General features: G+C 37.9%; 21 protein-coding genes, 1 long non-coding RNA gene, 3 other non-coding genes and 1 pseudogene across 50 annotated transcripts in view; 11 read left to right on the top strand and 15 right to left on the bottom strand.

The window, feature by feature from the left end:
- Positions 1–5,600: 5,600 nt before the first annotated feature.
- On the bottom strand, positions 5,601–6,475 carry LOC131306716 (uncharacterized). The gene has a single exon (XM_058333129.1). It carries the CDS (start codon positions 6,319–6,321, stop codon positions 5,782–5,784), a length of 540 nt encoding a protein of 179 aa, XP_058189112.1. The 5' UTR covers positions 6,322–6,475; the 3' UTR covers positions 5,601–5,781.
- Positions 6,476–25,519: 19,044 nt separating this feature from the next.
- On the top strand, positions 25,520–48,149 carry LOC131306669 (phosphoglucan, water dikinase, chloroplastic). The gene is made up of 19 exons (XM_058333072.1): positions 25,520–25,874; positions 27,483–28,086; positions 32,536–32,622; positions 32,717–32,848; positions 34,773–34,898; positions 35,064–35,242; positions 37,767–37,851; positions 39,763–39,930; positions 40,017–40,069; positions 40,472–40,680; positions 40,759–40,877; positions 43,615–43,685; positions 43,848–43,965; positions 45,184–45,270; positions 45,406–45,492; positions 45,590–45,666; positions 45,861–46,026; positions 46,124–46,235; positions 46,990–48,149. Exons 1-19 carry the CDS (start codon positions 25,657–25,659, stop codon positions 47,889–47,891), a joined length of 3,600 nt encoding a protein of 1,199 aa, XP_058189055.1. The 5' UTR covers positions 25,520–25,656; the 3' UTR covers positions 47,892–48,149.
- LOC131308589 (small nucleolar RNA snoR100) lies at positions 26,764–26,871 on the bottom strand. The gene has a single exon (XR_009194491.1). It is a non-coding gene; the product is annotated as a small nucleolar RNA snoR100 (small nucleolar RNA).
- Positions 47,885–55,804, bottom strand: LOC131306677 (pentatricopeptide repeat-containing protein At3g14730). Of its 7 annotated transcripts, XM_058333102.1 has the most exons (6): positions 55,503–55,803; positions 55,206–55,399; positions 53,877–54,077; positions 51,623–53,778; positions 50,510–50,688; positions 47,885–50,395 (listed from the first exon to the last, which is right to left on the bottom strand). In XM_058333102.1, the coding sequence occupies exon 4, from the start codon at positions 53,494–53,496 to the stop codon at positions 51,658–51,660; it is 1,839 nt and encodes a 612-aa protein (XP_058189085.1). In that variant the 5' UTR covers positions 53,497–53,778; positions 53,877–54,077; positions 55,206–55,399; positions 55,503–55,803; the 3' UTR covers positions 47,885–50,395; positions 50,510–50,688; positions 51,623–51,657. The 7 variants fall into 7 exon arrangements, with proteins under 7 accessions (XP_058189085.1, XP_058189100.1, XP_058189077.1 ...); XM_058333117.1 differs by lacking the exon at positions 55,206–55,399 and having other exon boundaries at positions 50,510–50,681; positions 53,877–54,097; positions 55,503–55,804; XM_058333094.1 differs by lacking the exon at positions 55,206–55,399 and having other exon boundaries at positions 50,471–50,688; positions 53,877–54,097.
- A 2,016-nt stretch (positions 55,805–57,820) lies between these two features.
- LOC131306664 (uncharacterized) lies at positions 57,821–76,119 on the bottom strand. The gene is made up of 14 exons (XM_058333062.1): positions 75,855–76,119; positions 75,537–75,603; positions 75,093–75,409; positions 74,944–75,013; positions 74,531–74,865; positions 74,387–74,441; positions 74,019–74,296; positions 73,540–73,891; positions 73,346–73,446; positions 73,045–73,088; positions 70,182–70,365; positions 62,490–62,634; positions 61,791–61,900; positions 57,821–58,104 (listed from the first exon to the last, which is right to left on the bottom strand). The coding sequence occupies exons 2-14, from the start codon at positions 75,592–75,594 to the stop codon at positions 57,940–57,942; spliced, it is 2,214 nt and encodes a 737-aa protein (XP_058189045.1). The 5' UTR covers positions 75,595–75,603; positions 75,855–76,119; the 3' UTR covers positions 57,821–57,939.
- On the top strand, positions 61,081–61,188 carry LOC131309347 (small nucleolar RNA snoR100). The gene has a single exon (XR_009194972.1). It is a non-coding gene; the product is annotated as a small nucleolar RNA snoR100 (small nucleolar RNA).
- A 3,498-nt stretch (positions 76,120–79,617) lies between the features above and the next one.
- On the bottom strand, positions 79,618–83,498 carry LOC131306657 (protein transport protein Sec61 subunit beta-like). 2 transcript variants are annotated; one of them, XM_058333049.1, is made up of 3 exons: positions 83,419–83,498; positions 81,774–81,828; positions 79,618–80,013 (listed from the first exon to the last, which is right to left on the bottom strand). In XM_058333049.1, exon 3 carries the CDS (start codon positions 80,009–80,011, stop codon positions 79,757–79,759), a length of 255 nt encoding a protein of 84 aa, XP_058189032.1. In that variant the 5' UTR covers positions 80,012–80,013; positions 81,774–81,828; positions 83,419–83,498; the 3' UTR covers positions 79,618–79,756. The 2 variants fall into 2 exon arrangements, with proteins under 2 accessions (XP_058189032.1, XP_058189037.1); XM_058333054.1 differs by having other exon boundaries at positions 81,774–81,830; positions 83,416–83,471.
- Positions 83,499–87,002: 3,504 nt separating this feature from the next.
- LOC131306649 (uncharacterized) lies at positions 87,003–89,937 on the bottom strand. Its single transcript, XM_058333037.1, has 3 exons — positions 89,551–89,937; positions 88,690–89,277; positions 87,003–87,093 (listed from the first exon to the last, which is right to left on the bottom strand). Exons 1-2 carry the CDS (start codon positions 89,857–89,859, stop codon positions 89,203–89,205), a joined length of 384 nt encoding a protein of 127 aa, XP_058189020.1. The 5' UTR covers positions 89,860–89,937; the 3' UTR covers positions 87,003–87,093; positions 88,690–89,202.
- A 6,803-nt stretch (positions 89,938–96,740) lies between these two features.
- On the bottom strand, positions 96,741–98,830 carry LOC131328781 (proliferating cell nuclear antigen-like). The gene is made up of 2 exons (XM_058361682.1): positions 98,512–98,830; positions 96,741–97,006 (listed from the first exon to the last, which is right to left on the bottom strand). The coding sequence occupies exons 1-2, from the start codon at positions 98,828–98,830 to the stop codon at positions 96,741–96,743; spliced, it is 585 nt and encodes a 194-aa protein (XP_058217665.1).
- Positions 98,831–102,832: 4,002 nt separating this feature from the next.
- Positions 102,833–116,627, top strand: LOC131306630 (ethanolamine-phosphate cytidylyltransferase-like). 3 transcript variants are annotated; one of them, XM_058333010.1, is made up of 10 exons: positions 102,833–102,963; positions 103,843–104,250; positions 106,541–106,776; positions 107,162–107,343; positions 107,664–107,735; positions 112,823–112,890; positions 113,165–113,285; positions 114,971–115,036; positions 115,135–115,257; positions 116,249–116,627. In XM_058333010.1, the coding sequence occupies exons 2-10, from the start codon at positions 103,883–103,885 to the stop codon at positions 116,318–116,320; spliced, it is 1,308 nt and encodes a 435-aa protein (XP_058188993.1). In that variant the 5' UTR covers positions 102,833–102,963; positions 103,843–103,882; the 3' UTR covers positions 116,321–116,627. The 3 variants fall into 3 exon arrangements, 2 of the variants coding, with proteins under 2 accessions (XP_058188993.1, XP_058188983.1); XM_058333000.1 differs by having other exon boundaries at positions 102,939–104,250; XR_009193945.1 differs by lacking the exons at positions 102,833–102,963; positions 116,249–116,627 and having other exon boundaries at positions 102,971–104,250; positions 114,966–115,036; positions 115,135–115,255.
- A 2,214-nt stretch (positions 116,628–118,841) lies between these two features.
- On the bottom strand, positions 118,842–122,475 carry LOC131306626 (uncharacterized). Its single transcript, XM_058332989.1, has 3 exons — positions 122,121–122,475; positions 121,078–121,345; positions 118,842–119,523 (listed from the first exon to the last, which is right to left on the bottom strand). Exons 1-3 carry the CDS (start codon positions 122,226–122,228, stop codon positions 119,171–119,173), a joined length of 729 nt encoding a protein of 242 aa, XP_058188972.1. The 5' UTR covers positions 122,229–122,475; the 3' UTR covers positions 118,842–119,170.
- A 12,780-nt stretch (positions 122,476–135,255) lies between these two features.
- On the bottom strand, positions 135,256–136,018 carry LOC131306616 (protein SMALL AUXIN UP-REGULATED RNA 51-like). The gene has a single exon (XM_058332975.1). It carries the CDS (start codon positions 135,940–135,942, stop codon positions 135,427–135,429), a length of 516 nt encoding a protein of 171 aa, XP_058188958.1. The 5' UTR covers positions 135,943–136,018; the 3' UTR covers positions 135,256–135,426.
- Positions 136,019–142,379: 6,361 nt separating this feature from the next.
- On the bottom strand, positions 142,380–143,671 carry LOC131306612 (uncharacterized). Its single transcript, XR_009193940.1, has 2 exons — positions 143,520–143,671; positions 142,380–142,642 (listed from the first exon to the last, which is right to left on the bottom strand). It is a non-coding gene; the product is annotated as an uncharacterized LOC131306612 (long non-coding RNA).
- Positions 143,672–144,789: 1,118 nt separating this feature from the next.
- Positions 144,790–159,634, top strand: LOC131306601 (galacturonokinase). 2 transcript variants are annotated; one of them, XM_058332946.1, is made up of 14 exons: positions 144,790–144,960; positions 146,693–146,806; positions 148,584–148,655; positions 149,363–149,418; positions 149,948–150,101; positions 151,362–151,427; positions 152,715–152,794; positions 153,897–153,996; positions 154,755–154,927; positions 155,518–155,558; positions 155,665–155,693; positions 157,405–157,474; positions 157,591–157,680; positions 159,012–159,634. In XM_058332946.1, the coding sequence occupies exons 1-14, from the start codon at positions 144,928–144,930 to the stop codon at positions 159,254–159,256; spliced, it is 1,323 nt and encodes a 440-aa protein (XP_058188929.1). In that variant the 5' UTR covers positions 144,790–144,927; the 3' UTR covers positions 159,257–159,634. The 2 variants fall into 2 exon arrangements, with proteins under 2 accessions (XP_058188929.1, XP_058188937.1); XM_058332954.1 differs by having other exon boundaries at positions 144,792–144,960; positions 149,375–149,418.
- Positions 159,635–159,882: 248 nt separating this feature from the next.
- On the top strand, positions 159,883–159,990 carry LOC131308760 (small nucleolar RNA snoR100). The gene has a single exon (XR_009194565.1). It is a non-coding gene; the product is annotated as a small nucleolar RNA snoR100 (small nucleolar RNA).
- Positions 159,991–162,352: 2,362 nt separating this feature from the next.
- Positions 162,353–239,322, bottom strand: LOC131306571 (bet1-like SNARE 1-1). 6 transcript variants are annotated; one of them, XM_058332901.1, is made up of 6 exons: positions 239,313–239,322; positions 165,479–165,546; positions 163,579–163,729; positions 162,860–162,948; positions 162,721–162,780; positions 162,353–162,616 (listed from the first exon to the last, which is right to left on the bottom strand). In XM_058332901.1, the coding sequence occupies exons 2-6, from the start codon at positions 165,490–165,492 to the stop codon at positions 162,550–162,552; spliced, it is 381 nt and encodes a 126-aa protein (XP_058188884.1). In that variant the 5' UTR covers positions 165,493–165,546; positions 239,313–239,322; the 3' UTR covers positions 162,353–162,549. The 6 variants fall into 6 exon arrangements, with proteins under 6 accessions (XP_058188884.1, XP_058188917.1, XP_058188877.1 ...); XM_058332934.1 differs by lacking the exon at positions 239,313–239,322 and adding an exon at positions 165,822–165,921 and having other exon boundaries at positions 162,892–162,948; positions 165,479–165,544; XM_058332894.1 differs by lacking the exon at positions 239,313–239,322 and adding an exon at positions 165,822–165,891 and having other exon boundaries at positions 165,479–165,544.
- LOC131306539 (SART-1 family protein DOT2) lies at positions 168,093–181,360 on the bottom strand. Of its 3 annotated transcripts, none has more exons than XM_058332840.1 (13): positions 181,191–181,360; positions 180,127–181,035; positions 177,781–177,922; positions 177,647–177,701; positions 177,155–177,268; positions 176,950–177,046; positions 176,800–176,866; positions 176,653–176,712; positions 175,941–176,562; positions 174,868–175,229; positions 172,176–172,396; positions 170,660–170,744; positions 168,093–168,520 (listed from the first exon to the last, which is right to left on the bottom strand). In XM_058332840.1, exons 2-13 carry the CDS (start codon positions 180,969–180,971, stop codon positions 168,446–168,448), a joined length of 2,745 nt encoding a protein of 914 aa, XP_058188823.1. In that variant the 5' UTR covers positions 180,972–181,035; positions 181,191–181,360; the 3' UTR covers positions 168,093–168,445. The 3 variants fall into 3 exon arrangements, with proteins under 3 accessions (XP_058188823.1, XP_058188832.1, XP_058188842.1); XM_058332849.1 differs by having other exon boundaries at positions 181,201–181,341; XM_058332859.1 differs by lacking the exons at positions 168,093–168,520; positions 170,660–170,744 and having other exon boundaries at positions 172,175–172,418.
- Positions 202,641–206,774, top strand: LOC131306560 (sodium transporter HKT1-like). Its single transcript, XM_058332883.1, has 3 exons — positions 202,641–203,842; positions 204,609–204,812; positions 206,244–206,774. The coding sequence occupies exons 1-3, from the start codon at positions 202,671–202,673 to the stop codon at positions 206,440–206,442; spliced, it is 1,575 nt and encodes a 524-aa protein (XP_058188866.1). The 5' UTR covers positions 202,641–202,670; the 3' UTR covers positions 206,443–206,774.
- Positions 210,343–211,400, top strand: LOC131328774 (sodium transporter HKT1-like; annotated as a pseudogene).
- On the top strand, positions 215,042–223,081 carry LOC131306554 (sodium transporter HKT1-like). The gene is made up of 3 exons (XM_058332870.1): positions 215,042–216,440; positions 221,200–221,406; positions 222,490–223,081. The coding sequence occupies exons 1-3, from the start codon at positions 215,182–215,184 to the stop codon at positions 222,686–222,688; spliced, it is 1,665 nt and encodes a 554-aa protein (XP_058188853.1). The 5' UTR covers positions 215,042–215,181; the 3' UTR covers positions 222,689–223,081.
- LOC131306514 (peroxisomal ATPase PEX1) lies at positions 225,283–245,703 on the bottom strand. 5 transcript variants are annotated; one of them, XM_058332796.1, is made up of 17 exons: positions 245,305–245,703; positions 244,056–244,229; positions 242,357–242,456; positions 241,355–241,849; positions 239,399–240,154; positions 235,418–235,509; positions 234,672–234,745; positions 234,325–234,547; positions 233,022–233,115; positions 232,718–232,872; positions 230,359–230,589; positions 228,927–229,127; positions 228,599–228,724; positions 228,461–228,522; positions 227,979–228,096; positions 225,539–225,826; positions 225,283–225,382 (listed from the first exon to the last, which is right to left on the bottom strand). In XM_058332796.1, exons 1-17 carry the CDS (start codon positions 245,512–245,514, stop codon positions 225,344–225,346), a joined length of 3,438 nt encoding a protein of 1,145 aa, XP_058188779.1. In that variant the 5' UTR covers positions 245,515–245,703; the 3' UTR covers positions 225,283–225,343. The 5 variants fall into 5 exon arrangements, with proteins under 5 accessions (XP_058188779.1, XP_058188792.1, XP_058188783.1 ...); XM_058332809.1 differs by lacking the exon at positions 245,305–245,703 and adding an exon at positions 243,146–243,846 and having other exon boundaries at positions 244,056–244,172; XM_058332800.1 differs by lacking the exon at positions 244,056–244,229 and having other exon boundaries at positions 245,305–245,652.
- A 6,729-nt stretch (positions 245,704–252,432) lies between these two features.
- LOC131306508 (phospholipase A2-alpha-like) lies at positions 252,433–256,593 on the top strand. The gene is made up of 4 exons (XM_058332791.1): positions 252,433–252,659; positions 252,768–252,810; positions 253,803–253,928; positions 256,232–256,593. The coding sequence occupies exons 1-4, from the start codon at positions 252,525–252,527 to the stop codon at positions 256,405–256,407; spliced, it is 480 nt and encodes a 159-aa protein (XP_058188774.1). The 5' UTR covers positions 252,433–252,524; the 3' UTR covers positions 256,408–256,593.
- A 5,579-nt stretch (positions 256,594–262,172) lies between these two features.
- LOC131306478 (cadmium/zinc-transporting ATPase HMA2-like) lies at positions 262,173–269,494 on the bottom strand. 5 transcript variants are annotated; one of them, XM_058332755.1, is made up of 6 exons: positions 268,388–269,494; positions 267,578–268,304; positions 266,749–267,076; positions 263,210–263,412; positions 262,670–262,869; positions 262,173–262,276 (listed from the first exon to the last, which is right to left on the bottom strand). In XM_058332755.1, the coding sequence occupies exons 2-5, from the start codon at positions 267,639–267,641 to the stop codon at positions 262,706–262,708; spliced, it is 759 nt and encodes a 252-aa protein (XP_058188738.1). In that variant the 5' UTR covers positions 267,642–268,304; positions 268,388–269,494; the 3' UTR covers positions 262,173–262,276; positions 262,670–262,705. The 5 variants fall into 5 exon arrangements, with proteins under 5 accessions (XP_058188738.1, XP_058188747.1, XP_058188730.1 ...); XM_058332764.1 differs by lacking the exon at positions 262,173–262,276 and adding an exon at positions 262,309–262,353; XM_058332747.1 differs by lacking the exon at positions 262,173–262,276 and having other exon boundaries at positions 262,362–262,869; positions 268,388–268,507; positions 268,977–269,494.
- A 516-nt stretch (positions 269,495–270,010) lies between these two features.
- On the top strand, positions 270,011–274,035 carry LOC131306473 (phospholipase A2-alpha-like). Its single transcript, XM_058332736.1, has 4 exons — positions 270,011–270,208; positions 270,315–270,357; positions 271,339–271,464; positions 273,424–274,035. The coding sequence occupies exons 1-4, from the start codon at positions 270,074–270,076 to the stop codon at positions 273,597–273,599; spliced, it is 480 nt and encodes a 159-aa protein (XP_058188719.1). The 5' UTR covers positions 270,011–270,073; the 3' UTR covers positions 273,600–274,035.
- Positions 274,036–276,099: 2,064 nt separating this feature from the next.
- LOC131306465 (DNA-directed RNA polymerases II and IV subunit 5A-like) lies at positions 276,100–284,661 on the top strand. Its single transcript, XM_058332724.1, has 4 exons — positions 276,100–276,619; positions 278,862–279,044; positions 282,107–282,220; positions 284,285–284,661. Exons 1-4 carry the CDS (start codon positions 276,389–276,391, stop codon positions 284,408–284,410), a joined length of 654 nt encoding a protein of 217 aa, XP_058188707.1. The 5' UTR covers positions 276,100–276,388; the 3' UTR covers positions 284,411–284,661.
- Positions 284,662–285,767: 1,106 nt separating this feature from the next.
- The window catches only part of LOC131328758 (uncharacterized), a 2,466-nt gene continuing 997 nt past the window's right edge, over positions 285,768–287,236 (bottom strand). The window contains exons 3-4 of the mRNA XM_058361661.1: positions 286,203–286,264; positions 285,768–285,908 (exon numbers count right to left, since the gene is read on the bottom strand). Of these exons, the coding sequence (XP_058217644.1) occupies positions 285,768–285,908; positions 286,203–286,264 (203 nt within the window). The remainder of the gene's footprint in view (positions 285,909–286,202; positions 286,265–287,236) is intronic.

Genomic DNA, 287,236 nt, shown 5'->3' with positions numbered 1-287,236 from the left:
ACTCATATTAAGTGTGGCGTGAGTTTGTGTATTTATTTGTGGTTATAGATTTATTAATCTCCGTTAACTCCCACTAATGTATACAATATTTAAAAAAAAAAACTTGGTCCCCCTTAGGTCCTAATATTGTTTTGATCCCTGCTAATTTAGTTTACATTACCCCATCTATGGCTCAGAAGATGACATTCTCGTTGCTTATTAAATAGAGGTAATCCTTAAACAATGTCACAAGTTGTGGGGAGTTAAATAAAATATACTTCAACCAACCCCCAAAAAAACACATTATCAGAACAAATGGGTAGTAAGAGGCCGGCAGGGACAATAGGAGAGAAACAACAGATTATGGTTCTTTTGGTGTTTGGAGTTGGAGTTGAAATTCATCGTAGTTATGAACTAAGATGATATATGTATATTTAGACTCCTGCATGCAAAATGATGTTCTTGACAGGGCAAAGGTATTACGAAAATGCTAAGGGCATGGACAGGTGTGTGCACCAATGGTGCATAGACCGGCACTCAAGGCCCACTCCGGGTTGTCAAGGATTGTGCAGTTTTATGTCCTGATATGAAATAGAAATCTCAACACGAAGAATTGGCGGGATGTGGTTTTCCTTTGGAACCAAAGAAAAAATTGCCATGGCGCGTCCCAGGATTTGCCCACTGAATTCACTTCATTGATCACACTAACTGATATTGGTGACTTCAAATCTCTTCTACTCGCGTTTCTATTGCCCAGAACATCAACATTCAACAGTATTACAGCGTACCGTGGTAAGGATCCATACACAATATTGCAACCAAACCAGAAGCAATGACGAGTATACGTGGCTTTCGTAACTAACAGTAAAACATGTTGAACACCCCCAACTTACAACGGTACATAGTTGCTAAGTGTACCATGGTAAGCATCCATAACAATATCGCAACCAAACCAGAAACAATGATGAGTATAGTTGCTTGCGTAACTAACAGTAAAACATGTAGAACACCCCCAACTTACAACAGTACACAGTTGCTAAGGGCGAGAGGCACACTTAGGTGAGAAAAATAGCATACACCAATATACAAAAAATAAACACCAAGAAAATAGAGTTTATAAGGTGTACCATCTAAAAGATTCATAAAAACATCCACCAAGGTCAAATTCTCAAAAATTGTTGCATAGAGTAGACTGGCTAAAAAAAGTAGGAAAGCATTGTTCACCAAAAAAAAAAAGAGAAGAAGCAGGAGGACAGCAGACGCAAAGAAGAAGAAGACTGGCTACATTGTTCACAGAAAACCCAACGCAGAAAAACAGCAGACGCAGCACCATCAAAACGCAGAAGAAGAAGAAGAAGAAGAAATGTTTCTCAACAATTGTTGCATAGAATCTTGATGGTTGAATGATCAATGCTGTGATGAAATCACCTGCGTAGTTCAGAATCGAAGCTAGGGTTTGCTTCTTTCCATGAACGATATCGATAAGTCTGGATCTAATGTTTCGACGTAGTTTTAGAATTTCCCGATCCGTTTTTTTCCCCCTTTTTTTCTTCTCAAAATTCAAGGCCTGAAATGAAATCAAATCACACTTCAAAGAGGTGTGAGTTTTTGCTCCTTCGCACCTCTCTCCTAGGCGTGCATGGTGAGCCTGTTCCAAGGCACCTTGCCTAGACCTACTTGAGGCGCCACAATGGAGGCTTGCGCCTGGAGCCTAGGCACGTGCCTAGGCTCGCCTTGGACAACTATGCAACAGTCCAAAACTGATCCAAATATCCTTGCTTGCAAAGCAGCTATCAAAATCCATCACCTAAACCCCACTCTCTCTCTCCTAATAGAGGACGTATGCAACTCAGCTGTTGGCCCGAATTTCTCATTCTATTGCTCCTATCCAATAGTAAGAAAATATTCTTCAAAGTGCAATCTCCTTATCATTCCACAAATCAGAAATTCCTCAACTCTCTTATATCCCTTCAATGGTAACCTGATAATTAGATGACAACCATTCTATTGCTCATATCAAGTAATCGTAGTTTACACTTTATTTTCTCCTTTTGCGTCACTCAGCCTAACTTTCAAGTGTACTCAGTTTCGTGGTACCCAAGACGCACGAACATTCACACCGGACATGCAAACATGTGTGAATGAAGACACAAAAGAGTCGAATGAAATATGGAAATTTTTTTCAGTTCCAAATCCGTAATAATAAAAAAAAATATCTAAATCACATTCGGGTAATGAACAACATACAGCTGTACCATAGTAAGTCAGATGTCAAAACAACCAAGCCACTGTAATCAAGCCACTCTATTCAAGAAAGCAATCACAATGCATTGCACACAAGTAATTTACAAAACAGAAAATAAATCTAGTCACCTGTTGGAAAATTATGCTCCCCCTCGGTGTCCAACCTTCCTCCTCACGCCCTTTTTTCTTCTTTTTCTCCCCCTCGTCGAAGGCTTGGGGCGAATGAATTCAATAAAAAAAAAAGTCTCTGTTTCCTTTCGTTCTATTTTCCAGAGTTGTGGTATTACAAAGAGGCCCGCCACTGTAAATCTCATGATGACACCGGACGTGTCCCCATGCACACAGTGGCGCCACCGTTTCCAAGAAACAATAATCAGACACCTTCTGGACATGCCCAACACATATCCGATTCCCAGACATGTCAGTATGTGAAGCCAGCAGAAGCTTCTGTGCTTCATAGCTTACTAGTCTCATGCATCTCTTGTCCCATTCTAAAATCCTTGGCACGGTCAAAAGAATCATGCATACCAGGGACAAAACAAAAGAACCGATCTTGTTTACGTTATGAAAGCCCTCAAAGAAAATGCTCATTTCCAGAATTTAGCCAAGGGCCCATGTTACCAGAAAACAGTAGTAACCTAGCAAATTTTGGAGCATTCGTTCGGATACATGGTACACCTCTGTTGGAAATCCGTAAATTAGCGATCCAAAGTTTTCCTACAGAGCTAGAGAGATTGAGCTTATAGTAAGAATAATTTGTCATATTACTCCTAATAATGTGTTGTATTATCTGTGCGCAAGGATAATTAGGCAAATGTAATCTCTTATTTGGGATGCTGATCTCTCGAAATAAGTACACTTTAATATTGTCATCTATATAAGCCTAACCTCAGTATCACATTTTTAAAAATGTGGCATACCACGATCACATTTGCATTCCTCGTACAAGAGCGATTCACATTCCAGTTGACATAGGACACAGCTTAGGTTTTCCAACTGGGCGTAGCAGAACAAGATTAGTGAGAGAGAAAAGGAACTAAAACCCAAAAACCTTCAGGCAGGCTGCAGAGTGCAATTGAAGATAAAACAACTAGCAGACTAAAAACATTCCCATCTCACTAAGCAGTAAAACCCAACTCAATTAAGTCGACCATTATTGAAAGAGGATTGCATTTTCGTTACATTTCATCTTTCTCATAGTCAAAATAAGATCCGTATCCTATTTGTATGTATTTTCTCATACTCAACAAACAAACAGGCAGTTACACACTTACCCATAAAATTATGCCCTACATGAAGTCAAATTCAATTCACCTGCTACCCATTTATAACCAGGCATATAAAGATTAGCAGAATCCATATTCCTCATGGTTTAGTCCGCAAAAATCCCATAAATGCCATTTTAGAAATGTGAGTAGCTAATGCCAAAATTGCTTTTGCTAATGCCAAAAATTGTAGTACATAAAAGACTTGTACCATGTGCACAGTACAAGGCTTTTATGCACTACAATTTTGGCACCAACAAAAACAGTTTTGACATTATCATTTGCCTTCGAGAATAAGTAAAGAAAAGCGTATAAGATTCATAGACTCCTCAAAAATGGGTAACCGGAACCCCACCAAAGTATTTTGTCATTTCACTTCATCGAAGTCAACACATCCTACTTTGGTTTATTACCTCATTCTCGGAAACACTTATCCTACATAAACGTCACCCATGCATAATACGAGGTCAAATTTCGATGCCACCAACAACCCATTTATAAGCATGAATTAAAAATTTGCAGAATCCATATAGCTGAAGTCTAATCAAGAACAAACTCGTAAAATTCACTTCCAAAACCCAACTTAGTTAAGTTGACCATCATGAAAACAAGTCAAACGACATTGCATTTTATTTACATTCCATCTGTCTCACAGCCAAAACCCAAAATAGAAACCCTTAATCCTAATTCTTGTTATTCGCTCATATTCCTCAGCAAACACAAACATAGTTATACATAAAATAACTTCACGTGTATGTGAAGTCAAATTTCCATATCACCAGCCAGGTAGCCACCCAATTAGACAAATATAAAAAATCTACCCTATTATAAGCAGACAGATAAGATTTGTAGAATTGATAAAGCTCAAGGTTTAATCCTGAAGAATCCCATAAATACAATTCCATAATCAACTCAAGAAACAGGAACCAGAAACGGGTAAACACCACCAAAGTTTTCATTTCGTACGAGCAAACACAAAATAATCCTATTTCTCTATATTACCTCATTTTCTCTGACAATCATCCTACATAAACATCACCCATAACATAATATGAGGTCAAATTTCCACGTCGCCAGTGAGCCATTTATAAGCAATACATTGCAGAATCCACAATGATCAAGGTTTAATCCACAACAAATAAAAAAGTGCAATTTGGGAATCAACTTAAGAAACACGAAAAACGATCACTTCGTCGAAGCCAACATAACACCATAAAACCTATTTCTGTTTATTACCTAACTTTTAGCAAGTTGTGTGATGATTTCTAGTACCGAATGTTGTGCTACAATAACATCATTGCAAGAGAGATTGCCTCCAGTGAGCTTAGTCAACTGGTTACTGTGATATATCCCTAATTATGCGGTCCGATAGATGCAATTGTTGTTCATCCTTCAAATTGCCCAGTAGCTTACGAATACATTCTACATTAGGGGGTGTGATATGACGTGTGTGTCCCTTACTTGATTCGTATCCTCAAATAAGGGAGACGCACGTCATATCTCACCCCCCAACGTCAAATGCATTCGTCAGCTACTAGGCAATTTGAAGGATGACCAACAAATGCATCTGGCGGACCGCACAATTGGGGATATATCACAATTAACCAACATAGGCGCACATGAGGCAATCTCTCTCCCAGTGAAATTATTGCAGCACAACATTCGAAACTAAAAATCATTACACGGCTTGCAAAAAGTTACGTAATAAACAGAAATAGAATTCAGAGTTTATGTTAGCTTCAACGAAATGAATTGGTTTCTTGTTTCGTAAGTTGATTCTAGAATTGCACTTTTTATTTGTTCTGGATTAAACCTAGAGCGTTGTGGATTCTGCAAAGTCTTGCTTATAAATAGGTCGCTGGCGACGTGCGAATTTGACCTCATCCATTTCACGAGCTACCCAATCATAAAGAAGCACGTAACATTCTGAGAATTTATAAAGCTCAAGGATTTAATCCACAACAATCCCATAAATACTATTCCAGAAGCCAACGAAACATAATCCTATTTCTGTTTATTACTGCCTTATTTTCCGCAACAATCCTCCTACATAAACATCCCACATACATAATACTATTAGGTCAAATTCCCATGGCTCCAGCGACACATTGATAATCATGAATTAAAATTCGCATTATCCATAAAACTCAAGGTCTAACAAAAAACAAACCCGTAAAATTCACTTCCAAAATGGAAACATCTACTCGAAAAAAAACACCTCAAAATTAAAAAGGTCAAAGATAAATAAACTCCGCCCAAAAGGGTATCGAAAAGAAAAACCCACAAGACAAATTCATCTCAGATAAGCAGGGATCTTAATGCGAAGAAAGAGCATACTCATAACATAACCGATCACGATGGAGGCCACCCCGGCCGAAGCAAACGACACCTTGACGCTCCTGGCCCGGTTCTTATCCAAGGCCAGATCCAGCAGCACGATCCCCATCCCGCCGAGGACGAACATGAAGCCCGAGGAGAGGCCCTCGATGATGTACTGGCCGTTGACGCGGCCGGGGAGGAAGACGACGGGCTTGACGGCGCCGGTGTGGCGGTCCTGGGTGGATCCGATGCCGGGGGGCTCGACGATGACGTCGTAGACGATGCCGGAGACGATGACGAAGTAGGTGAGGAGGAGGAGGGAGAAGACGGTGAAGGGGGAGGGGAGGGTGAGGGAGGGGAGCTTGAGGCGGAGGCGGGGAGGGCGGAGGAAGGAGTCGGGGAGGAGGGAGAGGAGGTGGAGGAGCGGGTCGATGGAGGAGGCGGAGGAGTCCGTGGCTGTGGTGGTTTGATCTGGGGTTGGGATGGTTGTTTGGGGGTCTTGTCTTGGGGCCATTTTTGATTGATTCACTGAAGTTTCAGTGAAACAGAGAGGGCGAGATCTATGTCTCTCGGTGAAGACTGGAGACGTTGTCGTTGGGGTTTAGGTTCTGTTTGGAAATACTTCTCTCTTTGGAAAGACTACTCCTAAGAGCTGTTTTGGAAAAAGTGTAATCACGTATGTCCGGTTAGGATTGGTCCGGTTTTTAAAAAAATTAATATCCGGACTATTTCAAACGAATCTAATTAATATATGCGTGGAATCTAATCAAAACCAAGTCGTAAGACCGGTCCGATTTTAGTTCGATTCTGGTTATATCCATTATGCAATTAGCATCCAAACACTTATTCATATAAACTCAAAATTTAAAATTTAAAACACCAAATAACTCATAGATAAAATAATAGTAATAGAAATTTTATTAACAGCTTTCCTAACAAATAAGATTTCATGTATAAATAAATTAACTTTAGAAATGAAAAAATTAACTTACCAAATGTAAACACATAGTATTTAATTACACACACACACACATATATATACACCATATATTAGTTCTAAACGGTCCGGTTCAGTTCTAATCACGGTTCTTTAATTGAGAATCAATAACCGAACCAAAATTAACAGTTCTTATTTTTTTGGAACCATAACCTGACTAATTAACCACAGAACTTGACCAAATAGGATGGTTCGGTCCGGATCGGACCGATTTTGCGGTTCGAGCGGTTTTCTTGAGCACCCATTTTATTTTATTGTCTTCATCCAAATTCTTTCGACATTTGTTACTTTTGCATAAAAGTTTTGTGGGTTATTAATCTGTCTTTCTCAGAGGAATCGAAAAAGTAAAAAGTTATTATCGAAACTCATACGTTTTTGAATTAAGACAACCAAAAGAAAGATTTTTTAACTTATTTTTGTCTTTATTCAAAAAAAATTGAGTTTGGATCATAATTTTTTACTTTTTTGATTCCTGACGTCGGGACGACTCAGTAATCCACAAAAAATATAAAGAAATCTTGCAAGAAAACAAGAATCTCTTCCTTTTGGCAAATCCTATTTTGCAGGAAAGTGTTTTCCAGTGGGAAAGTTGAACCTGTGAGTTCTACAACTTTCCTGGTAACTGAACACACAGAAAAATATAGAAAAGTTGATTTTCTCATCTTTTCATTACAACTGAACGGGGCCTTAGGGTTTAATTGACTGGGTTGTTGTCAAGTTTAAGAATTCCCAACATGCTTTTTTCTTTTTTCTCTACTTCTTGCAATCACTTCATATTCTATGAATTAGTTCAGTATAGGGTGAGCAAAATATCCGTCAAACCGTGAATCTAGTCCAAACCAATCCAAACCGAAAGATTTGGTTCGGTTTTTTAGTTGAATGGTTTGGTCATTGTTTAAAAAATTTAGAAACCGCATTATATGGTTTGGTTTGTGGATTCACGTTCACAGGTTATGGTTCCAAACCGATCCAAACCATAATATATATATATATATATATATATATATATATATATATATATATAGAATATTTATAGTTATATATATTTTAATTATGATTCACCAAATAAATATGGGAGCCTACTTTCCTAATTTATTGATGGGAGACTTAAAAATCCATCCTCAAATCTCATCCTACGTAAGTATTCATCCTGCACTTTTTAAACAATTATGTTTTCATCCTTTCAGATGGTGAATTACATATCTTACCCTTTTAATAAAATATTCAAATATATGTATATATTTCCTTCCTAAATTAGTGGGATTGTAGTAATTACAATTACCTAAAATTATGGGATCATTAATGGGATAGGAATGAGAAAATTTTAAATTCTCAAATTTTCAAATCCTTAATGAATATATTCTAAACCATTCTCTCCCTTTAATTTTGTGAATTTTTCAAATTCTTAATTTCGTGAATTTTTGTAAATTGGTAAACTTACGTGAATATAATTCGACCAATTTCATTCATAGATAATTCATGGTTAATAAATCATGAAAATCATGAATAAAAATAATTCATGGTTAATAAACCATGAAAATCATGAATAAAATAAACCATGAAAATCATGGTTAATAAATCATGAAATACATAAACAAACCATGAAAACGTAAATACAAACCAACCATCGACTCAACAATTGGGGATATACACATACATAAGTAATTCACCGAAAATCATGGGATTACTATCCCTTCTTCATCAGACATTCATGAACAATTAATTAACCATGAAATGATAAGAACATAGAAAAACATAAAGTAAATAATTTACCATGAATTAATAAAATAAAACTAAACAAAACCAAAATCTAAAAACCTAGATTATGGCCTTCTGGCATTAACTCCGACCACGGCCACCACCGCGACCGCGTCGTTCTTCTTCACGGACTTCGCAACAATGGAGGTCGAAATAGTGTGGATTTTCGCCGCAAGTGGCCCTTGGGCTCCGACGATGATTGTGATGTCCGATGAGTGTTTTGATGGTTGAACTTTAGAGAGAGGGCATCGGCATGTCTTTCAGAGAGAGAGAAAGAGAGAGAGAGGGAGAGAGAGAGATGATCAACTGCAAAGAATAAACCATACCTGCAAAGAAAAATCGATTGATTGAGATTTCGAGGTTGACGTGGCTTGGTTTGCATGAAGACCATACCTTAGACGAAGCCAACATCTAGGTCTTCAATTAAGAGTGGCGGAGGAACCGAGAAAGCCATGTGGGTTTCAAATTCTGGTGGAGATTGGAATTAAAATGGGTTTGCATGATTTTGGAGAGGATGAACATTTTGGTTGAGATTTTCGATATGGAATATGACAGAATTTATCCAATCCTACTAAATTGGGAAAACAATCTAATCTAATCTAATTCCGCTAAATTAGGGTAGCAATATAATATAATATATGTATATCATAGTGAAAAATGGTAAGAAATGTAATTCACACACTAAAAGGATGAAAACATAAGCATGAAAAAAGGGCGGGATGAATTCTTATATAGCATAAATAAAGAGGATGGATATTTAAATATTCCTTTATTGATCCTATTAAATCCACCAATATTTAGTTTACCAATTCCTATTCCTATAATTCCTCTACTACCATTACCAAGACTAATTACCCTTACTTTCTATATAAGAAAACCTATCCCTATACTATATAAACCTAACGTACTAATGTAGCATCCATCTCTTGCCCAGCCATAATAAGCCATCTATCTTCTCTATCCATAGTTCTTTCTGCAATCTACATGGCTTCTGTGAATGTAAAGGAAAACAAATCCTATTCTTGCATTGATTTTTCGTGTTGCTATTTTTTTTCAAGATCAACAATATTTTATTTGATCCTAACTTTTTTCTTCTATCTTTTCTTGTTAGGTGTCAACTACGGTCAATGAAGGGGCTCCTCAATCTCAGCAGCAGGTTCCCTCAACTCCATCGGAGTCTCAACAGCCTTGCCTTGCGACCATGAAGGTAATATCTCCTCATAAATCAAAGGGTAGACGAAACTTTGGTGTTTAGGTTCATTGTTCACTGTAGTAAGTTGTCTAAGGAAAGGAGTAAAAAACCTACTGGTGCTAAATGTAATTACTGTGGAGCCACCTATGCATGGACTAGTTCTAAGGGACTAGTACCTTGAGAAATCATCTTCAAAAATGCACCCAGAACCCATTCAAGAAAGACAAAAAGAAGCAAAGGACTTTACAATTTCAGACTAAGGTTAAAGGTGAAAAGGGTGAAAGCAGTCTTGGATTATGGAAATTTGATCTAAGTTGCTTGCAGAAATGCACTTGCTAAAATGATAATCATAGATGAGTTACCTTTTAAGTTTGTGGATCATGAAGGTTTTCGTGAATTTTGCACTGTCATGCAACCATACTTTAATGTGATTTCATGCTTTACGGTGGCACGAGATTGTGTGGCCTTGTATACCGGTGAAAAAGAGAAATTGAGAAATTTGCTAACCAAATAAGGTCAAAGGATTTGCCTCACCACAAATTCATGGACCTCGATACAAAATGTTTCTTACATGTGTCTCACGGCTCATTTCATTGATAAGGATTGGAAGCTCCACAAAAGGATTCTCAACTTTTGTGTAGTTACTAGTCACAAAGGTGAGGCAATTGGTTGGGCAGTAGAGACATGTTTGGTTGAATGGGGTATAGAAAAATTGTGCACTCTCACAGTGGACAATGCAACTGTAAATGACGTTGCTATCGAATACTTAAAGAAAAAGCTTTCCAAAAAAAGTGGCACTTTTATCCTAGGTGGAGAGTTCTTTCAAGTTAGGTGTTCTGCCCATATTCTAAACTTGATTGTGAAAGACGGGTTAACTGAATAGAAGGATTCATGAACTAGAATTCATGATGTTGTCAAGTATGTTAGAAGTTCTCCACAAAGGGAACAACGCTTCAAGGCATGTGTAGAAAACGAGAGGATAATATTTAAGAATTCTCTTATTCTAGATGTTCCAACTAGGTGGAACTCCACATATCTCATGCTAGCTATCACAATAAAGTATCAAGTTGCATTTGAGCAACTGAAAGATGAAGATCCACACTTCATCTTTGAACTTAATGATAATGTTCCTCAAAATGTAGATTGGGATGATGCTCGAGTTTTTACCCAATTTCTAGAGAAATTTTATGATACTACTGTTCTATTGTCTGGTTCTTCATATTGCACTTCTCCATTGTTCTTTACTGAGGTTTGTGCCATTGAAAGGTCCTTGTCAGAATGGTCACAAAGTATGGATTATTGTTTGTTGCTATTGCTTGCTATTGTGTTGGATCCACGTTGTAAAATAAGGTACTTGAGGTTTGGTTATTCTGAGATTCATGAAGCTGCCAAGGTTAATCAACAAACTCAAAAGGTAATAGACACCTTAAATCGTATTTGTGGTGAGTATGCGAAATTTGAATCATCTAAACCATTTTCACATCAAATTGTGCATGACGAAGGACTTGAGCAACCGAATATTGGGGCTGGTGGAAGTCAGCAAGCATTTTCTTTGAAATCGAAGTTTCAAAAGCATTTGGCACAAAAAGATAATGATGTTGGCAAATCTGAAGTAGACAGATTTTTGGAGGAAACTTGTGAAAATGATGTTCCAAATTTTGATCTTCTTAATTGGTGGAAGGTGAATTCTCCAAGGTACACAGTTCTTTCTCAAGTTGCACAAGATCTATTAGCTATTCCTGTCTCTAGTGTTGCTTATGAGTCAGCCTTTAATACGGGAGGTCGAGTCCTAGATTGATTTCGTAGTTCTCTTACTCCCAAGCTTGTGGAATGTCTAATATGTGGTCAAGATTGGTTCCGTGCTTCACCAATCCCACTTCAAGTGTAAGAAAATACAGTGGACATGGAAGGTATAGAAAGAGGTAAAATTTATTATACTATGTGCTTTACTTATTGCCTTTGGTTTACTCCACTATTTTAATTCATTATTATCTGTTTTTTCAACTCTCAATGATATGAATCTTGCTGTGACACCCCGCTTTCTGGTGGCCGGCGGTACTGCAGGAAGCGTCCGGACGGAAGGGGGTAAGTCATGGTTTATAAGAAAAGATCACTTCTACTTGTACAAGGCCTTTTAAAGCCGTGAGGGCGGGCCAAAGCGCATAGGAACTTCGCAGTTAAGCATGCTCATCCTGGAGCAATTCAAGGATGGGTGACCTCACTAGAAAGTCTATGGACTTTGGGCGTCCAAAGCGGACAATATTGTACAAAGATGGAGCAGGTCGTTACATATGGTATCAGAGCACAACCCGGGTCTACATGGTGGGGGCCACCTCTAGAATCTAGTACGAGCACACTGATTGTGCTGTACAGAACTAAGTGCCACACCATGGCCACCAGGGAAGGTTGTTGGGCCTGTGTAACGAGGACGTTGCATCCCTAAAGGGGGTAGATTGTGACACCCCACTTTCCGGTGGCCGGCGGTACTACAGGAAGCATCTGGATGGAAGGGGGTAAGTCATGGTTTATAAGAAAAGATCCCTCCTACTTGTACAAGGCCTTTTAAAGCCGTGAGAACGGGCCAAAGCGCATAGGAACTTCGTAGTTAAGCGTGCTCGTCCTGGGTCAATCCAAGGATGGGTGACCTCACTGGGAAGTCTATGGGCTTTGGGCGTCTAAAGCGGACAATATTGTACAAAGATGGAGCGGGTTGTTACACTTGCTGTGGAGTGATCATCACAAGTTGGCTGCTACCATGCTACTTCTGTTTTACTGCCTCATTTCAATTCTATAGTTTTAGGAATTATCTTTGGCCTTTTATTTGGTTAAGTTATCTTAAGATGTTTAATAAGTGGTATTCTTAGTTGGTTCATTTTAGTGACTTACCGGTATTTCGTTTTATTAGTTTGAGGCAATTATTAGTATTCTACTCTTAAATTAGTTGGTTGATGTTAGTTTGTTTTGGTAATTTGAATGAAATTAATTTTAATATAAGTTTTTTTTCAATTTATCTTCGTAATTTTAAGTACTTCAAATACTGTTTGGAGATGACAGCTTAGTTCAAAGCAAACCGTGGTTAAAACCGAAACCGAACCGTAGTCTAATGGATTGGATTGGTTTGGTTCTATGCCTTTTGTGGGTTGGTTTGGTTCTCTAAATTTATAATCCGTAGGTATTGGTTTGGTTCTTGATTTACTATAAAACCGAACCAAACCAGATCATGCTCACCCCTAGTTCAGTAGGCAAAGACCAAAAATTGATAGAGGACAGATAAATAATACAAGGTCTAATGTGGTAATTCAATTTTGGAATACATCCTAGAAATAATAGTATAAATTTCGCTCAGCATGGGTTCTGTGCCTGTTTCCCAAAGAACAACTAATCATATCATTTCCAATGTCTTCCCAAGCTACTGCTTCGTTTATACCAAAACTTCTGTGGTGCTCCTAAGTGGTATGGGAGCACCATACTTCCAATGAATTACAGCCCATAGATTGAAAATAGATAAATCATAGCCCTTGGATCAAAACCAAAAATTAAAAGTAGGGTGGTTTTGTTAAAAACGAGGTGGTTTTAACCAAAAAAAATGGGGGATTACTTACCACAGAAACAAGCAATGCTTACCATTGACTAAGGCAACACTTACCATTGTATAAGATAACACTTACCACACAAACAGGCAACACTTACTACAACCGGTTGGTCAGGTAACAAGTTACCATTAAGTAAAAAAAAAAAAAAGAGTACCCTATTTTTTGGCGGGAAAATTTACAGATTTTAGGAATTTATATATTAGAAGAATTATCTAAAAAATGGTGTTCGTTTATAAATCTAGTTTAAAATTTTAATTTTTATGAAAATATAAAAATATAAAAAATATTTTCCATAATTTTCAAATGACATTATAAATGTATTTAATTAATTAATTTTCAAATAATCATTTATTATAGATAGTTAAGTAACTTAGTTTTAAATATTATGGAAAAAATAAGATATTTATTTAATATTTTGATAGCTTACAAATTTAGTTAATATATATTATAACGCTACAAGTTGATTGTTACAACAAAATTGAACGATAAATATATTTTTGTTTAATAGCTATTGAATAATTTTGTAGGATTTTTAATTGAATTTATGGTAGTATTTAATGAAATTAGGCTATTTAATTTCATTAATATATAGTTTATAGTGATCAATATGATATAATTTGCAAATCTAACAACTAATAGTGTTGATACTAATATACTTGGCAACGATCAATCAACGAGGATTGGTTCATTTGTAATTGATTGATATGGTTATATGTTCAGCCGATTGATCAGACGATTTGAATCGATTAAGATTATATTTGGCAGATATGGTAGTTAACAATGATGTTGATTGATAGTGATTAGTAAAGATTAATACAATTGGCTAAAGTAGACTGACTAATTTGTTTAGTTGCTTAACCACGGACTTTTCTATTTTGATCCTTCAAATTACACAATTAGCAAATTTCAAAAATGGTTATTTGATGGTTAACATTGATCACTTGGCAAATAAAGGATTAACAGTCTTTGTGGTTAACATTGATCACTTGGCCAATGTAGGAGTAACCACTAATGAACCAGTAAGTTGAAATATCCCAATTATTTGATCATTTTTTAAAAGTTATTTTATTAATATAAATATTTTTATTTAATTTATCATAAAAGTAATACAAGTAGATCCAAATAAAATTTAATGTGGTAGGTACTATGACATTAATGACGATATATAAATTTATACCTACCCGTCATTAATGTCATACTTACTATAAAATAAGGCTTTTTTTTACCAAAGCATAAGACTAGAGATACCACAAAAGCTGAAAGGACTAATATTTGTTGTTAATACTTACCACGTGAGTGACAATACTTACCATGAAATAAGGGCAAAACGACTATATGCTTAAATTAGTCTTACCAGGCAAATCGATCACGTTTTGCCAATTGCCTTATTTACCTATCACCAATTATGGCATTAATAGTACTAGGTTTCTCCATACCTACCTTAAACCCTGCAAAATTATCCAGTCTAACTCCTCTAGCTCCCATTCATCTCTCCTCTTGTCCAAAAAATGAAGATTTAAGAAGAAGCTCCATAACAAGTTGAAGAAGCTCACCATTAAGTTTTTTTCAAGAACAAACTGAATTTAGCTGTGATTATTATCTCGTATCAACTTACTGAAAGATCATACGTTGAAGAATCTAGAATAAATGTTTCACAATAATCTAATGAAGCTTCCCAGGTTTTTACGTTTTTTATAGTTATACTTATCATTGCTTATGGTTATACGTACCACTTTTTATGTTTTATTTATTACAGATGTATTTAGGAAATATCTGGAGAGTAAGTTCTCCGTATTTGTGGTAAGCATATACAGAATTTAGTAAAAAACCCTGTATTTGTGGTAAGTATGTTTATGGAAATGGTAGGTACTATCCGTAGGTAATATAGTTTTGCTTGTCATACCGTAGGCAATATAGTATTTGTGGTAAGCATATCTATGTTTATGGAAATTGAAATGTTTTTTTTATTACGGTTTTGTTTTGCTGGAAGAGAGAGAGAGAGAGAGAGAGAGAGAGAGAGAGAGAGAGAGAGAGAGAGAGAGAGAGAGAGAGAGAGAGAGAGAGAGAGAGAGAGAGAGAGAAAGAGAGCCGAGAGTGAGCATCATTGGGGAGAAGAAAAGGAGTTAGTGCTTCTGTGTGTGTGCTCTATGTTCGGCAGCCGAGGGAAAAGAGAAACAGAGAGAAGTGCACTGTGTGTGGGTGTGCTTCGGTGGAGAAGAAGAAAACAAAAGATAAGTGCAGCCTTGTTTTCTTCCAATCTACAGCAGCTTGTTTCGGACTCTTTGGGTGCTGATTTGTTCTCTGTTTTAGGTGTGTTGGAGAGTATTGGTAAGAGCTTTCCACTTTGATTGTAGTTTGTTGGATAGTGGAAATTGCTTTCTCTCTCTCGTGGATGTACACGAGTTGGGGAACTACGTAATATTGTGTGTTCACTTCATGCCTTTGTTTAGTGCGTGCTAATTTTTCCGATTACACTTCCGTTTGTGGGTGAAATTGATTTAGGAGAAAAATAATTCCAACAGGAGCTTGATGGAAGCCCGCTCCCATCGAGATGGGAGCTCGCTCCTTACGAAGATGGGAGCTTTTGTATGATATTTGTATAGAAAAACAGGGATTTATCACTTGCCTTTTTTAATTGGTCTTTGATGAACTCATATATCTAGCCTAAGTCATGATATCTTGAAAAGAAAATCATATATTGTACCACTAGCCTATTTCTTACACTTACGGAGAACTTGACCCATATTTTTACTTCCTAAATTATTGTACTTTTAAAAGTGAATACTCTATGCTACATTATTTTCATAATATATGTACACGCTCCCAACCTTGGGAGCTTCTATATTCCCTCGCTCCTCCGCTCATGCTTCGAAGTTCGAGCAACTAAGGAACTCTTCTTTTTCCGTGAATCAAATAATGGTTGCAGGTCATAATGACGCACATGAATACTAAAATACTTCTTGTTTGAACACTTATGAAGGATGTAAAGAAATTTTTAATGATGTAATCACATGTGAATGAAGACACATGTATTTTATTACATTTTAGATCCTTATTTAGATGTTTTATCTTTAATTAAACATCGTGAAGATACTAAAACACAGAGCAAGTGCAAAAAATTGGCAAACGTGAATAAATCAGCATGTCATCTAGTCACTGTGATGTCAATCTGAAGCTATGTTACCAGATCGGCAAAGTGATCCCAAAGTTTCCTTCGTCTTTTATCCAACAAAAAACTTGTGCGATTGTAGCTTTGCCTAGCAGATTTTAGAAAATGGTCAAAGTTCATCCACTAAATGTGTTTTACACGAACCACTTGACAGATAGTGTCTTTGTAAGATATTTGTCATTTTGAGAAAGTTAATTTCGATGATATAATTATACCATATAGAAGCCTATCCCTATTGTAATACGGTTTAAGGCATGCAACATACCAAGTTCCCTTGCCTGTCCTAGACTCATAGTACCAGAAACTTCCGCCTTCCAGGTCTAAAGCACATAAGCTGGCCTCGTTCAATGACATCCTCTACACCGCAGTTCTAAGGCACAGTTATGCCAATTCAGTTTTTAATATGACTCCTATTGAGAATTTCACTCAATATGCACGCTCAACGTTGTTGACATGGTTTGCAGAACTTCGTTACAATTTCAGTGCCCAAAAGCTACCCTCGGGAATCTTCCCAATTATCAGAGGCTGCTTGAAGAAAAGCAACCATTAACTGAGGGTTTCCGAGGATGAACTATCAGTCCTGCAGAAATCTTCAAAGTTACTGTAATCTTACCACAAAGAACAATTTTAATATGAGCCACTCAATGAGCAGTATCAGACACGATTATTTCACCAAAACAGGCATTATATAGTATATACCATATCTGCAGTAGATGCAGGGTATGCATCCATAAAGCTCAATGCGTCCAATAAGAGTCCCTCTTGGTCTACTGCACACTATGAAGATCACATACACAGTATCTAGCGAACAAGCTCTGCGTGAAGACCTCTACAGTATCAATGAACGACGTTGAGGTAGCAAAGACACTCTATAACCACCATATCTTAGGAAGGTCACGCAACATCCAGCATTCATTGTGGCGCTTCTTTATAACAAGGGTCTGTCATTCTATTTTCATTTTTCCTTGATGAGGTGGCACTGTAGTAGCCGATAAGAATGAAACTCAGGTGGCCACAACCGTGAAGATAACAAATGTAAACGAGGAATCATCTTTTCATAATTATGACGGATAAAATGCCAGGAATTGCGCATTGGCCTCTAAAATCACTGGTACCCAATCACGGTGGATACATATCTATTTATCGGGAAAAAAATAGATAAAATTACCTTTTGTCAAGTAAAATCCATTGCCCTTCTCTCATTCTCTTACTCTCTTGATTAACTCTACCAAAAACTCCAATTTAGTAATTATCATGGATTGTTTTTAGTTCCTAAAATCTCTACCTAACTACTCTTTTCGAATTACATCTAATCTTCTATACAAAAAGGAAAATCTTCAAATAACATTATCTAAATCCTGCTTTGACATAAATGGTCTATATTTCAAATTTTGAATTTTTAGATTCTAGTCAAAAATTTAAAAATGGGAAGTCTAAAATTTATTCTAGTTATATAAGCAACCAAGTGTTTAGAAGTTTCCATGGCTGAAACATTTCTATCCAGCTGAAAACTCCACATTTGAGTTTCACAAATCTTGGCAGCAAATAGAAGAGCACAACTTTCAATACTCTCTTAGCTACTCCAATCAAAAAAAAAATAAAATTAGCTTCCATTCAAAAGCAATGTTGACCTCAAATTTGGAAAAATCAATTGGATTTTACAGGATATCGGATATCCTCTCCATTTGTTGTTTTCCATTGTCCATGGATGGCCTTAATAATCATATATATGCATCTATTATTAGCTAAAGGTCTACCTATACAAATACATGCAGCACGCAGATCAGCTATACGAATTAGCTTCTTTTGACTTTATTATACTGGAGATGTCAACAAGTGGATACTAAAAGCAAATGTCCTTGCTTTCTAATTCTTTGTAACTTCTGTTTGGAATTTGAAAAAACAAAGAATTATAAACTGTAAACTTGAGTGTGTAAGGATGCTCAATTTAAAGATTTGCGATGGATTATTTATAAAATTGTCATTTTTAGCAGGGTTCATGACTGATCTCTTTTGGGCCCATTAACTAGGGGTGTGCACGGGTCGGACGGGTCGGGTTCGGCCCCGAATTATCGTTTTTTTTGGGACCCCGAACCGAAGGGGGGGGGGGGGGGGGGTGGGTGGGTACCCGTTCGTGTAACCGATTTTTTGGTCGGGTCGGGTAAGAAAAAACAACACCCCGAGCTCCGAACCGAAAACTTATTTTTTTGGAAAAATGTATCCATACCCGACCGAACCACATGTTCGGCCCCGCCCGAAACCCTTCGGGTCGGGTCCGTCGGGGCTCGGTTTTTTTGCACACCCCTACCATTAACCTTTAGGTTTCAGAAATTCTATGAGTTTCTAAGAACTATGTCTCTATTGTCTGCAGATTTCAACAACAGGTGTGCTTTTTATAACAACATTTTGTGCGCGGAAGGAAAAAGACAATTAAGAAAGGCAGGGCAAAACAATTATGATTCCTCATTTATTTGAGTTGAATCCAGATACTTGTTTTCGACTTAGCGTGCGTTTCCATTAAAAAAATTGTCTTTAGGCTAATGTCATTAGCTCTAAGTTGTTTCGGCTCATGGTATTTTAGTTGATGTATGTGAGGAGAATGAGTTGTCCAGAAATTCGTGAAAATATGGGCTTCAGTCCATTTAGTTTAGGGAAACACCCCCTTAGACCAAATGTTTGCATACGATCCGCACCATTTCGGCATAGAAAACTACTTCTAAGCAGAGACGGAACCAGTAGTGGTCTATTGGGGGCCAAGGCCCATGCGTCGTTTCGGGGGGGGGGGGGGGGGGGGGGGGGGGGGGGGTTTTAAAAAAAAAAAAAAAACAATATGAATACTTCAAGTTCACACGACCAATTGGGAAGTATTTTCAGGAATTGAGAAGTTCAAACAACATTTTTAACAATGGAACTTAATCATTTTGAGCATAACATCATTCGGCATCCGGATTTCAAACAATTAGGAAGTATTTTCAGGCTATTTCAATGTGATTGAGACTAGAAGATCAATAACCTACTTACCGGTCTACATAGTGGTGGGTACTTGTGCTTACCTTACTCTTCACAGTTCGGTCCCCCTTTTACGAAATCCTGGCTGCGTCTCTGCTTCTAAGCATCCTTCTACAGATTGAAAAATATCAAGAGCAGTTAAAAAACACAAATTCAAAGTCAAGCCATTGAAGTAAGTTCAGAAAAGGTGCATGCGAAGTACATGATTTTGAAAAACCAAGTTAAGGGAAATAAATTCAAAGCAAGAGAGGGTCTTACCTAGAAAAAAAATTGTATAGAACCTTTGAGGTCTTATCCATACCAAAAATTGGAGGCAGAGCCATATTTTCTCAAGCAATATACACGTCATGCGATTCCCAAAACAGCCAGAGTAATCTCTTCCCATGAACATATTGTTGAAGAACTTTTGAGCGCAAATTTCGGGGATTTGAGAAAAAGGTTCTTGGCTCTTCCGATCAAAAAAAGAGAGGAAGGGTTTTGCTCAAAAAGTTCTTACAGAAGTTGCTCCTTAGAAACGGTGGATCAACAACTCTGGTTTTGAGAGAATCAACGACGCTCCTGTTTAATCGCAACTAGTGAATTTGGTTGCGCGCGAAGGCGCTAAAAAACAGAGAGGTGCTACGATGACCGCAATATTTCCAGTTCCACCGCACTTTTCCGGCGCTCCATAGAAGTTGAGCAGCTCCTGGAAATTCAGAAAACATGAAGTACCAATCAATATGTAATTTGTAATTATTCACAAAAAAAAAATGTAAATTTGTAATTGAGCTCATTTTTTCTAAGGTCCCATAAAAAAAATATTTTAAAATTTAAAAATATTTTCTGTATTTTTTAGAATCAGGAGTGAACTCCACATGGAACAATGAAAAAGAGTGTGCGGTGATCATAGACTTAATGCTCAGTAAGACCAATACAACAAATTTCTGTTGTTTGGAGTGCAAAATAAAAAAGGTTAATTATAGTATAATCATTTTATTTGATCATATTCTATTTCGGTCAATTTGAACTGTTTTTATTTTGAAATTTGAATTAACCCGATTTTACCCATATTTATATTATACTTCCGCGAATACTGTGTATGCAGCAAATAATTTTGGGTCTAAAACATAGAATTGGAAGTCCTAGGCGTTATTGTAGGGACATGGATACTATTTTTTGAAATTCATTCATCTCTCTCGATTGATCCACTCCGGTGAACGGCGCTTTTGGTAATCCACCCTGGTAAGCTAAACCTAGAACCGGTGTCACAGCTCTATCTCTCACTCTCTCCAATGAAGTTCCCTTGTTCTCTCGGAGAGAGAAATTTTTTGAAATCGGTGGATGATGGATTGTTCGCGTGTAATTATTATCAACTTGATTAGCTTCGACTATGTCCCACTGATGATTGAAACAAAAATTTGGTCCAACTGGAGTCTCTGGCAACTATGGGTTTTCCAATTGCATCGATTTTGATGTGAAACAATTCATAAGAACTAAAGGAACTGATGAATAGTCTCTATATTTGTTTTTCTCTACCGGAGTTTGCATTTATTATATGGTAAATTCAGTTAATTTGAGAGAATTTATTGTGAGAAATTTATTGTATTTGACAGGTTCGATTATATTCATTCATGAAAAATTCGTAGTTTTTTTTTTTTTTTTTTTATGGACAATAGTACAAATTTACAACATCATATCTTTATTGTCCAAATTTACAACATCATGTCTTCTACGACTCTACCACAAATTTTGTGAACACATTCTATTTTATGCAAACTTTTGCAAATTTATCATGTCTTTACGCAATCAATTTATGGTGTGTCTATATTAACGTAACAAGTTTACAATGTTCGTCAACATGTTTAGTGTGCAATGTAACTCATTATTATGGGCTTGTTTGATAATCGAAATTCAGCACTTAAAATTGAATCAATTAAGTAATAAGCGATTATGTAGGTTTGATAATCGCATTTTACATTGCTTTATAAATTAAGTGCTACTTAAAATGTAGGTTAAAAAGTTTAAAAAAAAAAATTAAGTGGCTGAATTTTTGTATATTTGCATTCGACCACCATACCACCACCACAATCACTCCCACCACCACCATTACCATTCTAGCCCACCACCACATCGCCACCATCACTCCACCACCACCACTACCGCTACCACCATCTCCTCCACCTCCACCACTTTACCACCACCACTCATTGCCATCATTACACCACCATCACTCCACTGCCATCCACTATTACACCACCACTCCACCACCACCACTTTCACTCCATCCCCGCCCTCACCACCCCTCCACCATTTCCGTAAGTAAATTGTGACAATTAGTAAATTAAGAGAGAATCGAAACTAAAATTAATTCATAATTTTTTTAATTTGGTATTTAATATATTTATCAAACAATTTTTCAGCTTAAAAAAATCAGTATTCTGCTTTCAGTATTTAATTTTGGGCAAAGTACGGATTAACTTTATGTGGTTTGGTCGTTTTACAGATGACCTCCTTGCGTTTCATTAATAACCACTTCATCTCCTTATGGTTTTGGAGCGAACTGCAACAATTAGATATTTCGTCCAAATTAACGGCATGAGAGGTACACGCGCCCCTATTGCATTTATTACATGAAAAACTGAAATTTCTTTCAAAAGTAATGTGGTAAAAGGACAACCACACCCTTATAACCAGATAAAAATAATAATTTGTTTCTCACCGCCCCCGTTTATGGAAAATTGAAATTTCTTCAAAAATCATTTGATCTGTATCGAACCCAACTGTATCCTCTCTCATCTGATACTCACCCCACACTTTTTTCCATGTACTCTGCAGAGAAATCGGAAGTGGGTTTATTTTCGATGCTAACGTATTTTTCGGAAAGCCATCGAGATTTGATAAACAGAGTGATGACAATCCCGTTCTTAATTAGGAACACGAACCGGGAATTGAAAATAGTAGACGAAATTCTGTGGAAGTAATTGCCGGAGAATTTTACGGAGAAGGCAAATTATACGAAAACTCTGGAAATTATTACCAGAAATGCAAAAAACTCAACGAACCAGAACAAAGTAGTTATTTTTGTAACCATACGGTGGTTTGCGAACGCGTTTGATTTCTCGAATTTGAGGTTAAAGATGTTGATTGAATCCATTATATGAGGAATTAGACTGATTTCTTAGATGGATTTCTAGAGATTTTATGGGGGTTTCCCTCGAAGTTGATGTTGATTGAATCCATTGAATCAAAAAATTAGATTGATTTCAGAAATGAGTTTTCGGGATGTTTGTGGGGATTTCACTCGAAAGGGTGGGCTTGGATAAGAGCTATGGCTCTAGTGATTTGGGCAGAGGCAAGGGGAAGGAGAGAGGTTTTCGCTACACGTATTGTCATCTGTGGAGAGGAATTGAGTGAACTGAAACATGGAGAGAGAGAGAGAGAGAGAGAGAGAGAGAGAGAGATGAATGAGACGACGGTGGTGGTGGCACCTGAGTCGGTGGTTTGGGGATGGAGTGGTGGTGTTTCTCCCAGTCAATTACTATTTGGAATAATAAATGGGCCTCTTTTCCACCTCAACATCCCACTTGGATGTACGGGGGTACTATAGTCATTTAGGGGTGTTTGGCAGCCTACTTTTTGGCTTTTCATTTTCAGTTTTTTGGTTTTTTGACTTTTTGAATTATGGTCAGAATGTATTTTGAATTTAGTAAAGTGTTTGGATGATAGGTGCAGAATGCATTTTGTAACATAAATAGTGTTTGGGAGATATGTAATAAAAACAAATTATGGATTAAATTTTTACCATGTTACCCCTAGAACTATTATGGCTCATTTGACAGTTAACCTAACAAATTGGCAAACACCCACCTTTTTTTATTTTATCTTGGGAACCAACACCCACCCTTTTGTATTCTGATGATGAGAAAATGGAGAGATCCTCTGCCTCCCACTATTCAACTCTTGCCCTCTGCTTCCTTTCTTCCATCACCACACAAATACACACTCCGCCCCCCACCCCACCCCCCGCTCTCTGACGTTAACCCACAACAATAGAGGCAAAACTGGTCCTGGGATACCAATACCCACTGGCTTCAAGTCTTCAAAACCCAGTTGCCTTTTCCCACACCAAATTAGCCAGAATTACAGCTTTGGATTCCTCCATACGAATTTGCCAAATCGTGGTGTGCAATCGGTTCAAGCCTCTCTGCAATTTCCTCTACAATTTGCCAACAAAAAGAAATATGGTGAGGACGTGAAGAGGTGAAGGAGAATGGGAAGATTTTTCAATCGGTTCAAGCCTCTGCAATTCTCTCTCTCTCTCTCTCTCTCTCTCTCTCTCTCTCTCTCTTCGTTATTGTGGCGGAAGATGAGGGTTTTTTGGGTATTATCGAAGAATGGAGAGGGTATATTGGTCTTTCTGTGTGGTGGCTGACTGAAAATGGGAAACGGAAAATGGGAAAAGCTCATAATCCCCTCTTTTTCACTTCTCTTCTCTATCTTTCAAAACAAAGAACTCATTCTCTTGGAATGAATTTTGTGATTCTCAGCCAAACACCCAGAATTGAAAAATGGGAAACGAAAAATGGGAAAATGGGCCTCCCAAACACCCCCTTAACAATTCCTGTTAACAGAGTTAGATTTGCAATTTACTCCAAAACCATAAGGAGGTGAAGTGATCATTAATGAAATACAGGGAGGTCAATTGCAAAACGATCAAACCACAGGGAGGTAATCCATATTTTGCCCATTTTAATTTTTTAGTTTTATCAAACAACCACTAAATTTTTAGGTAAAGGCATGAAACAGCAAGACACCAATCCCACACGCAAATCCGCACGCGCAGCCACATAGTGGTGCGCGCGTACTTATGATCGGCGCGCGCTTGTCCTTGCCACTGCGGTTTGAAACTTTACCAACTTTAGGGCCGGGGCATGGTATTAATTACCAGTCTTGACCCTGACAGCCCCCCTCAAGGATCAGAACAATATGCGAAACGAAAGTGTTATACCTTTGATTTTTGGGTTTGAAAGAGTAATGAGTTTTGATGTTTGAGGTTGCATGATGTGTGAAAATGAGATGTAAGATTTTGTAACTTTTTTTCTAACCCTTTAATTGAACGGGGGGGATTTATAGGGCAAAAACCCTCCATTAATGGAAAACATTACATTAATAGAAACTATTCCGGTAATGAAAACTTTCTATTAATGGAAAATATTCCATTAATGAAAACTATTCCATTAATGGAAACCTTCTATTAACGGAAACCCTCCATAAATGGAAACCTTTAAGAAATGGAAAGTAAAAGGATCGGTTGCAAATTTAACCAGCGCGCGGGTCAGGGACTGGCGCGCGTAGACCAAACCAACAAGCGTGAGTCAACGGCTTAAAACTCAACCACTTATCATTCCTGAGGTGTTATTGATCCATTCATCATCGGAAAATAAAAAACCAAAAGTAAACTAATATGAAAAGTCTAAATTGGGGTGTTTACATAAGTATTGTCAAAAAAGAACGAATTCTTATTTTCTTGCATGATTTTTTGTCAAAAGAACATATACATGGTAATAAATTTTCATTTTCATTTACATTAACTCACTTCACTTCTCTTGTGAACCAATTTTCACACAATATTATCGACAATTGAACAGAGCCTAAACTAGATCTGGCTGTGTTGTAGTACACCCTCCACGCTACACGTGTAGTGCGATCAATCCAGCCGTCCATTCCGAAATAAACGATTTTAATTTTCATCCAAACAATGAACGACTCGGAATTAAATTCAAGCCTTTCATATCGAGATAGACGATCGAATCCGCCTCGCTTCACGGTTTAGGATGGCTGCAGCAACTCCCAATCCACCTAAACAAGCTATAGTGGGAGCACGGATTAAAAAAAAAAAACTATAGTGGTAGCATGGTAGTCGGACGCGTGTAAATCTATAATAATTGCTCAGTGTCAGATAGGTCATGGGGATTCGTTTACAAGCATTCACGATTCTGGACTTCTCCACGTGGCCACAAATGAATTGCTACTAAATAAAGTATCATCACTCTCACTCTCTCTCTCTCTCTCTCTCCCCATCTCCCCCTGTCTCTCCTCCCGTCTGTTTCCCGTGGGAGCTTTCTCCCCTGTGCATCTCTAGCACTTCTTCAATGGACACTCTTCGAATATTATCGCCTTCTACAACCACTAGCAGTAAAGCATCCGCGCAAACCCGTCTCAGAAGGCATTCCGAACCTCAGTACACTTCTCTCTTGAAGCCCACTACACTTGTTTTAACTCATCGAAGTCCGGGGTTTGTGGGTCGATCCACTGGCGTTCGAATTCGTCCCTCTCGAATCATTTGTTCTGTTTCCTCCGTTGAATCGAGGTAGTCTCCGACTCTTCTCTTTCTAATTTGGTTTCTCTTTTAGTTTCTGGTAATTTTCAATCTTCCAGTTTTTCTGCCTCTCTGGTTGACTTGTTGTTTTCCTGAAACAAGAGTGCGAATTTCCATTTTGTGTATGCATATATGTATGTGATGATGCTTTTCCTATATGAGGTGGTGGCATATTCGAATCCCACAATGCCAAACATTTCGAACCTTGAGGTGACTGGATGATTTGCGCGGTTATTAACTTCGGAGCCTCGGAATTAGATATCCGGTTATTGAAAATAAAAAAATATGTGTATATGATGGTATTTTTTATTTTTTTGAGATTTATTACAATATTTGCTTTTGGACCCGCCTCGCCTGTGAAAATGTACAAGGGTGGCCAACTGAGGTAGCTCCATTTGGTTGTCTAGGTATCTGATGATTTTGGATTTGCTAGTACTCGTGTAAAGAATGAAAATCAAAGGTCCAACTTTTGGTCAACTTGAGGGTTTTTTTTTTTTTGTTTGGAACCCAGATGGGAATTTCGGTTCAAGGCTCTAATTCAGATATTTTCTTCGCATAGTGGATTTTTTTTTCTCCCCAACATCCACTCAACTTGGTAGTTAAATGGAGTCCCATGCTTGGTTACCTCATTGAAAAGTAGTACTGTAAAAAAGAATGAATGAAATTGCATGGAGCAATTCACCACAGTTTACCATCATTTTCTTCTTCCACTATACAACAACATAACATAACCCATCTAGTCTCCAATCATTGGGGGTATGGGTGGGGATGATTGGAGACAGACTTAACATTTGGCAATATATGCACAAAGTGGCTGCTCTCAGAATACCACTAAAACAGTGGCTCCCCTAAACCTCCAAGAACCGAGGAGCTACAAGGACGTTTTGTTATAAAACCATGCCCTCAAATCAAAGCCAAATGACATCAGAGAGGGCAGGCCTAGAGACCCAAATTAATTTATGTGCTCATTACCATGCTTCCTTCATTGATAGTCCAGAGCATCAGTATGCACAAAATAACTCCGGGAAGAGGATTTAATCCTTCTATTTGTTGCTTTTTGTTCTGTTGTCTCTTCAATATTAAGGGTGTGTACTGTTTAGGAGCAGTTTTTTAATCCTCTTGACAATAATTGGAGTTATGAAGCACCTCTTCTTGAATTATGTAGGTAATTAGGATTTTTAGTCGAATGGAGGATTTCAATGTAACATTGTTAAAACTTGTATATATGAACTGCACAGAGTGACTGGACTTTTGTAACCGATACTTTTCCAAAATCCAGTAAATAAAACATTGAATCTACAAAAACTGTGGTTATAAAGGATCATTGTATGCTTTATGACATGGGAAGTTATTATTATTTTTTTAATGTTCTAACTGGGGCTTATTACCGTCCCTAGTGAAAATTTAATGCTAGTTTCAGTAAGTCAGTAACTATTGAAATAGGATTATGAAAGATGAACCATTCAAAACTAACACCAGCAGCTTGTTGCTTAGAGACATGAAAAAATTTAAAAACTGAATCCAAACACGTTGTTCTATTGGAGTTGTCTCTTGGCATAAATCAGGAAATGGGGATTAAAATAATCAGCTTTCTCGCAGAGCGGAAGAGAAGATGGGGAAGAAGAATATGCAGGGCCAGGGCAAAGTTGGGTTAAGTGTGTGTTTGAATCACCAAGTCCAATTTGGCGAGCATGTTGCAGTTTTGGGGTCAGCAAAGGAATTGGGGTCGTGGAAAAAGAAAGTTCCAATGAAATGGACGGCAGATGGGTGGGTTTGTAATTTGGAACTAAAAGGCGATGACTTTGTTGAGTACAAATTTGTGATTGTGGGTAAGGACAAGAGTATGGTTTGGGAAAGCAGTGATAACCGGGTCTTGAAGTTGCCAAACGGAGGGAGTTTTAGGATTATTTGTCATTGGAACATGACTGGTGAGGCTATGGCTTTACTGCCTTTGGATTCGGAACAGCATGGGGTAGTGGAGGTGGTAGGTGGTAATGGGTCGGCAACTACTGATGGTGATGCTGATGTGGGAGTGGGGACAAGTCCTTTTGTGGAGCAATGGCAAGGTAAAGCCGTGTCTTTCATGCGATCTAATGAGCACGGCAACAGAGAAAGACAGACCAATTGGAATACATCAGGTCTTCAAGGACCGGCTCTAAAGTTAGTGGAAGGTGATCGCAATGCTAGGAATTGGTGGCAAAAGGTACTACTACTTGCTATTTTCCAGTTTAAATTCCAAAGGAGCTAGTTAAGGGACATAAAATATCAATACTCAGTGATGGGGTCTTCTGTATTCAAGTTTTTTTTTTTTGGTAAAGAGATTTTATTACCAAAAAGGAAACAAGAAACACAAAAACTTAGGGGCATACCCCCATCAAAAACAAACAGTCCATCAAGAACTGGAGACAAAAAACAGAAACAAATACAAAGAACCAGGCCTAACTACTTCTAGCCACAAAATTTTTCTCAGAGATGTTCCAAGCTCTACACAAAGCTCTATTCACAGAGCTACGGCCACAGTTCCTCCAAGAGAACACCCTATCCCGCACGTCCTTGACAATCTGCTCATAAACGAGACACGGAATGTATTGCTTGTTACTAAAAATAAAGTCATTCCTGGCCTTCCACACGTAATACATTGTACCAGCCAGTGCTAACTTATAGAGAGCAGAAGAGAATCCTTTCTTCTTGAGATGTTGAACAGCCCAAGTAATTTCATGCTCCCACTCCCCTGGACTTCTGGACATGCCAAACAAAAGGAGGATTTTGCCCCAAATACAAGCTGAGAACAAACAGTGAAAGAAGAGATGCTCATGGGACTCATGCACATTATGGCAAAAAACACACTGAGGGTCCACTCTCATCCCCCAGGAAAGGAGCCTATCCTTTGTAGATAGCCTACCCCAGCAAACAAGCCACATGATAAAAGCCCACCTTGGAATACCTTGCTTGAGCCAAACAACATGAGCCCATGGAACTTTAGGAAGAGGGTTCCTTAGGGCTTCCCAAGCAGTTTTAACTGAGAAGATACCATTAGGTGCAGGTACCCATGTCACAGAGTCTTCCACAGCTGTATAAGGCCTAAGAGTTGAAGGCGTACTCCTTATAATTTGCATGATTGCCCTATTCCTCTGCCTGGGCCAGTGCCAATCCCCATTTTGAATGATAGATGAGACTTTTGCTAGGAGGGAGCTACCAACATTGCGAATTATATCTTCACCAAAAAGATTGTAAAGAGGGCCTACATCATGCCAATGATCCAACCAAAGAAAAGTAGTGTTCCCATTACCAATCACATACTTAATTAGGGGCTGCGCTTCCTCTCTGAGTTTAAAAAGCTTTCGGATGGTCCAAGAAGAATCATGAGGCAACCTCATCTGCCAAAGACACTTTCTCTTTATAATGTATACATGCACCCATTTGACCCATAAAGAGTCAGATTTTTTACTTAAAGCCCACAAATGTCTGATCATGGTAGCTTTATTCCATACTGTGAGAGGTTTGAAACCCAGACCACCTTCATCTTTTGGAGTACACACCCACTCCCATTTAATTTTTGCCCCAGTCTGCCTAAGTTGGACCTCTGTCCACAAAAAAGCTCTGAGAAGACTTTCAATTTCCTTAAGCAGCTTCTTGGGGAGGATAAAGATAGAGCACCAGAACACTTGCATACTCCATAAAACTGAGCTAATAAGTTGAGAGCGACCCCCAAATGATAACAGCTTAGTGGTCCAACTATTAATCCTATGTATGATTTTGTCTTTAAGTTGCATACAATCAGAGTAAGAAAGTCTAGAAGTGATGAGAGGGACCCCTAAGTACTTGACTGGAAGACAGCTGTGAGGAATAGGAAGGATTGCTGCCAAGACCTCTTTAAGATCATTGCTTACACTAGAATAAAAAACAGCACTTTTTTGGAGGTTAGGACTGAGGCCAGAGAAAGAGTGGAACTCATCCAAAGCATCTTTGACAATGGTAAGAGACCCCTGATCAGCTCCAGAAAGAACAAACAAATCATCTGTATTCAAGTTGTACTAGCATTAAAGCACGGGACGAAAATATGTATAATGTTGCGAATGCCTTTGACAAAATATAATGTTGCTTAATAAAAATTGTCAAAAAGCTTAGGTTATGCACTATATATAAATAAATAAATAAATAAATAAATAAATAAATAAATAAATATATATATATATATATATATATATATATATAAAATAGCATAGATGAAGTTCCCATAGACACTACAGCGCTTTTCATTTGGTGTTAAGACATTAAGGTTCGCCAATTAGTTCCATGTGCATTCCCGCTAAATCGTACTATTTATGTTATTCTAGACATCAAATCTTTATCTAGACACAACAAAATTTTACTAAGATGCGAAAAAGATAAAACATGTAAAAGATTTGTTTTGAATTATAAGATGCTGGTTAAAACGTATTTTACGCGTAAGGCATCCGATGACTATAATTCAAGAAAGGTGACATACACAAGTCTTCGACAACATAGTTGAACTTAGTTTTTTTTGATAGGCAAAATTAATTCCATTCATCCCGAAAGATACAAAATGAAATCAGCATAATATAGTAGGAAAAGAAATGAATTGAGCAACTTCTTCTCGCGAGATCTTAACCTACTATTTCACCTCTCATTATTAATGAAAATCCTGATAGCAAGACGCCAACAAGATTGCTCCTAATGTTTGAACCAAACCCCAACTACCCCTAAACAAATCTAATAATCCAACTGCAACCTATTGGGCCAAACCTATTTGCATTGGGCCGATCCACACCCACTAAAACCCCTCAGCAACCCTAGCCCAATTTGTTCCACTTCTATCGCTGCTCAAAACGCCGCTGCTCTGAACATAGTTGAAAACCAAACCAAACGAAACCGAGCCTTAAGTCCCAATCACTTGGGGTCGGCTACATGAATCCTTTTCCTCTATTGAGCTCTGTCAAGAGCCATTTGTTCACACAAACCTACTATGAGATTGATGATTGGAAGATGAAATCCACCAAGATACTCCCTCCGTCCCTTTGTAAGTGTCCAGCTTCGTAACTCCAACTTATTAAGGAGACATCATCATTACACTTACTACATCAACGTTTACCTACACTTTCCCTAAATACCCTTTATGGAGACATTATCATTACACTTTTACTCACTAACTTTTGAAAATGGAATCTTCTTTTAGGGGCGTAATGAAAAATGTACCAATTTTTACCCACTAACATTACAAAATGGACACTTGTTAAGGGATGGCCCAAAATGGAATATTTTTTGACTCTAAAAAGGGGGCAGAGGGAGTATCAAGTTTTGGTATGTATTTTTAGTATCCTTTTTTGTGATACCTTCAATTGTTAGAAGCCTTGTGGTTCTTCTTCTCCAAAATCTCATTTGTAAAAGGGTGGTTGTGACTTCCTTATTTGTTGATTCCTCCCCTCTGCCATTTTTTTTTTTTTTGTGAATTAAAAGTACCAGAGGAACAATTGTTTTGTGGATCATCAATCATGTAAGAGGTATATGCGTTTGAATATATCTAGTTTATTTTATGGTAAGTGTTTTGGACGCTTCACATGCAAATTAAGCTTGCCTTAATGGCAATGTCCCCATGATGAACAAGTCAGACGTAGTGTCTTTCCAAAGAGGAAATTAGTAGCAGTTCATTCCTTGTAGAAATGATTTAAGAGAACAAAAAGCACAAGGCTTTTGTACAATAAAGGTCTCTCAAAGTTGGATTTATACAATTTTTCGAAAAATGAAAAGAAATATTATTCAAGATTCTTTGCAAAATATAGAGAAATTTATATTGTTGGTCAGGAAAAACATAGAAGACTTCTTATTATGAATTTGAAAAGTTTGAGCTATATAATCATCTTTCATAAGCCATTCTTTTCACCTTTTTCTCCTTTGTTTAACACTGTGGTGCAACTATTTTTTTTGCTTGATGCACTTTCTTCTTTAGCTTACATTTTTATTTTCTTGTTTCATGTAGTGTGTAGTAACGTGCTAGGGTCTTGTGCATGGAAGCATACACACCATGGTTTGCTAGTAAGAGTACTGTTCTAGAGCCTCTAACAACATGCTATGCAGTTCTTCTTTCATTCTAGAACTGCTGTAGACTTTCACACTGAATGATTTGGAGTTCACCTTTACTATACAATTGCAGCACATGAATAAAGTATATATTCCATAGTTGCTTGGATTTGTTATCTTAAGAGGGGGTGTGGAGGTGGGGAGTTTGTTTAGAGATTTCTTTCTGGTAAGACATTTCACTTTTGTTGCATTTGCATGCAATTCATTGTTGCATTTCATGGTATGCTTGTCTTATTTTAATTATATTTTGAAGCCAGCATAGTTTTATGATTGGAGGAAAGGATACCATGGTTGGTTGACTGTTCATAGTGATTACAGGATGAAAGATAAGTTTTTGTGTTGCTCGAGATATCCTAATGATGTTAGTCTGTAATAAATAGCAATCTCTTTCCACAATTGTTATGGTGCTCTTAGAATCTACTGCTTGTGGATATTTTTTTGTTCTTTTGACCGTCAAGTAACAAAGATGATCAGTATATCTAGTTTATTTGAGATCCTGCTTTCACAGTTTCACTAACATCTTGTCCTCTTTGCATTTCCCTTATCGCTGAAGCTTGAAGTTGTTCGGGATCTAGTAGTTGGAAGTTTGGAGAGTCAGGAGCGTTTGGATGCTCTTATATGTTCTGCTATCTACCTGAAGGTAAAACTTTTGTATTTCACTTTTGTTTCTTTGATTTGTTTTCCATGCCCGCTCGAGATTCTCTTTAATTTTTGTACTGATTGTTTTTCTACAGTGGATAAATACAGGGCAAATTCCATGCTTCGAAGGTGGAGGTCATCACAGGCCAAACAGGCATGCTGAGATTTCAAGGCTCATTTTCCGTGAATTAGAAAGAATTTCTTGTCGGAAAGACACTTCACCTGAGGTAGTGTAGCAATATTATCCAATGTTTGATACTCATGAAGTTTTATGCTATGGATTTTATGTTGCCTCTTGTTCTAACACTTGGTTGTTATCAGGTATCAACCTTTATTTTTCTTCTATTATTAGATGCTTTAACTTACCTCCTTTTGATGGAGCTTGCAGTTGTTTCCTCTGTTGTTTTCATTAATTGAAATTCTCGTACTTGTCATGAGTTATTTTTTCATCATATCATGAAGATTTCTTCAGTTTGATATTTGTTTCTAAAAGACAACAGTTTAATCTAAAAGATGACAGTTTATTCATTACACGTTCCTCTGACATTTGACAGCAATTAGAAAATCAAAGTAAACGTTTCACTACGTTTTTGTTTGCTTTTACCTCACACACTCCAGAAGACCATCAGAAAGTTATCAAAAGGTAGTGGGATGCAACTATGTTTGCTCTATATCGTTTGTTGAATTAGCCAGTTATAGTGAACTGCCTCCCGTTTTAATGATTCCTGATGTAACTGATTTGTAGTGCCGCAGTATAAGGCGGTTTTATCAACTGACACCAGATTTTTAGAAGTTGACGGTATTCCCGGGTTCACCCGATTGGAATCAGAACTAATACGGTTGACGGCAGTTGCCCTGGGTGGTGGGGTTCAGTTTTCATCACATTGGTTGCAATTTGGATAGCATTGGTTGCAATTTGGATATTTACACACTTTGTTGGGTTGGCTGCATCCTATTTTGCCACATGGACTCACCGATAACTGATTTTGTTAACCAGTTATTCGACGTTTTCTGGTAAACCTGCTTTAGTTTTTCGTTTTAACATGGTGAAAATTAGTTACAAGAAGCGATGCAGAAGAAGCCTAGAACATCCATATAGTTGTCCCAGATGATGGAGTAGTTTATCCATTTCTGTCTAACTAAACTTCATACTAGGAAAAACACAGTTTTGTTTTATGCTGAAGAATGTAGATTGCAGTGGCCTCTCATGTGGTTTCAGAATCACGCACCTGGATCCCCAATGTTTGAAAAATAGGCAGGTACCTAGCCTATTGTTAGGCTTTTTTAAGAACATTTTGTGTTCTTCAAGTTGACCGAGTAAAGCGAGTACTCAACAATCAAAAAAGAAAAATGGAAAAATTAATTGGAGAGAACTTTTATAGGTTACGTTTCTAGAATCGATGAGATATTCTATTCATTAAAATGGGTTACAAGTCCAGATTGAGCTTATATACAATGTTAGTTTTCTGTTGATTGTTGTTCTTTATGTTATCTTGAGCTTAGGGATGGCAGTTCTACCTGATCATACCACCCTTGTGTTGGTATCGGGGATTCAGAGATTTTTTCGGGGATCGGATCAGATTCGGGGAAGGATTTGGAAAAAATTTCAGGGAACGGGTTGGTTTTACATGTCCCTGCCCCGATCCGCATCCTCTCCATTCGATTTCATGTGTCGGTGCACCTCACGTACTTAACAATTGACGTTCAAGATGATCATTACTTAGTTTGATGAAAATATGTCATTTTGGTTACCTGATTAAATCTATTAATTCCGTTATATTGAACCAAAAGGAATTGTATGGATTATGGAGCAATACAAGTAAAACATGAGAATACTCTACTGCTACATGCTTAAAAAATTAGTTATAATTCAAGAAACATACTATTTTTTTTTTTGTGGGGGGGAGGGGTGGGGGGAAGTTAATGGATCCAATTACTATATATTTCAACACCTTGCGCTGTCCGTTAAAAAATGGATAACTAATTTCTAAACTGGGCAAGGAAAATGTCTTGATTATGACTGCTAAGCCTTTTCGTTAGTTATGTTTCTGGTTTCTAATATTTCCTGGAAATTCTCCATGTTCGAAGGTGAATAAAAACATTGGGTTATTTTCTTTTTTTGAAGTGTTTTTTTTTTTTAATATTGTGCAGGAAATAGTTGTCATCCGCAAGATTCATCCATGTTTGCCATCCTTCAAGGCAGAATTTACTGCATCTGTTCCTCTGACAAGAATTAGGGATATTGCGCACAGGGGAGACATCCCTCATGATCTTAAGGTTACATTTTGTGGAGCTTCTGGTGGATGAATTATTAATGCTCACCCAGTAGTTTGTGCGTTTAGTACACCCAGTTACAGTGTTAAACCCATACACAAATACGGTTGGGCATTCATTAGTTGTAAACAATGTCTCTTTATGTACTGATTGCGTGCTAAATTTCAGCAAGAAATCAAGCATACTATACAGAACAAGCTTCACAGGAATGCTGGCCCTGAAGATTTGGTTGCTACAGAACTCATGCTTGCAAGAATAACCAAGAACCCTGGAGAATATAGCGAAGCATTTGTTGAGCAATTTAAAATATTCCATCATGAGCTCAAAGATTTCTTCAATGCAGCAAGGTGAGCCACAGGCGATCATAAATGTTTGAGGTTGGATTTTTATTGCATTAAATAAAGATGAAGTTGATATAGATATGATCTCTTGGCAACTATAACAGCCATTTCCCCAATTTTCGTGTGAAAAATTTAGCTCAACAAGCTTAACTTGCACACTTTATGCTCTTTTTGTTAGTACATTCATAGTCCATTTGCCCTTGAGTTCAATCCAAATTTTGCACTTTTGTGGCAAGTGACATCAAATTGAAATGAGCATGATTTGCTTGACCACAACATTAGTATGTTCCTGTGTGATGTAGGACGGGTTAGGTGATTTGAGCCATGTCACCAAAGTTGCCTACCTTGCTAGGCGATCTGACTCTAGAGCAGGGATTATAAAATTTTGCTACAAATTGTCAAACCCTGGACATGATTAATTGCCGCACCACATATAATTTGTATTCCAACGTTATTTATCCAGCCGTGCGCCCATATGCTCTTTAATGGAAGAGAAATGAGGATGAGTGCCTTTTGGCACTATCACTAGCGTTTAAAGTTGTGTGCTTTTCGTAGCTACATGAGTCCACCTTGTTGTATTGACTCGACATCCTTGTCTCTACGTGGATCTCATTCTCACCTCAAGAATTCGTATCTACTTCAGGATTAGTCTCTAGGATCTCGCCCTATGGGTCTCACACACTGCCACTCCTAGGAGGGATCTGCTAAGTCAGGTCTGTACCAGTTAATCTGTAGTTTGAAAAATCATTATTTCGATCCAAGACAACCTATGCGCTCACTTGGTCTGAATCCACTTTGACTTTCCTTAGATGACAGAGGTTCTGCCAAAGCACGCTAGTGAGGGAAGCACGCCTGTCAAGGCACCAGAAGCATGCAGATATTGCGAGATTATAAAACTGTTGCACGAGGATTTCCCACGTCACTTAAATATTGTTCGGTGATGTTCATTTATATTTCAGCGGTAAAAGGAAAATCCACAATGTCCTCTGATATCGAAGTGCATATCTATTGATTTCACTTGATATTGTCATAACTAAGGTCAGAGGAGATTCCAGGTTGATGAACCAAGAAGAAGGTGCCACCTATCCATGGTGAACTGTCTTCCTAGTTCGACCAGCTCTATACAATGAGACTTCAGCACAAGGCAGCAAGCCTTGCCAACCCAGGCAAATCACTCCTCCCTTGGCATTGAAATGATACGTTACACCCCCCAAATCTCTTGCCTTATCTCTCTCCTCTAACTCCGGTGATCTTCAACCATCCAAAGTGCCACATCGGGCCAAATTACCTACCATATTCCACACCTTACACAGAGACAAATGCACCATGCCAAAATCACCTCAATCTTAATTGGGCAAATTTTCGTAGTCATCCCTGTAGTTTTACGGTTGTCTCACTTTCGTCCCTCTAGTTTCAAAGTGCTCTAATTTCGTCCCTGTAGTTTGTTTTACGTTCCAAATTGGTAAAATCGTTAACACCGTTAACGAAACTAACGGAAAAAAAAAATAAGTGTTCCAATTTTCAATCCGTTTGAACCGGTACGAAGATCTTATTTTTTTGATCATTTTATCCTAAATGGTCGTAATGAATTTTTGGCTCTAAGGCCTTTCAACAAGCACCCGTAGACTCCTTATTTAGTTTTAGGACTCTCTTAGGGTGCTCATTGAAAGGCCTTAGAGTCAAAAATCCATTATGACCATTTAAGATAAAATGATCAGAAAAATAAGATATTTGCACCGGTTCAAACGGATTGAAAATTGGAACACTTATTTTTTTTTTTCCGTTAGTTTCGTTAACGGTGTTAATGATTTTACCAATTTGGAACGTAAAACAAACTACAGGGACGAAATTAGAGCACTTTGAAACTAGAGGGAAGAAAGTGAGACAACCGTAAAACTACAGGGATGACTACGAAAATTTGCCCATCTTAATTCTATAGGGATGTCGGATTGGGACATGCAGGGAAGCGACTTGAGCCTTTCATTATGTTGTTCAAGTCTCATGATTTTTACTTCCATGATGTGGGACCTGGGAGGTTTCTTAGTTCAGGCAACTGAAGTACCTGGAAGTATATATACACATGTATGCCCTGAAGCCGCTTTGGATGATATGTGGACTCTTCAATTGTATAAAGTACCTTTGTTGGATGCCCAACGCTCAAAGGAAATGCTACAACCCATTGATGTTCTTTTGAGGATTGTTTTGTATGTTAGAGACCGTACTATGAGTGGTAGCCTCGACTGAAACAGTTGTGCAATTTTGTCTGGAAACTTGGGATCATAAATAGATTCGGTGCTGAAGTTTGAAAACAAACTTTCTTGATGTTGGCTAATTGTTTGCCGTTTTCAGCTTTAAGCATTTAGAGAAAGTATTGTGAAGACTTGGCCATGGCTTTATGGGTCGGGTCTGCTTTTAGAGTGTTTCGTATATCTATTTAAATAGACATTTGCCTGATTTTGTTTCGAACATTTACTCAACTACAACACATTTGGTGTACTTGACATTTAGGAATGGTTTCCTCCTGTTACAGCCTTGCAGAACAACTCGAGTCAATAAAAGGATCTTTGGACGAACAGAGTTTATCAGCCCTTTCATTGTTTTTCAAGTGCAAGAAGGTATATTCTCACGTTTCATTACACTTGTTTGACAATTGGCATGTGATTATTATGTGAGTTTAGTTGTAGAAAGTTTAGGTTGTGCAGCTATTTGATTTATATATATTAAAATGCACACTTTTCAAGGTTTGACCGTTGTCCATTTGTATGTTTTTGTGCTCAAACTGGTAGGTAAGTACCATTCAAAAAAACTTGGTAGGTAGGTAGATTTATACTAGCTTGATCTTTGGCCATTATACATGTAATGTTCTTGGTACAATTACGGCTGTTTAATAAGATTGCGAGTGTGTCAGCAAGTCATTGCTTAAGGGAGAGACATGATCCATTAGGCTTTGTTTGGAACTTGTGGAAGGAAAAAGGAAGAGGAGAGAAAATAATTAAAAGGGTAACTATAAAGAAAGTGGGCTTCTTTCCCTTGTTTGATTCTGGAAAAAAAATGAGAAGAAATAAGGGAGAAAAAAGACTTTCTCTTGTTTGGTTCCAAAAGGAAAATGGATACCAGTTGAGAAAAAAAGAGTATTGCTTCACAAGGGGATCTCTCCCCAAACCAAGAATCAAACAACCAAGAGGGAAAAATTCTTATTTTCCTTTCCTTTCTCCAATTTTCTGTAAGTTCCAAACAGAGCCTTAGTTTTTGTACGATGCTCATAGTGTCTCATTGAAAAACTAATGGAGTACTACCATTAAATGAGAGCACAAAAAAATGTGTAGAGTTCTTGTTGCTAATTAAAGCTAATCTATGATTTTCCCATTCACATATCCTTACATCTGGCACATTTATCTTATGTGTCTACTTGATAAAGGTTTCCAAACCAAATTGATTCTAAGTAATTCCATGTAAAAGAAGATTTCTAAAATTTCATAAACAGGCACAGCCAAAGACAAGTTACTAGACCATCGCTTTTGTGAAATTATCAAATTCAGTTGATTAGAAAGGACACCAAGGAGGTGAGCCTCATTAATATTCATTGCTTGAAGGAATTCGATTCCAGTGAGTTCAAAGCTTAACATAATCTGAAGAAGTTTGGATTCTATATTTGAGTTCTATGTAGCTTTAATCATTTTCGATGCATCCTTATTGAGCTTGGCCTAAACAATTCAACCTTTATGAGTGGACCAACTTTATAATTGTCGAAACCTCCTTCTGGATATATCCTGCAAAAGTGCAGCTCCAAAATTTCATGATAGCCAAAAACTAAGCAAGTTTGAAAGGTATTATGGGGTAACTATCCTCAGCAAGCTAAAGACAAACTAAGCTCTCCTCTACAACCAGTTGAAAAATGGGGGCACATGTAGTTCTGGAACTGAAATCATCATCACGACATTAAGTTTCACTTTATCAGCTTGCTCTTTAGGCTGAGTGAGTCTCGGTCCTAATAGTCGAGCTTCCTGGAACTAAATCTTGAACTACGCTCCTTGGCAGTACTACTTGTATTTTATTTTTACAGTGTTAAAGGTGTCCTATTGACCTCTACTTTAGCACAACCCTAGCACTTGAAGTTTATGGTGTGAAGCTATAGATTGCTCTCTATTTCTTTACTCCGTACAGGGATAGTACCAAAGGTTCTTATCTTATGTATTCCAATACAGACATATGACGAGATCCAAATTTGTGGACGGAAAGATACGTACAACTGATCTTCCGGCTGAATTATAGGTCTCAATTGATGCGTTTGTGTTGATTTCAAACATGTAAAACCGGAAAATGTATCAACTGAGGCATAAAGTTACGAACCATCTAGTTGTAGTCTGTTACAAGTAGTAGTTATTGCAAGAACTAAGGTCCTTCATAGCTAGCTCGCTCTCTCTCTCTCTCTCTCTCTCTCTTGCATCCCTCCTGCTCCATGTCCCATCTCACCAATTCTATTCCTTTATCGGTTGGTCATCAGTAGCTATTATGTTTGTTCCCAGAATTTGGATAGTTTAGAGAGAACAACAAATGCTTCGGAAGCCAATAACATGGATCTCTTGGTCAAAACCATACAATCTGTTAATGCTCTGCGAGAAGCAATTGTGAAGGGTCTTGAAAGTGGTCTTCGAAATGATGCTCCTGATGCTGCGATAGCAATGCGTCAAAAGGTAATAGCTATCTGCTGCAATTACTTAAAATTTGTCTCAAAGTAAAGTTCTGCGAGAATGATCAATGTGACTATTTTTTCGTTTAGTGGCGTCTTTCTGAGATTGGACTCGAGGACTATGGTTTCGTTCTATTCAGCAGGTATACTTAGATTCTTCAGCTTGCTTGCTATAGTCTCTTCTTGGGTTGAGATTCTGTGGATGAAAATACATTTGAACATTGGTTACGAACTGTAATTGGTTTGAGAGTTTATGGACAATTGGTTTTTGCAGAGGCAATGCCTAGAGACATATCACCATCTGTTGAAACTCATGAATTAGTCGTTTATTTGTCTTACTATATAAGAAATATTAGAAAATACATGAATCGTGCCATTAAGTTAGGGAACCTTTGAATGCAGTAATTACGGCCCAATTGACCTGCAGTTTTGTTGAGCTAATTCTGTTAAATCTGTCTATTTGGTTGCTAGTTCTATTTGTATTTAATACCTATGAAGTAAACATTTCCTCGACTCCTGCATTTTTGGTTGATTGATCTGCGTAGGTTTCTGAATGCAATTGAAGCTATGGGAGGGACTCGTTGGCTTGTGGAGAATGCAGAATCTAAAAATGCAAGCTCTTGGAATTATCCACTCGGTGTTCTCATTGCCGGCATTCATCAGGTTGGATTATCAGGTTGGAAACCAGGAGAGTGTATTGCTATTGGAAACGAACTTCTAGCATGGCAAGAGAAAGGTCTCTTGGGAAAGGAAGGTATCATATTGTCTTTAGTGTATATGTTGACTAGCTGGTTTGATCCAATGTAGTAATGCTTCTTAAGCATCTTCGTAGGCAATGAAGATGGGAAGACTATTTGGGCATTAAGGCTCAAAGCTACTCTTGATAGATCTAGGAGGCTAACTGAAGAGTACTCTGAAGCACTTCTGCAGATATACCCTCCTAAAGTTGAGGTAAAACTCAGTTTTATTCCCTTTTTTTTTTTTGTTATTTTCTTTCTCTTTTGCTTTGGTGTTGGCAGTAAATATTCTGTTTAGCCTTTATTAATTATCTACTTACAACTTGTCATTCTTACCCTCATAAAGTCGAGGTAAAATTTCTTTTACATTTCCTAATTTGTTGTTGTTGTTTTCTTTCTCTTTTGCTTTTGTGTTGGCATCATTACTAATACTCATCAAGAAAAAAAAAAGTTGGTTCTAATAATGATATTTCTTGTTTGACTTTTGTATTAATTAAGTACTTAGAACTTGTCATTCTGACCACTTGACATTCTTCAAAGTCTTCCATGTGGGTTGCACACTTGCACTATTATACAAAGTTCCACTATTGATCATCTATTTTGGATTTTTGTGGGCATCCACCTAAAATAAATAGGAACAGCGGGAGTAAGCCTCTCGATTATAGGAACCAAGTTTAGGTGGCTTAGATAACATATGCGACACAAGTCTAATGGTCAACCGCATTTGCAATCCAGTTGGATGCGGAGGTGATAGACATTTCAAACAAAATAGACTATGGCAATAGACTTGACCCACGAGGCCACCCAAGTTTTAGCTCTGATACCTATGTTGCACAGACACGAACACAAGACAGACACTTACACGTAAACTTCAAAAAATTGGAGCACACAACACGTTTGGGACATTTTTTGAAAACTATGTTTACTACTAAATGAATCCAATTTGAAAAAATAAGGCTCTAATTCTAATATGTATCACAAAATATACCTTATAAACCATATTTATCATTACAATCATCAGCAAAAGTATTTCAACACTTAGCTTTATATCATTTCTGTGTCTTTATAATCAATAATCATTATTCGTCACTTGAAATGAGAATTCCCTAAGTTTGAATTAGAGTTTACTATCTCGTTTAACACCTCCGACTTGATTAGGAAGTGTCTTGAGAGTGTCCGTATCCATTTTTAGAGTGTCCCCGGAGTGTGCAAACAAAAAAACCAAACCAAACCAAATCGAGCCTTGTGTCCCAATTGGGGCTTGCTACATGAATCATGTTTTTCCATTGAGCTTTGTCTTGGGCTACCTCTTCACTTAAAGTGTCCCCGAAGTGTGCAAACAATAAAAGTTGAGAAAAAAATAGGACACATTGAATTTAAGTGTTGGACACATGTCCGAAGAATGTCCGGAGAGTGTCAATGTCCGTAAGTGTCCCGACACTATACCTTACCTCTGACGAAGTGCCTATGCTACAGTCTGATACCATGCTAGATTTTTTGGGGCATGAATCCTAAAACCAATTGGTAATAGGTGGAGTAGCTATAAAATTCTATTTACCAAGTCAAGGTGGCTTAGATAATAGATGTGGAACAAGCATAACAAATGTTCACAAAGCTATTGACACAATTTGTATGGTTAGGGTTTGGTGAACACAATGGCCCCGCCCCTACTCTTTGGGGATGAGGCATGAAATTCCTAGAGAGTTCTCATTGTTACTCCAATAATAAAGAGTCTTGATTTTGGCATTAGTTAATGTGCTCCATAAATGGCAGTGGTGGCAGTGATGTGAATTTGTAGTTTTTTTGCCCAATGGATTGAAAGTAGTGGAAAACTTGACTCATCCGCATGTTTTATTCAATATTCTAAAAATTGCTAGGCGTGCCTAGCAAGCCTAAATATTAGCTGGTCTTCTTGATCGCTATTTTACTGTACCAAAAATATAATTTAAAACAAAGTAATTACGACTACTCAAATGAATAGTGGCAAGTATTCCGAGTATCGTTCACAGGGATTAAAAGGCTGAGCTACAGAAATTGCAATTATTTTTTAAACAAATTCAGAAATAGATTGATTGATTGCTTTCCTAAAATTATAGAATTTTAACTTAAAACGGGTAAAACTAAAGAGAGTTGATGGGAGAAAAGTCTAGGGTTTCGGATCCACTCTTCCTCTCGTAACTTAAATCTGTTTCCATTATAGGTCAACTCTTTGAATCAACCCGGATACCGGAGGATTGCAAGCCCTATCGATATCTCGTAATGATTATTTATGAATCACCAATTGGCATGGACTATCTCTGCCCAGCACGAATTGTCTCAAATCGTCTAATCGGCACGCTCCTAGGAAATCATACACAAGATCTGATGGGAAGAGTTATAAACAATTCCTTAAAGGTCATACAATCATGATTCGAATTATAAAAACCTGAACCAAAACAGAAATAATATTACTCAAAGTGCAAGCTTCTTTCACACCCTAGAAGGGAGTTTAGCCGGCCATCGAGGATGGAATCCTCGAGTCTTGGGCGATGAACGCCATGAAGCTCAAGTTTTATTTGCTGTCAAGTCTTCTTGCCTCCTTACGGTGAATCATCCTCTAATAATGAATAGGGTTCTGCATTTATAGGGATAGGAGACTTCTAATCAATCCCAAAGAGGCTAGAATTCCCAAAATAATAGAGAAAATCTTGTAGAATTATTCCAGCACTTTCAGGTTAGCTTGCGGGCCCATTTTGACCTAGTTTACATCAGAAATGGAAATTAGCCCTTTCATTTATCTGTCCAACCCATCTTGAATCACTCCAATCCAATATTTGAGCAGAAAGTTAACATAATGGTTCGATTGATATACGTTTCTTGGGGCTTATTTATGTAGAGTATCTGTGCTTCATTTTTGACAATATTGTGTTTTTTTTCCTCTTTTCACATAGCACTCTTCCTGGGCATTGCAGATGTTAGGAAAAGCTTTTGGAGTTCCTGAAAACAGTGTGAGGACATATACTGAAGCTGAGATTCGCGCCGGGTAGGTTTGACTCTTGGGATATCCTGTTTGTATATAGTAATTCGACAATTAATGATAGAATGTAACTTCTGATTCTGGTTTCGTTGACCATTACTTACATTGAATTGATGATTACTGACTGTTACTGTCATCTGACTTTGGACTGGTAATTGTCATCCTCAGTGTCATTTTTCAGGTCTCTAAACTTTGTACTCTTCTTTTAAAAGCTGTCAGAACATCAATTGGTTCTGAAGGCTGGGATATTCTTGTTCCCGGAGTTGCTTCTGGAACCCTAGTACAGGTACTCTCACCAAAACCATAGATGACACATACAAATCCATCAAGTTTGCAGTTAATACTTAGAGATCTTTGGATTTGAGTTGGCTTTGCTTTATTGGGAAGTTGTAGTTTCCTACACTTTTCTCCATCCACATCTTAAGCAGTAAGAAATTCCGCATATTTTGATCAACTCAAGGTGAAAGACTGGCTTGTTCGTTTCGCTGTTTTTGTTTTTTTTCACTTCATCGAGAGAAAAAGTCCTGAGAACTATTACCAATGGCAAAATCTATTATATTTCTCCTGGTTTCCCACAAGTTAATGTTGAAGTGAAGCTTTAATGAGAAGCTGAAGTTAGGACCCAGGTATGACTTTTGGGGGTGGGATTGTCAAAATCTTATATTCTCGTAATCTTGCAGTATATATGTTTGATCGTTGAGTCCAACCACTCATGTCTGACCCAATCTCGTACAGTTATCCACGTAATCTCATACAGTTATCCATGTGTCAAGTGTTGCACGGGTTTTGTTTATTTGAAATGGTCGCTGACTCGCTGTAACGATGCTGGTGTCCTCTTTTATTTTTTGGTACTTAGGAATATACTGCTGGTGTCCTTATGACTATGCAGCAAAAATTACAGTAACAGTGGAAAATAAAGATGGAATGAAAGCTGGTTTCTTCCAATAATTGAGATTAGGACCACAGCCATTATGCTCATAGGCTTGTGCACATGGAGCATAAAAAATGTTTCATTGCCAATAAAGATGGAAGAAGTAATTAATCGCATTTTAACTCAGCAGAGCTATATTCTTATTACCCCCCTCACCAGGAATATAGGTTCTTCCATTGTTGATTTATATGGTATGAGCTCCTCCTTTTCTGGTAATTGTAGTGAATATTTCTATTATACTGCTTAAATCAGTTGCCTGCAATTTACTGGTGTTAGTGAGTCTGTCCATAGTCGAGGCGTTGCATTTCATCTTAGTGTGTTCTCTGAAAAAAAAAAAAACGTTTATATAACCTGCCCAACTTCTGGCTAGCTTTACACAGTATCACCAGTACTGAATGGGTCCGGATACTTGGAAATTCTTTTTGCTTCACTAGGTCTGGTGAAAATGGTCTTAAGCTACTATGCTCTAATAGTCTAACTGTCTGATTTATTTCTACCATCACTTTCCCTATTCATACTTTCATATTATTTGACTGAATGGATTTATCTGTTACTGATTTATTTCGACTTCAGGTGGAGAGCATTGTCCCTGGGTCATTGCCTTCTTCTGTAACAGGACCCATTATTCTTGTGGTCAGAAAAGCTAATGGAGATGAGGAGGTTGTTCATATTACCTATAACTCTTTCTGTGCATAGTTATCATATAGTTACGATTTATTTGCATAGATGCGTCAGAAGGAGATTAATTCTTGCATCAGAAAGAGATTTAGTTCCCCAATTTTTTGCGTCTTGCAGGTAACAGCTGCTGGTTGTAATATAGCTGGAGTTATACTTCTGCAGGAGCTGCCCCACTTATCTCATCTTGGTGTCAGAGCTCGACAAGTTAGTCCTATGAGCTATTAGTTATCCTATTTTGACATATCCTGTTTTGATGTGATCACGAGATCAATAAACTGTGGGCAATAATCCTACTTTGCAGGAGAAGGTTGTATTTGTGACATGTGAAGATGATGATAAGATTGTCGATGTAGAGAAACTCAATGGGAAATATGGGAGGTAATCTTTCGGTCTTGACTCTTGCCCCATTTAGGATCAGTATGTTTTTATGAGGTAAGCGTCTAGTCTACAAAGTTCCATTAGCATTAGTGACTTGAAAATGTCATCTCATCTGATCCATGGTGTTCCCTTCATTTTTTTTTTTTACTGCTTTTCTATGATCTGTTTCAGTTACTTATTATTCTTTGTTTCAGATTAGAAGCTTCCTCAACTGGAGTTAATATAATCCCATCATTTTCGGATAATGGCAATATGGATTCTCCTGTGAAGAACCTTTCAAGTAATGGTTCGACCAAGACCACAACTTCAGCAGAAGATAATTCAACTTTGTCTTCTGTCAAAGCCAATTACTCAAGTCAGGTACTTATTCTTGACATATTGATTCTTCCTTGCTGGATTGGGACTCGTCTGGCTTTTAGCGACCTTCTGAGAATTTGAATTTGATTAATTGATCCAGGGACCACCTGCTGGAGGGATTATACTGCTTACTGATGCAGATGTGCAAAATTCTGGTTCAAAAGCTGCTGCTTGTGGTCAATTAGCATCTTTGGCTGCGGATTCTGATAAAGGTGGTTGCAGTGGTTCCCTACTTATTTGACAAAACTCTATGAGGACTGGGATTCTTTGGGTTTTTTTAAGAAAGGGATTTATAGGAACCAAAACAAAGTGAGGAAAAAAACACAGATGTTGGGATTTCAACCCACCACACAGAAGCATGCCACAAAATAAATGAAACACAAGGAAAAAGATCGCATAGAATTTATGTGGACTTACAATGAGACAAAAAGATACCAAACCCAAAGCCCTTGCTCACAAGTATTTTTTTCCCAAACTTGTTACATCCTTAAATCTTGTCTCTTCCTCCATATGGTGTGCGCTTTGGCGTACATCAACAAGATATGAGTTTGACTTAGAAACAACCACCAATACTTCACCACTTTGGTTTTCTTTACCACGAGTACATATACATGTCCGATCATTGGCGACATTCCACAAGGGCAGGACAAAATTTTATTTTGACATATGACAACTGAAACCTCACCAAACCAGTTGACGTGATTAAATACCCCAAACATACAACCTACTCTAGTAATTTAGCTTACCAAAAGCCAAAGAAAATATGCTTTGCTGCATCTAACACCGAATTGTCTCACTTCTTCTGGATGTGGTTCTCCCAGTAGCAGTTTGCCGTGACCAAGGGAGTAAATTGTGCCAAGTTGATTTTTATTTTAGCTTGTCACACAATTCACCAAGCTATACTTATTCTGTTGCATCTATGGTTCCAACCTCTTACTTTTATGTATGTTGTTTCCCAACTGGCAGTTTGCAGTGACCAAGGAGTACCAGCATCATTCAAAGTCCCTGTAGGATCAGTTATACCCTTTGGCTCCATGGAATTGGCATTAGAACGAAGCAAGTCCATGGAATCCTTTACGTCTCTAGTGCAAAAGATGGAAACAGCCCAAATGGAAGGTGGAGAACTTGACAATGTCTGTGTTCAACTCCAGGAACTGATCTCTTCCCTACAGCTTCCGGAGGAGCTCATCGAAAGCCTTGGGAAAATATTTCCAGGCAATCCACGTTTAATTGTTCGTTCAAGTGCAAACGTTGAGGATTTGGCTGGTATGTCTGCTGCCGGTCTATATGAGTCGATTCCTAATGTCAGCCTTTCAAATTCAATCGTTTTCAGAAACGCTGTTTGCCGAGTGTGGGCTTCACTTTACACTCGCAGAGCAGTTTTGAGCCGTAGAGCTGCTGGTGTACCTCAGAAGGTGGCTACGATGGCTGTGTTGGTGCAAGAAATGCTTTCGCCTGAGCTATCTTTTGTGCTTCACACACTTAGTCCAACAGACAGCGATCATAATTATGTGGAATCGGAGATTGCTTCTGGACTGGGAGAAACCCTAGCTTCAGGAACCAGGGGCACTCCCTGGCGCCTATCTTCTGGGAAGTTTGATGGGACGGTGCGCACCTTGGCATTTGCAAATTTCAGTGAGGAGTTAGTGGTACATGGTGGGGGTCCTGCTGACGGGGAAGTTATGCATTTGACCGTCGACTATAGCAAGAAACCCTTAACAGTTGACCCAACATTCCGGCGGCAGCTTGGTCAGCGTCTTTGTGCTGTTGGTTTCTTTCTTGAGCGCAAGTTTGGGTGCCCTCAAGATGTTGAGGGATGTGTGGTTGGCAAAGACATCTATATTGTCCAGACGCGCCCACAACCCTAATAGAAACTGCCCTCTTCCATTTTGAGTTGTGCATCCCTCTCCCGCAACAGATAGAAACGTTATGTACATGGGAGTTTAATTTTCATGAAGCGTCTCTCCTGTCAACAGATGTTGTAGAAAATGATGGAAGAAAACATGAAATAATGGAACATGATACGGATACAGATATCTGAAGCTGTCATGTTGTATATTGTGTCACATTTGACTATCATCGGATATATTACCTAATAATAATTTGTGCTGTGATTGTCTGAAAAACTCACGGATCGTCTCAGTATTTCTTTAAGCTTCGGTTTCTCTAGACAGTCCTGTGTGAATTTTCAGGCAACCTAATTGAACTTGGAACTCCTCTCTTTTTAGCTGTTTTGCCTCGAATAAAATGTCAAATCTCATAGTTTTCTGCAGGCTACAGTCTATTCTCTGGTGCAGAATATGTAATTCCTAAGTACGCTCCTACTGAATACAGTGACATGGTGCTCCTGGACAAATAAAAGCGCTACTCACAGGATGTGTGGAACTTGACTTGAACTACCTTTTTGACTAGGTGGGATATGAAGCAGGCCTACATATTCCTTTGCAAGGCCTCCTTGGCCAAAGAGCAGTAAGTACACATGCTATGCTGGTAACAGGCACCTCATCTTCTTTTCTTTTCCCTTTTTTTTCTTTTCTATTTTAGGGTTTCCTTGTTTCCTTTGTCTGTTGGAGGAAGCTATTAATCCAAAAATGAGAACAGTATGCCTCATTCCCCCTCTGCAGGCTAGGTGCCCATCGCCTAGGAACTTGGAACTCCAAGAACTACTGCAGTTCCTCTAGAGCAGTCTTATCTGACAAGAGAAACATTAAATCAAAGAAATAACCCAGCACTTTCATCTTTTTCATTTTTTATTTTGGTCTCTAAGAAAGGACATGAACGCTAAAGAGAACAGAAAATAATACTGCTCCAGAAACTGAATCCTCAGAAAGAGCTAAATGACCTCAGAGTCATATGGAAACAAACTTTGGCAAATTAACAGTCAAGCAAAAACTCATAGGTTTCCAATGAAAATGTCATCTGCAATTCCTATTCCAATGGAAGGAACCATTTGGAGGGGGAGTCCTTTATTGCCTTACATCATACCATCCAAGTATGACAGCCATTTTCTGTCTTTTCCATTAGCATTTAACCATTTTACTCATTCACGTCCATAATCTTTTTCAGTTAAAAACTCTTTTACCCATGTGAAAGAAAACCTAGGTGATTGCACAACATGACCACAAAAAAAAAAAGTGCATACAGACGACAATAACCGTAAAATGACAAGACTAAAATTGACAGCATGACTGAGATAGCCACTTCTTGGAAACCCGGTAAGGAGAGGTAAAAATCAGCTTCGAGTGGCTGTAAGAGAACCCGTCCCCTCCTCTTTTAGACCACATAAGGGTGAGGCCCGGTTCAAAGTGGTTCACGGGTTCACTGTTTCCGTACTTAGCACACAGTCAAACAGTGAGTGTCGTAAAAACTGAAAAATATGTGAGATATACCTTCTGTTACTTTAGTCTTCTCTAAATAAAGGAGGCTCACTCATTCCATCTGAAAATAAACCATCTCCAAGATCCTCCAAATATCCCCTCGGCGCAGCAAGAGGAATTGGTGAGGATGGATTTTGTTTTACACAGAGTAAATGTTGGACCCAACAGCCATTCCCACAATTATATGTGTTCCATAAGCTGGATAAACCTGCCAAACAAAACCAAATAATACCAAAATAGAAATGGGCTCATGTGGTCTGAGAAACAGAGAGGGTCAATTCCTATAGAAACAGGTCAATCAAGGAAACCGGTCCTAGGATTTGCTTCCTTAATCCTAAATTTGAGCGCACAAGCTAACAGTTTGGCCATAGAATTTATTCAAACATTGAAATCAAAAAAGACAGACACCAATTTTCTTGTTCAGGACTTCCACCAAGTAGCACGTGCATTCCATATAGGAGGCATGCTTGCATCGGGCATGAGTCCACGATCAATACATACGAGAAATACAACATGAAAGCTTCCTAGATCACACCATATGATTTTTTATTGCTGCCGCTAAATCAATATACAGAATGTGGCTAAGAATTGGCCCACAAGATGAACACGAATTCAATAGGTCAAACCGTGACTTGTCTACAAAATCTTTTCAGAAGCATTTTTTTGTCCCAGGAGCATTGTTGCTGACGCTTCCAAGCAACGTTGTCTTCTCTATGTCCAGCCAACTCCTTCATCTAGTTATCAGTTGTAGTGTTGTGCCTTAATCCATTCCTCGCAAGCTTCTCACGTCCTAAGTTGTGCCCTCATTATCAGTCATCACTGCATTGTCACGTCAGAAGTTGGCTGTCATCTACTTCTACCAGTTACGCGGTTTGCTCTTCAGTTGTACTCCACCTTGGGGGGGTTGCACTGCAATTGTTAGGTTTTGTTGTATTGGGACATTCTTAGGTAGTTCATAAATGAATGGAAAGGCATCCTCATGGCAAATACTCCTACTGATAGACGTAACAAAAAGGAACATTAGTATACTAAAATAAGACCTTTCTAATGGGAAAAAAGAAAAGAACTACTAAGATAATGAAGCTGGATTCCAGTGAGATGGAACAGACTTCTTCACTGTGTCTTGGAGTACTAGTGGAGATGCTGAGATGAAGTAACCATCAAATGCAAGATTTTTGGAATCCGCAGCTTCAATCAACCAGGATCCACTCAAATCAAATATAGCATTGAGATAGCCGGAAGTGACTTTTCCTTGGATTGAGGATTTCCAATTCAGCAGCTCTGACATCTGCAAAAAGTAGTAAATGAAATGCAAGTATTAAAGGAAAAGAAACTTAAGACTACAATGATATTATGCCAGAAGTCATTTATCCAACCCCTCAATACCATTCATTTGGCCAAAACAATAATGCTTACAATTAGGGAAAAATACTCGCAATCACCAAAAAAAAACCTTCTGTACTTGGAACCAAAACCGTTACCAGCTCACCCAGAAATTCATGAGGGACAATCCAAAATGTGATTCAGACAGATGAACTGACTTGCAGGTACAAAGATCAATTTGCATGATGCTCCCGAAATGCACCATCCACACTCCAATTGTACTTGAGAATAAATTACCGGTTTCTACAACATCTACCACCTTTTAGAATTTAGGAGGCTGAAGAATTGACAAGTAGACACACATGAAGTAGCACATTTTATTTCTTGACTAGAACACTTGGGAGAGTGATTGTCTTATTGATACCTAGAGCATGACACTAAAATTTCCGCATCGTATTTTGCTACTGACCATTTGTCATTTTTCAACAGTTCATGGGCCTGGTCCCTTTTCAAATCTTTTCCCATCATAAACACTAATTCTCAATAAAATTTAGTGAACATTCTACACGAACTACTAATCTACATGGTTCGAATAATTAAGATTCTGTACAAATGCAAACCGTGTGTTGACAGAGGTTAGCTCAAAATACTGACTTCTCTGCAAAATACTGACTAAATTAAATGAAGTTTCAATTGGGGGAAGAATAGATATAAGCATGGACACTTGCAGTAGAAAGTACATGCATGATTCCATGTGCCATGGTACAAGGATAAGAAATAAGAACACCACCTTAGTCCTTAGCAAAAAAAGAAATAAGAACAACATAAAACTTTCAGTTGGGATGCAAGCCATAACAGGTGGATCTCACTTTAACATGTTCATATAGATATTAAGTTACCTTTCTATTTTGGCGGGGAATAAGACCAGCACGGTTTACAAAATGTCCTGGTAGACACTAGGCATAGATCCACCCTCATACAAGTGAGCATTTAATGAATTCAATCCAGCATAAATCAGGTAGTCCTCGGGATGTCTCCGGTCACTGGTAACAAAACTGTGCACACCATCACCAAGCTCAATCCAACTACAACCTGGTTCCTTTCTCACATTTTGTTGCCTCATCGTAAGTCTCACTTCGGATACCTCCTCATATCGACCAACTGCACCATAAACGTTAGACATCAACACATGATTTCCACAGTGCTCTGGTTCAAGCTCAAGTACCTGCTGTGCAGGAACCTCAGCCAAAGCTGCATTTCCATGGAGTCGACAAGCTGCTAGGAAAGCCCTCCATACCACTGAGCTGGCCTCTATTGGCATAGTTGACACGAGTTCATAAGCCTCCTCAAGCTGCCCAGCCCTACCAAGCATGTCGATCACGCATGTGTAATGTTCAATGGTTGGAACAACTCCATATAGTGAATCCATTTGAGCAAGAAACTTTTGTCCTTGGCTCACAAGACCTACGTGGCTGCACGCTGATAAAACTCCCACAAAGGTGACCTCGTCAGGCTTCAACTCAGCCTCACACATGTTGGAGAACATGTCTAGCGCCCTACTACCAAATCCATGCATGCCATACCCCATGATCATGATGTTCCAGGATGCCACATCTTTGTAGCTCATCTTATTGAATACTAAATGAGCCTCCCTCATGCTCCCGCATTTTGCGTACATATCCATAACAGCATTTTTAACATAAACGTCATCGAAACTTCCATCATCATCCTTTTCCAACCCATTAATGATCATGTAACTATGAATCTCCCTACCATGCATCAAGGCTGCCAAATGAGCGCAAGCTGGTAAGATGGTAGTGACTGTCACCAGATCAGGTTTAACCCCAGCACGTAACATGCTATCTAAGAGCCCCAAAGTTCCACGATGATCACCGCACTGTTCGTGAACACATAATATCGAATTCCACGAAAATATATCCTTCTCAGGAATCATCTCAAAAATCTTCAACGCATCCCTGAGGCACTTGCATTTCCCGTACATATCAACCAACGCATTCATAACCGCAACACCGGAATCATAACCCATTTTGACCACAAACCCATGGATTGCCCTGCCATTGTTAAGGTCTCCCATCATGGAAATAGCTGATAAAATTCCTGTCACTGTAAATTTATTTGGTGTGACCCCTTCTTCTCCCATCTCCTTATAAACCTCCAGTGCCAAACCAAACTGCCCAGTCTGCGCAAACCCATTAATCATTGCGTTCCACAGCACAACATCTCTCACAGGCAATTCGTCGAACACTTGATATGCTTCTTCCGCGAATCCAAATCTCAAATACAAATGAACCAAGGCACTTCCAACAAACACATCCCACTCCAACCCAAATTTAAACACCAACCCATGAACCTTCCTACCCTCTAAACACTCATTAACATCTGAACAGGCCTTGATCACACAGGGAAACGTGAACTTGTCCGGCGTAACACCCGAAAACTGCATTCCTCGGTAAAACTCCAGCGCGGATCTGGGCATGCCGTTGGCAATGAAACCGGCTACGATGGCGTTGTAAGCGAACACGTTACGGTGATGGGTGGACGATGTGTCGAAGAGGGTCAAGGCATGGGTCATGGAATTGCACTTGGAGTACATGTTGATGAGGCTGGTTGTGGGTAGAGGGGAGGTTAGGAGGAAGCCGTTTCTGAGCATGAAGGTGTGGATTTCTTTGCCTCTGGTGAGGTTATTGGTTTGGGCACATGCTTGTAGTGAGGCTATCAGTATTTTCAAATTCGCCCCACCTGGGTATCGCATAGTTAGTTATCACTAGTCCTAGGCACATGCGATGCACGTGCTTTGACACGACCAACAAATCTCACTGGAAGTAATCGAAAAATTAAACATCCACAAACATCTATTGCCTCAAACAATAAAGCGAGTGTATGAAATGTAGGAATATTAAATTACAGAACTCTGTACGGAAAACATGCTTTTTTGTGCGTTCAAATCAATGATCTTGATTTTAACTTTCTTGGTAGCTCAATATTGTCGTTGCCCATTATGTGTTCATCAATCAAGTGCATCAAGTTGCCTTTCCTGTAAATGGAAGAGGTAAATCAAATGTATAAGTAGAATTAAACAAACTTGTTTATGAAAGAAAATGGAATCCACATTATATTGCTCGAGCTACTTACATATCATTTGACCTCTGTATCGAGATTCAGCAACACGTTTGTAAAGCAATCCCAAACTTCTTTTCCATGATTCTCGCAGGGATATTTGGGCTTATCTTCGTTTGATCACTTCGATCAAAACTCGGCCATGACTTTTGTATAAATACTCGTACACATATCATTTGCGCTTTTTCCAACATTTCCAGGATTTGTCATTTGTGCCTAGATTACCTTATCATTTCCTGGTGAGATACATAAGCACCATCTCAGCAAATACCAATCTGAGTCGAAAATGGACTTTGTATCCCTGTTTTTCATAAACTAAGACAGCAACTTCATACATCAAATTTGTTTCAATTGTGAAATACTTTGGGCACGATTTATTACTAAGGGTTGGCCGAGTGACTGAGGAATCCCCTTGTTAGCTACGATGTCTACGTTCCAGCCGTATCGCTATGAATTACAGCATTAACTTTCAGTATCCAACACCATCTCAACTGAGAAAAAGAAGCAAAATTATTCCCAACTTCTCCATTTGGCTTTGGCAGGACAAGAGAATAAACTCAAACCATTAGAAAAGTCAAGCAACATGTGATAAATCTTGCAGCCACACCCATTTTAAGGGAAAGAAGGAAGCCAAGTTGATCCAAGGATTCCCAATCTGGTTAGAATACTCGAACTCAACCCCCTTTGCAAGAGCACGTCAAATCTGATACCAACACATTACCGAAGGGAGCAAAAATTTCTCTAACCAGAAAAACATGGACAACTTTGCCAAAACTAATAAGATCATACAAGGTGAACTGAGGGGTCAGTCCCCTAGACAGAATCTCTATCCCCATTAGCTTGCACGGTTGTACCCTATCAACAAAAAGAGGGTTCTCCATCTCGAGCACCATAAAATTTTATATGTTGGGTTGTATTCTTCAGTCTAGTTTATTTACTTTCTAATGGTATTAGTCTGTATCAGTTCGACTCAGCAAAAGGAATTGTTTTCCATTCCATGATTGTTGCCGGCATAGATTGCAAATAAAGTGAAAGTAATTGACAAGCATTCATCACATGGCAGTAAAAGCTAATTTTTCTTCCATTATGATTTGTCCATCCACACCTACGGACATACATTTTGTAAGTTTCTTTGTGCCAAAGCACTGGTTTATTGTGACATGGTCTTGTTGGAAGTCATATTTCCAACAACTTTTAGTGGTGGTTACTGCACTAATAAATTAACCAAACTAACTGAGCGGGCGCGCCTTAAATCCCAATCATATGAGAGCACTAAACGAGGTAGAAGATTCAAAAGCAAGGGCAGAAATTCACTTAAGACATTCAATCGAACACCTTGCCTACCACCAGCTGGTGCTTTTTTAAGTACAAAAGCAAGTCAGATGTTCCCTTGACCATTCAAGAAAACACCTTCCCTACTATCAGATGGTATGAGCTTTGAGCAACAAAGTAACCGAGTCGAAGGAAATTGGCAGACAATTGCAGTAGAGCAAAGGGAAGAAATTTGGTTACATTTAATCAAACACCGTCCCCACCACCTGGTGGTTTGAAGAATCAAATAGTTGAAGTCAGTTAGGAAGAATCGCACTAGGAAAATGGAAAGAAATTTGTTGCATGTGATAGCTAAACGGTGTAAAATACCTTGATTCTTCGGAATGAATCCAGACGTTTTTGTGTTTGTCTCCGCTGGCTCAGCCAAAGCTGGGTAGCTTAGCCGGCGGCGAATGTAATGTAGAAGGGGAAGGCATCCAACATATATAGGTGGTGGTGGTGGGAAGCGAACGACGGCAAACCAGTTGAGGCAGTGGGCGGAGAGGCAGTGTCTGCTGCTCTTTAGTTGCAGAAAACGGTTGGCGTTTTTGGCGTCTTTTTCGGTGGGAGCTGAAAATTTTCAAAATAACCCCCCGAGCTTTTGCCAAAGTCACTAATAAAAACTGGCATTTTAATTCAAATCCTCACGGTCCAAACAATGCAACCGACGTCTCGGATTGAAACTCTATTTCTTTTTATTTTTCTTTCTTTTAAATCTATTCGGTACCTTTCAATCCGAACCATCGGTTACATTTTTGGACGACTCGAATGTGCTGCACGGATACCACGTCAGCGGTACCGTATTTGCACCCAAATCCATAAACATTGTAATGTTAGAAAAAAAATAAAAAATATCATCAATGTCCCTTGTCGTCACCCTCCATTGAAAACCAAATGGAATGGGTGACATGACCTACACCTGGCCTTATTGTGTTTAGGTGGATACAGATACAACATAGATTCATACATGGCATTTCAGAGGGAAATTTGGCGCATGAAAAGAAGAGGTCCCAATTGGTAATTCTTAGCGCATTAGGCTTAGGGTTAATCGACGAGTGAGTGAGAGATTTGGAGATTTCACAAATTTCATATGATTCACAGCCAAATAAAAATTGCAGTGTAGAAATCGAAAGATGGTATAGTATTTGAGGGAGAGTTATGGTGGAGCCCTGAACACTTCTTCTACTCATGTTGGAGTTGTCTCTTTCTTACTATAGCATTTTGCATCTGCCCAACATGGATTGATTTTTCTTTGTTTAATATTGGTAGTTGATTACTACCTGAAGTCTTAACACACTATTTTTTTTTTGTCAAGCGATATACATCGACGGGGTTAGTGGGAATATTAGGGTTAGCACGGAGGGTCCAAAGGCTATTCATAACCCTAGCTCCTCAAAGAGCCTGCCCCATGTGGGACTCAAACTCAAAACATTCCACAAATGGGAGACAGTGACTAACCAACTGAGACATACAACTGAGGGAATATATTGTTGTCTTATAATAGAGGGATGTACCTTTTCACAGGTTTTTGACAATGGGATTTGGATTTTCCTCCAAAATGAAATTAGGTTCCCCTCTAGAATCACAACTAGTTGCTAAGTCATGCACTAAGTCACGTAATTCGCAAGCATGAACCGGAGCACGAGTGTGAAAATTGAGAGCGCAGGTGCGCAGTACTTTCAAAGATTAGGTGACAAAGGTCACACATCCTCTTTGTTATTTGATGATGGGTGACAAGGGCAACATTGATGAAGTTTTCAGTAGTACATGGGTTTGTGACATCTGATAAAAAAAAAGGGGGGCCGGGGGGTTGGTGTTTGTGACATTTATCTACGAGTGATTTTGATAAAAAGTCAGGGGACATTTTCAAAATTTTCCTTTATTTATTGACAATCCAAAAAATTGTTTACAATATACTACTACATGAAATCCATTGGAACAAAAACATAGAGAAGCCAATTAATGCTCCGCTTCAAATTGCCTGCTCTTTTAATAAGTCATCACCCTACGAGCTTTATAGGACTTTCTTCGCTTGACTTCTGTCCAATAAATAATGAATACATAATTTGTCATAAATTTTCAAGTCAGGAAACAAGCAATGAATGTGGAATACGACAGCCCGCATAGCCCAATGGCTTTTCTTCACCTCCTCCACATGAAAAGTGAGGGTTTGATTATCGACTCGGGATTCTCTGTCCGAGTTTTCCTGGTTTGATTATCGACTCGGGATTCTCTGTCCGAGTTTTCCTGTCCTACCCTTCTGTCCCACCCTTCTCCAGCTGCCACGTTGCCCACTCTACTTCTCTTTAACTTTTTCTTAACTCTGTTACTTCACCCCCTTCTATTTACTTTTAATTCCCTTAAATGAATCAGAACACGGCCAAAACTACCCACGACACCCAGGTTCATCCAATTAACACCAATTCTATTCTCTTGATGCTGATTTTGGAGGTGTGCACTAATCAATCAGGGAAATGCTAGGTACAAAGAAAACTTACCCCGAAAGTACCCTGAAAACAGCAATCAGTGGTTGAGAATCACTTTGATGAGTGGGTCACACACATCAAAGTGAACCTCAACCACTAGTTGATCTTTTCGGGGTAAATTTTCTTTGTCCCTAGCATTTCTGAATCAATTAACTTCGGAAATTACAGAAAAAATTAACTTTGGAATGAGGAAGAAATCCCTAATTACTGCAACTGAACAAATTAACTTTGGAATGAGGAGCGCGAGTATTTGGTGTGGTGGTATCTTTTTCTTTCGAATGTTATAATTCACTTTTATATTGACTCCATCTAGACAAGTCATCCTCAGTATCACAAGTCTTGGTGGGACTGTGAACTTCAGTAATATCAGGTTCCGTAGCTTCAACTTCTCCTTCCTCAGCCTGCTTGACTCCTTCCTCGGCCTGCTCGGATTTTGCCACTTCCTCCTGTGCGGATAAATCCATTGGAGACACACAAAGCATAAAAGAATTGGATTAAACATAATTCACTGCAAGGCTGTCAGTGAAACACGATGTTAATCGCAACAAAGTACATGCGGATAGCAAAACAACAAACATGCCACACCAGAGATAAAACTCAATTTAGTTCAACTTGAAGTTAGGTGGTGGGTATGTTATGCAAGGGGTCCTGGGTTTCAAAATGGGCGCCAGCAACTTAAGGTGCATTCCTAGGCTTTGCTGATCCAAAAAAAAAAAAAGATTTTACAACATCTTTATAATACAAGCTGTGTTTATTGGACAGGAAATCCAACCACATAAAGGCCCATAAGGAACTTTGAAACCTTATGAGACAATGGCATTATTCTTGAAAAAGCCCAGACACGAATGCATCAAAACAAACATATACCCATGAAACCAGATGTTACAACATAATATTTCCCCACCAATAAACCCACCACTATGAGGCTGGAAAAGGCGTCTCAACTTTAAACAGTAAATGCCTGTATCTCATCACCCCCCAACCCCCCTGTGGGGCTTGCAGGTCCAAAACAAAAAAGGATTCAATTAGTGGAGTACTATTCTTCTGAGTAGAAAACATAGACAAAAAGAAAGAAGTGAATACGAAAGGGATTTTCATATTGTATCAGCTACATGATTACAATAGGCATCTCCACGTCTAAGAACAACCAAAAACCAAACTAAGCCTCATGTCTCAGTCAGTTGGAGTTGGCTACATGAATCCTATCCTATCCAAGTAGGCACCTAGCCACCTACTCGCCTCAAATGCATGTTTGCAAGTTGCAACCTGTTTTAGCAATGAATAGGTGCTTATTTGTAGAATCATAATAAGTCCCAATTGAATAATTCCTCCTTAAATTAATGACTAAGTGAGAATCTATGTAATGAAGCTTTACAGAACCAGGGAAAATGGTACGTAAAATGACTGTAATGGCAAGCTTGAGTTATAGAAAAGAAGTAAGTTTGAGTTTAACAACAAAGAAAGGTGGCAGAGCCTTTTTTTCGCTGGCTGCAGTTGGCTTGATTTGTCTAGTGTGTAAATTCTCAGTTCATATTGCAAGGCACTCTGGAGAGCAACTATTTTACCAGTTGAGCTCTGGTTGAAGAGGCCTACAAATGGGAAAGACCATTGGGATTCTTAGGGGTTGCTAGAGATAGGTAGGGTCTTGCTAGTAAAATAAAGCCTAGGCGAAGTTTAACAACAGTGTGTATATCCGTAAACAATAGTAGGCTACTTTCTATGGAAAACAACAAAAAGAAAACGAAGGAAGAGCCCAAAAAAAAGGGTAAAGTATCACTTTACCACTTTCACTTGTCAAGCCCTCGTACTTTCGGTCAAGTATCAATGTCCCCCTTGCCATCTCAGATTCTGTTACTTCCGTTGGGGGAAAATATCAATTCAGTGATTAAGAGCGTCTGGAAGGGTAGATTGAGTACCGACAGATTGAGTACCGACCCAACATACGGTAGTAAATGCACAAAGTGGCTCTTCTCTGACTAAAACCCATAACCTGTTGGTGGGTACGCTTAGTTTTTGACAATTCGACCAGCGCCATACAGTTATTCAATTTCTTTATGCACAATTTTTTTCGTGGGAAAAAGGTACATTGCCGGTGTACTACAAAAACGTACTGTACTAACAAAAGTAACTGTCTTTTTTTACAAAAACAATGACACTTTTTTATTGCAAAAAGGGTACATGGTTAGTTTCTTTTTTCTTTTTTGCACGTAAAAGGTACATGACACTTGAGAAAATATCTGTAAAAAGAAAAATACTCTGATTGAGAAAATAAAGGAGGCAAGTGGAGAGGGATTTAAAAGAGAAAGAGGTCAAAAGCCTGGAAGCAACGTTATAAAAAGCACAATGCGTCAATCTTCCATTTGATTAGGAAATGAATAAGACTAGGAAGAAAATACTTAAGACTACAGTAACAACTAAAAATTAAGTAGTAACTAATAATATATTGAAACAACTAGTCAAATACGAAATTTGATATTCAAGACTCAAAACAAAATGAAATTTAAGTACATCTTAGATTCAATGGGCACAATATCAAATTTCAAGTTAGTAAAATTATTTGAACCTAGTATTCTGAACTGATATTTTCCCCTAACAAAAACCAACGGTAAGGGGGACATTGATACTTGACCGAAACTGTGAGGGCTTAACAAGTGAAACTGCCAATTGGAAGTGTAAGGAAAAAGTGACTAATTGTAAAGCCAGGGTTGCAAAGTGAACTTCACCCAAAAACATGTAAGTAGAGCTTGGCATCATATGGTTCCAGAATCCAGACAATCCCAAGTAGATAGGTTCTCCTGATGCAGAATTAAGGCTGCAACCTCGTAGAGTTGTATCAGACCAAACCAAAAACCCAAGCCTAAACTATGAAATGGGCTTGTTAGTTTTTCAAGCCCAGCTAGTGCCGAGTTTATGAGGTGAGCATGTAATACAATGATTTCATTACACGATAATACAATATCTGTATTCATTGCAGCTCTCTCTCTCTCTCTCTCTCTCTCTCTCTCTCTCTCTCTCTCTCTCTCTCCTGCCTGTTGAGTGTGAGTGTGAGTGTGCGCATGTTTAGTTGTAGATATTTGATATTCTTCACTATTGTGACATTGCTAGCTTTGTGAGATTCCCACTTTGTCATGTACACAACCTACGTGTGACGTTTGTCACCATTGTGAGCGTGCTTTTTACCATAACACCCTTAGTATTGATATCAATATATGCACATATGTGGCATTTTCTTTGTAGAACTTGAAAGTAATATTATTCTAATATAACACAACGAATACATCCAAAATCTAAACATAAACAGATTAAAGTACTATAATTTGCATTCATAAAAATGTTTATAAATGTGTGTACAATTAGACAGATAGTTTTCAAGAAGATTATATAGTTGTATATATATTGTGCATACCGATACTCTGGACTATCAATGAAGGAAGCATGGTAATGTGCACATAAATTGATTTGGGTCTCTAGGCCTGCCCTCTCTGATGCCATTTGGCTTTGATTTGGGAGCATGGTTTTACAACAAAACGTCCTTGTCTTGGAGGTTTAGGGGGACCACTGTTTTATTGGTATTCTGAGAGCAGCCACTTTGTGCATATATTGCCAAAGGTTAGGTCTATCTCCAATCATCCCCTACCCATACCCCAATGATTGGGAATTAGATGGGTTATGTAATGTTGTTGTTGTATATAGTTGTATATATCATGTATAATACATGTCTGGTATGTATACATTAAATAAGAGTATGTATTCATATAAGAGACATAATCAGATGTGCATATTTGCTTTGGTATCTATGTAATTTCCAAAAAATGTGAAGCCAAAATAGTAATCCGAAATGCGAAACGCAAAAATTGCAAGCCAGAATAAAAAATTAACCTGTAAAATCAATCCCAAATACGCACTAATACTACTAATCATATCAAGTAGCAAATCTTTTTAGCCCTTCTAACTGGAGTTTCAGTTTCAAGTGGTGGCTAAGTTAGCAAATTAACGTGTTATTGATAAACTGATGCTAAAACTTTGTCCAAAACCCTTGATAAAGTTCGTCATGATATATGTAGCATAGATAATATTTAACGTTCCAAAAGAACAACATGACATGAATATGTAGGTTAATTTCGGGATTCACCTCCTCCTCATCGCCTGGGAATCCAGTTGAGTCATCTCTACACGAGTTCTCTTTTTCCTGGGCCGCAACTTCTTTTAAGTGCTCAATCACCAGTTGAAAATGGGTATGATCTGCAGGAGACGACAAATTAGCATACAATCCTGAAGTGCGGACACTCATGATTTAAGTAATCTAACCAAATATACAACTCAAACTATGCTCTGTTCTAATTTAATTTGGGCAAGAATTTTTTAATCAGCTATAAACGTCTTCTACTAGTGCCTGCATCTAGGCAAAATATGCTGGCAGTCGTCAGACTCGTGACCACACTAGCCTAACTAATTAGATGCATTTCTAGTCAAATAAATTGGAACTACATAGGTTAATATGTAGGTGTCTCACATCAACACACCACCTTTCATGGAAATAGAACAAAGTCTGCGTTTTGGAAAGAAAACAAAAATGTTTCATTAGGAGCCAAACGAGAAAATAATACAATAGGGAAGTGGCCTGGCAGCATATAATCTACCTCCTCAACAAAACCAAGCCTGAAAAATTTTCTAAGGATGCAAGATCAGATCCATCCAATAAAATGAAGACCTAAAAAGACTTCATCCTTTTCCAAAGCAAAAACAGTGTGATCCGCGGATTCTTAAAAATTATCTTGTCGCAAAATGTCATTCAACATACAAAACTCAGAGAGAGAAATCAGAACTTTACCTTTGGAACGAGTAGTAAGAGCTTCATGAAGCCTCAATGGATTTTGACGCTCTTCTTTCTTATACTTCAGCTTAACTTGGGTACGTGACCGACCAGGAAAAAGTTGTTGGATCATAGATATATCTGATCCAAACTGTCGCAAAGCCTACAACACAATTGAAAACAGAGAGCTAAATACTGGTGAGCATAATAGAGGTACATCCAGTTAGCAAATAACTCTTATTCATAATCCACACTTATTAGGCAGTATCATAACAAGTTGGACGATTTTTCTTTTTTTGATCAGCAAGTTGGATGATTGTTGCCAATAATTTCTTTCTGATCAAGTAGTTAAGCTAATAGCTTTGCAACAAGTAGAGAGTAGGGTACGTCAAAAGAGGGCACGTATAGAGCTCTAAATCAAAAGAGTGCTGAATGGTAGCGTGTCATGAGAATTGAGATTCAGTTTTGCTTAACTGGTAGATTCCACATGAGGAATGGGAGCTTTTTCTTTTGCGATCCCAGCGATATTTAACTCGTATTGTATAAAGTAAAACAAAAGTAAGGGGACAAGATTTACGCCAAACTGGAACAAAAGGAATACAATATTCCTCAAACTACAAAAATAGTCCCCAGTCTCCTGCAATGATAGAAACGATCTCTCTCTAAAAGGAGATACAAAACCAAAAAAGAGGCTAACTAGAAAATCTTCTCCCAAAACCCCTCTTGAACTGTCTCCTTGAAGATTCTTGCATTCATCTCTAGCCATAGAACTATTAACTATAAAATTGCACACGCAACACATCTCCAAGGTGTCCGCGCTATCATGTGAACCAAATAGTCCAAAAAGGTGAAATCACCAATCCAAGTCACCAAATGAAGAACTCTCCACCATTGAGATGATACGAAAAAATATGCAACATGAACGATCCATATTTTTGTCGGTACCCTACTCATGACACATCACCCCAACCCCAAAAAAAAGAGAAGAGAAAAAAGGACGTAAAACAAGAGGGCAAGGTTAAAAAAAACCATTTCTAAACCAAAAACCCTACACCTAAGCCTGACTCTTGACATTGAGATTGAATGCGTAAAGACCAAGTATATCGCCTCTTGTGAACCATGTTATTGGACCTGAGATTACTGTTGGTGGGTAAGAGAGAATTTCACACACAATCAAACACTACTCTTTCATTAATCAGACTAACAAAATAAATACTCTCTCACTAACACTCCTCCCACCACCGTTGGTGGGGGAGGCCCCCAAAGGGCTCCCTCTCTCACGTCTCTGCCTTCTCCATCTCACTCTTTTTCCCAAACTTTTACACTACAATTTGCACACACAAATATATAGGATACATGCTCTAAATCAAACAAAAAACAAATCCCATGAAATCACCCGTGCGCCTACCAATTTGGACTTTCAAGACCAAATCTTATCCATTCAATCTTTGACAAATCTCTTAGTCTGATCCAAATCCTTAGCAAATCCTTTAACATGTTTCTCATGTATAAATCAAGCTTACCATATTTCAACATCCCCCATTACGCTTGATTCCGACACGTCAATATGCCCATCTCGTCTTCTCGTCACGTTGCGTCTTGTTCGTCTCTAAGCCTAGATGGGCTTTTCAGGCTATCCCTTGTCACTAGGTTAACAACCGTCTGTTGTTCGTTTTGGCTCTCTAATTTCCTCTAGCCTCTTAACCACTCTATTGGTTAATCTCGTCACACAAGGAATACAACGCTCCTTGTACCACACGTTGAAGATTAGTCCGGACATAGCTTGAACCGCTTGGTAGGTCAATCCTCATCATCTCGTCTCTATAGCCAATATCTCGTCCATATTAGCTTCAAATCACGAATTGGTTGTGATTCTCTGGTCTGTCATACCAAAATCTCGTCTTATTTTGTTATTTCTCCTCCATCTCTCAAGCCTGGTGGGCTTCTCGTGTCTACGCCTTGTCTTTTGTGTCTTGGTAACACGTCTCTTGTTAGTTCTCGTCACAAACCCGTCTGGTTTGGTGCTTCTCATTTGATCGATCACGTCTCGTCTTCTCGTCATGTTTTGTTTGTCACATATCACGTCCATCCTCTTTGATTTCCGGCATAGAGTGCCTAAATCTCAGCGTCAAATATCAGCAAAATCGCATCCGATTTTGCTCCGTCACGTGTTCTCCGTCAAACTCTCGTCACTTTTGGCCTTTGGTAGCCAAAACTTTGTCTACAATTCACTTGGAGAGCGATTTTCTCGTCAACTCATCATCCCGTATTGTCCACCTATACGACATTATTCTTACTATTCCTTCAAAAGGTACTGTTCATACGTACGGTTGCAACATACCTTCAACGGTACCACCCACAATGGATAATTTTTCTTCCACCTTTAATCACTCAGCTCCTTTTCCATTTCTTCTTATCTTCTCCACTTTCTCCTCTGCCGACATAATAAAGGCTTTGGACTATTCCTTTTCCATTTCTTCTTATCTTCTCCACTTTCTCCTTTTCCTTTTCCACAACCTGTGTAGTGTGTATGCACCTCGGTGGTCCGTTCTCCGCACCGTTGAACTCCTATTGACGAGAGCTTCCCATTGGTGTGATCAAAAGTTGGATTCGCCAACTTCGCTTCCAGGCAATTTCGAGTAGTGCCTCCATTTTCTGCTCCCCTAGGCTTTGATTTCTTTGGCCCGTCGGTTTTGGCCTAGGATCTCTTTCCTACGCTGATACCATATGTTGCTCGGTAAGAGAGAATTTCACACACAATCAAACACTACTCATTCATTAATCAGACTCCAACAAAATTACATTACTCTCTCACTAACACTCCTCCCACTGTTGGTGGGGGAGGCCCCCAAAGGGCTCTCTCTCACGTCTCTACCTTCTCTATCTCCCTCTTTTTCCCATACTTTTACACTACGACTTGCACACACATATATAAGATACCTATGTAGCACCGACACTCCAAAAGGGCGCTGTGTCCATGTATTGGACACGGGGACACGGCGGGGACACGTATTGGACACGCCACATGGCGTGTCCAATAATTTTTATTATTTTTTGATAGAGGACATGGTTGTGGGTCAAAATGTAATATTTTCTAAATTTTTGGGGGTTAATATGAAATTATTCAAAACATTTGGGTCAAACTGTAATTATGCCTTTGAAATTGTTTTATATAATTTGTGAAATTATTCATATACAATGGTTCATAATTTATTTTTATATATATGTACATGTATTATTTTTTATATATTTATACACGTGGCGTGTCCTCCGCCGTGTCCATATCCCTAGTTTTTTAGAATTGTTGTGTCCCGTGTCTGTGTCTGTGTCCATATCTGTATCTGTGTTCGTGTCCATGCTACATAGTAGGATACAAGCTCTAAATCAAACAAAAAAAAATCCCATGAAATCACCCGTACTACTACCATTTTGGAAGACCAAATCTTATCCATTCAATCTTTGACATCTCCTAGTCTGATCCAAATCCTTAGCAAATCCTTGAACATGTTTCTCACATGTAAATCAAGCTTACCATACAATGGTTCATATGTATAGCACTGACCCGCCAAGTGGTTCAAGTCGTGTGAATCGAGTATTTTTTCATTTGTATAGCACTGACCTGTCAAGTGGTTCAAGTCATGTGTGAATCAAGTATTCTTTCATCTGTATATCACTGACCCGCCAAGCAATGTTCTAAAAATCGCTAGGCGCTAGTCGGCTGTCTAATCTAGGCGTCGGACCACCGCCTAGGACTAATCGGCCTAGGCGACTGCCTTTTAGAACACTACCGAGAAGTGGTTCAAGTCATGTGTGAATCGAGTATTCAACATGGTTGAGATAGATGGAAAAGCCCTATAGGCTCAGAGACGGCTAGACGAGACGTGATGACAAGATAACGAAACGACAAGAGATGCATTGGACAAGAGAATCAAGCTTAAGGGGGGATGTTGAAATGTGTAAGCTTGATTAGGAATGAAAAACATGTATTTGGTACTATTGGTTTGGAGGCTTGGTGACTGACCAAAGAAGTCAGAATGAAATTGGCTTGAATTCAATAGGGGCAGCCAATATCGACTTTGATAGCCAAGGCATGCGTGGAGTTAAATGCTGAAAGTCTCCATGAATGGGTTTAGAATAGTGCTCCCTTTGGCCTATAAAATAGATGCTTTGCTAAGGGTAGAGCCATAGAAAAGAGAGGAATATAGAAGAGAACAGAGAGGAAGAGAGAATTAGGGAGCCCCTGTGAGGACTCCCCCCACCACCAGTGGATGTGAGAAATAGAGATGTGAGTGTGAGAGGTGTAATTTTGTAAGTGTATTTGTGTTAGTAATCAATAAAAGTTGAGTTTGTTTAGTGCACGAAATTATGTCGCTTTTGCTTTCTAACAATGGTAGCACTGACACGCCAAATACATAGCACAAATAATTCATGCACTAAAAAAACTCTTATCTATTGATTTACAACAAAACACAAATACATAGCTTATGGGGGAGAACCCCGTCTGGGGTTGCTCCCACGTCCTCACTCTCCGTCTCTTTTCTCCTCACCCTTCCACACACAAACTCATTACACTGGGGAAACCCCTTGGTCCCCGCTCCTCTCCTCCTCACTATTGTTTTCTTTCTTTTGCTACTCTTTTTCTTTGGCTCTACCCTTAGCAAAGGCAAGAATCCAATTTATAGGCCAAAGGGAGCACTATTCTAAACCCAATCTTGGAGACTTTTCCTCCCAACATTTAACTCCATGCATGCCTTGGCTATCAAAGTCGATCTTGGCTGCCCCTATTGAATTCAAGCCAATTTCTTTCTGACTTTTTTGGTCAGCCACCAAGCCTCCAAACCAATAGTACCAAACACATGTTTTTCATTCCTAATCAAGCAGCTTACACATTTTAACATCTCCCCTGAAGTTTGATTCTCTCGTCCAATGCATCCCTCGTTGTTTCGTTATCTTGTCATCACGTCCCGTCTCGTCTCGTCTCGTCTTTGCCATTTAGCTGTCTCTGAGCCTATAGGGCTTTTCCATCTATCTTAACCATGTCGAATACTCAATCCGCACATGACTTGAACTGCATGATGGGTCAATCCCCGTCATCTCGTCTCCATACCCAATATCTCGTCTAGATTAGCCTCCAATCACGAATTGGTCGTGATTCTCTCGTCTGTCATACCAAAATCTCATCTTATTTGGTATTTCTCCTCGTTCTCTAGAACCTGGTGGGCTCCTCTAATCTACGTCTCATTTGCCCGTGTCTGGGCAACATTTCTCCCGTCAGTTCTACAAACTTGTCTAGTTTGGTGCTTCTCGTCTAATCGATCATGTCTCATCTTCTCGTCATGTTTTGCTTGGCCAAAACAAAACTTGCGTCACGGCTCGTCTGGTCCATCCTCTTTGATTTCAGGCATAGAGTGCCCAAACCTCTCGTCAAATATTGGAAAAATCGCGTCGGAGCAAATTTTGCTCCGTCACATCTTCTCGATCATCTAATTCTCATCACTTTTGGCCTTTGGTAGCCAAAACTTCGTCTAGATAACCAAAATATCATCTTATTTTGGTAAATACCATCAATATCTCGTCTGGTGGGGTTCAAAGTAAAGCCTTTGAAACTTCTTGGCTTTGACTCAATGAATTCATAATGCACGGAAGTGGATTGCAATTTATCTTGATTTGCCTTTCTTTAAATAAATCTCAACCTTTTCTTTTCTCTTCGAACGATGAAACCAAAGCACCTATTTCTTCGATCGGTTAACCCCAAGAATTCAATCTGCACGTCGCAGCATTAAACCCTTCATCTTGTGTTGAGCAAGGCAGTTTCTCCTTCGTCTTGGTAGCATGGCACGGCTTGGCTCACCGGAGATGAAGAAGAACGGCAAGTGGGGGGCGAGGGTGAGAGTGGATCTCACTCACTCCATGCACGCTATGTTGGCGGAATGATACCTTCGTCTTCATCTTGTCTATCCAAAGCTACGTTTGTGATCAAAATTGAGTTTTGATCCTTTCATTTTTTGGCATATCAAAGAGACGCGCCTATTTCGTCGAAATCTGTCACCAGATTGTTGTTTCCGGCTCTGATTTCTTTGGCTCATCTTTGTCTTCTCTACCGTTCAAACCCTGTCCTTCTCGTCTCGAGTTTCTTCGTCCCAGGATCCCTTGGCTACGCTCTGATACCATAAATTGGTGGATAAGAGAGAATTTCACACACAATCAAATACTACTCTTTCTATAATCAGACTCAATCAAAATTACATTACTCTCTCACTAACACTACTCCCATTGGTGGTGCGGGAGGCCCCCAGAGGGGCTCCCTTTCTCACGTCTTTGCCATCTCTATCTCATCTTTTACCCACACTTTTACACTACGACTTGTACACACACATATATATAGGATTCAAGCTCTAAATCATGCGCCTACCAATTTGGACTTTCCAGACCAAATCTTATCTATTCAATCTTTGAAAAATCTCCTAGTTTGATCCAAATCCTCAGCAAATCCTTGAACATGTTTCTCACATGTAAATCAAGCTTACCATATTTCAACATCCCCCCATAAGCTTGATCCCTACTTGTCAATACATCTGTCTCTTGCCGTCTCGTCTCGTCTTCTCATCACATTGCATTTTGTTCGTCTCTGAGCCTAATGGGCTTTTCTGTCTATCTCTAGTCACTAGGTAAATAACCGTCCGTTGTCCGTTTTGGCTCTTTCTCCTCGGGCCTCTTCAACCACTCTATTGGTTGATCTCGTCACACAAGGAGTACGTTGCTCCTTGTTCCAAATGCCAAACGTAAGTCCAAACATAGCTTGAACCGCTTGGCGGGTCAATCCTCGTCATCTCATCTCTATAACCAATATCTCGTCTATATTGGCCTCCAATCACGAATTGGTCGTGATTCTCTTGTCTGTCTTACCAAAATCTCGTGAGAAACAAGATTCATGCACTAAACAAGTGGCGCATGAACCATACAAATGGACCTGAGATTACTTTGAGTAATTGTAAATGCGAACACATTTAACTTCAAGGGGCACACAAGCATCCCAAAGCATCTTGTAAGTAAGCAAAATGGGAGAATTTGGATTATCTCAAAGGGTATGAAAAATATGACTTTTGAAAGAAAAAAAAAACGAATAATGAAGAACACACTCCTTATCAATAATCATTACCAAATGGGACATTCGCAACTATTGCCAACAATTCAAGACTAAACAAGTTCATTGGTTTAACGCTCATTTAGATTTCTAAAAGCTTAAAATCCCAAGAAACTGGAAGTGCAACCTACAATTGGAGCGACAATTAAGAGCACACATTGAGTCCTCATCAACTGTGGCAAACAAAAATAGGTTCTCTTTCTTGGGGAAGAGGGGAACCTTCAAGCATTTCATAAAACTGATACAACACCACATTTTAGTCACCTTAAGAATCTGGTCATAACAGTTTTTTTTTTTTCATTATTCTGTTTTGAGCATCGCAATCCATGGTCAATCCAGTTGAAACTTGGTCAAATCATTTGGATTGGATACAGTGATGTGTCATATGCATGGTCTGAGCTTAACTCCAGTTACAGTTCTAGCATGAAGGGAAATAAACTAGTTTTTATCTTTGAAATCAATTTTTCTTTAACTTCAGAAACAATACAAAAAAAAAAACCCCCCAAAACAAATAGTTTTCAAAAAAAAATATTCGTAAAAACAATGTTAACAGCAGCGAGAGTTACCTTGTAGAACAATTCCGTGTCTTGTTTCGACCATCTTGACCTCGGTGTTTTGTTCATGTAAGTTTGATAATTAGTGTAAGTTGAACTCTCTTGAACAATAGGAATTGTTTGATCATCACTTAAGCCCCCTTGTTCTGAAGCAAATGTCTCATCTTCATTATAACCGGCATATGAAGTACCAGCACTGCAGAACAGAATTCTTAGAAATAAATTCCAGGAACACATAAGACTTGAGAAATATAAGGAAACCATTTCCTTAGCAACAGACCACTGTACTACAACACGAGCAAATACCAAAACCACAAGCACAAATGTCACAACCAGAAGAGCAAATATCACTCTTCTTGGTAGCAAGTGTTTAGACATTGATTCTTCATAATTGGAAAAAATCTGCGTAAATATTTGTAATAAGAAAAATGAGTCGAGTGGCATTAATGTTGGACAGAACTTGGTATCTTGGAATACAGCTGCCTCCTGGTGGATGAAGTGTGATAAAGCAAAGCCCCTCCATTTAAGATTTTTCAACTGGTGAAGGAGAAGTTAGAGGTTTTAGGGATTGCGAAAGAAAATAAGTCATAAAGCTGTCCTAATTCTATAAAAATAGCATCCATATTCATGGGCACAAAGCTGTCCTAATTCTAGAAAGCTGAGAATTTCCAAAATAGCAAACTACAAATATTTGCCTTCCTACAATATTCAACCTAAATACACCATACTCTGCATATAACACCAAAAAGATTTTAAAAAAACCCATACTAATGAGTATTATACCAGCAACAAGATACATTAGAAGCAAATATTCAAGACTCAAACTGATCCAGACCTTAGATAAGGTCCTAGAGCTGCTCCGTGCAAAGTTTAGGTCATTCATTTCCTCATTCATGCACAGTACAGCAAATTGGGAGAATTTGGGACCAAGCTGGTGAACCCCTCAAATAATGGAAACAAGCAAATATGAACATGGACATATTTACCGTAGACATGCACATGCAGTAGTTGAGAAGAGTGACTTGATAGTCGTGGATAGTAGGGCTAGGAGAAGAGGAAGACCTAAACTGACTTTAGGAGCCGTGATACGGAAGGATTTGGGCTTACTAAATCTAAGTGAACAGGACAACAGGTAGCCCTGTACAGAGCTCAATGGAATAATAGGTTTCATGTAGCCGACTCCAATGATTGGGACACAAGGCTCGGTTTGGTTTGGTTTTGATTGGTAAGCAAATATGAACCTACCGAGCAAGTAGCATTTAACCAAAGTAAAACAACGCGAGCAAGTTGAACAAACTTTTTGACATAAGATCTACAATCAAATTTTGAGACTCGGGGATCCGTATGGAAATCCAAGAAGGGAGACATTCGCTAAGCCACATTAATATCATAGCTAAACATGTTTTAGAGCTTGTCCCATCTTGTTAATTTTCTCCTCAAAAATCTAGTTTATGAGCCTGGGAGGTTTCTCAATTCATCGAATATTGGTTTTTATTTGGATGCTCTAACATGGTATCAAAGCGTGACTTTTGGAAGTTCTACAGCAAGACCTCCTTGACTGATTGCCCTTTTGGTTGTCTTAAATGCACCTTGTTTGATGGTGATCCCAACAGTATGGATCCTTTGCATATCTCTCCATATGCAAGTCGGCGGTTGCACGTGAGGGGAGTTTTATAGTATGTCTTCCATTGGTTAGATATAAGCAGAAAAAACATCCTTTGCATATCTCCATATGCAAGTCGGGGGTTGCACGTGAGGGGAGTTTTAGAGCATGTCTGCCATTGGTTAGATATAAGCAGAAAAAACTAGCGGCCTCTCCAATGATTGTCAAATGATTTTGAAAAGAATACTTTAACAAGAAGAACATTTGCATGACACACTAGCAACAAGACAGTTTGATTCAGTTCAGCTAGTTTTCAGACTTTTACAGATTAAAGCGACTTGCACTGCTCAATTGCTCACCACCAACCACCAATTGGTGGGGATGCAGCATAAGTCTACAAACCACAAAGTAAAAATCAGAAAAGCAAACCAACTACTAACCATTTACCAGCATGATCTGATACAAATATTTTGTTTTACATGAGAAAGGCAAATTGTCAGATGATAAAATTACAATGCCCATCAGCACCTTTATCTGATTTAAAATATATGTAAATGGATTACCCTAGCGTATGTTTTCAAGAACAGGGAGTATTCTAAGGATCTAAGGTATACCTACGATATTTTTCAGAAAACATTCTTTGTTTTAAATATACAGGAAAATGAACTGTTGTTAAAATTTTTAAAAGTACCACTACACCAAAACTCTATGCATCACATATCAGACTTCAATTTTTCAAAGACATAATCTACTGCTTCTACAGGTTATATTATCACCGAATCCAATTATTCTTCTGATTTATTTTCCGTTTCCAAAGAAGAAGGAAAACAAATATGCAACCAGCTTGGTTGAATACTGCGATCAGCTACAAACACTCGCATAGGAGTACCATATTGCACATCCACAGGCACATTTTATGCTCAGTAATAGCTGTAAATAAGATCTAGCACAAGTATAGGGGACAAAACTCCTTGTGTGTACCATTCTCTAGAAATTCAACAAAGGGCAATAAAACCAGTAACAAACACTGGCTAAGCTCGCTTTTAAGAAAACCAAATCTATTCAGGCATGTATTAGGGAGTTCTACCATCCTTTCAATCCTCCTTTTCCAACAAAAATAGACATTTAAGGTTCCTTTCATTCAACTCCAACAAACATATGAAAAAGTTGAATTGTAAAAACATAACAGTATAATAGACACATAGGAGGAGGTTAGATACAGCATCATAAAACTTTGCTCGAAAAAGGCTCTTGTTTAGTGAACTTCCATACCTATGCAAGGTTGAAGGCACTTCCGATGTTTTTCCCTCTTTGCTCTGCACAAGAGAACCAAACAGTACCAAGGCAGATAATCAGGCATGCTACAGCAAAACCAAGACATTACATGGCTATAGGTGACATTGCAAGAAAGGAAATGGCATTGTATTGACAACAACAACAATACTTACCAAAAAAAAAAAAAAACATTTTATCAACAAAGTATCAACAAAACACTGATCCAACATATGTAATCATGGTCGCTCCACAAATCCACTAGAATAGCAGCAGTCATAGGATAATGCATAATACATACAGAAATCCGCTCCCTGTGTTCTGCAAGCAAGATTAGATCTCTCATACATAACTTTGTCACATCAATTTCATCTTCTGGGGTGTCAAGCAAAGCCTTGTCAACTATTTCAAAAAAAAAGAAGCAAACACATGAAAAACAATATCATTTACTATCTTTTAGAGTCACAATCCATACACCCCGAAAGTGCAAGTTACCTTGTCTTCTCTTACGCTTAGTAGAGTGAGAGAACTTTCCGGGAGGCTCTTTAGTTGCCGGGTCGGGAACTTCTTTAGCCTTCTTACGCTTCTGAACAGGTTTTTCTTTCTGAGTTGCAGATTTATTGGACTTTCTTGGTACTTTTCTTTTTTTAGTTGTTTTAATCTCCTGTAATTTACCATCAAAACTTTCATCTTCATGTATATGTGAACCACTTGGGGATTCATAGACGTAGTTCTCGTCATCATCAGCTTCATTCTCCGGACCAGATATGGAAGCTTGTTGGTGGTCCGAAGAAACAACGGGTACCTTTCGACGTTTTCTTTTTCTACACTTGGTTCTTGGAGAAACCTAATTGTAAAATTCAAACAAGAGATAAAAATAGAGAAAAATGCATAAGAGTAGGATCAAATGACGCAATCATACAGAATTATATATCACATCAAAATAAACGACAGTGCCAAAGTTGGATGCGTACAATCTTTTCTGAAGTTTCCCCAGGATACATTGGTTCTTCAATCTCTGGGATTTGGGATGAAGTATCATCAAACCTCAATGACGAGAAATTCAGAAGATCGTTTGTTGGCATTGCAGGGATAGAGGCCTCATTTATATATTCACTTTCAGAAGGAACATACTGAGCATTCTGAGAGCATGGAACTGACTCATACCCCTGCGGACGAGAAGTCATACCGCCAGGTTTCTCCCCGTCAATTTGAGCCTTGGGCTTGGGCTTGAATTTTCCCCTCCGCTGACCTGAGATAAAGAACTATACCGGTAAATTGAACGCCAAAAAAAAAAAAAAAAACAACAACAACAACAACAAAGAGCTAATTTTTTAGATACCAGATTGTGTGGTTAACTGAAATAAGGTTTCCAAGCATGGATTGGCCTCTGCGTCCTGAAAGTTACCATAAAGAAGCCAATAAGTACTTTCAGCGAGACAAGCTCTTGTTTAAACAAAGGACATAAAAGAACAACTGCATTCACCTCTATTTCCACACATCTTGTGTTTATATGGGGAACTCCACTTTCACATGAAGCACTGTCCCCACAGGTTAAGGGATCCTGAGGAATAGTAAGATCAGCAGATGGATCAGGTGAGGATGCATTGGATACCCCAACAGCTGATACATTAAGATGAGAAACCACTGGAATAACAGGTTCCTCTTCCACGCTCCTAGTATCAGAATCACGAACAGTGGGTATCTCTGAATGCGCAAGAATGCCTTCAGCATCGTTATTTACTGGACATGATGTTGATAAATCATTTCCAAGATGGACGCTCAGGTCAACCTCTTTCAGAGACCTATTCGCAGCCCCCACTGCCAACATAATGCGTAATCAGTGTCATAAGAACCACAAGCAAATAATGCAATCCGGTACAAAGTGTCATCACTTACCCGTTGAAGTGGTAGTAGATTGAGAGTAAAAATCATCAAGAGACTCCAACCCGAAAAAGATATCTGCACTCTGAAAGTAACAAAGTTAATGAAAACGGAGAAAGAAACGTTCAAAAGTGACACGAAAGAGAGAGAATCTATATCTTTACTTCTCCTGCTGATTTGCCAATGGTAAAATGCAATCCATTTACGTCAGGTGATACGTCGGAAGGCAGACCAGCACCGGAGCCCAAAGACTCCCCGATAACAAAATGTTCCAACGAGGGGTTCACTACTGCGCGGTCATCGGAGGAATGAACTCCAGATACAAAGTCTTCATTGTTTTTCAATGACTTTTCATTCTTCAGGGTCTCAGAACCAGAACCAACTAAAGATGGTTTCTTATTCTCTCCAACATCAACAACAGCAGATGATTCCTTTCTTGGACGGGGTTTGGCCTTCGGTTGAAATTTGACCCCAGTCCTAACTGCAAGCAAATTTCACATTGAAAAAAACTCAGCCCACGACCGAAAAAAAAAATGCCGAATCGCGTCTCGATCATCATCGTTTTACAGAAGAAACTTTATTGAAATGGTGGGGAAGCTAAAAGTGACCTTTTTTTGCAGCAGGCTCGGAGAAGATTTCGTCTAGAGCGTCCAAGTCAGTGGCCATGGCAATGGCCTGTAACCCCAGAGAGTTGGAAAATCAGAGCAACCCCAATGCGGATGGAAAAGGGGTTGTCATAGTTATTATCCAGCCCTAAATCAAAAATCAGCTTTCCAATGGGGATGGATCCGGGGATGGAAAATAGCTTTGAGTTATATGGGGATGGATATCCATCCCTATTATATCCATTCCTAGAAGCATCTTTCCATCCCCTCCAGGTCAGCAAATCAACTAATTTACCAGAACAATGGACGGCCGGAGTATACCTGAGTCGCCGGAAAAACTTGAACTTCGCCGGAATCTGCAAATCTTGAATCTGGAGGTGAGGAAGCAGGAGATGAGGGGGTCCGTGAGATGGATAACGCCGGCGGGAGTTGGGGTCGAATCTGGAGGTGATTTCCGATCGGGATGCAAGGGTTTGGACGAGGGTTTGGATCGGCAAGTGATGGATGATCGAGAGATCGTGTGTGTGTGCGTGCGGGGGGGGGGGGGGGGCGGTGTGGGGCGCTGGAGTGATCTTCTCCGACTGTGAGAGACAGAAAGAGAGAGAGAGAATAGGGATGAAAAGGCATTGGGGGTGGGCCACGCTGCCCGTTGGAGCTTTTTTTTTTTTAAATCTTAATTGAAGTGGATGAGAAGTAAAAAAAAATTGGGACGGAAGTATTTTTTTTTTTTTTTTGCGGAATTAAAATTTTTTTTAAATCCTCAATTATTAGATACCAAAATTATTTTTCAACAGTACTTAAATTAGGGTTAAAAAAGTTGGAGAAAATTAAGGACGAGAGAAATTTAGTTAATTATCCATCCTTTTTTTACATCTCACCATTGGAGAGGAGTGAGTTATATTTTACATCCAACTAACTTTTAACCATTTTTTTCATTTAAAATAACTATCCATCCGGTTTCAAAATACATCTCCATTGGGGATGCTCTCAGTGAGCTTCACCTTAAATCCTGTTGTTATGAACCGTAGGCAGAGAGAGAGTACCTATTCGATTTACGATTTGGGCTGTCGCCGCTGACGTAGAAAACCCTAGACCAGGAGAAATTGCGTCCCGGACACACGTGTGATGCGAAAGAAACAATTCAATTTCAATTGAGACCAGGTATAATGTCTGGTCCGAGTCTTTATCACTGTGAATTTCATTAGATTCTTACTTTTATGATTCTATCCCATCCTATCGATTGACTGAAAAAATAAAAATTGAGTCGACCTTAAAATAGACGTTTACGCCAAAAAGGTGTAATAGATATTTATATTCCGACAATTACATTTTTTATTGAAAATTGATATGCACTTTCTTTCCGACAATTACATTTTTTATTGTAATATATATATATATATATATATATATATATATTCTGCTAAAAGACAAAAAAATGTGAAAATTAATTTCCATTTTATTTTGAACAAGATTTCGACAATTACATTAAAAAAGAACCCGATAACTTGGGCCAAGTTTCAAAAAATAAAATAAAATTACAACTTGTCTTTTTGTTTTGTTCTTATTCATATTTTTAATTTTTTTAAATAAATTTTAATTTTATATCAAATTTTTGTGAATTATTAATTCGTCTCTTCTAGAAGAATCAAAAAAGTAAAAAATTACAATTTTTATCTAAATATTTTTCAAAAAATTGACTTTTCCTCATTTTTTTAGTATTCAATTCATTAATCACTAAATTTCTTGGTTGCTCGGGTTTAATGGATATCCCGGATTGTGAGACTAAGACCGAATAAGTCACTTTTTTTTATAACTGAATATTCGGGTTAATTTGCGAGTACCTCAATTACTTTTTGAGACCCTGAAGTTAAGAGCATCCGCAGTGGAACAAGCAAAAGTCAATAATTAAAACATGCCACATTAGATTTTGGTTATCCATTTAAAAGTTGTTAAAGTTAACAATGTTATCCCACATTGGTTATTTTTTGTTCATAATCAAAAACCAATAGACCCATTGCTTCCTTCCCTGAGTTCCTTCAAAACTTTTCTCCTTCATTTTATGTATGTTATTTGAAAAACTAGTTTATGTTAAAAATACAGAGTAGTTTTTTTTTTTAAAAACTAATCTCTTTTTGAAGGAAAAAAACAGTTTATTAAACAATTTTTGACTTTTTGGGAAGAAGAAAAAAACAATTTTAAGTTAAAAACAGTTGTACAAAAAATAGTTTATGAAACAAAAAAATTGTGTAAGAAAAAAAAATTCTATGTAAATACATTTTTTTTTAAAAAATTGAAAAAAAAAATCATAAAAAGCAGTTTTTTTTTATAAAAAGTTTCTGAAAAAATAGTTTTTTAAAATTATTTTTTAAAAACAATGTTGAGATAGATAGAGAAAGAGAAAAGGTTTTTATGTAATGATGGATGTATTGATTGAGAAAATGTGGAGATCACTAAATTTGGTTATTAGCAAAAAATTGCTAATTTTGATTATTTAAAAACCAAAATTTGATGAGCTACTAAGGCCATCCACAGTGGCATAATTAAAAGCAAATTATTTTTAAAGTTAACAATATTGGAGTAAAAGATGGCTCACAATGGTATAATCAAACTTAACAACATTCTTAGAAATAATCAAATTTTGGGCTTTGGATAACTAAAACTAGCAATCTTTTTTCAATAATCAAAATTTGTGGATCTCACACCACATAAGTTAACTGGTTCTAAAATTTATGTACACACGTGTTTCAAATGATATTTTCTTCGCCTACTCTATATCTCATTTTCTTCAGCCACAAACTTTTTCTTTTTCTTTCCCTCCAAAAGTAAAGCTTATATCTTTCAATCATTTACGATCCAACTCATTGTCACCGGATTAAGGTATTTCACTTTTTTTCCGTTTTTATTTTATTATTTTTCGTTCCTCTCCTTGTGGTTGAGTACACGAAGAACCTTGCATTCTTTTACAAATTCAAGAACACATCTGTTTTTTTTTTTTTGAGTACATGATTTTTTTTTCAAATTCATAATATGAGGGAAGGAAGTCACCAATTTTTTCTCCAAAATTGAGGGAGAAAATCGATATATTTTTGCCAAAAAAAAAAACCGTAATGGAGGGAAGTGATCAATGATGGAAAACATTTGTCGTCGCATTCAGGTATTTCACTTTTTTTTTCCATTTTTATTTTATTCTTTTTTCGTTCCTCTCTCTGTGGTTGAGTACATAAAGAACCTTACATTTTTTTACAAATTCAAGAACATATCTGGTTTTTTATTTTTAGTATATGAATTTTTTTTTCCAAATTCATAATATTAGGAAAGGAAGTCACCAATTTTTTCCCCAAAATTAAAGGAGAAAATTGATATATTTTTGCAAAAAAAAAAGTGTAATGGAGAGAAGTGATCAATGGTGAAAAACACAAGGGGAGAGAGAGTGAAATTGTAGTGTATCCCTTATTTTAGTTATGGACTAGAAGTGACCATTGTGGACCTCAACATTGTTAAGCTTAGTAACCTCTTAAATGAATAATCAAAAGCTGATATGTCAACTTTTGGTTATCCATTTTTTATTATGCCACTGTGGATGGCCTAAGCGATTGTTAAATTTGGTTATTCTAATGTGAGCACTTTTTTGAACAAACATTGTTAACTTCAATAACCTTTTGATTTTGCTTATTTTACTGTAGATGCTCTTATGACCGAACAAACTTCCAATAGCCCAAAAGTTTAAAAAAAGTATAAAATGTTTAGCATCCACAGGAATGAAACATGTGAACTCATGAGGCAACACTTTATTGCCAGAATAGATGGTAAAAAACAAATCGGAGAGAGGATAGCTTGACCTAAAATTGGCTTGTTGGCTATTTTAGGGGAAATCAGATGAGAAACTGATAAACATACAATAAACAAACGTGTACGGGTTCAGTCAATCCATACGCTATCAGCGGCAGGAAAAATCAATTATTGGAACTGGACATTTCGTATGCCGGGTGAAGAGCGAGAATTCTCGCCCTCACAATGACAGTCACCCTCGCGAAGTGTCATTAGCCGGAAAAAAAATCATAAGCAATCACCCTCAAAAAGAGCATTTCCAGGTTCCAAGCAAATTGTGTTTCTCAATGTAATCAAAAGCAGTAAGGACAACACAGTCCTTATGAACACAAAACGTTAGGATCCCAAACACAAAAATTCTGCAAATTTAAACAGCTGGTAAACCATAGAACTTCTCAAGCCTCCCTACGTACGAAATACAGCTTACCCATGACATGAAGAATAGCAACAAATGCTATGAAACCAATGCTCATTACAAGGACAACATTGGGAGATATCTTAAGCCCTGGAGCATCATCTGTGTAAAACTGGAGCATGTTGCCGGCTGCTCCTCCTGCAGCAGTCCCACCACCTGCTGTTCTCCTCCTACGCAGATTGGCAGCAGCTGCTGCTGCACTTCCTCTTGGGGGTGCTGCTCCACCGACAGCCATTTCTACAACAACCAGTTTAAAGTTCAGAACCACACTGTCCATTCACATTTTAGCTGTGCATAGCACCCACATACACATACACATACACATGTACATGAACTAGGCAAGATGGACGACCTAACCAAAACATATAATTTTTTTAAGTACAAGGGTATCATCAACAACAATGTGGAATGCTTAACATTAAACATATATAGGCTAAAGGCTTAAATTTTGGCACGAGCATAGAAAAAATATTTTACAACCATGCATATATCTAAGACTCACAATAATGTTTTAACAATGAAGCAGTGTTTAGTAGGTAGCCAGAGGCACCGTCAAACATTAGGCTTTGCGACATTGCAATTATACTCATCGATGAAAGTACAATGGGTGTTCAATCATCACAAATTGCATCCTCCAGGCAGCAGAGATAAACAAAAAGTAGAATAACTTCCGTCCTTAGTCCAACGAGTTTCATAAAATTAGTTACTAAGTGATTGCTCACCACACGTCGTCATATAGACCTTTAAGAAACAGAAGAAGAAAGAAAACTAATGTTGCATCCAGTCTCTTCAAGAAAATGGAAAACCAGGCAGCAAGAATTATCGTGTAGCTTAAGTGAACTCCAAAATCTCCAACAACGGACTACCAACTAATATCTTTTGGATCACCTCATCCCTAAATATCGTGTACTCAATTCGAGAAATGTTGAGACAACTCATTTGTTGACAGTAATGTTGGTGAATTTGCTGACTTTGTTGATAAAACACTAGTTCTCTGCATATGCATTAAGCTCAGGAGATTTGGGGTTAATTTTGGTTATGATTACGGCTCTCATATCCTCTACAGAGTTAATTTGTGGACTCCCTTCGCAGCAGCTCCCTGAGGTTCTTCACCTTGATTTCCATGCTTTAGCGGATTATATGTTCGGGTGTTGTCATTATGAGTTGTCTCAACATTTATATTCGTACTCATCGTTCCAAGAGTTGTTATACTCCCTCCGTCCCAATTTAAGTGTCCTCTATGAGAAATCGTGTATTTTAAGAAGTCAAATTTTTTACTCTCAATTTCCAAAATTAACCTTAAAAACTGTATAGTTAATTATATGCATGGAAATCGCTTATATCTGTCAATATGGATTCAAAAAATATGTAATATGGATCTTGTTTGATAGATCTCAATTAGTTTTGTTATACAAAGTTTTCAAAATCTGGAAAAATATTATAAATTGAAAGATATTGTCAATTTAAAAATGACACGAATATAAAAAGCTAACAAATAAGTGTGTACTTTTTAGGGGCTAAATTGGAAGTTTGACATATTTTGATGGTTATTTTTAGAAAGTGAACACTTATTTTGAGACATCCCAAAACAGAAACATGGACACTTAAATTGGGATGGAAGGAGTACAATTCAAAGGAAAAAATGCAACTCTCGGAACGATGAGTACAAATATAAATGTTGAGACAACTCGTAATGAATTACTTCTTTTCGAGAGTGGACAATTATCATCTTGATCAACAGTGCAAGACTGTAGTGGAGGATAAGAAGCCATGGTCTACAGAAAAGAAAAAAAAAACAGATAACAGAGGAAGACTCTGGCGGAGGACGGGAAGCCATGGTCTAGGAAAAAAAATAGATAACAACAAAGTAAAAAAAGTGGTCCCTCCGCCTGAGATATGAACAGCAAGAAAAAAACAAAATGGTTCTGCTGCCTGAGATATTAACAGCAAGAAAAAAAACTGGTACCGCTGCTTGAGAAGAAGATCGAAATAGATACCTCAGAAGTCAGAACGAACACGCAAAATATGGTCCCGTCGCGTCCTTATCAACAGCTGCAAAGAACAGGGCAATACACAATATCACTCCAAATCCAAGACAAACAAAGGCATTAAAGAACTAAACATCTCTGGTTCTTCCATATATCGCGCTTGAGTTGGGAAAACCAAAGAAGACGGCAATACACAATCAGTCCTAGAATCAAACACAAACCAAAGCACTGGATCCAAATCACACGATACATATCTAAACATATATATACATACACATACGTGTACACACACAGAGACCCACACATCTGTTATTCTCATAAAACCTCAGGGCGCCTTTTAATCAAATCGAAAACTTGTCATTTCTCTATGGCTTCCAAATGATAATAATTGTCGTGCCTATACCCTTCTCTCTCTCTCTCTCTCTCTCTCTCTCTCTCTCATCAAATTTGATGAGAGCAGAGTCCTTGGAGTGAGAAGAGAGAAAAACGTCAATGGACCAAAATTGTATCAAAGCAAACCCTAATCATACGATCTCGAAGCTCAAATTCGCATAAGTGTGTGTGTGTGTGTGTATGCAGAGATATAGAGGGGGAGAATGGAAGAGAGGTGGAGAGAGAGAGAGTCTTCTAACCTGACACCCCGAATTAAACCGCAGAATATCGTGAATGTATGCCTATTAACCCCAAAATTATCATGGCAGTCTTGATCACTTCTGCGTATGAGCCTATTAAGATGAGTGATTTGGTGTTCATAACCATTTGGATTCCTAGGAATACGCGGACGCTCACCTACTCTACCCATAATAATGTCCACAAGTAGGATGTATAGACTAAACGCACAAGTAACCATTGCCACAAGTTTGTATGGCTATGAAACCCCCAGCCTCTTCTTCCCTTCTTTTTTGAATGTTGTCCAGTCTTGCCATTGTAACATAATATGTAATGTAAATTGTTATTTCTACAGAAGATCTGTAAGCTTGTCTGGTTGAGGACCGAGATAGGTCTATGGGGGAGCCCACTCACTATTCTCATTGCCACTTTCTTTAAGAGTATGAAAATGAACAGCAATGTCAACAAAAAAACACATTACTAAGTGACCTTGTCAACAAAAAAAAGGTCTATTTCTTGATACAATTTTGCATGGGCGCTCTCTGGCTGACATTTAGATTTTGGCTCCAATTAAAAACTCAAACCACCCAATTACTGACAAATTTGAGCGGTGTACGAATTTGCAAGTCTAAGACTGAGCATTTCACAATTTACAGTTGGTCTAAAAATTCTAATCCTGACCATGGTTCTTGATAGTAGAAAATACATCAAAATGATAGAGGAATGCTTTTGGACAGAGACCCACAGACAAGGAGTTCCAGTTAATACCAGAAAACTAACAGTGGTGCCAAGAAACTTAAACAACAAATCCTTCCAGATACCGTGCCGAATCAGAAAGTTTCAGTTATCAATTCGAGAAACCCAGTTATTTTCGACGTGTGCTTAGGGCATACGATGGGGGTAAAATCAGATCTAGATACTAGAATCAGTTTCAGTTTCAGTTATCAATTCGTGAAAACCTAGAATCAGATCCGGAAAAAAGAGAGGGGAAATCATGTTGAATAAGGGAAAATTCGACTTGTGCTTTGGGATACGATTATCTTACCGGAGAGTCGCTGGAGACGATCTCAGGTGACTGAAAACTCTCTTCGTCTCTCTCTCTCTCTCTCTTCTCTCTCTCTAAAATGGAATACGTACAGCTTTAAGGCTGGGGATGGAGAAAACGTGGCAATAACAAAATGTCAGGGACCCTTCTCTCAACCACTCCCTTTCGCAAGTGTGTGGTGTGGGGCTCACATCTAATTAATTGTTGTAGATTCCATACACGTGTTAGAGGAAGTGATTAATAGGAATGTCTCTAGGATTAAGGAAATGTTAGGTGCACAACAAGAGACACAACATAATTATGGGGTCCACTAGTGCGAGCCCCGCGTGTATGTGAGTATGTTGTGCCTCTTGTTGTGCATGTAGCATTTTCGCTAGCATTATTGAAGTGGGAAGGAGATATGTTTTGGGATTTAATAATTACAACCACAAACAAGGACACAAATACTTACATTCATAATAGATGTGGAACCCACACATTAGAGGTGTGCAATATATGTGAAGCTCACTCCTATTGTGAATGTGTAAATATTTATGTGTGGTTGTAACATTGTTATTTGGGATTATGGCGTGTGTGTCCAGAATGAAGAGGTTGGAAGGGGGTTAAAGGGGGTTTTGGAAGTCTACGTTTTTTCACTTTTCATTTTTAATTTTTTGAATTATAATTAGAATGTATTTGAATCTGGTAAACTGTTTGGATGAAATGTAAGGAATGCATTTTGCAACAAAGGTAGTATTTGGGAGATATGTGATGAAAATAAATTATAAATTAATTTTTGACCATGTTGCCTCTGTTTATTTATTTTGGTGTATAATATGTATGAATAATGTTTTACTAACCTTTGAAAACAAATTACAAAAGTAATCGAGGCCAAGGCTAAAACGGCAACACAACTAAAGATCAAAATCACAACTAAATTGGCACCAAGGACATGGACAATTATATGCCACCCGCGATCCACCCATATGCAAGAGAAAAAAACATACTACAATACATAAGATCCACAATTAACAAACCAAAAATTGGCATACAAATCCCAACCCAAAAGAAGCAGTAAATTTGAGCCCCCTCAAATCAGCAGCATCAAAAATTATACTAATTAGTGTTTGAATCATCCCAAGAGCACGTGGGCTCATTCACATGTTTGTAACTGTCTTATCCGAAGTGACGTATATGATGTCTCACAAATGAAGTAATCATGAGCGCACATGGGGCGATAGCTCACACTAACCGCCTTATCCGCTATGTCACAGGTGAAGTCGGTTGACGCGTGTGAGACGTATGTTTGTACTTGGAAAGCAAGCAAGGAGATCTCTATAAATACCCAGTGATAGCAACCCTAAGAGGTATATTGTCTCTCACACTCAAAACCATAGTCCTTTCCTACTTGCTCTGCATTTTCTCACTCTTATGCTCTTGTGCGAAAGGGCCATTTCAGAGCTCCTCCAGTATGGTCTTTTAGTCGTGTCTCCTTATGTGTAGGTCAGGCGGGGACGGAACTAGGACGAGACGAACCCACTTCTGACGCTCGAAGAGAAGTCTAATTGGTGAACGAGAACCCCACGCTATGTTTTCCGTTGATATGTTTGAGACCGTAAGACCTACGAAATGAAGGATTCGAATCTAACATTTTAAACTCGGGAAAAGTACTAAAATGAAAGTATGGAGTGATATGGAAAAATGGGGGTATGGATGGGAGGACTTGTGGGTTGACAACCAGTTGAACTATGGTCAAGGGTCCAACTTCTGCTTAACCTCTACATATATACACCATTCCATATGTAAGAAATTTTATAAGTTGAGAGAATGATATCACTAACAATACTCTTCTTGTGTAAATAGCTTCCAAAGTTTAGCACACTTCCATGATCCCTAGCCTCTTTTTCAAGCAGAGGCACCATCCATTTCACCTATCTCTCATTTTCAATCATACCATATTCATTCCTTTTGTCTGACAAACAATCAAAAGCTATTTTTTCCTCATCGTTTGTATAGTTTTTCAGGGTGGTGTTCAATTTGAATATCCTATCTCTTTCAGATCTTGTAGAAGCTTGGTGTGTTGGGCACGCGCGCCCTTCCACCTAGCTCTGCAAAAGGAACAATCGGTTATTGCCTTGCCAGCCAAAGTTGGCGAAAACACACTCTAATACTTAAATTAACTTTGACGTCAAGAGAGAAGACAGAGAACTTAGCTAGGAGACCTCTTAGGGTTTTATTACTGTGCTATTTATAAGAGTGCCTTACCTTGGAGGCCAAGGTGGAGCCGATAGCCACTTTTTGGCCCGATGTCGTGCACGATGATTGCCATGTGCCATGTTGTGACAGGACCGGCGACTGTGCCATGTGCAGGACTAGACTTGAAGCCACAAGGCAGGACTTATTCATAATGACACATAGTATCCTGGGTGTTACCCTAACGCCTCATGTCCTATTTACATGTTGACCTTAATAGAAGGCTAGCAATTTTGTTTTGGTTTCTCGTATGCACATATTTCTTTAGGTACTTTGTTTTGAACCTCGACGTGGGTTGACCACACGAAGGGCAAATCATTTTAATTAGTCACTGCATAGTAGATTAGTGGGTAGTAAATTGAAAGGGAATACACCAAGTAGATGATTGACAAAGCTAGTTCTGCAACTTTCTTGAGGTGAACCATGGTGGTGTCAGATAGTAGTTAGACGCTGGATGATCCAATGCAAGAGGATTCCTTTTGGCATTTGAAATCTAAGGTCTTAAAATGGTACACAAACTTGAAGTATCTTTCTCTAGCCCCATTGTAACAGAAAGGAAGATGGTAAGATGATTTCTGCACTCCATTTTCGAGATTAATTGATCAACTTTTTGGCGGCAGCCCATGAATATCATCCGGTGCTTCCTATTTTATTGCATATTCCTCAAGATATAAAAAGAAGAAGAAGAAGAAGAAGCCTGGTAATATGTCTAGTTCCAGGCATGCAAGTGCTCATGGCCTTACCACCACAAGCCCAGGTCCCCTTGGCTAGGGGTAATAAGCATGTCTGAAAGGCCCGGCCCGGCCTTGTTTTAAGGTGGTAAGAGAGAGCAATTTGCATACATGTCTCATTCATAGACTCTGAACAAAAAAACACTTTACTTGTTTGTAGAGGTGTTCTTATTTGGTAACAACTACTCCAAAATTTAGCAACTGCGAATAAGGGAAGAACTAGAAATTCAGAATGTTGCAAAGTCAAAATTTCCACTTCCATCAAGTAGGATTCTGAAAATCTGTGGACTACTAAGCGCATCATGTCAATTCAAACAAGAGGGACAACGACCTATAATAATAAAGTTAAATAAACAAATCAAGATTGGGAATACCATCCCTTATTGTAATCCTACTTTATCTCAGGCTAAATTGGGACATCAATAGCCCAGGATCCTGAAAAGGTGTAGGATACAAGCCCAGACCCACTTCACTAGGGTTTATAAGCAAGTCTTACAGGCCCAACCCAGCCTTGTTTCCAGGTCAGCTAGAGCAATTTGCATACATATTTCATTCATCTCTTCGTCTTGGCCAATTTAAAAGAAAAACACTACACTTGATGTAGAGCTGTTTTTAACTGGGAACTACTCGAAAACTTAGCAAATGCAAATGCGGGAGAAATTGAAATTCGGAGTGTGCAAAATCAAAATTCCCACTTCCATCAAGTAGGATTCTGAGATCTGCAGACTAAGCACCTCATGTCAATTCGGACAAAGAAGGAAAATGACTAACAGTAATACAATTAAGCAGTTCAACATTGCGAAATACCATCCCTAAAACCAAGTTCGAAATCCTAAGTGACTACTGTAATCCTACTTCATCTCAGACCAACTGAGATAGCGATAGCCTAGCACCCTGAAAAGGTGTTTGATACATTTCCTTCACCCCATACTTAAGGACGTGCTCTTAGCGAACCAAAACTTTACAGAATCAAATGTGGGAGAACTAGAAATTCAGCAAAGTCGAATTTCGGATTTCCATCCAATGGGATTAGGAAATATGCAGACTAAGCACCTCATGTTAGTTGAGACAAGAAGGGCAACGACCTACCAAAATACAACCAAACGGTAAAAAAATGGAAAATAATGTCTCTTAAACAAGTTCTAAATCAGATTGACCGCTTGCAATCCTACGTCATCTCATACAAATTGGGAAATATAAAGCCCAGCACCCTGACCTGAAGTGCATGAGCTGCCACTGTCATACACTAGTCCACAGAAATTGTGTAGCCAAGGACCCCCATTCTTGCATACCTACTGATACCAGTAGAATCCTAAGAAACAGTGCTTGTGGACAACAAAATCACTTCTTATCGAAAGGGAGCATTCAAACTCCCCAATAAGCCTCTCGCACTCTCCTAGAAAGGTTATACCGTATGATAACAAAGTAAAACAAAGCCAATACCAATTCGCCATCAGTCATCTGGATTTGTGCTTTCTGGCTAACAGAGGGAAAGAAGAGTAATTTGCTAGCTTTAACTCGTAGTTTCAAAGTTGTCATATTTTATCGTTTCATAACAGTGCATATTAAACCCCAACTACCACTGATAAAAAATTCTGCCTAACAAGTAGTACAATTATTTATGACCTGACCATTGGACAAAAAAACAATCTGATTAACAATCTTAAACAGACTTAACAACCAAGACATTTGATATTTTGCTCCTCCCTGCATCTTTAACGGAAAATTGGTTATTTCATATCAACGCGCAAGACCACAACAAATCACAAAAAGCCACCATCTACAGTCTCTAAAGAACACTTAATCATGAGTCAGAAAACATCTCATATGAGGCGAGTTGTTGATCATGAAAAGGCCAAAGCAATTCAATAATGCATATATTATACGAGATGAGAACCAAAACAGCATTCAACATTCTCATTGCATTCTATAAAAGTATAAGAGCTGAGTTTTTTTTTTCTCCTAAAACCAATTGCATCATATTCCATGCATTGATTCACGTTACACCCAAACAATAGAAAAATCCAAAAAAAAAAAGGTATGAGTGAGGCTCTGTTTAGTTGTCAGAAATGTTGTGCGGAAAATGTATTTTATGCAAAAGTGAAGTGAAGATAAGATGAAGGAAATATAGTTTTACTACGTGCGCTCTATTAACAAAGAACTTACAGGCCTAGCCCAGCCTTGTTTCCGTTTCATTCATCTCTTAGTCTTAGCCAAAAAGAAAAAAACACTACACTTGTTGTAGAGCTGTTCTTAACTGGGAACAACTACTCCAAAACAGTATTTCCTGATTCTGAGATCTACAGACGAAAATGACTTATAGTAATACAATTAAGCAGTTCAACATCGGGAAATACCATCCCTAAAACCAAGTTCGAAATCCTAAGTGACTAATGTAATCCTACTTCATCTCAGACCCATTGAGACAGCAATAGCCCAACACCCTGAAAAGGTCCATACTTAAGGACGTGCTCTTAACGAACCAAAACTTTACAGATTCAAATGTGGGAGAACTATAAATTCACCACACGTTCATACCCGTCCTTCTTCTTCTCTCCACCCTTAGCATACGGAACCAACAGTCTTAAAACACCGTTGGCAATGTCGGCCTTGACCCCAGCAGCCCTGTTAAACTTTGGGTCAAATTCAATGCTTCCGTTGTAACTTCTCCCGCTATCCTTGCCTAGGAGCTCGATCTCGCCCTCTCCCGAAAAAAACATGGAGTTATCCATAACCCAGACCTTCAATCCATCTTGACCCACACCAGGCATTGTCATCCTTACCAGTGTACCATCCCTTACCTAGTCCATCTCCACTTGCTTTAAAGGCCCGTCCGTTTGGAACGGGTTTTCCACCTTAAACAGTGTCTTATATTTCTGATCAACTTGAATAACAACTGAAAATCCCCACGTCAAATTTTTTTAAAAAATAGAGAAAGAAACACAGTATTTAGAACCTATTCTTCCTAAATTATAGCTTTTATATTTTTGTTCTTCCTTTTGAAATTCATGAAAAAATTTGTACTCCTAATATATTATTTTTTTACCAAAACCTAAACGATAAACTACGAAAAACAAATAATACCGTGTAAAATAAATCCCGACCCATAATTCAGGAAGAATAGACAATAGGTCTTGAAATAGGGAGAGAAGTAGCAATGAAGGAGTACCAGGGATGTTGTCCGCGTCATCGTCGGAGGCGGTGGAATAGGACGTCGGGTTGAGCCGAGAGCGAGTTTTGACGAGAAGAGACAATAATTTTTCAGATAGAGTCGGCAATAGTCGTAAATCATTACCAGGCTAGGGTACTTGGGGACGTCGTCGTCGTCGTCGTCGGTGGGAGAGGACGTCATGTTGTCGGGGTTGGTGGCGAAGGAGCGAGTGTAGGCGGAAGGAGTGATGACGGCAGAAGTGGCTTTCAGCAGGATGCGGCCGAACGCGGTGGCGGTGGCTCTTCTCAGGGCGATTGAGGAAGCCATCGTTGAGTGGGGTTTAGGTTCCAAAGCTCGAAACTGTGTATTTGGGGCGGGACGAAGAAGACGGTGAAAGCAGTAGTGTTCTTTGGGGGGACTATTCGCAGCTCGTATTTTCTCCCATAGTCCATTACATTTCGGTAAATGATTGTTGAAAATCATACATAACATTTCGGTAAATAGCTATTGAAAACAACATTATATTTCGGTAACTACATGTCGAAAATATGTTTAACTTTCAGTAAATAACTGCCGAACATACATTTTCGATAAATAGCTGTTGAAAAAAATATTATATTTCGGTAATTGTATGTTGAAAATATATCTCAATTTCGATAACTAACTGTCGAGTATAATTGAAAATTTTTAACGGGCTTAAGAAGAAAATATGGGGTTGCGAATAGTCGCACCGTTCCTTTCCGGCAGGAGAGATAAGTTTTTGTACAAACTACAAAGGTTCACCCATCTATTTTCAGTCTTTTTAACTAAACGCCCCTCATCTGACAAAGTTATCAGCAAGACCCCCTTTAATTATTAATCTGGAGTAGTAATTTCTAAGAGTAATAAATTTCAAAAACTTTCATCCCTTGGCTCAGTCTTGCTACTGACACAACAAGTCTGTACATAGATTGTGCACAGATTGCGTTATGAGGTCCATCAAAGATCTCATATAAATAATCCGATCCGTTAATTATGTTTAAAATATTTTTTAAGGGCCTTTAAGAAAAATGAGCTCAATCCGATACCTATAAGTGCTTGATCTAATCATCTAACTTTTCATTCAGGTTTTTAGAGAATGAAAAGTTAGACGATTAGATCAAGTACTTATAAGTATTGGATTGAGCTCATTTTTCTTAGGGGCACTTGAAAAAATGTTTTAAACATAATGAACAGTTCGGATCACTTGTGTGAGACCCGTAGTAGACCCCCCATAGCAATCTATACACGATCTGTGCACAGATTTACTGTGTCCACAGACTTTTTTGGCCCAGCCCACCCAAGATTCTGAATAATGAATACCGTGCTACCGACTGCTAGAGTACCAGTTTTTTTCCTAATGGTACGCTATGTAACGGTACCGTTGAAATATTGGACATCGATTCCCTATTAGTGTTATTTTCTTATAGTAAAGAATTTATTGGTATAATACACACATTTATTAAAAAGAAAAATAAAAAGTAGGTACTTACCTGTACCGACAGTGTTGTCCGGTAATGGAAGCATAAAATATATTTAAAAGTTGTCCGGTACTGTTCAGTATTGACCGGTACCGCAGAACGGAGTTATACGTGTTGTAGGGTACTAGATTTGGACAATACCAATACGGGCCGGGATTAATAACCTTGCGCCCACCCTTCATTTCTCCCCTCTCTCTCATTTTCAAACCATATTCACTCCTTCGTCCAACAAACAACCAAAAACTATTTTCCCTATCTCTCTTCGTCCTCGTCACACTATACTCCATTATCCCTTAAAGCATATTAGTTGGGAATTAGATATGTGCATTGCATTTTTGTATATCGTGTCATGTGGTTCTTTACCGAACTCGGAAGAGGTGCGAGTCCTAGCGTGCTATGCCCCTAAACATGACGGCATTTTGGGTAGTTCTGGATACAACCTTTTAGCCCATAAGGGCCTTATTCGGTGCACGCTTAATCGTTGAGTTTTTAGATTTTTGGGAGAAAAAGCCTTAACATATCTCCGTGATCCCTCATTTCTCCCACCAAAACCATTCCTCGTCCTCCCTCATGGACTCCTCTTGCTTCTCCATCTTCCATTCCTTCTTCCTTTGATCGATCCTCCACCACCGAAGGTCTCCGAAACTATTCTTCCTTCTCCCTCATGGACTCCTATTGTTGCTTCCCCACCGTTGAAAGCTGATTCTCGTTCTCCCTCATTGAAAAGGTATGCCAAAACAGAACCATTGATTGATAATAGCTTTTGTTCCTTTTATTCTGGTTTTTAATTTGGGTTAAGTTAGTAAAACTCCAGTGAAAGAAGTCTACCGAAAGACCTTGTTGTCTAATAAAATCGAAAAATGGGTTCCGAATGGTTAATGGAAATATGAGTAATGAAAAAGTGGGTTCTGAATGGTTAATGGAAATACACTAGTAGGGTAACGGACTTGGACAATACCAGTACTAATTGGCCGGTACAGGCCAGGTGTTTACACCCGTTTTTGGCACTCAGTCCTGGACAAGCGTTGAAAGGCCATTTAATTATCTTTTAATTAAATTGGGCCGCGAAATGAAGAGTTATTGGTGGCCCAAGCTAATTTTCGTCCAATTTGGCCATGGGTTCATAATTATTTAATTATGGGCTATGGGTATTCATGGTCCAAATAAAGACCATAATTGAAGAAATAATATTTGGCATTACAAAAAGGCCTTTTTATATTGTTTGAAAGGCCCAATTTTACACAGAGTACAAGCTGGTGGAATTTCACGAAGAAAGGGGGAGTTAGTTAGTGGGGATAATTGCCACATGGCCATTTGACAAGTCAAATGGCCCATTATTCTCTGACGCCCATGGAAATAGGAAATGGAAATGGCCCACTAAATGCTCAACTGTCCATGATTTGGAATTGACCCATGGGTAATTATTATTTATCTCCAATAACTACCCATGATTCCACTAAATATGTTAATGGGTAGTTACCTGGGACACGTGGCAACATTTGAGGCTTATTCGGGACACATGTCAGCTCGTGGCGAAGGCGGGAAACTCGGCCTAGATCTGGACCAGTGCACTATTTGCCCATGATTTTTTGTAACTTCCAATAACTACCCATTAACCCATGATCTCATGAAGGGGAAGTTGCAAAAGACACATGGTGCCATGAGAAGAGGACAACAAGCCCTTTACATACAGAAAATCGAAGACCCTTGGCCTATAAATACTAGAAGACAAGAAGAAAAAAGGGTTCCCACACCAATTAAGCTCAACGCTTAAAACCAAAGCCTTCCCAGCGAAGCAACTATCTCTATTTTCTCACCCTCACTCAATTACTTCACCAAGTAATTCGGGTTTCTATCTCTCTTGTACCCCAACTTTATTATTACGAAACATAATAAAGTTATTCATATATCTCTTCATCCCTTACTTTATTATTACGATATAGTAAAGTAATTCTACGGTGTTACTGTCTTTCCTACACGGTTAGGAAATTATTAAGTCCTCGCACGAAGAGGCAAAACCACGGACCTTCATTGCAATCCAGCCCTTAGGTTGCAGCACTATCGCCCTCTCAGATCTAGAAGTCAGAACAGGGACGCTCAGCCCTTTACGTTAGACGCGACAAGTCTTGGCACGCCCGCTCAGTCCTTGAGCCATTTCGGAGCCGAACACCAGGATTCATAACCTTGCGAGTTGCGCCCACCATTCATTTCAATCAAACCATATTAAGTATTAAGGCCCCGTTCCAGAACACCTTCTTAAAAAATAAGTATTTATTTCACATTTTCAAACTCAAAAATAATATAAATGAAAAATAATTTTTTAATTTTTTTTGCACCGTATTAAAGATATCAATGAGATCTATCAAATAAGATCCATAGTAGTAGGAAAATTATTTATGTAAGCACATAATTTTTAAGTTTGAAATTGCCTTCTTAAAAAATAAGTACTTAATTCTAGTTTTGGAATGGGGCCTAACTCATTCGTCCAACAAACAACCGAAAACTATTTTCCCTCCCTCTCCTCGTCCTCGTCGCACTATATTCCATTATCCTTGAGAGCGTATTAGATGGGAATTAGATATGTGCACTGCATTTTGTATATTGTGTCATGTGGTTCTTTACAAGACTTACCCACATTTGTAGTAATATATAAAGTCTACCAGTTATGATTAGTATCGTTGTAACTAACTTGATAGCCACATCCGGCCGGGCGTAGCGGATCTATGTGCCAAGCCGAAAACGCTACCAAAATATGCCATCTGTTCACTACTCTTCAACGGTTCAACCCTCATCTCTTTTAACGTCTATTATATACCCTCCGTTAGTCTAACTCTCTGTTTGTCTATTTAGTGATAATTAACACATATATGCTTTCTTCTCCAGCCAAAAACAGAACCTTGGCTTGCCCGAGAGACAAATGAAAGAGGAGCAAAAGACACAAACCTTGCTTTCCTCCATTTCCTCAAAAAAATTATAGCATCTGTAATAACAGTTGGGACTTGAATTTACCTGACTACCAAATCTTGGCATCCACTCATATCAAGAGATGTCATCTAGTGCGAGTTGATCAATTACTCTGATATTTTGGGGATGACATTGTTTTCTTTCTTTTTTACTCAAACGAAAACGAGATTGTTTAATGAAACTCAACTCTTGACTATCATGCTATCACTCTTCTTGTGTCTGCAGGCTCAAGAAATGCTTTAATTAGCCTTTAAAGATGCATATTTTTGCTTGACAAAATGCCTGTGAAAATCTGTCTCTTTCAAATGCTAACATGCATGCTACTCCATTTGCCTAGTTCAACATAATATGTCCATGGCAAAAGACTCAACAGCTCCCAACTGTGAACTATTTCAAATATTCCGCGTGTTCGAGGGTTATCAGAAGAAAATTGATTTTCACACTCCCCTTTTGTCTAGAGGCACTCCATTTTTTGTTTTTTGTTCATGTAAAATAACAAAACTACCCTTCATACATTTTTTTCCATCACACATGAAAAGGAGCGCATTTGGATAAAAGAGGAGTATGAAAATCAATTCCCTTATCAGAGTATTACACCACTTTCGAGAAAAATCCATTACCAGTTTTTGCAAAACAATGAGTATTTTATAGAATTCATCAAAGAGTGTCCCAACTAAGAGTTAACCTTCACTTAGAATCTGTCCAAAAATGCTTGACAAAGAGCTGATTAAAAGAATAACCAATTAACATGATGAATATTGCCTTGTTTGGATTGGTTTTTGAAATTTTTTTGAAAAATAGTAGGGGTAATAAGTGGAGAGAGATAAAGAGAGAAATGTTAGAAGTAGGAGAATCTATGAGGAATTTAGGGGGAATTTTTTGAAAAGAAGCAAACCAAACACAGCAGAGTCAAAACATTACAATTGATAGCCTTGCGATCGACCAACTCATACAGTACCCAAAAAAAACAATCGACTGCAAGTAGTGCAACCAAAGGAGATATCTTTTCCTTTGCTAAGAATCGAAAATTAGATATCTATGACTGTCTACCCCTTCAACTTGTAGTATATCTATCTTTCCGCGACAAAATCATACGTTATTTATCTATGTGCAAAAAGAAGTCCTGTTGCGTACGTTCCAACGAGAAGATTTTTGCAACTATCTACAACTTCTGCATGCACCAACTTATGCCTACTTTCAATAATATTGTTACGATAAAATGTATTGATCTGGCGTGCTTCTAAGTTGTAACTGTAGTGGCTCCGGAAATGGGGCTCGGGTTGCTTACCGAGCCACAACGCTCCGAGCGGGACCAAGAGGTTCCCCGCTCCTCACCCAACATAGGGTCCAAGGAACCCATGGCGTCCCCTCAGAACATCGCTTGGAGGGGGAAGTCCGGCCGGATCCCTGCGCTGTCTAAGGAGTGTGAAGCATACCCAACCCCGACTTCCCGAGGCTGCCTGAAGGAAGATGGTTATGCCAGGAGGGACTTGTGCAGTTACGCCAGGGAAATAATCATTGGGATCTGACCTGGCCATGTGCTCCGTAACCGCCTTATCCCTTATGTCACATATGACGTCACCCGAGGTGGTTACCCGAGCGTACCCTCCACGCGCTAGCTTGGAGGCCAAGCAAAGCAAGATCTATAAATACAAAGGGACTCTAACCTAGAGAGATATGTCATTCTACCATAACCCTAGACCTATCCATTTCTCTCTACATCTAACTTGATCGTCGGAGGGTCATTGGGCTTCCACAGCTCTAGTAACTTGTTGCAGGTCAGGCGGCGGGCATGCAGAGCGGCGGAGGAAGGAACCAAAACCGACCCACGGTCAAGGTCCCGATAAACAAACCCCTACAGTAACATTCTTTGAAGAAATTAAGAACTTTAAGTGCACGTGAACACCATATTCTCACAAACTCAAATTTTTTCACAACTACTGCTCGTCTGCTCACCACCGAACCTTCTGATGAGTCGTACGTAACAAGATGGTGACGAGGTTTTTGGTAAGGAGTGATCTCATATGTATCGATGGTTCCAAACTCACCAGATAATAACCAAAGTACAATCATGATCAGCTTTGCACAACGCAGCTTGGAATGACTCAAACGCGTCCGGGCGGGGTATATATACTTGCTGCATGTTTCAATATTTCTACTGGAAAAAGATAAACACGGGATACTTTGACTTGCTCTAAAATCCGCTTTCAACTCTTCGCAACGCCGATCAGCATAATTAGCCTTTGAAAATGCACAAAATAGAGCAACAAATCATGCTTGTAGCTGACATATTTCTTCAGAACACTATTCATGCTCATTCCGTTGGGTAGTGATCATGTCCGCACAAACGTTTCTAGATAATGCAATCTAATTGCAACCACAAAATCAACATTTTCTTTTTTTGGGTCAAAATGGTAAGGCATTCATCGATAACAAAAGGATCAAGAAACATAAGAAAAAGCACGCATTCACGTATGCACACTATTTCTAAATACTACTCCTACAGTATATAACAACTAGTTTAGAACAGACTTCCGATTAAGTACTTACTACAAAAAAAAAAAAAAAAAAAAAACTTCTAATCTAGCTAACATATGCTGCGAGTGGGGCGCCAGTGCAGTTGGCACAGGCTCCTTTCCCCATGCATGAGGTACGGGGTTCAAATATCGGCCCTAAACCTATATTGAGTCCAAACTAGCCGGTCGAGTCCACTGCACGCAAAACCAGTAGTAATACAAGGATTTCCTAGTTGTCCAGTTTTGCAAATAGGTCAAAAACTAGTTCAAACCAATGTGTCAACAAAATCTGACATATAATCGTAGTATATTTTAGTTCGATATTATCACTACCTCCTCCTGGACCAGAGTTCCTCAAGCTCGCAAAAATTCTTCTGAACTCCGCGGATGGCACCCCGACTACCACTTCGTATTCGTAGCTTGAGTCATCAAATTCGACATGATCACGGGGGATATTAACGATGTCCGCAGACGTGTTTCTAGTCTCATGAGTTTCTGAAAAAAAGGCATTTATCCACAATCAAATTACTTAATCAACCTAAATATATAGTAGTAAATAGCACATTAGAGAGTGGAGATTCAAAACCATAGAGAACTTTAGCGATACCAGAAGCAGAATAGACGAATGAACTGAAATCTCTCTCATTTTTCACTTCAGTACGTTCTCCCTTGATGGGTGAGTTTGGTCTAACTTTTCAAGGGAGGTTTTTGAATGGTCTTGTTGGTTGTTTTCTCTTAATCTTTGCAAGATTCTGGTCAAATCGTTACGTCATACTTTGACCCGAATTTTGTAAAGATTAGGAGAAAGCAACCAAAAAATTGTGCCAAATTTTTTTGGCCAAACTCACTCTTACTTTGTATAGTCACAAAATAAGTAAACATAGAGGTTGTTATTGGTTTGGAACTTGGGATTTAAGAAGGAGAGGCAAAAAAGAAAACCAAAAATGAAATCTTGTTAATGGATATAGCAGCCAAATGAAAAAGGATGACCCATTGTTTTTTTTAAAGAAATACCAGTTAATTTTCTTGTTATTTATCATCTAAACCAAACAAAACCAAGAAACTTCTCTCTCATTTCGTTTGCTTTTTTCTCGGGAATTTGATTTTCACTCCACTCTTTGCAATCCACATTCCTTTTTTTTTATGCATATAAATTCACATGCATAAAACAAGAAAAAGTAGTGTGGACGATAAAAAGGGTCATGCAAAAATCACTACCATTTCTTTTTCATTTATTTTGGGACAACGAATACAAGTTCCAAACGTTCTCTTAAAAAATGTAGATGCTAAAGGGTTTTCAAGAATAGCAATCACACACTCATACTACTCAAATCTAACGGTTGATCGACGTTTAGGCAGAGAATATTGTACATATCACATTAAAATTACTAAATGTAAGACATTTACACTGTGTTTTCATCTGAATTTGATTTGGGTAGAAAAAAGAAAGCGAGGCCAATTTTTGGAACAAAATATTTGAATCAAAACAATAACATTAAAATTATTTTTTTTTTGAGAAATTCCGTTTCATCCCAACCAGACAAAACAAGAAATTCAGCTCTGTAATTTCATTTCATTTCCCTTAGGCCTTATCAAATGCAAAGGATTTTCCGAATATCAATTCAAGCCCAACCAAAGAAACTCAAGAAATTAATTACCTATTTCCCTCTTGATTTCCGACTCCGATTTCGGTTACGAATTCGAATCTCCAAGTAAAAACAAACTGGGTCTTGATAATCTCATCAAACTACACGTGGATTTTCAAGAATCAATTCAAACAAACACATTACACACAATCAGATACATCACATCACAATATGCAAGGGAATCAATCAAGAACAGAGCAAGAGAAATGATCAACATCTCCGCAAGTGAACATTACAAATACCAAGAACAGAAAATTACACGGGTTTTCAAGAATCAATTCAAAAGGCAAACATGCTCAACACATTATACACCATTCCAATGCACCAAGAACAGAGCAATTAGAGGGAACTGACCAACATCTTCGAAAGTGAAGTCGATGATGTTAGAGCGACAATCAGCGCGAACAGTGATGGAATCTTCGTCATCCATGGTTTCAAGTATACTGCCCAGAGCAAGGACTCCGACGCCGGCCATTGCCTTCCTGTTGATGACATAGCGGTTGAAAAACCCCGAACGGAACCGGAGCAGAGCGACGATGGTACGGTCGATGTCTGACGCTTGTAGATACAAGGTCTCCGAATTGCAGAAGACGGCGGCTACCCCTCTTATGTGCTGGAGCGGCCCCACGGCGTTCCTCAGTCGGTTTCCCTGAACTAGCTTGAACTCTAGCATCGGGATGGGTGGAGAGAGAGAGAGAGAGAGGCGGGAAATGGATGGGTTCGGAATTTTAACTGTTTCTTTTGCTACTCAGAACAGAACAGAACAGAACAGTTTACAGTTCAGAAATAAAAAATTAAAAAAAATACAGTTAGTTAGAGAGTTGGTTACGAGACGGTTGGTTTGCGGCGTACGATTGAATCACCCACGGGGGATCTACAGGCAGCTGTGGTTGACTGCCACGTGTAGGAATAAAAGATGGGAAATTTAGGAAATATCTGTGGGCCACGTGGCAAGTGATGAGGAGGACAATGTACATCGGCCAATTATTCAGTACTTCCAGAGTAGCACAGGACATTGTCATATGGTACTCTTTACAAATAAAACATTGCCACCACAAAATGAAGGTCACTACTTGTCTCTCATTTACTCAAAAAAAAGTGAACGAAAATGTTCCTATCGTAAAATTATCGCAACGTAAATGATTGGAAATACCACGTGCCTACGTGGTATTCTGGAGACGCTAAATAATTACTCGTATACACCAGCCACTCATACTGTGAAGAGAGAGAGAGAGAGAGAGAGAGTGTTCAACTCAGATGCATGTGCATGTGATGAGATTCAAATGCATTATCCATATACAAGCGCAAAATCCGTGCTACGCATGGAAGCACAGCACAAGAAAATTATTTTATTTTTATCACGATTACACTTGTTTATAAAAAATGAAAAGATTAACACTTTTAACATAGCTTTTTAAAAACCATATGCAAAAAAATTAAATGAGAGAAATGGTGACAATAAATGAGTGATATGAGGAAGTGAAAAGGATGAAGGAAGAAAAGACGTGAGATGAGAGTGAGATGAGAGTGATGGAGAGGGTGATATCATGCAGAGCTTTGTATGATTTATGGATTTCTATTAGAAATAGAGTTAATGCGAAGTTGACTACAACTCTTTATTATGCTACGATATTGACATACATATGCATTGTACGTACAGAGGGAGAGAGGGGGTGGTGGGAAATGTATGAGTTCGGTAACTGATGAGTTAGTTACGAAATAGTTGGTAAGAAAATCCCTTCAGACTATAGAAATGTGTCTGACCCCCACAAATTTCCTGAATTTTTAACTTTTTTTTGTTTATAAACAGAGAGATGTGGGAAAGTGAGAGAGAGAGAGAGAGAGAGAGAGAGAGAGGGGAGGGGAAGGGGGAAACGTGGGAGAGGGAGGGAGAGAAAAAATTATTCTATGCCACTGGGTACCGTCACGTGGTCCTCTAAATTTATTTTTTATTATACGTCTTTCATGAGTATATAAGAATGAAACCAATGCTAGCGTGCATCGAACACATGACGTATTTTTGCAAATGCTCTCTGTTAGTTATAGCAAGCATGGCATACAAATGAAACACGTCGGGTACCCCATATCTCAAGTGAAATCGAAACACACCACCCCCCAATTGTTCATATCGAAAATATAATTGACTACGATTTCGAGACAATAATGGAGACATGGACATGATATTACTTGATAATGAAAATAACTTACTTTAATTGTTAAAAACTAAGACAAACATCTCTTACAGGATCAGATTACATGCAGTACCGTTGTTCTTCATTTCATATCTCCACTAAAATCTCTTGCATGTGAATTGGTCATATTATTAACATTGTCCAACTATTATACCTTCAAAGCAACACATCAAGAACCAGTCGAAGGGTGTAAATGACATTCATAAAGTACAATATAAAATTACTGTCATATCAATGAAGGTCGGAGAAGACCAATGTAGTAACAATGAGAGTTCACCAGTAATCATAAATTCAAGAGCTGAAATCTTTTGTGAATTCCTTGAACTTGGCAAACACGCCGCTTGGGTGTATTGCCGCGTTTTGGTAGAGGTGCCAAATGCATAAACGCTGAGATGTTTCCGGCCACTGAGCAGCTAATGCTTTTGCCATGGTTGCATCTTGATCTGTAAGAATTGTTTTAGGCTTTTTTTTCCACACATAGCCTTGGCAAAAGTATCAAACAACCACATGAAAGTATCAGTTGTCTCATCGTATATAATAATGCACCACCAAAAACTCGAGAGGTACCTCATTAATGTACCTACTCTAGAGCTGTGCTACGTGTACAACAAGCTGTGCACAACGGCCTTTTTCTCCCGCCTCGGGTCGCGCAAAGATGATCGGAACCGTTCATTTTGTTCAAAATATGTCGTTTAAGGTCTTTGTACAAAATGAGCTTCGTTCGATATCGTTAGAGGCGTTAACAAAACACCAATAAATAAAATCCCGTTTATTCATATATATCTTGCATCTAAAAATCATTTTACAACTTTATTACTACAAAAACTAACAATTTATTTAATTGTATAATAAAACTAACTTATAACAGTAGTATGTATGTAAAGTAGTATGTATGTAACTGGTATCTATATATATACATGTTCGTACATACATATATACATATACGTACATATAGAGTGAGAGGGAGAGAGGACCCGTGAGTGAGAGAGAGAGAGAGAGAGAGAGAGAGGGGGGGGGGGGGGAGGAGGTGGGTGGTTTCCGGTGGTGGTGGAGGTGGTGCCGAGAGGAGGAGGTGGTGCCGTGTGGTGTGGGTGGTGAACCGTGGTGATGCCGCGGCGCGGCGACGGCGGTGGTTACGGAGAATAGCGGTGGTGTAGGCGGCGGGGAGAGGAGCCGTGGGTGATTTCGGGGTGGTGGTGCCGGTGAGTGGGTGTGTGGAAGAAAGAGTGCATGAGAGGGAGATAAATATAGGGAAGAGAGAGATGTCGGCAGGAGAGAGATGTCGGCAGGAGAGAGATGAGGTGTACGGCTGGGAGCAAAGCCTGGGGGGGGGGGGGGGGGGGCACAAGGGAGTAAATTTTATGGGTGGGCATTCAGAAGCTTGCCAAAATAGGCCGTCGGCTGGGAAAAATCCCACCGGCCCGAAAACGAGTCCCGTTTCAATCGCATAGTCCGGATTTCATTTCGGAAAATTCCAAAAATATTATCGTGGCCAAACAAATTATTCAAAGACTACCCTGGTCTCGTTTTTTCAAGTAAAATTCTCGGTAATCAAATATGTAATTCGTGCAAATTTTCGGGTTATGACATATACACTTTTAGACAGCTCGAATTGAAATCCTTTCTTTCTTTTCACTCTAATGCTTTCTTTCTCTTTTTTTTCTTTCTAAATTCGAGCCGTCAAAAAACATAATGGACAGTTCGGATGCGCTGCACTGAAATTCTTCAAGGCTAAGCAACTCAAAACTCAACTAAAAGACCATTGAATCAAAATTTAAGAACCGAAAATGTCAAACTAGTTTAAAAAGTGGTTTGATCTTTTCCCTCTTGAGCATATCACAACCATTCATTACTAGAATTAGATTTGTGTGCACTACGTTTTGTGTATGGTCTCATATGGTTCTTTACCGAACTTAACAAGACTATGAATCAATTAACCTAGAGATTTATAGGATATTGTAACTTATAAGTTTATAACCGTCAGATCTATAATGAGAAAGCAACCATTCATTAGTCGACCACTTTTTACCTTAGCCGATAATATATTCTCCCATTTTTGACCGTTGAATCTTTACAAATCTTGGTCTTTAAGCAACTCAAAACTCAACTAAGAAAATTGAAATAATTTTTGAAAAGTGTCAGGGACAAAAAAAATTGGCAAAGAAAATATTCTTAAAATGTACATGAACGGCTCAGATTCACTATATAGTGCATCTGAGTCATTCATGTACACTTTAAAGATATTTTTTTTTGCCTATTTTCTTTGCACCTAACATTTCGCTCTGAATCCGATCATTTTTCTTTACGCACAATTTTCAATAATTTTTATCTTAAATTATTATTACTTTCATTTTCCTATCTCTTTCTCTACTCGTTTTCGTTTCACCAAAAACTCTTATTTCTCTAGCACCAATAACTTCCGTCAAAACCAAAACAAAGTCAAATGTCAATTTAGTTTTAAAAGTGGTTTGATCTTTCCCCTCTTGACACGACTCTTTCGTTTTCCTTAAACCCGAAGCCTGAGGAAGCAAGCGGGACCCCTTCCTCCCCCTTCTTAACAAACCACGCCAGAGGGAGAAAAAGCGAGGAGACACAAACACAAACGGCCAAAAGGTGAAAAGAATTCGATCTCACAATTTGCATGACCCCTTTTTCTTCGGCAGTTATTTGGTTCCAATTTTCCATCACTCGGATCGCATGTGATTTCGTTTCTGCCTATACCCATTTGCTCATTTGCCTTGAGTTCTTGTTTAGATTCAGATTTCTGGTTATAATAGATTTTTTATGAATTTCTGAAGACTGCATTCTTTTGTTTCTATTAGAGCTATGGCTGTGGTTATGTATGTTCAATTCCAAATGGGTTGATGTATTTTTCCGTGGGGGATTATGCATCAAATTCTGAAAAAATGCATTTTGTTTTTCTATTACACATATGGCTGTGGTTATGTACGTTCAATTTCAATATGGGTTGTTGTATTCTTACGTGGGGGACTTGAATTTTTGGGGGATACCCATGTCTGCAACCATCTCTCATTGCCCTGAATTTCAATTAAATTGCTCACTTTAACGTGTGGGATACGATTTAAGGGATACCCATATTTCATTTCCCTATTTTAAATTGTCAAAATTCTGATTTCTTGGTTGTTACTCAGCGAAAAACTAACTTGATGGTATCTTGGAGCAAAATACTCTGCCTCATTTTTCTTGGATTCTTGTTTCTTTCAATTACAGTAATATTTCCCAATTTTTAGCTGGAAATTTGATTTCCTCTCTCTCCGCCCCAAGAAAATGTCTCTACCGTTTCCATATTGTTATCTATGTCAGTATGTCTACTCAGATACTTTTAGTTCAACCTGGTTTCACTACTTTGACAGTATTTTTGTTTGTTTTTCTTTCTAAACTTGTCAATGGGGCTGCTTTTTAAGATAATTTGATGTTAATGTTTATTTTGGTTGGTTGGATGAATCATTGATATTATTTGCAGGGTGTGTGTGTGTGTGTGTCTCCTTTTATTGATGAGCTAAGGGGCCTCCATGGAACCAGGAAATATGGACTTCGATACCAACGGTTGGATGTGGGACGGTGTCCATTACTACCCACATCTTTTTGGTGGTATAATGCTTACTGCAGCTTTGCTCGGCTTGTCAACCAGCTTTTTTGGTGGGATTAGTGTTACTAATTTGCCATATTTCCTTCCTGATTTGGGGATGTTTCACAAGAAGAAAAGCGGAAAGAAACACGTTCGGGTTTACATGGATGGGTGTTTTGATCTTATGCATTACGGCCATGCAAATGCATTGAGGCAAGCAAAGGCTTTGGGAGATGAATTGGTGGTTGGAGTTGTTAGTGATGAGGAGATTATAACCAATAAGGGACCCCCTGTTTTGTCCATGGAAGAGAGGTATGTATGTTTTCACCCCACATGGATACCTTTGTTGGTTGGTCAAAACAGACGGTTGATAGTTTCTTACTTCTCACATATATAACATAGGTGGTGATAATTGTTTTTTTTTGGGTTCTATAACCCCATCGTTTTTGGAATAGATACTAAGGTGTAGTGTGGATATAGATAGAGAAAAAACGCATATGGGAGCTCTGGTATTAGTGAGTCCTGCCAATTATCATGCTACGCTTACATTTTCGGTCATCATATTCGTTTTGTTTCCAGGTCATTATAGAGAGGTTAACTAAACTGATAATATCGTAATTGCCGTTGAAAGTGCTGGAAGAAACTACTGAGAAAGTTAGATGTCAATGTATTGATGAGAATATTCACAACATGTAGACATAGTTGCAATAGTTTCTTCATTTAGTTGAACATGTGTTCTCTATAAAGTTAGATGTTGCGATGTCTTGTATGTTTACAAATAAGTGCGCAAAATAGAAAACCGTAGAATCGTGACTATATCCACATAGACATGCTTGTAGAAACTATTGCAACTACCCCAACTCATGCATCGCTTATTGGCTATGTTGAAATGATGCAAGCTTCAAGCCCAACTTCTCAAATAGTCATTGGATTCAGTATTGTTCCAGATGTCAATATGATATGAGAAGAAAGATAATTTCTTTGAAAAGCCATTGTCATGCACATGGAAAGTCCTCGGGAAAAAAGTTCTATTCGTTTCCATACAAAATTATAGAATGACCTTACGAGTTTCCTGTTTGATATTTGGGTGACTCTAATCAAGGTCATATGATTCTAAAAAACCTTAATAGCAGTTCTGAGGCATAGGCAAATAGAAATACAAATGAGCATGTTTGGTATCAGACCATGTGTTAATTTAATGACACTTGTGTATTGTAGGGTTTGAAAGCTGTAGAGAAAGTAAAATGAACAATAAGAAACACGAATAAGAAGTATATTTTACAACATGATGGCACACACGTCACTCTCCAAGGTGCTGTTCATACTTGTACGATCTTAAAGAATAATGGCAGCCATGTTACTGATACAAGTAACAGATACAGAAACTAAACATTCAAGTCATGATGCCAAGAAAACTTAAGCTGTCAATTTAAGAAGCATACAACAATGCCTGTGAAGGTCCACTAACACAAAGTGGAACATGGGTGGGAAATACACTTGTCGTGTGCTTGGCTGAGACAAGTAACTAAGACATGAGTGACTTCTATTGGTCATCCTTCCTGAAGTTTGGTGGAGATCTTCTTTCTTCCTTGCCAATTACCATTCACTTCTTTGCCATTAGAGGGAAGATCAAAGAAGAATTATTCGGTCACACTGAAAACAACTCGGAGCCTAAAGAAAAGAGAGTTCAAAAGGCTCACTACCATTTGAAGGGTGCACCTTGTCCACCTTACTTCCCTCATTTGATCTGGAGTTGTTATATCTTAGACACCATCAGAGAATCACCATTTGAGAAAGCCCCATTTTTCCCTCTCTGCCTCAGATTATAACATATGGGTGTTTGTTACTGAGGAGGTCAGAAAACTTTTAATCATGACATATGAGCCTTGTTATTCTACTACTGAAGCGTTAGCCAGCACCTTAATACAAGAGGCGATTATACTTACCTTACCAAATGTGATGGGGAAGATTCATGAAGTAGCTTTTCAAGCCTTTCGTGCAGAAAAGTTCCCTTCTTGAATGAAAATCTAGTTTTAGCTATTTTAATTTATAAAAAATCTCTTCCACCAAAATTATTTTCCTGTGAACAGCTACCTTCTGCTCCAATTAATGATACTTGCTCCCTAAACGGATGTATATGATTGCTTTCCATCGTGATTCAGATGAAATCCCTTTTTGTTCAGTTTAGAAGAAGCTGACACAGCTTCACCCATTTGGCCACATCTGTTCAATGACTATTGCATATGGAAGGGTTCAGTTTACGGTCTTAAAGGTTTACAGACCTCACTGTTCCTTAGGAACAAGATAACTGATATAAGTATGTTTACTGACTTTTTTTTTTCGATCTTTACTACCGTTTAATAATTTACGTAGTTAGGATTCTTTTTGTTTTTTGGTATAGGAATACATAAAATCATGGTAATGGTTGGTTGTGGTTTGTTATTCAGTTTCTTTATTCATCTATGGTATCTTTCTAGATTTGCTGTGCTCATGAGTTGCGATTAATTTCCAGAATTTAGCACTTAGCAGTATGAACTCTTACGAAATGACTTCCTATAGAATAGCTGGTAGCATTTTGAGATAAATTTTAGGTGCTTTCCAGGCTTGTCCTTGTTAGTGGGTTGAAGTGGGTGGATGAAGTCATTGATAATGCTCCTTATGCTATTACGGAGGAATTTATGAATCGTCTCTTCAACGAACACAAGATTGATTACATTATACATGGTGATGATCCTTGCTTACTTCCAGATGGAACTGATGCGTATGCCCTGGCAAAGAAAGCTGGGCGCTATAAGCAGATCAAACGCACTGAAGGCGTATCAAGCACAGATATTGTAGGTACTGTAATTCTCTATTTTATCTAAGAGTATTTTGGAGTTTTAGCTGGAACAACTCGCTTGTTGGTCTTATTGGATGTGGGATACTCTCATGTTAGGCTACCAAAAAAGATATCAGTATGAGATGAAATGAGCTTTTTCTTCCCTTTAGAATAACCCTGTTAAACGATTGTACTTAAAAATATGCTCATGTTAAGTGGGAGTGAGCTCATTTGATCCTCATAGATATGTAACCTGTCCCTCTATCAAGGAAAAAAGGATAAAGCAAAGTGATGCAGGTGTGCTTTATCGTTTGCATTCTCTCTGATCTAATAAATCAGAAGAAAACATTGTCCAAGACCCAAATTGAGCTCTTTCGTTAATTATGCACAATTTGAATGATGTAGGAAGGATACTTGCTTCTGCAAAAGACATGAAAGTTTACGAAGGTTGTGAAGGATCATCTCTGCATGGAGAACCTCATAACCTAAATAGCATTCAGGGTGAGGAAAGTTGCACCAACGGTGGCCACATATCACATTTTTTACCTACTTCTAGGCGGATTGTGCAATTTTCAAATGGTGGCAAGGTACATTTGACTTAACTAACTTCTTCAATAGTCATCACACTAAGACAGTCGAAAGTTAGGAATTACCTTCTATCATTGCCGTATGTTTGTTCCTTCATTAGTAAGTTATTATTTATAATCATTTGAAGTCTTGCATATTTCCCCTGAGCCAACAAAATGTGAATTACAGAGCTACACTACTCCAAACATAGTGACATAATTTTTATCTTTTGTCTTATCCAAGATCTTATGTCCCTATGCTTCTGTGCTCTCTAACAAAGGGATAATCGGTCCTATGGAACTTATTGTCGAAGAGCTCAATTAGTTTCATCTATTTTCAGGGGCCTGGTCCAAATTCTCGAGTGGTATACATTGATGGAGCATTTGATCTTTTTCATGCTGGACACGTTGAAGTACGTATGGCTAGAAGTTTGAGTTTAATTTTTTAAGCTTTTTTTTGTCCCCTTACGACAATGCTTGAAATTTTCACCTTTGTTTTACCCCTTCATAACTTCTACGTAAACAATAATATACTCGTTGTCTTTCGTCCTTTTCCTTTTATGTTACTAATTTACGTCAATATCAAAGTTAGGAGTCGTGTCTCTTCAGGCATTTAATTGTTTAAGATCAAGCCATTCTGTAGTTGGCACTGAAATGCTGCTTGCTATAAAAACATTGTAACTGTGATCCTTGATTTATTCTAACATATTGTATTTGTACTTTGCATGCCTGAAGAGGACCTTTTGCCATTGTGCTTGTTTCTTTCCTTTGGTGCGATTGCACATCCTGTATTTATATAGTCATAGGCAGGAGGTATTCAGTTTAACAGTTGCCCTGATATTGGAATGTTTAATTTTGTTGGATGTTTATGTAACTATGTTTTTATTGTGTTTTTCTTTTATGAATATTTGGCAGTTGAAGTTTAGATTTTGTTTGATGTCTTTATGTTTGGGTGAATAGTTGTTATTTGCAATGTTAGATACATCACCTCATCTCCTCGTGCTTAATCCTCAACGAGGCCTTGTTGCCACTTTTCGCCTTTTGGCCTTAACCTTACCTGAACTTGGAAAGCCAATAATTACAATTCTTTGACAAAAGTTTTCTAGCCAAACATAATAAATAGGTTTCAATCGTTTAAACATAAGCTAGCCAAACCACTATTTTTATTCAGCCAAACTTTATTCAAAGGTAATAAATAATATAGGACATTCAGAAGCATCAGGTGACAAGAACCTCATGAATCCGTAATCTTCTGATTGGATCGAACCCGTCTGTGTTACTAATCCAGCTACTAGAAGTGATGAAGATAAGAAGAGCCATCCTTAGGGCTTGAAACTAGGTGTGGAAGTAGATTTAATTCAACCCAGCCGGGGGTTTCTTCAAACTTGTTAGGCAACTCTATTGACCAATCATTCCCACATTCGTAGCAAATACACGAGAAAACAATGTTCATCTGTAACTAAGCTTCAAAACCGTGTAAACGAGCAATTACAGTCTTGTTATTAGAGATGAGGAAAAGTGTATAGGGTGTTAATGAACCCTTACACATATACCTTTATTTATATTACTCTGGGGAGTTACACATACATAAGATAGACGATGTGGGACAAACCCACTTTCTCTAATAAACACTTCTAACACTCCCCCTCAAGCTGGAGAATAGATATCACAAATTCCCAGCTTGTTACATAAAAATTCTAAACGAGGTTTAAATAGTGATTTGGTAAAAACATCTGCTATCTGAGCACCTGTGGACACAAAAGGCATAGCCAACACACCAGCATCAACCTTCTCTCGAACGATATGACAATCTACCTCAATATGTTTGGTTCTCTCATGAAACACAGGGTTCGAAGCGATATGTATTGCCGCCTGATTGTCACAATACATAGGAATGGGTAACTGCACCCGAAATCCCAGCTCCTCAAGAAATGATCTCAACCAAACAACTTCACATGTAGTATGAGCCATGGCACGATACTCTGCTTCTGCACTAGACCTTGCAACAACTGTCTGTTTCTTACTTTTCCAGGTAACTAAGTTGCCACCAACAAATGTACAGTAACCAGTTGTTGAACGTCTATCAGAAGGTGACCCTGCCCAATCTGCATCAGTAAATGCCTCAACACGCAAATGACCATTGGAACGGTAAAATAAACCACGTCCAGGATGAGCCTTAAGATACTTCACAATACGAATACAAGCTTCCCAATGTGGAAGACGAGGAGCAGACATAAACTGACTCACCATACTAACAGCAAATGAGATATCAGGACGTGTATTGGTAAGATAATTTAACTTACCAACCAAACGACGATATTGGTCTGGATGAGGAAATTCCTCCCCCTGATCAACGCAAAGTTTGACATTAGGATCCATTGGAGTCTCCACAGGTTTGGCTCCCAGCAAACCTGTCTCCTCTAGAATATCCAACACATATTTCCTCTGGGACAAACTAATCCCATCCTTTGACCTTGCTACCTCAATACCCAAGAAATATCATAGCTTACCCAGGTCTTTAGTGTGAAACTGACTATGTAAGAACTGTTTCAACTCACCAATCCCTTTCTGATCATCTCCAGTAATAATAATGTCATCTACATAGACAATGAGCAATACTTTCCCTCGAGCCGACATAAGGGAAAACACAGAATGATCTGATTGACTTCGATGCATGCCAAATCTCAAAATAGCCTCACTAAACTTGCCAAACCACGCTCGAGGAGATTGCTTAAGTCCATAAAGTGCCTTGCGAAGACGACATACCTTATGATGCTCCCCCTGAGCAACAAACCCAGGTGGTTGCTCCATATAGACTTCCTCCTGGAGATCGCCATGGAGAAAGGCATTTTTGACATCAAGCTGATACAACGGCCAGCCAAGAGTGGCGGCAAGAGAAATAAGAATTCGCACAGAGCCAAGCTTGGCAACAGGAGAGAACGTTTCGGAATAATCAACACCATAAGTTTGGGTGTAGCCTTTAGCAACCAGGCGAGCTTTGTGACGCTCAATAGTGCCATCAGGTAGATACTTGACAGTATAGACCCAACGACAGCCAACAGTAGATTTCCCAGCAGGAAGAGTAACCAACTCCCATGTGCCATTAGTATGAAGAGCAGACATTTCATCCGCCATAGCTGTCCGCCACTCAGACCGAGATAATGCCTCCTGAACAGTTTTAGGAACAAAAACGGAGGAAACAGTAGTAGTGAAAGCACGAAGGGATGGAGAGAGATGAGTATAAGAGAGAAACCGAGAAATAGGATGAGAAGTGCTAGAGAGATTAGAAAAACCATATTTTGCCGGGGGACGACGATTCTCACGAGTCGGATATCGAGGAGCAGGTGGATCCGGCGACGGGGGAGAAGACGGAGATGTGGGCACTGAGAGTTCGCCAGACTGGAATGGCTCTGTAGGCGGAGGTGGTGCCTGAGGCGGTGGCGGTGCTGATGCTGGGAAACGACGAACATATACCTGCAAAGGTTGGGGTGAAACAGTGCCAGTAGGAACAGCCATAGGTAACACAGACTCGAGTGTAAGAAGATCATTGATAGCAACAGGGTCCGAATAATATGGTAAGGACTCATTAAACGTGACATCAGCACACACAAAGTGACGACGTAAAGTAGGAGAGTAACATCGATAGCCTTTCTGGGTGTGTGAGTATCCCAGAAAGATACACCTAAAAGACCGAGGATCAAGTTTACTCCTATCAGGATCAAGAGCATGAACATAACTGGTGCACCCAAAAACTCGAGGGGGTAAAGAGTGGAGAGGCCGACCGGGAAACAAGACCGTATGAGGAACCTGACCACCTAAGACCGTAGAGGGCATACGGTTGATTAGATAACATGCAGTGAGAACGGCGTCACTCCAATATGACTTAGGAACCTGCATTTGAAATAATAAGGCACGCATAACCTCGGACAAGTGCCGAATCTTGCGCTCAGCAACTCCATTTTGTTGTGGAGTCCGAGAGCACGACGATTGGTGAATAATGCCATGATCATGTTATTAGAGATGAGGAAAAGTGTATAGGGTGTTAATGAACCCTTACACATATACCTTTATTTATATTACTCTGGAGAGTTACACATACATAAGATAGACGATGTGGGACAAACCCACTTTCTCTAATAAACACTTCTAACAAGTCTCATTTCTTATCAAACATAGTTGCAAAACCTTTTTTTGAAGAACAATACAAGGTTTAGTTCAAGTATGAACATGGCCGAAGCTTAAGATAATACACCCCAAAAAATTAATTACAATTAGGTGATTGTCAGGACACTACTAGGACAGCTTTGGGGTTCTCTAGTTTACCCACTACAAGGTATGATTGACTAGCGGAAAATTTAAGATGGAAAACATCCTCTAACTGAAGCTTCCAGATCCAAACTGACATTTCATGATCTCCCTGGTATTATAGAGTCTAGAGACAATGAAGAGGTACTATCTTCTTTCACGAAACCAGACTTGACCACTTTCATGAGTTCTATAGTATGTGAGTACTTCGCCATTTTCTTGCCACACTTTGCGACCATCTTGGCCAGATTTCAATTGGTGGAGTCTGTATACTGTCAGTGAAAGCACAGGGAGGTTAGTATTATATTGAATACCATAGGTAAGCATAAGATCTCTGCAATTTTCACGTCAGGGGAGGCCAGTATAGTTAGCCCTTATTAATAGCATGGTGCTATTTTCTGTGATTCTCCTACATGTATAGGTAATACATGTACCTAGGCATGTTCTTATGTCTACATGAAAGACTTGGGCTATTCAACACCATAGGCCTGCCCTGAAACATTTCACTCATGTCTATGTCACAAACCAATGGTCTTTGGCCATAGGCTGTACGATTTTCCATTCAACTGCATGTGTAATCAAGTTGCCATTGTATCGGATTTACACGCTGAGGGTCATTGGAGCCTGACGCTGAAGTTTTACCCAAGTTTGTAACTTTGCTCAATTATGCACCAATAAATTGGGGTGGTCTCGGTCCAATCCTGCTCTTTTGCTTGTTCACTGATTTATTTTTCCGGGGACAGCATTTCAAGTCAGTTACAAATTACTTTTTTGTCTGGATTCCGGATTCCCTGATGTAGCAATTTTGAGTGGTTGGTGTCCCATAACAGTTTAGCACAAGCAGACATGTGTACCCACACTTATCCCCATCCCATTTCCATTGGAGGGAAGGAAGCATTAATCTGCAACTTTGTACATGTATAAGATAGGTTGGCTTTAGTTCTAGGAAGAAAAAGCAAATGAATATATTTACATTGGCTTTCAAAGCATCAGGGATTTTGTAACGTACTTAATGTGAATTAGCCTATCTTATAAGCTAATTAAGTGTCATGCGTGACCTCTTTTTTCTTGGTAGTCTCACCTCTGGAACGTCATTGCATCTTCCGCTTAATTCAGTAATTAGTAATTACCTATTGAAATTTTGCTTAGTGTCTGTGTTATATAATGTTTTTACCGGGGCATTGTGCTTTCTCAGATACTCAAAAGTGCCGGGAAACTTGGAGATTTTCTACTTGTTGGTATCCATAGTGACCAGATAGTCAGGTGAGGCCATTCACTATATGCTTTTCAAGCTTCTGTCATACAGACATCTGTGGTCAGAGGATAATACTAAATACTACCATCATGGTGTCAGTATTTTTTGCTATACAATATAATTATTGGGACTTGGCGATTGTTGCCGACCCCAATTGATTGGGACACAAGGCTCGGTTTGGTTTGGACTTAGTAATTGCTAGGCAGTTAGTTTAAGTTTATATAGCAATCATCTTATGCTAAAAGAAGGATTAGAAAAATCACAAGTTGCTTCTGTATGCAGTGAACAGAGAGGGACTCACCATCCTATTATGCATCTACATGAGCGTAGTCTTAGTGTATTGGCCTGTCGTTATGTTGATGAAGTCATCATTGGCGCACCTTGGGAAGTTACAAGAGACATGGTGTGTTTACTTTCTCGTTTATATGATATCATCATTGTACTCCTCTTCTTTAAAGCATAAGGAGCAACTTTTCTGCTTTTAGCAACTTGTGTGGCCATTATTACATGGTTCTGTTGGCCTGATTTGGCAGTTTACGACAATAAGTGTATTGTTGGTTGGTTGCCAAGAATGCTGTTAGCAAATTACAATTCCACCCTTCGATGGTGGATCCTGTAAGGATGTGATTTATGTGAATTAAAGTTGGAACTATTTCCAGAACCACCCCTGACCAGCAGGTTTGCTAATTGGTCTTGGATAAGTCCAAAAACCTGGAAAAAAAAGAAGAATTCTACCTCTCTGAGGTATGTATGACCCATCTGACCCACTGGGTTGAAGGGAACCGACTGACTTCTTGTTTGCATGTTCAAAAGAGTGAGATCATCCTATTATGTGCTAAGACGATATGTGCCCTTAACCTCAATTGAAAGACAAGGAATCACCACTAGATATCAATTGCCTTTTGTTTGAAATCAAGGAGTAGAATTCTTTTATTTCCCTTCAAAACAGCCAAAACGTCTCAGTTGCCTTATAGTAAACTTAAATCCCACGATATGTAGAAAAACGTACTGGAAATAATCGAACACATTGAAACACACTGGAGACATCAGGATTCTGAACAAAATTTTCTTCCCGCCATAGAGGCCGCATCAGATAAAATACAATCCTCTTCCACAATTTCCTCCTACTCCTCACCTTTGTCCCTCTTCACCAATGACCCCAAACCAAGTAACAATTGAAGCCCAAAGTTTCCAAGCTACCAGACAATGTAGAAGTAGATGGGGCACCAAATCCAAGTGCCACTTATATACGCAACAGCAATTAAAAAAAGGTCCTTCATCCTCATGTAGGATTTGACAATGGTTAATGGTAAACAGTAGGGACCTTATGCAAGTTTTATCATGAACATTTTGTTTATTTGTATGACTTGTCCAATGTTTATTGTTCATTTCGACTTACAGCACCAATTTTTCATGCTTGTGCACTCTGTCATAGACTAATGGACCTCAAACATTATTTACTCTTTCGTTGTTATGTAAATTCACATTTCATTTTATTTCATTTCTTTAAGGTGATTTAGTATTCGGATAGTTTTTTTTCCCCTGTTACGGTACATTGTTTTGTGTTTGGTGTTATTTTCACTTTCATTTTCCTCATGCTTCCAAAATATTTCAGAAATTATTCCAATTCCAAGCTAACTGAAACATCTACTTAAAAGAAAAGTCTGAATGCTTGTAAAATAAAGGTTACTCCCAATTACAAATGGTACTACATGCAACTTTGGTTGCACCACTTTGTGCTCTCCTTGGTATTTGGCACCTATATATAAACATGTGGATTTCATGTTTGAATAAACGTACCCACGTTGACCCATATATCATCTACACTTTGATATGATCTTTTGTTTATATTTAGATACAGGTACAGATACACATGATTGTATTATGTCTCTCGAGTCTCGTCTCCTTCCTGAGTGCATAATTAAGGACAAATGGAAAAATATTTTCGTTTTTATATGAACTAATTTAAGAATACATATTTTAAGTGCCATAATGAAAAATTATATCTTCGATCTTTAATAGGAATTCATCACTGCTAATTAATGTTATAATCCTTCTCTGGGCGGTTGTTTCATTGGCATAGGACAGATAACAACTTTCAACATCTCTTTGGTTGTGCATGGGACAGTTGCTGAGAGCAACCATTTCTGGAATGTAAGTTGACTCAATTCACTGAAACAATTGTGATTTCCAGCTGTGGATTGTGCTGCATCTAGAAACCATGTCTTGAACATATGATTTACTTAATGCAGGGTAAGGCTGACCCATATGAAGTTCCCAAGAGCTTGGGAATGTTTCAGATGCTAGAAAGCCCGAAGAACATAACTACCACTTTAGTAGCACAAAGGATAATGGCTAATCATGAAATTTATGTGGTAATTTTCTATTGCCCTGTTGTTTGAGATTAAACTTCATCCACATCTGCTGATTGAGCTGCAACCAATACCCATTTTATGAAACTACATTTGTCTTTTGTTAAATTTTGTCACTTAGCGAATGTGTGATGGTAATTGGAGATGAGTATTGTGAAAATTCATTGGGATTTTGTGATACTTGTTTCTTCCAAGTTCTGCAGTTTTAGCTTTTCTCAAATTCCATTAGAAATTATGGTATTTGTAAAATGTAGTAGCAGCAGTGATCAATGATAAGTCGAGAACAGACCGCTAGATGCGATGCTAAGAAGCATCAATGGAACCATTGTTAAACGGAACTTTTACGGGCCAAGGGAAGATCTAAATTGACACACCTAGTGAGAAATGATATGAATTTGCTACATTTAAACAAGCATTTAGTACTAGAAATAAGCAAAATGGTCACCATTAGCACATCTTGTCAGTATTTGGTCATTTAGAACATAGAGTATAATTTTCTGCAAATTGCAGAATTATTTAAAGCTGTGCTAATGGTGACCATTTTACTTATTTTATTTTTATAACATGAGCCCTGTTTAGTTATGAGAGGTGATAGTTATGTACACCTCTCCCGCTTAGGCTCCATGAAGGACGATATTTTATTTTGTTTCGATGGAAACGGCCTACAGCATTTCTCTTTCTGAAATACAATGTTAGTGGAATCTCAAAATTCCAATGTTTCCACCGAAACACCAAAACAAACCAAATCATATTAAAATTCTGCATATAACTTTCTTAAACTTCGAGTTGTTTTGACTGCCACTGGAAATATGCAACAATGGCATTTCCATATCCAAAGATAAGAAACATTTCCACAATGGTTCCGAAACTATTCGTTGACCTACCTAACTACTGAAAAGAAATTTTCATCCTTGGCTCCAGGGAAACTTGTTGCCTCAATGTGCCTTGGGCTTTGAAAACGTTTGTCCTGATATTTCTGATTTCATGGCTGCAGAAACGAAATGCCAAGAAGGAAGCTAGTGAGAAAAAATACTACGAAGAGAGGAAATACGTGTCCGGGGATTGAAGGCTCCGCTCAAACTTCATACAGGTAGCTGTAATGATTTTTCTTGGCTTTAACCCATTTGTGAGGCCCCCGTTGTTGTACCATATAAAGCTTTTGTATAACAGATGGAGAAAGAGGATAGACATGGAATAATATGCCCTCGTGGAAAGACTGCAACATGGTAGAGTAGAAATCCCTCATTATAAGCTGTATTTCTTGTACTTGCACAAATGAATGATCTGAGCCCAGGTTTTTGGTGTTCTAATCATCTAAAGGGTTCTGAATTTTGATTGGTTGAAACACGTGAGATGAGTCTTTTTGAAAGCAATTTCTGGGTTGCTCCCGTTATTATTATTATTTTTTTCCATTATTTTTTTCCGATGACCTTGCCGTCTTGGTTTTTATGATCTTGGTAATGATACCAGATATCTTATCAATAGAACATGAAAATCCTCGTTTATGTAATCCAGAAACTGTAACAGGAATAAAACTGTAGTGTCTTCCAATCTATCTCCAATGGGGATGGGCAGGCGAGGCAGACCTATTGAGCCTGCCGGGGCGCCACTCTCCCAACCCAGCGAATGGAAACGGATCCTGCTGAAAGGAACTAGACGTTCATGTCGGTCCATTTGCGGGTTCTACTTTCAAATTGAAAAAAACGATTGTCGCGATCATCCAATTACTAAGAGAATTGTTGTAGGAGTCAAGGTAATGAATCCCGTGTCGTATCAGCTGGTGGTATGTACTGGTATTGTACAAATTTGGTACTTTACACCTCTTTGTTCCGCCTTAAATACAGGCCATTTGGAATTTATTTTATGCTTTCATTACCAGACAATACCAGTTGGTACCGGACCGGGCTATTTTTTATTTTTCTTATTAATAAATGTGTATATTATACTAATAAATTCTTTTATGTAAGAAAATAACACTAATAGCGATAAATTTGAAACGGTATTCAGTATCTTACCGTACTAGTAAAAAAACCAGTACTCTAGCCGGTACGGTATTCAAAACCTTGGCAGGAGTACGAGATTTCTCACGATGGGTGACAAATCTACCAAGCGAAAGTGATGACACACTTGGAAAGAAAGTGATGACACTTGCATATTCGTTTTACTTTTGTTGCTACGACAAAATTGTGTCGAATTCATCAAGAGCAAAATCCTGCAGACCACATTCACTTCAAATGCGCGCAATTCGATCGAATTCCCTTTGTACTTTTCTTTTTGGGTAAATTTTCAGACTACACCTTAACAAATTAAGACTTGAAACTACGAGTAAACACAATTGAGACGTCGCGATATAAACTGCACAACATAAACATAAACGCCATATTTCGACAAAACACCACAAGAAATAAGGAATTTACTTACCTAAATTTGACCTTGATGACATTTGATTAGTATCATGCAAAGTGGTGTTCAAGCGTGCATGCATAGTGTAGTTGGCCACTTGATATATTTAACTAAATCGTCAGATTTTAGTTTTTCCAATCGTTATAAACCATTCTGCAAAAACCCAGAAGTTCAAAAACATTGCCCCATTAAAATCAAGTTTGGAAAAAATTAAGTTACAGGACTGTTTTGAAATAAGTCAATTGACTTATTTTTTAAGTGACAAGCCTATGGCTTGTTTTGGCTCAACAAGTTAAAATGATTTTTTTTCTTTATTTAAAAAAAATTCGCATTTGTTAATTTTGCGTCCAACTTTTTATGATGGAGAGAGCGGAATTGCAAAATTTTCAAGCAGATTGAAATAAATTAGAATTCTTTGGCGAATAAGAGATTGTGGAGGAGGTTCGAGCATGTGTATGCTCTTGGAGAAATGTCCCTGGAACTACAGAAAATGTGGCTATGGGTATGTAATGGGGTATTCATTTGAGTGTTTTCTCACTTTTCTGCCTTTCCTCATCTTCGTGAGGTGGCGTTCCACTTTTTCTAAAACAAGGTTTTGAAAAAAAGAAGGTAATTTAAATGTCAAAAATCACGTGTTGACGTAAATAATTTTCTTACCAATATAGATCTTGTTTGATACTCCCTCCGTCCCGGTTTGTTTGTCCCCCTTTTGACTTTTTAAGAGTGTTTGACTTCTCAAAAAATTGGTTATAATTTTCAATTCGTAATATTTTTAATATGCAATATGAATTTTGTTTGATAGATCTCAATTAATTTATTATACAAAATCTTCACCAAAAAAAAATATTATAAATTGTAAGATTTAAATATATTTTTGAAAAACATGTATTTCGACAATTAGACAAACAAATTAGAACGGAGGGAGTAGATCTCATTAAGATCTTTTAAACAATGTAAAAAAAATTAAAAAATTATTTTTTATTTTCAATATATTTGAATTTAAAATTACCTTATTTTTGAAAAAAAAAAAGACAAAATTCGTCTCGGCGAGAAATAAAAAAAAATAAAAAATTATGATTGAAACTCATAATATTTTTGAATAAAAACGAAAATAAGCCAAAAAACCAAGAAGAAATGCCTTAATTGCACGGCCACCATTATCCGATCAAAACATACCCAACTACTTCATAAATATATAGCAACGCCATCGCATTTCGAGAAGGAAAACATTGTTGGTACAAGCAACAATTTTCAATCACTCAAAAACACGGAATAATATGGCCACTTCGCTCCTCCAAAATTACTTCCGAATCAAACCTATCAAGCGAATAGCAATCTCGCTCGTCTGGTAGCCACTTTGCACCAAAATTTCGTGCACCTGACCTTCTCACCTAACTCTAATATTACATCTCCAATCTTGCTCTATGCAAGTTGCAGAGATCTCAAAAGTCAAAACAAATAACAACAGATGTACAACGTTGAAGGATATGGTACTCAGAATAGACCTAGTTTGCTATGGATACCACACAATTGGAGTAGAGGTGTTTTGGGGAAGCTGTGGAACCATGCAATGCTGTTGTTGCCACTGATTACTGAAACCATTGGTCATCCCACTTAACTGCCATTCTTTCCCCGGCTCAGCAACGACATTGGTTTCCTCAATATCCATGGTGGCGACTCCCGCATCATCAGACTCCATCAACTCTGCTTCAGGAACTTCTATTCCTTGTGGTGACGGAACCTGTGAAGGAACCCATGGAACAATTGCTAGGCTCTCATTTGCGATTGTGGTGTTAAAACCCTGTCTTTCAGCTTCATCTTCCTTGGATTTCACACCATTGGACTGGGCAGACCAAACCATTTGACCTAAAAGATACAAACAAAACGGTCAGTTTAAAACTTCTGCACAAAATCAAACAAAAGCAACAGAATATATCACTCTATCGGATATATAGAAACAGCAATTCAGAGCCACAGAAGTCATAATTCCAAATCAAGATCCAGTTTCAAGAATATTAACAGCCGAGAATTTAGGAATATCCACGCAAACATTAGAACACGCAACAAATCAAAGATCCAATTTTAAGAAAACAACAATAGACATGAGTTAATTGATTAATTTCCATGAAAACATCAGGATGCACAATAGAAAACCTTGCACATTCGATTCGCTAAACACTCTATCCCCAAAATGCCATCGATCTTTTTGCGACCTTTTCACTACAACTCAAACCAGGTACAGACTTCAAGCCAATTAAAATACAAAGTTGGCCAATGACAAATCCAAGAACCTTGCAAGCGTAAAATGAAGACAGCAAAGAGTGAAAAACCGACAGTTAATTTTCCTTAAGAGGGGAACTAATTCCCCCCCATTGGTTGACTTAGTAGGGGGTAGTAAAGAACTGAAGAGGGAAACCAAATTTATATTGGAATTAACTTGAAGTTTAGATTTGCAAAAACACTCTCAACATACAATAAATGCAACAAATTCTCCTCCATCTCTCTATTATCTTATCTTAACAACCAAATAAGTGAATCCAGAAATCTCTTTTCCCTTCCGTCTCTGCAAAACATACCATAGAGTCCTACATTTCTCCTTCCAAGTGAACATGAAGCTTGCAAACAATTCATGTAAGAGAAGAAGACGGAAACTTGTCAAACCTAAAGTTGACATTCAGATCCATGTTTCCTAGGCGTAAAAAACACAAGGAGAAAACATCTCATTGCACATGTATTAGGTGCTTCTACATGTGGGGAAATTCTACCATTTGATGGGTCAGCTTTGACACGGGATTAGGTTACAACTCACATGGGAGATCATCTCCAGCATTCAAATGCAATAATTGGTGGGGGGATTATATATCCAGTGGACAACAAATCCCATGCTTGATATACAATACCTTGGGGGCCTATTTGTTTCACTGCACTTACAGGGAACATAGGTATCATCCACCCAGGACAATGAACCTATCCGATTAACAGTGAGGAGATTAAGTATTGAATAACCCATGTTCTCCCATGTTTTGTCGAATATAATATCCTATCGATATTGCATCCTAACCTTAAGAGTTCAAATCAAGTGTAGGGCATTCAGTCCCCTAAGATTTATACATCAATAGTCCATTCTAGTGCATTAATACCAACAACAAAGAGGGCCTAGGGATGTCACATACCACTTGTGGAAATCACCAGTTGTTTGGTCATTCAAAAACGGCACAATAGCTTGACTTTAAGCAACAACAGCTAATACAGAAGGCCAGCTATAAAAACGCATTGCTAAGTGTAGCCGTAATCTACTTTTCTTGGTTCCACAATGCAACATGTAAAGATGCTTACCCTAGTCATGAATGTTATAAATTCAATCCACAAGCAGTAACAAAATCAATGCACTGTACCCATTAACCAGAAAGAAGTGCTTACTTTTGATGCCTGAAATGATGTCAGAATTGACTGAGACAGAAAAGTTTGAAGGAGAAAGCAACAAAGGTGTGCTCATAGGCCTGAAAAGCACAAGTGCCCTCTCTTCATTTCCGGGTACAGTAGACGATTCCCCTATTATTGGACAAGAACCTAAACCTCCTGTTTGCTCCATGTAGCTCGGAATATGCTCGTCACCCATTGGTCGTGGATTGAAACCAAACAGAACCTCTGGCTCTTCCTCTTCCATTATTGGCGGCAAATCAGCATCCTGACATATATTCAAGTCAATGTCTTAGTAAGTAAAATTGCTTCTATCTTGTGCAAGTAAATTCAAGCCATTTGACCAGACTACTACAGAAAAATACTAAAAATAAGAGGCATCATTTGTTTGGCAAATATCTCTCAGTCACAATCTGTTGGATTTATTAAAACCTGATTCAGTCTAATTTACACTGCACTGACTACTCCGGATTTTGTACTATCTTCATTCAATATTCCCACCGTCCCAATAGTCCCCTACGAAAAAACGTGCATTTTTCAAATAAAAAATTAAGGAAATCCCTTCATTGCGTCTTGAATTTTATCACACCAAATTAAAGAACTAATCAAAATCTATAATTGGTGCAAAAGAATCTCAAAAAGTAAGCACGTCTTTTTGAAGGGCACTATCAAAAATGGAGATGGAGGGGAGTACATAGCGAAACGATGTACTCAATTACACAGTAGGGAACCACAGAGAAATATGTGTCTTGCGTTCTTTGTTTCCTTTCTTTATTGTTCTTCACGCATAATGCGTTCGTTAGTTTTCTCAACACAATCTTCACACGTATCAACAGCAAATTTCCTAATCAAATAGCTGAAGTCACGACACTACGCAGAGAATACGGCGGGAGGAGAGCGCAGAGAATATATACTTATTAGCTACAAGTCCACGGATTCCTATAGTCAGAAAACACAAAAAGATATAGTACTACGTACATACCGCATGAGAGAGAGAGAGAGAGAGAGAGAGAGAGAGAGAGAGAGAGAGAGAGAGAGAGTACCAGTCTGCGTATTTTTCTGGCGGGAGAGGAGAGGGAAAAGTCGGAGAAGTCGTCGTTGACTTCTTCGAGGTCCTTCCTCTTCATCTTCATCGACGCATACCCTGCCATAGTCCAATAATCTCCCTTGAGCCCTAATTAAAACTCCCCAAATCCCAACTGTGACCACCAATAACCCTCACTCTTCTTGATCAATTCCTCCCTCTCCCTCTCCCTCTCTCTCTCTCTCTCTCTTTGTTTTGTATGGGTAACAGACACTGATAATCTGGCTTTATGTGTCTAGAAAAGTTGTAGAATTTGGTGGAAGAAGGGGAGAGATTGCTCTGGATTCCTCCAGAAGGTGCGGAGAACTGTTCTTGTGCCAACAGGGAGGAGAAAAAGGAGATGGTAAATTGCACTGACCAGCCCTTGTATTTATGAAATATGTATGTGCACTCCTTGTGGTTTGAGAAAATTTACGGACCTCCCCTGATTTAGAAACTACTACTGTATTACCTAAATTCTTCCCCTATATTAAGGGGGTGTTTGGCAGCCTACTTTTTGGCTTTTCATTTTCAATTTTTTGGTTTTTTGATTTTTTGAATTATGGTCAGAATGTATTTTAAATCTAGTAAAGTGTTTGGATGATAGATGCAAAATGCATTTTGCAACATGAGTAGTGTTTGGGAGATATGTAATAAAAATAAATTATGAATTGAATTTTTACCATGTTACCCCTAGAACTATTAGGGCTCATTTACCAGTTAACCTAACAAATTGGCAAACACCCACCTTTTTTTATTTTATTTTGGGAACCAACACCCACCTTTTTGTATTCTGATGATGAGAAAATGGAAAGATCCTCTGCCTCCCACTTTTCAACTCTTGCCCTCTGCTTCCTTTCTTCCATCACCACACAAACACACACTCCGCCCACCACACCGCCCCCCCCCCCCCCGCTCTCTCTCTCTAACGTTAACCCACAACAATAGAGGCAAAACTGTTCTTGGGATACCAATACCCACTGGCTTCAAGTCTTCAAAACTCAGTTGGCTTTTTCCACACCAAATTAGACAGAATTACAGCTTTGGATTCCTCCATACGAATTTGCCAAATCATGGTGTGCAATCGGTTCAAACCTCTCTGCAATTTCCTCTACAATTTGCCAACAAAAAGAATTATGGTGAGGACGTGAAGGAGAATGGGAAGATTTTTCAATTTGTTCAAGCCTCTGCACTTCTCTCTCTCTCTCTCTCTCTCTCTCTCTCTCTTCGTTATTGTGGCGGAAGATGAGGGGTTTTTGGGTATTATCGAAGAATGGAGAGGGTATATTGGTCTTTCTGTGTGGTGGCTGATTGAGAATGGGAAACGGAAAATGGGAAAAGCTCCTAATCCCCTCTTTTTCACTTCTCTTTTCTATCTTTCAAAACAGAGAACTCATTCTCTTGGAATGAATTTTATGATTCTCAGCCAAACACCCAGAATTGGAAAATGGGAAACGAAAAATGGGAAAATGGGCCTCCCAAACACCCCCTAAATTCGGTTAGGAAGCCACAGATGCCATTTATTATTCCCTCTCATATGGCAGTAATGAACCCCACTATACAGACGGGAAACACAGGTCCAATCTGGGTCCTGCACGGATGATCCGAGTCGTTTAATAAATAATTTTTTTTAGAAATGAGTGGGTCCCGCAAGAATCAACTCAATTCAATAGGTGTAGGTAATCAATTCAATCTTTCATTTTTTCATTCAGATTTCCAAGATTCTCATGGGGCCCACTCAATTTTTCTTTTTGAAATTATTGATGTGGGACTTGGAGTGGGCCCCGCGTTCCGTTAGTACTCCGTCGGTTCCCTTCGGATTTCTAGGGAAGGATACCCTCATATCACTCAAATCGTTTTTTATATTAAATAAATAAGTGAAACACTAGCAAGTAGCAATCCCTTTGGCGCTCTGAAATTTTAGAAATCCCCCAAATAAGCCCTGGAAAAGTGGACTCTCTCTCACCCTCTATGTCTCTATCCCCGGTTTCATTATATGGTATGAATATCCTCATAGCCCTCGTGTGTTATTAAAAAATAAAGTGAAACACCATCTCGAGCACTAGCAGCCCCTTTGGATTAAGGTTTTTTGGTGAGAAAAGAAAGAATTGAAAAGGGATTATCACCACTTGTTTGGATAATTGGTGAGATATGACGAGGAAGATGTCTCAATTCAAGGCTTATTTTGTTTCTCACCAAAAATGATGAGGGTTGGTGAAGATCATTCACTCAAAATTTGTTTATCAGCTATCAATAGACAACTATAAACAAAAAATTTATCTTTTAAAGTATAATTGTATTAGAGACGTAAATATTTTTGGTTGGTATAATTACATACATGAATGATCTTCTATACCAACGCTGCAAAATGAACTGTTACAAGTCGATTGGAAACCATTATGAAAGTAGGTATATATAAAATCAATTTTTTTTGTTGCATTTTTTGTACAAAAATAGTTAACGATTGTTAACTGTATTGGTAATTGGACTACATTAAAGTCAAGAATAGTTGAGGGAGTACATGAGTCCTATTGATAGTTGAGGGAATGACTAAAAAAATTTGGTACATTTCAAGGATTAAAGAAATAATTAACCCCACAAAAAAAAAAAAATTTGTTGTAGATTTTCGTTTTTGGTCACAAAAATTATTGTAAATTGACAATGGTGAGGGACCAAAGTGACGCTGTCGTTGTTGAAGCTCAAATCGATCCCAAGTCTCCGGCCAACGCCTTGGCAGTGGCTGGTTGTCGAAGCTTGTTGATCCCGTCTACACGTACTGCCTCATTGCCATTTGCCAGTGGGATTTCTGATATTGCTATATCAGAGAGATTTATTTGTGCAGTTGAAAATCTTGAAAGGAACATTTTCAAAAGAAGCAAAGAAACAAATTGAAGTCCTCAATCGTTTGAGATATTTGAAAAATACGTATCTAAATTAATCATGAAATGCTTATAGAACTCGATCTTTTGATTATATCGGTTACAATTGTTGCAAGAGAAAAAAGAAGAAGAAGAGCTTTTCTAAGTTGAAAATGATCAAATATTATCTTCGAGCAACCATGTCACAAGAAAGATTAAAAATGGATATTGTCAGTGAAAGATTATAAATGGAATATTGTCAGTGTTATATACTGAAAATAACTTAGTGGAACCGTGAAAGAGGTGAATTATACACGTCTGATTGGCACGTTTGCTTTTTATAAATGCAAGAAGAATTGTGTCTTGTGATAATGTGTAATATTTGGACCTCTGTACTTTTTGTCTTCTCAGGTAACGATATGTACTGTAATTCTTTTTTATAATTTTTCTTTTCAAAAATTTGATAATTTATTTATTTTTCTTGAAATTGTCAAGGGCTCTGTTTTGTGGATTTGCCTAGGGCCCAAAAAATTCAGGGCCAGCCCTGGTTCATGTAAGTCAATGCATTTTATAAAATGAGGCTTTTGGAGTAGAATTGTAAAGGAGACATTTTTCCGTCCCTTCAAATGTGATTTCGATTTCGAACGTGAAACTGCGAAAGCAATTGTTTTATTGGTTGTTTGCCATAGCCGTGTGATGTTTCGATACGGGTACGTCAATATTTGGACATGCGTTTGTCGTCTTGTTTTTTGTGTTGTGTGTAGAGATTAAATTTGTATATCCCCGCGTATATATTATAAATATCCTTCTAGCTACAGAGTATTTTATAATATTTTTTCATTACTCTATACTTTATCTACACCAAAAAAAAAAATTCAGGAGGGCAATGACGTGGATTTTTAGTTGATTTTTGAAGTAAATTACAAAGATTCATGTTGACGACACGTGTTTAATATATTATATATATCCTAAAAGATAGACAAAAGTATAGATGCACTTTTTTCTTTCAATTGTTTAAATTTATAAAGAAACCACTCTACCCTTAGTCCTCACAACTTGCATGATGTTTCTCATTAAGAACTTTTACATAAGTTTTCCAGTGTAACTATAAGAATGGAGTGCATTCACAAGATAAAAGAATGTTAGTTTGTAATATTTCTACCTTAATTGGATGATTTTGTTTGTCAAAAAACAAAAAGAAAAATATAAGAGTGTGAAAATTATTTTCAATTTTATTTGAGTTTTCTACTATTTTCTATGATTTGAGCTTGGAATCTAAAACTTTTATGGGAAAGGATGGAGATCAAATTCGATATATGATTCTAGATTGGTTAAATTATCGCAAATCGCTTTACTGAAAACAAATTTTCCATTTGAATTGTGCAAGTAGCCCTTTTTATATTTGGCAAATTACCAATGTAGCATCCAACATTTAGTTTCTCTTTACAATATTTCCTATTTTGACATTGAAGGCTCAAATCCAAAACTTTTTTTTTTGATAGGCGCGCAACAAAATTTTATTGAACTCGACAAATGGTACATCGAGGTAGCAAAATTTCTAGATACAAAGAAGAACTTGAAGCATAGATATGGCCGAAAAAAAAAAGAAAAAAAAAAGTAAAGTAAATCCAACAAGAAATTAAATGAAGCAGATAAACACATGTAAAACAAGAAAGTATCTCCCCTGCATATAAAACACTAGCATGTTCCATAACCAGTGATCAACGCCAGTTTAGCAGGATCACATTCCAATTGCAGCTTGCACTAGAAACTTCAGAGAGAACAAAACTAGTTGAGAGCATTAAAATCCAAAAATTACGGCTGAGAGAAGTTTAACATTAACAAACACTCATATTCTTAGGTAGAATTTCTTGCGCAAGGCCTGCATGTTGACGGAAATACCCGATCAAATGGCTTCAGATATCAGGTTGTGTGAGTAATTAGAAGACAAATCTGTTCCAATCATATTAAGTTACCCCTCTAATTGTCCAAAAGTCGTCGATTAGTTATAAGTAAACCCTCAGCAACAAGTCTTCTTGTGTCGAATATATAAAAGAAATTTTAATATGTTTCTGTGAATAAAGATAGATAAAAAAGAAAGAAAGAGAATAGGAGACTAACTCAAACTTTGTTCTTAGCGTTGCCTTTTATCCCATGAATGGGAAGGACTTAGAGGCAGGAGCCCTCTCTACACAGCCCGAAACACTTAACATATTGGAAATGATCGAGGCAGGAGCCCTCTCTACACAGCCCGAAACACTTAACATATTGGAAATGATCGGAAATGTTGAATAAGAGAATTTGAATAGTTCTCTTTTTCCTGTCGGTAGCAATTGTCTAGCAACTCCTGGTGCAAGAATGACTGGATCTTCTCCATAGGTAATCTGGTGTCCGACTGCAACCGATTCGGCGATTATCGTGGCCCCATCACATGTCTATGGATTATCGGTTGTTTAAGAGAGATAGAAGCTTTATGTCTCTGTTTATGTTATTGTAGAGGAAAGGCAGAGGTCAAATTGATTTTTTGAAGTACTGGATCATTAATTTTGGTTGAGAACCATAACACTTCTAATGTTCACGCAGTCAAATTGATTTATACCCGAAAAGGCGAAAACACTTCAAACTTATCCCAAGGAAAAAGGAAAGATAATTCTAAAATATGGTACAAACCCATATACCACTAGAACAAGCAAGACAATTCTATAATATGGTACTCCCTCCGTCCCTAAATAAATGTTCAGACCGAAAATTTAGGCTTTTAAAAACATGCATTTTTTTGGTTCAAAAAATTTGAAAAAATACCTTCGAGGTGAAGGTATTTTTTTCAAATTTTTTGGAACAAAAAAAATGGATCTATTTTAAGGCTTACGTTTGCAGGCCAGACATTTAATTAAGGGCGGAGGGAGTAGAAAAAATATCCTAGATGTTAATTTCTTAAGATTGTTCAGCAGAGCTTATCTTGATCTTTGGATCAAGTCAACCATAAGGAGATGGAAGGCGTACGTTATAAGGGTATAAATGGTTCTCGTTTAGGAGCATCAACTAGTGAGTGGCAAACCGTATACATATATAATTACAAAGTAAAATCAAGTGTGAAGGTTGATGTGTTTCTTAGGATGCGTTTGATAATTTTTTCAATTTTTTTTTTAAGAAACTAGAAGTAGAAACATGTTTATGTTTTCATAAAAACAAAAACAAGAAACATGTTTGGTAAAATTTGTGTTTCTCAAAAAAAAAAAAAAAAACTAGGGAAAACACTTTTTTGTAGCTTCCATAGTTTACAAGAACTCTTAAAAACTTTATGAAAAACAAAAAAAGTAGAAGAAACTTGTTACCAAACAAGTTTCCTTCGTTAGTTTTCAAAAAAGTAAAACCAAAAACCAAAAATTGAAAACAAAAAACTGAAAATAAAAATGTTACCAAATGCCCCCTAAGTATTTGAGAATTTGAAATCAATAACTCGCAGAGCTTGGTGAGGTAAATTCAATCTGAAATTAAAGGTTATTTCTGAGACATACCGGAGCCTCTTATGCATGAAGTTTAGAAATTTTTTTTACTGAAGATAGAATATGGATAAACCCCAACAATTATTTATAATGCCCTCTCACATGATGTGGGCTCCATGTATGTGTAGGTCCCAAATCATATGAGATAGACGTTACAAATAATTGTTGCATTAAAATTTTTCTCATAACATGCATGATGATGAACTATAATCCAAAGTTCCAACCATATATATATGCATCAATCTATAGCTACTTAAAAAAAAAAAAAAAGATATCCCGAAAAAAGCTGTCTTAAAAAGTTGGATCTAGAAGCCTTATTTGAGGATAAAAAAAGAAGCCTTATTTGCCGCTTTCTTCATTCTTATGATCCATTCTACATCAATGATATTAAAACTCAACACGAATGGATGCTGGTATGAATTAATTCAACGAAAAAACAGGCTTTGGAGGACTATTTCGGGACTGTACGAGTGCATAGATTATGGGATACTAGGGCAAACTATCAAGTACATCCAGCCTTGAGTCGGAGTTGTGGGCCTTGTGGCATATTTACAGAGGTTGATCTCCCCATAATTTTGGAATAAGGAATTCACCATGTCACGATTGACTTGGACTCGCTCGTAGCTGTGAGACTCCAAAATGGAGACCCAACCATGCAACATCAACATGCAGTTAGGGGTGTAAACGAGCTGAATTGGGCCAAACCCTGTTAGATTTGGGATCAATTTGTTTAAGTATAAGTCAGGCTTGATTCGAGCCAGGACAAGTGAGCTCGCACTCGGCTTATAACCGGCCAGGGCTTGTTAAACTCAAACTGAGCCAAACTTTTTTGGTTCAAATTCAGTTCGTCAATAATTTTTTTCAAAAAATCTGGGCTCAGCTTAGTAGGTGTAACGATCATGATTTTCAGTAAATAAAAATTTTGTTAAATATTTAAATTTTATTTTAATTACTTGGTGTTACTTTTAAAAGTCCGTTTTAATTTCTAATAATCCGTCATAATTAGATTTAAGTCCTTAAAAATATTTTTCTTGACTAAGAGTCCTACGTGGCAATTAGAGTTAGCTCCCAACCGATTAGTTGGAGGAACCGGACCACCGATTCACCTAGTTACATTATCCTAACCCTAATTGGACCTTTTAGACCATCTTTGAGCCTTATAAACCCCTCCAAACCCTAATTGAACCCTTAGACCTTTAGGGGTAATCATTATACCCCATGAATGGTCATTCAAGCCCATACCTATCAACTTTATTTCTTTACCCCTTAGTCCATAATTGTTAGGGGAATTTTTATCCCTTGTTTAATAGACTTTTGACTTGCCAATAAGCATGACAAGACAAGTCATACAAAGGGAGTCATCATTTTGCTTCCAAAAGAAACAAGACTAGCCATGTCATGCATGCAAACCTAGTTTTTAGCCATAAGCCTATTCCTATTTGCCAACTCATTTCTAGTCAATTTCTAGCATAGAATCCTAGCCTTTAATCATTCTAAACCTAGCTTTCATTACCCTAGATTTTGACTACAAACCTAGACTATGATTGACCATACATGGAGGGCTATACTTTAGCCTAATCAAACCTACCCTAAACTTGTAAGACCTAGGCTATGATCACCTAGATTACCTAAAAAGCCTAAGATCCTAGTTAGATATAGCCTTAAGCCTAAAAAGATTGGATTTGACAAGTCATGGAAGACTTTCAATCATGATTTGCCTTTTTAACCATTGGACAATATTTGCTAGGGAAAATTTTATTCATTGGGTAATAGAAGTTAGTTTGGCTATAAATAGCACCCCCCACACACCATTCAACTCACACCTTCACCTAGCAACTTCTCTCTCTAAGAAAGTCTTGTATTTTTTGCTTTGTTCTTGCTTATTCTTGTTGTTCTTGAAGTTCTTTCCAAGTTCTTCAAGAAACTCATCCGAAAACACCTTTTTGATCCATAAAGTTTAGTAGTTTTAGTCACAAAGTAGTTTCGAGAGAAACCTTTCTCTTTCGAAGCTACCGGAAGCCAACCGTAGGAAATTACTCCGCCCGACGTACTTTTCTCTCCGTAGTCGTCACTACCGCCAAAAAGAAAGGTAGGATATTCTTACCCCTATCTCTAAGTATAAGTAGGATATTCTTACTCCTATCTCTAAGTATAAGTAGGACCCCTTGTTCACTAACTCTACGTATAGTATAGAACCGTATCTTGAAAAAATAGAATGTCCTTAGTTCAAAGTATGAATATCCTTAAGTTGTTTCTTTAAAGTAGATACGGTTATCTTTCGTTTATATTGCTTGAAATGCATGATAATTAACAAACTACTTTTTCGCTAATGGAAGTGTAAGCATGTTGGAATACTCGACTGTTAACTCCGAATAAACATATATTGTTTAGAATTTCTCAAAAAGTAAGATAGAACGAATCTCGAAAGATATGATTTTTACGCTTGACTTGAAGTATTCATATTTTGATCTTTGAATGATTTCAAGCATGATTAGTAATATTGAGTTGAATGATCTTGCTAGTTTAGTTTCAAGCTTTCCATGAATGATTCGTGCTTGTGAAAAGTCCTACCGCGGAGTCTATGCATGATAACGTGACACGGAAATCGAGAAAGTAGAAACATGACACCTAGGGTGTGGTTAACGAAAAGGCGTGTTTTGAAAATGTGAAATGTTTTTGGAAATCACAATGTGGCCTGATGTGGTAGCCCATTGTGTGATGTGTGTTTTGTGTGTGTTCCAATGAGAATTCGGGATAGCAGAACCATTGTGAGGTTGTGTGCGTTCCCATGGGAGACCGGAACTGCGGAACCATGGTGAGATATGGCTTGGTTATCCGCGGAGAGGAGCCAATGCAATGTGTGCCAATGGGAACCCGGTGCGGTGGAACCATTGTGAGGATACTCGGAAACCCGGAACGGCGAAACCGAGGTTGGGTGTGTTAAAAATGGTTTTTGAAATGATGAATATGACATGAGGAAATCGAGACACGGTTTACGAGATGTCGCGTAGGAGAAACTCAGAAAATCACGGACACCAACGATAGGTTGAATAGCGAATGTGGATGTGTTATTGTTATTGTTTGTTGTATATGATTTATTGTTTGTAAGTTATGGGTTAGCGGGTATAGGATTGTTCTGCTGAGCTTTCGTAGCTCATGGTGTTACCTTTGGTGACCCTGACATATTATATCGGTGGCGACGCTGGTATAATGTGTCAGACCTTGTAAATGACCAAGATGAACAGTACACCTTGGAGGCTTTTGGAGCTGAGGAGCTGGCTAGGATGGAGGAGCAAGTGGAGCTGTAGTTAGGAACCCTAGAACCCCCTTCGTTTGTGTAAATATTGAACTCTTGTGAGAGTTTTGTTGTAATAGCGAGCCAGACTCCATTTATTTTGAAATGAAAATGTCTATTTAACGTACCAAAATTCGGGGTGTTATAGTAGGGCTTGTTAAACTCAAACTAGCCGAATTGAGCCCAATTTAGGCTCGAATTCAGTTCGTCAGTACATTTTTTCAAGTACCACATATATGACAAAAAAAAAAAAAACACCAAGATCATGACCAAGATTATCATATGTGATTCTATAAACTGGTCGTATAGTATCATATTAGTTGGGGGAAAAAGAATTGATAAGTCATGTATACGGTATATACCCCTAAATTTTTTTTTTTATTTATCAATACGCCCCAAAAGTATTATATATTAATTGTACATTTTAATTCCAGGTTCATGAGCCTAACCGAGCCAAATACTATTAGGTTCAAGTTCGGCTCATTTATTGATTGTGCCTAAATTATTCAATCTTATCATGCGGTTTAATTTGATTGGCCATATTTCATAATCATAAATAAAACTACATCACTTTCACACGCAATACCATATATGTGATTGGACCGTTCATGTAATTTTGACTTTTGACCGACCGACGCTTGGCAGTTGTGGTGGGCTTAACCGTGACGGGCCGTGGTGGAAGCCCACAAAAGGGAAGCAGGTGTAGTCGACATGCTCACCCAGTTGGCCCCGTGTGTGTCGTTTGGGCTGGAGGCCCAGCGAGGTGGTAGAGCCGCCGAGGGGAGGCGGGCCGGAGTCTTCGCCGGTTTATGACCCGGTTTGTTGACCCATGGACCGAACCTTCGGGTCAGAGTCGGGTCTGTCGGGCCGGTTTTGGCCAGGCTGTCTCCACGTGGAGATTCCTCTTGCTTCCGGAGGAGCCCGGAATGTCTTGGAAGAGAGGCGGTTACATTTGACGTCACAGGCATGTGCCGTGCGTCACACTTGCTCTTGGCTTGGGGAGCAAGTACAGTGTGGCCTAAATAAGTGGAGGGATAAACCCTAGAGAAGGTACGCAACATTATCACTCTAAAAGTAATCTCTCTCTCCTGTATTCTAACTTGCTCATCGGAGGGGTGAAGACGGTTGGCCGCCTCACGCCTTGGTGTAGGTTCGCTGTGCAACAAGGGAGGGGCAATCTAGAGAAGCTGTGAAGAGAAGTCACCACTCACAGTAGTATCTCATTGTTGTGCCATATTTGCTAGGTCCCGCAATACGAGGTGATTTACGATAGGCCAAAAATTTGCATGCCTACAATATGTCCAAAATGATTCGTGCTTATCTATTTGCCACAATTTTTTCTTTTTGAATATTAGTAGGTTTATGTGTCCGATTAATCTTGCTTGGCTAAAAATGTAAAATTTCTGTATGAACAGTTGTAAAACCTTTCGTCTAATTGCTCTATTTCTACATTGTCAATTCTCTTGGGTTGTTTTTGGTCATTTATTTTGGAGCGGTGGCATGTGAAGTGGGTGGCCCGTCATCATTGACGGGTCTTTCTACCTGGTGGTTTGATAATAGATTTGGTAATTTGGAGAAATACATTTGGGAAGCAACTTTCTTTGCTACACTATGTTCTTATGGTTAGATAGGAATGACTATGTATTCAACAACGCCACAACGGGAGTGGGGAAAGTTGGGGAGCTTATCAAAACCAGATTTACAATGTGGATGAAGTCAAAATTTGACATTAAGGTTTATATGGTGGAGGACTTTAAGGAATATCTTGATGGAATCCGAAAGGTGAAATTGTAATTTATGTTTAGGTGTGTTTACAACTAACTTTCTGTGGGATATTTGTTTTATTTTCTTTTCAATCGAGCAAGTTTCTATACTTATCTTGTTTCTCCCTCGATGTACCCCTTTCGAATTTATAAAAGTTTCATTTGCTGAGAAAAAAAAAGGGCTTGTAGAGTTTAGGTAAATTCTTAAACATGTGGTTAAAAATTCCTAAAGTCACTTAGTGTACCATATAAAATTTAGTTGTGAAGTATTATCCTCTCCATACCGTTTTTTACTTTCTTTTTCCAATTAATAAGATTAAAAGATAGCTATAGAAACCACGTAAAACTACTGACATTTTTGTAGTAAGGTTGTGTTTATGTATCAATGTATGTGCAAGGTATAAAGAAAACTTATCACGAAAGTGTCAAAAAAAGCAATCAGTAGTTGAGATTCACTTTGATAATTGGGTCCCACACATCAAAGTGAATCTCAACCACTCGTTGCTCTTTTCGAGATACTTTCAAGGTAAATTTCTTTATTCCTAGCATTAATGATGTATGGAATGGGAAAACAACTTTTAATAAAGACAAATTGGAGTAATTATTCAATGGTTTTGGGGCCCGCTACGTAGTGCCTCACAATTTTTATTCATTACATATTTACGTAAGGTTTATACACTTAATACTAAGCCCCACAATAACATGCAGTTGAATAAAGATGATGAGACACCAGATGTTCTCAAACCACCAAATAACGTTTTGTGCAATATTATGCATGAACATACGCACGAAAAACATGTCCCAAAAGAATTTTAAAATAGTAAGTCTGTTTACACAGATAATAATATTGCATAGATTGGGCACAAATTTTGTTATGAGGTCCATCACGGGTTCCACACAAACGATTCAAAATATTCATTAAATATAAAATATTTTTTCAAGGACATTCGCAAAAAATTAGCTCAATCCGATATTTATAGATATTTGATCTAATCATCTAACTTTTCATGATCCAAAAATTTAAAAGAAAAGTTAGATGATTAGATCGAGCACCTATAGGTATCGGATTGAAGGGATTTTTTGCGAAGACCCATGAAAAAATATTTTATATTTAATGAGCGGTTCGGATTGTACGAGACCAGTGATGAATTCCACAATAAAATATGTGCACTATTGCGTTGATCTTAAAAGTAGGATCTAGAAGCCAATTCGTTGCCAAATTCTTCATCTTTATCCATTCTTCTACTTCGACGATAATCGGAAGCTTAACTAATTTGAGCAAAAAGACACACATAAAAAAAAACATATACTGAATAAAAAAAATTCATTTCATCAATTTGGAAAAAATTATCATCATTATCACCATTAACGTTGGAACGAGTACATTAATAGGCAGATCAAAAAAAAAAAAAATACATTAATTGCGTTCCCCAAATCTCCTAAAACAAACGATTAACATCGGAAAAAAAATCAACTACATCTCATTGAAATGAAACCCATCAACTCACAATTAGTTAGAGCTTTTTGGCAATTAGTTAGAGCTTTTTGGCATGGAGATTTCAATTTTCAAGCTTGATTGAAACCCAAAAAAAAAAAAAAACTCTCACCGGAGTGAACTAAAAATTGCCTTGCCAGTAACCACCACCCTATCAAAATCCCGAATCCAAACCGAGTATGTATTCAGCATTCCCGAGGAGTCACGTGTCTTAGGTATATCAACCATCACGCATTGAACGTTTAGACGTCAATGTGTGTTGATGAAGAAAACTGAGACGCCGCGATGATATCCGTAAGAGCATTGAATAATTTTTCAACCCTAACCCTAGACCAGAGCCAAGCACAAATAATGTCAGTCTCAGAGTTCTCAACCCTTGGTTTTCTGCAACAACGGCCTGAACCCATATCCACAACTATTCTCTCTTTCCTTGCAAGAACTAAAACCCACGTCGGAAAACATCTCCACGAAATCGTCGAGCCCGAAAACGCCGTACCTCTGCTCGTCTCTCTCCAGAAGCTCCACCACTCCCGCGAAGAACTCGGCCTCGCATGGCAGGACAAGGCCGCCGTTGGTCTGGAACCCGAACTCCTCCTCGGCCCGGTCGAGGAGGGAGAGAAAGACGGGGAGGTTGAGGTACCGGGTGGGGATCACGAAGCGGCGCCGTTCGGGGCCCGCGTAGACGGCGAGGCGGCCGGGAGGGGTGACCCGGCCACGGCGGCCGGGTCCGGTTGAGTCGGAGTCGTAGTCGAAGCGGTCCGAGCGGGAGGAGGAGGGGGAGAGGGAGGAGAGGCGGTCGAGGCTCGCGTGCTTCCATCGTTGCATTACCTGTTTTAGTCTCACGATTTGGCTGATTTTGTTGACGTTTTTTGTGGCGGAGGCCATTGGAGATGATGAGAGAGAGAGGGAGAGAGAGAGTTTCAGCGGAAGTTAAAATAGACTTCCTATGTGGGTTGGAGAGAGAGAGAGTCTGGGGCGCCTGGAAGTACAGTACGATTCCATTAAGGAAAAGGCTGTGTTTGGATACCCTGATTTTTGTGTTGAAATGAAATATACTTGTTCAGTTGTCCTCTGGCACGAGCACGAAAAAATCAATAAATTAGAATTATATAAAAGAAAATTTTAAAATCAGTCTAATGGGTTGACGATAGTAGGTGTGTGAATGTGCATTAAAATATATAAAAAATGCACAAAAATACGTGTTTTTCTTGTCTTTTAGTGTGTTTATCGTCAGCTCAGTGGGCTGACAATAGCAAAACCGTTATATAAAAACACTTACACATATTCTATTCTGTTTTGACCAAAAAAAACACTTTATACACACATCCACAATAATAAGGGTGGATGTGAGGCCCACTCTTATTGTGAGTGTGTGCGTGTAAATGTTTGTATGTTTACGTGTGATTATAACATTATTTTTTAATGCAAATTATTTGTAACGCTCTCTCATATAATGTGGGCCCCAAGTCCCATTATAATGTTATTCTGATATGGGATGAGACCCACACATTCATGGGACTCAGGACACAATTAAGTGATTTACACGAGTTTTTCATAAAAAAAATATAAATTTACATATTTCAATTATTACTATTCACAATGATATTAAAGATTAAAGAAACAAAACATTTGAATTCCCACAAATAAATTATTTCATGAAGGTTAAGAATTTGGGATTAACGTGCTTTTCATATGCTCTATTTATGTTTAAAATTATCAATCGGCTGTAGTTCAGATGACAATACTTCCTTAACCCTTCCAAGTGATCGAGATGTCTTGGGTTCAAGCTTCGATATAGGCGACATAGTATTTGTGGTTTATAACCCACGTTCCTGTCCTGTTTCCCTAGATATAGAATAATGTAAGATCTTTCTACATTGAAAAGAAAATTATGTTCAAAACTTCAAATGACTTTAGAAACTTCAATTCGACTCAATAGTAAAGACTTAAAGTAATAATTTCCATATATATCCCAACATAAGTTTTCTTTGACTGAAAGATGATATTTATTGTAAATAACCTGAAGTGCCAAGTTATAATTAAAAATGTTTTTATTTAACTTAATATCGTGAGGACCAAGTACGTTGTTCTAAGTTCATGAAATTAACCTGTTACACATTGTTGAATCTAATATTTTCCCAATCCAAGATTCACTAATTAAATCTCATAAGAAGAATGTCAGAATTTAATTTCATAGTACCATATAGTAGGAGTAATTCTTTTTCTTATTTTCATATACCATTTTATGTTTTTTGTTTCCTGAAAAAATCGACGGTCCCAAATCTTGCTGTAATATTTTTCTATTAGTCTATACTTTATCTACACCAAAAAAATTTCAAGGGGGCAATGACATGGATTTTTGAAGGAAATTACAAATAATTCATGTTGGCGACATGTGTTTAATATATCCTAAAAGATAGACAAAAGTATAGATGCGCTATTTTTTTTCGATTGTTAAAATTTATATAAAAACCACTCTTCACCATTTGTTGTTCCCAATTAGAATTTTATTATAGTGTACTCAATTTTTTTCTATGATTTGAGCTTGGAATCTAAAACTTTTATGGGGAAGGATGGAGATCAAATTCCTACTTGGCTTCTTCATTATTGCATTTTCGGTTTCTCATTTTTGCATTTTGATTGTTTGGCCCCCTAATTCTAGAACTCATTCTACCAGAACTCATTCACTGATTTTGCTTTAGAGCCCAGAAGTCAAAATGAGGTATAGAGGTCCTTTTTGCATTTTTGAGTTTTACCATTTTATGTTCAATTACCAAAATACCCTTACTCTTTTTAGGTATTTACCATTTTTATGTATTCTCTGTGTTTGTTTTTTATGCTTCAGTTGGCACTTGTCATTTTTGTTATGAGCTTAGTGAATTGTTTAATTAACTTAATGATTTTTTATTTCAAACTTTACTTACATGGTAATATTTATTTATTCTAAACTACCAAATAAAAAAATCAAGACGCGAAGTTATGGGATATTTCTTAAGTGCAATACCCCAAAAAATTATTCCCCTAAAAATACATCAACATAAATTTAATCAAATGAAAAAATATTATTCATACATCTTTTAACACAATAATAAAGACCAAGGGCAACATGGTAAAAAATCAACTCATAATTCATTCTCATCATTTATTTACCAAACTCTACTCTTGTTATAAAATGCATTCTGCACATATCATCCAAACACTCCTACTAGATTCAAAATACATTCTGACCATAATCCAAAAAGCCAAAAAGTCAAAAAGCTGAAAATGAAAAACCAAAAAGTAGGCTCCCAAACACCCCCTTAGATTAGATATATGATTCTAGATTTGTTAAATTATCGCAAATCACTTTACTAAAGAACAATTTTTCTTTTTAAATTGTGCAAGTAGCCCTTTTTATATTTGGCAAATTTCCAATATTCACCACTTGTTGTTCCTAATAAGAATTTTATTATAGTGTTCAGTTTTTTTCTATGTGATTTGAGCTTGGAATCTAAAACTTTTATGGGGAAGGATGGAGATCAAATTCCTACTTAGATTAGATATATGATTCTAGATTGGTTAAATTATCGCAAATCACTTTATTAAAGAACAAAAAAATTTCTTTTTAAATTTCGCAAGTAGCAGCCCTTTTTATATTTGGCAAATTACCAATATTGCATCCAATATTTAGTTTTTCTTTACAATATTTCTTATTTTGACACCGAAGGTTAAAATCCAAAACTTATGGCTGAGAGAAGTTTAACATTAACAAACACTCCTATTTTTGGGTAGAATTTCTCGTCCAAGGCCTGCCTGTTCACAGAGATAACCAATCAAATGGCCTTTTGGTCTTGGGACCCTGTGACTTATTCGGCTTCTGAGATCGTGAGTAAATCATGAGAGCCAAAATTACTCAACAAGTCCAAAAAGTGGATAATTCGGATATGATTGTCGAATCCAAGGTGGGACTAACTTGATCACAACATATGCTATTTGGGCCAAGGGCACGCGAAGCAATTAATGATTTGCACTCGAGGGAGACCAATTTCATAAGATGATACTTAAAAAAATTAACTTTATATATATATATATTTTTTTGCTCGGCAAATTAACTTTATATATTCTATGAATGTTTTAACAAATTGAAGAATAAAATCTCGAAATATTGGTGCTACTATCTATATTATAAAATAGAGCGGTTTATGTTGAAAATATCTAGACATATAAACTAAAACAACCTCTATAGCCGTTAGATTCCTTCCTGTTAAATTTATCTCTCTCGATCCTCTCGCTATTTTAGACAATGTATCTCTATGTAAATGTTGTCTTTCATAATCAAATAGGAAAATATCTCAAAATGATAATTGACGCTTTGTGGAGATTACGTTTATCACATATAGAAGTCGGATAAAATAAATAATTTATTTAAGTTGAGACTATGTCACATTCTTGATTCTTGATACGGGCATCCACTAGTGCTTTAATGATACATGGTATCAACCCGGAAAAATTTATTGTGTTCTTTTTCCTCATTAACTATAAAATAAAGAAGGGGAATGATTTTCACACTCTTTTTTTATTTATTTTATAAATATGCACTCTATTTTTGTCTTTAAAAATAAATTACGCATAAAAGTTGCACTAAAAGACAATGACAATAGTGCATTAATTCATAGAAAAAGGGGTATGAAAATCATTTCCCAAGAAAGAATTAACTATCTTTTAAATTTCCTCATTATCTATTGAATGACTTGGGATGTGTTTTATCAATACATACTCATAATTAATGAGGTAAAACATTAATTTCTTGTATATAATTGGAAATTTAGTGATTGCCCATAATATTGGTATTTGGATTAGGGACATACAAAAAATAAATAGACGTAATTGGGAACAAAGGAAGTACATTAAAAGTAATTAATTGACATTTCACCGTTTTCACTAGATAAAAAAAGGGGAAGACAAATGAACTGAATAAGTTTCACCTGAAATATTTTTGGTCTCGTGTCTTTCTTTTTTTTTTTTCAGTATTTTTAACTTTTATAATTTTTTGTTTGGCTTTTTGTTGTAATTTTTGAAATCAATATTTTTGGTCTCGTGTCTTTCATCTCTTTTTCTTTATCCAGCAACGGTTGGTAAAGATCTTTTTGATATAGATAGTCCTCTATCTGCAACTTCCAAAAAGCAAAGTCCGAACCATCGAACTTATCGATCTTAGATTTTTCTTCTTCTGAACCCGTAACTCCCACTGAAAAAACCGTCCCGGCCCTCAATTAATCCTTTTTGTAAAGCTCAAAATATCTGTTCTTCACACAGCCCAACATCTTCAACGATCGGATTCCTTCACATTGTCATCATAAAGTATGGTAGTCATGTAAAACAATCAAGTCAATCGGATACCCGGTGAGTAATATCTAATTGAAGTACATTTATTGGAAATTAACAAAATAAGTTAGGCACACTAGATAACAACTTAAAGAACACAATTTTCCAATCTAAATGTGCTCCAATCGGATACTACTATTATTTTGTATTCGATTGACTTGATTTTTAACATGACTCACATGCTCAACGAGCTCTACCACGTGAACAAATTAGATCATTGGAATTAGCCCGAAATGAGGACGGAGCCGGCCAGGTTGCACGGATGTCACATATGTTAGAACAACAACTTTGATGGTTGGTGAAGTGTTAACGTCCTCCAGAATTTATTAAGGCTCTGTTTGGGAACTTGAGAAAGAAGTGGAAACGAAGAGGAAATCTTAAAAATTTTCCCTCCCTTGTTTGGTTCTTAGTAAAAAAGAGTAGAGAAAATTTCAAATTTCAATTCAACTATTTTTTTTCTTCTCGATTTCTTCAAATTTTTTCTCTCATTTTCTCCTTAATTATTCTCTCTCCTTGTCCCTTCTTTCCCTTAAGTTTCAAACAGGAACTAAAGTTTCTCTAGGCTTTTTGAGCTTTTTTTTTTTTGTCCGTGTTTGAATTTTTTTCTAAATTTTTAGTTTTGCGTCAATTTTTTTTGACTTTTTGATTTCATCTCGTCGAGACGAATCAGAAAAGTAAAAAAAAAAATACTTTTACCAAAATATCTTGAATAAGGACCCTTTTTTAAGCTCAAAAAGTTGAAAAAGTTGACTTTTTGAGCTTAAAAGGGGTTTTTATTCAAAATATTTTGGTAAAAGTAATTTTTTTTTACTTTTCTGATTCATCTCGCGGAAAGTAAAAAAAAATTGGCTCAAAATGAATAAGCACGAAAAAAATTTAAATAAGAACAAAATGTTAGTACTAACTTTTAGAAAAAGTTAAGCAGAACGGGACACAACTTTGATAAACTTTACTATTCCAACTTCTTCTTCTTTTTTAATCAACGAAAAAAGCATACCCATTTATAAAAGTTATATATGATATCTACGGATTATCACCGAAAACTATATTCCATCTTCAATTTGTTCTATTCCTTTAATAACACTTTCAGCTTTATCACGAAAGTAGTTAAACTTTTGAATTAATCAACTCGAGTTAACTAGCTAGCTGAATCTAAATGGTAGTAAAGTATAAAGAGAGCACTAAAGATAGGTACACTACTTTTTTACACTACATAGTTACACTGCATTTTATCCCAAAAAAATCCAAAAAAATACCAATAAATTTTAAAATATTGTTTTATGGGGTCCTATAAAAAATTAGTTCCAATGAATGTCGGTAAGTACTACTTTTGAATTCATAGGTGTGAAATTGCTTAATTGTGCAGTTTCGCCACTACGAATCTAGAAATAATACTTACCAATATCCGTTGAAGCTAATTTTTTACAGAGCCCCATAAAATAATATTTTAGAATTTATGAATATTTTTCTGGATTTTTTTGAAACCTAAAATGAGCTTCACATAAAATATAGTGAAACGTGTAGTGTAACTATGCAGTGTATGTAGCATCTCTCTAAAGAGAGAAAAAATCGAGCCGAGTGTCCTTATCTGAACTGTTTTTCCAACTTCCGTCTATATTTTTATGGTTTCTCGATTATCCCTGGCGGGACAAATAATTAGTCTTGGAATAATTGATAGTAAATGATTAAAAACAAGGAGAAATTAAATAGGCATCCTATTTGGAGGACTTATTTAGGTGTCCATCCTAGTGGTTTTAATCCTCAAATTGTCAATTAAAATAGGTCATCTAAATCAAAATTCAAATTACGTAATTATCGTCTTATCTCCTACCCCTACTCCTTTTGATCTCCTCTGAAAAATCGAAGTTAGTTACACGATGATAATCTCTACCCAATAATCCTCTGCCAATTTACCCCTTCTCACTTCCTCCAAATTCCAAAAATCTTTGTTCAAACAATTGAACAAATACCTAAAAAACTAGCATAAAATTGGAACCCATTCATCAAGATTCCTAGAGCACTAGTCAAAAGAGCCATACAAACCCACAAAGGCAACCAAGTCTATGAAGCTATCAACCATTCAGCAAACAACGAATTTAGAAGTCTACACAGATTAATCGTGAAGAAGCCGATCCAAGATGTCTCACATTCCATAATAAATCTTCGACCACATATTCAGCTACGTCACCAAAAACCCACATCGAAATTCAGCCTCATTAGTCTGCAAGACATGGTACAAGGTCGATAGAAAAAGCAATTACCGATCATGAAATTGTCATGAATATACGCATTGTAAAATCGTATTGACGAAATTATATTAAACCAAAATCATGACAAAATATGAAGAAATCAAAATATACATACTGAACTCATAGCAAAATTTGCGAAATCACCATGAAACAGAAAAAAAATCATGAATACATATTGTATAATCAAAAAAATTTGAATTGATCATATTCTGTTCATCTACCTCGATCAAAACCAACACTTCTAAAAATTTGCTATGTTCTCCGATTTAATTATGTCATGCTTGTGAATTGATCATGTTTTGTCACGTTTCCGATTTACACTTCTCAAAATCGTTCCCACGAAATTACAGTCATGACAAAAATTTGGAGAAATCGAAAAACACATACCAAAATCATGACAAAATTCGTGGAACCACCATAAAACATAAAAATTCATGAATGAGTTGTAAAATCGTCCAGACGAAATTGCAACAACCTGAAATCAGGACAAAATTTGAAGAAATCAAAACCCAAAAACCGAAATCATGACAAAAATTGTGAAAACACCATAAAACATAAAAAATTGTAATTGTAGGCTAGAAATCTTAAGTATCTTTATATAGAATTTCTAAACCCACAAGGTAGGTTCGTTTGATCAAAACCCACAAATCTATGATCAAAAATCAAAACCCCCAAAACTCAATAAACGGAGAAACCAAAGAAGAAATGGTGGGTCTTGTTTGATACCACCACTGGCTGTAAATTGAAAGGTGAGTATTGGAGAAAATCATCCTACTTTTAACGGTGAGTTTTTTTCTATTTAAAAATACTACTAAGGAATGGTGGGTCTGGTTTGATACCACCACATACCTTCAAAAGCTTCATGATGAAAACTTGGGGATTTCCGTCGCCGCTCAACTTCGGAATCGCAACCGGCGGTTCCGGTGTTGTCTCCTCCTTTTTCTTCGCCGGTATGCACTTTTGGTAGACGAAAGGGTTTTGCCGTTTCGTTTTCCTTTTTTGCCGTTTCGTTTTCCTTTTTTATATAAACTGCAGGTTGAAAAATTAAGTGTTCCAAATTTCAATCATTTTGAATAGGTGAGAAAATTTTATTTTTCTAATCATTTAATTCTAAAGGGTCATAATTAAATTTTAACTATAGGGCTCTCGTTGATTAACCCTAAGAAAGTCGTAGAATCAAATATCTTTTAGGACTAACCAACGAGAGTCCTATAGTCAAAATTTAATTATGACCCTTTAGAATTAAATGATCAAAAAAATAAAATATTCTCACCCATTCAAACGGATTAAAATTTCGAACACTTAATTTATTTTAGAGAGAAGGCTGTGTGTAGTGGGAGAGAAAAACGTGTGTCAGTGTTCCAAATTTAAATTTTAATCCTTTTGGGCAACGAATAATTTCTCCTCCCCCGGCAAAAGTCTGACACAAATTCAGTTGGGCAAATTCTAATTGGTGGAAGGCACCACCTGTGTGTTGCCCCAAGGGCAACGAATAATTTCTTGGGAAAGAGAACCGTAAATATGAGATTGGAGTGTGTGGCCTTGATTAAGTGGCGGAGCTTTCATGGTGGGTGTGGGTAAATTTTTTGGTGCCAATAGAGTAGTGTTCACGTGATTTTTACTAATACCCAATGTAGTCCGTTATAATAAATGACTTGCTCTTTTATATGTCAAGTAATAGTCAATTATTTGGGACAAAATTCTCTAAAAAAATATGACTTGGTCGATGTTAACAAAAATATTGGTCTTTACTAATACCCAATGTAGTCCGTTATAATTAATGACTTGCTCTTTTATACGTCAAACAATAGTTAATGGTTTTTTGAAAAATATTTTTCAATATCAATCAGGAATATTTTTGTCTTGATAAATTATAAATTCCATGTATTGGGAATTAATATTCTCCTTCTCATGATTTATGATTTCCAAAAAGATAGTCCATCACCTGGTAATAATTTGCCCCAAGCCCACTGTCCTGTCATTTCCCCAATTTTTTAAACAAATAAGTACATAGCTTTCAATAATTACGTTAGTTGGTCTACTACAAATGGCTGGTGTAGATACGACACGTGACATGACGTTCAATCTTGTAATGTAGCGCTGTACTACCCGCCACTCCATTCCTTCGATCTCACTCCTCTCTCTCTCTCTCTACCCTCTTGTATATATACGTATATACCCGGAAACATTCAAAGATGAGAGCCAAAAACCCTGTTGAAGCTGGCAATTGGAGGCTATACTGAGACCTTTTTGAAAGATGGGCAAGGTGTCTTGGCCTTCCAATGCAGAGGTAATTCTGAATTCACTAATTTTTTATCCACATTAACTAGTAGTAATAATATTCTTATGGCCAATGTGGTTTATGGGTCACTGTTAATTGCATTGATTATTCTTACTGTAATCAGCAATGATCTGATTTCAGCTTTTCCTGGCCTGTATTCCAATGCCCAACTGTTGTTTCCACGATCTAAGAGGACTAGGGTATACGTATTTTATTTTTATTATTTTTGATTACTCAAGTGTCTGGGCTAGCGCCTGGGGCACAATCCTACCGCCCACTCATATGGAGCCAAATTAAAGTCGGAGCAAAGCTCCGTATGGACCAGCCCCAAAGGGGTTGATACCAGCTGAGATGATTCGAACCTAAGACCTTAGGAGGGAGGAGACCCTTAGTCCCAAGCCTTGACCACTGGGTCAACCCGTTGGGTTCATATTTCATTATTTTCAACATCCAGAATTTCGTATTTTAGATTGTTTGGGTCTGGTGCATTGTTGGAATGTACTTTTATAGCAGGTATATGCACGTGTTGATATAGGAAGGAAGCCTGAAATTTTGATTACCGGACTGAGTTAAGTGAGGGGGAAAAAAAATAGTCTTTTCATAGTGATGAATAAAATGGCGAAAAAAAGGACCAACGAAGATGAATCTACGCATGGTTATTGCTTAAATCCCTGATGAGCATTGATCTGATTTCAGCTTTCCGGAGTGTTTGTTGTACACCGATTGGTTAGTTACATCTAATAGGATTGTGTTTTGATTTTCATCCTACGTTTTATGCCCAAGTGCTTGTGTATTTGATTATTTGCAGCATGGTAAAATTTGTCTGTGGCTGGTGTATTGTGGATAGATCATTTCTGTAGTATGTATACGCATGTGAGTGGTCTTCAGAGGCAGATCCTGTATATTATTGTTAGGGGCGCCACATGTTGTACAATGCGGGGTATACGGAATTACGAACTTTTTGTACTTCATTGTGGGTTTTTTGGTCACCTGACAAGAAAACAACACCTTTATAAAGTGATATTTGGATTGCCAAATTTCTCATTTGTACTTGGAAGCGTGAAGAAAGGACAAATCAAGTAATGGAAACCCCTAAAATGAGAATGCAAGAATGGTTAGCATGATTGAGATTGCGAAGATGAGGTTCTTTTTGTTTTTGGCTCGGAAAGTAAGAATATCAAGTGAGGAATGGTGGTTTAAACTTTAACAAGTGAGAAATTGGTGATTAAAGGGGCACTAGACAGAAATGAACAAAATGAACTTAATATAATGGATATTGTATCCTTTTTTCCCCCACTCCATTAGATGCATTCAAGGGACTGCAAAACCAGTCACATTTAGCCTATAGCTCTATAGGCTACATTGTAATAGGGAACTCATGAGATATATAGCCTATTTAGTGTATGCAATGATTACAATGAAAATACTGATCGGCTACATTGCTCAAGAAACTGGAGGGGGCCACATAGGGCCTTTATGGACCAGTAATATGCTCTGAAACAAATCAAAGGTGATGCCATGACCTCTTTTGGTCTACGGCTGGATTGGCTTTTCGTGGCATGCTTTCTTGTCCTAGTGGATTCTCTTACGTGATAAGGGTGCAAACACATTTGTTATCGTTCCCTCTTTGGATATCCTGTTTCTGCAATTTCAGTTTTTTGACAGTCAACTGCTATGGTTGGAAAGTGGGTTGTGTTTTGGACATGTTTATGCATGCATCCTAACATATATCTGTTTTCAGTTGGATGAAATGAAGAAGTTGGTTGCTGAAATAGCTGGAAGATGTACTGAGGATGTCAGGGTAGTTGTTTCCCCATATAGGATTTGTCCGCTGGGAGCCCATGTTGATCATCAGGTGTGCTTTGCCCTCATCTTTTAGACCTTGATTACCTACTCTTTTGATTAATAGATTACCGAACTACTATGTCTTCTGGAATTCAGTTTGCATGGTATATACTCTTTGAATATTTATGTTCAGTTAGGCCCTTTGGAGGTGGTGTTGAACTTGGCCTTGTTGCTCATGGCTCTCCCATGTTGACCTTAACGATTCTCTGATGTAAATAAATGGGTGTGGGAGGTAGGAGTGGGAAGAGTACCTGAGGTCGCCCTCTAGGTATATGACAGTTGCTACAATGGTGCTCGAGACCACCGGAGGTGGAGGAGAGAGCTCGGGGCGGACTTAGAGAGAGAGAGGGATGGCAGTGGAGAGTAGGTGTGTATTGAATGCTTGTTGGATACTTGTTGAATGCTTGTCTTTACTATAGTGTCAATTCTCCTTATATATGAGCCTTCGAGATGAGAGAGAGCCAGGTGTGAGGCTCCTCCCCATTGGTGGGTAGAGTGGAGGTTGACATGCTTTCCTCTTTTAGTCCCAAGTCACACCTTGAAGCTTGTAACCAAGAAACCAATAGAGGCTATTTCGGTGATACATGGAGATCCGTATCATCTGCCGAGTCAGGCGAGGTTTGATACGGGCTCCGAGGCGCCAGGCGGTAGGTATGATACTTCTTCTGAGATGTCAGATGGCGGTCAATGCCCCCCTCTCTCTAGGACCGGTCAAGTTAGAGCTCGCCGGAGGCAAGCTCGTCCTCCTTGACAAACCCCTTGCTCTAGCCTCAAAACCACATTCCTCCTTAGGTCCCAAGCGAGGTACCTAGGCCCTGTCCCTGCCTAGGATGGTGTATAGAGTCGCCTTTAAGTATTCCGGAGTCTTCGAAGTGTTAAGTAGGAGGTGAGGTGCCCGGAGGTGACCTCACTCCTCCATGGGTGGGGAGTTTTTGGAGGAGGCCTTGCTCCTCTGGAGGTGGAGTTTGTGGAGGAAACTTGCTTCGGCGGAGGCAAGGTTTGTGGAGGAAGTCTCCTCCTGGGCGGAACGTATAACTTGTGGGGGAAGCTTCACTTTGGCGGAGGCAAGGTTCGTGGAGGAAGGCTTGCTTCTCCCGGAGGTGAGGATCATGGAGGAAGGCTTGGAGGAAGGCTTGCTCCTCCTGGAGGTGAGTATTGTGGAGGAGGCCTTGCTCCTCCTGGAAGTGAACGTTGTGGAAGAGGCCTTGCTCCTCTTGGAGGTGGATATTGTGGAGGAGGCCTACTCCTCCTGGAGGCGGTTCTTGTGGAGGAGGCCTTGCTCCTCCCAGAGGTGGTCATCGGCGGGGTTCTTGGAGAAGGTGCATCCGGTTGTGGGATATATCGTATACCCACAATTGGCAAGGTGCCACCACCCTTTCAAGAGGTAAGACCCTTTTGGAAGAGGTGTTGGACTTGGCCTCATTGCTTGTGGCTCTTCCATGTCAACTTCCCCCTCCTTCCATGTAAATGAGCTAGAAAAGGAAAATTAAGAGTTCAGTGTTTTATATATCCCTTACGGTTATGGGATTTCCTAGAATCATCATCAGAAATGCCCATGTTTACTTTGTTTTCGTTTATTGTCATAACTGCAAAGGGCAAACAGCAAAGAGCTCGCATTGAAGTATTAAACTTTAGACTTTCTTCTTCTCAGAGTGAAGCCATTTTTATCGACATTGGTGTTTGATCTTTTGCACCTGCCTTTCTGAGCTTTAATAAGATACTGGCATTGGAAAAATAGCAATTTGCAATCTTTTACTCAGAAGTTATTTTCGCATTGTTGTTTATAGGGTGGAACTGTTTCAGCTATGACCATCAACAAGGGTATACTTTTAGGATTTGTTCCTTCTGGAGATTCTCAGGTATGATTCTTTTCCCTCGCATCTTATTAAGACATGAAGGGCTCGTTCATTTAATAGGACAAATAGTGAAGGATAGCTGATTCCATAGGATATGTAATCCCACCATACTAAAGTGGTGGCTAAGTAATTCGCCATCCCCCATGGTATAGTGTATCCGATGATTTTTAATCTTCACTGCGAAAGATATGTTGTCCCCTTCGATTAACTGTCCGATTCGATGCTCGAAGTCGGGCAAAACAAAAAGGCCCTTAGGGCATAGGGATATGTTATGAACCTTAAAAGTCAATCTCTTACAAAGCAGACTTGGAAAACATTACGCTAAGGAAAGAATGGGAGGGAGACATTCAGTGATATGTCGCAATCTTGTTACTTGATCAAAAGCAAGGCAAAAGACATACAAGTAAAGAGAGTGCACAAGTAACAATGGTACGTAAACACAACAGGCCTGTTGAAAACCTCCACAAACAATAAGATCTCATTCCGTCAACATGGAGATTTCGGAAGTTTTACGTCCTGTGTTTATTGCTAACTCCTTTTGTTTTTGTATTCTCTTTCGGAACGTATGAATTTGAGTCCTATCCTAATGTCCCTCCTAATTCAAAAGCTCACCAGAAGCTCACTTCTGTAATCTCTGCCAATTAGGCGCCGACAAATACTTCTAATATTTTGCTTTGGTTTGTTCATAGTGGTTCTTTTGTTGATGGGAGCTCTTTGTGCAGGTTATACTACATTCAGGACAGTTTAAAGGAGAAGTTAGGTTCAGGTGAGAAGCTAGTTTGTCAAGTTCTTAGCTTCTGTTGTCTCATTTATCTTAACTTCAGCTCTTATTTTAGATTTGGTGCTAGGTTCAGGACACTTCCGATTTTTAGCTTCTTATTCCTGTGGCTGGGTTCACACGCCCTGGGCTTGCTGTGCCAGGGGTGTGTCCAATGTGGTCTACCCAGGGCGTTTCCCAGTTTATCCAAAATATGAAATTAAGGAACTATTTACCAAAGTGTACAACTATTATCCAAAATGTTTTCCGCCAGAGCTTTGAGTGACTATAATTAACTTATTCCTTCATGTAGTAATGAGAGTAATACAGGAAACTTAGGAATGAAATGGCATTTTCAGTGATTTAGGTGTCCTAGAAATGTGCCCTATATGATTATTTTCTTTTTTCCTCATTTCAATCTTTTTTATCTTGTTCTTTGGGCAGAAAGCACCTTATAAGGTGATTCTCCATGTTTCAGTGGTGGGTATCATTTTCTGCTCTTGGAATTGAACGACTCTTGTATTTTCATGTCTAACAGTGTAGATAAAATTCTGCACCCAATACATATTGTCAAGGCAAGTGACAATATCAACGAAAGTGGTGCATCCAAACTCCAACAAGAATGCACGTGGGGAAATTATGCTAAAGGTGCCCTATATGCTCTACAAAGTAGAGGAAACGTTCTCACCCAGGTTAGTATTTCGTGGATAATAAAGTTTTCCTTGTGACAGTTTGTATGCTTATCGACATAATCAGGGAAAGAAATAAATTTTGTGTGTAGGACACTCATGGTAGTGTAACAACCCTTAAAAGGGAAAAGACTATGATCTGTGAAGTCAAGATACACAGACATCTGTTCAAAAATGATACATAAACATAGGAGTTTGGACAAGTCTCCTGACCGTTACATGGTGGCCATGTTCACATGGATGACCTTGGCAATACCTCATTCGTTTATGTTTTTGCTTGGAATGATACTTAATTGATAGAAAACACATTAAAGAATACTTTCTATTGTGCTTCGATCTGGGTCTCCGAGCATGGGAAACTCTCGAAGAGAAAAGCATTTGCAGGGCAGAGCCACACTCTTTATCAGGGAGGGGCGAGTCAGAGAGAAATTTTTATGGGCAAGATTGCACCAACCGTATTATACATTCTTTGCTTGTCTTTGTTACATCTTATATAGAATAGTTCTGCTTTTTTTGGATAACTAGAACAACCACACACTTATATTGGATATATGTTATTTAAAGATAAAGATAAATTTTGAAAGAGCAAGGGAAAATCATCTGAAATGAGTACCAAACTAAAGTTATTTATACTTGTAGAGAACCTTAAATTTTTTTACATATAGAAAGAAAAAGAAAGAAGTATTTTGAATTTAGCTCTGCCCTGAGTAGATTTCTCAATTCTCTTTATTCCCTTTATTTATTTCACAAATTCTGATATGGCTTACTTGTCAAACATATGAAACACCAGGTTAGAAAGAGTAATACCGTTTGTGATTTCAGAAAAAGAGTCGCAACGTTTGGGTCTCCCTTCCCTTGAAGAATTTGACCAATCATCCATGCCATAAATGGGTTAACTGCAATCTGTGGAAGGGATTTATCTTAAATCATTACCGATCAATACCTTTATCAAACTAAATGAAGAGCTTACAGGAAAACAGGCAAAGAAAATCTTGAAAACAAAGTTCTGTCACTTTGATGCTGTTGCACTGCTCGCTTTTTGATAAAACATGATACTAGACTCTGGTTCTGGTAGCTCTTGGGTTCATGTCTCTTTACACCCACATCGTTGTCATTGTGCTCTCTATTTTGCCTGTGTTCGTGAGTCTTTTTGAGTCAGCATTGTCTCTCAATTAGCGAGATTGGGTCACACAATGCCTATTCTTACCAGCTTTAGTGGTTAGGGCAATTAGTAATCTACCTATTTTCTAATCATTGTTGCAGGGAATCATTGGCTTCGTCTCTGGTTCTGAAGATCTTGATAGTTCTGGACTTAGCTCTTCTGCAGCTGTAAGTTTGTGTTTCCTCTGCTCAGTATCTTTTTGGTTGTGTATTCTTTTATGACGTTTGATCAACAAATGCTTAATCTAACAACTATAGGCGAGTAAGAGTTACTTTGAACTCCCTTAAGGTACTATGATCCCCACTTTATGCTTATATAGTTGAGATTGCTGTCCCAGAATAAACAATGCCAGAATTTCTTGGTTACAATATGGGATAGCATAATGCTACATTTCTTGGCTTTCTTAGATATTGAGAACTGACAGATAGAGATGTTTAGGTTTGTGTTAGGCTACACCAACAAGAATCCAGGTTGCTAGTGGGACAAAGATCAATTTAGATTTAAACATCTAGTTTCATTGTGTAGTGGGTTGAGATGGTTCTCTAGTTGATACGTAGGGGCAAAGGCACTAAGGGCCGTCCTTGTGGGGTGCTGATCCATAATCTTGGAAAGAATTACGGTGCCCTCAAGGTCAGTTAAAGGCAGTCTATGTGATATCAGGATGCCACAATGCTTCTGATTCTTGGATATAGATCTGGGTATGGGAATTTAAATTAAATGGCATGTCTGTACTATGCTTGCACACATCGTGGAAGATCTAGGATCCAAGCTGAGGGCTGATGTTTTACTGTATATTGTCTTGATTTTTTATTTGGTTAAAGCCTCCAATTCAAAACCAATTGGTTATGAGTGGAGAGGCCACCCACTCTTCTACACTAGTTTGGAATTTATTATACACCGACGTGGGACAAGCTCTAACACTTCCCACAAGTGCAACTCCTGACTCACGTGGAGGGGTCTACAAAGGATCTAGAATATATGGATCAAAATTAACTAGGGTGCACTTAGGGCATAAACAAGGAAGGGATCACCTGGTAATGAAATAAAGTATCTTGCCAGCAGTTACCGGGAAAAAAAAGAAAAGTCTCTTGCTAGCAACTTCAAAAAGATTGGCTTTGGTACCATGTTAAAGGATCCAACTCAAACTTATTGGTCACGAGTAAAAGTCGCTGGCCAAAAACGTATTACGAGTTAACGAAGTGGTAAGTAATGCATGTGGGACAAACTCCAACAGATATGACGAAATTTTGTCAGGTTAATTGGTAGCTTCAAAGGTCATTTTGTGGTGGTTTTCTAGAACAGACACACCCTTTATCATCTGTCGGCAACATTTTCTTGTATTCCTACAAGCTCTTTCTGGTATAAAGTTATCTTAAATATCCTACTTTCACTGTTAGATGGATCTCCCTTTCAATACATTTTCGGTAGTAAACATTAAGTTGCATGATTAACAGGTTGGAGTTGCTTACCTTTTAGCTTTTGAGAGTGCCAATAATCTTGACGCGTCTCCCACAGAAAACATTGAGTATGATCGGTAAGTGTTTATACGAGCATATCTGACTGAATTATTTTCTTCTCAAGTTGACATCACCATGCTTGGTTTACTTCTTTCCAAGAGTAAGTAGAAAATCGGTGTCACACTGCTAACTGAGACAAATAAAGTCAATGTCACTATTCTATTTTACGTATGGAATTGTTGTGTAGTAGAGTTTCAGAGTTAATTTATTGTTTGAAGTGAATATCTATGTGACCCATTAGAAGTTGAATGCCTGCAGTGAGAATGAAGAGTGTCATTTTCTTAGTGAGGTCTGATGATGTCAACAGATAGCTTTGGGGCATCTCATGGAAAGTTTGGATCCACTTAATCTAGTGCAAGTTGTAAGAACTTTATTAGCATGCAATACACCTTTTTTATCCCCCCAAATGAAAAATCAGATGAAGCAAGAATGTGGTGGTTGAAACATGTTGCTTTTCTAGGTTTCCCCATTTGTGTCAACTGAGTTTGCTGATACTGAGAATAGGTGTTTGTTTTTGTTGTTGTACTTACTGGAAGAAGGTAGTTTTTCTGATAATTTAGTGATTAAACCAGCCTGTTTTGTGCTGCAAACCCCGGAAATCTCACACTTGATTTTTAAGAAAGGAAATCACTTGTAGACTCTGGTGAAGGAGGGATTGGAAAAAGATTGGGTAGGTGGGAAGAAGTATTGATTTTGGAAAGTGAGGTTTTTCTTGACCCAATCAGTTTTTCTCTATTTCCTACTACTAATCTCCTTTTATGGTCTGTCGGTGTGGCTAATAAGATTGACAAAAAAAGGCGGGATTTTGTTTGGGAAGGTAGCAATGAAGGGAGAAAACATCACTTGGTTAGTTATGAATGAGGATGTAGTTTCACTCTCTAAGAGCACAAGGGCTCTTAGTTTGTGCTCCATTATTGGAAATAATATTGCATTGCTTAAGTGGTTATAGAGTTTCCCAAGGGAATTTAACTCTTTATGTCATGAGGTTTTTTAAAAGTATGTATAGGTTACAGGATAATGGATGGGATTCTCATGTTTGAAGTTAGCATTTTTTGCTGCCTAATATATTTGATAGAAGAACTGTACTTTTTCTAAGTCGTCTTATTTTTGCATGTCTAGGCTGATTGAAAATGAATATTTAGGTCTGAAAAATGGAATACTGGATCAATCAGCTATACTTCTTTCGAGCTATGGATGTCTGACCTGTATGAACTGTAAGGTAGTATACTGATTCTTGAACGTCTAAATGATTTGTTGTTTCCGTTCTACCATATCCTTTGATCTTGTACAGCTTTTGATGATCATGGCCTTTCATATCACCTCAGTTAAACAAATTTGTGGCAAAAAACAGTAGTTTTAAGTTTACTTCTCTTTGTTGGCCTTGCTTGTGCAACTTTCAAGTTAGGTGGGATGGCAGGTGCATAATTGATGCTTTCGGTAAGAAATGGTTGAATCACAAGTTAAGTTTCCTTGAACTGTGAAGTACTAAGATAACTTTTTCTTCTTGATACATTGGACACCAGAGCCTGCAGAGGGGGGATATTGCCTGTTGAGGAACAGTTTTGGCCAACTGAGCTCAGCCCCAGTGGGTTGAAGTTCTTAGATAATTTCAATATGTCCCGTATAACGTTCATTGCTTCCACAAAGCACGAGAATGGTTAATAAAGCTATATTACCAAATGCAACTTAATGAGAAAGCTATTCTTATTAGTTTATTAGGTTTCATCTTGTATACAAACTCCAATATGCCTTTACTCACTTGTACTAATATATATATGCATATGTATACGTATATTTAAAGTGTATCTCCTAACAACTTCTATATTGACTTTTCAATCTAGACTTTAGTTCAAATGGTTCGATTTGACCCTTCTTCTTTTTTTAAATTTCTCCTTTGTTGTAAGTTATATTTTTTCTGTTGATTAGGTTTCTTCAACTATAAATTAAGTTTCTTCATGATCTACTTTCCATCTGTAGACCAAAGAACACAAGCTTGTACGTCTGCCAGAATTTCAAAATCTTGAAACAGAGAAGCCGAAAGCATACAGGATACTATTGGCATTTTCAGGCTTGAAGCAAGCTTTAACAAGTAACCCTGGATACAACCGCCGAGTTGCTGAGTGTCAAGAGGCTGCAAGACTTCTGTTGCAGTAAGACCATTTTCCCTCGTCATTTGAGACAAGCGTACACTTGAATTCCCATATGCTCTTACAATGGGGTCCCACAAAAACAATTATGCAATTCCTATTTTCTTTTGTTGAAATGGTTTTGTATGATAGCGAATTTGATTTGCTGCATAAAACGGAGGAGTACTGATGAGTCCTGTTGAAGAATTTGGTACTAAAGAGTCGTGACTCGTGGAAGTTTATAAAGAAGTGTACAAGAAAAAAGCAAATAGGTAGCCAAGCAAATAAATTTATATGTTGTACGTTGGCTATGATCAAATAAATGAACGAAAAACTGCAACGTAACAAGTTTATAAGACTTTTTATATAGCTTGTTACTTTATTAACAACCCTTGTATGCACAAGTAGTCTCCTATGTAATTGTGAAATTGTAGAAGTTTAAACCTGCCCTTCATAAGATGCATATATCTGCTTTTCGTCAAAGCCAGAATTTTCATTTCTGCTTCTGTTTGTATCACCAGAAAATACTAAAAGTTGGCTTTTCTGGAGTATTTTTCCTGATTATCTGTTGTGCTGAAATTATTATGTATCTGTCCTTTTTGGATGTTGTTCAGTGCCACTGGGAATGAAGCGATAGAGCCTCTGTTATCCAATGGTCTGTTTGTTTTTTACTCGTCTTGTTTGCATTCGTAATTTCTTCACTTGTATAATGATCTTTACTTATTTGTGTAATTATCCATATTTCTTGCATCGATGGACAGTTGAACCAGCAGCATATGAAACTCACAAGGTACTACTTCGTTACCATATTGTGCAGAGTATGACCTCCCTCTCTCTCTCTCTCTCTCTCTCTCTCTCTCTCTCTCAATTAACTGATTCTTTGTACTTGCTTGCCATAGTTCTTGTACACCTAGGTTTGTGGAATTTTCTGTTTGGCTACCTGAACACTGAATTGACACATTCGCCTATAGTAATGGACATCCTTTATTGATGATGTGTCTACATTGGTAGTGCACGTTTGGGCTTGTTTATAGCATGTAGTTTGTCAACCTGCTCCAGATGACAGTCCAAACGGAATGGTACACTTCTGTATCACCTCTGGAGTTCCAGTTGATTTTGGATTTCCTTTAGTTGTCAGGCTTGTCAGATTCTTGTAAGTTGGTCAGAATTCTTTTATTCAGCTAGATCAGGGATCAGGTCCATGCAGCATGAGATGAGAGTCCATTAATTAACTCATACTTCGTACTTGCTTGCCATTGTGCTTGACAACTTTTATGACTAGGTTTGTGAAATTTTCTATTGGCTAACTGAACAAACATTTGTCCATTGAATCATATCTAAATGGACATCCTTTGTTTATTATGTGTCCACTCTTGTGTTTGTGTGCTTGGGCATGTTTACAGCACGTAATTCATCAATCTTATCCAGGTGATTAATCCAAAAGGAATTGTACAATTTTATATTAGTTCTAGTTATTCCACTTTGATTTTTTATTCTTATTAGTTGACATGCTAGTCAGATTCTAGTAATTCGATTAGAGTTCTTTTATCTATCTAGGTACGGGATTAGGCCTTTGAAAGGTGAATTATAACCTATAGTTATGAGCAAGAAGGCAAGTCCAACTACAACGTCAATGACAAAGCCAGTAAATGAATGACACGTGGCAATTGTTGACTTGGTGCTGACAACAGGTGTTACGATATGAAAATTTCATCAGCGTGACCCCCGACAGACGATCAGTACAGGTATTCGATACAAAGAGTGACCGAGTAGAAATACAGTCGGCACGAGGAGTGTTCAACCGATGGGTAGAGGGAAGAGCTCTTGGTGGAGACGGAGCTTGCCTTCTTAGGCAATTATGCAAAGTACTGATAGTACTCAGACAGTCACCAAGTGGTAAGGCGTGCACCTTTGAAGAGATCGTTATGGGTCACATTAGCCAATCAGAAAGAAGACTTTGAGACAGGCAACAACCTGATTATGAAAAGAGTCGCGCATAGAGATCTTTAAAAAGATAGTAACGATAACCCATAACTAGGGTCAGCCGATCATTGACCAACCTTGGGTTAAGGCCCACCTTGGCCTATAAGTAGCATCAACATGCATGGAAGAAATGAATCTGAATTCCAACTCTGTGAGCTTATATGCGTCTCTCTCTCTCTCTCTCTCTCTCTCTCTCTCTCTCTCTCTCTCTCTCTCTCTGTGAGCTTATATGTGTCTCTCTCTCTCTCTCTCTCTTGAGGTAATTCCATTGCTTAGGGATGTCATATTTTGTTGGTAGGGACCATGTTGTGGTGTGCTTGTTCGGCCTTGGTCTCTAATTGCCCATTCTTGATTAGTATTTGCACATACATGTCTGTAGATCTGTATAAATATGTATGACACAGAGTTAAGCGAAATAATTAGCTTGTTGATTTACTGCGCACAATTTATATTTAACAGCTTGGTGTGGTTTTCTTTTTTTCTAGTTGTAGTCATTAACTCTAGTTGTCTTTCTGCAGAGCAAATTAGAACCCACTTTAGCTAGAAGAGCAGAGCATTATTTCTCAGAAAATGTGCGGGTGGCAAAAGGTTCTACTCGGTTAATGGACTCTCATGAATTAATAGTTTGAATCTTTCTTGCATCAGACCTGGTTTTGTGATCTATCGCTTTATTTAGTTGTGTTACTATTGTGATATTTACTTAGGACTTGATGCATGGGCTTCTGGCAAGTTAGAAGATTTTGGGAAGCTCATCTCAGCTTCTGGCCTTAGTTCCATCCAAAATTACGAATGTGGTATGGCGTGATCTTCTTTTCCTATCTCTCACATCTGTATTCTGTGTGGATGGTGTGTTGTTTGTTGTTTCTTCTGCTTATTCCTGCCCATTTTGCGCACGCGCGTGTGAGAGAGAGAGAGAGAGAGAGAGAGAGAGAGAGAGAGAGAGAGAGAGAGATGTCCAGTAAATGAGATCTAGTCTAAAAAGGGCATTCCAGAGATTTAGGGCCCGTTTGTTTGACCAAATATGAGCGTTGGATTAGACTAAGTGACCACATATCTGGTAATTGCTTTTGACCTGGATTAAAGATCCACTAGATGTATAATCCAACAATGTTCAGTGTACAATCCCATGCGGGGTATCGTATTTCCGATCACTATTAACCTGATGGGTTAAAATATCCTATGGGGGTTATATATCTCTTCGTATTAGTCCATACAAACGGGCCCTAAGTAAAAATTACTAAGAAGAAGGGCAGAAAGTTTCCCCACTTGCACATGGATTGTATCCTGGCACCCCTTGCTGTAACTAACCTTGAGACATTTTCTGACTTCAACAATTAGTCCTGGGACTATAGAATGTCAAGAACCAAATCTCCTTTCTTTTTGGAAAGAACTTATTGTAAACATTGTGATAAGTTATGGTTCCATTCAATGGGAAGAAACCAATAATCTAAGTAGTGAGATTATAGTTATAGTCTTCTTGCCGTGAGCCATTTCAAAGTGACTCTCAACCAGTTTCGGTATTTAGGACTTTACTAGTTTTATATTTTTTTTAATAAAAACTTAGAAGACTATCTGTCTTTTCTTATTTCCATCTGTTGGTTATCACTTGAAAGAGCAAGTCCACTTGTTGCTGACAAAATGGCATTGGCAAGGCTATATTTTGGCTGGCTACAGTGTCATTTTGCCCAAAAAAAGCAGGGTTGATCCACCAGTGTAATGTCATTTGGCATAACCACCTTTCTTTCTCCCTCTGCAACCATATTTCCCACACTTTGAAGGTGATGTGGCAAGTTCAATAGGTGCCAAAGTAGATGCTCAATGTGGCATCAAGAATGGCATTGCCAAAATCTGGCTTTGAAATTGCCATTCTTGATGCCAAATTTCTGCTTTGGCATGGCATTTGGCACTAGGGTGGACCTATGAGATTATTTGAAGGCGCTCAGCTAAAATTAACATCAATAAATGAGTTAAGTTCTACTTTACTATTGATGCGGATGTCATTCCTTCCCCTAGGGTTTGTTCGGCACAGACGTACGTAAGGTTCTTCTAGTTCAATCTTCTTTTGATTGTCTTTCAGCAGGATTCCTGCTACTGAATTGTCTTTAAAATTCTGTGACTCGTTCAGGTTGTGAGCCATTGATACAGCTGTATGAGATCCTTGTAAGGGCTCCTGGTGTGTATGGAGCACGGTTTAGCGGTGCTGGATTTCGAGGGTGCTGTATTGCATTCGTAGATGCTGATTCTGCAAATGAAGCTGCATCTTTCGTTAGGAATGAATACCAAAAGCTCCAACCCAAGTTGGCAAGCCAAATCAAAAGCAAAAAAGCAGTTCTAATATGCGATCCCGGTGATTGTGCTCATGTAATTTGACTGTTGAGTATTTCTGTTTCGAAAAAGAGAAGAAAAAAACTTCGTATTCTTGCACCTCTTATAAAATGCGGTGCAAAATTGTTCGTTGAGTTTGCAGAATTGAATATTCCCAGAGATGTTGCTGCTTAGGTATTGCGTCAATCTAGTGGAATACCAAGTGGAGGGTGAGATTGGTCTCCCAAATTAGTCAGTCCATTTGTCCGTGGTTCAAATACCGAGTTATCAAAAGTATGTGTTAGGATCAAACTGTGGGTGATTGCGCTCATTTAATTTGATTGGTTGAGTACATTCTTGCAACTGTTTATGAAATGCTATGTAAATTGCTCCATTGAATTCATTTAATGATATAATCGAATACCCTGAGACATTTTTGTTTCCCTTGTGTTGTTTCCCTTATAATTGCTCCATTGATTTTGTTCGGATCTTTGAGCTTCCAAATCGATTTTCAGAGCTTTCCACTTTGCTTGAAAGATTAGGGTTGGCAGATACTGTGCAAAACCTTTTCGGAAATATGTGAATAGTAATAGTGGAGTAAAATATATTTTAGTCCTTGTACATTGAAGAAGAGATATTGCCCTCTCTGATGCTCTGGACTATATGTGGTGTTTTCTGATGCTCTGGATTATGAATGAAGAAAACACGGTAATGTGCACGGAAATTGATTTGGGTCTTTAGGCCTGCTCTCTTTGATACCTTTTGGTTTTAATTTGAGGGCATGGTTTTACAGAAAAACGTCCCTTTAGCTTCTCGGTTTTTGGAGGTATATGGGGGCTACTATTTCAGTGGTATTCTAAGAGTAGTCACTTTGTGCATATATTACTAAAGATTAGGCCTGTTTGTAGTCCTCCTCCGCCCATAGTTTCACAATAATTGGGGACTAGATGAGTTTTGTTATGTACTGATATATTCAAAAGATACAAAGAGGATAGGTTTTTTTTCTTTTTTTTTTTTTTCCCTAAAGGGGATAGGTTTGAGCAGAGCAGCCCTTTTTAGGCTCCGTTCTAGAACTGTAAATAAGTACTTATTTTTTAAGAATGTAATTTCAAGCTCAAAAATAATATGTTTACGCAAATAATTTTCCTACCAATATGGATCTTATTTGATAGATCTCATCAAGATCTTTTATACGGTGCAAAAAAAATAAAAAAATAATTTTTCATTTACGTTATTTTTGAGTTTAAAAATATGAAATAAGCTGCTTATTTTTTAAGAAAATTTCTGGAACGGAGTCTTAGTAGGTTTTCCGTCTTTTAGTTGCTTTAGTCTGACATGAGAAATAGACATACGCATGGATCCATAGGTTCATAAATGGATTCAAAGGATGCTGTCATGTGAGCATTGGTTAACACAACTCCAAGAACTACCGGCTAGTATTAGACCCCGTTCCAGAAACCTTATTAAAAAATAAGTAGTTTATGTCACAATTTCAAACTCAAAAATAATGTAAATGAAAAATAATTTTTTAATTTTTTTTACATCGTATAAAAGATCTCGGTGAGATCTTTCAAACAAGATCTATATTGCATATTTTTATATTTCAATAAGTTCATAATTTTTGAGCTTGAAATTACCTTCTTAAAAAATAAGAGCTTTTTTTGCGTTTTGGAACGCACCCTTAGTGGTAGGTTCTTGTCCCCCTCTGTGGAGGCAATGTTCGAGCGCTCCACAAGGGGTGGGGTTTGGGATTTTAAGGCTATGGATAGTCTCAGTGTCTCCCGTTGACTAACACCCTATTAAACCTCGCCAACTATACAAAATTGGCAATATATATATATATATATATATATATATATATATATATATATATATACACACACACACCACTCCTTGTGAGTACGTAACGCCGCTACTTGTGGGAGGACAGGAAATATTGAGGAAATATTATGTACTCCTTCTCATGTAGGTAGGTAAATTCCCTCCCTTCTAAGAATGGGGGCTGCTGCCACCAAGCAAAACGGTGTAGAGCGGTCCATCTGGCCGCTCATCTCAGCAATCGACGGCTCAGATCTTAACTGAGCAATGAACAGTTCAAATTTGTATGAGAGTTGTTTGCTCTCAAATTCGTTCCGAGCCATCCATGCTGAAATGAACGGCCGGATCAGCCGCTCTGCACCCGCTCGGCAGGGAGCTGCTCGAGAGCATCGCTGGATCCCCCTTCTAGGGCCCTAGTGTGAGCATGAGTCTGGTAGAGAAGAAGTTGTCACAATTAAGACAACTGGAGTTTTCAGGTAGAGAATGGATCTGACCCATGCTCACAAGGGAGGGAAATTGCCTACCTACATGGGGAGAACATAACATTTCTGGTCCTCCTACAAACTCCATTTTTCTTAACTTTCGGTACCGCAGCTGAGAATTGCTACAAGCAACTGCCCGCACACCAAGCAACTGCCCGAAGTTTTCGGTTGCTTGGTTTGGTCTTGGTTAGAATGGTTTGGTTGAATTAGGCAGACATTTTGGGATCCAAATCAATTTGGACGACAGTTGTATGCATATACATTGACGAATATGTGCGATACTCCGATTCTTCTGCTGAGGAATCCTCAAGAAAAGACTCGGTCATATTTGTTTTTGATAATTTTCGATGGCTTTTGATGATTTCAATAGAATTGATTTAAACATAAGTTCGATCCAACCTTTTAACGAATTTTCGAAGGATTTGAATATTTTGTAAATATGATATCTCAACTTCAATCGAACCGCAATTCAAAACTGAATGGTACCGAACTGTACTCCAAAGGCTTAGATTGGTCTGGTTCCAGGGGTTGATCTAGTTCTCAAAAATTCTAACGCATAAGCAATGGTTTGGTCCTTGATCCAAGAAAAATTGGATCAATCCGATCCATGCTCGCCCACACTGAAAAGATTCTCCAGCTACAAGGAAAGATAAATTCATGGCGCAATTCAAGCTCCTGTCATTAATTTATTAGAAGGCTTGAAGCTACACTTGGCTCAGACGGTTTGAATGGTGGTTTGTGTGAGAGCTTCACCTTAATCCATTCCTCGCAAAACTGTACACTGAAACAACAATGACATAGCACATTCATAGAGAAAGGAAACATGCTTTCAAAGAGGTTGTGGTGTATACACAAAAAGCCATACGAATTACAATCCATTCAACATCCAAATATCAGTTTTTGCACAATTTCCAATCGAAAAAGTCTTCACTTGCAGCATTGACATCCATCATAGTAAGAAACCGAAACATGGTTCCAGTTCTAAGCATAAAATTGGCGGATAAAGAAAGAAAAAAGAAGTAAAATATGAAACTTGTCACCTAGTAAGATAGTATATGATCAGAAAAATAACAACAAAAGCTGCGACAAGTGAAAACGTTCGCCGGCTGGATTTGGTCTCAAATACCTGCAGAAAATATGCTCATGCTCAGCAGGTGAAGATTTTTTGAACCAATGGAAAAGAGAGAGTAGAAAATAGATAACAAAAACTAAAGATAATGGTTAAAGTACCATCTTGAATTTATCCATAGTCCCTGACAGGACTCCCCTTGATGAATCCATCTCATTGCCCTAAATGATAAAAAACAATCCATTCATCATATATCCCAACAGTTCTAACAAATGAAAACTATTGTAGTAACTACATTACAGGATTTGGCTTAATGACTGCAGCGTACGCACCATATGGTCCAGCATACGATTGTGACCCTCCACTTCCTCATGTATATCACCTGTCAACTGTTGAAGTATCGGGAATTAGTTCTTGCCTGGAAGTACAATGGATGAAGCTCTGAGTGTCAAAAGATGCACTTTTTCTTTGATAACACCATAAAATCATTCCCTCAAAATGTATGAAGGATGTGACACTGAAGTTGGCTTCAGAATAATATCAAAGATGGTCAACCATTCATTCAATTTACTCTCACTAATATGTGTGCTCCAACTCCCAACGAAAAAAAGTTGCATGTGTGCATACAGAGCCATATGCACACATCAAATTTAATCTACTCAGCGAACCTTTTCCCTCAATGCTTAAGTACAACAGCATAGTATAAAGGAAGCTATCACCATACAATAACATTTTTCCAACAAGAAGGAAAAGAAATTAGCACAGGAATACATAACCACTTCACAGCCACAAAACTATCATCATTTATGCCACTGTAAATTTAGTATATTGCCTATAACCAGAACAAATTGGAGGAATGTGCTTCCATCTGCAACCGAAGCCTATATAGGTCTAAGATTTCGATATCTCCTTATATTATGGAAGTATCAGGAAGCAGTTTTCAGCTCGGTGAGGAGGGGTTTATGAGGTAATTAGCAAGTGAAGTGAAAGAAACCTCGAAATCAGAAGATACAACTTACTCTTTTCAGCATAATGACTCGATCTTGCAATCCATCCATTGCTCTATCATTGTCATGCTCATCAATTTCAGGGGAGGCATAAGAAGACGAGGCCCTGATACCACCCTCCTCAATGCCATCAAAAAGTGCAACTCTATTGTTGCGATGATCCCTGCATCCACGGAAAACACTTGGAAGTGTCAGACGGATGACAAACTGAAATGATGGTAGGTGCAGAATGTGCAGACCAAAAAATTGTGTACTAAAGTGCAAAAGATGAACATAGTGCCCTTAATTCAAACATGGTCAGAACGAATAGTCAACAACATATCTTTTCAGGTACTCTAGAGTAAGCACACTGCATGTTGCATGATTAACTTATTGAACTAAATTCTCCCACTTGGCAGAAAACAAATGCTACTACTGTGAGCAAGACTTGCAAACCTGGAAGACTGAATAAATATGAATCCTCCGACAGACCAACTCCACTTTTAGAGAGGGCAGGAGACACCACTCAAACTCATAGGTGGTGTTTGCAGCAATGAAGAAAGCATGTGACAAACAAAGACTCCAAACGACTCACAAAGGAGCAAGACAAAGTCAAATGAAATGCTTGTTTAATTATTGAATATTGTGAAGCCAAAATCAAAATTTCAATCCATATTGGTTCTAAGATATGCTTGGGACAACCTTTTTATTGTAAATTGGTGCCGAAATCTGTTGTGCTTTACTTCTGGTGCTGAATTTTGTTCTGGACAGCTTAAAACATAGGGGAGATGCTACCCAAAAGTCTCATTTAAATCATCTTTATTAAGGGAAACAAAATGATGACAGGGGTAATTAAATCATTAGGCTTCTAACCTCATCCAAGTAAACCAATCCATTGAGGTACACCCTCCATCCCAATTTGTTTGTCCAGTCTTGAAATTCCAACTTATTAAGGAAACAAAACAATTACTTTTGAGTTTTGAAAAGCTAAACTTCCAAGAATACACTTTAATTTTTCGGAGAGATAAAGGGTCCTCAGTTTCTGAGTGCTCCATTGGTGGAGCAACACAAGAAACCATGGAGGTTTCATACATCACGGGAGGAGAGAGAAAGGGAAAGGGGATTTGGAGGTGAGAGAAGAGGGGTTGGGGTTGTTAGTTTGGAGCTGAATGGTGAGGGTAGTGAAGAGGTGGGTCTGGGTGAGAAGAGATTTGGACATAGTAAGCTGTATTCAACAGGGCATTGGAGGCCTCATGAATATGCTAAGCTCAAAGATCTTTTTGCCCAGTTTGGTCCCCAAAACTGGAACTTGATTGCTGAGAAACTTGATGGAAGATCTGGTAAAAAAAAATCCTAGTGTAGAAACCAAATAGAAGCGTCGGGAACTGTTCGATGCATGTGAGTCTCATATGATGCACATGGAGTACACACGCATCGAACGGTTATCAAAGATCACATTTATGTTTCGAGTATTTTTTCCGGAACATGTGTGCAAAAACATTTTGGGTTAGGGGAAATGTCCCCTTATTCATTGCTTATAGCGGATCATTCATCATTTCTGGAATCCCCAATATACCCCATTGTACACGCCAAAAATATCTAACATGTCAGGAAATTGATCAAGGGAAGTATTGCTCTCCATCAACTCCCAACTAAACAAACTAGAGAGGATACGACCCTTCTCTCGCCAAATGAGCCACATCAAGCACAAGAATCATAATTTTGGGCGACGACATCTCGACCCATCAAAGTATCTACAATTCCTCGCTCGCCCAAGTAGCCACATCAAGCACAATTGTACACGAAATCACTTCAATCGAAATCCACATGTATTTCAAACAGACCCACAATGTCTGTCTAAATTCGACAAGTGATCTGACCCAATAGAGGAAATTACAATAGCATAAAGGCGAAGATCATTGGATCAACTAACCTTCGGGAACCCATGGTTCTCGTGGTTCAAAAAATACCCAGCAGGAGCTTCGCGACCGTTTCGATTCTGTTTAAGGAAAATCCAATAAATCAACCGAAAATTCAGACAGGAAACTACGATCTGAAGAAGAATAATTCCACGCCAAAGTGTAGAACAACACAGTTTAGCAAAGCAACCTGAGTCTTAGGGTTTTTAAAAATGAACAACAAACTCGAACATTGTGGAAACGGAAATCGAAGAATCGAGGAAATATCAGATCTGATTAGAAACCGGTCGTGTGCGCGTAAACTGACCGGACATTTGAATTATTTAAAAAAAAAAGAAATAAAGGAACCTGTCGTACCTTTGGCCTTTGGAGAGGGAGAAGCTGGAAATACTCGGGCTTCTTCACAGTTGGCAAGGTGTTCAGCTTCATCGAATCAAACAAATATTTATAAAAGAATAAATTATTTCCACAGCCAGCGTAAATATTTGTTTCCTTCAAATCAATTTGCATTGCGTTACATTGACATATTATTTTATTAATTGAGATCACTATTTTGACACATGTCTCAATGTAATTGATTTTAAAAAAACATATATTTAAACCGACGGTGTAAAAAATTTATTCTATGTATATAAATGGAGTGTAGTCTGCAGGGACAAGATCACAAGGGTTCGGATGACATGTTCCTTTCCATGTCTGTTGTTTTACATTATTGTGTGCTGGCATGGCAAAAATAAGTTACTTGCTTATTAGGGCGCATTTGGTAATCTTTTTAGATTTTTATTTTAAAAAAATTAGAAGTAGAAATAAATTTATATTTTTATAAAAATAAAAATAAGAAACGTGTTTAGTAATATTTGTGTTTCTCAACACAAAAAAACCTGGGAAAATACCTTTTTGTAGTTTCTATAGTTTCCAAAAACTCCAAAAAAAGTTAAAGAAAAACCAAAAAGTAGAAATTTGTTATCAAACAAGTTTTCTTCATTAATTTTCAAAAAAGTAAAAACAAAAATCAAAAAATGAAAACAAAAAAGTTACTAAACGCTTGTAGCTTTTTTTGTGTCTTTATTTAACAAAATTTTTGTTTGTTATTGTTGGTTTTCGTTAGATTTTTTGCAAATATTCATTCTCACGAGAGAAATCGGAAAAGTAAAAAACTATGATCCAAACTCAAAAAATTCTGAATAAAGACAAAAATAAGCCAAATTATTATTATGATGTCTGATCTTAATTTTTTTACTTTTTTCTATTTCTCTCATTAGACAAAGAATTAATCCACAAAAGTTAGATGCAAAGCAAACAAATGCAATTTTATTAATAAAGATTAAAAAATAAGCTAAATGATTTTTTTTTTTTGCCAAACTAGGCATGTAATTATGTCATTTTTATTGGCGAAATTTTTTTTTGTGTGGCCAAACTAGGTGAATTATGGATATTTTTTTAATTCTTGCTGATGTGAATAAAAAAATCATACAAGACGGAAAAAAGTACCAAAACAAAAATTTAGGAAGAATGTCCCAATAATTTAGCAAGAATGATGGGTGTTTTGACACTTTTGAAAAAAACGAAAATACCAAAATAAAGTTGGGGAGAATGAGGTTAACATCAATTTTGGTCATACATACTAATTCTATTTAACTAATTACTATAGTTCTTAATGGGCATACCTTCCATTATACAAGCGTTGCTTCAGATAGAACTTGTTTGCGAGAGGTTTCATTATGTAAATACTCTCCAACTCCAACTAAACACTGTCAGTCGTAATCTCCTCAATCTCTTAAAGCACATCATCGGCCAAAACTTAACTGAATCGAATTGAGCGGGCATACCTTCCATTATACAAGCGTCGCTTCAGATAGAACTTGTTTTGCGAGAGGTTTCATCATGTAAATACTCTCCAACTCCAACTAAACACCATCAGTCGTAATCTTCTCAATCTCTTAAAGCACGTCATCGGCCAAAACTTAACTGAATCGAATTGAGCGTGTAAGCATCGATTTCATCCCAGAAATCATCTCTCCATCTTGTTGGACCTCTTCTCCTTCAGCAACAAGCTTTTATTTTTGGCCGAGCAAAAAAAAAAAAAAAAACAAGCTTTTATTTTATGTTATGCTAGTTTAACTAGCAAGGCAGGCACACTTCTTCTCACGCCATACACTGAAGTTGCTCTGCCCATCAGACTTATAAACCTGGTACTTAGCCGCCATATAACCACAATCCAACAGTTCGCGAAGATTTAAGCCCCAAATAAATTTGGAATGTACGAGTTTGACTCAAGAAATCGTAAAATCATTTGTGATCACATCATCATGATGTGAACGTTTTACTTTTGGATACGTGGTTTAAATGCCAAACAAATGCAAAATATGTGATATTGACGTGCTGCAAAATTCATGTGATGTGTGACATTGATGGACCACTAAATTTTTGCCAAAATTCGACGATATGACGCCATAGCAAACCAAAAAATCTTCAACTTCGAAAAGGACTACTCAATGGAGATGTTTATGTGTATTTAAGAAGATTAATTTGTATCCTCGGCCTATTTTTCTTTCTGACCGGAAATAACAATACTAGAAAATTCAAGAATGATGCGCGTAATTCCCAAGCCACACTGGTTCAAGAAAAGAAGTCAAAGTTTAGCTTGTTTGTCTATTGAAACTCTCATGCTAAACATGACAATATCCCACCGAATACTGCACTTTCGGGGTCTGTTTTTAAGAGTAATATTATATCCAGAAGTTGCGTGCACAAAAATTTGGCCAAACTAAATCAGTACTCTCTCCTTCATATAAGTACATTTACGTGAACATTAATCAGAAAACTGGCAGAAGGTGAGCATGCTCCAGGGAGAACACTGAATTAGAACCTAGTGCAACCCAACCCGAGACTGCAGCCATGGGGAAATCACGCAACCGTGCACCCGCATTTCCTACTCAAAATAAATGCCTTCCAACTCGCACGCGTCTTGGCAGGAATGTCTACATTTTAGGCTTCTTTGGCGGGCCCATATCTCCAGGCTCACCCTTCCGCTTTATTCCCAAGAAGTGCTCAACCTGAAAGACCAAACACAAATGATTAAGCGAGTCTGAAACCGATCTGAAAGTAAACGAAGAAATGTACCCAAAACTGCAACATCGTGACCAATGTTCATCAATGATACATGCGAACAATTCCAAGCAGCAGATGCGAATTCAAATGAATCTTTTCGGTTATAAGAGAAGAAACCAAGTTTTATCATTATAAGGTTTCCCTAAATGCCACAGGACCACAATAAACAAAAACTTACGTTCAGGGAATGAAATGACGTACAATAAAGATAAATCAAAGTTCTCTTTAAAACTGACGTGAACTACAACAATTCCAAACCCCAAGAGCATTTATCTCCCAAGTTCAAATAGCACTCCACGCCAACAGAAGACAAAACGAACAAATGCCACAAACCCACATTCTTCAGGGCCTACAAGTTGGAAACGCTAGAGTAAATTGAAAAAACAAATGATATCGCTGAGATCCTAATGTTTAGGTCAATACTAAGTTAACTGGTTGCTCCTTTGCTGTGAAGCTCATTTAGTAGCAGTTGGTTGAACAAGGGTAAATTACTTATTTGCGAGAAATAGAAAATAAAGAAAAACCAGAAAAGATAGAAAGGCTTTTTTTCGAAAAAAACAAACTTCTCCTTTCCACATCCCAATCAATCACCAGAAAAAGAAAAAAAAAAGGAGCAACATCTTTTCCTTCTGTCATGCTCAACTCCCTCAGGTCGCTAATACGTCAAAAAGAAGTAGAAGTTTCTCCTTTCCATGTCCGAGTCCTAATTAATTTCATAGAGAGAAACACAACCACATCCGTAAAAAAATCACCCCAAATACATTTAATACATCACCATTTCCTCTCAATAGGCCACCATATTGATAAGTTTCTTGAGGTCTGGAAACTGGTTCAGAGGTTCTTTCGCCTCCTTCTATAAGCAACTCAAATTACATCATGGAGTTCAACCTCGGCTAAAATTCAGCACCAGGATGAAATACTAGATATACATACGTCCACTAGAAGCAGATGCAATGGCTTTACTGTACCCGGTATCGGTGGTGGCTAGATCATAGTTTTCAATATGTGTTCATCATGGGAGGGGAAGTCCCCGCCTATTTCTTAAAAATTTTGGGATCTAGTTTCCATTTCCTCAAAGTCAGACGCAAGGGGACGAAGGTGAAATTTTTCTTAAATAAATGAGAGAAAAAGAACAAGATAGTAATAAAATCATACTCAGAACAATGCTGAAGAACTTGTGTGTTACAGAGAATCATAAAGCTGAGGATCTATATGATAAGGGTACCAGTCTAAAGGTCATGGCATAAACTAAAAGTTTGCAACCTATTCCTATAACAAATAGGAAGAAGCCAAAACAGACCCAAGTGGAATTAGATGGCAATAATGGCATTAACTAAGAATCATGGTACCTTAAAAAAGAGGCATGCTGTGTCCGACACTTGCCTCACGGGTCATATTATCTTCTTTTTTTCAATCGCCAACAGGTCATGTTATCTTTCTGTTTCCTAGACCAGACACATAGGGGAAACGTGCGTCATCACTAAAGATATTCGAATTTGAAAAAAAGCGGTGCGTGATCTAATGATAATGTGACCGTCAATTGTAGAATTATGTTATCTTCTTTTTCTCTAGTATAGACTGTAATAATAATTTCCTACTCTTTGGATATGATAACTCTCAGTGTAATGTAACCAAACAAGTAGTCATCATTCGGGTAAATTAAATTGACCTCCCCTGAAGATATTAACAATGACCGAAATTTCCCCTCAGGTTGCTAAAATGACGACCTTCCTATCAGACTGGTTAACCCAACAGTATTAACCAGAGAATGGTCTTTTACTGATTTACCACTCAACTCATTGATTGACATGATATCTAGCCGAAACAAGAATAACTTGCTATGCTAATAATGTTATTCTCACACAAATATAACATATAGCAGGCTGCAGGCATGACACAACTAAATTATTAACCTGAGAAAGTGGCGTAGTGTGTAAACCAGGACCAGCAACAAGTACACTTATCGCCATAGTCAAGCAAACACAACACAACACTTCTTCAAAAACCATATATCTTCCTCAATATGCTTAATCAGTTCACAGTCATACAAGGAAAAAGTACACAAAACAGAAAGCTACACTGACCTTTCTGTCTCCAAGCATGGGCGTCAATCCCCCAGGAAGATCCTTCTCAACAGTTGCAAAACCACTGCTAGGATCACTTGTTTGCCTGCAATCAAATAGAAAAAGAAAAAGAAAAAAGTGTCAAAAAGCAAATCAACAGATTAGGCGGCAATGAGAAGGATATCTGCAGACAGATGGCAAATATAGCCCTAGTTAAGCTTCATCATTAAGAAGTGCTCGTTCCAGTGACAGAATGACATGAATTTTTCATTATTGGAAGGTCAGAATGGAAAAGTTGTTTTTAATGAACTTAGGTCAGAATGGAAAAGTTGTTTTTAATGAACTTAGTCAATATCACTGCAGAAACATGATTAATCTCTGTTGCACTTAACCCAGAAAAGTTACCGTACTCCCCACTTCTCATTTCTGTCACCATCTTTTTGATCTGTTATCCCCTCCTCTTTTTGCACCTCATGCGGTGGTCAAGTTATGCAAAAATAGCTGAATTTCCAAAAAAAAAGAAGAAGCCCGAACCTAAAATGTGGGAAACGAAGAGGGTGTGCTTGATAATTAAAAAGGATATATGATTGATGATCAGGTATACAGATCCTGAAATTCATTAAGCAGTTGATGATCATGTGCATAACTAGTGGTCTTGCAACAAGCATCAAGTTTCAACAAGTAATAGCATGGGATCTTAACAGCTCTGACTATTTATTTCCAGAATTAATAAGAACGATCAATCGATCCTCTTCATCACCTCCACGACTCAACTTTCTAATGCCAGAACCAACTTTAAAAAAAAAAAGTTAGATCTGGTTTTGTTAAGTTGTTTGTAATCACTATTGATACGGTAGTAACATAGGGCTCACAAACAGTGCTTTTCTTCTCTTGTCTTTTATTTTTGCAAATAAATACAACCAAGGTTTGAAAAGAAACCATATAATTTCCAAGGGTGGGCAGGACTCAATTATTTACCCAGCAAAGAAGTCCTCAAGAAGAAAACTTTGGAGGTATACAGAAGATCCAGATGAGATCATCAGACCAAAGGGAGAATGTTAACCAGCAGATCACATCATGAGCCAATGGTAAGATAGTCAAATAATCAAATTTATCTAGATTTTTAGCCAGCATAAAATTGAAGGAATTTCACTCAACAATTGCTGTGAGAGGTAGAAAATACAAAGGCACCCCGTCCAGCATTTGGACACACAAATAACCTTAAGCAAACCATAATGAAGTAAGCAACCCACCATCAACAGAAATAACACTGCACAAGGATGAGGATATTTTTGGCTGATAGAATTATGAGAGCACTAGGATACAAGGAGGAAGCAGTTACAAAACTTTGAAGGTTAGATACCTACATGGAACCGCCATACCAAATTCTTTGATATAGCACCAAAAATGACACTTAGAATTCTTGCTATCCCTACCAGTGCTACTTTTGACTCATTTAAAATTTCAACACATATCAAGTATCAAAAACCAACAAAAAACAAAGAACTAAATAAAAGTAAACAAAAAGAAAGCATACCCTGGTTTGACATTCCCACTGAGAACAAGATAGGGTGTCTTTAATCGAGCTTGAGCTTCCCTCATCCTCTCCACAGACTCTGATGGTGTATCTGAATTCTTCATTTGCTTTACCTTCAGTTCCTCGTGGTATTCACGTATGCGCTTTTCTTGTTTTGTTTTCCCAGGCCCCTTCCCGTGGAATTTGTGTGAAAGCAACCGGAAGGCTTCCTTTGGAGTCAACTGGAAAACACAAGGAAAGAATCTAAATGAATTATAAGACTCTGCCTGTGATGAACATCTTGTTTTAATTCCTAGAAAGAGCAGTAAAACCAAACTAGCATAGACATGCCCGCAACCAAAATGTGAAACCATAACAGCAAACAGAAAGTAGCCATTGAGTTGTTTAAGTCTAGAAGTCTCCGTGCTAGCAGTCAGCAATTGGTAATGCTTAAGAACTACATATTCTAGCAAAAAGTCTATAACGGATTTAATGAAGCGTCTGACGCTAAAGAGTAGATTTACTATTAGTCTATTACACATTCATTAGACTCTGTACAAATGCCTATGGTAAAGAAACTCTATAATTTTTAAGGTCACAACCTCTATTCTTCTGTCCCTAGATGGAAAAAAGTATTCATGTTGGACACAGCCTACTCATGTCAAACACTATGTCTTATATCCATGGCATGTGATGCAGGGGCATCTCTAGGTGTGGTACCATCACCCTAGGCTGAAGTTGGTTACAGTGTGATTGAGTAGACCTTGGGCTAGAGGTTCAAGGGATTGATATGTCTCCTCCCACTAGTTGCAGCTTTCCAGATCAGTGGTCAATCTCCCTGCATCATATGATTTTTGACTGCAAGTAGCAGCCTGCTGCCACATTTCACTCTACAACTGACTGTATCAAGACTATTACACTGGAAACGATAATGTTTGTCTTGTAACGATACTATAACAAACTGACTGTACATTCCAACAAAATATGTTTGACAAGAATGTCTTCTGAAACTGAACAGATTCGTTTTATATAAACAGCATTTAAAACCTCCAAATTTTACTATTAAAGGCACCTTTCAGAGTTTGTATGAGGAGTTTGCGCATTCAATTGATAGTTTGAGACTTTCAGACCTTGATTAAGAGTGCCCGGACACTACGGAGTTCCAAATTCACATCTAATTGTTTCCATTCCTGCTCAACTTATATAGTTGTTGAAATCCAAAATCAAACAATCGAGCTATTTCTTTCAAAATTTTGACATTTTCCCACAAAATCTTTTCCAGTAAATGCATGAATTTATTTCAAAAGATACTATGACCATTATATATAGGTTCAACATATAATTTTGAGAGTATTCTATTTTCTTATATTTTAGGTTTTTCTTTAAATATTCCCCTTTTTTTTTTGCTTGCATGGCCTAACTTTTAGTTTCAATGTGAGAAGCGACTAAGCAACTAGTAATGACATAACTACAGCGAAGTTACAAACAACCAGAGTACAGACCAAACATGGTTGCACATTCCAACTGCAGACCGTCAAAGTCTTATAGCTGTAAGTAAAGCATTAAAATAGTTGACTTGACCTTGATCAATATGCAATTCCCGATCACCAGATAAATGATGTCAAAGGCTTGCAGGCTTTTCAAAACAAGGAATTCAAGAGAGGTCGGCTATATGATTGACGGCGTTGAACTTACAGTAGAATTTGCTCCCACTACGTACTTACCTGAAGGAAAGATAGGACTGGGCAGGTTCAGGTTGTGATATGGCTGGAATTGAGAGAGAAGAAAGATTCCAGTTTTGGCGGCTTGAAGCACTATGTAATCATGGATGCTCAACAAATCCCAGAATGCTTCCCTAAGCTATGGCCTCATTCATCAACAATTCGACCATTTCGTTATACCTATCACTTGTTCTTAAAACCAGCATTCTTAAGACCAAAGAGTAGGGCTGAAAGGGGGAAAAGCTCTCTGTCCTTGAATCTCCTGTAGCTGGATCCTTTGGAACCACATGAGTTTACCAATTTAAAAAACCAATTGTACATGACAAAGATTTGGCTTGGCATGCTACAGTGGATCCAGGTAGGAGAAAACCCCAGCGTTTAGACAACCAAAAATGATTAAAGGGTTACTGTGGACTGAGAACTAGGGCTAAGTGTATGTAGCCATTCAGGCGAGTTTCGTCTCACCTTGGACTCGTGTAAGACCTCATTTCTACTACTTTGGCAGAAGTATACCTAACTAGCGGGCATCTAAAACAAGGTGCTCTACCTAACTGAGCTATGGCCCTTGGTGCTTGTGAGTTGTGACAAATATTCTATTCATTAAGTAGAGAAATGCATCCTATTGTGCTCTTCAAAGAGCCACCTTCCTAAAATCTCACCCAAGGGCTGCTAAAGGTGGAGCTTTTTAACAATTTATGAACAATGCATTTCTGGCCATAGTAGTTAGTGATATCAGACATGAGAAAATAGAAGAAACATTCTACTTCAACTTAAAATAAATATGAAAACAAACATATTTTGTAATACCTGTTTTACAGCTATAAATTCATTTGCATTCAAAAAGATCAAAACTTGACAAATTAAGTCAGCAAACAAGTATGGTAGTGAATAAAAGAGACCTAGAAATTTTCATTTTCCTGCGTACCACAAGCACATTAATGTTAAGACATTAAAAATTGGAAGCAATTTCTTTTTGTCAAGATAATACTTACAAGTCGTCCAAACTCGTCTAGCCTTTCAATTCGTATCTCTTTTTGTCCATCGTTCTCATATATGCCAACAAGCTTGCTCTTTTTCTTGTCCATATTTCTGCCACCCCATTCAACAGTTTCTTTGAGTGTTCCTCGGTCTTTAAGCAGTTTAAGAGCACCAGATAATCCCTTCCCTACAGCTGTTTCATGAATTGTTTCATCTGGAAGTATCTCCTCTTTGTCATCATCAGCAGCGTGTTCCTCTTTGTCAGTATCTTTTACCTCTGTCCAACCACCATTCTCATCTTTTGTTTCTTGATCCAGGGCTTTTGGTGCTATATCCTCCTCCATGAAGACATCTTCACCATCTGGCTTATGAGCTTCTGAAAGAGTACAAGTGACACTGTAAATTGTTTAATTAAGGAACTGCCATCTATATGAAATACAATATAAGTCTGAAAACACAAACATATGTTACTCTGAGGACTGCATATGGATTCATCAACAAAGAATATGGCATTTTACTTGCAGGACAATAAGAAAGCAGAGCAATGCAGAGCTACTTTGTTTAGCTACTTAAGAAAATGTGAAAACGTGATGAAACACATTTAGAAGTTGCCAATAGAAAAAACATATTCCTAATTTAATTGCCAGATAGTGTAAATCGTCATAGAATGGTATCACTTCAGGGCTACTTCCTAATATCTTTTACAAGGTTACACCTATTTTTGCCTAGATGAAAATATGCCTATCATCTGCATACAATATATCTAAGAGCAATACAGTATAGCTAGAAGGGAAAAGTAAAGACTTAAATCCAATTTCATTTTATCTACTTTTGAGTCGATAACTAGGTTACACCTATTTTTGCCTAGATACAAAATATGCCTATCATCTGCATACAATATATCTACAGTATAGCTAGAAGGGAAAAGTAAAGACTTAAATCCAATTTCATTTTATCTACTTTTGAGTCGATAACTTGATAAATAGCACTCGACAGGATACCTGACATATTTGTCATTGTAACCTCTAACAAGCACTTCTAATATTTCCGCTTTGCATTCACTTGGTTCAGGGCACAAAAAGAATACCTTCATCAAGTTGAAGACCCCACACAAACTCTTCCATCTCCGTGAAGACAACCTTGTTTTCTTGCGTCTCCCCAGAAGTGGCGTTTTGGTCATCTGCAGTTGAATGGCTAGCAGTTGAAGCAGCCAGGAGTGCAATGGCCTGAGGACCAGATGCTGCCACCTCACCTTGCTTCTTGAGAGCTAATTTTCTAGCTCTTTCTAATGATTTATGGAGATCATCGTCGTCCCCAAATATTGGAGTATCATCATCATCCTCTGTTTTGACAGTGCTAGTTTGCTGCAGTCTCAGTGCTTTGGATGCCTCGTCAGCTTTAGCATATGCGGCTTGATAAGCATTGCTTCTCATTTCAGCCTCCAATCTCTCTTGCTCCTCTTTAATGGCCTTCCTCCTCCCATCATTCCGTGAACCAAGATCCCCAACTCCCAATCCAGCAGACACAGCTTCCGCTTCAAGGGCATCTAGGTCTATCTTCTCCTTTTTCCTCAATGATTTCTTTTTCTTGGGCTTTTTAAACTGAACCATTTCTTCATGAGTGTAATAATCCGATGATGTGATTTTATCAGAAGTACTTAGGTCTTCAAAATGGATGTTTGCTGAAACACCATGTATCCTTTTTCGGAGCTGGCAAAGAACATGCACTTCCAGTAAGATTACAATAAATATGCGTCTCAATAGCATTTTCTTAACATAGCATCAACAAAGAATAAATACCTCCTCTAGTTTCTTCTCTGCATCACCAGTGAAACGTCCACTTGCATCCAGAGTTACCCCCTGCAAAAGTAAGAAAGTGCTAACTACAAAAGAGCTATAAAAACAGAAGACCTACAATTCCTACAAACATTAATACTCAAACCTAACCTCATCTACAATAGGATCATCGTACTGTGGGAGTATTTTCCTTTCAGAACCCGGCTCATCGCTGAACCTAAAATTTACACAATGAACAAAAGGGTAGTTAATCATCTGAAATAAATATAGACACTAACAAGACAGCAATATCTTTCTTACTTGTCAACATAAATTCCCGTTTTCTTCTTTGCAGCCTTGTAAGCCTCATCTCTCTGCTTTTGCTCCCCAATTTCCACATTTTCAAGCATGTCCATCTCTATTATACAGAATGTCACATCAACTTCAGCATATCTGGACCAAAAAATACTATAGCAGAAAGGTGGGATGGAGGGGAAGGGGCATAAATGAACAAAAAAAGCTTTACCTTCATTGATGTCACCATCAGCAAGTATGCTCTGATCTTTGAGTGTCAACACAACTGCACCACCTTCAATTACTTTGTCAAGCCCATGAAGAACTTTAACCCCAGCTAAGTCTCCTGTAAATGGATATGCAAAACAAAATTGAACACATTGGAGTTAAACAATGAAATTGAAGCTTTGGCAATAACCAATGACCATAACATAAACGGGCGGGGGTGGTGGTGGTGTTGTAATATGCAACAAAAACAAAATTCATCAATCTGGAACTTATTTCCATTAAGGTTTTAGACTGCCGTACTGTCAAGGGGTTCCTTTCTGCTAATTTCAGAACTGAAGGAATGTGTTCAGTTTGCACCAGTAACTTTGTGCTCATATACCATCTAACAACAATAGACTGACCCAACTTTCAACTGACATCCACCCAAAATAGTAGGTTCTGATGAACTTTAAATAATAACAGAGCTCCTAATAATTGAGAGAGAAAGGAACCATACGGGCAGTATGCTGGGCTACACCCTCATCTTCGAGTTCTCCCTGATTGATATTGTCCTGCAAACAATTATACGTAACATCAACAGTTTGTTCACTCCAAAACAGAAGAAAGGAATCACAAAAGAAACAAACTTACCTGCTCCTCAAAAATCTTTGAAAGCTGCAAGGCCTTCTCCTTCTCATAACTTTTTTTCTCCTCAATTTTGCGGCTCCTATTAACCCATGCGAGCACTTCAGAAGCTCCTTCAGATTTTTTCTGCAGTCTTTCCTCCTTCATCCTAAGGGAAAATAAAAGAGCAGAAAATACATAAAGGAATCTCCTCGACCAAAAAATTTCGACAAGTATGCGAGAATCGTAAAGTGCCTAAGCACAAAAGCACACCCGTTTTTTGTAACAAAAGCTCAACAGATTATTTCATGCTAGCATTTCCCTACTTGAAGACAATGCCAATTGCTAAACTGACTATGACAGATATATGCAAAGCCAGCTTGTTTTGGTTTGTAATATGTTCAATTGCAGCACAAAAGGCAAAAATATACAGGACAACTCAGAACATTCTTTCAATGTCTCTCACTACTATCTTCAATTAGAATTGCTTTTGGGGTCAGAATTTCCAATATATTTGGGAGCCTTGATCACAAAAAGCCAATGAATTACATTGAATATAAGAAGCAACTAAAATCAGCAAGAAATACAAGCAGCTATATGAAGCCCACTAAGTGTGCGCATCAATGGGACCTGAATCTTATTTACTAATGATGTAAGAAGTAATAATGAAAATGATGTTTGCAGGGATTAATTACGCAAGTGCCACTTAGTGTGATTTGGAAAAAGGTTGAATTTCTTTATCAGTTTTAATGCAAAATTATGAAAAATGATACCTTTGTTCAACACTTAAGAGGATAAAATGTGATTTAATAAAGTTAAGGGGAAGAGAATGCATTTAATTTAGGTGCATGTAGGCATGTAGCCTACCTTTGTCATTTTACATATATGCAAGATATACCTACATATATGCATAAACTATCTTGTACATGATAGTATGTTAATCTCAATGTTGGAAACATACGCTTATGTAAGTACTTTGTCAAAGTTTTATGGGCTTAAAAACTTCTGGTACCCATATGTACCAGTTGATTCAGCAAGTATGTGCTAGTTTTTTTGGTGAAAACTACTGGTTTCTTGCCGATCAAAAAAAACTACTACTGGTTTCTTCAACTATGGGGGTGGAAATGCACATGTGTACGAGTAATTATTATGTTTATGACTTTATACTAAGTACTTTTTTATGGCAAATACGTTCGCCCCCTTAATGTGAAATTATTTTTCCGTCCTTGATTACACACCATACAAGCACTTTTAGAAATGCATGACATGACAAGCTGGGAGTGCACTACAGCTTTTTATATTTTAGTAAATTGATTATATGCAAGGACGGAGCTAGGATTTACATAAATGGGAGACCGAAACTTAGAACTTGGAATATCACATATTTACATGGTTGTTGAATTTTTAAGTTTTCCTTACAAATAGTTTGAAATTCAAGCATGCAATCTAAGGAACAATATTTTACAAGAAACCCATAGCCCATTCCTATTCATACACGGTAAAATATACATGCACACATAAAAGGAAGTAACTTTTTCCACTATGTAGCTACTTTTTATTTTATTTTTTTAAGGCTGGGGAGGCCGATATAGTACATTATGAATATTTACTGTGTGTTTTATACTATAGTATAAGGTGATTTTAGCAAAGTTGGGGGTGGCCCAGGGCCCCAGGCCTCTCCACCCTTACCTTTACCTCAAAGGGCATGAAAGAGCAGTGTAACACTACCTAAAACTAAAAAGATATACACTCCATTCGTTAATATCAACCTGTTTTCGCATTACACTTGTGTTGTAATATCCGTGATGTAAGTGTATCTATATTATGGGTCTCTTGATAGTTGATACACATAAGGGCACAAGTTCTGCTCTGGTGACTATAAAGAGAATCATCACATAGGTTCTTTTCGGAGGGTTCAACAAGTGTAGCCGAAGAGTACATGAAGTGTCGGTGAATTGTTTGACATTATGATCTTGATGTTTAGGTTACGACATTGTGATTTAGGAGTACCCAAAGTGTGTGTGTGTACACCAACATGTGCGATGTGTCATATCTCTTCTATACAAATACTTGTGTTTCTTACACAGAGAATCTCCTTTTCTCTGCACTATACTTGTGTTCGGTTCCCATCATAAACACTCGGTATAAAGACATTACGATTCTCCAATGGTGATAATAAGCAATTTGAAGCATGTAAATACAACTAAGAGCTCTTGCTTTCGGATATCCAAGAAAACAAACAAATCTCAAGTCAAACATCAAAGTCTAATACAGAACAATACCACAAAGGTCCATCAAGGAATTAGCAAGTAGAGAAAATAACGAACAGCATATGACACCAAAAATATATTGCATTTAGGAAGCATAACTTACTTTGAAATGCGATCTTCAACCTCCGAAGCTGATAGGTTTGATCCACCCAATTGGCCAGCAGCACTCTGTTGATACTTAGTGGACCTGGTTTCATCCTCGTCATGACGAGAACTCTTCCTCTGATTAGTTACATCCCCATTCTGACCTCCTTCACGGTCCAATTTCAACCCATCATCTTTTCCTCCATCCTTACCCCTGTCATGACCCTCTTGGTGTTTCCGACCCGCTTTATTATCTCTTTCTCTAGACCTCTCCTTATCTTGATCCAACTCCCTCTCCTTCTCCCTCCTCCCCTTTCCCTTCTCTCGATCAACCGTGTCTCTATCCCTATCCCTATCCTTGTCGATTTCGCTTTCTCTATCACCACCTTTCCGTTCCCTGTCCCGGTCCCTGTATTTCGCCGCATCTCTCTCCTTTTCCCGCCCTTTCTCCCTTTCCCTGCTCTTCTCTTTCACCCTCTCCTTATCCTTCTCCGCCTCCCTATCCCTCTCTCTATCCCGTTCCTTCCCTCGATCCTTACTGTCTTTATCTCTCTCGCTCCTCTTATCCTTGTACTTCTCCAAATCATAATCTCTCTCACTCCTCTTATCTTTCGTAGTACTCCTATCCTTTTCGCGATCATTGCCTTCCCTCTCTCGGTCCTTCGACCGTTCCCGGTCCTTACTTCTACGATCCTTGTCTTCCCTCATTCGGCTGCTCTTACTACTCCGATGCTTACTCCTGTGATCCTTCTCTTCCGAATCATCGTGTTTTCCTTCCCATCTCTCTCGCCCCGCCGGAGAATCGTCTCGGTCCCTACTGTCGATACTTCTCGAACGCCTCGATTCTGACAATTCTCTGACCATTGTAGTTGCAATAAAAATCACCTACAATTGCCTAATCTGTAGATAAACCCTAGGTTCCAGGTACCTGTCAACGGGAGAAACACACAAAAACTCAAATTACCCGACACAAATAGGAAAACCTATGAAGGGCAGAACCCTAGAGAGAGAGAGAGAGAGAGAGAGAGAGAGAGAGGTACCAGTTCTTAAGGTCGCCGGAGCTTCGTAGAGAGAGAGAGGTACCAGTTCTTACGGTCGCCGGAGCTTCGTTCGATTCAAGATAGATTTCGAGGTCGTTCTAATTGTGATCGACGGATGAGTGTTTAGGGCTGGGGAGCCACAAAATAATCCTTGACACGATCACACTAAATAAACAAAGCCCTAGCATTTGATCTTTCTTTTTAGACCTTCTTCCAATGGGAATTTTTAGGACTTTTTTCGTTTTATCGGAAAAGTAAAAAAGTAAGACGTAAAATTAAGGTCATCCACAGTGATATAATCAAGAATTAATTATTTTTAAAGTTAACAATATTTATGCAAAAAGATGGCTTATAAGGCCATCCACAGTGGTATAATCAAATGTCAATTGTTTTTAAAGTTAACAATGTTGATGCAAAAGATTACTCACAATGGTATAATCAAACTTAGCTACATCATTAGAAATAATCAAATTTTGGGCTTTGGATAACCAAAACTAACAACTTTTTTCAATAATCAAAATTTGTGGATCCTACACCACATAAGTTAATTAGTTCCAAAATTTGTATACACACGTGTTTCAACTAGTATTTTCTTCTTCCCTTCTTCACCCATTCTTTTTTTTTTTTGGTTAAAAAAATAAAATTGAAAAATAAAAATTTTATGTAGCCAAGATTTTTCGCTACTCTATATCTTTTTCACTTCGCCAACAAACTATTTCTCTTTTTTTTCCTCCAAAAGTGAAACTCATATCTCTCGATCATCTACAATTCAATCCATCGTTGCCGGATTAAGGTGTTTCAATCTTCTTTCCTGTTTCTACTACCCACCCCCGAAAAAAAAAGAAGGAAAAAATCATAATAGAAGGTAAGGAAGTCACCGATTTTTTTTTCAAAATTAAGAAAATGAATCGATATATTTTAACTCATAAAAAACGTAAATGGAGGGAAGTGAATGACGGAAAACAGGGGGGAGAGAGAATGAAATTCTAGTGGACCCCATATTTTGATTATGGACTAAAAGTGACGATAGTGAAGCTTAACATTGTTAAGCTTAACAACCTCTTAAATGAATAATCAAAAGCTGATGTGTCAACTTTTGATTATCCTTTTTTGATTATACCACTGTGGATGGCCTAATGGCAGCATTCTTAGAAATAATCAAATTTTGGGTTTTGGATAACCAAAACTAGTAACATTTTTTAATAATCAAAATTTATGAACTCTACACCATATAAGTTAACTAGTTCTAAAATTTGTATACATGTGTTTTTCGATTGGTATGTTTTTCTTCTCTTCTTCGCATACTCTCTATCTTCTTCACTTCACCCACAAACTATTTCTCTTTCTTTCTCTCAAAAAGGTGAAGCTCATATTTCTCAAATCATTTACAATTCAACTTATCATCGCCGAATTAAGGTATTTCACTCTTTTTTCCCGTTTCTATTTTTTTCCCCCAAAAAAATTAATGATAGGAGGGAAGAAAGTGACCGATTTTTTCCCAAAATTAAGACAGAGAATTGATATATTTTTTCCCAAAAAAACGTAAATTGAGGGAAGTGAATGACAGGAAACAGAGGGGGAGAGATAGTGAAATTGTAGTGGACCATTATTTTGGTTATGGACTAGAAGTAGGGATGGCAATTTGAACCAAACCGATCGGTACCCGAACCGATAACCGAAATTATCCCCGAACCATAACCGAAATTTTCCCTGTGGGTACGGGTATGGTTGGCACACAAGATAACCGAACGGGTTTTGGTTCGGTTATGGTTTAGCTGATACCCGAACCGAACCGGACCGAAACTGAACCGAACTAGTAAATTACAAAATTACCCCTGCCTATATATATACACACATACGTGAGTTAGGGTTTTCCAGTCCTATTTCATTTTCTCACTTCTCACTTCCAGGCGGCGATTTTAGATCTAAGGTCTCCCTCTCTCTGCAAAAAACTCTCTCTCTCTCTCTCTCTCTCTCTCTCTCTCCACGAAGCACCTCCACTCCCATCTCCCCCAAACTCTCTCACTTCATTCATCGCTGGCCGCGGAGCCCGCTCATCCTTCTCCGTCATCGTACATCTTCAATAGGCCCCAATTGCCATCGTAGTTGATTTTTTTCTTCCGGCCATTATGGGTTTCTGCAACTCCCACCTAAGGCAGAGAACCTCCTCAAATGGAGAAATTGATTCCACAACAAATTCAAAGGGCTGGAACTCTGGAAGTTAATCAAAATCCCAAATTTCTCAAATCAAATCATTTCTCCAGTCTCCTCCAGGTCTGCTGCTTTAAAAAATATATATATATATGTAAAGGCCGAGAACAAAAATTAGATCTTTTGCTTCTCTCTCCCTACAGATCTCTGTAACTGTTAGTAGTTATTTTGTACTCTTTTTATGGTTTCAAAATCCACAGGTGCCCATATGAGTTGCTGATTTTGTGGTTTTTTTTTTTGGTTTTTGATTTTGTACCAAATTCGGGTACTCAATCAGTTTCGGGGACCCGTTTGGTTCGGTTATGGTTCTTCCTTCCTCTCCCCGTTCGGGTATCAGGGCGGATATGGGTAGTCTTTCGGTTTCGGGTACGAAAATCCTCATATCAAAAGCTGATTGCCATCCCTAACTAGAAGTGACCATTGTAAAGCTCAACATTGTTAAGCTTAGCAACCTCTTAAGTGAATAATCAAAAGCTGATATGTCAACTTTTGGTTATTCTTTTTTGATTATACCACTGGGAATGGTCTAAGAAAAGTGAAAAAAATTTAAATAAGGATAAAATAAAATAAAATAGAAAAAGTGAAAAAAGTGTTGATGAAATTGGGTCTTATTTTATTTTTTGTTTTCGAACCAACTTACACACACCTAACTAATATATTTTTTTGGTCCGGTCAAACACATATCATTCACACCAAAACCAGTAAATTCACAAGAATTTCACTATCGAATCTAGTCAATTACTCCATAGGAAGTAAACCGTTGATCTTTTATCACAAAAAATTATGACATGCAGCTTTGAGTTATAATTTCTTGTTTTTTCATTTTATAAAATGTAGTACTAGGGTACATATGGTCCAGATTAGAACGGTTGTTTGGAAACCTAGTACTCCCTCTGTTCGGATTTAATAGTTTCTCGTTTAATTTTAACAAGATAAAAAATTAGTTATAAATTTAAATTAGTAATGAATTTTATATACAATATGATCTTGTTTGATAGATCTCGATTAATTCTATAAGATAATGTTTTCCAAAGTACATAAAACATTATAAATTACAAGATATAATTAATTAAAAATTGGACAAACTCCTACAAAGGACTATTAAATCTGAACAGAGAGAGTAGGTCCCGTTCCACTTTCCCTTCTTAAAAAATAACAACAATGCTACTTACACAACAACTCACACAACCTCTCACATACATGTGGGGTTCCACACATAGTAGTGTGTGTGGAGCCCATATGTATGTGAGAGGTTGTGTTTGGTGTTGTGTTTAAATTATTGTGTGAGTATCATTTTTGAAAAAATAAGTACTTATTTTTAATTTTCAAACTCAAATATAATGAAAATAATTTTTTTTGCTCAATATAAAAGATCTCAATTAGATCTATCAAACAAGATCTATATTGGTAGAATTTTTTTTTGCATAAACACATGATTTTTTAGCTAGAAATTACCTTCTTAAAAAATGAGTACTTAAAATGAAAACTGGAACGATGCCAAAATGGACAATTCCGGTTGATTTTGGAAAATTGAGAATGAAAACTGATTTTGGTTTGGTTCCGATATTACATGATTAGCATCGAAACACTTCTTCACAAGAACATGAACACGCAAAATAATTTAGTAATTTAGAGCATAAAACAACTCGTATAGAATATCTATAGGAATTTCAGTAATATCCAAAATTTCGCATGGCCTGTAAAATACTTCGCAATTTAACATCCCTAAAGGAACTCCTAAAATTTAACCAAAACAACCCATGAAGTAGTTAAATGGTACAATTCGGTTCTAACCATAGTTTTAAAGTGGAAAACATATAACCTATCAGAAATTATCGATTCTTTAGTTTTTAGAATCATAAACGACAATTCAAACCAGATCAAATAAGTTTAGCGAATATATCAATTTCTTGAATACCCCTATTACCTATCCAAATCTCAATTTCTTGAATACCCCTATTACCTATCCAAATCTTTTTATCGGAGTCACTAGACATCTGCCTGTCTATCCAGAATGGGAGATGTCTACCAATATTTGTTATTTGAAAAGTACCAATATTTGTTATTTCAAAAAAAAAAAAACCAATATTTGTTATTGTGTCAACTTTTGTTATTTCTACATCGTCTAACAAAATCACCAAACATAACGGTAAATACCAATTTATCGCATGAAGGGTCATTCATTCGGAGTGCAGCCCAAAATCCACCCAACCAATTGGGCTTTAGTCGGGTGAACCCATCTTGCAAGCCGGCTACCTAGCCCGAATATTGTATGGCCTGGCCTTGGGCTTATGGATTGAACCTTGCCCGCAAGCTCCACCCATTTACCCAATCTGACAACCCGTAATTTAGCCCGCTTTCTAGCCAGCGAAGTAGTAAGTGATAAATATGCTCGCTTTTCCTTCCATATTTTTAACAATATACATTAAGAGATATAGACGATTGAAAATAACACGCAGAACCGTAATGGACATTTAAAAAGGGATTCGGGGGGCCTGTGGTGACCCAACAAACCACAGGGTTGTAGGGCCCCAAAATTGTGTCGTTTTGAGACTGTAAGGGGAAGGGAAAAAAAAGGCTACAATGCTTGGTTTAGGGAAAAGCCAAGACTCTAGGGCTCTCGTTAATTAGCATTAAGAAAATCGTAGAACCAAATAGTTCTTAGGGGTAACTAACGAGATCTTATTTCTCTAAAAATGAGAGCCCTAGAGCAAAAAATTAATTATGACATTTTAGGATAAAATGATCAGAGAAATAAGATTTCCGGATCGGTTCAAACGAATTAAAATTTGGAGCACTTAATTTTTTAACCACATTTTTTAATATATTAATTGTCTAATAATAGTTGAAAAATTAAGTGCACTAATTTTCAATCCGTTTGAACCGGTGTGAAGATCTTATTTCTTTGATCCTTTTATCCTAAAGAATCATAATTAATTTTTGTTTCTAGGGCTCTCGTTAGTTAGCCGTAAAAGATATTTGGTTCTATGACTTTCTTAGGACTAATTAATGAGAGCTCTAGAGTCAAAATTTAACTATGACCCGTTAGGATAAAATGATGAGAAAAATAATATTTTCGCATCGGTTTAAACGAATTAAAATTTGGAGCATTTTTAATTTTTTTGCTTAGCTTTCTCCAAACCAAGCATTGCAGCCTTTTTTCCCCACCCTCTGCACAGCCCCAAAATGACACAATTTTGGAACACTACAACCTTATGGTGAGTTGGGTCACCATAGGCTCCCCGAATCCCTTAAAAAGAGACAAGGGAGTAGTAAATACGCACGTTTTTCCTTACAAGAATATTTTGTTTTTGAAAGAGTATTTATTTTATTGTCTCACACTCGTATTATTAGAAGGTTAAAGGGAAAATAGTTTGTGTCAAATTAAATAATTTGTAGAGGGAAGATTGCAAATGAGATTAATTGAGGTGTACACAAGTTAATTCAGACATTTGGTTATTGTTGGAAACATGTGGGAAGGATTGAGTTCAATATTAGATAAATAGAAAAACGATCGTACCTTAATTGCAATTGAATAACTCACTACTTACGAGACTTGGCATTGTAAGTGAATATGGGTCATTAAATGTAAGGATTCTTCCTAACCGGTCCTATGCGGGTGGATTATGCCTCGTCAGGTCCTTGCACACAATTACTTCCCACCTGGTCCTATCCTCCATGCGTGCGGCTCTCTCTTCTCTCTTCCCCATGTGCACTCATGTCTCCACGCGCATCTATCTCCTGCTTATGCCACCTTTTGAGTTATGATCCACCACGTATATATTTATGCCAAGATACCCCTCATAAAATTCTAGAGCTTTCTCCGTATTGAAGGGTACAACGTAATTCTCCCAAACCTATGGTCTAAATTCCTTCCCATGTACGGTAGGTGAGGAATAAGCTTTTTCCATCCCTAATCATTAGGAACTTTATCTTTCTACAGAATTCTATGAAATTACTTATTTTGTTCATTATGTTCTAAAATTACTTATTTGATTCATTATGTTCTGATTATATTCTTGGTTGCTATATATGTTTGATAAAGCTACTTTCGGAAAGTTAGGTTCAAATTTACTCCACACTTAAAAGTTACAGTATCTATTCCAGATAATGACAGAAAAAGTATAAGCCCCGTTCTCGAAAGGAAAATAAATATTTATTTTTTAAAAAATTAATTTCAAATTCAAAAATTATGTGCTTACGCAAATAATTTTTCGATCAATATAGATTTTGTTTGATAGATCTCATTGAGATATTTTATACAGTGCAAAAAAATTGAAAAATTATTTTTCATTTATATTATAGTTAAATTTGAAAATACAAAATAACTACTTATTTTGTAAGAAGGTATTTTGGAACGGGCCTAAGGCTGGGTTCCAGAAACAAAAAAAGAACTTATTTTTTGTTGAATAAGAAGGGTTGTTCCGGAAAATAAGGAGGAGGGTAATTATTTTGGTAGAATTTATATAGGTACCAATGGGCGGCGGGAGGGAAATCGTACCGGTGGCCGCGCCGGGCCGTCTCCGACCACCGGACGGCCGATCCGAGCCGTCCAAAAATTCTAAAAAAAAAAACCAGTTTTCTTTGTGTAAATGTCTATCAGATTGGTAAATGTCTCTTTAGCTTTTCTTTGTGTTTCCTGATTCACCCATCCAGTTTTCCACCGTCTATTTTGGTCCATTTAAAGGCCGGGATTTACTCTAACAAATTCAAGGTTCCCATCATGCCACGTGCAGTCTTGTTTTTTTTTTTGGTCAAGCGGAAAATCAATGCAGTCTTGTTTTTGCTCTCAAATGACACTAGCAACTTGCAAACGGAAAAAAAAAAAAACTTGCAAACGGAAAAGCCCAAAAAACTATTCATTTTAATGATTTTGTGGAGCCCATTTCGGGTCCTAAAATAATGATTCAAACCTCTAGTTATTTTTAAAATATTTTTTATGAATTCTTGTAAAAGATTAGCTCAATTCGATATTTGTAAGGGTTTTTTCAACATTCGTAGGGACTCTACGATTTTTGAAACACTTTATAAATTCTGAAAGAGTCTTTATCGATATCGAATTGACTTAATTTTTTTTTAAAAGTCCATAAAAAAATGAGAAGGGCTGTTATGCATCCGCTGTGATCCAAGCCCCACTTGAACCGGCTCGGATTTTACTGGCACCTGTTGAACCAATTTATGGGAGAATGAGAAGGGCTGTAATGCATCCGCCGTGATTCGACCGTCTATCTCAGTACGGACGGCTCAAATTTAATTTAAACTCCTACAAATTTTAACCGTCTATTATCGAGATGGACGATCGCACTACACGTGTAGTGCGGATGATGCACTATAGGCCTGTCAATGGACCGGATTCGATCCGGATCCGATCCGAAAAATCCGATCGGGATCCGATAACATCGATCCGATAATCCGGATCCGGTAATTCAATACGGATCCGGGTCGGATCCTGATCGGATCGGATTAAATCCGTTATCAATCCGAATCCGAACTTTATTTTTTTTTAAAATTTTAATTTTTTTTAAAAAAATAGTAAAATTTTTATTTTGAAAAAAAAAATGTTTAAGAAGTTGTATTTTTATTTTTATTTTTTATTTTAATTTTTTAATTTTTTTTTCTGAAAATAATTTTTTTTTGAAAAAAAAATTGTATTTTTTTGAAAAAAATATTTTTTTTTGGCTAAAATTTTTGAAGTAAAAAAAGTTTCCGGATCGGATTCGGATTTTCGGATTGGATCCGGATTTTTCGGATTCGGATCCGGATTCTCACTATCGGATTTGAGTCTTATCGGATCCGGATTGGATTGTGTCTTATCGGATTCGGATCCGGATCCGGATCTGTCGGATCCGGATCGGATCCGGCCCATTGACAGGCCTAATGCACTACAACACCCCTTTGTGGGGGCCAGTAACTGAGACATTTTATGAGTTTCTAGACTGTGCTTCTCTACCCCTTCACGCTTAATAGCTCTAAATACGATCCAAAGATCTCGTAGGATCTCCCTTTGCTTCTGCAAGATATGGTTTACCACTCTCTGTCATGTGATTCTAATTTAACTGTCGTACAACTAAATAGAATTTAGGGTTTCCTCGTCCGTGAATAAGTTTTTATCTTTCTTCAAACCAATGGTTTAAGACCATATCCAATCTCGACCCATTTTAAGATTCAAATTTAAAATTTGGGTAAAATCCTCAAAAACCAATCTGCAATCACGACCTAAACCCTTCCCTATTTTTAGATTTTACCCATTTCTTTACCCAAATCTGGTTCAAGCCAGACTCATACTCATTTTTCCAACGGTTCTTTAGAGAGAAAGAGAGGAGAGAGAGCGAGAGAGATGAGACAAGAAGAGAAGAGAAGAGACTAAAGAGTGAAGACTGCCATTTTTGTTCCCTTTGAGGTCTGAAACTCGAGCAAACATGAGCCAAATTTAAAAAATTTTAAACAATTTTAAAAAATTAGTCTAGGGTCCACTATAGAGAACTTGCAATCTAGTTAGTCCACTCCTAATTTTTGTAACCCCTCTAGTCTACTAATATAGTTTAGTAAGGCCTTAAATCCACTTCTTTTAAAAAAAAAAAAATCAAGACAAAAATGCCCTCATATATAAGCTGTCATATAGAGAGAAATCCTAGACAAAAAATAAATCTGGAGCACAGCCCCCCCTCTCTCTACTGCCGGTGGAAAGTCCAAAAACCGGCCAAGGTCGAAGAACAAGAACACGATGATGATCATGAACAAGATGATGATGAAGAGGAGAGAGAAACCACTGACCCGATTTCACAAACCAAAACATTTTTGCATTCCACCATTTTTTTTTCTTGTTTACTTATATGTAACTAGGTACATCGCGACGTGCAAGGCACGTCCGTCCTACCCATTGAGTCATGTCCGTTGAATTGAACGGTGTTGAGTATTTTTGAAAGCTAGGTTGCATAAGTTTGATGTAAAGTTTCATATACATAAGTGCGTTGTATTTATGATTACAAAAGGCCCAATTAACAAAAGAAGGCTGCATAAGTTTGTTTGATATACATAAGTACAGATTTGCTGGTTTGTTCTTTCTCATGCCAAAATTACAAGTAAATCAATCCATAAAAGTATGAGCTTACTTATTTCCAGTTATTTACAACACATGTAACGACTCGAAAAAAATCATCTGCATCAAGCTATAAATTGGACTAGAAGTTGTGCATAGCAAAAGGCTTGCTATGACACATAGAACATACAAGTTGTATAAGCACCCAAAACCAAGCTTGCAGGATAGGATATTCAAAAAATATAAACAACTATCTTGTATAAAAACAAGTAAACTCAATACCTCATTCTCTGCATGCCACAGTTCAAAATTCCGCGTAGCTCCTGCCTCGAAAACATAGTCTGCATTTTGCGGGTCTGTCTTCATTGTTAACTCTATAGAGCACTTCATGCATTTGAAATAAAACCTGAAAATTTGGATTCCCAAGTATGTTTGCAAACAATTTCAGCATTCTAGTTAGCTAGTCAACTAGTAGTGACACATTCATGCATGTCTCATCTAAGCATAGAAGGGCACATAATAATGGAGATGCTCATGGAAATCATATCATCCTGACTTTCATCCACTGGTTCTTGAGCATTTGAAATGATAAACCATATTTAGCAATAGAAAAATCAAAATCTTTGAATATCGAGAGATCATAGATATTTTTTTGGACAAAACCAAAGAGTAGCAGTGATTTCAAAAATAGAGAGACGTAATGAATCATAAAGGAGGTTCATTGAATGAACTATGTTCTATAATTACTTTCTGAAAAATAAAATATGTCCAAGTTCTGTCCTAAGTTGGGGAAGACCAACTGCACCAAGGACATGATATATTTGTGCTGGCATGCCAATTGATCCCTAGTTTGTATATTAAGGCTCAACAACAGATTTAATTTCTATTGCAAAAAAAACTAAGCAGATAATGCATAGGGACACAACTTCTCACACAACGGCCAGTGGGAATGATATCTCAATGATATTTCAATCAGATAAAGCCCAGCCGTGGGACTCACTCTCAAGTCTCTTCTTCTCCCAGTTAACATCAAACAGTCCCAGTCCGGAATTACCGGTGGAAAATCGCAAATAGCAGTCCACCAAATAAACTCAATAGCAACATAACTGTTAAAACTTGAAGCACCCTAAAAATTAACCTTAGCCGTACAATAAATACAAATTACTACTACTTGAATATTCAAGAGGAGAAAAAAGTCCACTCCACAACCCTAGATATGGCATCACCCATGCATAACCAGAGAAGCACTCCGGGAAAGAATAAAAGACCTACAAACTATATGAATCCATCCAATACCGAAATTCAGACGTCCAGTACTTCATTAGGAAAACCCCCTCTCAAGCAACTAAATTAAAATTAATGAATTAAACAAATCAAAATACTTACATTCGGATTGTGTAGAACCGTTCTTGCAAGGACCTGTGGATATCAAAACTCTACCAGAATTATTAGACTAATAAGAAACAGAGATGTGAATCGAAAACGCAAGAAAATAAGGGTTATATTGGAGATCTATCAGACATAAAGCAAAATAAGAGGGATATTGGAGATCTATCAAACGGATATAGGAAAATAAACTAGATGATGAAGACCTAATCGCATGCGGCGTTCGGATTCCCGATCGTTTTGCATGACGACATCCTGCACTTTACGCCATGGGTTGAAAGCGGCCCTGGCAGTGGGTTAGTCTTCTTCTCCGGCTAGGAGGCCGTCCGGGGCGCTTGGCGATGAATGGTTTAGGTGAGTTGTACCGGTGAGATTTTTAGTAGTTGTCTGATGGTGTTGAGAGAGAAAAGGGGTTGAGAGAGAGAGAGAGCACGGGGAGAGGGTGTTGAAGAAGACGGTGGTGGTGTGTTTTTCGGGGATGCAGAAGGAGGAGTGGGGGGAATACTTGGACGCATGGGAGCCACGTGTACTCCCACAGAGAAAATCACAAAAAGCCAAGGCCACATTTTCAATTGCCCTGCAAGACACTTGTAATTACCAAAATAGAAGCAAGTGAATAGACGTAATTACCCTTCGCCTCTTACCTTGTTGCAGCCCAATCGAGGGGCAAAATTTTCCAAATCGAACCAAAATGCCAAGCGAAAATCACCCAAAACACGTTCTTCTTTAGTAGGGGTAGGAGATAGTTTTGTTTCTTTATCTCAATTTTTTTTAATATGTTCTAGTTGATTAATCGAAGATGGAGGATTCCGAATTTGTCACCCATCTGGGTGTTGATGGAAGGGATAATGGTCTATGAAAACAATGCTATGTCGCAATCAGTAAACAACGCTTCTCGGAAAACCAAGCCAGCCAGTCCACCGCCATGACCACCATGGCGCCACCCACCTATCATGATCCCGACACATGCCCCGCCCTTGATGGACATCGTCGACATGGCCCTCAATGGACACCGCCGCCATGGCTAGAGATGGACTGGCCCGTAAATCACCGTGAATCGATTCACTAGGCAGTGAAGGGAGAACATACGCGAAGTCATGGAGAAGAGTCATTCACCCAGACCTCGGAATCGGTAATCTCATCTTATACATATAATACATGTTCCTCATAGTAGTACTTCTTGTTTTGTATCTTGATTTCTTTGATATTTAAGGTTATAGTTTATTTCTTGCACTAATCTTGAACGAATTTGGATTTTCGACTTGTTATGTGTGTAGAATTTGTAGTTTCAGTCAATTATATAACGTTATTCCGCTTTTTCATAAACGTGCTTTAAAGTTGGTTTGTCTATTATATTAAGAAGGTCCGGTCTTTTATTTGTTTTACTGGAGAGAAATTTGGAGTAGAAAAAACAAAAAATATAATATTATAAGAAGGTTGATCTCTTTTGTTTGTCCTGTGTTCGGTTATCATCAGATTTGAAAGTTTTTGAATAAATACATTAGGTTATATGTGTGCTTTTCCTAGGGTTAGAGATTTGAAGTTTTTTGAATAAATATATAAGGTTATATTTGTGTTTTTCATCAATCACTTATTGATTTGGTCCCCGCAGCGGCCTCTCCGACTTGCTTCTGATATATTTGGAATTTTTTGAATAAATATATAAGGTTATATGTGTTTTTTTTCTAGGGTTAGAAATATAAGGTTAGAACAGGTTGTGTTGTTTTGAATAAATGTGTGTTTTTGTTATTATTTAATGTCATTTTTTTAAAACATTCTCAGTTAGAGAGAGATAATAATATATAACGTTATATTGTTATATATAACATTCTAGATTAGAAATATTATATGTTATTTAATAAAGAAAACATATAACGTTATATACGATCTTTTGTACCGTGTAACGTTATATATGAGCTTCTGTCATATATAACGGTATATGCTCTGTTGTCGATCACTTATTGAATTGGTCCACGTAGCAGCCTCTCCGATTTATTCGTGAAAATATGTTATTTGAAGCTTGGTTAGCGTTGTGGTTTGCTTATGGATAATCTTCTCTGATAAGACATATATGTTATATGTGACAATTTGCACTTGGTACCTAATTTTGTTCTGTAAAACTTCAAAACAAAGGAACTAATAACGTTATATATTTTCTTTTTGAATTGATCCGCGCAGCGGCCTCTCAAAAATACATATGGATATATCCATATATGATTATATATGGTTATATGAGAATATTTGTGAACACACACACACACACACACACACGCACACATATATATATATATATATGAGCTTGTATTGACATAAAAAAATATTTCAATTTGTGTAGAGAACATATAACGTTGTATATGAGACTTTGTCCTGTAAAACAAAAAAAAGAAGAAGAGGAATTAATAACGTTTTATGTTTTCTTATTAAATAGGTCCACGCAGTGGTCTCTCAAAAGCACATATGGATATATTCATATATTATCAGAAGTAAGTAGAAGAGGCCACTGCGTGGACCAATTCAATAAGTGATGGACAACGGAGTATATAACGTTATATGTGAACTTATGTCATGTGTAATATGTGTTTTTCCTAGAGTTAGACATATAATATTATATCTCATTTTTGAGATATATTAATGTTGTTTATGTTGTTTTGAATATGTATATATGTAGATATAGAGGTTATGAGAATGCTATTTGGAGGCAAAAAATCAAAATTTTGAAGGATCCGATGAATGTTTTGATAAAGAAATGGTGAAAAAATGAAACTCAACCCCCTGTGGCCTCATCAACATTCAACTTGGGATTCAAGGCGCGATTGAAAATAAGGATAATGGTGGCATGATATGTGAATATATAACGTTATTTTTTGAGATATATAATATTGTTGGAAAGATATGATGTTTTGAGAACATATAATTTTATGTCATGTTTTGTGAGACTTAGAGCTACAAAAGCTCAAATATAATGTTATATATTCTATTTTTTTATGAGATTTAGAACTATAGAAGCTCACATATAATGTTATATATTCTGTTAATAAAACAGAATAATTACTACTACCTAAAAGATAGCGGTAAGTACTCCGAGTATCGTCCTCAGGGATTACGAAGGCTGAGTTGCAATTGTTCTAATCAATTTCTAACTTAATTCAGAAAGAGATTTGATTGTTGGATTTCGAAAATATTAAAAGCTAAATTAAATTAAAGCAATTAAGAAATAACAAAAGTTTATGAGAGAAAAGATCTAGGGTATCGAATCCACTCGACCCGTTGCAACAATTTCTATACAATGATAAATGTTAATTATTCAAATCAATCCGGATATCGTTAGGGTTCAAGGGCCCTCACGGTATCGCCTAAAAATATTTATGAATCACCAAATAGCATGGAGTATCACCGCCTAGCACGAACCGTCGTACTAGTACGATCCGTCTCTATGGCACAGACCGTCTAATAGCATGGCGCGTCTTACGGAGCATAACCCATCTTACTCAATTATCACAAAATAATTAAGAATCGTTATATGAAGGTGCATGAAACCCAAGAATTCATACACAAGATGTGATTGGAAAAATTAATATCGCAAATAAATCCTTATATCATACAACCACGATTCGAATAATAAAACACTAAATCAAAATATTAACATTATTATTCAGAGATCGAGTTTCATCTAAACCCTAGAAGAGAGTTTAGCCGGACATTGACGTGGTACTCATTGAAGCTCGGCTGACAGTAAGCATGAAACCGTGACATAGTTTTCCCGTAGCAAGGATTCTCGTCTTTTTCTTTGAAGCGGCAGCCTTTCTTTCTTTTTCTCCACTGTGATGCGTCAAAAAGTCCCTTTGAAGCGGCAGGTGATGACCCTTTTATAAGCTGCCAAGGGACAACCCTATTTTCTTTCTTTTTCCTTAAAGCTGTGGGCCATCCTAGTTGCCGAGAATTGACTTCGGTGGAATTCTTTTTCTTTGATTCCAAACTCCCTTAGTCAAAACAAATAATAATGATTAGCCTTTTGGGCCTACCGAGACATGCATCAGCAAGAGCAAGAAATAATATGGCCCAATCCATGATTTAGTTGGCTTTAATGTATTTAGATTCCAAAAACCTACAATACACAAATTAAGCGTTAGGTTCCGAATAACAATATGAATGGACTTAACAAAGATAAATTAGTGGGCGCGTATGTGAACATTTACGCATTTATCACACCTCCCAACTTACACTTTGCTAGTCCTGAGCAAAGAAAACAAAATGAAACTAAAGAAAATAAATTGTAACTGATAGTTCTTTTAAACCCCCAGGCGGCCCCGGTAGGACGAGTGAAGTCTCGTGAGGGTTTTCAGCAGTGATTATCCACAAAACACAAGGAACCCTTTCACATGGAATCCAAAATCTGTCATACAACTTATTGATTCATCAAGCAAAGAATATGCAACTACCAGAATGATATAAGAAGGCACAAATAGTTCCAAACGCTATCAAGTCCAAAAATAAACCATGGCACTTAGGCTTAGCGTGTGTGTGATATGGGCCTCAACCACAAGTATGTAATGACTAACCGCTCTCTCCGGACCGAGTCTCGACTTCAATTCTCACAGTGTCATGCACTCACAAAGAAAAACGCTCGAAACAAGGTGCATAGTATGAACTCTCAAGTGTGCGGTTAGAAGTAATATAAATAAAAGCAAAGCACTTGCACACTATGACACGAAAAGAACACTTTTTATGGTGGACACTCGATCTCATGAACGGAACACCAAGCATTGGAACTCTCTCTCTCACATTCTTCAATCCACTTCCCTTCACCCCAAAGATCAAATAGGACTTTAATTTTGGTTGTAATGCAGGGTAAGGAAAAAATAGTTCAAGGTTAGGGTAAAATATCACATGTCCGAGAATAGGCAAACAACTTAGGGCTAATTTAACAATGTGAGCCCAATTTTTTTACTTTTTCAACTCTACCTTATCTTTCCTTCTAACCTTTCAACATTTTCCAACCATAAAGCATGATTCCTCCTTTTCAAACATATTGGTGCCCCTTTCATTCTTTTTTTCTTTTCTTTTCTTTTTTCTTTTTTTTTAAGGGAAACCACCAATTCAAGCAAACTATTTCACAATCCATCTAAAAATTACACCTTTATGTTTTTCGCCTTTCTCCAAACAAAATATGGAAGGTGGAGCTAACCAAGAAAAGGCTAAATATACAAGGCTCAAAGTGGCTCGCAAGGAATAAATGTGAAACAAAAGAACGAACGGGCTCAAATAACAAAGACGGCCTATAATCCTCTCCAAAGGGTGAATCATCCATATGTCAAAACAAACCCAAGAGATATTTTCAATAAATTCCAATGCTTAGCAATCAAGAATAATGAGACCTCAATAAGTTGGCTTTTTCCATGACAAACTAAGAGTTTACTTGACACCACTCCAACAAAAAGATAAGGCATGAAAGCTCACTAGGGTATAAGTCTCCACTAATCTAGCCATCAAGAACAGTCAATTCACAACTCACTAGTGATCAAAGCCCAAGTATACGTGACGTGCAAGAATGTCAAACCAAAGTGCCATAATCAACTTCTTAAGACAATCTAGCAAGTAGAACTACCATGCCAAAAACAGATATCATTACGGTAGGCAACACACCTCAACTCAGTTTTCCAACAAATAATCACAACTGGTTCAAACCGCATGCAAAAGGGTCCCACTATTTTTTAATTTTTCAAAATTTTTAATTTTTTAAGATTTTTAAAATATGAAGTAGTCCCTCTTCCCAACTTGAACTATTCAATGTCCGCATTGAAAGCATAAAAATAAAAAGACAGGACATAAATGTAAAAGAGAGGAAAGATATCACCTTGAAGGAAAAACTACACAGGATATAATATGAGAGGGGAGGAGACCCCCCAACTTGAATGGAAGCAACCTCATAACACAAAAATAAATAAATAAATAAATAACAAAAGCAACTAACTTAAGAAAGAAAGAGGAAAAAAGAAAAAGAAAGAAAGAAGAACTATACAAAAAGGTAATGACAGGCACTCCCAACACTTGAAATCCAATCAGTCATCACGCTACAAAGAGCAACCAAAATGAACATCCCACCCCACTTCAAGCTCTCCGATAAAAATTGTATGCGACCATGCCACAAAATTAAATACTTAGAATATCGCAATTGCCTTAGCCGCTTTTGAATTTGAAATTCCACAAAATCCGCATTCCGTACCAAATTAACTTTCGAGTTGTTGATGAATTTAAAAAAAAATGAATGGTAAACCACAATAAAATTATCAACACCAAGAAAATCAATTGGTTCTAACTCGACAATCTCTTCTAATGGTGGATGTCCAAAAGGAGTGTTGGTATCATCTAAAACTGAAGGCATTTGATTAGCATGTTCAAGTGGAATTTGGCCAATTTTTGACAATGGCTCCTCAATAGTTTTCATATCAATAGTCATCTCAGGTAAACAAGTAAAATTCTCATGAGGAAAACATTGGACATTAAGCTCATCACTCAATTCAAACTTCGTGGTTTTTTCCAATTCCAAATCAACAGCCCGTTCACTAACAACGAGTGGCTCTATTTGCTCTTCTACCTGAGCCTGAGAATTCGCATCTTCATAGTTCATGTTGCAAACCCAAAATTTAGAATTTTCAGCAAATCGATCATAAAAATCCCAACCCTTTTCATCAGCTTTATCCAAAAATTCACCATGACATATCATGTCTACCAACTGACGCGTTTTACCATTTAACCCATCATAAAAGAAATCTATATTGCGCCAAAGTGCAAAACCATGATCTGGAAAAGAGAGTAGCAAATCTTTATACCGTTCCCAACAATGAAAATAAGACTCATCTTCGATTTGAGCAATGTTTACGATTTCTTGTTTCCGAAGAACAATTTGATATGCGGGGGAAAACTCTTCCAAAAATAAATTTTGCACCTCTTGCCATGTTGAGTAAGAATTTAAAAGGAAAAACCAACTCGTAGCCCTGTACCGCAATGATTGCTCAAAATATTTTAGTTTGACTGTTTCACTATGTAGGTCGAATAAAGTGGCACAAATCTCCTCAAATTTCTGGATATGTGAGTATGGATTATCAGAGGGATAACCATAAAAATTGGGAAGCAATTTTATTACCTCAGGACTCAACTCAACGTTCAAAGAGTAGTAGTCTTCAAAGTAAGCCATTTTGTGTTTTTTTTTTTTGAAATAAAACTTACTGCAAGCTACACTACTAAATCAAGTGAACAAAAATACAAATACAAATAAAAACAAGAATAAAATAGAAACTCACAGTGTCACTGGCATAAATTTAGCTACCGCACCGGACTTCCTCTAACGCCGAGCAACTATTGGCTTCAAATTTATCTCGAGTAAAATCAAGAGACCTGCACTACAAAAAAAACTAATACAAAAACAAGAGAAATAATGATAGAAAAAAAAAATCTAAGCTATGAACTAAAATAAAAATTAATTGAAACAACATAACTGTGCTTGTAATCCCTGGCAATGGCGCCAAAATTTGATCGAGTCGTTTCCGTATCAAAAATAATTAATAAAACAGAATAATTACTACTACCTAAAAGATAGTGGTAAGTTCTCTGAGTATCGTCCTCAGGGATTACGAAGGCTGAGTTGCAATTGTTCTAATCAATTTCTAACTTAATTCAGAAAGAGATTTGATTGTTGGATTTCGAAAATATTAAAAGCTAAATTAAATTAAAGCAATTAAGAAATAACAAAAGTTTATGAGAGAAAAGATCTAGGGTATCGAATCCACTCGACCCGTTGCAAAATTTCTATACGATGATAAATGTTAATTATTCGAATCAATCCGGATATCGTTAGGGTTCAAGGGCCCTCACGGTATCGCCGCCTAGCACGAACCGTCGTACTAGTACGATCCGTCTGTATGGCACAGACCGTCTAATAGCACGGCGCGTCTTACGGAGCATAACCCATCTTACTCAATTATCACAAAATAATTAAGAACCGTTATATGAACGTGCATGAAACCCATGAATTCATACACAAGATGTGATTGGAAAAATTAATATTGCAAATAAATCCTTATATCATACAACCACGATTCGAATAATAAAACACTAAATCAAAATATTAACAATATTATTCAGAGATCGAATTTCATCTATACCCTAGAAGAGAGTTTAGCCGGACATTGAAGTGGTACTCATTGAAGCTCGGCTGACAGTAAGCATGAAACCGTGACACAGTTTTCCCGTAGCAAGGATTCCCGTCTTTTTCTTTGAAGCGGCAGCCTTTCTTTCTTTTTCTCCACTGTGATGCGTCAAAAAGTCCCTTCGAAGCGGCAGGTGATGATCCTTTTATAAGCTGCCAAGGGACAACCCTATTTTCTTTCTTTTTTTCCTTAAAGCTGTGGGCCATCGTAGTTGCCGAGAATTGACTTCGGTGGAATTCTTTTTCTTTGATTCCAAACTCCCTCAGTCAAAACAAATAATAATGATTAGCCTTTTGGGCCCACCGAGACATGCATCAGCAAGAGCAAGAAATAATATGGCCCAATCCATGATTTGGTTGGCTTTAATGTATTTAGATTCCAAAAACCTACAATACACAAATTAAGCGTTAGGTTCCGAATAACAATATGAATGGACTTAACAAAGATAAATTAGTGGGCCTGTATGTGAACATTTACGCATCTATCAATAATATTGTTGGAAAGATATGATGTTTTGAGAACATATAATTTTATGTCATGTTTTGTGAGACTTAGAACTACAGAAGCTCAGATATAATGTTATATATTCTATTTTTTTGTGAGATTTAGAACTACAGAAGCTCACATATAATGTTATATATTCTGTTCTATTTTTTTTTTGTGAAATTCAGAGCTGCAGAAACTCAAATATAATGTTATATGTTTTGTTTTATTTTTTTTTGCGATATTTAGATATTCAAAAACTCACATATAATGTTATATATTTTTTATGGATCAGTATATAATGTTAAAGACTAAAAATAAGAAAAACCAAAAAGAAATGTTGCATGTTAGAAATTTTTTGTCACATATATAATGTTATATGTTAGAAAATTTTTATCACTTATATAACGTTAAAAAATCAATATAAGAAAAATAGGAAAAAACAATAAGAGAAATTTGTCACATATATAACGTTAAATGTTAAATGTAGTGGGTTCAATAAAAAAATTTGAGAAAAATGAAAAAATATGTTTTTTGTTACACATATAACATTATTTGTGGCGTGTTGGTAGCGGCTGATTGATTGCAACAAAATGGAAAAAATACATTTTCGTGTTAGCCAAACAAGGCCCTTGTTTCTTAGGTGGGGTTTTGTGTCATTAAAATTATTAGTGGATTTAATGGGTTATGAAACTTAAAAGTGGACTAGATGGGTTTGAAAACTGCTATGGTGGACTTATGCAAAATTCTCCCAATTTTATATCTGAGTTGAAGATTTGTTGGAGATGAGAGAGAGATGGACCTCGTCGATTGTCAGAGCTTTGTACCTGAGTTCTGCTAGAGCTACTGAGCTTCGCCGTCAGAGCTTTGATCGCTGCCGTGTTTTGTCCGATTGAGCTTCTCCTCTCTCTTATTTACACACATAATCATTCAGTAACTAAATAATAATAAATTTGGATAAAAATTGGGTTTCACCATTGGAGATGCTCTCCCCAGTTGGGTTTTCATCCAAAATTTGACTCAAAATTGGGTATGAAAAAAAGGGGGTAAACGCTGGAGATGCTCTAAATTCCTTCCTTCTCATGTGCAGTTGGTGAGGAATAAGCTTTTTCCATCCCTGATAGTTATGAATTTTATCTTTCTCAAGAATTCCATGAAATTACTTACTTTATTCACTATATGTCCTGATTATATTCTTGGTTGCGAGATATGTTTGCCAAGTGCTTGATTACTTGTCATAAAAAGTTTCTAATCAATCAACTTTCACTTAGGTATATGTTTGCCAAGTGCTTAATTACTTGTCATAAAAAGTTTCTAATCAATCAACTTTCACTTAGGTAAAGGTTCTTCACATGATACTTCATGCGATCACGAAGAATTTTTTTTTAACAAAATGAAGGACTTGGATCATTTACATAAAATTAAAGTCAATCGGACATTGGTAAAGGCTTGGTCGAACTAATTTTGTCATCAGAAGCTAAATGTGCAATTAGAGTTTGGCCGTCCTAACATATACTCCTTTCATTCCAAATTAGTTCTATTATACAAAGTTTTTTAAAATTTTTAAAGACATTATAGATTGAAAGATATAAACAATTTAAAAAATTGCATCGGAGACTGAACAAGACCATCAATTTGGTTCGGAGGGAGTATGACTTTGTCATATGGATGCCGGTACAATGAACGCGATCTTTCGTGTGGATCACCCAATAGCAGTCTTAGAAAATAAACAACCAGGATCGTCAAATTGGACTCTGGTGAGTCTCATTTTACGTTACATAAGAAATCACACGAGGGATATGAGAATATACGCGCTCTCTCTCTTTTAGTACTCCTTCCGTTCCAATTTATTTATCCATTTTTGGAAACTCAACTTTTTTAGGGAACATAATTATTACACTTATAAACATTTAACTTTCCAACATTCACCCTTTCAACTTTTTTAAAAAGTTACTTTATTTGAAAAAAACAAGGGTAAAAAGGACATTTAGTTTATTAAAAAGTCAAATGAACAATTATTTTGAAACATTAAAAAGTCAAAAAATGGACAAATAAATCGGGCCAAAGTACTTGGACGTAATCTGTTCTTTTCTAATTTGCACATTCTACAGGGAAGTCCCACTACTTTAATTTGGAGTGTCCATTTCCCCCTTTAAAAGGACCAACCCAATTCATAAGCCATTTCATAAACAAGAAGATGTCGAATCGTGTTCATTTATCTCACAAAATAAAACGCCCCTTCAACTCTTCATGTACAATATTCTGCTCATCTCTCTCCTCCTTTCGCTCCCGAATCCTCTGGCTGAATCCGTTCTGGATTCAGCTTCATTACTTTGCAGTCCTTTCCGGGGTCGGTTTCTTGGCTTTGAAATATTCAAAGCCAAAAACCGCGCCCGCCTTCAGTCCCAAGGACTTGGATTTGTTTTTCACCTCTGTTTCTGCCACCACAGTTTCAAGCATGGCAACCATTGAAATGGAGGTTTTTTCCAATACCCAACTTGTTATTTTAACCTTTTTGATGTTCGTTGGTGGTGAAGTCTTCACTTCCTTTCTTGGCCTTCTATTTAAGGCCAGCAAAAGTAATATTGGTGAAGAAAATAGAGTGGTGTCAGCTAATCCTGATTCTGAAAATTCCCATACTCAAATTGAGTTGGGTTTGTCTTTAAACAATCCACAGATTTTGGATGAAAACCCAAATACCAGCTTAGAATCTGGGATCAAATCCGTTAGCAATGTATACTTGAAGCACAATTCCATCAGGTTTTTGGGCCATGTGGTCCTCTGTTATCTACTAATATTTCACTTAGGTGGTTCTACTTTGATTTCTCTATATATCCTCCTTGTTCCAAGTGCTAGACAAGTACTGAAGCAAAAAGGCCTTCAAGTACAAATATTCTCTGTCTTCACAACCGTCTCGACGTTCACCAACTGCGGTTTCATCCCAACAAATGAAAACATGGCCGTCTTCAACAAGAATTCTGGCCTCCTCCTGCTTCTCATCCCTCTGCTCTTGTTTGGAAACACCTTATACGGGCCGTGCCTGCGGCTCGTGATATGGGTCTTAGAGATGGTGACAAAGAGAGAGGAGTTTGGTTACCTTTTGAAGAACTATGGGGAGCTGGGATATGACCACTTGTTGTCCAGCATGAACTGTTTGTGCTTGGCAGCCACTGTCTTTGGGTTCATTTTGGTCCAGTTTGTGCTGTTTTGCTCCCTGGAGTGGAAGTCAGAGGCACTGAGTGGTCTGAATTCTTATCAGAAACTGGTGGGATCTCTGTTTCAAGTTGTGAACTCAAGGCATAGTGGTGAATATGTTGTGGATCTCTCTCTCCTCTCTCCTGCAATCTTGGTGGTGTTCATTGTCATGATGTAACTCTCTCTCTCTCTCTCTCTCTCTCTCTCTCTCAAAGCAAGCTATATTAGCATAATTAGCAGTTGTGAAATAGTTTACTGGTGGTGTTTCAAGTGAAATATAAAACGATATTCCATCCGTCCCTAAATAAGTATCTAACGCGCAAAATTAGACTTTCAAAAAGATGTATTTGTTTTGTTAAAAAAATTAATTTTTTTTATAAATCAATAGATAGCAATGAGTTCTATTAGATTGTGAAATAAAATTTATTTTTTTAATTAAAAATATGCATGTTTCGTAAAGTCTAATTTTGCGCGTTGAATACTTATTTAAGGACGGAGGGAATAATTATCATTCCAACTTTGGCCCCCAGCCGTTAAGGAATAAATTGGACCAAGGACATGCAGTCCACTAGTCTAGTTGGTATCTAGCCCCACCCCTCCACTAGGGGAAGGGGTACACTACACATTTACATTATATTTTTGATTTACATTATATTCACGTGGGGATTACCTTGGTTTGATAAAAATAAAAAAAAAATTAATAAAATTTAAAATAATCTTTTAGGGGGTCCTGTAAAAAATTTGTTCAACCCTGGTTTGCCTCGTCGTTAATTTTAAGATTTCAAAATTAGTCGAGGTGCGTGCGCACAAATTGGCCCGGACATCCGGTATTCAAGAAAAATTCATTCTTTCGGGCACATCGGGAGTAATTTTTATGTACTTCGAATATTCTGTCTTTGTGTGTGACTTGGATCATATCTCTACCTTGGTTGTTGCATAGGTATCTTCCACCTCGTACTTCATTCTTCCCAACTCGCGAGGAAAAGAGCACAAAGACAGAGAACAAGTTAGTGGACTACTTGTTGTTTTCGAAGCTCTCTTATTTAGCCATCTTCGTCACTCTTATCTGCATCACCGAGAGAGACAAATTGAAGGAAGACCCTCTCAACTTCAATGTTTTAAACATCACCCTGGAAACAATAAGGTACAATTTCTCAAATCACTTTTTCCATTTTACTAGATCAGTTTACGTACGCTCTTAGCTGGGCTAGGATTTATGCGGACTGTGATTCGATTACCCCAGCTAGATTGCATACGACTTGTATCCAATTTTGCTTCTTGTAAATTTCATGCATATTAAACGTGATGACAACAGGGTTAGATACTCGAAAGACGTATTGGAGGGGGCGATGTCGCGTGATGGCTATCCTCTCCGGCACTGATGGATTTTAATGGCCCCAGCAGGGCCATGAGGCCAATCGTCACTCTAGCAATAAAATTCTATTCTCGTGTTTAAAAAAAGAGTTCATACTTTTTGTATTTATATCATGGCATGCCCAAAAAAAAAAAAAAGACAAAAAATTTACTTTAGCACCTTGTGGTTTTGGCCCATGTGCTTTTTCACTCCCTCATTTGATTATCATCGTATAACCACCCTATGTTGGACTAATGTGCACAGTACCGTCTATATATATATATAGAGTCGTTTTCAGGTCCGGATGTCTTACTGTCCGGATCGTCCGGACCTCCGATTTTCTGATCGAATTTCGATGATCCGAGCCGCTCAATGTGATCAAAATGTAATTTTAAGGGTACTCGCGAGAAATTAGAAAAAAAAATGATCAGGAAGGGCTTGGTCGGAACAATTTTTTATTGAACGGTTCAGTAAAAAACTGCTCGGATCAAGCCCTTCCCGATCATTTTTTTTGCTGATTTCTGTAAGATTCCCTTAAAATTACGTTTTGAACACATTGAGCGGCTCGGATCATCGCAAATCGATCGGAAAATGAGATGTGTGGATGGTGTGGACCGTAAGAGTTATAGACTTGAACATTTGTGAGTGTGTGAGTATAAAACCAAATTTTGATGATCCGAGTCGCTCAATGTGTTCAGAACGTGATTTTAAAGGTACTCGCGAGAAATCAGCAAAAAAAATGACCGGAAATGACTTAATTTGAGCAGTTTTGATTTGAACCGTTCGATAAAATACAAACAAAAACTGCTCGGATCAAGCCCTTTTCGGTCTTTTTTTTTTGCTAATTTCTCGTGTGTACCCTTAAAATCACGTTCTGAACACATTTAGCGGCTCGGATCATCGCAAATTGGTCGGGAAAGGGACGTCCTTACCGTAATACGGTAAAGGAGCCCTTATTAGAAGTTTTGTGTGTGTGTGTGTGTGTGTGTGTGTGTCTATATATATATCAATGAGTTCTTTCAATTTATCATCTTCAGGAAAAAAAAGTTCGGATTTTTCTGTGATTAAATGTATTTTTCAAAGTTCTCCTTTTGCGAGCCAGACAATCCTGGGACGAAGAAAGTAATGCTGTACAATAATTGTGTTGTATATTGTATAGACTGATGATCAGAGCTAGCTAGCTAATTAATTAATTGTACTACATGTGTGATTTTTTTGTAGTGCGTACGGAAATGTGGGATTTTCAACCGGATATAGTTGTAAACGGCGGGTGAAGTACGATAGCTATTGTGAAGATAAATGGTTTGGACTTGTTGGAAGGTGGAGTGACAAGGGAAAACTTATACTCATTGGTGTCATGTTCTTTGGAAGGCTTAAGAACTTCGGCAACAAAGGTGGTAGAGCTTGGAAACTGTCCTAGTTATAACATGCACTGGTACGCAGTAGAGTCAAGTTGAATGCCCCGGTGACGACGTTCAGCTAAGGCTCATATGTATCGATATATGCTTTGTGTAATGGGTACGTATGTACGGACGTATTAGGTTCTTATCTTTGTATATATTGCCGGTGCGTACATCATGCATTGGCGACACTAATGTATGAGCTGTGGGGTACGTTGCTTGACCCCATGGCAGAAAAATTCTCTCCTAGATACCATGGTACTGCTTTAAATTTTCTGAGGGACTAATGGTTGACACCATAAAAATTGGGTATGAACCCACGACACAATGGCACCAAATGATTTTCCCAGCACTCTATTCTTCTTCTTCTTCTTCTCCTCTCTCTCTCTCTCTCTCTCTCTTTCTCTCTCTCTCTAGCTCTCTCTCAATACAGAACCATTTCAAGTGAAATTGATAACTCATCTCTCTCCTCCCAGTGGTGACCAAGGTTCGAGTCCCACGAGCGGTGGGGCTTTGGAGTCTAAGACTATGGATAACCTCTAGACCCCTTGTGCTAACCCTAACACTGCACTAACTCTCACCCTCGCCTCTCAGAGAAGTTCAAATACTAAGAATATATATACTTCCGGCTCCGATGTATATCACCTGACAAAAAAAAAAAAAAAACACTTCTAACATGTAGGAGTATTGATTTGAGTTCAATTGGACTTTTTTATGGGATCAATTTCATTTGGTTAAAATATAACGATTCAGGGTCGTTTTTAATTTTGACAAATAACCATTCCGAGTTTATAAAAGTGTCTTTACATCCAATTTTCTGTTGGATGTTTGTTTTACTTTCTTTTCATTCGAATAAGTTCATGTACTTATCTTGTTCCCCCTCTATATACCCCTTTCGAATTTATAAAAATTTCATTTGCCAAAAAAAAAAAAAAAAACTATCCCGAAACAATATTACTACTTTGTAAGTTGACATAAGTTCATAGTATTGCAAGGTTCTTAATTTAGGATCCATTTAATTTAAACCTATGGTTCTCAGTTTTATCTTGGCGAGATTTCAAAAATCAACGGTATGTATAGCTATAAGAGTATACTCAATATTTGAAAGGGGAATTTAGAGGCCAGTCCCAAAAAGTAGGTTCGGACTTAATTTAGTCCTAACAAAAATTTTCATTCTTTATTTCAGTCCTTTTTTTTTTTACTTTTCATGCGTTTTTACTATTTTGTCCATTCTTTTTAATTTTTTGTGTACATGTCCATTTTTAATAAAATTTATATTTTTAGAATCAACTCTTGACCTATATTATTTCAGACAAAAATACCATTGACTATATGAATTGGCTATGAGAATTGCCAATTCTCATAGCCAATTAACATAATATTTCGGACAAAATATCCCCGCCAGTTCACATAGCCCGAGTTAACATATTATTTTGGACAAAAATACCCCTGAATTATGGCTATGAGAATTGAGACTATGAGAGCTATATTTTTAGAATCAATTCCTGAATCATATTATTTCGGACAAAAATATCCTTGGCTATGTGAACTGGCTATAAGAACTACCAAATCCCATAGTTAGTTCTATGAAAACTACTCAGTTCTCATAGAGAATTGACTATGTGAACTGTCAATTCTCATAGTCAATGAGAACTGCCAGTTTTCATAGTCAGTTCTATGAGAATTGGCTATGAGAAGTAACTGTTCTCATAGAAAACTAGCTTTGTGAACTGGTTATGAGAATTGGACTATGCAAACTAAAAAATACACAGTTCACATAGTCTTACACACACTAAAATACACAATTTTCATAAAAAATATATAGTTTTCATAGAAAATACACGGTTCTAATAGACAGTTCTCATGAACAATACATAGTTCTTATAGAAAAATACGCAGTTCTCATAGAAAATATACACACATACAAAAATTGAACAAAAACAAAAAGGTAATCAAAATCAAATATAGTTATAAATGTTCTTACCGCCATGTCTTAAAAAAGTAATCAAAGTAAAAAAGTAATAGTTCACATAGGAAATAAATTGATTTAGAATTGAATTTTTAATTGCCAAGTCTCTAGTTAGTTCTCATAGAGAACTGGCTATGTGAACTGAGCTATGAGAACTGGCTATGTGAATTGTCAATTCTCATAGAAAAGACAAAATTCTCATAAATAGTTTTTATAGAAAATACATAATTCTTATAAAAAATACGCAGTTCTCATAGCCCATCACACACTAAAATATTCAATTCACATAATTCACGCACACAGTTCACCTAAAAAAAAATACAATTCTCTCTTGCCAACAATACAGAGTGAGGACTCAGTGACTCACCTTTGTTTTCACTGTTTGCGCCATATCCATCCCAAACCCCACCAAAAAAAAATTGCATACTTTAAAGTATTAAGTATATATATTATGGGTGCCGCTATTCGCAGCCCTCTATTTTCTTCCATAGCCCGTTAAAAATTTTCAATTATATTCGACAGTTAGTTACCGAAATTGAGATATATTTTCAGCATCCAATTACCGAAATATAATATTTTTTTCAACAGCTATTTACCGAAAATGCATGTTCGGCAGTTGTTTATCGAAAATTGAACATATTTTCGACATGTAGTTACCGAAATATAATCCTGTTTTCAACAGCTATTTACTGAAATGTTATATATGATTTTTAACAACCATTTACCGAAATGTAGTGGGCTATGGGAGAAAATAAAGAGCTGCGAATAGCAGCGCCCTATATTATATACCAATTCTTTTTCTTCCATTACGGTCAGAATACTATTTCACTCTAGCACGGGCCAGTGGATCCAATGTCGGTGTTGGTGTCGACGACGTTGGTGACATGGATGACATCGTCAAGGAATGGGCCTGTGAATCTGATGTCGGTGTCGGTGAGAAGGTTGAAAGCCGAGAGAGAGAGAGTATACCGAGGTGGAGCTCATCGTCGTCGGATGGCTGGAGGGAGTGATGACAGAGGTGGTGATCCCGCAGGAGAAGAAAGGTACGATTGGTGATTTGAGTGGTGGTTGAAGTCATTGTTGTCGAGTCCTCTGATACACCGGTTGCGATCATCGCTGGAGAAAACGACTGCCATGGCCGTGGACATGCCGTCGATCGGGTAGTTGCTGGGAGTGGTTTAAAGAGAGAGAGCGCGTCGACGGCACTGTCCTCGTCCTCGGGCTTGAAGTCGTCTGTGTTCGCCATTCTCTCTCTCTACAAGGTGGGTTGAAAGGAGCAGAATAGATGGAGGGCGAGGGTGAGGGGCACAAAAGTCAGTACGCAATATATCCGAGCCTTCCAGCTTCAGTAAAATATTTTAGGGTTGGGTTCAAATCAAACCTAAAAAACAGGGGCAACCTCTAATTTTCTATATTTGAAACTAATCTGAGGGTGAGGGGCACAAAAGTCAGTACGCAATATATCCGAGCCTTCCAGCTTCAGTAAAATATTTTAGGGTTGGGTTCAAATCAAACCTAAAAAACAGGGGCAGCCTATAATTTTCTATATTTGAAACTAATCTACTTATAAATTTGGACGAACAATCTAATCTACGCGTTATTGGAAAATCATGATGTTCTCAAACCTATGGCTTTGATATCACATGTAAAATTATTCCCAATGGTATTACACAATTAACAACCTACAATTATGCCAGGTCTAGAATTATCATGATTATCACAATACAAACATTAGGCGTAATCCAATCAAGAACGGCTTACCTAGATCCATTCATGTGGAACTGGAACGATCCAATAAGTGATTGAACCGACCATAATTTTACTAGAGCATAAAGCCCTAGGTGGAAGACGGATTTCTCTCCCTTATCTTTCGTTCTAGTCGTTTAGTATCACACCAATTTGATGGAATCCTAGGCACTCTTTTATAGGCAGAGAGAGACTAGTTTCCTTAATGAATATTATAATCACTTCCCATCAAGGTAGAATCGGTTTCTTGGCTTTGAAATGTTCGAACCCAAAAACCGCGCCTGCCTCCAGTCCAGTCCCAAGGACTTGGATTTGTTTTTCACCTCTGTTTCTGCCACCACAGTTTCAAGCATGGCAACCATTGAAATGGAGGTTTTTTCCAATACCCAACTTGTTATTTTCACCATTTTGATGTTTGTTGGGGGTGAAGTCTTCACTTCCTTTCTTGGCCTTCGATTTAAGGCCACCAAAGTTAATGGTGAAGAAAATAGAGTGGTGTCAGCTAATCCTGATTCTGAAAATTCCCATACTCAAATTGAGTTGGGTTTGTTTTTAAACAATCCACAGATTTTGGATGAAAACCCAAATACCAGCTTAGAATCTGGGATCAAATCCTTTGGCAATGTGTACTTGAAGCACAATTCCATAAGATTTTTGGGCCATGTGGTCCTCTGTTATCTCCTAATATTTCACTTAGGTGGTTCTACTTTGATTTCTCTATACATCCTCCTTGTTCCAAGTGCTAGACAAGTACTTAAGCAGAAAGGGCTTCAAGTACAAATATTCTCTGTCTTCACAACCGTCGCGACGTTCTCCAACGGCGGCTTCATCCCAACAAATGAAAACATGGCGGTTTTCAACGAGAATTCAGGCCTCCTCCTACTCCTCATCCCTCTAGTCTTGTTTGGAAACACCTTATACGGGCCGTGCCTGCGCCTTGTGATATGGGTCTAGGAGATGGTGACAAAGAGAGAGGAGTTTGGTTACCTTTTGAAGAACTATGGGGAGTTGGGGTACGACCATTTGTTGTCAAGCATGAATTGTTTGTGTTTGGCAGCCACTGTTTTTGGGTTCATTTTGGTTCAGTTTGTGCTGTTTTGCTCCCTGGAGTGGAACTCAGAGGCATTGAGTGGCTCGAATTCTTATCAGAAACTGGTGGGATCTCTGTTTCAAGTTGTGAACTCAAGGCATAGCAGTGAAAGTGTTGTGGATCTCTCTCTCATCTCTCCTGCAATCCTGGTGGCGTTCATTGTCATGATGTAAGTCTCTCTCTCCTAATTCCTCTCTCTTTCTTAAATACCTAATCACAAGATAAAGTTACTCCATGAATACGAAACGATTTCCGTATTCGGTATGGAAATCGACTTCAAGGCTTCATTTGTAAGCAAAGATTGGGAAAAATATTCCTAAATTAAATGAGCCGACAACACCCGTAACTCTTGCGTGCGCACAAGGTACTATTGGCATGATTTGCAGTTGTAGAATAGTTTAGTGGTGGTGTTTTTAATATAAAATGATTGAATTATTCCAATTTGGTCCCCATGCAGCTGTTGAGAAATAAATTGGAATAAGGACATGCAGTCCAGTTGGTATCTAACCCACACCTCCACTTGGGGAAGGCGAATAAAAACCTCACAAGTGCTAGGTGCGATACAATGGGAGATGCTGCTAAGCGTGAGTGCTTGGCAACGGTGTCAAGCGGTCGATCCGGTCGCTCATCTCGTAAATCATTGGCTTGGATCTTGACCGAACAATGGACGGATCAGATCTGTATGCGCCCAAATTCAATTCGAGTCGTCTGTGACGAGACAAATGGCCGTATGCCGCTTGGCAACATCCCCCTTGTACTACTCAATTCGGTTTTGCCTAGGGCTACAAGCAAACTGAATGATTCATAGACGGTTTGAGGCTCAACTTGATAAGGGCTCATTTGGAACCCTTAACCTGCACGCTAATTAAGTTAAACAAGCAAAAGGTAAAATTTGAGGCCCATTTCACATAGGAACTGAGCTTGAATTAGCCCAAATTTGGCTCGAGTAGGCTTGTGATCACGGACATATAATTATATGGTTTATACAATACCTTAGTTATATAGTATGTAGTAATTTCATATTACTTTATAAATTATTCTTACAGAGCTACTCAAGCTCTGATCATTTATATTTGTTCGATTTGAACTTGGCTCATTTGTATTTATTTGACTCAAGCATCTGCCAAGCTCGTGTTGTAAAATAGTAATGAGGTCGAGCTTGAGCTCACCTAATTTTGAATGAACCGATATTAAACACTTCAAAACTCGGCTCAGTTTGATTCGTTTGGAGCCATAGTTTTGCCTTCTCATGGCTCTTAGCAACACCCTTCTTCTACGGCTTCGAGTATGAACCACTAAGGTAGTCTGAGAAAAAAGAAATGATTAACTTTTGTCGCAATGGCAAATAATTACATCAATTAAACCCTGATTTTCCATAAAATTGTTGCCTATTTTAGAAGTATCTTAACAAAGAGCTTGATGATATCATTGTAAAGGTTGGAAAGTCAGTGAACACAAATCTTGATGCACAAATCCGACTACATTGGTGCCCGAATTCTTTCGATGCATGCCCTACAAAATACAAAAAAAGTTTCACGTGAATAGGACATTCGGCTAGTTTTGAACATATTTGTATATGAATTTGTGCACCAAAATCAGTGAACCTAACATTACTTTATAAAGATTTTTTTGTTGGAAGAATGAGAATTTCAATACAGTATAAAACTAAATAAATCACGAAAGCACAAAAAAAGATCTAGATCCAAAAAGAGGCACAAACAAAAATGAAAAAATAAAACCCGCCGAAAAAGAAGCTCTAGTTTTGGAAACCATTTGACCTCTCTGAGTGTAAATTGTACAACAGTGGCCAACTAGATTAGCCCTAAGAATACCCAGGTCACTTCTTTAGTGTGATCACATCTAAAATTTGGCCAAATTTCATGGTTCAGGGCATCATCTACTAATTGGACCTACCCATAGAGCGTACACCTCCGGACGACCTGAAGCAACCACTTTTCGGACATGCCATGTAAATCATGGGACCAACCCTAGAGAGGAGTTGAACCTTGCCCAATATATGGTAGGCAAGGGCCTTCCCCTTGCACTGGGGCAAGCCCACGGGTGGTATTATTTCTTTTAATTCAGGGTGCGCTTTTGCTATATTATTGGACTATAAGCCAATGACAATAGTCAAATTATTTTCGCTAAATGAGATTTTAGCTGATGTATGTAAGATTAATGACCTGCCTACAAATTCATGAAAACATATGCTTTAGTTGATTTAGTTTAACGTCCCCTTAATAACAATCAACTTCTTGAAGGTAGGATAGGGCGCAACTTGGAGGGGGTTATCTATGGTGTCTTCTCTCTCCCCGCGGTTTAGTTGGAGTGGACTTCATGTAGTACAATTATTGGGTGGCTTAAACTGTTTGGGGTTGGTCTAGCAGTCAAGATTTGGAATTTAAAATTTTATTTTCTCTTAAGATTTTAGGCTCAAAACCTCTTAGGTGCTATCAGCTCATTTGGAGTGAATCCGTGTAAAGTTTTGTTTTTATTTTAATTGGGACCCCCGCAAGTGAGAAGTAGTAGTGATCCCCAAAATCAATTGATAAACCAGATTTTCAGAAAACAATAATGCTACGGACACACCTATCGGCCACTCTCCGACCACTCTTCTCTCACGTATGTGTGCGGTCCATCCCATAATTAAATGTGTGAAGTCGATACATATGTAAGAGATGAGTGACCGATAGAAATGTACATAGCATTGTTGTTTAGAAAAACCATAGGATAACGGGCGCTATAATATACTCCATCACATGCATGAAACGAGGGAGGGCCCCTCATAATTAGAAATTTATTAGTAACTATCAAGATCATCAGTGATATCAAAGCATATTCTTATCATTTTTTTTAAACTAGATGTATGTCCGGGTCAACCTGTGCGCACCTCAATAATTTTGGAGCCTTAAACTTAAATGACCAGACAAATCCTCCAGTGGCCCCTAGGTGTGAAATATTTGGCCTCCGCATGATTGGACATACGACCTCATGGAATAGAAACACTTATTGTTTTTTTCATGCCCACCCCGGCCAATTCCTCTCTTGCTTATGCGACCTTTCAAGTTATGATCACCACGTATATATTCTATGCCAAGATATTAGATATTCCGCACAAAATTCTGGAGCTTTTTTTTTTTTTTTTTTGTAACCGAGGAACAACCCTATAGCCAGATTACTATATGGATCCGACTGTGCAATTTAAACATGTGGTCTAAATTCTGGAGCTTTCTCCGTATTGAAGAGTACAACGTAATAATTCTACCAAACCTGTGGTCTAAATTTTAAATTCCTTCTCCTGTGCAGTCGGCGAGGAATAAGCTTTTTCCATCCCTCATCTTTAGGACTTTTATCTTTCTCAAGAATTCCATGAAAATTATTTAGTATTTTATTCATAATGTTCTGATTATATTCTTGGTTGCTAGATATGTTTGCCAAGTGCTTAAACCGTTTCTGATTAATCAACTTCACGTGATTCTTCAAGCGATTATAAAGAAAACGATTCTCACAAAATGAACGACTTAGATCATTCAAAAAAAAATTAAGTCGATTGAACATCAGTAAAAGCTTGGTCAAACTAATTTTCCCATCATCAGAAGCTAAATGTGCAATTAGAGTTTTGGCTGTCCTGACATATATGACTTTTTGTCTTATGGATGCCGATACCCAATGAACGCAATCTTTTGCGTAGATCACCCCAAAGAAGTCTTACAAAATAAACCGTCGGGATCGTCAAATTGGATACTGGTGAGTCTCATTTTGCATTACATGAGAAATCACACAAGGAATATGAGAATATGGGTGCGCACTCTCTCTCTCTTTTAGTAGACTTGGCCTTGACCTGTTCTTGTACAATTTGCATATTCCACAGGGAAATCCCATTACTTAATTTGGAGTGTCATTCCCCCCTTTAAAAGGACCATCGCAATTCAAAGCCATTTCACAAACAACAAGATGTCGAATCTTGTCCATTTAGCTCACAAAATAAAACCCCTCTTCAACTCTTGTTGCTCTAAACTAGCTTCCCTTAGTCACCATCCATTCTACAGTTTATCTAAGCTTGCCAACAAAGTAAAGCCCTTCTTCAACTCTTCATGTACAATATTTTGCTCATTTTTTTCCTACTTCTGCGCCCGAATCTCCCGGCTGAATCCGTTCTGGTTTCAGCTTCATTACTTTGTCGTCCTTTCCGTGGTCGGTTTCTTGGCTTTGAAATGTTCAAAGCCAAAAACCGCGCCTGCCTTCAGTCCCAAGGACTTGGATTTGTTTTTCACCTCTGTTTCTGCCACCACAGTTTCAAGCATGGCAACCATTGAAATGGAGGTTTTTTCCAATACCCAACTTGTTATTTTGACCTTTTTGATGTTTGTTGGTGGTGAAGTCTTCACTTCCTTTCTTGGCCTTCTGTTTAAGGCCAGCAAAAGTAATACTGGTGAAGAAAATAGAGTGGTGTCAGCTAATCCTGATTCTGAAAATTCCCATACTCAAATTGAGTTGGGTTTGTTTTTAAACAATCCACAGATTTTGGATGAAAACCCAAATACCAGCTTAGAATCTGGGATCAAATCCTTTGGCAATGTGTACTTGAAGCACAATTCCATCAGGTTTTTGGGCCATGTGGTCCTCTGTTATCTCCTAATATTTCACTTAGGTGGTTCCACTTTGATTTCTCTATACATCCTCCTTGTTCCAAGTGCTAGACAAGTACTGAAGCAAAAAGGCCTTCAAGTACAAATATTCTCTGTCTTCACAACCGTCGCGACGTTCACCAACTGTGGTTTCATCCCAACAAATGAAAACATGGCCGTCTTCAACAAGAATTCAGGCCTCCTCCTGCTTCTCATCCCTCTGCTCTTGTTTGGAAACACCTTATACGGGCTGTGCCTGAGGCTCGTGATATGGGTCTTAGAGATGGTGACAAAGAGAGAGGAGTTTGGTTACCTTTTGAAGAACTATGGGGAGCTGGGATATGACCACTTGTTATCAAGCATGAATTGTTTGTGCTTGGCAGCCACTGTTTTTGGGTTCATTTTGGTTCAGTTTGTGCTGTTTTGCTCCCTGGAGTGGAATTCAGAGGCATTGAGTGGTCTGAATTCTTATCAGAAACTGGTGGGATCTCTGTTTCAAGTTGTGAACTCAAGGCATGCAGGTGAAATTGTTGTGAATCTCTCTCTCCTCTCTCCTGCAATCCTGGTGGTGTTCATTGTCATGATGTAAGTCTCTCCTAATCCCTCTCTTTCACATATAAAGACCTAAAATCACAAGATTAAATTACACCATGAATACACAATGATTTCCGTATTCGGTGATCGATTCGAAGACTTCATCTGTAAGCAAAGATAGGAGAAAAATATTCCTACACAAGATAAACAAATGAGCCGACAACACCCGTAACTCTTGCGCGCGCACAAGGTACTATTGGCATGATTAGCAGGTATAGAATAGTTTAGTGGTGGTGTTTTATATAAAATGATTGAATAATTCCAACTTGGTCCCCATGCAGCTGTAGAGAAATAAATTGGAATAAGGACATGCAGTCTTACCCACACCTCCACTAGGGGAAGGCGAATTAAAACCTCACAAGTGCTAGGTGGGATAGTGCCTTCATTGTACTCGATTCGGTTTTGCCTAGGGCTACAAACGAACCAAATCATTCACGGACAGTTTGAGGTTCAACTCGATAAGGGCTCATTTGGGACCCTTAAGGGCTTTGCATGCTAAGTTAAATGAGCTCAAGGTAAATTTGAGGCCCGTTTCGTATAGGAACTGAGCTTGAGTTAGGCGAAATTCGAGTCGAGTAGGCTCGTGAACACGAACATATAATTATGTAGTTTATACAATACCTTAGTTATATAGTATGTAGTAATTTCATATTACTTTATAAATTATTCTTACAGAGCTGCTCGAGCCCTGTGTCATTTATATTTGTTCGAGTTAAGCTTGACTCATTTGTATTTATTCGACTCAAGCTCGTGCCAAACTCATGTTGTAAGATAGTAATGAGGTCGAGCTTGAGCTCACCTAATTTAGAATGAACCGATATTGAACACTTCAAAACTCGGTTCGGTTTGACTCGTTTGGAGCCCTAATTTTGTCTTCTCATGGCTCTTAGCAACACCCTTCTTCTGCAGCTTCGAGCTAGGCTAGATAATATAAACCACTATGATATCTTGGTAAAGGTTGGAAAGTCATTGAACACAAATCTTGATGCACAAATCCAAATACAATGGTATCCAGAATCTTTTGATGCATGTCCTAAAAAAGAAGCTTTGGTGTTGGAAACCATCCTCCCTTGCGGAAGTGGTGGTAGAAAAAACCCTGGTGAGACACCTCCGTCGCCGCCTCCACCGTGGCCAAAGAAATCGGAACCTACTTTATAAAAAGAGATTTGGATTGGCTTTTGGGTACTTTATTTCTTTGCCCAATGTGAGAGTTTGCATAAGCTTCTCTTGACCCCATTCTTGGCATATATTCCAATTAATGAAGTTTGGTTCTTTGAACCTAGTTGTGCTGCAGTGTCCTTTTGTCTTTTTGGGGCTTTTGGTTGCTTTGTGGCCCCAAAAAGATAAATATGCACCACTCGTTATTGGACACGGTTTGGACACGGCCCTGCTGAGTCGGGTGTACTGTGCTGTCCTAAGGAGCCCAGTTGTCCTACAGGTACAGTAACCCACGTACAGCAGCCACGTACGGATCCATTTTACGTCCATCTCGGGTCTTACAAAGATGATCAGAGCCGCTCATTTTGTTCTCAATATATTGTTTAGGATCTTTGTAAAAAATCATCTCAATCCGATACCGGTAAGGGCGTTTACGAATCATCCAACTTTGCTTCAGAAATTGAGGCCAAATTCTGAAGCAAAGTTGTATGATTCGTAAATGCCCTTACCGGTATCGGATTGAGATGAAATTTTACATGGCCCCTAAACGATATATATTGAACAAAATGAGCGGCTCTGATCATCTTTGTGAGACCCGAGACGGGTGCAAAACAAATCTATGTGCGGCTGCTGTACGGAGTTTGCCGTACCCTTTAGCATTTCTGTAATGAGCCCCATTAGGGGCACTGAATAATTTTAACTTTAAGCCTATGCTGGGGTAGTTTCAATTGAATCCTTCTACAGCCATGGCCCATTTGGGTATCGATTAATAAGCAATAGCAATCAAACCGCATATGAAAAAATTGTCAACTCGTCAGTTTTTCAGATGTTGTCTTTTTTGAAACTTTATTCTCTTATACTTGTGTCAATTTTGGAATCTAGAATTTGATGTCAGGTGTTGGGTTAAGTCCCGAAACGAGCCCAATCCTCGTGACGGTCATGTGGGGCCCACTCTGGGTTCTGTACGAAAAAACCAAGCAATTCAATAATATTAAAAAAAAAACCAGTTGAGTATCGATTCTCCACTGACGGTCACAGGATCCTGAAATCTAAATGAAAAATTAGAAAGATTGGATCGAACACTCATATATATCGGATTGAGCTGATTTTTCATGGGCCACTTGGGTTTTTTTTTTAAATTATTGAACGGCTCGATTTTTCATGCGGGACCCAAAGTGGGCCCTGCGTGGCCGTCGGTGGAGAATCTGTACTCAATTGGTTGGTGGCTGTGGCTTTTTCGTTTTCAATTTGGGAAAGCAAGCCTCCGAAAGTAGAGACGACTGACGAGTAGGGGTTTTGGCGTGAGAACCCTCATGCCTCAAAGATTGTAAGGTTACCCCGCCGGAGTTTGGCTGGAATACCCCTCCTGATGCTCAAGTCACCTTCAGTCGTTGGTGAAACCCCTTTTTAAAGGGTTCCCCGTTGGCAACCAAGACATCTAGCCTGTCCGGGATACTCTATTATCACTATATCTCCGGAGTCCCATCTTTATCGGCATACTTGACAACACGCTTATCAAGATAGTTTCTCCAATCAAGACTGTCTCCTTCTAGGCTAGAACTCTTGTACCGCCCTTAAGCACCTTCTAGAATACTCCACAATAGTCGGTTCCGCTCAGCATTGTTTAAGCGGTCCGCCGTATCCAGCGCTGTCCGACGAATCCATGGCCCAATCCAACTAGCTTGGCCTGATCGGTAGGTGCCCCAAAATAATGTGAACCGTCAATTTTATTCAGCTCGTTAAGTTTATTGCTCAATTTAACATCGGCATCAACATGAACAAAAAGCATTCTTCTTAGGAAGAAATTTAATCGCAATCATTTAACAAATAAAATTTTAATAGCTATGATTTGTTGGGCTTCACCCACGTGTGATAATTTATCGAGGGGGTGCTTGGTAATTATTTGCGTGTAGTTATATTATATTCGGTTTTGGTTAGAGAATCAAATCCTATGGCAAGTTATGGCAAGTTGGAGGAGTTCCATACTTGGCGGTATTACTATGGAAGAGTTTCCTTCTTGGTGTATTTCCTAGTCCGAATAGGAAAAGGAATTATAAGGCAGTAGGAAGCCTTGGAGGTAAAGGCTCGATACTCTATAAATACCGAGGCGTATTTGAGATTTATGTGTGACATAATGTGAGGGAGAGGGTGAGGCGAGCATGGGGGACCGGTCTGTGGCCTCCCGGAGAGGAACCGGCGTGTGGTTCCCGAAGAGTTTTTTCATCTTTATTGTATATTGTGTGAATATATAATCAAATGGAGTTTTTCTTTGAAATCACTGCGTTGTTTGTGTGCATAGTGTCCCTCCGGTCCTAACATGATGTACGTATTCATGTGCATTCCGATGTCTTAATCAATCTCAATGTTGACTTTGATGACAAATTCGATGACTTAGAATGAACAAAGGGGCTAAAATAGACCCATCGAGAGAGCACATCACCCTGCTGTGACTTGGTAAGCATGTGGAAAAGGTGGAAAAAAAAGTTTATTTCATTTAGTAACATAATTTATCTTGTTTTATGGAATATTCTTCTTTTGTGTGCATCGGAAATAGTTTTTTTGATACTTCGGAATTTCATGAGAAATAGTTTTATGTAGTACTAATAATAGTTTTATGTACTAATATTCTCTTCTTTTTTTGGTTGATTGGTCCCATCCCTAGTTTGGTTTAAAGCAGGCTATTCAAGCCGGGTGACGGGTCTATGGGATTCACGAAGGGAAAATGACGGCCAATGACGTGTTTGATAATTAATATTCGATAAGAACATTTTCAGCATTAACAAATGTTCTCAGCATATCCTTGGCAGGTATTAATTATCAAAACACGTCCTGGGCCGTAATTTTCCCATTCACGAAAAATTACTTTCTTGTAACCTGACTACAAAAATTGATCCCACATCAAATGTATGGGGAGCAAAACCTCAACCAATCAAACTAACCCTTGGGCTTACATACTGCTAATATTCAATCTTTTCTTGTACATCGGAGATAGATTTGGTGCTAATATCCTTATTTTGGGAAACCAAGAGATTTGGCTGAGTGCGTATGAGAAAACTAAAATGTGTTAGTCTTCCACGAGGTCGCACATTCGAATCTCACGGAAGCCAAACATTCAAACCCTGGTTTACCTCGTCGTTAATTTTAAGATCCCGAAATTAGTCGAGGTGCGTGCGCACAAGTTGGCCCGGACATCTGAAATTCAAGAAAAATTCATTCTTTTGGGCACATCGGGAGTACTTTTATGTACTAGTAATATTCTGTCTTTTTTTTTTTTGGTAAGTAAAAATTTTATTGCACCAAAAACCGCAAGAATCTACAAAAAAAACTCACAGGGGCATACCCCTGGCAAACCTATACATCCGTTTCAAAACGAAAAAACACATACTCTTATCTACACGTATTGATCCCAAATATTCGAGAATCTAGAAGCCAGTCATCACACAAATCTCTATTCTGGGCTGTAAACTACACCGTAGTCCAAGAACCAATTTCTGTCTTTGTGTGTGATTTGGATCATATCTTGATTTTTTTATATCTTGGATCATAATAATCTTAATTGTTTATTCTTCTCTCTACCTTTGTTGTTGCATAGGTATCTTCCACCTCGTACTTCATTCTTCCCAACTCGCGAGGAAAAGAGCACAAAGACAAACAACAAGAAGTTTGTGGACTACTTGTTGTTTTCGAAGCTCTCTTATTTAGCCATCTTCATCACTCTTATCTGCATCACCGAGAGAGACAAATTGAAGGAAGACCCTCTCAACTTCAATGTTTTAAACATCACCCTGGAAACAATAAGGTACAATTTCTCAAATCACTTTTTCCATTTTAATAGATCAGTTTAAGTACGCTCTTAGCCGGGTAAGGATTTATGTGGACTGTGACTTGATTACGTACCCTAGCTAAATTGCATAGTATCCAATTTTGCTCTTGTAAATTTCATGCATATTAAACGTGATGGCAATAGGGTAGCCCAACAATCCTTATTAGGTACTCAGAAGACGTATTGGAGGCTTGATGTCCCGCAATGGCTATCCTTTCTAGCGATAAAATTCTATTACAGTGCTTTAAAAAACAGAGTCCACACTTTCTGTATTTCGCGTGCCCAAAAAGATGAGAAAAAAATTTCACTTTAACCCCTTGTGGTTTTGGCCCATGTCCTTTTTCACCCCACCACATTTGATTATCATCGTATAACCACCCTATGGCTGTTGGACTAATGTGCACACAGTACCATACTACTCCATCTATTAACGGAAAAGAACTCTCATTTTCAAGTAAATAAATGTGTGTTCAAAATGCCACGCAGTTGTGAGTAATACATATTTGAGCATAAAAATTCAAGGAGTGAATTGATATTGTCAAATTCCTTATCTTTAGAAAAAGGTCATCGTAATAGGACATGGGGACTCTAAAGTAAAAAAATTAGTACTACCTCCATCCTAAAAATATTGTCCGGTCTGCAAAACGAGAACTTTAAAATAATGTTTCTTTGTCGGAAAAATTCTATCTTTTTGACGCTAGTTACGAAATATCAATAAGTTCTTTCAATTTATCAAGAACAAAAAAAAAGTAAACATTTTTTTTTGTGATTAAATGCATTTTTTAAAGTCCTCATTTTGCTGGTGGGACAATCTTTTTGGGACGGAAGAAGTAATTCCGTACAATTATTCTGTTGTATAGACTCTGGGTTGTCTTTGGTTGATTTTTGCCAACCGAGGTTTTGGGTCTCGGACTAGGCATAGGATTATTCTTTGAATATGATGCTGTCTTCTTGTTCCTATTAATCTTTGTAACAATTTAAAAGATAAATTACATTTTTTTGCCGTTCAAAAAAGAGCAAAACTCAGGGCTAATCAATTGTACTGTGTGATTTTTGCAGTGCATACGGAAATGTGGGATTCTCAACCGGATATAGTTGTAAACGGCGGGTGAAGTACGATAGCTATTGTGAAGATAAATGGTTTGGACTTGTTGGAAGGTGGAGTGACAAGGGAAAACTTGTACTCATTGTTGTCATGTTCTTTGGAAGGCTTAAGAACTTCGGCAACGAAGGTGGTAGAGCTTGGAAACTATCTTGACATAAGTAGAAGAATCAATTAATGTCCTCGGTGAGGCTTGAGGCTCGTGTCTCAATTTTGTTCGTTTTGGGGTCTCAAAATTCTTGGGCACGGTCTCTAATAAATTTTTTCAATCTCTTTCTTTCTCTCCACTCATTACTCTAAAAAAAAACCCTCCTTCAAAACCCAAACCGAACATGACAAAACTTCTTTTTGATGTAATTCGTCTAGCATCTGTCATTTGCGTAGTGGGTATGTATTGGATTATTATCTTTGTATTGTATTCTTTCGAAGTGCCGTTAGCTCTTTCGAAGAGAATCATTGCCTTTAGATAAAAAAATTGATGCCGCTCAGAATCAACGGCCATGTACATGCACGTCCTAATTACAAGAACAAAATTGTAAAGATTTTTGTGTTTTTTTTTTTTTTGACGCGCGCCCTATATGTACATTTTAATTTTCCTTCGTCCCCATTCTAATATTCAGTTGGTGAACAGAATATTAGTCTTTGTTTGGTTATTTTAGACTTATCACGTTGTTGATGTCCCATTATTATAGTTTTGTAGATATGACATAAATTTTCACCCTGAAAAAAAGACCTAATATTACTGACTTCAACTATTACTACTATGTATAAATATCTAATCATTGTTCAATTAAGTATCCAACTTTGTAATTATGCTTTTCTCCCTTACTTTAACAGTTTAATTCCGCATCTAAATGATAAAAATATTCCTACATTATTTAGCCTCTCTCATTTTTCAACTTGACCTTAAAATATTTATATTTATTGGATATTAAAGCATTCGGAAACCGCCCAAAGGGCAAAAAAGAAGAAACTATAATAGATCCCTAAAAACCCTCTATCCATATTGTTGTACATACAAAAGCGTTTAAATTCTTTTCACCTATTGGGGTTTCCACCACCCATTGTGGACCCCATCGTACATTTTTTATAGTAATCTAAATAATTCATCTTGAAGGGCACACAAAATAATATATTCACCAAAAAATCAACTTGATCAAACATCGATAGATACATCAAAAATTGAATTGTGGTTCATAAATTAGACAATCACAAACAATTTAACTTTAAACTTATTGACAACATCAGACCGTTCATTTTATAAACCAAAATTCAATTATCTATATATCTATCAATGTCCGATCAAACTAATTTTTTGAGTACTGAACATATACTACTCTCTTGGCCATGTTTGATAAGTTTATTAGGTCTTAGGATAGGATTACTAATGTTGTGGGTCAAGCAATCTATTGTTTGTTTGCATAAATGTGGAGGGGATTACTAATCACGTGGGATTGCCAATCCCACCATTGTGTAGGATTACTAATACCTTCTCCCACCAGGTATTAGCAAATCCTATCCCAAGCTCCCTGTCCAAAATTACTTCCTTACCCCACTTATCCCAAGCTCACGGTCATGGTTCGAGGGTATAAAAGAAAATTATGGTGGAATCCTATTCCATCCGGATCTAAACAAACATGATATTAACAATCCTATCATCTAATCTTGTGCAAAACAAACACCATAGGATGGTTTAACGACCTCACTATTATTCTCATTTCATTACGAATCCTATCATAATCTCATCTCATTATGAATCCCACCACATCCATCACAGTTATCAAACGAGACCTTAGCTTTACAAGATAAACTATTCACTGCAATAAACGCACGGTGGGCCCCACATATGGCGGTGGTTGAAACCTTTGAGTTTCCATCTAAGGTGGAGAGAATTTACTTTAAAAGACTTCAAATGAATAATATCTCCAACATCATGCCTCAAGTGGGCACACTACGTAAATGTACTCATGTGCAATTGAATGGAATTCAAACCTCACTGACTAAAATTAACAGAGTGACTTTCGCCGCCAAAAAAAAAAAGAACATGCCTAAGCCAACACCATGTTTGGTTTGCACAATAAAAATAAAACTACAACATTGGATACGTCCCTATGTATTCACAACATTAGTTTAGTTATTTTCCACAACCCCCACCCCCAATAAAACTACGGGTACACCCATTTGATGTGCTACGGATTGTGTGAGACCCATCTCCCAAGAGTGATAGAAGCCACTCAATTTATTTAAAATATTTTTTGAGGCTACTTGTAAAAAATCAGCTCAGTCGAATGTCAATAAGTGCTTGATCAATTTTTTGCTCAATTTAATGACAAGAAATTGAGCGAAGAAATCAAGCCCTAGCCCATATTTGACTGGGATGATTTTTTGTTGGAATCCCAAGAAAAATATTTTAAACAAATTGACCGACTCCGATCATTTGTGTGAGACCCCGAAATGGGTCAACACAACCCAGTGTACATTTGGTGTACAGTGTACACCAAATAGTGTACCCATAGTAGGACTCTATTTTCCCCTACTTATAGTCTAGTTATTCTGCTCCTTATAGAGCACGTCCTAATTTACTTACAATAATTATTTTGCCCCTATTATCGACGACGATGATACAAATGCTAAACCTAAAATGCACAGCCTCACCACCCGTCCCAAATCCACTTCTCATTGAAGTGGAGAAGCAAATACGAAATATGAATAGCCACTTCGCATGCCTGTGTATCTTCCTTCGACAGTTCAACTGCACAGCCCGGTCCCGTCCACTTCGTGATTAATGGGAAATTCGGCATAATCTCGGGATCAAGCTAGAGTCGCTCTTTTGCCTTTTACATCTCTTGACTGCAAAACAAGTTATTTGTTAGTCACGCCATGGAGCAATATTCGGAAAAGGAAAAAACTAAATCCAAGTAGATGCTGCATCAGACGCACATGTCAAAGGAGAGAGAGAGAGAGAGAGAGAGAGAGAGAGAGAGAGAGAGAGAGAGAGAGAGAGACCTGTGCACCAACGGATCTTTTCGAATCCAAGAACTGGTTGTAAATGCCATATAACCGATGCTTCTCTGCTTCTGACACCGATGGTCTTGCCTTGGATGCAACGGAATGCAAAAGGGTCTGTGTGATGACCACCGTCATTTTTCCAGGCTTGTAGCTCTCTGCACTGTCCAAAATGTCATGAACTGCAGCAAGCTGTGCATCTGAGAGAAGGGCCTGGAGGTCGGCCCCACTAAACCCTTCTGTAATACTAGCAATGGCGTCTAGATCAATGTCACTTGCAAATGGTAACTGCAAATTTTCAATCACCAAATTGGTTGCAAGTCTTCCAGAAAAGTTCCTCTACTTCTATATATCTGTATTTTACATTTTCCTCTCAAGTTTTTGCAGGGTTAGTGGTCCATATAGATGCTATACAATTACTATTACATACATGATCCGTTTGACAAATTTCCAAGTGCAAACAACTTATTATCAAGAATTGGTATGAAGAAGAATGTCAGAAGTTTCCACGTCCATGAATTTTGCTATATTGCAGGCAAGCTTACAGGTCATGTAAACATAATTGAAATAAAATGGCAATTTAGGACCAACTAGCAATAAAAGTGTGCGAGAATACTCATGCGTGAGGGAAAAAATTTATTCAACAGAAACAACTAGATTCAAGCATAACTATTTTCAAAGGGGTTGGCATGGCGGTAAAGGCCTAGGACTCAGCGATTTGCTCCCTCCTCGATCTCAGGTTTGAAACCTCCTATGTCCTAGATCTCAGGTTTGAAACCTGTGCGCTATCAACTCTAGTCGAGGTGCTATGATATTGGATGTTTATGGTCAAGGAAAGAATTATTTTGAGACGCATCATAGATGGGAGCCCACCTATGTTGCATGGATCTGTCATTTTGAACGAAGTATTTGTCTCAACACATGGGTGTGGGATACAAAACGGATATGGTCTAGCTTTTCTTTGTAGAAATATGAAGACGACGACGAAGAAATAATAATGATCAAAATAATAAGAGACACAAATTAATTATGACCCTTTAAAAGAATATGATCGGAATAATAAAATCTTCGTACCGACTCAAACAGATTCAAAATCGGAGCATTTATTTTTTTAGCCATTTTTTAATATAAAAACAGTATCAAAAATTAAATGCTCCAATTTTCTCGAAAAATTAATTGCTCCAATTTTCTATCCATTTGAACCATTGTGAAGATCTTATTGTTCTAATAATATTATTCTAAAGGGTCACAATTTAATTTCGTCACAAGATCCTAAATGAAAGCCATAGAAACAAAAAATTATTTATGATCCTTTAGGATAATATGATTAGAATAATAAGATCTCTGCACCGGTCCAAACGGATCGAAAATTGGAGCATTTAATTTTTTAATCATAATTTTATATATATATCTGTATATTAGTAAGCTTCTAATAAGGGCACGGTAAGGGCTTTCCCTTTTCTTCCCTTTTCCGACAAAATTTTGATGATCCGAGCCGCTCAATGTGTTCAGAACGTGATTTTAAGGGTACCCGCGAGAAACTAGCAAAAAAAAAGACCGGGAAGGGCTTCATTCGAGCAGTTTTTATTTGAACCGTTCGATAAAAAACAAACAAAAATTGCTCGGATGAAGCCTTTCCCGGTCATTTTTTTGGCCAATTTCTCGCGAGTATCCTTAAAATCACGTTCTGAAGACATTGAGCGGCTCGGATCATCGAAATTTGATCAGAAAATGGGATTGAGCGCCCTTACCTATATATATATATATATATATATAAACAGTATACAAAATTAAATATGGGATTTCTGTGAGAAAAGTTAACAGAAGTTAATTTTGGACAACATAGACCACAATTGAATAGTTGGAGGACTAAGTAAATGTTTTTAATAGTTTGAGGACTAAATAGAAAAATGGTGGATAGTTGGAGGGATATAAACGGAAAAAAAAAAAAAAAAAAACTGACCAAAAATGATGGCACGCCATTTTTCAATTACAGAAGTTACACTTCGTTGGTATGGAGGATCAAGTACTCAGGAAGAGCTTGCCCAACCTTCATTGATTTATCAGTAAAACAGTTGCAGAGCATATTTAAACCCTTTGTCTCCTGAATAAGTTGCAAGGCCCCCTTTTCAAGTGTTGCTTTAATGTGAAATAACCAAGCATGGAAAAAATATTTCTGTGGGGCAAGGTATTACATCACACGTGAACAAGAGTTCTTGTGTTTTTGCAAATCCACAAGCAGTGAACTAAAAGTTGGTGGGCACACGGCCTGGCACAGTTTTCTGCCTTAGTATGTTTTTACCAAGCAAGTAAATAATCGTAAACGCATTTATCCCAAAAGGAAACTATTCAAGTGAACCTCATTAAAGTAGATGAAGGGCGTTTAATACATCCCCAAGGAATACAATTTAGTAAATGATATAAAGAGAGATTAGCTAACCTTCCTAGAGAGAACTGTAAGAATATCCCTCCTCTCTTTTTCTGATGGGAAATCACAAAACAGAAGGCGATCCAGCCTACCAGGTCGCAATAGTGCAGCATCAAGTAAATCTGGTCGACTGTTAGGTTGAAAAATTAAGTGGTCAACTTTTACTGAGCAGGACAAAACTAAAGAAAATGATGCAGAAAAAAGCTTCAACAAAATTATGGAAGGGAAAATACAAGATTCAGTCAAACAGGAACAAGTTGAAATGATATAGTTGCATGACTCTTTGAAGTAGAACACTGTATTGATCTGCATATTTCGTAATGCAAATCAACAATCACTCTCTCCATAAAGTAACAGGATATTTTTACAACCGTATGGCATGCGATTCATTGACCTGTATATGCTACACCATTGACAAGGCTTTTCTCATGCAAAATTACTTTTAAGCAGAGATACAGCAATTCGAGACAACTTTATGAAAAACAAGAGCATACCTGGTGGCAGCAAAGACAAATACACCAGTCAAAACTTCAACACCATCTAATTCAGTCAGAAACTGGAAAAGAAGGATATTGTAATAAGCATGATTGATTTCATGAGAACATAAGTTAGTAGTAAGAGAAAAAACTAACTTGATTAACGACACGATCGGTCACTCCAGTATTGTCATGTCCTCTCTTTGGTGCGATGGAATCAAATTCATCGAAAAAGAGAAGGCACGGTGCTGCAGCAGCTGCTTTTGAGAAAATATCACGAACCTGAAACAATAAATGGGCATCATTGGGTGGACCATTCATCAAAGTAGCATCATCATATTATCAGTACGAAGTCCCTATGCTTCAACCATAAATGCACCTAACCATAATCAACTGAGAGGACTAAAATTTAGTCGCTATCAAACACACCAGAATGAAATGGGGGACAGATTGAAATTATATTAAGGCTTAATTTCCCACTTACAGCTTGCTCAGAAGCACCAATATATTTGTTCAGCAGCTCAGGACCTTTTATGGAGATAAATCGCAGAGAACAAGCAGAAGCAGCAGCACCAACAATATGTGTCTTGCCACAACCAGGAGGGCCGTATAAGAGAACATTTGACCGCAGCCTTAAGGGAGCTTTTGAAAAGACTTTTGGAAACTTTGAAGGTAACTCAATCATCTGAAATCGAGTCATTACAAAAATGGAAAACAATCCTATCGCCAATAAAACACAAGAAATATGGGAGACAACAACTGAATACGTGAAAGAGAGATGGTACAAGATAAACTAACATGACAAGTTCTCACACATTTGTAGTTCACGTAGCATTCAATACAAAAGAAAAATCCTTACAGATTACACGATTCATTGTTATGTAATATTTCCTGGATGATTATTTTGTCAGCATACCACTACTCGTACAAACTTTTGAATAGTGTGATCTTGAGAAAATGGTGAAGAAAACTGAAGCGCAGACCGACAATGGCTATCTTCAAATCAGTAAATAGCAACAACCTAATCCAAATTGACAATGGCATCAACTCGTATTCCTTTTACTATTTAAAACTACTCATTCAAGTCAGTCTCCATGACATAAGCCTCCTGGTTATGCTTCTAACCCATTTGAATAATGCATGTTACCATTTCATAGCAGCACTGGTGAAAAACATATTGATGCAGTTCTTAACAATGCATAACTCCCAAGTAAAAATTGACAAAACAGCACTTATACTTGTTATTAGAAGCCCCCTTCACTGAACCCAGTTAATGTGTGCACCTTCATGAGATACCAGACAAAATATGAAACATAAATATATGTTAACTGTGTTCATGTCATTATGGGATTCTCAAATTTACAGTTTGAGATCCAATTTAAAATACCACAATGTTTGATAACCATAAGCAACCAGCTGCCATGCTACTAAAGTTCAGACAAACGATATGCTACTAACAAATCTCAACAATAATGACACCCATCAACAAACAAAACAATCAACTTAAGAAACTACAGGCATGTTTTGTATAGTAGATTTTAGAGGCAATAGTGCTAAAGGATCTAGTTTTTTTTTTAATATGACGGAACACGAGGCCCTCGACAGAGTAGTTTAATGGAGAAAAGTGATTTGTGTAGCCGACCTCAATTGATTGAGACTTATGGCTCAGTTTGGTTTGGTTTATACTCAAAAACCAGCCAAAATGGGATATAAGTTCTCTAACCAACAAACCAAATTCGTTTAGCACGCCTGTGCCCATGAGAGCATATTATCCCCATTTCAAAGCTTAAAGGCTTAAATTTGGAATTCGCATCCCGTCAAGGAGGAATCCTCTTATTTTGATAGGAAGCAATTTAATTACTCTGTACAAATTTGATGATTGCACATTCGGCCTAAAATAATAGGACAAGATGTACCTCTTTGATGGCATTACTGATGTTAGTAAGACCACCAACATCCTCCCAACCAGCACGACTACCTTCAGGAGCAGACTTTGTAATGTCACGCATGGAAACTGGAACAAACCCTTGCATTGCATGCAGAAAGTCATCCCTAAGTAAAGTAGGCCTCTCATGCTCTTGAAAAGCAATATCACAAGACAAAAACCGAGAAACGCCAGCATGAACAGCCCTATCAGCCAAAATTTCCTGCAACAGAGAGGTGCTATGATGATATCTCTTTTTGTATAATTTAGACCACAGCCAAAAGCAGAAGACCCTGTTCGCAAGCAGTCAATTGCTAATCTAATCTTGAGCAATCAGAAAATACATCCATGCACAAAAATCAATAATCCATGCGACTCTAACACACTTTCCGTAATAGTGAAAACGGTGCATCATGTGTAGGGGGGCCTGGTTCTGCAGCAAAACGTCTATTTAGCTCCTCGGTTCTTGGAGGTATAGGGGGGTCATTATTTCAGTTGTATTCTGAGAGCAACCACTTTGTGCATATATTGCCAAAGGTTAGGTCTGTCTCCAACCCTCCCCCACCCATACCCCCAATATTGGGGACTAGCTGGGTTCTGTAATTGTTTGTTTGTGGTGCATCATGTGTAGAAGGACAAATGAGTTGCAAGACCACTTAGTTAATCATAGCCCAGATGCCTTGACGTTATGGTCAGCTTTTTCAATTGCTTACTATTTTTTTTTTGGAAGACTTTTGAGGTTGGATACAACAAGAAAGCAAAGGTTGTCGGATTGTGTTTTGAGCTGTATCATTTTGGGTCATTTGGTTGGAGCACAGGGTACAAGTTTTTCATGATAAATTTGAGAATACTGAGTCCTTGTGGATTAGAGTGTGATATTGGTTTCATTGGTTTCGGTATCTTCACCTTTTAGGGAATACCTCTTTTTCAGATAAATCGACACTGGTGAGTGGTGTGTTGATTAGCAGCTTTGCAGATGTGTTTTTATCTTTGCTTTAGTGGACCATCTTTGGTACTCTTTTTTCTTCTTTGTTATTATATACTTCTGTTGCCCATCAAAAATAACCACGACATAGATAAGTCCATCAGCTAAAGTACCACTCCAAGTCTCCAAATGATTATGCAAAGCTGTTGGTTGTGATTGCGTCATTGCAACATGCGAGCACGATGAGAAAAATGACTAAATAGCAATCTCAGACCAGAGTCACAAGAGTAACTACGTCTCAAGTTTTTACTGCAAACCCAAACATTAAAGAATCAAAAGCACATTCTTGGTGGATTTATAGATGTGAGTATATATACAAGCACAACGGAAGTGTTCAAAATAGCCCCTAACAATTAAAGAGAACCGATATCTGTGTCACTCCCTCTGCTATCTGTTGTAATGTATCCATGCAGTAAAAAGATAATTTTGTGTGTGGTGGGGAAGTGTTGTGTGTGGAGGGGGGATGAAACCAAATAACACTAGAATGAAGTGATGAATTCAATATTGGATATTAACCAAATCAATTGTAATGGAAAGAGATGAGAAAAGATGAACTCAAGGTTAGCAAGGTAATCATTGCAGCTATAGGAGGTCAAGTACGACAACAACAACAACACAACAAAACCCATCTAGTCCCCAATCATTGGGGGTATGGGCGGGGGATGATTGGAGACAGACCTAACCTTTGGCAATATATGCACAAAGTGGCTGCTCTCAGAATACCACTAAAACAGTGGCCCCCCTAAACCTCCAAGAACTGAGGAGCTACAAGGACGTTTTGTTGTAAAATTGGTACTAAAATTCATCCATGGTTATTATGACAGGACAATGGAAATTTTCTGCACATCTGTGACATAAATATCCTCTCGATACTTGCAATAATTACAGAGTAGGTGGGTCAAAAATAGAATCAGTACTCACTACTAAATAGTAGGACTGTGACTGTCTCCACCTTAAAGTATTCTTGCAACCAACATGTTGTCTCACAGACTGATCCACCAGGAGCTCAGAATTTTTTTTGCAGTACTTGTGTTACTTTGATTTTTTCTAGACAAAATCAAGTTTTGGAACTTCCATATCCCTAACACAATGCATCAAGGTGCAAGTTTCTAGATCTAAATTTTATTTGGTCAATGCTGCCACAAAAAATACTCTACCACTATGAAAAGTAGTCGATGAAAGCTTGTATACAAATATCGTATTTAAGAAATAGTAATTTTTTCCGGATTGAGCATGAAAGGAAGTCACGAAAATATCAAGTATATAAGTTAAAACCAAGTAACCGATTGCAAAGTTGATTTTGCAATAAATAAAAAAAATGAAGAATGATGCAAATAGACAAGAAACTTAGAAATTATCCAAATACCAGGTCATATGCATCATATCCGTCACATTTGGAAGCTACATCTAACAAGATGTCATCAGAACACTGTAAGGAACGTTTCTGGATTTCATTTTTCAATATAGCACCACGTTCTGAGGCAGCAGGAGCAGGCAGTTGAATATGAAAGTCAAACCTTCCTGACTCAAATTGGAGAAAAAAAAATATAGGGTTAGAATATGAAACATTAAAACCAGAAGATAAAAGAGAGAGCCAGTCTCTGACTGCATATCAATTGTCTGCTACCTAGTAGAAAATGGGACCTATCTAGAGGGAGAAGCTGACTTACCAGAAGAGCTTAATGCTTGTGGCATACTAGTGAGTGATTGGACAGAAGCTATGAATGCAATGGGGCCAATACCACAGGAGTTTCTCCACTTTTCCTGCTCAAAGCGCAGGGAAATTGTACAAGTTAAAAGGCTAATACCTTCAACAATGATTAACACTGGTTAATTAAACCTAAACACAATTCACTACTCAAAATAACCACAGAAGCGTTTTTAACCCAACACAAGCACAAGAAAATAAGCTGGAGTCCATTGCTACTTCTCACTTCTGCAAGCAAAGACTAAATGAGTGACTCACTACGGTATAACTGTCCGACCTTTTGCACCCTCACGAACCAGGTGTTTCATGATTGACTTGATAAGTTTGTAATGATCACTGCGATTCCATATAATGGTTAGAGAGCTAGAACTTAGAGGAGCAAGTTGACCACTTGAGGTTGGTGTTCCAGAAGCAGAGAAGCTACAGGTGAATCAGTACTACATAATGGTTGAGAACTGCTATTTACAAGTCTGTATTAAGATTCTAAGGCACAACATCGAGCGTGGAGAGAATTGGATGGATAAGGGCAAGGTGAAGTCCCAAGAAGCATAGACACTTCTAGATTGTGAGAACCCACTTTGGTGGGAGAGTCCCACATCGCCCAATAATGGGAAAATGATATGATATATATTAAAACGCGTCAAGCTACTGTACAACTTGAGGTTAACCTTTTGAGCCACGTGGTTAGGCGAAAGGTAAAGCAGGTCAGCTGGCGCGGGTCGTGGCAATAGGTAGTGTCTGCTATGCGTTGGAGACCATGACAAATTTTTTTTGGCACCAAACATGTTTCAATTATCTTTTTTGCACTGATTACAAAATGAATTTCCAGTTTGTAGAAAATAGAAATTCTCATGAAAACCAATTACTTAACAGTTAACACGTTATCCAACGGAGACCATAGTAGATTTTTTTGTTTTTTCATTTCTGAGCACTTTGATTATTGTCCCTCAAAGGTCTAAATTTTGTTCAAGAGAAATTTAAGATACTCAAAACCACAACTTATATGTTAATACTTTGATTCACAGGTAGCTGAATAAAGATCCAGTATCGTTTATCAGTTTTGATTCATCTAGAAAATCCCAAACTCTAGCCCTGATATTCCAACTGGTCTAGCTTGTTCCATACTAATTAAGAAATTAAGTTCAACTTCCACTCATGCCTGCAGTCACAAAACAGATAAACAAAAATGTAGAATAAAGGCACATTTTTGTTCTTTTTTGCCATCTTGAAAATGTGGACAGAGTGAGTCACAACATATATCTTACCGCATATTCATCCATAATGTCTGCAAGGAACTGTGTCAGTTCAACACTGGAAGACGAAGGTTGAGACCCTTCCAAGTCAGCGGAAGAAGACATTATGCTATCAAGATCATCAAAAATGACAACAGAAGGTGCATGATCCAATGCTTCACATAAAAAGGCAGAAAGTGTTTGACGAATAGTTGACGACTTCTCCAACGCCAATTTAGAACAACGTACAAAAACTCTGAAATAACCAATATTCATTAGGGTGCTACAGTTTCTTGATCACGACTCAAACAAGTCACTAATTTCAACATCTGTGTCCACCAAAAACTGACAATCTTTGAATGCATAGTAGAATAGCTTACATGTGAGCCAAGATGTCCTCAAGTTCTTGAACTGATTTTGCAACAGCTGTGGCCAATAATGTTTTCCCCGAACCCTAAAACGCAAAGAAACACACCAATAAGAATAACTAAGAAACAGTTTTCACCAAGGCATGTTAACAGTTTTGGAGCCGCAGCCGCACCATCAATGTGTAATGTTAATACCTCTAGAAAATAAATTTGCTTCTCAACATCAACATCAAATACAAGATTCACAACTGTAATTCCACTTTCTCCAAGATAATTGAAAAGAGTTGTGCAGATCGAAGAAGAATAAACCAATAATTGCATAGTATATGCGTGTTTGAAGAACCAGCTTTTGGAACCTCTATTCCAGTCCATGAATTCTATAGGGTAACTTAATTAGGGGTCCCATTAAATGGATATGCTTGTAAAAAAGTCCTATTTTAATGTTTGTTGTTATTCCGTCCTTCAATACATAAACCCAACAGTACCCTTACTGACTACTAGAATTCAATTAGTTCAAACATTTCCTGCAATATTTTATTTCCTATAATCAGGCAATTTAAAATCTTTCTCTTGTCTCTCTCTTTTCTATACTTCTATCTCTCTCTAAGAAACGAGCATTAAAACCAAAGCTTATGTGTAAGAAAAATGTAAAGCAGATTAGTATACTAGAATTTCCATGGTAGATACATGGGTGAAGATGCGACCAGTTAACAGAATCACCAAATTTAGAAAACTGGGATTTGAAGAAATGAACTCACCGGAGGACCATGTATCAGAACATGTCCAGGAAAAGGAAGATTATAACTACTCAAGAACATCCCTGCTGCAGAAGACAATAGCACAGTCAACCCTGCAGGCAGAATAGAGTGTGTTAGAAACTTAGAGAGATCCAAGCTTCATCAGAGAGTAGGATAATGGGCTTACAGAAATCATACAAGTAAAACATAATACTTCCACCCAAAAGATCACTTGTATAATTGTCATCTTAAGGACTGAGTTGAAAAATAAGGTAACGGGTCCTTTAGACGGCCACAGGAATTCAAATAATGAAAGCACTTTGTATGGCGAAGGACGATACACAAACCTGAAAGATACTAGTCAGAGAACACTACAATATGACATTGAAACCGATACAAACCAAGCTCGTCACATCATATTAGCCAATTAGAAGTATAAGTTTCAACTATGATTCAAGGATACGGATACGGACACGGACACGGGAATTCTAAAAAATGGGGACACAGACACTGCAGGGGACACGCCACGTGTATATTTATTTATTTATATAAATAATTTAAGTTTGACACCCAGAAATTTTTTTAAAATTACAATTTGGCCCCAAAATTTTTAAAAAATTACAGTTTGGCCCCTGCCGTGTCCCCATCAGTGTCCCCCCGTGTCCCCGTAAAAAATTTAAATTAAATTATGGGACACGCATGGCGTGTCCCCGTGTCCGACACTGCGATACTTCAACCTCTAGAGGTGTCGGTGCTTCATACTGTTTCAAGCACTAGCATCTTAAAAAAGTGTCAAGATGCAAACCCCAAAGAAACCACATGAAAGGAGATCAGTTAAGTCTGATCAATCAAAAAGAACAAGGATTGGAAATTGATTCTCCTTATTTCAGATACACCTTCCAAGCATCAAGATATTTACAGGAACTAAGCAGCAAAACTTACAACTGACTTCCAAATAATGAAAAAAAAAAAAGGGTAGTCCAAGAAAGATCTTAGAACCCAGACCAGCAGCCTTCACAACTAGAAAAGCATATCCTAGATTGCTGGTTCACCTCATTTTGCAAATTATGCAAAGAAACCTGCAAGTTTGAAATTGACTAGCAGTCTCTCCTTTTTCTCCTGGCACCAGTCCACATTGAAGGTATATATATGCACTAGCATTATTTACAGGTATATAAGCACTAGCATTATTTACAAGTATACTATACATTAGAATCTCAGGGAAGTTTTAAGTTTTCATCTTGCTCGTATTATTTTCAATTCCTATCCCAATACTTTTCTAGGCTTATCTTACTTCTATGCTCTCGCAACATTCAGAGCAAAACAAACTATGGCATTACGCTCTAGTGTTAACAATCCAATACAGTCTGTGATACCTCGAATTTGACTTGAAAGCAGATTTAAGCTGTGATTCACTTGTTTTTCAGTAAGCATAGTGTTGACAAAGTCAGATTGCCTAATTTCATTGATGCAAGTACTCGATTCAGTAAATGTTGTTCTAGACCATTTCTTTGCTAATATTTGATATGGTAATATCAATCATTTCCTTGGGAATAATTAATTGCATCACCGTAGCTTTGTTAAGGAAGAACCACCATGTGGCATGTCCACTCCAAATACATCTCATATTCTAGTTTCAATTTTCCTCGAGAATTCCTTCCTCCTTTAAAAGAAGTCATACCCACCCCTTCTGTATCAATGATGTTTTGACTCGCTATGAAGCACTACACATCTAAGTGGTCATGTGTGCTAGCACGCATGGGACATGCCACATGGCAGTCCATGTTATTTGTTGATCTTTTCACAAGGGACACGCCTGGGAATCTGGGAAATGTCGGGAACATGCTCGGGGGCACCAGAGGGACTTGAAAGGGGTTAGTTTTCAATTTTTAAAACATATTTCGGGGGGCCAAATAATTATATTTTTTCGTACTTGTCTTGTGCTCTTTCGGTTTGTCATTTTTTACCCTCTGTTAATCATCTTGAATTACCATTGGTGTTGAATTTCCACTATTTTTTCATTGTTCGTGGATACAGTAACACAAGGAATAACGAATAAGATACATAAATGTATTATTTGGCCATATGCCACCGTATCTGTTTCCTGAGTTTCTGACATTCACGTGTCTGTATGCATGTTTGAGTCCCTCTCCATGCTCAAAAGGTCACTAGTGTACAAATAAAGCAGCAAAATTAAATACTTCTTAGCTCGTACTCAAAATAAATGCCTATACCATTCAAGAGCTTCTCTCCTTTTTTATTCTCATTTACTTGAAAGTTTAACCTCATTCGAAGATTATATCCTCTCTTATATCTTCTAAACAACTACAACCAAAAAGCAACATGTTTCCTGCAAGAAATCCTTATAAAGGTTAGACCGCGTATAATATTCTGAAGTTACAGGTCTACAGATGTTGCTTCTGGTGGATTCTCGTCACTACTCGTAACAATGATATGCAAAAATGGGATTTTCACAACATAGCCTTTGATTGCATAATGAAAATGCAAGATCATGTGACATCATTGGAAGCAGTGTAACGAAGCATAACGGAGCAATGAAAAGATGACAACACATCAAATTCTACAAGATAAGTTTCAGATCTGTCGAAAAGACATCGGAGGTGTAGACTAGAAAGATGCACTAAAAGTTACATGACAAAGTGTCTGCCTCAATGGACATTTCAAACTTTAAAACTTTTGTAGACAAGGGAATGAGCATACGAAGCAGGGAAACGGAACACTAAACACAGATACCAGATGATGTGGACATGTCATCACTGCAATTTTCAGAAGATTAGGACACCATATTATTTCAACACTACACTCCAATCACATTTATATTGTGTACACCAATAAAGTAAAAGACTTTTTTAATAAGAGAAAAATTAACACAAGGTTCTAATATATACCTAAAAGACTAAATTACCAAACTAATTGTAAGTTTTAGGCTTTTAAATACCCAAAATCAAAAGGCTTAAAGGAGGAATTAACAGCTACAAATCCACATTAATCTTGATTCCATAGTAGGCACCTCAGCCATTCTCCTCAAACTTTTGATGAACTTTGCATTTCTAGCAGATGACTAGGTGTTCCCAAAGTATTTGAAGAGTGTCCAGCTAAACATCTAAAATCTAGAAAAATAAATACATTTGGATGCATATCTGGAGTGTCAGAGCAAGTCTGAGGGTAAAACACAAAGATCTTCAAAAACAAGAACAAAAGTTATCTCATTAGCCTGCTATAGTGTTGTTTAGTGGAAGTCTATGCACGTCGTTGGAGTCCACGTACCGGAGTCGGACACTTTTCGGACACCGACACTCTTTAGACACATGTCTGATACTCATCTGAAGTGTCTTATTTTTTTCTCAACATGTTTGGTGTGGACACTCAGGGGACACTCTAAAAAAATACTCCGGACACTCACAAGACACGTTGGGGGTGTTAAACGAAATAGTTAAGACTCTTGTTAAAGCCTAGAAAGGTCCTTTCTCTTTGTGCGACTATTGACGATAAGGGCACATAGATAATGAAATGCTTTTTGTTGGAATACTTTGTGAATGATGTTGATGATAAATCAGATTTAAGGTATCTATGGTGTTACATTTAGAATAACAGCCTTTTGTATTCATACAATTGGATATAAATATTATCTATGTTATTCATGTATTCAATCAAATGTTATTTTTGTGTTCATATATCGGTGTTATGTCCACATCATGGTGCGTGTTTGTGTGGATGCCGCATAGGAGCAAGTCTATTCTTACATACTGGTTTCATTCACTAAATCCTGTTGTTTTCAAAATGGATTCAGGGAATTCAAGAATGTTTCTGTTTTTGAATTAATAAATTTTTTTCACCACATAGGAAACTAGGATATGCCCTTGCACCAAAGCCAAAAAAAAAGAAAGAAACAGCGTTGGTCCCCCAAGGACCAAGATCACTACCATTTGGGTTGGTTAGAAGTCAGAACACTAGAAACAGTTGTTAAGGAGAAATACCTACTGTTGATAACATCAGAAACAGCTGTTCCCATCCACCTGAAGGAAGAAATATTCGAGCTAAAGAATTTGTCACGGGTTCTTTCTTTCACAGAATAAAAATATATAGGGTCACGAAAATCCAGTTTTCCGAGCAACAATTCTGACCATTTTTGGTTATTGTCCCCCATCTTTCCTTCACCAAATGCAAGTTCATATGCATAAAGCTTGTCACCAAGAAGAGGTTCCTCAGCAGCAGACAGAACATAGAGGATGTCAATCCATTTTTCTCCATTATTGTTTGCTATTCCAAGAGAAACATTTGATGGTGCATGCACCTTTCCATATTTTGCACTTATGTAGTCCTTCACAACAAAGTGCAGCAAACTTTTATTTCCTAAAACCAATGAATTAACTTCCACTCCTGCATATGAAGCAATGGCATGACGTTGAGCAGAATAACATGCATACAAAAGACTATGCAATCCCTTTTTAATGGTGGAGATACTAACAGCCTCTTCATCCTCATTAATAGGCAATCCATTGGAAAGCGCCAACAAAACTCTATCATGTGCAAACCAATCAATTACACCAATGCCAGCTTCTGAGTTTGCCTTGAGCAGTACATCGTTAGTCTTATGATTCATTTGGCTTCCAATAGTTTCTAGACCCTCGTTCTCATGATCCTTGTAGAGGCGAGGCGCCTTCAATTGGCAAGGAGAAAGTGAAAGTAAAGGAACTTCTTTCTTCAAGTTAATATCGCATCTCTTTACATATACCCCTGCAAGCATAAGAACATCCTTATGTCAAAAAAGTTCATTCAAAGCTCGTAGAAGGCGGAAAAAAAAGAGTAAAAACTATGATAACTATATTCCTCAGTATTGCACAAAATCATTCCCCCTTTTCTTCTCAAAGACGGGATTTTATCAAGTACTCGTCGGGATGCTTCCATGTACAGCAGTAAAAACAGTGCTATGCCCAAAGAGAGATGGAGATTCAGAAACCATTCTTTCTTGTTAAAAGAAATATGACCCAATCCTCCAAAAAAATAGCCACTAGTTGAAAGAGTTCAGAGCATAATTAAGGAGTTCAATGTCATAAAAGTTTAGAAGTATATTACATCGTAATTAAAAACAATTCACTTCTTAAGGGCTGATAAATGAACAAAGCTACTCGTGTTCACTCGCAAAAATCTGCTCGAGGTCGGTTTTGTTACATACACAAGCCAAGCCTGACCCCATTTTTTTAAGTTTGTCAACTTTTCCGAACAAGCTTGAACAAGGCACTGCTCAGCTAGTTCGGCTCATTGAGCAACCCTACTTCTAAAGAAAAAAACAACACAGCAAAGAATATTCTAAGTTCAAACACAGGGATGGCATTTATTTCCTACAGAGATTGGAATATATTATAGTAATCCACAGTTTAATAAATGGCAGTGCGGGTAAAATTAAGTCAACAATTACAAGAAGAACAAATTTCGCAACCAGTGGAGGTTGTACGATACAAGTAAACCTGCCATGCTTCTGCTGAGAAGTCACCCATGTTACTTGCAGTGAAAAACAAAAGCACATGCCACCCATTCAAAACATCAGGTCATGTTAAAATCTCCTTCGACGGTATCAAGTTTCTACTTCCAAAGTCAATTCATCACTTAGTTCTGAAAATGGGAAGGAATCTATCTTTTCATAAAAAGTAAAAATTCTCCATTATCGAGTTAACATTTTTAAGACAAACAACTCCAAGGCAAGCAGCATAATTTTCGGTCACTTGTTCAATGTAGTTCCCTGGTGCTCATGGTGGTGGTTGACCGAAGGAATCCACCAAAGCCAGAACTTCACCGACAGAAAACACCCAGGGATAATCATATGAAAAGAAGTTACATTTTCAATCAGCCCTAATAAAACAATGCAACTAGAAGAAACAATAAAGGTAAAACTTAAATAGCACAAACATTACTTGGCTCCTGGAAGGAGTAACGTACATGAGTGTACGCTGGCTCTCAAATACAGACGGAGAGACTTAGAAAGCATTGCATGTCCTTTAGCCACGGACTCAGAGATCAAAAGATGAACAACTGCCTCACGGAAGTCCTTTTTGTCAGTCACAATTCCACCACTAACTTGTTTCACTGGTAAGCTGTTTTTTGTTTCACGATTATCAGTTTCAAGATTCTTGAAGCTCTCTTTTGATGGTATTCTAGGCACTATAACTACAAGCTGAGAAGCATCAAGTGAACTGGTTTTTGCTGTTTCTGGATGAATAAAGATGACAGAAGTGAGCACCACCCCCATCTCAACACCATTGACCTCACACTTGTGAACGAATCGACCATCTGGATCCTGGACGCGCAGCAGTGCCTTTCCAAAAGAATGCTCCTTAGTTGAAGATTGCATGGAGGAATCTTCAAGAGGGTCACCGCTTCTTTTTATTCGTCTCTTTGGTGCAACAGCAACTTCAGTTCCCGGCACAAGTTGCACTGTAAAAATATCAAAACTCAGGCATAGTTTATAATGGATTATCCATCCTCTTTCAAGTCCTCTTCACAAAATCATTTAAACAACCGCAACATCACAAAAAATAATGACTCCTCTCGACTCAAAAGAATCCAAGCCCTAACAAAAAGATCACCTTGACAATACGTAGATCAACACAAAGGAAGCTGAGGAGCAATGCAATATACATGGTGCTTAACTGGTTAACTGCCCAGGTTCCAACTTCTCGTCCAATTTGTTCAGGTCACAAGTGTGTGACCTCTATGACACGTTAGACTTGTATTCATCTGACCTGAATCCTGGTCTTTTGGGGTCGCTTAAAGCTACCGCATACACCATATATGAAACCAATAGCTTCCATTCATTTACCGCATAAACATACCCGTATTTAAAATCAGTTTTGATGAGTACTTTAACATTACATGACATTATCACCCAACACATGATCAGGAGTGGATACAGAAAGCGTCCAATAGCAGATATTCTCTTACCTGTAGGATTCTTAGGAAAGGTTGAAACAACAAGAAACGTAATGGTAGTTTGACCATGCAACCACAAAGGAAATCTCATAGCTTCATGAACAATCCCAACCTGCATGTTGCAACAGTTGGCTTTTAAAGGAGAATCTTTGACAAATAGTGATCATATCACCAAAACAATATTACGGTTCAGAAGGATAATGAAGCAAAAGAAGCCACTTAATGTACCAACAAAATAAGGTACCCCTCTGTCCCATGTTGTTTGGCCTTTTTCGAAAGTCGTGCCATTATAAGGACTAGGATAAAACACTTGCTTGCAAAAATTTTGGAATATTTTGCACCAAGCAAAAGCTGATACAAAAAATCCACCAAAGAATGCAGGGAGAAAAGAAAAAAGCCAACCAACGCAGAACATGCAAGAAGGCAACCACTTTTCCAAATATAAAATCAATACAATAAACAGCCCAAGCCTTTCAACAAATATCATGCTCCTCAACCACCTTAAGCAACGCGTCCTAAAAAAAAAAAACTAGCAGCCCCACACCCTCCCCATGATACCTAATCTACTGCTCTTTTTCTGTGATACCTAATCTACCCCTTGCTCCAAGAAGCACATTCCTGATCATGGGCATCATTCACTCCAACGATAATTTCCTAGTTCCTACCACTGCACAATCGACCAATAGGTGGCAGACACAATTCCCAGCCCACATGCATTGCAGCACCATTACATCATAACGCTACACCTCAATATATTGACTCTACGAATAGACTCTGTAGAAGATCACGCAGAAAAGCGACCTTAGTAGCATTCTTGACCTCCAGAGCCCCTTCCAATGAGAAGAACTTCATTTCCCAATAAGCTTTCATTAGAATACGACCCTGCATTTCTAGACCCATTGCACTCAATAGCATCCTCAGTTAAATAGAATAAGCCGAAAGAATACCAAAGCCTCAACGAAGTCCACTTCCCATCCTTCACTCTCCTAAAACGTGGTTCCATAACACATGTTCCTATAGCCGCATCTCTACGACATACCCCAACTAACAAGACAACTTCTATCTTCTTGGTTCCTATAGCAAAATTTTCAGGAGATCATAAACTAAATTAGCATAGCAGGAGCCAATCAAATGTAGCATACCAGGAGCCAATCAAATAGTTGTCTTATTAGTTGGGGAACTTGGGGCATGTTGGTGAGCCGAGGTATAGGAAGGTGCATTAGTCAAGGCACTTATACCCCACTCCACACTTTTTTAGTCAAGGTTCCAAAGGTGAAGGTACTATATGCAGGATAAAAAAAAGAGGTACTTTATGCATCATTCTAGAATTGAACATTCTTATTCAATTGGTAGAGATCAATCCTTCTTCATTAACAACTCTCTGAAATTGCAAAATACTCTTACATTAGGTCCCCATTTGCAGACTGATTCTGTACTACTCACCAACCCTACCCTAGCAGATCATTTCTCCTAGCTGTGGAATTCAAACTTTATCTCTTCGCCTGCAAAAGCATTTGAGATTTGCAGGTCATAGTTTAGTAATTTTATGAAAGGTACACGTGCACAAGAGTTGCCCTCCCTCCCTCCCTCTCATCATCCAAGGTAAAAACTGGAGATTTCAACAGATCGTGAAGCCTATTTAAACAAAGAACAAAATGAAGTCCAGCTAAAGCACAAAAATAAGAAAATTCCCTGAATATTAATTTATAACCTGCTTCAGAATAGCTTCTTCTGCATACTCTGAATTAAGCTCCAAAATTTCCCAATCATCTTCAGTATAGGGTTCTATCGTGACCAGAGTAGCCTTTGGCAGATTAGCAACAGCTCGTACTTGAACAGTAGTATGATCTAGCAGACTAATGCACTCTGCATAATGTTGAGCAATCTACATTGACAGTTAAAGAAAGGAAAAGAATTAGCAACTATCAAGTAAAATGCATGGCAGCATCATACCCATGACGCTGTCACTGCTTATGATTGCCACATTAAGGCAAAGGACAGCCTCAAGTGTAGAGTTGCAGCCGTCACCTGGTCCCTGGCTGCCCATGGCCTTCTTTTCCAGGCAGCAACTAGTTTTTAGAGATTTAAACATGTCCTTTTCAGGCTTTTACTTTCCCAGTCCTATTATTCATGAAAATAACTTAGAATCCCCCTCCCAGTTTTTCAGTACTGGCTAACGGGAAGGGACAAAAAGGAATCCCCCCCCCCCCAGGAAAAAAAAATTAAATTAAATAAATTCATCCACGACACACTACAAGTATTGGGTGGGTTTACTAAAATGGACCCATCGAGTTTACTGGAAAGGCATGTAAAAAGAATCTTCAGGTCCATCTCCTTTTCGTTTGCAATTTGAGGTCAATCAAGTTTTTCGCTTACTACTTAGCGGTCAATCTAGTGAATTCGACATCGGTTTTCCTTCTACTTTGTTGAAATTGGGGATGAACTGAGTTGCTACTAAACTATATTTGATTAGGGCTGTGTTCGTTTGTTAGAAATCATTCAAGGTCGGTTCATAACATAAACGAAACAAGCTTAAATATTTGAAACTCATTTCAAACCAAGCTCAAACAAGCTACAACAGCTCGTTCGGCAAATTTCAAGCTACTCAAGTTCGGCCAATTAAAGCCCGTTTGAGATCAGCTCGTCTCATAAACGAGCTAAGCTAGAAAATCTTTCGAAGCTTTTTAATTTTTTAAACCAAGGTACTGCTTGGCTCGTTTATCACCCCCAAACTTAATGTAATTCTCAATTTCGCCAGAAGAACACGTCGTGAACACTCCTGTCGACCGAAATTTATGGAGTTCCCACTACTTAAAAATACAATCAACTACAACAAATTACAATGTTACGAACAAGTAATTGCCAAATATAGACCACTTCGCAGATAATTAGCATGATAGCCACAATAAATGTCGGGGGGAAAAAAACACAGGAGATGCAAAAAGGAGCAAAAGCAAAACCTCAATTGCGGATGAAGAAGAAGCGGAGCCGGTCCAGGCGACGTGCCAGAGGTGGTCGGCGGCGAGGGAGCGGAGCTCGAGAGCGAGAAATGAGGGGAGAGAAGTCGAAGAGGAGAGAGAGCGAGTCTGCTGTAGGGCTTGGATGAGAAGAAGCGGGAGGGAGACGAAGCAGCTGTCTAGTCCTCCCACTAACCTCACCTCAAACCTCATCGCGTTCTTCCAACGGGTTTATGAAACCTAAACCCCAGCTCTCCGCAATCGACTGTAATACGTATGAGAGAGAGAGAGAGAGAGAGAGAGAGAGAGAGAGAGAGAAGTAGGGAGCTTTGGGAATCGTGTTGGCTACAGAGCGTGACGAGATTTTGGCTCCACTCGGGGTGCGCAATGTTCAATCCAATCCTATGGCGCTGGGAATCGTGTTTTTGAGCCCTGCCTATATACCACGTTGCGTTGAACCCATTTTGAGGTCACACAAATATTTCGAGCGACAGACCAAAAATATAAATATTCCGAGCAACGGACCCAAAAACTAAAGCATGAATCAAGCACTTATTAATATTCGTCTCAATTGATTTTTTACGGGAGTCCTTTATGAAATACTCTGAACAACTCGAGAGGCTTGAAATATTTGTATGAAACTTCAAAATGAATCTCATACAAGGTGATGTACAATTATTGTACCCATAGCAATTTCATTTTTGTTTGAGGAGAGCTAATGGACTTCAGGTGATTATGGTCCTGCAAGTGACATACTTCTCATGCTTGTTGCACGGTGAACTGTTGCTGCTCGGGTTGGTTTGGTTTTAAAATTAAATTGTTTGTCGTGGCTTGACATTTGTTTCCTTCACATGCGATTGTGAGTGTTGTTTGGTTCGGTTGCAGTTTAGAGGTGATTTGGACAATTCATATATTAACAAATTGTCCAAGTCGACGCAAAATTGGGCTATATACAACCTTAAGTAAAGGGGCGTCAATTACCTTAACATCTTCTAGTTCTTCATTTTTTCCTCTATTTCTCTATTTTGAAGAAAATCAATATTCCAACCTTATTCTATTTCCCCATCTATTTTAAAGGATAAAATTTGATACTCCATGTATAGAATATGAGAAAAAGATATAGAGGAACCTCCAAAAACACTTTTTGAATATGAAATGAAAAACGGAGTATTAGATTTGCATTGAGAGTGAATAATGATCGGGAAAAAGGTGAGGAAAATTTTGAAATAGAGATGAATATAGAGATATAATAAAGGTTTGTAATTAGAGTTTTATGAATAGTAAGCTCCCTATATCCACTTTTTATTATAAAAAAAAATTAATTTCCTCCTCAAAAATGGATAATTAGAAGATGATCGGCTGTCGATGCTTTTATGGCTTTTCAAACTTTTGCCAATTCCGTTTGTTATTCGCCGATGGAAGATACCGTCGAAGATCCTATCGCTGCCAACGCCGACAGCTCCCAGGCTCTCTAGCATGCTTCACATTGCGAAGGAGGGATAGAGACAGCAATACCGATTTCATAGCCAACTCCTATGCCGATGCCAACGGTTCTGTACTCCAATCATCTTTTGTTCTTCGTCCTTCAGCAATTATCTTTTCTGCCATGCTTCTATTATTTTCTAGCATTGACAGAAATCATAAAGCACATTGAAACCCCAAAATCAAACTTCCCTGTTTTTTGAAGTAAATAATAACACTCAAACAAGAAAAACTCCCCTTTTTTTTTTTGGTTTGAGAAATTAACGGGCAAGAAATTTTTGGGAGGAGATGAAATTTGATTGGTTAAGAGTTTAGAGATGAGACAAAATAAATCTTGAAATCTGACTTAAACTCCAACAAGTGAGCTAACCGATAAATGGAGGTGGAGTGGGAGAGGCGGAAGAGGGTGGCGGCGAGGGCGTAGTTAGGGGGGGATGGGAGGAGAGAGAAGGGGTGAGGAGGAGAGACAAGGATTCGACCCAGATAGGGTCGTAGTCGGAGGAGGAGGAGAGGAAACGGTGGAACGAGCAAGGGTTGGGAGGAGTTTCAATGGGGAGGAGAGGTGGGTTCAAGGGAGGGGGTTTGGGAGGGAAGGAGTGGGCAGCGGTGGAGGTGGGAGGCGACAAGGGAGAGGAAGTGGGTGAGGGTTTAGCGGTGGTGGTGGGATTCAATGGAGTGAGGTTGAAGATGTGATAATTTGTGACAAAGTCCCCAAAATACCCCTGCTTTTAACTGCCATTTTGGATTGAGTTAGCTTTGGAGACCATTTAAACATGTATTGTAAATGTTGGGAATGCAATAGACGCGATTTGTATATTAGAGACCAAATTGACATTTCGTTAATACTTTGGGGACCATCCGTACAAACAAGTTATTCTTCTTAATTAACTTGAAAATTAGTATAATACACGAGAATATTTGGCGTTGGAGCCCGGGTCTCCCCTTCACCCTCTTAGGACCGCCCGTTGACAAACGACACCAAAGGCCATATCAAACGGAGCACGAAATAGATCAATTATGTTAATTATATTTATCTCTCATCTCATTGATTCACGATTTAAGACTAAAAGTCTTTTCTTGGCGTAAGTGTAAAGCCAATAGAGGGAGATAGAATACTAGTTGTTGAGGTGGATTTTTGTGAGATTTTCTAATTTTTTTAGAAAAGAGAACGTGCCGTAAACGTGCTTTGCATATAGTATAGATAGATATATCCCTACGTAGGATTTGTTTAGCTTTTTTAATTTCCCTTGTAATAAGGGGTTATGTATGTTTTTGTACTTGACACGTGTGTGTATGTACGCTATTATACATCGAATATATATAACTTTTGGGTGTGGGAATAGATATCTCACACTGTGGTCAGTTCAATGAAGCTTGGTCCAAGTGATCAAAGAAAAATGAAGCCTTGGTGCAAGAGATCAAAGAAAATAAAAAAATGAAGCTTTGGTCCAAACTGTATGCATTGGCTACGTACATCTTAATATCGGTCACTCGTCTTAATTCTACCATTGATTATTCTTCCTTTCATATCCACTTTGTTGGATGTTAGCTAAGGCCAATTTGATATATAGTCTTAGTGGCCTGGTTTGAAATTAGGTCTTGAATATCTAAGGCAAGTTATTTTGGTGGTGGTGATATTCTTGAGGAGTAAGTGGCCGAATTGGCAGTTAATACAAAGGATAGGCTGGTTAACTTGAAGAGAATATTTTCTATGATAATCATGTCGTACATGAGCAGACTTTGAAAAGTCCAGTCGAATAAGTGAAATAAATAAACTAATCTTCATCCTCGTAAGTTAGGCTTGCACCACACAATATAGTGTTATTCAAAGAGGAAAAACATAAACTTCCAGGGGTAGTGTATACTAATCCTGTTGTGACATGAGCAAGAGTCCCAATCACAAACCGCATGGTTTTAACTTCAGCTTCTTTCGTAGCACGTATTATTTCAACTAGAAATTACTGTCACTCTTAGTAATTGTTTCGAAGATATATGGGCAGGTATTGTATATAAAATGAAATTAATGATTTATTGATTTTTTTTTATCTCTAATGACTAAGGGAAGAGGACTCGCAGAGGGAAATCCACGGAGCACTACTGAGGGCTCGTGATCTATCGATGATAATCTGCAGATATGGATCTTTCGATCCTATTGTGAAACTACCAGTCTTTTTAGATGAAATCTTGTAGAATAGTATATATGTGCAGTGCTAATGGTAGTTTGACTAGTTTCTGATGAAATCTTGTAGAATAGTAAGTGTGGTGATAAAGGTTGACTAGTTTGGAACTTCTTTTCCGAAAAGCACATTATGTTGATCCAAAAGGCATCAAGAAATTTGCATAAGCATGATGACAATATCTTAAGAATATCTAGAATAATCTTTCAAAATCTAGGTATATCTAAAATCCATAATCTAACAATATCTTTCCAAATCTATATGTAATCTAACAAAATCCAACTAGAATATTGTAATATCTAATAGAATCATATCATATCTTGTAATATCTAATAAAATCCACCTAAAATCTTATCTAATAAAATCCACCTAGAATCTTATCATATCTAGCAATATTTAGTTTATCTAGAAGGATCTTGCATAATCTTTCATTATCTAAAATCTAGGGATATTCTAATAGGATTTGATCCGATTTGCCCTATAATGAGATGTCGCTTCTTTCTGGATTAATTGTTTCGGTTCGCGAGGACAATGTTAACAGGGTTAGGGCAATAACATTTTATAAATTGACACATATGCAAAAAATAAGTCACAAACAATTTACTTCCTAAATCCTAACGATAAGCGGCCCGTTAAGTGATTAACCCCTTACTTTCCTTATTCTTTTTTCGTTCTAAGAAATCGAGGTGTTACATCCTCCCCACCTTAAGAAGTTTGGTCCTCCAAACTTGGTGAAATTTAGAGTTGAATGTAGTGCGATCATACCTTATTCAAAAAGCTCCAGGTATCGTGCTCTCATGTCATCCTCTTTTTCCCACGTGGCTTCTCCTCCGGAATGGTTATCCCACCAGACTTTAACAAGTGGAATTATTTTATTTCTTAGTTGTTTTTCTTGACGATCCATGATCTTAACTGGTCGCTCTTCATAAGTGAGGTCCTGCTTTAGTTCTATTGGCGGTGAGGCTAATACGTGCACTGGGTCTGACACATAAGGCTTTAGCATTGATACATGAAAAACGTCGTGGATGTTGGCGAGCTCGGGAGTCAAGGCTAATCGATAAGCTATCGGTCCTACCTTTTCTAGGATCTCAAATGGTCCAACGTATCTAGGGTTTAATTTTCCTTTCTTTCCGAAGCGCAATACCCCTTTCATGGGTGAAATTTTTAGAAACATCCAGTCTCCTTCTTGAAATTCCACCTCTCTTTTTCCGGCATCCGCGTAATTCTTCTGACGACTTTGTGTAGCTTCTAATCTTTCTCGAATGAGTTTAATCTTTTCCATCGTATCCTGGACGATGTCGGGTCCAGGTAATTGTGTTTCTCCTACCTCTGTCCAGCAAGCTGGAGACCTACATTGCTTGCCATATAAAGTTTCATAAGGAGCCATGCCAATGCTTGCTTGATAACTGTTATTGTAGGTGAACTCAGCTAACGGTAAATGTTCCTCCCAACTCCCTTGGTAATCTATCACGCAAGCACGCAATAGATCTTCCAAAGTTTGAATAGTCCGCTCCGATTGCCCGTCAGTCTGGGGGTGGAATGCTGTACTGAATCGTAACTCTGTGCCTAAGGCCTTTTGGAAGCTTTTCCAAAATCTAGATACATATCTCGGGACTCGGTCTGAAATTATAGTGACCGGTACCCCATGCAATCGAACGATCTCTCAAACATAAAGAGTAGCCAACTTATCCATCAAATGAGTTGTCCGTACTGGTAGGAAGTGTGTTGTCTTAGTAAGTCGATCCACGATCACCCATATTGAATTATTACCCTTCTGTGAGCGTGGCAAACCAACTACAAAATCCATTGTGAGGTGCTCCCATTTCCATTCTGGTATAGGCAGAGGTTGCAACAATCCTGCAGGTTTTTGTCTTACAGCGTTAATCTGTTGACACAAAAGGCACCGACTTACAAAGTCAGCGACGTCTCTCTTCATGCCTATCCACCAGAAAACTTTCTTTAAATCTTGATACATCTTCATGCCTCTTGGATGGACGGAAAGTTTTGAGCTATGACTTTCTTCCAAAATCCGTCGCTTGATATTTGAAACATCAGGAACACAGATTCGACCTCGAAATTTCAGCATATCATCCACTACCATGCCTCCTGGTGTCTCTTATTTGTTTTTCTTTTTGTTTGGTTTGGTTTCTCCGTTGTTTTTCGCATATGTTTGGTTTGGTTATTTTCCCAATATCATGAACATCAATAATCGTCAGATTGCGGTTGGGTCCTCCAGGGCCCACCGCACAACAGCTTTAACAGTCTTCAAAATCATTCACACCTGAAGAATAAAAAGTGAACCCAAAATCAGAACTCTTTTTGGAAATTTTGTGTCGAATTCCTTTATTATGTTCTTTTTGGCACGGGGAGGGACGTCGACTATAGAAGTTTCTATTTTGATTTAGGTTTTTTTTCCCTATTTTCTCTCGGGGGCTTTTCTAACCCCCTATGTGGGTGTGTTTTGGTAGTTGTTTGTCTGGTATTGTGTTGATCGGAGCTATGCTCCATCCGTTTGCAAATTTGGTTGTGTAAGATCTTGAATGTTCTTTCTTGGTGTTTAGGCCTCTATTGTGGCTGTTGTATTCCTCCTTTGGGATGACTTCCCGTTCATTGTTCTCTCTTTGTAATCAATGAAGTATCCTGCCATTTGAAAAAAAAAATAAGAAGAGGAATATGGAAAATTTTGAATCTTGACTTTTGTTTTCTTTTTTTGAACTATGTCAACATTTGTTTGGTCCTGCTCAAACTATAGTTATATAACCACACACATTTATACAAATATTTTACATACACATACACTTAAATCTTTTGGTAGGTCCCACACATACTGGAGGTGTAGTGTGTGCCGACCTCAATATGAATGTAAGTGAATTTGTGTAAACGTTTGTGGTTGTAGAATGATATGCTCTGAAATCACAACAATGTGACGAACTTCTGACTTGCCACTTACCTGTCGGTTGTCACCATATATATGTAGTTGGAAGAAATATCCAACTGGTGATGAGTTGGTTCAAAGGCCTAGATCACGAGAACTCCTACCCCACACCCAACACTTTTGGATACGATTATTCTCCAAAATATCCACAAACATGATCCAGCTTTTAGTTTATTTGTTTTGTTTTGGTTTTGGGGGGTTGAGAAAGTGTGAACAGCACAACACTACAAGAAGACTAGTCACGAGACATTATAAGACAAGATTCCCCCTATCAGTAGTCTGTCCAGACTCTTTCTTTCTTTTTTACCACGGTCAGAGTGTCCGAATTAACTTATGCACACATCAATTTGATTCTTTCTTTTGTCCGATCATAATTAGGCCAATTTCGCCGGGAGTACCGGAGAATTTACAAGAAATTACTTTCTTACGGTTTGACCTTAAGAATCAAATCCTGATAAGTTGTGCTGAAAGCAAACCTACCAACCAACCGAACTAACCTCGGGCGCTCTCTCTCTCTCTCTCTCTCTCTCTCTCTCTCAGTTGTCTCTTTTTCTGTATAAATCAACAGTTTAAGCAAAACCAAGCTTCATATTCTTCCTCTCTATCTCTTTGCCTTCTTCCCCACCTCTATGAATATGGCTCCCCACCAGTCATCGAAGTTAGTCCTGCATCTCCTATCAATTTACCTCGTTGTCCTCAACTTTTCCTTTATCCCAGTTTACGCTCTTAACATTGGTATTCAAGCCAGTTCTGGCCTCTCTCTGGTAAGTTAACTCTTCAGGAAAATTCTTCATCATTTTATTTTTCCTAAATTAATGTACTTATTTTTTTATACTCCTCATTATGATTTTCCTTTTTCGGATATTCTATAGAGTAAAGAGTGCAGTAAAAAATGCGAATCAGAGTTCTGCAATGGTATGTAGCTTATAATTTTGGTTTTAAGCCCTGTTTGGTTGCAATTTTCATATTGATTTCCTTCATTTTAGAAGACAGAGATTTACATATTAATTGACTGAAGATTGGTTTCTGAGATTATTACATTTTTTTTTGTAAAAATAACTTATTTTTCAGAAAGCACAATAAAGATTAATATTCTAGGCAATATTACCAAAATAACAAATTAGGTACAAGAACCATCAGTGGTTGTGCTTTTAAAATAGTTTGTTTCACAAGAAAATTGGTTAGCACTCACATTTTTGCTATCTGCACTCATCTTCTATGTCTTTATTCTGTATGAATGTACAACATTACCGGCTTATGTGTGAAAAAGTAAACGAATGGAAATATTATATTTGAAATTCACATGGATAAAAACTAGAAAAACAATGTGAATATAAACAAGGGTGGAATTAGAATTTCATATATGCAGGGGCCATACGCACAACAAAATTTTAAAATTTTAAGGTTCAGGAGTAAAGAAAAAGTTTAATGTTAAATTAATACCCGGTAGAGAGAGAAATTGAGGTGATTGGTGAGTTTTTCTTTTTGTAGTCTCCAAGAGAGATGAGTGGTGAGCCTGTTGTCCGAAAGAAGAAAGAAACAGGAGAGAAATTGATCCAATTTTGTAGGAGTAACTCCTAAATACAGTTCCTTTTTCGTATACGAGACAAATTATTGGGGACCAACATGTTAATTAGTCTTGACTCTTGTTATTATTATGTAAAAAATCCTTGGTAATTATAGATTTTTCTCAATTGGGGGTGGCCCCGGCCCTCCATAGCCCACCTTTATTTTCGTCTTTGAATACAAGATAGTAGAGTTCAGAAATCACTACCATTTTTAAAACTTCTCTAAAACTTTGTTTTGGGAACTAGAATTTTAATTTACATGTTAATCCTTCATTTGGGTTGTTTAATTTGTATTTTTGTGGCAATAACTTAATTTGTGATTGAGTTTAACAATGGCAGTGCCTCCATTTCTAAGATATGGAAAGTATTGTGGGCTTCTATACAGTGGATGTCCAGGGGAGAAGCCATGTGATGGCCTTGATGCTTGTTGCATGAAACATGATGCCTGCATACAAGCTAAGAACAGTAAGTACTCCACCCTAATTAATCATGATTATTTAGGTTTTGCATGTGTTTGTTGTATAGTGTGTAGTCCTCGGATATTATCTTATACTCCCCTATTCCAAATTGCTGGATTCCTACAAAAAGAAGTGCAATTTTAAGATTTAATAAATAAAATACGTCCGATCACAATTTTTTGAATTCCTTTGCACCATATTAAGAGCTAATGAAGTATTTTAATTTGGTGTAAAGAAACTTCAAAAATGATGCTCAGAAGTACTTTATTTTTCAATCCGAAAATTGCACGACTTTTCATATGGGGCGGGCCTCATTACACTGTCCGATTCACTTACTAATCAAGAGATTTTATTTCAGTGTCCATAAGAGGGAGGGCCCATTAAAATCGGGACAAACTCGAACTCGTATGAACTCGGCTTACACATGATTAAATTGATAGCACATGAGTGGGAATCGGCCTAGTAGGGGGTATGATCGTCGGTCACTATTCAATAGTCTTTTTAATTGTTTGCGGACAATAGGCACACCTTATCTCACTTAAAATTCACATTAAACCCCACACATACTAGGTTCTTTTAGTGAGAATGCAAGGGACAACGAAAACTTACCCTGGAAGTATCCCGAAAAGAACAATTAGTAGTTGAGATTCACTTTGGTGGGGACTCCAGCAATTTTATTCTCACTCAAACACATTTCGAGTGAAAAGCTGAAATTATCCTTAGGGACTATATAGCTACATTGGTTCATAGTTGAGGGTAAATTAGTCTCCTTAGAAGATTAGTAAATTAGTCTACAATTGGTGAATGAATCAAGGGACTTGGGCTTCGAGAACGTTGAATAATAATTACTCCAATGATCTCTAAATCCAATGATATAATCAAATAATGGACATGTTATCCGAAGATGTTGTATAGTGTGGTACAAGTTAAAGCCGCCAAATATAATTATACAGTACAAATTATTGGTGAAGTCTCTCTGTTTCTTAGACTTTGGGACTTTCCGGTCTAGTGTTTAATTCAACTCTTTTAAGTGTTGTCAATGTGGTTCAACTGGTTTTTGTGTTGAGTTTTTCGACAAAAAACATGTCACGTTACAATGGAATGGAGGACCACCATGGAAATAATGCAATACTCAGGACCAAAGCGCGAAAGGTTTCGCTTGTCATAAGAAAATCATATACTCCCTTGCTCCGTCCCTATATGTATGCTCGTTACCAAAGTGTGAAAGTATAATTTTAATATTACTTTAAAGGGGAATGATTGAAATTTTGCCTTTTTGGCGGTTTTTTAATTATGAAAAATTGCAAATAATTTGGGACAGCCCAAAAAGGAAAACGCGAGCAAACAAAATAGGACAGAGGGAGTATGAAATTGTGGAATCCCAGCCTCACCAACTTTTTTTTAACAGAGAAAAATGGGAATTTATTAATCAAATGTAAGAGTTACAAAAGATTATAAGGACAAGAACACAACGACATCAAAGTGCGAGCAAGAAAACATCTCAATGATGTTAGCATCCCACACTAATAATCATGTCACTCATAATCAGAAGTCAACCAAAACAAAGTAAACAATTACAGAGAAACATAATCCGAGCCATGACCAGCACAACATGCTCAGCCATAAAGTTCACGAAAGGTCCACAACCAAAAACTGGCTCTGCCCAAGCTAGACTGCCCTTAGTGTGATGAAAGTTCCTCCTTACCAAATTTACATAAATCCTAAGTTCAAAGACCAATTTATGGAATAAAAAGTCTATGCCCACCGCTTTCTTTAATTCACTGCTTCCCCTACCACACTTAATCTTTCCGGAGTGTTTTGGACGGTCTGGAAGAGTTTTTTTTAAATCAAGTCTATGCCCACCATTGATTGTCAAAACGGACGGTGAAATTGAGCACTGAGGTGAAGGGAGCAATGACAGATAGCGGTGGACACGAGTAAACTTTCTGTTTATGGAATGAATATACTCCTATTACTTAAAGGATACACTAAGGGGGTGTTTCGGTAGTGAAAAATTGGTGGATTTTTATTTGTGGTTGAGAAGTTATTAGATGTTTTTGGCAGTGAATAAATTATTGAGAAATGTCAAGTTGTTTCCGGAAATGAATATATGGATATATTATTGATGGGTTTGTAAGTAGAGTTACTGTAGTAAAAAAAAATTTGTTGACAACTTTTTTGTTAGTGGAAACGAAATGGTAAAATGCTGAAATTTTTGTGTTAGTGAAAACGAGATGATAAAATGCGTTAAGTTTTTAGTGTTTTTTTTGTTAGTAGAAACACCTCCTAAGCATGAGGCGTTCCGTGCAGATGACTACTTGAGCACAGAGTGCAGCCAGGACTTCTTAGACTGCATCGCAACGTTCAAGAGATCAGGAGGGAAGACATTCAAAGGGAACACTTGCTCAGTTGGTGAGGTTACCAAAGTCATCACCGTCGTCATTGATGCTGCTTTGCTTGCCGGAAGATACCTCCACAAGCCTTGATTTTCATATTTTTTTTAGGACAAAAAGTGGTTTGTAAAAAAAAAAAAAAAAGAGAGAGAGACCCCTTACCCATTTAATTTTTTCAAACTTTTTTTCCTCTACTATCCCTAGCTAGCAATGTGACATGGCTAGATGTAAGTGTTTCTGACATCTTTTTGTTATACTATTTGACCCCATTTGTCCTAATGGACTAAGCATAAGTGTGCTTTGTGTATGTCGCCGTTAATCATAGGTTAGCATGTGTCCTGCGATTTAGGGTTTTGTCCCTCCTAAGGTTTTAAGTTCGAAACCATGTGGAGTTTCGCTATAGCTTTAATTGGATCCTTCTAATGGGCAGTGGGATTGGTTTCTCAAGATCAGTCGAGGTGCACTTAACCTAGTTCAAACACTTGAGTTATAAAAAACTTTGTGCGACTGTGTGAGTGTCTAATTTGTTTTTTGTAAGGGAAAAAAAGGAGTACCCTTTTTTTGTAAGGGAAAAAAGGAGCAGTATATCATACATGCAATAACTAAAATAACTAAAATGTTACTAATATTTAGCAATCTTGATTCGATTGAAAAGAATATATATGTTGTGTTTTTAAAGAATTTTTCCTAGACCTCTGAATTCGAATTACTTTGCGGGTTCTATCAACGGAGACAAGAAAAGAGACTGACAAAAATTGTAAATAATGGATAACTTGTATGACTTGGTTGTTCAGTTTACCAAGTAGTATTTCAAGGGCGATTCAATCACTTATTATACAAAAGGCATGACTTTATTGTTAACTTGACGAAAGTGGAGAATGGAGGCAAATACTTTTGCAAAGTAAAGGGAGGACACTGCATTTGTCGGAATCAAAAGGGAGATTTTGGATTTTTTTAGAATTGAGGCAAATACTGTTGTGTCAGGCTATGCCTGGATTAGGATGAAAGATATTGATTTACTCGTTTTTATTTGTTAGACGATTAGTTTGGCTTTGTCCAAGTTCTTTGTAATAATTTCCATTTTGTAAGTTTCACTGAGCGTTTATTAATACAATTTTCTCATTTTTTGAAAAAAAGAGAGCGAAGAATCAAATTTTATAGCAATTCACTCCAACAGACACTTTAAATCGAGTTGTTATATTAAGTTTTTGTATTTTGCTACCTTAATTGTGTATTTTAACAAAAATTTCAAATATCAAATCACATCTTACATTGCGGTTTCGCTAAGGTTCTTATTTTTTAAGTACTTATTTTTCGCTTTACTAGACAAATCATTCTCTCATAATACATCACATTTAATTCAAAGAATAAGTTACACATATTTGATGGATGCTACTCATATACTCCCCCGTCCCAATTTGTTTGTCCCCCTTTTTTTGACTTATGGATGTCCCAAATTGACTGTCCAATTTCAAAATCAATGGATGAGATTATGTAAATTTTCAAATCAATGGATTAGATATTGTTGCCTTAATAAGTTGAAAACCCGAGATTGGATAAATAAATCGGGACGGATGGTCAAATTTGAAAGAGAGATAAAACCTTGCTGGGGATGGTTTTTTCATTGTGGGGGTGGTGTCTGAATGAAGCAAAACAGAACTTATACGGAAGCCAAAATAAGATTTGATCAATACAGTCCAATTTGTTGTGTTTAATGAGTTATTGCACATCAATAACTCACTAGTTGAAGAATATTATTATTCTCAAAAAACAAACGGCAAACATGATTTTTGAAAATAAAGTTCGTCATAAAAATGTCATTTGATCATGGGTTTATTGTATGCCGCTGGACTTGTTTTTTTTTTTTTTTGCACAAATTATTCTATTTTTCAAAGCTCTACAAAGGAAACGATTTGAATAATTTTTACGATTGAGTTTGGAATTATCTCACTAAAAAGTTAGGAGTTGTGCGTTCTTTTGCCTTAACTTAAATCTGAATTTTTTTGTCTTAACTTAAATTTTTTTCGCATTTTTTAAAATTTAAGCAAAAATTTGACGCAGAACTAACAAATTCGAAAAAAAATTCAAATAAGAACAAAATTTTCAAATTGAAGTTAAGCCCAAAAGAACGAAGCCGAATCTTCTACCAGTAGTCTGTCCAAACTCTCTCTTTCTTTCTTTTTTACCATGGTAGGGAGTGTCTGGATCAGCTTACGCGTATATCAAACTGATCCCCTCTTTGGTCCGATCTTAGGCAGGCCAATTACGTAGGGAGTACTGAAGAATTTACGAGAAATTACTTTCTTGCGGTCTGACCCTAAGAATCAAATCCTGATCAGTTGTGCTGAGAGCAAATCCACTAACCAACTGAACTAATCTCGGGCTCATAAACCCCACCCCCCCTAACTTGTCTCTTTTTCTGTATACTAGTGTAATGCACGTGCTCATTTGTTGATTTATTATTTGCAAGTTGTTTTTGTTCTCGTAGTGGTTCTTAATAGGGAAATATTAAGGTGTTATTGTAGGAGAAATTATGTTAATTTTTTTTATGATCTTACTCTTCTAAGAAGAGCAAGTCAGAAGCAAGTAAGAAAAGAAAACATTTTGCAATTCGTGGCTTTGTTTTGGTAGAAGTAGCATATCGTAGTATCTGATATCAGCTATGACTTCAATGATGTCTTAGCAAGCAGTTGTTGGTAGACATGTGTTGCAAATAATGCAGAGGCATCATTCACTCTATCACCCACCGTAAAATCCTGACTTTTTAAATTATAGTCATGTCGTTCGAATAGGAACTCGACACTTTAATTTAATTCGAATAGTAAGGCAGGCTAAGTGAAGTGTATCTTGGTAGTATAAAAAAAAATGTGAATTTCAATTTATTTCATAAAAACTATGGGACAACTTGACTACATTTGATACACTTTACGAATTACACGATATTGGAATCTTTTCTTTATAATTGGACATTGTCACGATAATCCACATATTTTTATTAGTCTATGTTAAATTTCTAAGATTTTTCGTAGACCGAAATTTGAACATGTTCGGACAAAATTTGCGATGATTGAACGCTTGATGCCACGTGTCGTGACGATGTGCTAGAGGAATAACAGGTGTCATTCAAAAAGGGGGAAAAAAAGAATGACCTGTTTTCAGCTATATCCCCACCGATGTATATATATTCCTATTGGGATTAATTAACTTCTTAAAAGACAAAACAAAGCTTCAACAAAAAAGAAGAGAATGATAGAGAGAAACGACCTCCTGCACCTATATTTCCATCTGAGATCACCGCTTACCGTTCCGGCCAATTTCACGGGGGAAAACCACTGTCTTTCTTGGTAATCTTTCTCTCACTAATTTATTTGCACTAGATAATATAATATGTATATTACTTATGTCAAAGAAAGTAAAATTGGGGCAATCACATACAACCCACATATGTACAGGTCACTCACACACATGACACACCTCGCCGCGAAACGGCAGCCATGGTTGCCGGCCAATTCGACATCACTCCAGCCACTCCCTCTCACCCCTCCCCTATCTCTTTCTCTTCTTGTGTTTGCCGCACCCTAACCTCTGAAAATTTTCACACAAGTGAAACTTCCTTAACCAAAGAGCTCAGTTTCGAACTCGCCGCCGTAATTTGGTGTGTAGTAACACAAGCAACCATAAAAATAGGATCTTAGGCCATCCACAGTGGCATAATCAAAAGCAAATTATTTTTAAAGTTAACAATATTGGGGTAAAATATGGCTCACAATGATATAATCAAACTTAACAACATTCTTAGAAATAATCAAATTTTGGGCTTTGGGTAACCAAAATTAGCAACCTTTTTCAATAATCAAAATTTGTGAATCTCATACCACATAAGTTAACTGGTTCTAAAATTTATATACACACATGTTTCAAATGGTATTTTTTTCATCTGCTCTATATCTCATTTTCTTTAGCCACAAACTCTTTCTTTTTCTTTCCCTCCAAAAGTGAAGCTCATATCTTTCAATTATTTACAATTCAACTCATTGTCGCCGGATTAAGGTATTTCACTTTTTTTTTTCATTTTTTTTTTATTTTTTTTCGTTCCTCTCCTTGTGGTTGAGTACATGAAGAACCTTGCATTCATTTACAAATTCAAGAACACATCTGTTTTTTTTTTTTTTTTTTGAGTACATGATTTTTTTTCCAAATTCATAATATGAGGGAAGGAAGTCACCAATTTTTTCTCCAAAATTAAGGGAGAAAATCGATATATTTTTGCCAAAAAAAAACGTAATGGAGGGAAGTGATCAATGATGGAAAACATTTGTCGCCGCATTAAGGTATTTCACTTTTTTTTCCATTTTTATTTTATTCTTTTTTCGTTCTTCTCCCTGTGGTTGAGTACATAAATAACCTTACATTTTTTTACAAATTCAAGAACTTTTTTTTTTTTTTGAGTACATGGTTTTTTTTCAAATTCATAATATTAGGGAAGGAAGTCACCAATTTTTTTCCCAAAATTAAAGGAGAAAATCGATATATTTTTGCCAAAAAAAAGTGCAATGGAGGGAAGTGATCAATGGTGGAAAACATAAGGAGAGAGAGAGTGAAATTGTAGTGTATCCCTTATTTTAGTTATGGACTAGAAGTGACCATTGTGGACCTCAACATTGTTAAGCTTAGCAACCTCTTAAATGGATAATCAAAAGCTGATGTGTCAACTTTTGATTATCCATTTTTGATTATGCCACTGTGGATGGCCTTAGAAACCTAATTTTAAGTACTGATTGCTATTGATTGACTATAATTAAAATTCATGAAGCAATAAGAATAATAAATTGAAACACCTTGGTATCTAAGCACTAACCTAATTAATCTTGGAGTCGGATTCTTAGCTAATACCAGTATATTATGTGTTTAGGTGAAAGTTGTGTGGGATGAATTGCCGTGTGCTAAGTCAAACGCTACTTTTTGGTGAGTTGCGCATACCTTAGTTACATGTATTTCTGAAATTTTGGAATGAGATGCCATTGCTTGATTTTGCTGGAAAATATGGAATTTGAACTTCCTACTTGGTTTAATTGATGTTAATGCATGCAATGGCTGGTTTATAAATCTTTTGAGTTTCAGTTAAATTAGATCATGGCAATATGTTTTGGAAACTTGAATTTTACTGGTTGCTAGTACATGCTCGTGATAATATGGTTCATTCGAACGGTGTCCCGAGCGCTAGGGGACGGGTAAAGATACCAGTGGCGTGAAGTAATAAGGTAGGAGATGCAGCCAGGCATCACCGGGTAATGATATCTTACCACTCTTCAATGGGGTCGCTCCCCAACCGACTGGCAAACATACCGCTGAATGCTATTATCGCTCAAAAGTGCAAAAGTTGAAAGAATGAAATGAAAAGGGTCCATCTCTTGGACCGAAGAGATGAGCTTTCGGACAAAAATGCTTGTACTGGATGGTCAACGAAATATTTGAATTATTGCTTTGAACTGTTTTATAATGTGGGGTATTTCCATGGTCAAACTTGTAACTTTGGTATCTGTTTCTCACCCGAGCTTCGGTTTATGAAAACCTTTTCCAATTTTTCAGGTTAAGGTAGATAGCAAGTTGTGGACTGAATGAGGTGCTAGAGTAACCGTGGAGAATCATGTGTAGTCTAATGGTTTGTAATTTTTATACTTTTACACTTAGAAGCGCTGAGATTATGTTATTTATTCTACGCTTCCGCATACTTTGCTTATATGGTTTAAATTGACAATGATATGTGAGAAATCCCTAAACTAGAATATGTGCAGGCCTTCGGCGGCTTTACACCCGCTTGGCGGGTCATGACTTCCAAGGTAGGTTTTGGATCGTGACACCCACCATGGTTGTTGGAGCTTCTTTCTAAAAGTTAGATATGATTTGTGCCTTTGTCTTTAGGAAGTAGACCGTCATGCACTACGCCCATAGCACCTGCTAGCTGTTCAAAAAAATTCATCTCCTCTCTTAGCATTTAGGAAGTAGACCGTCATGCACTACACCCATAGCACCCGCTAGCTATTCAAAAAAATTCATCTCCTCTCTTAGCAATTTATAAAAACACGAAGAAAAATCAATGTTTGGAAGCAGCAATGCAGTCAGGAATATTTTGTTCAGAGTTGACAACTATTAAATCAATCTAAATGGGGGCATATATGCTATTTTGGAGGATATAACCTGTAATAAAAATTAAAATATGTAGACCAAAGTGCAGTTTTAGAAAATTTTTGTGGGGACATTGTTCCCCCTAGTGGCTTGCTGCAATTTGCCATTGCTTGCAAAATACTATCTTGTATGCCAGCCAAATTTTGAAATTTCAGGGCTGACCCTTCACCTGTTTTTGTGCTTCTATGGCTGCCTCGTGGCTATCTCAGGTCAGCATTACAGTTTTGATGTTCATTGACTTCAGCTCGTTGATCGCTTCTCTTACACCAGTTCGACAACTATCAGAGAGGCTAAAAATTCCAGCTGGAGCCGCTCCCAAGAATATGTAACCAACGGACTTTCCTTCACCACAGGGGCCTATGCTTGGAGCTGAAAATAGTTTGAAATGAGTCTAATGATAAGGTCGAATAGGACAAAGAAAAGACGCAGCAGCAAATGCAGTAGGATTGGAGTCCATGAACAATTTCATGTTAAAAATAGAGCAAATTTCATTTTGATTGCCCGTGCGCTTTGGTCCACAAAACATGCAACATTATGTGCTAGTTTCAAAATGTTGTGAAGGTAATCCTCCCCGAGCACAAATCACAACGGGGCAATCGAAGTTTACCCCTCAAAATAAAATACTCCCCCAGTGATAACACTTTCAATTGCATTACTGTAAATCTTGTTGTTTCAGAATAAGATTGAAAGTATTGGTGAAGCTCTTCACCTGTCGCCCACCTGGCTCTCGATGCAATTTTTTGGTTTCCAACATAGACATCCTTCCCATCAATTTTCCCATGAACCCCTTCTCCTCGAAAATTTTCAAATTCTTCCACTCTTTCAGGTTTCACCTCGATGGAAAGTGTCTGTGCATAGTCAATAAGTGCAGCCACCATTGGATGACTTGATTTGCTCTCGATGCCTGAAACCCTTCAATATAACAGATATGTTAGATTTTAGCAACCAGTAATGCATTACAAACTTTGGGGCTGTTTGATGAAACTGAAAGCTGAAAAGTTAAGTACTGAAAGCTGAATGCTGAATTTTTTAAGTTGAAGAACTGTTTGATAAACATATTAAGCACTAAATTAAAATTAATGAATTAATTTTAGTTCTAATTTTTTTTAGTTTTGGTGATTGTACATGGTGGTGGTGGTGATGGAATGGTAGTGGTGAGGGTGGTGGTGGGATGGTGGCGGTGTGATAGTGGTGGTGGAATGATGGTGGTGCAATGGTGGTGTTGTAGTGGTGGCGGTGGCGACGACGTGGTAGTAGTGGTAAAGGTGGTGTGGTAGTGATGGTGGTGGTGGAGTGATGGTGGTGGCATGGTGGTAGTGGTGGCGGAGTGGACTAGTGGTGGGTGGTAATAGTTGTGGTGGTGGTGGTGGTGGTGGTGGTGAAGTGATGGTGGTAGGGGTGGGGTGGGGTGGGGTGGAGTGGAGTAGTGGTGATGGTGACGGTAATGGTTGTGGTAGTGGTAGTGGTAGTGGTAGCGTTATGGTGGTGGTAGTGGAGTGGTGGTGGTGGTAACGGCGGCGGTGGAGTGATGGTGGTAGGGGGGGGGGGGTGGAGACTGTGGAGTGGAGTAGTGGTGATGGTGATGGTAATGGTTGTGGTAGTGGTAGCGTTACGGTGGTGGTGGCGGCGGTGGAGTGATGGTGGTTATGGTGGTGGTAGTGTGGTAGTGGTGTGATCGAGCCCAATTCGGTAGTTGTTGAAGTTTACCAAACGGCCGTCAAATTCAATTATTTATTAACCAGACTACAACTAAAGATTTGCATAGTATAGCGAGAAAGTCCTAGTCGATCCACAGGGAGCTCGAATATAGTTTGTTCGGATTAGATGTAAGGGTTTCCGACGTTTAGGCGGCCAACTTTTAGTTTTCCTTTGAAAGGTGAGAATTGCCCTTATGAAAATGACTAGAAAAAGAGTTTGAACTAAGAATTAAAAGTGGCAAGGCAATGGAGTTACTAACGCCCGTAACTTAAGCCAATTAACTTTTCTCAACGAAAACACGGTTGAATCACACGGCATAGGTTATCAACCGAAAGATTTAGCTATGAAAATGGTTAGACTTGATATAGAGTTTGAACAACAAGCTTAACACAAGGCGTGACATCGCTCACGGAACCATGTGAGCGAGCACATGATCACCGGAGATTAACAACGCCAAGACTTGCATTCAAACTAAATATCAAGGTCAAGAACTAGAAGTATGGTTTGGAAAACGAGCAAGTTCTTTGGTTCTTTTGGCAAACACGAGGCGAGACATAGCTCACGGAACCATATGTGCAAGCATATGATCACCGGAGGTTAACATCGACAAGTTTTGTTACATAAAAGGCGAACCACGCACATTTACAAACCAAACCTCAAGTCTTAAGTTGAGAAAGGCAAGATTAACCTAAATCACATGACGTTATTCACCCCATGGCCAAGCCTTATCAACTACTCACACATAAGAAAAAGACTAGAAAGCATGCTAAAATTGGAAAACATGTTTAACCGATAAAAACGGAAATAAACTTGATTTAAAGAAGAATCTAGTCCGTAGCTACAACATTAATACACGACAAATTAAACGAAACCAAATACTTACTTGAGTTCTTGAAGGAAATGACAAGAAAAACTTGGAACAACAATGGAAGAAAACTATCCTAAGCTACCACTAAGCTAACTACCCTTTACTAGGAGAGAGGAGAGGGATATTTATACAATCCAACCCTTCTCTCATAACAAATATCCTAGCACTTTCCAAAAGTAGCAACTATTCCATAAATGGAAAGTTCAAAAAGCAGAAAAATTTGACAGTAAGCAATCTGTATCCATACAACCAAAACGGTTGTATGGATACCGTGCTGTTACGTCTGTGTTGGAAATGCTCTGTAGAAGAGCTGTATGGATACAACCAAAACGGTTGTATGGATACGCAGGAATCTGTCCAAAATATAAAGCCACCGTATGGATACAACCAAAACGGTTGTATGGATACCGCCTTGTTAACTGCAGAAATGGCTTCTAGCTTCAAAACTTGGCACCCGACGCTTCCGAACTTCACCCGATACTTCGTTACATGATCAACGGGACTTGGCGGAGGTGTCCCTAGTGGCCTTGGAGTCTCGGATACCTTCGAGGGCCATCCTCAATGCATATGCCTTGCTTGAAACACTTTGGCATACTCCTTGCCATCTCGACCACCGGACGTCCTACGAGGCTTCTTAGAGTGCCATTAGGTTCCGGTGACAATGAAACATGTGTTGTCGGGCACTTGAACACTTGGTTACATACCGGAACGTCCCTTGGCGTTCAAAACCGCCTTATTATCACGTTTTATCTGAAACACACACAAAAATACCTTACGTGCATTATGGGATAAAAACGACAACATATATGTACAAACACAATATACTAGAGGACTTAAGCACCAAGAATATGCATTATTGGGTGCTTATCATGGTGGTAGTGGAATAGTGATGGTTGTGATGGTGGTATCATGGTAGTGATTGTGGTGAGAGTGGTGGCGGTTGTGGTGCAATGGTGGCGTTGTGGTGGTAGGGGTGGTGTGGTAGTGGTGGTGGTGGCGGAGTGATGGCAGCAGTGGTGGTGTGGACTAGTGGTGGATGGTAATGGTTATGGTGGTGGTAGCATGGTGGTGAAGTGATGGTGGTGGGGGTGGAGTGGAGTGGAGTGGAGTGGGGTAGTGTTGGTGGTAATGGTCATGGTGGTGGTAGTGGTGGTAATGGAGGTGGCGATGGAGTGGTGGCGGTGGCGGTAGTGGAGTGATGGGTTGTGGTGGTGGTAGCGTGGTAGTGGAATAGTGATGGTTGCGGTGGTGGTAGCTTGGTAGTGGAGTAGCGATGGTGGTGGTGGTGGTGGTAGTGGTGGAATGGTGATGGGAGTGGTGGTGGAAGTGGTGGCGGTTGTGGTGGTGGTGGTTGAGTGACGACAATGGTGGAGGATTGGTGGTGGTGGTGGTTGAATGCAAACATATAAGAATTCAGCCAGAATTAAGTAGCTCAAAGCTACTTAATTTTTATCAACTTTTTACACTATATTTTAAGTGGCACTTAATCTGTTAAGTAATGTAAAATGTGATTATCAAACCTACTTAATCACTTATTACTTAATTGTTTCAGTTTTAAGCGCTGAATATGGGATATCAAACAACCCAGTCTGAAGTCTGAATTATTTCCTTTCTCAAAACTACGGGTTATCCTTTTTCCTTTTCGGCTATAATCTATTTAATGAAGTACTAATAGTAATTACCAGTAAAGCAGTGTGTTCAGTGTAACTTCATTGGACACCGAATGAAAATCTGTGACCACGAATTCTCCTCTTGTAATTGTACCAGTTTTGTCGAAAGCCAAGATCTTTATCTTAGAGAGAGTTTCGAGATACTCTCCCCCTTTGATTAAAAGCCCAGAGGTTGCTGGCTTTGAAAGCATGCAGAAAGTGGCTACTGGTGTGGAGAGGATAAGTGCACACGGATACGCACTCACCAGAACCACCAACGCCAAGTGAAGCCAATGCCTTTTATTGTCAAGTCTTAGAACAAATGGAACTGCCACCAAACCAGTTGATACAATAAAGACGGCTGCAATGCAATACAAGAAATTGCCACAAAAAAAATCACAAGAAGAAACAGAGTAAATATTGGATGCACTCAAAGAAAGAAGATAATCATAAACCAGAGAGTAGAATATGGTTTACAGACAGCATGGAAAAAGGACAGGTAAAACGAAAAGATGCCCAATTCGGCCCCTTTCTTTGAATACAGGTTTGCAGAACAGGTTTCGGAACTACTTTTTAAAACAAAAATCCCAATATCTTTTGATCTTATGTATTTGAAAAATTCTAACATTCGCCCGGGAAAAAGGTTTCAGAAACTGTTTGCCAAACAAGTTAACAAAAAGGATCCTTTATTCAAGCTCATATAGTTTGGCACTCTGTTATTTCTCTCCTCAGTTCCATCCGAAGCCATGCCAGTACTTCCAGAAACAAACAGATTCATAAGCACTGTCTAAGAATACTTGAGCAAATCAACCATATTTCTGCATAGCTTAATAGAAATATATGCTCTTAAGCAGAAATTTACCAAGGCACTTCACAAAGCAAGCTCTGCTAGAGTACTTTTTAGACCACAAAAGACAGCAGGCCATGGCTTTATTACTTACTGTACAGCACGGACAAAGTTCTGGTTAATATACATCAATCCCCAAACAAAATAGGCATAGACAAGTTCTACATGAGTGAGCATTGTTTGCCAAAATACATTTCCAGAGTACTGTGCATTTTCATTTCTCTACAGAGAGAGAGAAAGAGAGAACATAGTCGCAGAAAAGGTTCAGCCTGCACATGTGATTGGAAACTTATAGGGTTCAATCTTCAATCCCAGGGGAAAAAACCCCCTCCTTACATAGCCTTTGTTGACTTACCTCATTCAGTAATTTTGAACCCCAGATTGGGCAACTGCCCGAATAAGTTGGGTCCTACTAAATTGAGCAAAGGAGTGATTGGTGTATTCCGCCAACAATGGGAATTCACTGACGATGGAAGATTGGGCAATGTACTGAGATCACATGAATCGAGAAGGCCATCATATCCCAATGAGAATTCATCTATGGCCTCTCCATTGCTATAATCCAAGTCCTGATGAGAAGATATGTCTTCAATGTTTTTCATATCTTTCAGTAACAAGGCATGACTGAGAATTTTTGGAAACCGGTGACTTTCCATAGGGTGGAAAGAAATTAATATTGGATTCAGGTGATGGAAGGCATCTTCGGGTAGAGAACTGGGATTTTGACGCATCCTTTCGATGGCTGGATGGTTAAAGCAGGAATGACGTAAGAATTTATGTAGTCGATACAAAATAATCAAGGAACCAGATTGAGAGCAATCTTACTCAAAGAACTGGAATGATGGTGTCAGAGGTGTCAAGTTGTGAGGATCACACATCTCAGTCTGTAATAAACCATCTTGGCTTGCAAACATCTACAGCTTATCCTTAAATGAGCTTTCGAGTCTGAACACATCCTCAGTCATGCCATAGTTTGGAAAAGAAAAAAATTCAGAAACAAATTGACAGAATCCAGTATGAACAAAAGGAAAATTTTGAAATAATTTTCAACAAGGATAAACTTAGAGCAGAAATGTGTGTGAATTTATTTCTTAGTTGAATACATTATTGGGAGTTAGTTCACTCCTATTCCAGTGACTTACAAACATAACATCTGCAGCAAATATGGTCTGGAAAACTGCTTTCCCTAAATCAAGGAATCAAATCGGATTCGAAACTGGCAATTAATCAATAAACTTAGAGTAGAACTGCGACTGAATTAATTTCTTAGTTGAATACATCATTGAGAGTTATGACATTCCTATTCCACTGACTTTCAAACGTAAAATCTGTAAAAATGATGGTCTGGAAAACTCTTTTCCCTAAATCATGGAATCTAAACGGAATCGAAACTGGAAATAAATCAATACTTCACCTATTCTCACACCTCCTCTTTGATTGTAGCTTGGTCGGAATGCGGTGAGGCAATAACTGATCTCGCATCTCCTTTAAAGACGTCCACCGCCGGAGCAACAGTATCGTCATGATGAGTTAGGAAAAATAATTGGGCTCAACAGGTACAGAAATTCAGTGAATTATGGAACCGAAGTACCAAAAGCAAAGCCTGCCTCTCGTTCAAAGACGGCGTCAAGCATAACAAGTACAAGAATTCGGAGCCGATCAAACCAAAAAAAACCCAAAAAAGAAAAGAAAAGAAAAGGGTACAAGAATCCGGCGAAATCAGCAAATAGAGTACCAATTTTAAGCATGGAAACCGGACCACCGGCCATGTCTCTGTCGCTTCTCTCACGATCGAGCGTTTGCAAGAAAACGGCGTCAAGCGTACAAGAAATCGGCGAAATCACCACATAGAGTACCAATTTTATGCGTGAAAACCGGACGACCGTAGATGTCTATATCGCTTCTCTCACGATCGAGCGTTTGCAAGAATAAAGAAAGCAGCAGGACTACGGTCACCGCATGCAATTCGCGGTGACCGTCACAGCACGTCTATTGAGGCCACTCCGGACCTCAAAAAAAATAGAAAAATATTCATAAATTTTAAAATAATATTTTATGGGATCCTGCAAAAAATCAGTTTCAACGGATATCGGTAGATATGTTTTTTGAATTTATAGGGACGAAACTGCAAAACTAAACAGTTTCGTTCCTACGAATTCCGAAAAACATACCTACCGATATCCGTTAGAGCTGATTTTTTACAAGGTCCAATGAAATATTATTTTAAAATTTATGCATATTTTTCTATATTTTTTGGGATCTGGAGTGGGCTCCAAAAGGCGTGCAGTTGACACCTCATTCCATGCGGTGACCCTAGACCCTAGACTTTCTGTAAAGAAAGATACCTAACAACGGAAAGGAAAAGCTCAGAGGGCACTAATGTAAATTTACACAATGCCTTGGCTTACCAGGTTAGTATCATTTATTACCACTGTATTGAAATAAGACAGTTTAAGCAAAACCAAGCTTCGTATTCTTCCTCTTTATCTCTTTGCCTTCTTCCCCACCTCTATGAATATGGCTCCCCAACAGTCAACGAAGTTAGTCCTGCTTCTCCTATCAATTTACCTCGTTGTCCTGAACTTTTCCTTTATCCCAGTTTACGCCATTGACATTGGTATTCAAGCCAGTTCCGGCCTCTCTCTGGTTAGTTAACTCTTCAGGAAAATTCATCATCATTTTGTTTTTCCTTCATTAATGTACTTATTTTTTATACTCCTCATTATGATTTCCTTTTTCGGATATTCTATAGAGTAAAGAGTGCAGCAAAAAATGCAAATCAAAGTTCTGCTATGGTACGTAGCTTATAATTTTGGTTTTAAGCCCTGTTTGGTTGCAATTTTCATATTGATTTCCTTCATTTTAGAAGACAGAGATTTACATATTAATTGACTGAAGATTGGTTTCTTAGATTATTATTATTAATTTTTTTATAAAAATAACTTATTTTTCAGAAAGCACAATAAAGATTAATATTCTAGACAATATTACCAAAATAACAAATTAGGTACAAGAACCATCAGTGGTTGTGCTTTTAAAATAGTTTGTTTCACAAGAAAATTGGTTAGCACTCACATTTTTGCTATCTGCACTCATCTTCTTTGTCTTTATTCCGTATGAATGTACAACATTACCGGCTTATGTGTGAAAAAGTAAAGGAATGGAAATGTAATATTTGAAATTCACATGGATAAAAATAAAAAAAACAATGTGAATATAAACAGGAGTGGAATTAGAATTTCATATATGCAGGGGCCATACGAACAACAAAATTTTAAGGTTCAGGAATATAGAAAAAGGTTAATGTTAAATTAATACCCGGTAGAGAGAGAAATTGAGGTGATTGGTGAGTTTTTCTTTTTGTAGTCTCCAAGAGAGATGAGTGGTGAACCTGTTGTCCGAAAGAAGAAATAAACATGAGAGAAATTGATCCAATTTTGTAGGAGTAACTCCTAAATACAGTTCTTTTTTCACATACGAGACAAATTATGGAGACCAACATGTTAATTAGTCTTGACTCTTGTTATTATTATGTAAAAAATCCTTGGTAATTATAGATTTTTCCCAATTGGGGATCGCCCAGCTCCATAGCCCACCTTTATTTCCATCTTTGAATACAAGATAGTAGAGTTCAAAAATCACTATCATTTTTAAAACTTCTCTAAAATTTGTTTTGGGAAATAGAATTTTAATTTACATGTTAATCCTTCATTGGGTTGTTTAATTTGTATTTTTGTGGTAATAACTTAATTTGTGATTGAGTTTAACAATGGCAGTGCCTCCATTCCTAAGATATGGAAAGTACTGTGGGCTTCTATACAGTGGATGTCCATGGGAGAAGCCATGTGATGGCCTTGATGCTTGTTGCATGAAACATGATGCCTGCATAGGAGCTAAGAACAGTAAGTCCACCAAAATTAATCATAATTATTTGTTTTTGTGTTGAGTTTTTTGACAAAACATGTCACGTTACAATGAAATAATGCAATACTCAGGACCAAAGCGCGAAAGATTTCTTTTGTCATAAGAAAATCATATACTCCCTTGTTCTATCCCTATTTGTTTGCTCGTTACCAAATCGTGAAAGTATAATTTATTACTTTAAAGGGGTATAATTGAAATTTTGCCTTTTTGGCGGTTTTCTAATGATGGAAAATTTCAAATAATTCTGGACGGTCCAAAAATGAATACGTGAGCAAATAAAATGGGATAGAGGGAGTATGAAATTGTGGAATACCAGCCTCACCAATTTTTTTTAACACCGAAAAATGGGAATTTATTAATCAAATGTAAGATTACAAAAGATTATAAGGACAAGAGCACATAGACATTAAAGTGCGAGTAAGAAAACATCCCAATGAGATTGACATCCGAGCCATGACAAAGTAAACAATTACAGAGAAACATAATCCGAGCCATGACCAATACAACATGCTCAGCCATAAAGTTCACAAAAAAGTCCACAACCAAAAACTGGCTCTGCCCCAGCTAGACTGCCCCTAGTGTGATGAAAGTCCCTCCTTAATTAATCTTCCTAAATTGACATAAATCCTAAGTTCAAAGACCAACTTATGGGATCAATATTGCTTGAAAGATGCATTAAAGTGGAGGGAAAGTCTACAATACACACTCTTTAAAAGTGTGTATCATATGCTCTAATTATATGGCTCATATTGTGCCACTTCATAGTATTTGGTATATAATTTTTTTTTCTTTCTAAAAACTCATAACTTTTTTTTTTTTTTTGAAAGGCGAAAAATTTATTAATCTTTGGAAACAAATTACAAAGATTAAAAGGAACCTAGACAGCTTCAAGCTGGAGCAAGAGAAAACCCACAAGGGGAAACAACAACTCCAATAATCACAAGCTAACAAGGATCCCAAGGGAAAACGATAACACACCAAAGTTGGCAAGAAACCAACAAAGAAAACACCCAAAACCCAAAGCTAAACCCAAAAGGGGCACACCCAAGCCTAAACATCAAGACAACACCCGAAACGACACCTAAGAGTCAATCGTTATGTTGGAGATCATGCGCTTTAGCCCTTTCCTCATCTTCAGCTTCCACAATCGCTAATCGTCGAGTGAGATCCTTCTCGTCCCCCAAATAGCTAAGGCCCATAATCTTGTTAAGGGACCAAACAGCCTAAGCCTCGTTTTAATGAGTCATGTTGATGCCTACGGAAGAGATTGGTAAAGCAGCAGCGGCAACAGCTTATCTAATCAGAGCGCAACTTTGCTTCTTTTTTCCACCTTTCTTCTTCGATTTAGGAATGCCTAGCATGTTCTCTATCGACTTCTGCTTCCATTTTCCTTTCTCCGTATCCTTAATCACCTCAATTGGATTGAGATCAACAACTAATTAACTGTAGACCTTCAACTTCCTTGTCATTCAAAAAACCTACTTCCGAAAGATTATAAAAGCCTTCATCAAGTTCTGCTCGCTCTGTAACTGTGCCAATATCCAAAGGTCCATCTTCTAAGCAAGGAAAATTATCCCTGGCAATAATAGTTCCATCAGCCAAAGATTGGGATGTATCCTTAGTATTAATTTCGGCCTCAATAGGTTCAGAGAAGGCCACTAACTGATTATCCCCTTCAAGATTAGTCTCCTTGGGCTTAGAATCAGACCCACCACTTGCTAAATCACAGTGGGTTTCACTCCCTTGTCCTACGATCAGTTAGTTTAGGATTCGTAACTTTTCAGTAATAGAATTCGTAACATTTTCACTAGGATTCGTAACATTTTGATGAATCTCGTAACTTTTGTATCAACAATAGAATTCATAATGTTTAGGATTCGTAATATTTTTACTATGATTCATAATATTTTAGTGTGTCACGTAACTTTTCCGTGCAGATGACTATTTAAGCACAGAGTGCAACCAGGACTTATTAGACTGCATCACAACGTTCAAGAGATCAGGAGGGAAGACATTCAAAGGGAGCACTTGCTCTGTTGGTGAGGTTACCAATGTCATCACCGTCGTCATTGACGCTGCTTTGCTTGCCGGAAGATTCCTCCACAGGCCTTGATTTTCATAAGTATTTTTTTTAGGAGAAAAAGTGGTTTGTAAAAATAAAAAATAAAAAAGAGAGAGAGAGAGAGACCCCTTACCCATTTAAAAGCATGAGTGTGTGTGCTTTCTGTGTGTGTCGCTGTTAATCACAGATTAGCCTGTGTCCTGCGATTTAGGGCTTTGTCCCTCCTAAGGTTTCAAGTTCGAAACCATATGGAGCTTCGCTATAGCTTTAATTGGATCCCTCCAATGGGCAATGGGATTGGTTACTCAGGATCAGTCGAGGTGCACTTAACCTAGTTCGGACACTTGAGTTATAAAAATTTTTGTGCAACTGTGTGAGTGTCTACTTTGTTTTTGTAAGGGAAAAAAAAGGAGTACCCTTTTCTTGTAAGGGAAATAAGGTGCAGTTTATCATACATGCAATAACTAAAATGTTACTAATATTTAGCAATTTTGATTCGATTGAAAAGAATAAATGTTATTTTTTTAAAGAATTTTCCCTAGACCTCTGAATTCAAATTACTTTGTGGGTTCTATCAACCTCTGAATTCGAATTACTTTGTGGGTTCTATCAACGGAGACGAGAAAAGAGACTATGGCAAAAATTGTAAATAATAGATAACCTGTATGACTTGGTTGTTCACTTTACCAAGTACTGTAGTATTTCAAGGGCGATTCAATCACTTATTATACAAAAGGCATGACTTTATTGTTAACTTGACGAAAGTGGAGAATTGAGGCAAATATTTACCCTTTTCCTGAGGCAAAAACTTTTTCAAGTAAATACTTTTGCAAATGTCATTTGATCATGGCTTTATTGTATGCCGCTGGACTTGTTTTTTTGCACAAATTATTCTATAGTATTTGTCAAAGCTCTACAAAGTAAACGATTTGAATAAATTTTACGAGTTTGTGTGTTCCGTTGGCTTTAACTTAAATCAGATTTTTTTTGTCTTTACTTGAATTTTTTTCGCATTTTTTAGTTTTGCGCCAAACTTTTTTGGGTTATTGATTTGTCTTTGACGAGAGAAATCGGAAAAGTAAAATTTTGGCACTTTTACCCAAGTATTTTAAATTGCGCTAAAAAATGGTTATTTCTCAAAATACTTGGGTAAAAGTAAAAAAAAATTTACTTTTCCAATTCTTTTCGTCGAGACGAATAAATAACTCACAAAAATTTGGCGCAAAACTAACAAATGTGAAAAAAATTCAAATAAGGAAAAAAATTTCAAATTTAAGTTAAGTCCAAAAGAACGAAGCCGAATCTTCCACCTGCTTAAGAATGTTCTTCCCTTTCTATTTATTGGAATTATTTACCCCCCTAATGGGTGATGTGGGATTGTTTCTCCCCCTAATTGGATTTGTAGTTTGGTTGGCATTATAGTGATTTGGAGTTGTTTCTAGTACTATCATGTAACTAGTGATTGTCCGTGTCTATGACACTACGCACCTCGGTAGTGCCGTAGGCACAGGCATTTTTGTAATATATTTTTGTTTTTTTATGCCAAAGCTAGAAGCCAAGCGGTGGGTAAAAAGAACCGATGACATTTTTGTAATATATTTGTAAGAGTGTGGGTGTTTTTTTAAGAGAATTAGAGAGCATACATCATCCTTTTGATCAAATGAATCTTAGCCCTTTTTTGAACTTGTGTTTGTATGGTCTCCACACCCTTGTATTTTATTAGATAGATTCTTATACATGTATATTCCTACTGCTTGAAAAAAAGAACATATAATCTAGACTCTAAATCAAAATTCCAAATTAAAAAGTATGACTAGTGTTTAGGTATCTATTGAACATACTGTTCACATATTTTCATATTTGATAGATTCATCAGAGCATCCCAACTTTTACTCAAATTTGAGTAATACTGTAGTTTTTTAGTGTCATAGTTGTAAATTTAGAGTCCTTCTACTACCACACCCATTCACACACCCACACTCACAACAAGGGTGGAGCCCGCACACACTACACATTCAGTGTGTGTGGGCCCCACCATTATTGTGAGTGTGGGTGTGTGAATGGGTGTGTGAGTGAGTGTGGTGTTAGAATTATTGTTTGAGTAAGAGTAAAGTTCAATTGGATATGGGTTTAGTCAAGGAATAAAGTAAAATGGAAATATAAGTAGGCTCAGTTTCGAAAAGTTTTATTTTTTTTTCCAGTTTTTTGTTCGTTCGGTTGAGTTTTGAGCTTCTATGGGGTTCTCCCGAACCTACGACAATAATCGAAATCGTTCAATTTGTAGAACCTTGAGTATGTTGTCCACGTGAAAAATAAGATTCATCGAACATAAATAAATACATAGACAAAACATATTTGTATAATGAAAACAGGATAACAAAAAATAATTTTAAAACTTAAATTGCCCACAGTTTTCCTCATACGAATCCGCTTTGTTCAAATACTTGCCAGTATTCAATTGAACGAATTTTTGTTCATGAACGACATAGTTCACAATCACTAAAAAATGAACGATTCTAATGATTATTCTGAGCCTGGGAGAAAACTATAAAGACCCAAAACTAGACCCGACTGGACCAAAGAACAGCCAGACAGGTGGTCCGCTCTAAAACCCCATAGCCGCGGGAGTTAAACCCTAGGTATATAAATGGGTTGTTTTGTTCCATTAAACCCTAGGTATACAGGAGAGAGAGAGAGAGAGAGAGAGAGAGAGAGAGAGAGAGAGAGAGAGAGAGACGAGACGAGGGTACCTTCGTTTCATATGCTTTGTGAAGAGCAATAGACTACAAGGCAAGGAACGGACGTTTATCTTCCTTGAGCTTCAAACACCTGTTCTCACAATGTCTGTAACCACCGACGAAGAAATCGCGAAGCTAGAAATAACCACGAAGCTGTTCAGAATCCGGAGGACGACGTTGCAGATGTTGGAAGATCGGGGTTACAAGGTCGATGAGGAGGAGATGAAGATGACGAAGCAGGAGTTCATTGATAAGTTCGGAATGAGCCCCAAAAGGGAAGAACTCATAATCCAGACGCAGAAAGGAGACGAATCAGACGATCCATCTGATCGGGTGAGACAACGTACACGACCACATATGTAGATATATCTTTGTATGTTTCTCTGTTTTATTGTATTGTGCTATCGTAGTACTCGCTCCATTCCAAATTGTTAGTTCACTATGAGAAGTGGATACATTTCAAATACAAGTAAAGTACTTTCATGCATACGCCGAATGTAGATATCAATTAGTTCGTTAAATTGATGCGAATAAGTTTAAAAAGTTGTGAATGGAAGTGCTGTTGGAGAAATCGGCCAACCCAACAAACACGCAACGGGTGGAAAACAATATAGAAAAGAAAACAAGAACGCTGGATATGGAGATTTTTATGAATTTATCTGGTACGTAGTCCTCGACTGTGTAGTTGAGTATATCCATGGCTCACGCCAGTTCCACTATGTAATTCAAATGAAGAGATTTCAAATTATATCGGCTACTGCTTTTAGCAAATATTATAACCAAGGGTTTACATTACCAATTACTATAATAGACCTGTCTTTGTGGAACCCTGAGCTGTCAAGGAAGTGCGACCCAAGAAAATCAGGCGTCACAAGCCCAACAAGTACTTTGTTTTTTATCCAAAAACTGCACGACTTTTCACGGTGGACTGACAATTAGGAACAAAGCGGCTAATCTTTTGTGGGATAGGGATTAAGTTTGAAATCTCCGACTGAGCTCAAATCGAAACTCGAATTGCGTTCAGTTATCATATATTGGTAAATGTATTGTTAGTGGACAATCATTTCGTGTGTATGTATGAAATGAATCATCAAGGTTAGGAATTGTGTTAGGGTTTGTTGTGCTTATTCTGTGCAATTGCAACGTTAATGTTCCGTGATTGAGTTTAAGTTGTTGAAATAGTCTATAATCATAGACCGACTTAATAGTTAGGTTCCACTTGTGTTGGTCTCTAGCTTATTTTAGTGTTGGGAACCAGAATAGAAAAACTGAATGAAGTCTGTCGTCTTCTACATGGTGGATGATCCTATTTGCAAAGCAATTTTGTCACATCTTCTAAAATTTGAAGGATAAAATTCGTTGTCTAAGCGGATTGAAGACAATCTGTATAAAGGCAATCTCTTAGTTCCTAATTAAAGCAGAAAGAAATTTTATGTGCTTTAATCCTTCTACAGTATTTATCAAAACTATTTACCATGCAATCCAATTGAGTTAAATCGGTATGAGAGTTGTCACCTCAGAAAACACAACTTATTTGACTAACCAGTTGAATTCCACAGTATGCATTTGAAAAATTATGTAGTTCTCTCCGTAGCTTGGACCAAGAAGGTTGTATTGTCAGTTGTAGTTTATGTATGCTCCAATCTTTGATACATCACTTCTTGTGATGAATCGTTGGCTATACAACATCAGAGTATTTCCACTCTTTTTCTAATAGAACATGTACTACATTTTTTTCCCTATGACCTATGAATATGTTTGCGTGTGTGCCCGTGCGCGCATGGGTGTTTGCTACTTGGATTAGGACATTAAAATAGGGTGCCAATTGGTTTGGACTTTGACCAGAAACTTAATTTGGTTTTGCACCTTTATTTTTCTTAGTTTGCGACATCGGCGACGATGTAAGTCTTTACTTGGGACTGGGAAGATATCTAACAGGGTGCACATGTCTTTGTTGTACAATCAGCATATCTGAAGATTATATTTAGATGGAAACCTCTATTCCTTTCCTTTTTGATGAAGCCTCTGATATAATGGGAAATATGAGTTCATTGAAAGTATGTTTTTTTTTTTTTGCAAATATTTGAAGTTTGGGTATATTTATTTATGTAACAAAATATAAAATGGGGTGGTTTTGTTCGGTGATGGTGGAGACTATTTATGTGGCAGTGTGGGCACTACAAGTTATGCTATTGGTCATTGTCATAGGAGCTGAATTTTTCCGTAGCCATTTTCTTACATGTGAGGCTTCTGTGAATTTTCTATGGATTTTTTAATAGTTTTGACACCTGCAATTTCCTCCTTTCAATTGATTTTGGGGGGTTTGATATCTCTGTCCCTAATGATTACTAGAGCTGAAAAAATGTTGGAGGAGAGTAATTTCCAAAATCATTTTCACTTATTCTTATTGTCTTGACTATTTTCATGCATATGATATAGTAGCTTTTTGGTGGTCGCTTTTGGCTTTAGGTATTTGGCTTACCTTTCGGTACTCTTGACAGCTTTCTCTTGTTTGTAGTGTCCTTGGTCTCTCTCTCTGTGTGAATAGCAACGTATGGTTGGCTTTCTAGTGCAGATTTTTGTTATGTTTCCTGAAGTATCAAAGAAGGTTGGCTGTTCAGTCCTGAAAACCTGTGTAACAAAAATGGACACAGAGAAGGTTTCCAGAGCAATCTTGGTTATTCAACATGGCTTGACACCCCAAGCAAAAGCAGTCATCGGTGAAGTTGCTAAAAAATATCGGATAGAGACTTTCCAGGTGATACTCACGTCTTCCTTGATATTCTATAGGCAAGGTGATGATTGTTTTGCATGATCTTTGTCTACTTGTTAAGGAGATCGTACTATCAAATGGTGTTCCTTTAAAAAATACCGATGATACTTTCAATTTGTTTCCGTATCTTTGTCTACTTTTTAAGGAGATCGTACTATCAAATGCTGTTCCTTCAAAAATACCGATGATACTTTCAATTTGTTTCCATTCTAAAATTCTTGGCTGGCACAGATGGTAAAGTTCAAAATCTTAGAGAAGCTCTAAATTTGATTTGTTGAACGCAATAGTCCATTGAACTTCAAGAAGATCAGCTTAAGTATGTGCAAAACTGATCTGATAAGATTCAAGGGCTATTGCGCAGGTTATCTGATGGATGAAATTTGGTACTTGGTTGCCTTTGATTCTTTGAATCAAGTAAATTTTTTCCCTGTCAGAATGACATCAACTAACAGGTGAAACAAGCCTTTTCCATGAACTACATTGCGACCAGGCCCACCCTATGCCCCTATGTACAGTATTATGGTCAATGTGACCATAGGCTTACAATTTGGTTGTTTAACTTCTGGGGTAGTTGGTAAATTGCTTATTCATGCGCACACAGACGTTTTGGTTTGCTTTTTTCCTTGTTTGAGCAACAGTGCATCATACAATGTCCATAATGTGACCATAGGCTTACAATTTGGTTGTTTAACTTCTGGGGTAGTTGGTAAATTGCTTATTCATGTGCACACAGACGTTTTGGTTTGCTTTTTTCCTTGTTTGAGCAACAGTGCATCATACAATGTCCATTTTTGTTGTTTTGGAGACTTTTGTGGTTCTTAGAGGAGCAAGAGACTCAAAGGTAATTGTAATGGTAGCTGCTTAATTCCTGTTTAGTTTATGGTGTGAATTTTAGGTGGAAAGGAACTATCATTAATTTGAAGGGGGATAATTGGCTATTTGGATGGTTACTAGCTCCTTGCTGCAGCCAGGGGCAGCATCAACAAATACACTTTTTTTTTTCTTACGTATGAATTGATTTTTCTTGAGTATTGTTGGCGTTGGCCCGCTCTTACCGAGTCAAAGTAAATAAAAGTCCAATTAAATTTATGAGTAACTAGATAGTGTAGTCCAAGAATAGATTATATTTGGTATAGAGTTATTTGTCATTGAAACTTTATATATTTTTGTCCAAGGACGGACCAAGTGGTGAATGACCCCGTGCAGCCGCCCTACCCGTGTTTCAAGTTTTTATTCAAAATAGTAGTTTTTTCTCAAAAAATTTAGAAGTATATTGAAATTTCTTTTTTGCAATCCAACCTATAGGAATTGAAAAATAACGATGAACACAAGATATACGTGGAAATTCCGAAAAGGGTAAAAATCATGTGAAGGAATAAAAAACACTATACTCATTGTGTAGTTACGCGTAATCTTACTCTACAACTTGAATCCTCACAATTGAGCCTTAGATCTGCTTACCGAATCCACGTTCACCATACCTGCTGCTTGATCGACTCTACTATTTGCCTTCCGGAGATCCACCAAAGGACTTTGTTTTGCCTAGGAATCCACGTAGGGCTTTTCTTTTATATGAACCAATCGAGATAGGAGTTGTCGATGATTCCAGATCGTTGACTTTACTCCTGAACTTGCCTTTCCAATTGCCTTTGTTACCTCGATGCATAGCGCTCTACTCTCAATTATAAGTATGACTCCTTCCACTCTAATCCTATACAGACTCGCTATGCTTAGAGAAGTGAGAAAGAAATTACAACTCGATAAAGAATGGGATACAAATAAATGTGTGGTTTGTCAGTGGAATTGCCAACTAGCTTGACTTTTTGGAGCTTACGCATATAAGTTCACCCTCGTTTAGTACAATACTACCCTCGCCTAACCAAGAATTTGGTATAAATTAATTTTTGGTAATACACTAATCTGTCATGGTACTATTTTGCTGGACAGGGTTGCACAAAATTGTATGCGATTATTATTATAGATGACCATGTCTTTGTGATTAAATAGGTTGAAAATCATTTGATGATTTTTTTGGTAGTAGTTTCATAATTTGCATTGCCAACCCTAATATCGCTTTTCATAGTGTTACAAATTATTTTAAATGTTCGCCCACCCAATCATTTATTCTGCATCCGTCCTTGTTTTTGTCACATCTGAACGAAAATAGTGGAGCCGCCCATGGTTGCAGCTGTTTTTTGGGGAAACTTCCCTCTTGCTATGTCAGCTGCTTTTATTTTTTTCGTTCTTGTACGGATTATGAGTGCTTGTGCATAGGTTGGAGCCTATCTGGCACTGTTTGTATCTTTCTTCAACATATATGGTCCTCGGAAAAGATCGGTTAACCTGGTTGTTAGTCTGTGTGGGGCCTGTGGGGTTAGATTTAGCTTCCACTAAAGTTTAAGCAGGCATTGTGTTGGGAGCTCTTTACTTGCCATGACCGATGTAGCAATACAAGCGTAGACAATATCTTCTGGATCTCTGGGTTTTGCATACGCTGTATTACCCCTATGCTATGTTATGATCCTAATGTCCCACATTGGCTAAGTATAGGCTTGGCCATGTGCATATAAGCTCTTGGGCATGCTCCCCTTGTAAGCCGGTTTTCAAGGGTGAGTTTTACCCAAGGGTTCGGATCATTGGTATCAGGGCCAGGTTCAACGTTGCGATTCGACCCGCGGAGGGGGCGACCTATAGACTGGATTAAAATACCTAAAAAGAGAAGGGGCTACCATCGAGTCAATGTCGATAGAGTGGGCTGCCGTGGACGTCAGTTGCGAAGCATAGTGGTATGTTACAATCCTAATGTCCCACATTGGCTAAGTATGGGCTTGGCCATGTGCATATAAGCTTTTGGGCACCCTCCCCTTGTAAGCCAGTTTTCAAGGGTGAGTTCTACCCATGGGTTTGTATCATGCTATTTGTTGTGCTAACATTGTACCTTACACATCGTTCTTGCAAAACTAATTATGTACTTAACGGCAATGGAGGTGAACCTTATGGCAAAAGGAAAGTGAAAAATCTCACATATGTTTCCTTTGTTGACACAGGACTCAGAGTTACTTGTCAATGTCAATGAACATGAACTTGTTCCGAAGCATGAGGTGCTCACTTCTAAAGAGGAAAACGAATTGTTGGAAAAATACAAAGTCAAACGTGCGCAGGTCAGTTTTTTTTGTCATGGATTTCAACATGGATTTATGGACTTGAGACATGACTTTTGTCGATACTTTTCTGCTGGGATAGTTAGATACTTCATATTTACGTAACGATGAATGTTCTATGTTCTGACAGTGGACAAACCTTTGGGCATAAGTAAGTTGATGTTGAGTTGGTTCATTTTGATGTGGTTTAGTTCTATACCTCAACCTAAGAAATGAAGGCTTGCTGCATTTCCGGAACTCAAGGACTAGAAGTAAGCACGGGTTGATTCGGGTCTGGTTTGCTACCTACCCGCCACCCGATCCGACTAGCTGGTTATAGAAATCATCATCCTATTTCTAACCAAGTACTGCCGAAACCAATGCAAATTGGTTCACTCGGGTTTTCGTTGGGTTCTGTCGAGTTACTTGGGTGGGGAACTTTCTTACCCCAAAAGCCCCGAGGTGCCAAGGGCCCCTCGAGCCCATTGAACTGAAGTGCACGTTGGGAAAAAAGTAAAATATGCTTCATTACCAAATCACCTAATGGAATTAAAAATGACATCTATCATATAAAACAACATATATTGAAGTCCTAAAAGTTAGAACATCAATCATCACATTTGACATGCAAATGACCAAATATGAATAAATGAAAAATAATATCCATCTATCAAAAACTAATGTTGCAAGTTCAGCTTTAGCAACATGATAAAGTAATAGTGAGTAAATAGCATTCTAATATAGGGATTCTGGAGTCATGCATATAAACCATCCAAATCACCAATTGATTCCTCTTCTTCATAATCATTTGATTTATATCCGTCAACATCTTCCTCTTCTCCTTCATTTGATCTCCATCTTCTCACTGTACTTGTTCCTATTCGTCATTATCATATACAAGCCCTTGTATAGTTGATTATTTTTATCATTTTTTAACTTTGTGACTTCAAACCTTTTTGTATTGGCTTTGAAGTTGACTTAGTGGTCGTGCTAGGCTCTTCAACTTCAGCAGCTAGATTAACATCATTCCAAGTCAAATAATCATCTTAAAACACAAGCTCTTTGTCCATCTTCCCAATTTAGCAGCCTTCGCTCTTAATCTTATCAATATCTTTGATAGAGATAGGATCAAATTTTCCACCAGAGAAATTACAGAAGCAGGAAAAGGATACAGAAACAGAAACTATAAAGGAAACAGAGTAACTGAAACAGAAATAACCAATCAATTTTAGTTTGTGGCATATGTGGAGTTAATATGTGGTCGGATCAGGTTCATGTTTTTCTCTCCAGCCCGACGTCCGACTGAGTTCTACGTTTTTCGAATTGACACCAGAATCCAACCGCTTAAGTTATCCAAACCACTGTTGGGTTGGGTCGGACGGGTTCAGTGGTTCACACTGTTTTCTACTCGGCTGTATCAGAGATCAAACAATCGACATTAGAACAACAAAAAACCAAGACAATTAACGTCTTGACCACTCAGCACATTATCCATTTTCATGAATCACTGTTTTGATCAAATATTGGTGCTGGAATGAGCCGTACTTCATTGAGTTTTTTTTGTTCCATAAATTTGGAGATTGATTTTAGAAGTTCATGCCAGCTAAAGCACACCTCTGGAAATTAGATATACATTCACCTTTGCTTACAAATATGCTTTGCTGTTTGTTAAACTGTGGAGCTCTACGATCAGTAGTGTTTTCGAGTGGTAATTGTTATCTGTAGCTAAAACAAGTTCAAGGGTTCCTCAAGATCTTGAAGGTGTCAATTCGTCTCTTTCGTATTGCTTTTGCTTAGGGACTGATCCTTCAGTTGTTCTGGCAATGCAAGCATGTTCTTCTATGATAATTTCTGACGTACCAGAAAAAGGTTGCGACTTTGCTTTTCCCACATAATGCCGTGCTTTGTATGTCATGCATATTATGCAGAGCATTTGAGTGCGCACAACTTATTTTTTGAGTTTCATTTCTACTTCTACTGATTGTGATATCGGCGTGGTACTTGCATATCGTAATTTGGTTTTCAGATTCAAATCCTTCCAGTTTCTGATATTCGAATGTTTCTCATGTTTGTTGTGGAGATCAGCTACCTCGAATGTTGGTGACCGATCCGATTGCTAGATATTTTGGACTAAAGATGGGGCAAATTGTGAAGATCACTCGAAAGAGTGAGACTGCTGGTACATATATAACATACAGATGCGTGTTCTGAGCTCAATTTGATTCCGAGAACGTCATACTTGGGATGTGTTTTCTTTGAACAGTTATTCTTCTTAATTTGCTTCTCAAAATCACCATTTTGTCACAACGTTGTTGATTTGATTACCCAATTCTCTGGACATTCGTGTCCAAGTCATTTTTGGTCTCTGTAGTTTTGAACCCCTTGGCCTCTTATCTTGATATGTGTTGGGATCCTAAATTTGTGAAGTGATTTACAAAGAGAAAGGAAAATCGTAGGAAAAAGTAAACACTGAAGAAAGTAAATTAACGGCAGCTCGGTAACCTCTTATGTCTAGTATTCTACACTGAGAATTAAATTCTAACAAATTAACTTAACTAATTATATATTGGGATAACATGTTTGAAAATATTCATCAAAATCAGGCCTGTGTTGACACTTTATCATAAATTTCTTGCCCTAAAAATGATCAGGACTCCAAACTGTGTTATATAAAATGATTAAATCAAGAATGCAATCTAATTTTGAAATGAGTGTGTTGGAAATTACGCACGCAACCCAAACACCACCGTGCCATAACCGGAATGCCTGCTCCACGGAGAAAACCGTCTCGTATATCAATTGGAAACAATGATGGTTGCAAACGCGGAACCTCTTTCTCTGACTCTCTCTGATACGTCTACCTCTCCGACTCGCATCCCCTTTTAACCTCTTTCTTAAAATTTCTGATTTGGTTGAGTACATGACAAAGTATAAAAAGGTTGAACGTTGACAAGGGAATTTGTGGGTTAAAAGCAAAAGGGTAGTTAAACGTCTCTTCATAGACTCGAACTTCAGATCTCCTCCTTAAAAGCCAACAGATACTACCGGATGGACTAAGAGCTGCATCTCAATATCGGGAACCGACAAGCACGAAATTGTACCGTAATTTAATGAAATAAGAGCATCTCAAAGGAGAGAAGCAAAACTAAACTTTATCCATATTTGTAGAGCCATGTTAGCAAATGGCTCTCTGAGGGAAGAAGCAAAAAATGCTACACTATTTTAGTGTAGTTTTCTTGAAGAGATCAAGAAAACTATTCAACTCCGTTATCTCAATTTCCCAGTCAATCGTCGCACTTTCCAACTCAAGTTACTCCACCCGCTCAATTTTCGTCACTGTTTCCTACTCGATCATGTTGATTTTCGTCACGGCTTTGCATAAGTTTGGACAATGTACAAGGGAACGAGGAAAGCAAGAATAGTTATTGGTCACGAGCGTGGGAGTATTTTCACAAATACAAGACATGCTCATTTAATGATATGGAAACCTTTATTTTTTGATAAAAAAATCGAGAGAAGAGGTCACTAATGCAACTTTGGTCTAAGATTCGACAAGTGGGAATACTTCTCAGTCGCGAGTGTGACCTTGAACAGAACCGCGACTTAGTCTCCTTGCGTCCGCGTTAAATTCCTCCTCTTGCGGAGCAAGGCCTAGCATTTCCAGTTCGTTGTCCGACTCACTGTCCGAATCATCAAGAACAATCTCAAGCTAGCCAGAGACTTTCCGCAATGTAGAACATCAAATGAAATAAGGACAGTGGCGTAATTAGGAATTTAGCTCGATGGGGGCACCATTAATTAACATGGTCTTAGAAAATTTTATTTTTCATCGTAAACAACTGTAATATAAAAGAAATGAATTTTGAACGTAAAATTTGCTACAATACATAAATAGATAACAGACTTTAGGAAAAACACATACGTAAAAGAAAACGTTTTTGGAACTTGACAAAGATACTTGGGGACGTAAATTTTATAAGAGGCCAGGAAAATGTGTACTAACTTTTGGATACAAATTGTCATGGCCTTTATAATTTAGAGGTAAAACTGATATTATCTCCGTCCCTGAATAAGGAGATGAATGTAGGAAAATTAATAACAAATTGGAGTTTAAGTGGTAATGTGGAATGAATTAAGGATGAGAGTTTCATAACGAAAAAAGAAGAAGAAAAGATCCTGCAACATTGGTAAAGATAATTGGATATATAGAAACATAGAGAATAGTCCATAAAATGGAGTGATAAAAGAAATGAATTAAAATCTTTTAAATTGGTTAGAGAATAATCTGGAGAGTCCCTTGGAAATGATATGCTTTGATGTCTATTCAATTTGCCACATAGGTAATCTGGAGAGTCCCTTGGTTAGAGAATAATGCAGTAATTTTTGGAATGAAAATTTGCCTTTCCCCTCGGAGATGCATGCTCTAATGGCCTGCTGATATAAAGTGACCGTGATGTGATGTTGGAGGTAGAGAGGAGGGATTTCGAAATGGCTTCCTTTACGAAGACACAGATCTCAGATTCATATATTTGCCTATGCAAGTAGTAACAAGCAACTCGGAGCAAGGAGGGATGGAATCGCCTTTCTTTTCACATTTTATCGCGATTTATTTTTGCTTTCACGATGAGGTCCTCTTCTCGCTCCCCCTCTGACCCGCGGCCCTTCGGAGGGACTCAGGGGGGCTGCTGTCCCTTGAAGGGACAGCAGCGTGTTGTCCCGACCCAGGGAGTCCCGCTCCGGGCTTGGTTTGACGATCGGAAACGTTCACTTCGTAGAGCTCGTCGAGTTGAACAAGTGTGCAAAAAAATCAGTTTGATCGGATATCTTTAAGTGCCTGATCGGAACCTTTTTGTCTTGAAAAGAATGGATCCGAAACACTGGATCAAATCTACTAGAACCCATTATTGGCAAGTTATATGTGTTTTGATCAGGCACTAAAATATATCCGATCAAACTGATTTTTTGCATACTTGTTCAATTCAATGAGCTCTACGAAGTGAATGTTTCCGATCGTTGGACTAAAACCGGAGCTGAGCC

This window comes from Rhododendron vialii, chromosome 1a (assembly GCF_030253575.1).
Source record: "Rhododendron vialii isolate Sample 1 chromosome 1a, ASM3025357v1".
In the NCBI taxonomy this organism is placed as follows: Eukaryota; Viridiplantae; Streptophyta; class Magnoliopsida; order Ericales; family Ericaceae; genus Rhododendron; species Rhododendron vialii.
The sequence above is the reverse complement of the archived record's forward strand: the minus strand, read 5'-3'. Positions and strand labels throughout refer to the sequence as shown.

Coding starts and splice junctions, on each gene's coding strand:
- LOC131306716 (XM_058333129.1), bottom strand. CDS start 6,321: ATGGCCCCAAGACAAGACCCCCAAACAACCATCCCAACCCCAGATCAA.
- LOC131306669 (XM_058333072.1), top strand. CDS start 25,657: ATGGACACTCTTCGAATATTATCGCCTTCTACAACCACTAGCAGTAAA. Junction 35,243..37,766: donor GATTTCTTCAATGCAGCAAG/GTGAGCCACAGG, acceptor CTCCTGTTACAG/CCTTGCAGAACAACTCGAGT. Junction 46,027..46,123: donor AAGCCAATTACTCAAGTCAG/GTACTTATTCTT, acceptor TAATTGATCCAG/GGACCACCTGCTGGAGGGAT.
- LOC131306677 (XM_058333117.1), bottom strand. CDS start 53,496: ATGCGATACCCAGGTGGGGCGAATTTGAAAATACTGATAGCCTCACTA.
- LOC131306664 (XM_058333062.1), bottom strand. CDS start 75,594: ATGGCCACTGACTTGGACGCTCTAGACGAAATCTTCTCCGAGCCTGCT. Junction 73,892..74,018: donor GGGAAACTTCAGAAAAGATT/GTACGCATCCAA, acceptor TTTTACAATTAG/GTTTCTCCAAGAACCAAGTG. Junction 73,447..73,539: donor TAAGCGTAAGAGAAGACAAG/GTAACTTGCACT, acceptor TTTTTGAAATAG/TTGACAAGGCTTTGCTTGAC.
- LOC131306657 (XM_058333049.1), bottom strand. CDS start 80,011: ATGGCTGTCGGTGGAGCAGCACCCCCAAGAGGAAGTGCAGCAGCAGCT.
- LOC131306649 (XM_058333037.1), bottom strand. CDS start 89,859: ATGGCTTCCTCAATCGCCCTGAGAAGAGCCACCGCCACCGCGTTCGGC. Junction 89,278..89,550: donor TGACGCGGACAACATCCCTG/GTACTCCTTCAT, acceptor GGGGATTTTCAG/TTGTTATTCAAGTTGATCAG.
- LOC131328781 (XM_058361682.1), bottom strand. CDS start 98,830: ATGCTAGAGTTCAAGCTAGTTCAGGGAAACCGACTGAGGAACGCCGTG. Junction 97,007..98,511: donor CTTCACTTTCGAAGATGTTG/GTCAGTTCCCTC, acceptor CCTTTTTTTCAG/AAACTCATGAGACTAGAAAC.
- LOC131306630 (XM_058333010.1), top strand. CDS start 103,883: ATGGAACCAGGAAATATGGACTTCGATACCAACGGTTGGATGTGGGAC. Junction 104,251..106,540: donor GTTTTGTCCATGGAAGAGAG/GTATGTATGTTT, acceptor GGTGCTTTCCAG/GCTTGTCCTTGTTAGTGGGT. Junction 112,891..113,164: donor CATAGTGACCAGATAGTCAG/GTGAGGCCATTC, acceptor TTCTGTATGCAG/TGAACAGAGAGGGACTCACC.
- LOC131306626 (XM_058332989.1), bottom strand. CDS start 122,228: ATGGCAGGGTATGCGTCGATGAAGATGAAGAGGAAGGACCTCGAAGAA. Junction 121,346..122,120: donor CCAGAAAAATACGCAGACTG/GTACTCTCTCTC, acceptor AATATATGTCAG/GATGCTGATTTGCCGCCAAT. Junction 119,524..121,077: donor CATCATTTCAGGCATCAAAA/GTAAGCACTTCT, acceptor TGTATCTTTTAG/GTCAAATGGTTTGGTCTGCC.
- LOC131306616 (XM_058332975.1), bottom strand. CDS start 135,942: ATGGCCTCCGCCACAAAAAACGTCAACAAAATCAGCCAAATCGTGAGA.
- LOC131306601 (XM_058332946.1), top strand. CDS start 144,928: ATGGGCAAGGTGTCTTGGCCTTCCAATGCAGAG. Junction 153,997..154,754: donor TGACCTGTATGAACTGTAAG/GTAGTATACTGA, acceptor TTCCATCTGTAG/ACCAAAGAACACAAGCTTGT. Junction 157,475..157,590: donor AAATGTGCGGGTGGCAAAAG/GTTCTACTCGGT, acceptor ATATTTACTTAG/GACTTGATGCATGGGCTTCT.
- LOC131306571 (XM_058332901.1), bottom strand. Junction 162,949..163,578: donor GAGTCATTATGCTGAAAAGA/GTAAGTTGTATC, acceptor ATACTTCAACAG/TTGACAGGTGATATACATGA. Junction 162,781..162,859: donor CAGTCATTAAGCCAAATCCT/GTAATGTAGTTA, acceptor TTTATCATTTAG/GGCAATGAGATGGATTCATC.
- LOC131306539 (XM_058332840.1), bottom strand. CDS start 180,971: ATGGTCAGAGAATTGTCAGAATCGAGGCGTTCGAGAAGTATCGACAGT. Junction 177,702..177,780: donor CAAAGATTTTTGAGGAGCAG/GTAAGTTTGTTT, acceptor AATTGTTTGCAG/GACAATATCAATCAGGGAGA. Junction 172,397..174,867: donor TAGACGAGTTTGGACGACTT/GTAAGTATTATC, acceptor TGTGTTTTCCAG/TTGACTCCAAAGGAAGCCTT.
- LOC131306560 (XM_058332883.1), top strand. CDS start 202,671: ATGTCGAATCGTGTTCATTTATCTCACAAAATAAAACGCCCCTTCAAC. Junction 203,843..204,608: donor GTGGTGTTCATTGTCATGAT/GTAACTCTCTCT, acceptor GTTGTTGCATAG/GTATCTTCCACCTCGTACTT. Junction 204,813..206,243: donor ATCACCCTGGAAACAATAAG/GTACAATTTCTC, acceptor ATTTTTTTGTAG/TGCGTACGGAAATGTGGGAT.
- LOC131306554 (XM_058332870.1), top strand. CDS start 215,182: ATGTCGAATCTTGTCCATTTAGCTCACAAAATAAAACCCCTCTTCAAC. Junction 216,441..221,199: donor GTGGTGTTCATTGTCATGAT/GTAAGTCTCTCC, acceptor GTTGTTGCATAG/GTATCTTCCACCTCGTACTT. Junction 221,407..222,489: donor ATCACCCTGGAAACAATAAG/GTACAATTTCTC, acceptor TGATTTTTGCAG/TGCATACGGAAATGTGGGAT.
- LOC131306514 (XM_058332796.1), bottom strand. CDS start 245,514: ATGAGGTTTGAGGTGAGGTTAGTGGGAGGACTAGACAGCTGCTTCGTC. Junction 241,850..242,356: donor CTTTCCTAAGAATCCTACAG/GTAAGAGAATAT, acceptor ATATTTTTACAG/TGCAACTTGTGCCGGGAACT. Junction 240,155..241,354: donor GAGAGCCAGCGTACACTCAT/GTACGTTACTCC, acceptor TTATGCTTGCAG/GGGTATATGTAAAGAGATGC.
- LOC131306508 (XM_058332791.1), top strand. CDS start 252,525: ATGAATATGGCTCCCCACCAGTCATCGAAGTTAGTCCTGCATCTCCTA. Junction 252,660..252,767: donor CCAGTTCTGGCCTCTCTCTG/GTAAGTTAACTC, acceptor GATATTCTATAG/AGTAAAGAGTGCAGTAAAAA. Junction 253,929..256,231: donor CTGCATACAAGCTAAGAACA/GTAAGTACTCCA, acceptor CGTTCCGTGCAG/ATGACTACTTGAGCACAGAG.
- LOC131306478 (XM_058332755.1), bottom strand. CDS start 267,641: ATGGCCTGCTGTCTTTTGTGGTCTAAAAAGTACTCTAGCAGAGCTTGC. Junction 267,077..267,577: donor TTGCTTTGTGAAGTGCCTTG/GTAAATTTCTGC, acceptor ATTGCATTGCAG/CCGTCTTTATTGTATCAACT. Junction 263,413..266,748: donor CTGAACACACTGCTTTACTG/GTAATTACTATT, acceptor GTTATATTGAAG/GGTTTCAGGCATCGAGAGCA.
- LOC131306473 (XM_058332736.1), top strand. CDS start 270,074: ATGAATATGGCTCCCCAACAGTCAACGAAGTTAGTCCTGCTTCTCCTA. Junction 270,209..270,314: donor CCAGTTCCGGCCTCTCTCTG/GTTAGTTAACTC, acceptor GATATTCTATAG/AGTAAAGAGTGCAGCAAAAA. Junction 270,358..271,338: donor CAAATCAAAGTTCTGCTATG/GTACGTAGCTTA, acceptor TAACAATGGCAG/TGCCTCCATTCCTAAGATAT.
- LOC131306465 (XM_058332724.1), top strand. CDS start 276,389: ATGTCTGTAACCACCGACGAAGAAATCGCGAAGCTAGAAATAACCACG. Junction 276,620..278,861: donor CAGACGATCCATCTGATCGG/GTGAGACAACGT, acceptor TTTCTAGTGCAG/ATTTTTGTTATGTTTCCTGA. Junction 279,045..282,106: donor ATCGGATAGAGACTTTCCAG/GTGATACTCACG, acceptor TTGTTGACACAG/GACTCAGAGTTACTTGTCAA.